General features: G+C 46.1%; 1 protein-coding gene across 1 annotated transcript; it reads right to left on the bottom strand.

The window, feature by feature from the left end:
* Window positions 1–155062: 155062 nt before the first annotated feature.
* EFNB1 (ephrin B1) lies at window positions 155063–280879 on the bottom strand. Its single transcript, XM_077826667.1, has 5 exons — window positions 280755–280879; window positions 202038–202315; window positions 164213–164305; window positions 157706–157834; window positions 155063–155451 (listed from the first exon to the last, which is right to left on the bottom strand). The coding sequence occupies exons 1-5, from the start codon at window positions 280877–280879 to the stop codon at window positions 155063–155065; spliced, it is 1014 nt and encodes a 337-aa protein (XP_077682793.1).
* Between the last annotated feature and the right edge of the window lie 7479 nt (window positions 280880–288358).

The raw sequence follows: 288358 nt of genomic DNA, 5'->3' as shown, positions 1-288358 counted from the left end.
TTTGCTTTGCCCCATGCACAGAACAATCCTTTGGAGTGGCTCCAGGGATGTTCTTTCAAGTTAAATAATGTCAAGCATTCCCATTTCATGTGTATGGGCTTAGTTGTCCCTCCTCACACACACACAGATACAGTCAGCCAAATGCTATCCCTTTTACTTTGATTTTGGCATTTTACCCTTACATGTGAGTGTGCAATAGCCCCGTTTGCTCTTCTTTCTCTTCTAATCCCTGCTAAAGTGCTGTGATACTGAGAGCTCAGTAATGCCGAACCAAGACTCTGCAACCATGAAAGGAAAAGTCCAACCCAGCGTTTACCTGAGATTCAGTGCACATTGGAGCAAGACACCTTGGGAGAAGCATTCATGTCTATGGGGACAACCGGCCCTGCTGGGCTCACTCAGTAAAGCTACTGGTTCTGCTACCAGCATAATACGGAACCTCAGTTTATTTATTCCAGGCTCCCAGTTACACTGAGCACATTAATTGCAGGCTTGTAAAAGGAACACCGAAGCTACCCACCCCAGAAACACAAAATAAAATGGTAATGGTGTGGGACGCCATCCATTGGGTATCCACTCCTGGGGCTGCCCTGCAGAAAAACCAGCAGTGAGAAATGTTACTGTGCTGCTGTATAAAAAGGAAGGTGACCATTTATATCACTGTTGCTTCCACTGTTATACAATTGCAATGACTCTTGTATGAAGTATTTCTTGTAGGGTATCACTGGGAAAGTTATGACCTGCTAAGTATGATTATCCTATTTAAATCTGTGTATCATCATCATCTGAAGTTCTGAATATGTGCTATATGTTTATATCTCAAACATGCTGTGTTCCTGCGTATCACCCACAAGACAGCTTTATATCAAGACCAGCCAGCCACGGCTGATGGACCATCAAGGAGAATCAGCTGTTCCAGTGGCCCCATCCTGAGGACACCTCAGAGAACACATGGACAATGGAGGCCCAGTAACTCAGCATGGCACATAGAACACGTGATCCCTGACTTCATGTTTGACACAGTAACTTTCCATGCACATGGGCTTAGGCTATAAATGGAGACTGTGACATCACCCTTTACCTCTTTCCTGCTCCACTTCTCTGGGCTCTGATTTCTAACAAAGAAGAGCTTTTAACAATGGACTGAGGACCCCCATCTTTTGGGTGATCCAGAGAGACTTATTACAAAATGGCATATTTAACATCACTGCTAGTATCCTGATTTACAAATTCTGAAATCAACTGTAATGTATAGGTGTATATATCATTTTAACCTTTTAATAACTCTCTTCCTTTATATATATATATATCAATCTTTACTTTACTAAAGGATTGGCTGCCAGTGTGGTTTTTAGGTTAGATCTGAAGTATATTTTGACCTGGGGTGTGTGTCTGGTTCTTTGGAACTAGAAGAACCTAATATATGTGATTGCTGGTTTTAATAGTCATTTATCACAGAAGTCTGGTTTGTCTGGGTGGTGCATGAAGGGCTACAGGGGACTGACTGTGGCTTCATAATAATTAGTTACAGCGGTTTGGAAGCACACATTTGTTACTGGAGTGGTGAAATCTTATGGTAGAGTATACCACCAGTGTAGGGTACATGCCCTGTTTTCTGGAAGTCTGACCTGAGATTGGTGCTCTTAGCTGTGTCCCATACCAGGCAGTGTGACAGTGACCATCAAGGTTCCCCACTGTTTCCTCCTTCTACCAACCATCTCTCTGCAGAAAAACTAAACTCTTCAATGCATTGAGAATAACTGGGAGAGGCTGTGCTGACCCTTCCATTGTGGAGTATGGTCCTTTAAGAGGGAAGAGGATGTAAGAATCCTTCACCCCACCCTCCAACACATGTCACCTCCAGACATTATTGTGTAGCAGAAAGCGAGAGGGAGAAGGAAGTTCCCTGTCTGTGACCTGAGCAGCCTGGACCCATGAGTGAAGTCTGTGAACCTGACATGCAGTTATGTGAAAATAAAAGGGAGAGACCTGAATCACAGAACTCAGTGAAAGAACAGAGCTGTTAACAAATCCAGCTAATGATGCTCCCTAGGGCTGGTGTAGGATTGTTCTCCATTGTTTCTACACTGAGTGTTTTAGTCCTGTCTATCTGTAAATGTCCCAAGCGATGGGGCTTCCACCTCTTCCCTTGGGAGATAGCTCTACAGCTGATACATCCACTCTGACTGTCAGGAAACTCTTCCATCTGATAGTCTATCTTTTCCCATTCTTAATGTCATCCCCCTCCTCCTAGTTATAGCCCCATGTATTGCACCCAGTGAATTCCTTTCCCTCCTCTTGGAGTCAAATATCCATGGACCATTATCAAGCCCCCTCTGCTGCCAACCCATTTTATTCATCACATAGCCAATCTGTGCATAGAGCAGCCATCATTACAAAGACATTACAAAGACAGTGCCTCCGGACAATCACTGCATGGTGGTGTGTGAGATACCATAGCCATTTCTATTGTTTGGGAAAACCTAATACCTGGGAAACCACTACTCGGTGACTGCTGACACATGTCGGCTTTTAATGGTGACCACTTAGCTCTTCATCTTCCCTTGTAACTCCATCCCTTCTGCCCCCTGATCATTTTTGTGGTTCTTCTCTTCTCTGAGCACCCTGCGGTCTGTGAATGTCCTTCTGATGATGAGCTGCCTAAAGATTGAAGTGTAGGGGAGAAGGGACCCTCTTAGACTTTGTCCACACTTTGCCCTGGTTTAACGTAAATTGAGTTTTAACCAATTTAAACATACCTGTGCAAACCCCTGTATAGGAACATTGATTTGGGTTAAAGAATGGCTTGTTTCAGATTAGCTTAAACCTGTTCCTCATCAACTTGACCTAAATCATATGAGCCAGGTCTGTATGGATGTGGGGCTATGCCTACACTCCAGGGACTATAGCAGCATAGCTACAGTGCTGTAGCTATGGCCACATAATCCCAAAGCACAGGCATAGCCTACAGCAACAGAAGGGATTTTTCTGTAGCTGTAGGAACACCACCTACTGACTGATGGTAGCTAGGTCGATGGATGCATTTGCCTATCAGCCTAGCTGCATCTCCAACCGGGGGTTAGGTAAGCATAGCTACAGCACTCATGGGGGTGGATTGTTCACACCTCTTGAGTGCTGGAGTTACAGCAACCTAAATTTTAAGTGTAGACCAGGAGTGTCCACACCACCTTTTGTGACAGGTTAACTCATTCACTTTTCATCACACTTTTAGCAATGCAACCAGAGCAGCGTTGTGTATGGACAAGCCCTTGGAGTTTGAGGCAGTGTCCAGCTCCCCTATCTTTGGGGGGAGTTAATGGACCTTTGATAATGGGGAGAAGAAGATGTGGGGTTAGACTATGATGCCACTTCACCTCTGCCCCGACACAGCTGCTTACAGACCTTCCCTGCAGTGCCCTGGAGGCCAGCCCCAGCACAAGGGAGACTGGGCTGTTTGTCTAAGTAAAACTGTGAAATGTGATCACGCCTGGGATAAATGTGACAATTGGGTCTAATAGTGAGAAAATTGCCCCTATTTGATGGTATTTATTTAGACTGTAAAGTGGTTTTGTGTCATCTTAACACTGAATGGCTAGGAGAGGGCAGGTCCAGAGGAGAACCCGATAGGGAAAAGGAGGTGCTGGACTCCCCCAACCCAACTGTAAGTGCTGGCTTTGGGAAAGGGACCCAGTTCCCCATGGAAAAATAAGGGGGCTGTTTCCTCCAACTAAAGTTGGGCCCCCTCCCATCATCTTTTTTAGCGGTGATTGACAGAGTAAAAACAGACAATCATCTCACAAGCCAAGGGCTGGGCTGCGTGTACACACCCTTCTGCCTTCGCCTGCTACCTAGTCCACCTGTCCCAGTAGCAATTTGTCCATTTCAGATAGGTGTCACAAGTGCTCCCCATCTTCCCCCCATAGCAAGAGCCCCACAATATGCAGAGGTTTGGCAGCAGGGGGAACCCCTGCTTGGAGCACTGCCTGCCTCCTCAGGAATGGCAAAGACTTCACACCTCAGAGGAAGGTATGTTACTGTGCCAGCTTGAGGCCTCAGGAGACCACACTATACTTTTCTGTGGGACAGGGCCAGAGTTCAGTGAACAGCTGATGAGGGAATGAGAAACCAAAAAAATTGAGTTTCTCACCAGACTGGGTGTGCAGGGGGTGTGGGCGTGAGTAGGTGAGGGCTTTGTAGATGTGCTGTGGGGACAGCTCTGAAGGTCTGGCTATGTAAGTACCACTATATGTGTGTATGTACAGGGAAAAGTTGCTGTATTCTGATCTGTGCATTGGGGTCTGAGGGGTGTATGTGTGCCTCTGAGGCTGGCAACTTTCAAAACAGGGGGTCCCCCCTCTTGCCAAACTTCCGCACATTGTAGAGCTCACGCTGTGCATAGAAGAGGATGTATGTATGTGCTCCTGTAAGAGGAGGACTAGGGTCAAACTCTCCACTGCTACAGTGAATAAACCCAGCTGATCTGCCCAGAGCAGCCCTTGGTTTGTGTAGATAGGATATACTTGCATGGTGGCCTTGGATTTATTTATGACTCACTAATGCTTATTATTAGAGAGACAAGATGGGGAAGGTAATATCTTTTATTGGACCAACTTCTGTTGGTGAGAGAGACAAGCTTTTGGCCTGCACCGAGCTCTTCTATTATGTTCTTTACAGTCTAAAGTTCTATAGTTCTTCTACCTATTATGTACTAGAACTGGATGGAAATTTACTGACTGAAAATTCTTATTTGACAAAATTTTTGATGAAAAACAAAAATGTAGAACTGAAGGGACCTCGAGAGATCATCTAGTCCATCCCATGCACTGAGGAAGGACTAAATATTATCTAGACCATCCCTCACAGGGATGTGTCTAACCTGGTCTTGAAAACCTCCAGTGATGGAGATTCCACAACCCCACCCCCCTCTCCACCCCGAAACAATTTGTTCCAGTAGTTAACTACCCTGCCAGTTAGGAAGTTTTTCCAAATGTCTAACCTAAATCTCCCCTGCTGCAATTTAAGCCCATTATTTCGTGTCCTGTCTTTAGTGAATAAGGAGATTAATTTATCACCCTCATCTTTATAACAACCTTTTATGTACTTGAAGACTATTATGTCCCCCGCTCCATCTTCTCCAGACTAAACAAACCCATTTTTGTCTAACTTTCCTCATAGATCTGTTTTCTAGACTTTAATAATTTTTGTTGCTCTCCTCTGGACTTTCTCCAATTTGTCCACATCTTTTCAAAAGTCTGGTGCCCAGAACTAGACATAGTACCCCAACTGAGGCCTTATCAGTGCTAAGTAGAGTGGAAGAATGACTACTGTCTTGTTCACAATGCTCCTGCTAATGCATCCCAGAATGATGTTCCCTTTTTTGGGGGCAATATATTACATTGTTGACTCATATTTAGTTTGTGATTCATTATAAATGACCAAAACAGGACTTTATTTTGACTTTTATAATTTTGACTTGTGGACATGATATGATGGGATAGGATAGGATAGGATACATTGAAATAAAAAGCACTTTGACCTTATTGAGATGAAACATTTCATTAGGCTTTCTGCTATATGTCCAAAATGAAATGATTCCAGATATTAGTTTAGCAGGAAATTTGAAAATTTTGACTTTTCATTCTGATTTGGGATGAAGGAAAATTTTGAAATGTTGGAATTTCCCACAGAATGGAAATTCTGAGTTTCAGCGAGCTCTAACAAAACACCAGAGATGGTGCCCAGGCTGCAGCTCACCCTGACCTGAAGAGCTGCTAGGGAATAACTTCTGGCCACAGATACACGTTTGGATGGGGGTAGTGATAAGTATGCTCAATGCTCCTTCCATTTTATTTTAGACACCTCCAGTGCCCCATCTATAAGTACCCTGAGCCACAGTAGATAAACTGAAATCTCTCTGGGGGAACCATCTCATCATCCCCAGGGTTTGGCCCCTGCATCTCCAGATGGGATCTATGCCATCCACAAGGAGTAGAGTCCCCCACAATGGCTCTCCTCAGCAAAGCAGCCTGTTCCACTTGAGTCGTGGTAAAATCAGACACCTGTTCATTTCCCAGCAAGCTGTTCCAGAGCAGCAGTGAGGAGGGTCTGTAACTCCTGGGCCCTTCCAATTAGCATTTAGTTCTCCTGTTGTAATTGGCTATTAGAAGCGTGTCTAAACAGCACCAAAGGGCCCTCCCAGCCCATCTGAAACACCATTTCCATTTCTGACCAAGGTAATTGATGTCCTATTTTCCTTTCATTCACATGCAAATGGCATGCAGTAATTCACATGGCTGCAGAGCGAGGAGTCTGACTAAGGCACTGGCCTATCACAGATCATCACACTGCTGGCCACAGAGTCCTCTGCATTTGTTTTAATGGAATTATACCCTGTACACTTGAAAAGCCTAGACTTGGGGTCCCATGGTGCAGTGGGCCAGCACATGAGCTTTTCCATACTAGAGGGACACCAGGGTTCAAACCCTACTCAGCTGCCAGGGAAAATAGAGGTGGTGCTGTCCATTTCAGTCCCCAGCGGACATGCCTCTCCATCGCTCTCAGCACTTGTCTCTGCGAGGGTTCGTCATGGCACTCCTGAACTGAGTGGGAACTCAGCCCCGGGCTTGCTCCATGAAACAACAAAAACGGGAGTCGCAGTCGTTGCTGAAGATCAAGGTTGCTGAGGGTCATGGGCAGAGCTGTCTGGGAGCCTAGAAATGGCAGAACAGCTCTGCCAACAGATGGAACAACACACATACATCCACACCCACACCCATGTACACACCCGCTCTTGCTCTGTCTCTCTATAATTCACACAGTCGCCGTTGCTCTGGGCTTTTAGGAAGCTCACTTTGCTTTTTGGATGTTACCACAACAACTGAGGTTGCTGGGCACTGGCATATGATCCAGTTACTGACAGGCAGGGTAACGTGCCACAGCATAATTCAAACTCAGTGCCATGGCCTCCACAAAGTGCACTCTGTACCCTTAAGGGAGCATCTGGGGAGGGGGTCATATGCTCTCCAGCAGAGCTGGCACAGCCCCCTAGATTAGCCCATGCCATGCTGGAGTCATGCTCCAGCCCCCAGGAGGTCACTTTCACCTCAAAGGTTTCCCCTCATCCGTTTTGACCGTTGCGTTGTAAGAAGGGGATTCCCATTCCCTGCTGCATGGGTTGCAGCTGAACACAGATGGGGCAGCTGGGGTGGGAGCGGCTGGGGCCGTCTCCCCATCCCAGCTCTCTGAGACATGACACTGCTGATGAATGACACTGCTGCCCACATGACATGATGGGAGGAGGGGTCACTGGAGCCCCTCACAGTAGGTTCCCCAGGGGACAGTGATTGATGGGTGTATGAGATTTGAGAGAGAGACTAGCAGGTGATAATGGAGCAACCCTTGAACAATTGCAGCTTGATGACATGAGACACAGAACACAGATTATAATGACAGCCCCAAAGCAGCCAGTTAATAACCAGCCTGCCAGGGAGCAAGGAGAAGGGAGGGAAGGATAAATAGTGCCAACTCTGCAGGGTTCCTCAGTCCATCATAAATGTGAGTGTATGGATGGTCCTGTGCCTTTATGTACTGGTGACTGAGTACAGTACATGTGTCTGTGTGTACTGCGTGTGTATGCATGGTCCTGGGAATTTTACATAGTCTGAGTCTTGCACATAGCAATATGTTGTGTATGTGGGCATATACCGAGCCTGTGAGCATTATGTGTGAATGTGTGTTCTCTCTATGTTTGTACATGTGAGCTTGCACTGTATGTCTGTAATTGGTGTGGGGTTTGGGTATGGCATTGTATGTATACTTGGAAGTATGTTGCATACACATGGTATGTTCACTGCATGTGTGTATTGTGTGCATGGACTGTGTGTGGAACTGTGTGTGTGTGTGTGTGTGTGTGTGTGTGTGGCATAAGCACAGTGTTTTTGTGTGGTTGAGGAGTAGCTTTTCATGTTCCACAAGATGCAAAATATGCCAAGTGGGATAATTTGGGGGAGAAGGCTCACACAAGTATCTCGCCTTTCTTCCTCTGCTTCCTTCCCCAAAGTCTCACAGTGGTTGTGGCTGCCTCTGGCTGACTGAGATGGATTCTCCAAAATATATTTATACCATTATAATCCAGAGGGGGTGCTGCAGAGCACGGTGAGTTAGCCCAGGAATGCTGTGTGCCTCCATAGCCAGTTCCTACCAGCCCAGGGAACAAGGTATCAAAGCCTCATGGAGTAAAGAATAGAAAGAGAAAGAAACTGCAACCTGTGGCTTTCCTCACTCAAAAGCCCAAGCGCCTTCCAGAGACATAGACTATATTTTCTGAGATGCAGCTATGGCTCTTGCAGCTGCACAGCTACCAGACACTCTCCTGGGAACACACGTTTACTTGAGCTAATTTCATTTTGGGGTCCTTTTTAAATAATTAAAAGTGACAGAGGAAGAAAAGGCAAAAGTTAAAGGAAAAATTACAGTGATTGAAAGTGAGATTCCCGAGGGAGCACGTAGCTTCATTGCAATGCACTTGAAATCTTCTCCCATTAACTCAAAAAGGCTTTTACAATGTGCTACATAACCGGAGGCTGAAATGCCAGAGACATTCTTTGGGAAGGGACGTGGGCTTTACAAAGCCAGAACTTAGCTCAGCATGGCTCTCTTTGAAGTGGAGGAGGGATGCAAAGCCATGTTGCGTGAGGAAAGACAAAGGTTGGCACAATGGTGGACAAAGTGTGATTGCCCCTTAAGGAGCTTTACAATATGGTCCTCAGTAACGCTTGCCATTAATACAAGGACACAACCTGCAAAGACCTAGCATACTATGCTCCATCTTAGTTGCATAGGGGGACTTGTCGTCTCTGTGAGCTCCATCCCTGTATTAAAGGTGAGGTTGCCTGCAGCATGGGCAATTTTATACAATTAAATGTAGCCCTCGAGGTGTTGGCATGTTGCCCTTGTTTGGGCAAATGTTAGGGATGTCCTAGGTGAACAGTGTTCCTGGTTTGGTCTCAGTGGCCATACAGGTTCTGTCCTCACACGTTCAGGTGACCATAGCTTGTCTTTGTGTGAGTGACCTGGAAGCTGTAATGCCAGTCTCTTCTCTTCTCCATAGTTCCCTTTAGTGAGGAGGACAGCTGGGCCACACTGGGGGAGTGACTCAGCGTTTAAGTGCTCAGCACTGCCAGGCCAGAGTCTCAGGCTTGATTTTCAGCTCTGGGCCTCTGGTGGCTGGAAAGGCTCCCAAGGCAGCGGGCTCAGCCCCAGAGTGGAAGGGGAGGTGGGAAAGCCTTGTGCCACTGTTTAGGGGCTCACGCTGCTGTTTAGCTATCATCATACCTGGTGTCTTAGAGAGAAAGATACAGATAGCACTGGCGGAAATCCCCACCCCCATCCTTCCGCTGAATGGCTGGTGGCTACAATATGGACTCCCCGCTGTGGGAAACCCTGAAGGGTGGGTGCTGAAGGCCTCCATGAAGAAATGAGATCAGACAGCAAGTGGCCTCCAGAACCCCCTTCCACCCAGAAGCTCTGTTCACAGCACCGGCGTTTGGGCGGTGGAATGAGGGTCTTGCCAAGCTCAACACTGCAGCTAATTCAGCACTACCAAACTCATCCAAAGCAGCCCACATGGAGCATTCCTGTGCCACCGTTTGCCCCACTTCCTTCCAGTCTACTTCTCTTGGCTTCTGCCTACCCTGTTCGTGTTGCACTTGCTTTGACTGCCCCCAAATACTTTCTTGCAGAACCATCCTGAGCTGTGTGTAGGCCAGGAACATTCATCCCCACTTCAGTCAACGTACTTCTGCCAGCTGGCAATGGTTCCATGCTCCCTGAGTTCCTTGCTCCTTCTCGTTTCTCCAATGGGTTCTCAGAGCTCTTTTAAAATGACAGCTATCTGAACACCCTACCTTTGCCTCAATCTGCACCGTCATGGTGCTGCCCCGGCTCCCACCAGGAAGCTGGCATGAGAGCAGCACTGAACACTCACAGGTTGGTCTCTGCCATTAGGCTGATTGAGACCCATTGACTTCCAGAAACTATCTGAGAGCACCCCTGGCTTCTCCCCAGGCTTTGATCTCACTGGATTAATTTGTCCCTTTATTCTAGAAGTTCCAACTTTTTTAGTGAGAGCCACTATGCCCTAGTGGATTAAGCCCAGGGACCTGGGTTATAGTCCTGGTTCTGCTACTGAATTGCCATTTGCCTCAGATAAGAATTAATTTCTGCCTCATGCTCAGCTTCCACATCTGAAGATGGGAAAATAATACTGACCTAATGCACAGGGCTTGATGAGTTAATATTTGGGGTGTGCTTTGTCCATGCAAAGGACTATATAGAAGCTCAGGCTGGGGAATGATGATTTATTGAATCCTCTCACAGCAGATGAAGTTTGGAAAAGATAAGGCCGCTTAACTTCATTTTGGTTTCCCTGCTCATGAATTAAATGAAATGGAATGTGTGCCAGCCAATCAGATTGCTGGAAGGAGTGACTAATCACTTGGAAAAGTAAAACTCATTCCAGCCAATCATAAACTAAGCTATTCTCTAAGGTGCCCACTATAGGTTCAAAAGATGCTATACTGCTCACTGATTGGCCAAAGCACACAATAGTGCTATTCTCTCAACCAATCAGAATCCAAAAGATCTAAAGTGTTTCTTTGAGTGATGGGGGTCCTCTATGAATCAGCTGTTAGGTGGCACCTTCTAAATGAACAGTCCTTGAGAGACTTAAGTCCTGTATTGCCCTCTTGAAGGGAGAGAGAACAGTTCAGTCTCCACGGTCCAGTCACTCCTTAGCCTCTCTGCTGAGATGTCTATCAACACGGTCAATCAGAAACTATGCTGACAGTCATTTTGGGGGTGTGCCTACCTGCCAACTAGGAGTTGGACTGAGACCCCCCGCCAAACAGCGATCCAAATTCCAGCCACTTCTCACCAGGAACACATTAATGTTGGTGAACCACTCTGTACTCTGTTTCCAACTGCCAATCACCCAGTTTCCCTATCTTTGGGTGGGATTAGAACCAACCCCTGAAGGTGAAAAGCTGCAAATCTCACTCTGAGGCCCTGGAACCAGCCAGCCCTTACCTTTTGTTGCCCTTGCCTTTTGTGAAAAATAGAAAAGAATAAAAGGATCATTTAGTTTGCTTCAGTAATGCCTGAATCTTTTTACAACTCTTTTTTACATGCCATCTCTTTTCCCAGCTGCCACTAGTTTCACCATCAAGCTTCCCAGGGTGCTCAAGCTGTGATAATTTAAACGAGGGAGATTTCAGGGACTGAGTGAAATTCTAAATATCTCATTCAAACACATGGCAAAATCCCTACATTAGAAGAGCCGGAAACTTTAAAACATGGCTTAAAAATTCATCTGGAACTCCAAATGCGTGAGCTTCAGTAGTTTTGGTTTAGTTTCTCCTGCCTCCAGGCTCTCTTTTGTTTTTTCCTGTCTGGAGACCCATCTATCCATAAGTCTCTGTTTCTTTTCTTGATGGGACAGGCTTGGGTCTTCTTTTGTCTCTGAGATTGAGTGAATTAATGCTATCACACAGAGGTACTCACCCAGAGTCCTTGTAATGCAGGGACATCTGATTTTTGCCTATTTCGTTTCTCAAGATTTCTCCGACACCAGAGAATGCAAGAGTTCTTAATTTATTTTAGGGCTGTGATATTCCCTCATGACTTTATGAATAGTATAATGAAGGCCATTCAGATACTCTTATTCACCCAGCCCTGGAATATGGTAACAAGGAAGCGCTTAGCAAAATCCCAAAGCAGCCAATTTCAGATGAAAAAAAGGCAATGTTATTTAATTTAGCATTCTAATTAACTTGTGGGACTCACTGCAGCTGGATAATATTGAAGCAAATAGATGAGTAAAAAATAAATATTTATACATTTTTGGCCCAAACACATATGCATGTTTATGCATGCCCAGAAGTTGGGTGTGTTCTAGTTGAGCATGTGAATAAGTACATACATGCACAAATCCCGATCTTACATGCATGCTTTGGCTGTGTGTATTTTAGTCTGTAAACTTTTGAAAATATGGCACTACTTCTAATAATAGAGATACACATTTTCCAAAGTTTGAGCTCAATTTCACATGCCAAAATACCTCTGCATTTACACATGCAATAATTGTATGCACATGTGACCAATTAGGTGTGCAAATGATTTATTGTACTTGCAATTACTATAACTACATCCACAAATTATTGTCAATTTGTCCACATATACTTGGAATTGTCCACATATACTTGGAAAATCAAGCCCAGATTCTGTAGGACCTTGTTTCAGCACTTAGGTATCACATTAGTAGATGCCACAGAAATACCTAAAATCAGATAAAATTATGAAGACTACAACCTTCATGCTTCAGCTATAAACTGGTCACAAGATGGGTCAGGCAGTCATAGCTCCCTGGTACTATATGGTACATGTGCACTGTTGTGGTGTAGGGTGTTATCAGAGACCATGGGCCAGTCGAGATGGACCATTGGTCTGCTCTGATATGGCTAAGTCTGTATTCCCAGCAGAGTCCTCTTCCCCCTAAGCTTTGCTGCAGGATGATTTTTTGCACCAAAGCTGTCTCCACTTTACCCACTGCGAATAACAGGCCAACCACACAAACCAAAGGATGTAAGTCTGAGCGGCTGTGAGTGTTTTGGGCGAATTTGATCCTGCCAGATTAGGGAAGGCATTAGCGAGGCTTTGAGTCCTTGAATAGGCCTCAGTTTTATATATATACATGGTCACAGTTATGAAAGTGACATTGTAATACATCACACTTGCCAGCTGCAACCTGGGTTTCCTTGGCACCTGGCCAGGCAAAGGTAATTTTGTGCTGAGTGATATCAGAAGTTGAAATGAGCCCCACATACTTTGTATAATTCCCAGAGGCTGTAAAACACCTCGGCCGTCTCCCATCCAACATTTATGTGTTTTGCATTAAACTTCCCCAAATTAGTGCTAAGTGCATTAAAGTTGTAAAAATAGCCTGCGTAAAACCCCATTAAATTCTAAAATTTACGGATCCGGTGCACAGGGATCTATAATTTAGGCTTAAGTTCAGGAGCCCTGTAATGCACAAGCCCTGTGCTAAATACAGCCCAAGGTGGAGCGTCATGGCCTTTCACTGCTTGCTTTGTTGCTAGATAGCAGAGGCTTAATTTATTCGGACCACGGTTTCATCGGAAAGGTTCAGGCGGAGGTGAGCAACATCGCTTCATCTTGGGTTGATGGAGACATGCTGTCCCCACACCCAGGAGTTATAGGCAGAATTTTTCCCAAGGGGGGCTTCCTTTTACACGTCAGACATTAGGACTATTAATAAAGTTAGTGGAGCATTGGACACATACAAGACAGACTGCAGGGGGTGGAGGGAGAGATAGTAGGCCAGAGGGGAAAAATACATGGTTGGCCCAGCTACACCATCATCCTGCAGGATTCATAATGGGAGGGAAGGATGCCTGAGTGAGAAGGATCTGGCCAGGCTCAGTTATTGTGAGGATGCAAAGTCTCATTGCTAGGCTGGCCGTTCCAGTGCATGAGGCACTAGAGTGCAGCTGCATTTCTGATGGAGCTTTCCTTCATGCCACCTGGTTAGCAGGGTGCTTTGCAAAGGGTTCATCTGGCTCTGTGTTTACCCAGTTGTGGTGAATCTGCCAATGGGAAGCCAGTTGGTGGGGTGGGTATCGTCTTACTTAAGAGGCGGGAAAGCCCCAAAAGATCATCCGTCCCATCTTCCGAGGCCAACACAGGACCAGTCCCTCTAGCATATTTTCTCGTGCTTTGTCCAGTTTGGTTTGATTGTTCCAAGCACAAGGGCTTCTACTTCTTCCCCCCGGAGACAGTACCTGACCAAAATACATCTCTCTGCTATAAATTGGCCCAGATATTTAGTCTAAATAGTCTTCATTTCATCCCATTTCTCCTAGTGATACCCCCTTGTACTACCCTGAACAAGTCCCTCTGCGGTGTTTACATCCTGAAATACATGCAGGCTGTTATGTCCATCCTCACTGTACTCTTCCCTTATCCCAACTAGGCAGATCATCAATCCCTTCAGCCCCTGATCACCCTTGTGGCTCTTTTGCTGAGCTTCCAACAGTCATGCACCATCTTCCTGGCAATGTGGTGCCTGTCACTGAGCTCAGACTGGAGACAGGAGTTACCTGCAGTCCACAGCTCCCTTTGCAGCTGTCTGGTAGTCAGCTCTTATCCTGTGGGACATTTGCTGGCCGTGGATGTGTGACCAATATTTGCACACTCTGCTTAGGCATTTTGGCCCCAGTTCATTCAGCTCCCAGTGTGTGAGAACACAAACACCTCCTCTTCCTCCTCAGCAAACAGCACCTGAGAAAACAGCTAACCTATTGGCTTGCTGGCTCAGGTAGGATACTGTGCTCTGTGTGAACCTCCCCTTTTCTGAGAAGGTGCTGTCCTGCCTGAATCTCACTGGCTTGCTAATTAGCTGCCCTTCATTTCAATATGCTGAGGATTCTTGCTAAAGTGAATCTAGTGGTGGGAAAGATGTTGCACTGACAGGCCTGGAGTGGGAAGCCTCTACCTGCGCCCAGAATGGAGGTATCAGATGTAGTATCAGGGCAAGGTTCACCAGACATGCACACACCCCGACCTCCCAGCATGCTTCAGCCCTGCTGAGCGTCAGCCCTCTGTACTGGACAAAGGAGAGCTCAAGCTCCATGGTTCTCTGCAAAGGGCCCACTCAGTGTCACTTGCAATGATGAGTTTTGTGATGGGAGTAGTAGGAACCAGATGTAGACCCACCCATTCATTTCAGTTACTGTCAAGGAGGTCTGGGTTTGAACTGGTAACCTCGAAGTGAAAGGCTCCAAATTCCATCTCCAGTCCCATCAAACTTCCAGTCTACCCTCCCACTCCACCCCAACTTCGCTGACCTCTGCAGCTTTGGCTGACTCTATCCTACCTAGTCACAGCCCCTGGGAAAGTTTCACACTTATAGGGAAAGTGGCCAGCTGGAGGTGAGGAAGGAGAGGCCGCATGGAAAGGGAAAAGAGAATTCCCGTCTGTATGCCTTTCCTCAAATGGTTCCATTTCTCCAGTCAGATTCCAAACTGGCCCCTGGCTGGAGAGAACACGGAAATGTGCAAACTGCCACAGACTCAGCCATGTGCAATCGGAATAGGAAATAGCTTTGACCAATTGGTAGAGTAAATAGCAAATTATCAGCTCAGACTGGAGTGTAGAAGAGGCAGAGTTAGGGTCAGAGATTTGTCCTCTCTGGTCCTATCCAGATTCCTCATTTTGTTCCTCTGCTCCCATTCTGAGCTCCCCACACAATAGCCATCCCTGTCTTCTCAGTCAAGTTCCAGAGACCCTCCCATCCTTCAGAGTATTCCTCCTTCAGTTACCTTATTGCCGTTTTAGCCCCACTCCCATCCTCATTGCCCTATTTGAGCTCTAAAGACAGAGTTCTCCTCCCATTCACCAAGTTCCCTGATTAAACTCTGGACCTGGGAGAGCTTCCCCAGTGATCTCTGAAGTCATTTCTCAAGGCCCTCTCCAAAGTCTACCCCAGCCTCTCTGCACAACCTCACCCTTTCCTCAGCACAATCCCCAGAGCAGCCCAGCCTTGATCTTCACAACAGGCCCAGGTATGTGTCTCCCTCTGGCATGACAGCAGATGTAATATGGGAGGAACCAAACCTACAGACATGGCCAGTGCCTGTCCCTGGTGTTCTTTTAAAACATTCAGTCCTGACAGCGCATCCCCTCCCACCCACTCTGCGTGTGTCAGCCAGCAGAGCCTCACAGGAGGGAAACTCTCCTCTCAGTTGCCAAGGAGGCAACATTATTTGGCTAACGGCAAATCAATTATGTTTGCATGCTGGGAGACGAATGATGCGGCCACATATTTCACACAGTGTGCTGTTTGCCTGGGAGAAATTCATGGGCCACCTCCACTCCTTCCAGCTGCTGCAGCCGGACGGTTTGCTGATCTCTCATGGTGATAATTATGAGTTGTTACTTTAACAGAGAGAGATGACTCCCTGGTCTGGACCTGCTTGGTTTCAAATCTCTGCTTAGGAGAGAAGAGGTTTTTTATTTCATCTGCTTTTGAATTTTTATATACTTTAAAACATTTCATTTCTTTTACTCCTTTCAAGTCCCAGATGTGGCTCCAGTTAGCACAGGCTAGAGAGTATCCAAGCTGCAAATGAGAGAGCTTCAAACAGGCTGGCCACACTTATTCAGACTCGTGGCCATTATCCTTTTGATTTTCCTTTAAAGGTAGATGTCCATTTTTATTACTGTCACTTCCCAAACCTTTGGAATCCTTCCCAAGACGTACTTATGGAATTACTGTTCCTGCTCTGAAAGAGAAAACAGCTAAAGCCTTGTTATAACTCCTTAATGTTAACATCTGAATGGAGGGATTATCCTCCTTTACAAAATGCTGCATGTTTGTTTAACGTTGTTTTCACTTGTTTGAAAGTGAAGTTTATAAAGTCTCTTCCCTCGCCACATCTCCTGGCTCTGAGCTTTCGCTCTTGCTGCCTCCTCCACAGATTCCTAGTGATGGAGCAAACCGCAGGCATTTCTATGGTTTGGCTAAAGCAAAACACCCTTGTCCAAATGGATCGAGATCACGCTGGGCTGGAGAACTTGTGAGGACAGGTTTTTCCATGAGATTTCCAATATGCCTCGTTTTCTGTTGAGTTACAAATCCCATGTGGGCGTTATTATTAACACTGGTATTGAGGTAGAGTGCCCAGAGCTCCAATCCAGATTGAGGCCTCATTGTGCTGGGCACTGTACACACACATAAGAGGACGCACTCCCTGCCCCCAAGAGCTTACAACTAAGGTTCCAATCAAGCGATGTGCAGTGTGTGGGTGGACTGCTGCACCCATCCATGGGGTTCTGCCCAGGTGCAACAGCCCATCCTCATGGACAGGGCCTAATCTGAGACAAAACGCAAAACATGAGCTTGATAAACAGAGGCTCTGCTTCGCTCAGACCTTCCCCCGTGTGCGTGGGGAATCCCACTGAAATCAGTCGGGCTCTGCAATCTGCCGACACAGAGCAGCTCACAGGATCAGGGTCAAAAGGAAGAGTGGGGAAAGGAGCATGAGGGAATTGAAAATATCAGTCTGCTTTTTGGCTGTATTTCAGTGCTCCCAGGCCCAGGAGGCACAGAGGGGCGTGGAAGGTTAAAGGGGAAAGGGAAGGAAAGTTTCAAACTCTGAAAAGCTGCCAAATGGGTTTGAGTTCTGGGCTTAGCATTTTGGGCCCAATTCAGCATCATCTCCTTCCCTCTGTGGAGTGGGCACTGGGGGATTTGTTCTTCCTCTAATTTCTTCCTCCACATGGGAAGGTGACAGTGTGTTCACTTCCAGTACAACTCCTCTGAAGTTTCGAGCAAGCGTGTTATTTTTTTGCAGCCACAATATTTATAAATGGTTGGTAAAATATTTATGTTCTGAGCCAGTTTGCCTTGTTGGTTTAAAAAATTAATATAACATTAACTCTTCTCAGAACCTTTTGCTTTTTAGAAATTGAACTGGAAATTAAACAAGAGTTGAATTTGTGGTGGGTGTAACATGCCAGAGAGAGCATTTATCACAGGCAAAGCTGCTCCTCTGCCAAAGAAAGCAGCATTTTGGGGTATTTTTATGCCCTGGATAAATATTCTCAAAATTTTTGGAATAGTTTAAAAAAATAATAACAATAAAGCCTACTAGGTAAAGAGAAGTCAAATACATTGATGGGATATTTAAAAAAAAAAAAAAAAAGGAGATTTAAAGATTAACTTTTATACTGGTCAAATATAGAAACTAAGTCAACTGCTGCATCCCTTATAAGATGTTATGCTTTTAAGTGTCTCTGCCTTCTTCCTCTTTAAAGCACTGTTGATGCCTCAGGGAAAATACTGATAAACAATTTGTCTTTAAGGACAGTTCTGTTCCTATGGCCTAGATTTTTCCGTCTTTCTTTCACCTTTGTTCTGTAGTACTAAGATGTTTCCATGAACGCAAAGGTCAAATTCATTCCTGGTATAATTCCACTGTACTCAAATGATTTATACCAGGAACGAACTTACCCCAAGAGCTCTGCTTCGTTAGGAGTTCCTTTGCGCGGGCGATTATTCTCAGTGCATGACATCACAGTCATTTCCACAGCAACAAGGATGATGTCCTGGGGAGGATTCTGATTGGGGAGATGCAGATGGTGAAATCTCAACAAACTCCAGTCCAGTTTCTATGCAAATGTCCAAAAAGAAAAAGTGAGCATGGGAGAAAAAAGTACAATGTGTGCCTGATGCCAGGGTCTGAACAGCAGAGCCAACAGGGAGGGCAGGGTTAGAGGAGGAAGTAGAGGAGGCAGACAATGAGGATGCTCGTGCTGCCCTAGAGAAGTACATTGGCCTCCAGACATTTGATGATGGAAGCTGAAATGAAGCCACAAACTTGCTTTGAAAAGAGAGGCAAAAAAAGGCGAGCAAGGAGGAAGTGTTAAGGTGTTGGAAGGTACATATAACTGAGTGACCCTAATTACCACTTCTCTGGTGCTGTTTAGAGCCAGTTTATTAATTCACTGAGCAATAGAGGCCTACGTTTTCAGAAGAGACTAGTGATTCTGTGTGCCCACCTGGAGAAAACTGAAAGAGGCCTGATTTTCAGAAGGTGCTGCACATCCGCCCTCTGAAAATTAAAACTCCTTACGGTGTCTTGAGTTGAGCATGCAAAAATGGTGACACCCAGAATGACGAGAAGTCACTTTTGAACATGTAGGCCAGAGTTCCTTGTGAATTCTGGAGTTTTTCTACTGTGTAACTATGTGTGAACAGACACAGGGGGTGCATAACGTTTCATAGGGTTCCCCTGGATCAGATGTGTGCATATAAGGTTTACCAAAGGGTGGCATGTGAGCTCTCTACTAAGAACCAAGAGCCCATTAGTCATCATAATCATTGCAAAATGTGTGTGTGTGGATAATGTTTAAGGAATGATGTATCTGTACTGAAAATTATGTTCTCAAGGTCTGTGAGTAAAGGCACATCACCAGATGGTGATAAACCTGCGCCTGTCAGGTAGGAGAGAAGAAACATTGACCTCTCTCTGGCTGGTTACATGTCCACTGTGTAGTGTCCACTGCACAACTGGGGGCCTATTTGCATTACTGAGCCTGATGCTAATGAAGAGATTGTGAAATCACATGAGAGAAAAACTGCAAAGAAAAAAACCAAAAACAGAGGGCTGGGTGGGAGGGAACATCCTAGAATCATTTTGGGGGGGTACAACTGGGGACAATGCGGTACATACCCTGGATCCTTCACCAAGGAGACAAACTGTCAGTGTGTTCTGTCTTATGAAAGGAGGGTCACAGCCAATCTGGCTGGAAAATGCTGCAGAAACCGTGGGTGAGCTAAACTTCAGTAGACAGGAAATTATCTTGTTAATTATGTCTAAGCTCTAGAATGTCCGTTATGATCTTATTTCACATGTAACCATTTGTTTCCAATACCTGTATTTGCTATTCCTCAAATCTCTATTCTTTGTTAAATACACATATACTTTTTTCATTATAAACATATGTAAGTGCTGTGTGTTAAGCAGGGCTGTGGTCTCAGGTGAAACCGGTAAGCTGGGGACACTGTTCCTTTGAGAGCAGTGGATCTGCGAACAGTGTAAGTGTCCAGTGGGACAGGGGCTGGAGACTCCAGGGGACGCTCAGAGTGCTTGAGGGGGTGGCACATGTATATCACTAACTGCAGAGGGCAGCAGAGCCTGCGGAGGCTGAGAGGGGAGAGTTTGTGTTGCCCATGGTCAGTAGAATCAGGGAGCTGATGTCCGGAAGGCACAGACAAAGCTCCCTTATGCCGAGGGCGGGTGGTAGTGAGGTCCCTCACAACCCTGGGAAGTATCACACTCCTCCGTGTTTGATATTGCACCAGTAGGTACATCATGATGGATTTTAGGCCTTCTCCTCAAGCATCTGGCACAGGCCACTCTCAGAGACAAAGTACTGGATTTCATGAACCACTGGTTTGCTCCAGTGAGGCAAGGAAATTGGTGAGAAGAAATGTCCTTTGAGCACCCACCTCCACCTACATCTCAGAGGCTCTCCTTGCAAGTCTTGAAGTGTGGCTTTTAGCTGTGGGACAGGGACTACCCCCCCAAGTGTAGACTGCTGAAGGGAATAATTTAGTCTATTAGAGGGACAGCCCCACTGGGTCAGACAGCAGACCCACCCAGGAGAAGCCTGTCTAAATTGCTTCATTTAATCTATTGTTCAGCTGACTACATTGAAAATGGAGCATGTAATTGTTTCCCCGAATAGAGTCGAACACCATTAAACGCTGGTCTGAAGCTTTGCCATCTAGCAAATATTCCAGCTGGCTGGAGCTCCTCTGGGATTGGCTCCACGTCACCATGGTTACTGACTGTCCATGGCTTTATTCGTACGGTTAATTAAAAAGCCTGTTTTACTAGGCTGCTATGCCCAGAGGTATGCTGGTATGCTGGCCCTACTAATTCCAATCAAAGAACTTAACAAAATTATCTCATCCCCTCTCTGCCTAGGCGACATGGGCTGGGTGGCCATAGAGTTTCTCCTTGGTGACTTAGATCCTTAGATAGAAGCAGTATAAATGTTAGCGTCAAGCAACTCATTGCTGGAATTTTCATTCATTGAGGTATCAGGTTTTTCCTTCATGTGAGGAAAGGCCCAATCCTGCAGCCCTTGCTAAAGAATACTTCTTACTCAAAGAATTAGTCTAATGGATTCCAATGGGACTGGTCACCTGAGTCAGCGTGAATAAGGGATGCAGGACTGGTCCTTAAATTCATGGATTTCTGCTGCCCCGTGTACCTATGCCCACCATATTGCTGGTCTCACATCTAAGCACATGGTTCCACTCTCCAGAATGTGCAGTGCTGTCAGACTCTGTTCACAGTGGGCTACCTTTAAACAATAGAAACAGTTTTGTTGACTAGTTCTCTAGGTAGTAAGAGGCATGTAACCCATCCTTAAGATGAAGCGGGAACTGGAACTCAAGAGGGTGCAATGGCTAATTAATTAGTCTTTCATATCTGGAAACCTAAGTTCAAATCTTACCTATTAGCAAAAATGAGTGAATGCTCAGCCTGTTCCCAGCTGAAGTTTGTTCATATTACACAACTCCAGCACTGTTTAGCAGCAGAGTTGTGGTGCATCAGCACAGCCACGGGGAAGGGGGGGGAGGGTCCAGCAGGGGGGGCTGCAGGTCAGGCATGAAGTCCATCAGCATAGTTTGAGGAGTAGAGGGACCTGAGATCAGAATAGCAGGAGAGGCTGGCAAGGGATCAGGATTGAGGTGCATTGGCGGAGCTGTGTGGGAGAAGCTAACGTATATGGATTGTGACAGATTGTGTGGGAAACCCATCTACCCCTTTCCCTGCTTCCCTCCAGATACACTAAGTTACTGAGTGCACTTCATGTGCTCCCTCCTGCCTCTGAGCTTTCCAAGGTGAATTCCATTGCTCGAGGGAGAAGAGAATCTTGGCCACTGGACAAGGGAAGTGGCCCAGCAGCATGGTGGTGGAGGCTGAAGCATGTGACCTTTGTCCAAGGGCCCCAGGGTGCACCTACCCCCCTTCCCACACTTACCCTGACAACACTTTCAGTGAAGACCGACTGGTAGCGGGCAGCCCTTCAGGGGAAGGGACTGGGCCCAGTTATGTGGGAAATTACCTAATTAGTGCACAAAATGACCGAGCCACTGGGAAATGCAAACAAACAATGGCCTGAAAGGCCGGGCGCAAATTACAGGAATCAGCTCAATTAAGGGAAATAAGCCCTTTCAACGGACTCATTACAAATGATACCGACAGAAGGAGTGACACAGATTGATTTGCAGACTTTGCCAAAGACCAGCACAGCAGAGGGGCAGCTCTCTGAGCCTGGGCCCACCCTCGAGTTCTGTAACAGTCTGTGGAAAGCGAGAAAAAAGCAAAGGAGTAAAGAAAACAAGTTCTGCTTTCATTAACCTTTCATTCCCAAGTCAAGCCACTGGCTTCTTTCATGGTGAGGACTCAATCGGGATTCATTTCCAAGGGCTGCAGCTATTTTTAGTGCCATCTGGAGCTCCTCACAGCAAATTCCAAGGCACAGGCAGGCCTTCCCTTCCCCACCTCCTGTCTGGTCCTGGACCTTTGGGGAAGTAGTCAGCCATTGGCTTGTTGATCTTCCAGCTCTAAGAACAATGAGGAACATAAGGCTCCTGCTTCCCCATGCAATAGCATCTAGCACGTATGGTGTATCCTGTCTCCTGGCACAGCTAGGTGGCAGGGACAGGGCCCTGGTATAACGATCACAGTGCTTAGAAATAGAAACATCCTGCTCTTTCAGAACATCAAGCGCAGTAATTGCAAGATCTGTCTGCCTAGCAGATAGGGGACATCTCTGATATTAAATGCATGCTGCACGTGAGATCTTAGCTTCCAGGCAATGCTGGGCCTCATCCCCTGTAGAAATGAAAAAAGTCTGCACACAGATGAAGCCTAATTATAATGACTGTATGTAGCTGATTATCAAAGCTAACGTTTAGAGCTGGATATTGAATACCATCTGGTGCTGCTTGCAGCGGGCGGGGAAGGGCCAAGAGAAAACAAATTCAGGTTAAATTATTCAAAGCACTTGATGTGGAGGGCTGAGTGAAAGGAGGAGCATGCAGAGTCTGGGGGCTCCAGGTTCATGGGCTCGTGTCCTACCCCATCTCCTGGGCAGCAGGACCAGTCATGTATGCTATAAACAAAGCCCTAAGCACCCAGGTTGCATGTCAGCAGAGCCTCATGGGCAACTCTCCAGCCCACACACACACAGCTCTCTAGGCTATGCCAGCTGTCTCAGCAGCCTGCAGGTGACATTGCAGGCAGCAAGGCCTTGGAGCTACCTAGTGCAGAGGGTGTGTCCTCCCTTGGGCTTCCTCAGACCTGTCTGGATGTGAGCTGCTATCAGGTTGCCTGGGGATCCAACCTAAATGTTGTATGTGAATCTTAGTGTTCACCTGAGTGAGGGGCTAATGACTGTGCTTTATTGCACAGTGCAGGCATCTACCATCGGACCTTCCCATGCCCACACAGCTCTGCCTATGCCCCTGAGTGCTGGCGCCCTCCAGGTACTAGTCCACCCTGGGCTCCCCCATACTGCTGCACCAATGCCCAAGGGCACCCTCAGCTATTCCAGTTCTGGGTCCCCAGCTGACTCCCACCTTGTTGCAGTATTTGAGTCCTGGGCTCCCCACACAGTTTAGCCAACACCCTTCAACCCTGACTTGAAAACAAAACAATAAAGTTGAAACAAAACCTTTTGATCTTAACAAAACCAAACAAGAAAGTCAAAGTGACTCATTCTGAAGCCTTTTCATCAAAAATGTCATCAAAATTGATCTGTGCCTGTGAAATATTTAGATTTCAATGAACAGCATTTTCTGGTGGAAAACTGTTCTGTCAAATTTTTCGATCAGCTCTATTCAATGTGTAATGAATCAGCTGAAAGCCAGGAAAAGGAAGAAACTGCGCTAGGCCCAGGAACAGCATTAACCCAACAGAGGCGTCTCCCCATCTAGCAGCTAGACTATGTGCCTCTTGCACATTACCATAAACAAGGGAACACAACATGAGCTATTAGGAGCCACACTGAGCTGGCCTCGGCTGGGAGTCGTCTTCCCCTGACCAACCTCATAAGAGCCATATTGAGTTGGTCATGGCAGGGAGTTGCCCAATCTCCTAAACTATGATTTGACATACTAAAATCAAGTTACAGGGGTTAAGCTGTGTCTCCATGGTGTTAAGGGGGGTTGTCAGTCAAGTTAAGAAAGCTAAGCTGAGCTCACTCCAATGAAAAAAAAAGAACCTTTTTTTTTAGGCCTGGTCTACACTAAAAAGTTAGGTCAACCCAACTATGTCACTCAGGGATGTGAGAAAGTCACCCAGTTAAGGCAACCTAATGCCCTGTGTAGACAAGGCAAGGCTGATGGACTTCTTCTGTCAATTGAGCTCCAGCCCCTCGGGGAGATAGATACTATGGTGATCGGCGAACCCCTCCCATCAGCATGGGTAGTGTCTACACTGCCGCTGTGCCACTAGCATTTCAAGTGTAGACAAGCCCCCAGCCTAGTCAAGGTCTTAGAGAGATTATTCACAGCTTTAGCACCGGTGACGGCTCCTCTCTAGCGTGGGTGTTGGCAGCAAATTCTGCCCTGGTCCAGCCCTCACCTCTGCTTTAGTTCCAGCCCCCAGTGTGCTCAGACATGACACTCACACCAGAGCCATCCCTTTTTGCTGTGTACGCACGCACGGTGGGAAGGTTATTATTCATTTTACAGCGCCCCAAAGTGTGCCAGGCACTTGCTGTAGCATGACGCTGAGAGACGCTCTGTGATTCCTTCACCTCAGTAAATGGGCAGAACCTGTCAATTTGGCTCCGTCTCGTTAGCTTTGTTTTCATAGCAATAAAAAAATACCAAACCCGCAATCATTTTTCTTCACTTCATCAACTACCGAATTAGCTCAAACCTGGAAAAGTGAATGTGTCTCCTCTGGGACTGCTGCAACCTCCCCAGCCTGGCCGCCTCTCGCTGGGCTGTTCCAGTGTCCCCTGGCCTGGCCGCCTCTCGCTGGGCTGTTACACTGTCACTGGGTCTGGCTGCCTCTCGCTGGGCTGTTGCAGTGTCCCCTGGCCTGGCCGCCTCTCGGTGGGCAGTTATTGTGTCACTAGGTCTGGCTGTCTCTCGCTGGGCTGTTCCAGTGTCCCCTGGCCTGGCCCCCTCTCACCAGGCTGTTGCAGTGTCCCCTGGCCTGGCCGCCTCTCGGTGGGCAGTTATTGTGTCACTAGGTCTGGCTACCTCTCGCTGGGCTATTACAGTGTCCCCTGGCCTGGCCCCCTCTCACTGGGCTGTTGCAGTGTCCCCTGGCCTGGCTGCCTCTCACTGGGCAGTTATTGTGTCACTAGGTCTGGCTGCCTCTCGCTGGGCTATTACAGTGTCCCCTGGCCTGGCCCTCTCTCACCGGGCTGTTGCAGTATCCCCTGGGCTGGCCGCCTCTCGCTGGGCTGTTGCAGTGTCACTAGGTCTGGCTGCCACTGCTGGTACTGTCACAGCCTCTCCTGCTTTGTCCGCCTCCCTGGGATGGTTGCTGCCTCCCCGGCCTGACTGTCTTCCCCAGAGCTGCCGCAGCCTCCCCTAATCTGGCTTCCTCCCCCACCCAGTCATAGCCAACCTGGCTGCCTCCCCTCACACTGTCATAGCCTCCTCAGTTTCCCACAATCTCAGGTGAAGGCTCAGGTTAGTGAAGGGCCTGAGCCATGATGTTTTGATCCCGGTCCAGCCATCCCTGCCATCCAGGCTATAAGCCTAAGGGACTTTGGATCCCAGGTCTCATTTGGCAGAACTGGCTCTCCTCTGCCTATGTCATGGTGACAGTTTGTGCTTGTTGGGTGTGTCTGATGCACAACTTCCACATGGAGCAGCCACCGGCCATGGGGCCAAGGGAGCTTGGGTGAGCCTCTCCAAAGGACAGCCTGTCTGGTATTTCCCTTCACCTCTTATTATTGCCCCATATGATCAGCACTGATATGGTACCTTCCCAGCCCCCAGGAAACGGGCAGAAGGGAGCTCAGGCAAAGTCTCCTCCAAAGGACATTATTCTGAATAGCAATGGATTGTCGGTTTCAATTCCTGTCAGCTCCAAGGATTGCCCGCCCTCTTTGGACACGGCTGCTGTTTGGATGTTTGGAATAGTTTCTCATTTCATACTGACAGTGCTTTTGATTGTATTGTCATATTTGTGGTAGGTGCTCACTTAGCACCTTTGTGCTGGTGGATGCATGTTAGAGCAAACATTATTATTGTGTGTGTATTTGCTTTATGTTTGAGTGATCACTGTCGTTATTTCACACCAATATTTCAGGGCCAGCTAAGCAACACACACACACAATTATGAGAGTAGAGGAGTCCCATCTAGGGGTGGGCGAGGTAGACATATCCCCCGAGGAACCCTTCTCACCCCTGTCTTGGCCTGTGTGTTTCACACAGCACTCGCTAGGACTAGCCTCGGGCTGCTTCTCCTCCCTCCTGAGCCTGGTTCCAGCCACTGGTGCTAAAATTAGCAGGGAGCTTCTGTCCATTCTAATACTAATAGCCCCATTTTTAATAATGATGTTTTTGCAGCAATTTCAGCCCATCATGGTGTCAAGGGGGTATTGATGAAAAAAGCTTCTAATCCCTTTTAATAGATTCCATTTGACAGTGGACGTGTCTCAATGTTCATTTCCAAAGGCCCCAGCAGTTTCAGTGTCACTCATGTCTGACCTTGGAGGGTAACTAGACCTTCCCTGGAAGAATGGCCCAGTGTCCATCTGGGAGTGGGCTCCTCCACCCTCCCCCTCATCTTCCCAATCTTCTCAGATGACTGGGGCTTCTCTGCTGATTTTGTACTGGCTCCCTGGCAGGGAGAAGGTCTATCCTCATAGGTCCCCTATGACCAGTGTATGATTTCTTACAACTTCCCCTGCCATGATCCTGCACGAGAAAGGAGTGGTGCTGGGCATAGAAGCAGGGCCATTTTTCCTCACACACAGAGGTCAGAGAGGCATTCTCCTCTACTGTCCTGCTGCCTGAGGGAAAGAGCTGGCTAAGGAACAGTTTTCATTCCCCAGTTCTAAGAATCAGATGGAGTTTGGTGGCTACCAGGTCAGACAGCAACAGAGTCTTCTTCCCTTGGCTCCATGTAGGGGAAAGGGGCCCACAAGGGTGTTTGGGGACATTTGAAGTTCAGGTAACAAGACTCATTATTTGCCCTGAGCACCCGCATCAGGCCAAGCTCTTACACGGCTTTCTCTACCCACTGTCTATAGCACCAGAGACTGCAATGACAGGCATAGGTGCCGTTGGCTCTATTCTCTACAGCACTTCCTTCTGGGAGAACAGGGACTTCAGAGAACCACCTCATAGCCAGCACTCCATGGGAATCCCTTTGGGAGACACTGGCTATTGCTTACTTCAGGTGGGCAAGCAAGACAGCTGGATATTAATTGCAGACCAAGAACCTGGCTTAGCTTCTGTGAGACCCCAGCTGAGGAAATTGACTGCACATTTACTGAAAGCAGCCACACATTGGGAATTTGACCAGTATACAGCTCAGCGGAACACCCAGCAACAATTCCAGAGGACCCCAGCTGCCGTGGCCCTACACGCTCATACACACAGACAGCTGAGAAGGGCACTCAAGCGGAGTTAAGCCATCTCAAGCTTTCACTCTCTGCTGCCTCTCCAGCCCAAGCCTGAGTCACATCTACACATTAACAGACACCTGCGCACACACTGGTTGGACGATGCCAGTCTGCATAGAGCTAAGACTAGAACACAATGTACACTGGCACTGTAGAAATCTTTAAATACCTAGTAATAATAGTCCGCTCTTCTACAGCATCTTCCATCTAAGAATGTCTAAAGAGCTTAAAGTCAATGCAGACTTACAGTCCACTCCCCCGCCACTGAAAAGACAGGTGAATGATGTTATCCACTAGATCATGCTTCCCCTCTAAACTCTTCTCTCACCTGGAAGGAAATTGATGTGCTCAACTAGGGCCTGTTAGTTGCCAGTTATGATAAGTGGGCAGGAAGTGTTCTCTTGCCAGAGCAGTATGGCCAGCCTCCCAGGGGAAAGGAATCTGGAACACATGGCCACAGAGAAGGGGAAACTCCACTCAGATCTAGCTCCAGAATTGTGCTTGTTTCTGCTAGGGCTGGAGAGAGAGGTCTGTCCCTTCTGTACCCCCACTTTCAGAATGGAACAACTTTGAGAGGGAACACAAGATAAAGGGCCATAAACGGCAATGGGTCACTGAAAGGGAAAGACACAATGGTATCTCCTTCCTGATCCCTACAAAAGAGCAACTAGCCAAATGATCAGATTCTGATATGCGCCCTGAAAAATCTGCCCTCATCTTCCATCCCCATAAACCTAAGGGTCCCTGGAGCCCAGAGCTGACCTAGAACTGTTCATGAGATCATTCCCTAGATGTGAACTCTGACCCATAGTTTCCACTCCTCCCCCAGCCATTTAACCCAAGGGTTACCCACTTTCATCTCTGCCCTGTGGCTTTTTCTCCTACTCCAGAGTCTGTCCTATTTCTTCTTTTTCTCCCTCCTTAACATTGTCCCCTCCTTTCATCCTGCACAGAAGGAAAGGGGAACTCTGTGTGTGTTCAATAAACCACAGAAATGAGTCATGGCTTGTGGCAGGGGATGGCAGGGGAGCTGATTTTTCTGGGGGGCAGAAGGAAGGGCAAAGTCCTGCTGTAGCTCACTGCCAAAGGCTGCCTTTCACTCTGACATTCCCAAGAAAAATGAGAATAATTAAAGGTAATTTCATTTATTTCACTCCCCAAATAGGGGAGGGACAGACCAGCAGATGGTGTTTAACTTTTAGAACGTGGAGTAAAGCTTAACAGGGAAGAGTGGCTGAGGAGTTTTAACTTTGCTAATTGAGAGAGGAAATCAACAAAGGGCCCAGAACTTGCACTGGATCTGGGGGATGCACAGTGACGGCAAACACTTTCTTCTCTGGGAATTGAGTGGGATTGTTTTCTCTTACCAGGACATGCTGCTTTCCAATGTGGATCAAGTAGCAATGGGGAAACCTCAACAATTTCACAGCTGCACAAGTATTTATAAATTCCAGTGCTCTTCATTCAGCAAAGCTGACATGGAAATCTCCTGAGCACTGCCTTTCTCACAAGATTTTGACTACTTCCACCTGGACTGGCAATGGCAGAAGAGCACCTTTCATGGTATTTTGTGTGTAATGCAAAGTGCATGGGCTGCATGAAAATGCAAAATGGTAACTAAAAAAAGTCACTGGGACAATTTCAAACCTGCCAACATGTTCAGGGTCTAAGTATTTCAGGCAAAGGTTTGGACTAGTTTCTCCCAACTGGTCTGGCCCATCACTAGTCTCCATAAATTCATCACAGGTCTCAGTCCATTGGTATACCACTTCTGAAGGTAGGAATGAGTGTCCCTTGGATGGCTCCAAGTTCCAGCTGTGAAACAAAGCCATCTACAGTAGCTCAGCAAAGGGAGAATACCAGAGCTTCTGAAACAGGGTGCCAACCTCAGTTAGTACAAATAATAATCCTTTGCCCATTTCTAGTGCCTTCCAAATAAGCATTGTGCATTCATCAATTCCTTCTCACAACACCCCTGAGTGAAAGGGCAGTAACATTATCCCCATTTTGCAGATGAGGAAAGTGAGGCCAATAGGTGGGAAAGCACCGTACTCATGTTTATACAGTTAGTCAGTGGCAGAGCCAGGAATAGAATCCAGGTCTCCTGAGTCCCTGACCTGTGCTTCAACCATAAAACCATCTTTCTTTCCTTGTGAGGTGCATGTAGGACACATTAACAATCCCTAGTTATAGCTATAAGCTGGAGATACCTTAAAATGGGTCCCATGTGTTACACACAGTGTAAAATGTGATGTCAATTTCAGATCAGACTGTACAACTGCAGTTTATCAATATCTGTCCTGAAGGAAAGCGGAACATCAGTGAACCAGACAGCTGAAAGCAGTGACTTTAATTGGTTGTTAGTTACAATAATGACATGGACTGAAGTGATCTAATTGGCTGGCAAGGATGTTGAGCTATGTAATAACAAGACCATAAACCACACAGGTCAGAACTCCTTAAGCAATACATTCAATCTCTACTTTATAAGCACAATAATACTCTGCACGGCATACTAATTATAGTCACATAGGCACTTCTTGGAGGCTGAAGTGCCTCTCTTCACCCTTCAGCCTTGGACTTCATAATCTCCCTGGCCCCTCCCTGGTTATCCAAGATGGAGTCCCCCATGTGGCAGCTCAATATATAAGTTGAGAAAACTCTGCTTTCTATTATTTTAATGTTTATTAAGTTCTCAAACATCATAAGAATCAGAGTTAGCAGCTTGCTCCAAACACCTTCCTGGCATAATGGGACTAGGAAGGTTCAGGGCAACAGGGTATCCTGCCCCAATGAAGTTACAGAGCTGAGTGAATAGTGGAAATACATTTCCATGAATATGTGTTCACATTCAAAAGTGATCTTTGATTCAACCATGTTCTCAATTCCATTGTGTTTGATCTGCATGAATAATTCCAGGATTCAAACTTTCCTAGTGCAAATACACATTCAAAACAAATGTTAAGCTTGAATATTCAACAACATTTGGAATTGTGTACTTGATTGCATTTGAAATCAGCATTGTGCTGGTTAATTACACAAATCATCCAATCAGGGAAAAGAAGCAAAACCATAAAAAGAACAGGAGTAGTTGTGGTACCTTAGAGACTAACAAATTTATTAGAGCATAAGCTTTCATGGGCTACAGCCCACTTCATCGGATGCATAGAATGGAACATATAGTAAGAAGATATAGATATATATACACATACAGAAAACATGAAAAGGTGGAGTAAGAGGCTGATTAGTTAAGATGAGCTATTATCAGCAGGAGAAAAAAACTTTTGTCGTGATAATCAAGATGGCCCATTTAGACAGTTGACAAGAAGGTGTGAGGATACTTAACATGGGGAAATAGATTCAATATGTGTGGCTGGGTCATTATACATATTGAATCTATTTTCCCATGAGAACAGGAGGACTTGTGGCACCTTAGAGACTAACCAATTTATTTGAGCATACAGCTCACGAAAGCTTATGCTCAAATAAATTGGTTAGTCTCTAAGGTGCCACAAGTCCTCCTGTTTTTTTTGCGAATACAGACTAACATGGCTGCTATTCTATTTCCCCATGTTAAGTATCCTCACACCTTCTTGTCAACTGTCTAAATGGGCCATCTTGCTTATCACTACAAAAGTTTTTTCTCCTGCTGATAATAGCTCATCTTAATTAATTAGCCTCTTACTCCACCTTTTCATGTTTTCTGTATGTGTATATATATCTTCTTACAATATGTTCCACTCTATGCATCCAGTGAAGTGGGCAGTAGCCTATGAAAGCTTATGCTCAAATAAATGTATTAGTCTCTAAGGTTCCACAACTACTCCTGTTCTTTTTGCAGTTACAGACTAACAGGGCTGCTATTCTGAAACAAGCAAAACCATGTCATTTACCTAAGTAGCCAAGACCACCTGAATTTCAGACTGAATACTCAAACTGCTCACAAGCCAGTTCACAAAAGGTGGTAAAAGTCAAAGAAATTTGCAAATAATTTTAAATTATAAACACAATACAGAGTTGTGATCTGCTCACAAACACTCTGTGAAAGAAAGAGAGACAAAATTCTAGCAATAAATTACTTGTTATACATTTTTTGCCCAGTTCCTTGTAACCACGACAACATGGATGACTGCCTGGTCTCAGCACCTCCCAGTGCTCCTAGGGCCTATTCTGTACAGTAACTGCACATCACATCATCATATAAGCATTCAATACCTATATGTGCTCAACTCCCATGGACATTGCGAACGCTGTATAACCACAGGACCTTGATCAAAGATCATGTGTCTCAGCCTTGCTGTCACCCAGAGGTGCCATGGTTCTGGTTCAGCTAAGGGATCCATCATCCTGCTCTGATTTCTGACCCAGTTTGAGGCTCCTCAGATGCTGTGTGAATGTGCTGTCCTTTGCCAGTGCCCTCTGCCTCAAGGGGAAGATCTGTAGGGGGTTGAAAACTGGCACCGAGCCAATTGTGCCCCTCCATTCCAATCTGCTGTGATTGAATGCAGTCCAGAGCCCCTGCTTTCTTTGCACATTTAACAATGAGTATCCGTGGAATCTGCAAGCCATTAGCTCTCTGTTATCTTTCTGGAGATGCTGAGGTGAGCCATATGGAAGCACTTACTCGTCAACAGCCTGGGACAGAGTTTGGTGGGGTGGCCAGGACTCGGCCCTTTGTGAACTGCAGAGAAGTTGGAACGGATCCATTGACCCATTTAATGAGCTCCGGCAAGGGGAATTTCACACTGTGCCTGGAGCGGCAGTAACCTTATATGTAGAGAGGGGGGGAGATAATTTCTAATCTTGTCAATCACGCCGTTGTGAAATCCACAGCAGGGTTCCTCATAGCGTGAGGGCCAAGGAGAAAGAAGTAGGTCCTGATCCAAGTTCTTGGAGAGCAGGAAAGCACAAGAAAGGGCCTTTCATTATTTTTCTTTGCAGTCTCCTCATTTCCTTACTGAAAAAATTATAATATATTTATTAACTGTACAAATATTTAACTGGGACAAAGTGCTAAAATGTAAAGCATAGTGACTTGCAATCACCTCACCCTAACCAACAGAGGACCATCCACTCTCAACTCCTTCCCGCAAAAGCCACTTCATGCCCGGGCCACAATAATCCCCACCTTTACCCCCTACGAACTCTTTCCACCAGTCCCATCTCCCTTATAACTAACAACTACTGAAATGAAAATAGCGCCCTTCCAAGGGGATACAGTGGGTCTAATTCACCTCTCACACCAAGTGTACGATGGAGTTATTTCTTTGACTTCAGTGGAATTATTCCTGATTTCCACCTGTGTGAGAGCAGAACTGGTTCCAATGAGTAGTCTCTGCTGGTTACAATGACTAGCCCTTGTACATCTAAGACAGGCAAGTACATTTACCCTGCAGTGCATAATGGATAAGGAATAGGAATAGGAATAAAGGAGTCAAAAGCGCTCAAGTGACTTAGGTGCCTACATTCCATTAGCTTTCAATAGGACTTAGGCACCTATGTCACTTAGGTGTTCATTTTGAACTTTTTATCCTAGGTGTTCTTAATAGGGCTTGTCAATCTCTAGATTCCATGGCAATTCTGTGCTATTGTTTTGGGGCTGCAATGTATTTCATCCAACAGTGTGACTAAGTGAAAGAGGTGGGTGTTTGGAGTGTTCACACACTGAGACCACTAGAGGTCATCGCAGACACCTCCCTTAAAAAAATGAAGCAGGCCAGCCTTGTCCTTACTACACTGACATGTGTGTACAGGGAGATGTTAAACGGATTAGAAGAACCCAAGGTCTGGAAGCTTTCCTTTGGGAGCAATGCATCTCCCACGATGCCATCCATGAGACCGTCTCTGAGTCTCATAGTCATGCCTGAAAGCTCTGTGCTTTGGAAGAGAGAGAAATTGTTAATAAAACAAGTGCCAAGCTGGAGCTGTCTAGACACACAGACGGGACTTCCTCCTGACCATCCAGCCACATACATGGCCTATAAGTTCATCGAATCATTGAATATCAGGGCTGGAAGGGACCTCAGGAGGTCATCTAGTCCAACCCCCTGCTCAAAGCAGGACCAATCCCCAATTTTTGCCCCAAATGGCCCCCTCAAGTATTGAACTCACAACCCTGGGTTTAGCAGGCCAATGCTCAAACCACTGAGCTATCCCTCCCCCCCAGTTCTTACAGCATGAGTGACCACTGGTCCCAACATGGAGTTGCTCTCTGCCAGCTGCAAACCAGTTTAAGGCATGTGTTAATAGCAGTCCCACCCTGCAATGGGGAGGGTTTTGCCAAAGGTGATTAAAAAAAGGGTGAACTCGATCCCAAGTCTGGGATCTCTGCAAAACAAGAACTAGCAAGCTGAAATATAAGGTAGCTTGTTAGCTATGAAAAGCTGAATTCAAATCCTATTTAGGTCCAAATATGTCTGGTCTCGGTTTTTGCTCAATTCCTAACAGATGCTTCCCCACAACCTCAGTCACAACGACAGTATTGTAAAAGTCAAAACAATAAGCCAAACCTTATCGGAACTAGCCAAACCTCTTTAGCTTAACCAGCTTTCTTGCAAGATTTCTGGTACTTTCTGCTTCTTGCTGAGTCAGAAATACCAGAAAAGCAGTGTTTCTCTCAGTAGTTTGGTCTTCACTTCTGGTTATGGCTTGAACCAGAATGTTCAGGGATCAGTGAAAACAAATTTCACTCCTCCCTCCTTCCACCCAACCCATTAACCACACTTTTCCAAACCTCAGAAAAGATTCTGTGGATCATGGTTTGGTTTGAGAATTGGGTAAAGGACAGGTCAGTTCTGAGTTAACCTTAACTGTTTCACTTAGCCTTCAAATTAGCTAGAGATGGGCACAAGACAAAAAATTCAAACCCAGATCCAAACTTCCCAAAACTGGGGGATACTGGGTCCCCAGGTTCAATTCAACCCCATGTCAAAATGTAACCAACATAAACTGTGGTATGCAAATGAGTGCAAGTCTGCTCTTTGCTTATTGGGTAGGTTCCCTCTGGTGTCACATTCTGCCCACACTCCTCCATCCCTTGGGAGGGTAGAATTGTCTTGATATTAAACTGCAAGATAAAGAAATCAAATTTCTTCTCCCATTGTTTTTCCTGTTCGACTAAGAAACAGTCTTACAAAAACAATAAATAACTTGCAGGTGGGCCCAGGAAAGAGGCCATTTTGTTTGTGATTTTAATCAAACAGGCTTTTCAAAAATAAAATCTCCTAAGTGCCAAATATGTGAAACACAACAAAGGGAGATAGTGGATAAGGCTGCATACCCTCTCTCCAAGTCCTGACGAAAGGAGCTTCACTCATGGTTACCAAGATGTTATCATAACACCACAAAATGTGTGTGGATTTCTGGGCAGGTAACCGTATAGTGCACAGTCCAGTGAGCTTTGCCACATGTGTTGTGTCCATACCTATGTTATATCTAGACATACATACATACTGATCTCCATGCCTGCAAAATCTATGCCCTGACACCAATGGGTGCCGAGTGTTACCACTGACACTTCCCTCTACATCTCCCATATAAGGAGCAGAACTATCATTAGCCATCAAACTTGTGGTCTTGCGTCTTTCCCACATCCAACTGCAGCTGAATGTTAGCAGTCAAGACTGCTACTATTTCCTGTGTCCTCTCTGAATCCCCGTCTGAATGGAGGAAGAGAAAGATTCCCCCGTGTGAGTGGACTGAGGGATAAGCATGATCTACATGTCAGGTCTTGACCCCTCTAAAAACTTGCCCTAGTTTTAATGACAATAAAACAATAACTAATAACTAACGTTTTCATTGCCCCTTTTATCCCAAAGAAGCCCAAAAGGTTTTGCAAACACCACATTTACAGCCCCACTGACATGCAGCAACCTCTGGGGTATGGAGAACCTATCGCATAGCCCACTGCACATCAGCGAGGGGAGGGGACATTTTGAACAAGAATAAGAGGGAAAACATCTGCTCTTATGAAAAGCGCCTTGGAGTCTTCAGCATCCATGCAGCACAGAAAGGGCTTTATGATCTAATCCAAGACACAGAAATGGGAGACGGTTTATTTTGAGTAAACACACAATATATTTTAGTTCATATTATAGGAAACCTTTCATAATCACATAACCACAATATCTGGGTTATTATTTAAATTCCTATCACTTAACATCTTCATATTATTGGAAATCCACTGGAGGTCTAATATTTTGGATTCTTTCAATAATTGAAAGGAGGCCAGAGACCACAGCCATAGGACCTACTACTCATCAACCAATCAGTCCTGTCAGCAAAAATATTTGTTGATTCCAGCTATGTGTGTATTTTATGTCAGGCTGAAATGCAGCCAATTTAGCATGGCTCCCACTTACCAATGCCATGGGTGTGTGTCAAATGGGTATTTTTTGCCCTTATTATTATTTATTTGCAGGTAACCTAATGCAAAGTGACTGACACAGAAACTAACACCTCCTCTCTAGGACTTCCGTGGGTCGCACTTTCCCTGGCAGACTCTGCCCCTCTCTGCTGGAGTCACAGACCCAAATGTGCTGTACAGTAAGTGGCCTCATCATTATCCTTGGTGTAACACAGTCCGTTTCTGGGGGTTCCTCATTTTTACGAGGTGTGATGGGAAAGGAATGTTGGGTACAGTTTAATTAGTGACTAAGTGCCTTGAGAGAAAGTGGAAAGTAATGAACGTGTTGGGACATGTTGGCCAATAGCTCTGAATACTCAATATGCTATTAAAGCAGCTCCTTTGATGTCTGTCGTCGACCCACTGTAATGCGGCCTTGGTAACCTATGGCGAGGCACCCAAAGTGGGAATGCAATCACCAGATAGGAGGTTCCAGGTGAACCAGTTTGTTGCTATCCAGCTGAGCAGCAGCTGGACATGGGAGGAGGGGGCCTATATTAGTGAATTGGCATCCAAAACATCTGCATGACCCCTCTCCACCATCACTGATTCTCCCCTCCCAGGACCAAAGCAGGCACATCTCGATTCTTCATTGGTGGCTGCATTGGGAATATGACAGCTAGCTAGAGATAGAAACTGAGCAAGCCCAGGAGTGAAGTCAGATGAAGGAAGGGAAACCCAGCCAGGAAAGAAGGTAAACAGAAAAGGGAGGAGACAGAAAAGGAAAGAGAGGAGGCAGGAAAGGAGACCATGTGAAAGAAATCAAGGCCGTGGATTTCTGTGTGCTGGTCTGGGGGACACATGACACAGCCAGGTTTGATGAAAATCCCTAGACCAAACCCTAAAGCCTGACATTCTGGATGTTTACACCCTCCCATTAAAGCCTCTAGCTCTGGTCACTGCTGGAGACAGGAAACCAGCCTAGTGGACCACTGGGTTGTACCTTTGACTTCCTAGCCTTTGTTCAGCCCCTATGAAAGGCTGTTGGCTGAGGCTAGGCTTGAATATGATGATCCCATATTTTTTTAGCTTCTTTTTCTGCCTTGGTATTTTGTCTGAAGAAGGAAATAGGACAAACCAACAGTTCTTACAGTTAATAATGAATCCAGGCCAAATAGAAATGGGAACCAAAAGTGAGCAATAAATGATGCCCAGTGTTTGCTATAGGTAGGGAACCAGGGGGGGCTGGGGAGGGCAGCAGTGAGGGTGACATGTTGCCCTCAGAGATCTGTGGCACAAACAGTGACAGCAAAACTGTCCCTTCCCTGGCTGCTCCCAGGGTGCACAAGAGATTGGCATTGGTTGCTCCTCGTTCCTCTAGTGAAATCAGGAATCTCAAAAGGCAGCAGGGCTTGGCTAACGGGGTGTTCTCGTTCTCAGCACTTCCCTCTTCTGAGCCCCACCCAGAAAGGAAATTCACATTAGGCCAAACTAATTTTTACCTGGTGTCCAATGAAAAGGGGCAGGCTGACATTTGCTTCCGCCTACGTATGGCAGTGTGCAGGTCACAAAGCGAAGAGAAGCAAACGCTGAGTGGCAGAGCAGTGTCCCACTCAGTGTCCATTTTCCCACCCCCTCCCCATGCAAACAGCACCGAGAGTTACCGTACTGATTCCAGACGGTAGGTGCGATCCCACTCTGCCTTCATCTTCCCAGATCGTTACATGTCATGTATCAACACGGGCAACGAAGCAAAGAGGATGACGCAGTGCTTGTAATGATTTCTTCACCTCCACCTGACTTACCGGCTGAGTGAGGAACATGAGGTAAGTGTAAGGTTCACCGCCTCCAGATGTACTGAGGCTTACACATGTACTCTGCTGAGTCTGAGTCTGAATCAGTGCCTGGAGGGCAGACCGTGACCAGTCCCTGTGTAACACATTCCTTTTCCCCGTGTCCAGAGCCTGCCTGCAGGAGGAACCCATGCCCATCCCTGTTCCAGGTCCTTGATGTGGTCTGTTCCGTAACAACAGGGCGGGATCTGTGGAGCTAGCTTTAAGCTCTTTTTAGGCTTTTATGGTCAATATTGTTTTGTCAGAGTGTGGATCACTGTTACTCATCCTACCTGTGTTTCTTCATGGCATGAAAATCCCTGGGAGACAATTTCTCAAGGTGTGGCTGGTGGAGTAGACAAGTTCCTGTCTGAGGAGTCTATGATTTGTGAGGGCACATGGGTGATGGGTACTTCTGTGTGCATCCCAAAAGGACATGTGGCATACCTGCTGGTGAGGAAGAGAATATGTAAGGGAAGGTTTACAGCTATGGCAGACATTTTGATCAAACACACATGCTTTATTCAAGCCGATGATCCAGTGCTGGAAGTGAACACTGACCAGTGAATACTGATCCAGTGCTGGAAGTGAACCCTGAGGAGACTGGATGTGGAAAGCCCTTCAGCACCAGATCCCAGAACACCCAGATGCACGTGGCTGGCAGGGGAGGATCTGCACTGAGACCTGCTGGTGTTTAGAGATCCACAGGCAGTGGGGACAATCCACCTGAGGGGGTGGGAAGATTCACCCCTTCTGTTTCAGGCTTGGTGAGACTCTGAAGCTGCTCCTTGTCTCAGCAGTCAGTACGGGTGTGCTCTCTACTATCATTCACGGGTGCCTAGAGACTTGGGTTCCTACAGGGGACTGCTTGCCATTGTGGAGCTAGAGCCTGCCGCTGGGCTTAGGCCTGGCACTGGGGAACTGGATCTGGGTGTTGGTTTGAAGTTCAATGACAAAATTTCACTTCCCTTCCTCCTGATTTTGTGCAGAAGAGAGTATTCTTCTCTGCTGGCAGAGTCACCAACCAGCAGCGTCACCAACCATCAGAGCTAGACACTTGGGAAATACCCCACCCATAAGAGCTTTCAAGTAGCAAATGGCCACTGCAGAAGGTGGCGGGGAACTCTGACAATGCTCCACAAACCCAGAGGGAGAGCAAAAAAGACTGACACAGAGAGGCAGGAGGGGGATCCCCCTTCTTTCTCTTTCCCAGAAGCTGTTCATAAGTATTCCTAAGAAGCCTTTGCCAGGGTTAGATTGAATCTCTTTCTAGTATGGAAATCCAACCACCCTTCTTAACCCAACAAGCATCTCTCAGCTTGTGCATGGAGCTGGGCCTTGCAGCTGGGCAGCGCCCCTTCCATTCTCTGATAAGAATGGAGAGAATGGCTGGCTTTGCTGCTCTCCTTTACTGCACTCAGATCTTCAGGCTGCCAAGCTGCTATGGTATTAGGGGCTTTTTTAAAATCAACACAGTCATTTGATAATGTACCTCAGTTTCCCCACCTGTAAAATATAGCTAGTGAGCCCGACTGTCCTGTGTAAAGGGCTTGGAGATCTGTGGATGAAAAGCGATACACGAGCCTGATCTGAAGCCAATGGAAGGGCTGCCTCTAAGAGTTAATTGGTATTCTTGCCATTAATAAACCCTCTTAGGATAAAGTCCCAACATATATGTAAGGCAATTATCCAGCCCCTACTCACTGTAGTATCTGAGTGCTTTAAAATCTTTAACATATTTACTCTCAGCACATGCCTGTGAGGTATGACAAGTGCCATTATCCCTATTTTACAGATGGGGAACTGAGGCAGTGAGAAGCAAAGTGACTTGCCTAAGGGCACCCGGGAAATCTGTGACAGAGAAGGGAATTAAACCCAGGTCACCCAAGTCTTAGGTAAATGTCCTTCCTTCCTTCTCATGACACACTCACCATCAGCTACTTTGGACTCGTCTACAGTGAAAACTTACATCAGCATAGCTACTCCTCAAGGGTGTGAAAAATCCACACCGCTGAGAGGCATCATTACGCTGAGCTAACCCCCAGTATAAACAGCGCTAAGTCGATGGAAGAATTCTTCCATCAAGCTAGCTGCCAGGTCTCAGGGAGATGGATTAACTACAGCGACAAGAGAGCCCCTCCCGTCGTGCAGGGAGTGTCTACACTGAAGCGCTGCAGCTGGGCTGTTATAGTGTTTGAATTTAGCCAGACCATTATTAAAATATAATTTGCCTAATTTTTTTTAACTCTCCTTTGTTTGCAAAATTAAATAACCCTTGTAAAAGCCATAAAACACCTTCATCCGCATCCTTACCTTTTACTTGGATTTCCATTTAGATTGCAAGCTCTTCAGTGCATGGACCAATCTGTTGCCCAGTTACTGGACAGTATCTACACACTAGTGGGTGCTCTAAAATGAGAATAAATGCTGGCATTATTATCTCTTTCCACTGATGGACCCTGATCCTGCAATCAGTCCCATGCTGTGAGGCCTGTGTGCCTATCTGGAGCCCCCATGAGCTCCTCAAAGGTGCCCCAATGCGACCTCCATTGGGAGTCAAATGGGGAAGAGGTGTGCCTACATGCATCCAGCTGCAAGGTCAGGGCCCTGGACTGGACCCTTTGTCCCACTTTTGGCCTGCTTTTTCACCTGCCTCTTCACCCCTGAGATGAGACACACTTGGCTTCTGTTGTTTTTTTCTTTTTTTGTGCATAGGCCTGGTGGTGCATGTTGCTGGCAGCCACCTAGCAGGGTCTGCCAGGGAACTCTTGCTATGGGACCAGCAGAGGGAGCACAGAACATTTCTGCATCATCCATTATTTTGCATGATGATTTTTTTTTAAAATTTCTTAGAATTGAGGTGATGCATTTACACTATAGATGAGATAGAGATTTAAACTCCACACACATGCCTCACCAGATTAGAACAATTTTTGAGTAGGTCAGAGACTGGCTTTAAGCTGCTTGACAGTTCCGCTATAAAACATACCTAGTTTAATGCCCTATATATTTTTTTGTGACATGGAATCAGAGCAGTTTATAGGGGCAATGTTGGGTAACAGATGTTTTCTTCATGTTGGGGGAGGGCAGCAGTGGGGAAAGTGATCTAAATGAAGTGGTGATTAAGGTCATTAAAGAGAACTAGGGTGGAGAGGAGAGGGGGTATCCAGCCTGTTGCCTCTAATACGTAAAGCACCCTACAGCCTTTGCTTTGGGGCCAGAGCAGTCACAGCTGCACACAATGCTTAGTGCAGGGTCAGCCCTCCCACTGGGACACATTACTGCACCAACCCTTGGCTTTCCAGAGACCTGGCTGGGTTTTTCTCCTCTCCTTTGGTTCTAGAATGTGAGATTCAGGCCATGGTATTGGGCAGCGGGGGGAATTCTTAAAGCCACAGCTCCTGGATCCCTGTGATTAGGTGATCATCTCAGCTTCCATTTTTCAAAACCATCTGTTTCTAGCTCTTGTGGTTGTGAAGAAAGTTTGAAACACGGCCTAGAAAGGCTCAAAAACCACAGGGCAAATAAAAAAAACCCTCAGCACTTGAACAATTAATAATCTCATGCTTTTGGGGTCTTCCTCCTTGAATGCTTGGGGTTGGCAGTACTGTTGTCTCCCCATATCTGCAAGCTTCTAGCATTGTACCATAGATACACTACAATGCTAGACCACAGCCCAATGGCGGGGTGAGGCAGGGGGATTTACTACAGCAGACAGTGCCAAGATACAGGCAGATTCTCAGAGATCACCTGAGTAATGGCTGAGTAAGCTTCCCCCTCTCTAATACATATCTCTGCTCTTAACTGCACTCCACTTGCTTGTGTCTCGGTGTTGAAATCTCTATTATGGGGGAGGATGGGACGGGGCTCCTACTCTCTATCCCTGGGTCCTTCTGCTCAGCACTCCCTGGCTCACTTTCCTTCCCCAAGGCAGATCTCCACAGCTCACCACACAGGTCTCTGCTGGAGATGGCTGCGCCCTCTGACCAAGTCACAAACAAACAACCCCTTTCAGGGTAACAAGAATCCAGCTGAAAATCTTAACACATGAAAAGGTTCTTCTGCCCGTCTTGGGCTTCTCTTCAGCCCACCTTCTAGACCAGGGATTCTTAAACTTCAAGACCTCAGGAAGGGGAACCGAAGCCTAAGCCCACCCAAGCCCTGACTCCCCAGGCCAGGAAGCCGAAACTGAAAACTGAGCCCCACCATCCTGGGTGCGGGGGGCCAAAACCAAACCCCACAGGCTTGAGCCCCGCTGCCCAGGGCTGAAGCCCTTGGGCTTCATCTGCATGCAGTGGGGCTCAGTCTTCGGCGTTGACCCTAGGCCCCAGCAAATCTAACACCGGCCCTGGCGACTCCATTAAAATGGGGTTGCAGCCCACAATTTGAGAACCGCTGCTCTAGACCCTGTTCTCAGCCCCTTTCTGGGCTACCTTGGAGGGTTTCCCCTGCTCTGGTATAGAGCGCTGGAGCCTGCCCACTCACTATGGCTCCAAACCCTATGTCAGGGCCTTCTGAGCCAGCAAGCAGCTCCACACCCCAGACTGAGCTCTCCCAGCCCTTTTTTGAGGACCAGGTGTCCCTTAAGTGATCACCTGATCCCCTTTGTCCCACCCCATCAGGCTGGGAAGCTGCTAATTAATTATGGCACAGGTGGGACTGGCCCCAGCTCCCTTTAAAGGGCCAATCACTTGCATACCCTGGCTATACTCTGATCTGCTTGTTTTCTGTGTGGATTTCTCTGAGACCTCCGGCAACCTTGCACAGAGTTACCTTGGGTTGTGGATAAAGGGGTAAAATCCTGGCTTCACCATGGTCAATGGGACTTTTGCCATTGACTCCAATAGAGCCAGGATTTTACGCAAGATGACCACAGCAGCAAGCTAGTATTCTTGGGCTGCATAGATGCTAACCTGCTCAATGGGTATCAGACCAGTTTTGGGAATCCCAGTCCCTCAGAGTCCCTGGGCACTGTAGCTTCCCTGGATCTCTGGGATGCATAGCCCCTATCAGCTTGCTCGTGTGAAACATGCTGATCAGTGATCATGCTGATGGTTTGTTGCCCCAGCCTCTGGCTGAGGAGATGCTGCCCCTGGGCAGGGGGTCTACATTACCGAGTTCTGAGCAGCTCAGACTAGTATTTGATGGGCTTGTTTGGCAGGTGGCTCCCTTAGCTGGGGCTCAAGATCTGATCCCCAGTAAAATGCCCTGCATCTCGCCCACTGGCATTGCTAATCCACCTCCCTTCCCCCCACATTTCTAACCCCTCAGTGGCACACTTTCTGATGAGAAAGGAAAGAGGCATGATTTAAACGTGACCTCTCACCCCAAGCTGTGCCTGTAATCAGATGAGCAAACATTAATAGGCTGAGCCAGGCAGCAGAGCCCAAAGCCCAGCTACACCCAGCCCCGACGACAATTCAATTTCTTTCCATGAGATCAACATGCAGCTTTAGCAAAGCCACTTGAGAGGTCACTGGACTGAAACAATCTGGGCTGGCAGGAATGGTTACGCTGCCTTCAGGGGAGATAAAATGGAAACTAAGCAGAACTTTCCACAGGCAGCCCTGCTGTACTCACCTGAGCCACCCACCCTGGTATCCAATCTGCCTCAGTGTCCCCCTTGTTCCTGTCCTGCCTTGGTGCACACCTTGGACCTCACTTTCCCTTCAGTTCTTCTTTCCAACAAGAGACAGGCCTGTTAGTGTCCACCAGCATTATGTGGGAGATGTGACCGGGTGCTGATACTGATAATGCCACACTCAGGGCAGACTGCAAGAAACCCCAAACTGGTGGTTTATTCTGTAAGTAGATTCACCAAACTAGTAGCAACAGAGCTTCTGTAGCACCACACTGGTTAACAGGAAGCAAAACACAATTCCCTTTAGGCATTCCAGCCCTTGGTTCCCATCCAGACAAACTGGTCTAATATAGTGAGAGGATACTGAAAACCCAATTCACCGCATGTAAGGGTCTACCAATCCCAAAGGATCAGACGCTTACCCCCAGGTCAATTAAGTATTTCAGATCTTACCCAAATACCACGCTGTCAGCCAGTCCTTAGTAAAGTAACTAAGAATGTATTAATCAAAGAAAAGAATTGAGTTATAAATGGTTCAAAGATCATATACTTACAAATGACTGAGAAGTCCTTAAATCAGGTTTGTATCAGTGATGGAATAGTCTGCTGCCTTGCAAAAGTCTCTCTGGTAACTTCCAAAAGATTGGAAGGTCCTCAGTCCATTGTTCAAAATACTCCTTTTATTTGTAAATCCACAGTCCAGGGAATTGGAGCAGGAATGAGGCAAAATGGAGATGTTTTAGTTGCAATTTATACCCTCTCCCACGTGCAGGGAAAGTTACTATCCTATACAATGTTCATAGCTCACGTGCATGGAAAGTTATTGGCAAAGATGGAATTTTAGGTCACATGTCCATATCACATCCTTACATGTTTTGCTGAATCACATGGGTGGCCATTGGCCCCTTGCTGTCTGAGGCATCCTCAGGAAGAGGTATCTGGAGAGCTGATCCTTCTTAATGGCCCATCAAGCTTGAGTAGTCCATTCCCAATGGGCTGGCGAGACTGGGTATAAACTACCTTGTTGGTGTCACCCCAAGAACAAACACATTTGAGCTACAAATACATAGCCAATATTAATAATTTCAGATACAGTGATGATAGATGGATTTAACCAGGATACTCATCCCTGACAGATTGTAACTTATCCATTGATACCTTGCATGATGCACTTTGTATAAGATTTGTTGTAATTGTATAATAGTGGTAGGAACAATTATACAAATGATCATCTTCACTCATACAGCGCCACAGAAGACCCAGGGTCAGTGACTGCGGTTCGGTCCCTTGGCTCTCATCCCCTGGGAGCACGTATGTGGGGAACATGAGGAGCTGCTGAGAGAAGGGTACGTGTTTTGTAACACAGCACTGCCCCCTGTGGATAAGTAAGGAGTGACATTAAGTGGCTTAAACCTGAGGGTGGCCTCAATGATTCAGGACCTTGAGGGTGGGGAGCACAAAGAAGGGGGAGCCTGAGAGCTCAGACACGGATGCAGAGGACACCCCAGGGAGGGAGATGTCACTATCAGTGGGGTTAGATATTTTATGGCCCCAGCACAATGGAGTCCTGAGCCATGGCTAGAGTAATACCAATGAATAATAATTGTAATAAATAATAACAGCTGTTGCCCAAAGCAGATTGAAAGAGAAGGGGGCAGTCTCATGGCACGAGCCAAGGAGGAGGGAGAGCTGTGTGGAAGTGCTGCTTGCTCAAGCCAGGGAGAGGAGGCATCGTAAACCTGTGGGGTCTAATAGGAGTCTAAAGCAAGCATTTAAAAGGGAGCAAAAATGAGTCCTTCCCTCATCCACCCCCAGCACCTGGATGCCAAATCTGCCCCTTCCCCCTAGTGAGTTACAGAGCCCAGGTGTGGGGCAGGAACACTGGTGGGCACAGCTGCGCTGGGCTGGGAGGAGAGAGTCACTGGGTTTCCCCCCGGCACACACAGTGCCAGAAATTGTCCTGCACACAGTGCCCGCGGTGCTAAACCCCCAGTCGTCCCCCACCCCTGCGGAACCTGCTGTTCAGCCTTGTTCTTCAGTGACACCCTGGGGAGGGGAGTTTAATAGGGATGGGGGTGGGGAACAGAGGGTGAAGAGTACGGGGGGGGGGGGGGATGTTTTCCATGTCACTCAGGAAATGGCGACTCCCATCGCTGTAGTGAGTGTCCCATCCACATGAGAGAGAAACGATGCCAGGTTGTTGTGCTCACTGATCTTAGACCTGGATAATATGGAAACCTGGCTGGAGCTGGGAGTGAAAAGGGGGGCTCTCCAGGAGACGGTTGAAGCATACTGGTGGGATGTTGTGGGGGACACTTACCCTGTCGCTCCCTGTGCTGTCCCTGGTCCTTGGATACAGGCCATCAATCTCTAGGCCTGGTAAGCCAGCATCTTTCCCCTGTGTAATATTGTAGCTATTTTCATATTTGAAAATAATTCAGCATAGAGGTTATTGATCACCTCCATCCCCTAGGGCTGTGCTGTGTGGTGGACCAAAGTCACCTGATGCCTGGGTCTTTGTACCCACTGGCAGATGAGGGGTTAGTGCCCACTGGGGTGGAGAATGTCTCTGACACGTGTATGCTGCATCCATCAGGTAGAGGGGAACCGAAGTGAAGCTGAATGGGACAGAGCAGCAGAGCAGGTGGGTAACCAGAATAGGAGACCCTTGAGTAGGGCTGCGCAAGCCGCTCACAGGTGAGGCTTCAGGGCCCTTCCCATTATGCTATCTGCCCGAGGCAGCCAGAGAAACGACCACCCTCTCATGGGAATGCTGCACTACTTCAAAGGGTGGCAGTTTTTCGCCAGCTAAGCCAGTTGGAGCAAGATCCCATTTGTTGAGGTGGGTTATCATTAAAGCATTGTCCAGTGCTCTGGGCCCAGGGACATTATAAACAACAGCAAATCTCACAGAGTCTGGTCTCTCCTTACCCCAGCAGAGTCTCAGGAGTAAATGCCAACCTCCTTCAGGAAAGCCTGAGAGAAGAGTTAAGCCTTGCAGTATGCCTAGGATGCCTAGAGACTCAACTCTTTTGGACCAAGGGGGATACAAGTCCCCAAGGGCTCTTCCCAGAGCCTCCTCCTCCCACTCCCCCCCCACACACACTGTTACACCTGAGGGTTGTCTTTGCCAATACCTCAGATGATACCAAATGCCATCTGATTGAATGAGGCCAGAGATTTTTTATTATTCTTAGTACCAAAGTGTGATTGGGGCCCCATTGTGCTAGGTGCTGTACATACACACAGTCACAGGATAGCCCCTGCTCTGAAGAGCTTACAATCTACATAGACAAGACAGAGGAGAGGGTGGGAGTAAGAAGTGTTGTTTTGCCCACTTTACAGATGGGGAACTGAGGCACAGTGAGATCGTGTGACTTGCCCACGGTCACACAGGAAGTTTGTGGGAATTGAATGCTGTTCTCCTGAGTCCCAGTGCCCTGCATGAACCACAACAACCCCTTCTCCTAAATGTTCCCTTCCCCCCCCCCCCCCAAGTGCTAGCTGCTCCCTCCAGTGCTCCAATACCAGGGGCTCTAGGAATGCAGCAGGTAATTCGATTCAATTAGATATTGATTCTCCTCTCACCAGTGTAGATCAGCAGAAACTCCTGTGAAGTCAATGCAGTTACACCATTGTAAAACCAATGTGCGTGAGCAGATAATCGGGTACATTAACTGCAGGGGGTCTTGCCTGCAGGCAAAGGATCCCAGCCCATATTTGCAATCACCGTACATATTTTAGTAAGGATTAAGCTCAGGAGTCATTTTTAACTCTTGGGGCTTCTCTGCAGAGTGGGTAATGCACTTGATAGGGGTGTGATTTCTAAAGCGGCCCAAAGTGTTGTGCATTACTTGGTCACTGCAGACCCTGCTGGTAACAGTACTACATTAACACACACTAAGGGAACAGCTACTGTGCACCAGCAGGGTCTACCTGGACCAGTTAATGAACAACGTTAGGGCAACTTCAGAAATCACCCCCCTGTCAACAAGCCCCTGGAGTGTTTCCCTCCTACATTCCCATGTCCATATTTTAAGCTTCATAGATGGAGGAGCTTTGTCCTGTTTGGTTTTCAGCAGCAGGATCTGCTGGCATTGCCTCTCCCTAAGCTGCTCTACCTGCCTCACCCATCAAAGCCAAAGTTTCTTCTGCACTCACCATGACGGGGTTCCCTTTTATCTTCAGACTGGAGCGGGCTGAGGCATTTCCTTTGGTCTGATCTGGAATAGATGGCTAGCATTACCTTGTGCTATAACACAAGCTCAGCTTCCCCAGCAGGTTCCTTGTCTGTCCTATTTCTACCTACCTAGCTAAGGCCTCATCTATACTGGAAAGGGTTTGCCAGTATAGCTCTACCAGCAAAGCCCCCTAGTGGAGATGGAATTTATATGGGTTTTTAACAGCTCCCTGAATGAAATAAACTGTAGCAGCAAATGGAATTTTTTTTGCCAGTTTAACTACATCTGCACTAAGACTTTTGGCTGTATAAAAGTGTGATAAAGGATCACACCTCAAACTAATATTATTATACTGGGAAGCATTTTTAGTGTAGACCTAGCCTAAGGCTTTGAGAGAGCACCATTCTCTGCAATATCTGGGTAGTTTCGTCAGCCACATTTATGGCCTCTTCTAAACTCTTAGGTAAATGAATTCTGATTTTACCCCTACCCACAGTAACAAAATAACCCTGAATCACTGACTCTCTAGTAGCTAAATCATATTCTACTAAGCTTTCACTGCCAGGTGGCACGCCATACCAAAAGTACTTTATGCATATAGGTGTAGTGAATAGAGCATGGAATCTGGCGTTGAGATACTGGGGTTCTCCTCCTAGCTCTGCCATAGATTTGCTTTAAGACCTCAGGGCAAATCTGTTCCCTTGTCTGTGCCTCTGTTTCCCCATCTGCAAATCACGGATAACAATCCCCTCTTATGTAACGTGCTTGGAGATTCTTGAGTGGAAGGTTCTCTCTGAATGCCAAGTATCATGTTATTCTTCTGTTCTGCAGCCCCAGCTTTCTGCAGCCACTCCAGGGGTGCAGCCTGGCTCCAGTATGCATGGACTGTAGGTTCGAATTGTTGCTTTAATGTCTCTTTTAACTTCCATAGTCACTTTTCCCCTCAGGTGGTAAATCTCTATGCACCTCGCTTTCTCATCCTCAGAATAACAGAATTAGAAAACAGAGCCTCCTTCTCTCATTCCATCCATTTGCTTTTATAATTCAGACTGCTCTGCCCACACTATCCATTTACCAGACACTCTGCTGAATGACTCTGGCAGAAAAAGCGGTGCTCTCAATCCACCATGCTGAGCCCCAGCCTTCTTATCTGTCATTTCAGTGCCGCTATTCCAGTACTGTAATTGCTCTTATTATGAATCTGCCCAATCCCACTAATTGCCTCCAGTTTGTAACTCACTGTTATCAATTTGTAACCCATTTCTCCTTGGTTTAGGAGTTGCTGGTAGTGCATTCAGATCCTTTGTTAATAAAAGCAAATGCCCACAAGGAAGCCTGCACCTAAAACTTAAACTTCAATAACCAGGAAAGGACTGACTATAAAAACAATCATTTAAAGTTCCAGTTCCTGAACCTTAGCACTCCCAGGTCATGTTCAGAGATCATAAACTCCCCTGGTTGTTGCATGTACAATTCCAGCAATTCCAGTCTCAGGGAAAGAATTAGCTCTTAATTCCCTGAAACCAAATCAGGACACAATATTACCCATATTGTTCCAATTTACACCTCCTTAAGAGTTTCCCAGTTCCCTTTATAGTCTCAGTCTGCCTGTGTCCTGAATCATCCAAATTTCCAGTTGCTAGTTCTTGAACCTTGCAATCCTAGAGTCACCCAGTTGCTGAGTCTTGCAACTTTTTTTTGGACCCAACCACTGGATACTCTATATGCAAATAAAGAAATTCTGATTGGCTGTTGTCAACAGCTCTCTTTGACATCCTCTTCTCAATCCATGCTCAGATTGCACAGAAAGCTTTCTCTGCTTCCCTTGTGCTACGGTTACCCAATCATTTTAAGAGGCAAAGACGTAAAATCCACATCACTATAGGCCAACTTACCTTCGGAAAAGGGTTATGTCACAAAGACAATAACCATAAACCCAGGGGTCAAACTGGAGGGGGGGGGGGAAGAGTGCTATTGCGCCAGGCTCCAACCATGCGAGCTGCCAGAATGACATCGCTCACAGTAAATTGTACAGATCTGTGATCCTCTCTCTCCTTCCTTACACGGGGAATGAAAGAGTTAACGATCCTGACATTTAAATTATCATTCTGGGTCATCTCAGTTCATTCTTCACTGAGATGAATGGGGCAGTTACACCTGTCAGAGATGTCATTCCAGGCTCTTTGCAGAGTCATATAGGCATCTCGGCATTGGTTACACTCGGTTCACACTTTGAGATTTTCTTCCCAGCCATACCAACTACAGGCTTGCTTTTTAAAACAAAGAAGGCTGAGATTTGGCAGAACACGGCCGAGGTTTCACAAAGCTGCTAGTATAGAATGTGGATGCATTTTGGCTGCTTCTGATATGTATCAACCCACCCCAATAGTTCCCTGTTCCTTAACCCAAAGCACAAGTGCTCTGCAGCACCATCTAGGGTTGTGGAAATGTACAGATTAGAACCAAATTACTAGAGCCCTGACAGTGGCCCTACAACAATAGCAGCAAGAAAAGGGCTAGCCGCCTGGCCCCGACAGTTAAATACACAAGATGGATCAGTCCCATGCTGGCAGGGTAATGGACTGAATAACCTTTTCGGCCTTTCCCAACTTTAATGTCTATGACTCCCTGACCCTCTCTATGGGTCGGAGATTTCTGCCCCATTGCACCCAGAAGATAGAGACCGCTCTACCACTCTCCGAAGACAGAGACAGAAACCCAAGGGAGGAGAGGTGAGGATGGGTTTTAAACTTGCACTGCCCAAAAGCCTCCCCTTTAGTTCTTCACCTGCCTCCTCTCACCCATTGGCTGGCTCCTCTTCACTGCCACGCCCTGACTCGCGGAGCTGCTGTCGGTTTGCATTTGGCACTGCTGGCTTGCTGAGGGGAGAATTAATTGGAAATATGCTAATCGGGCCAGGTGCAGACAGCCTACCCAGCTGTTCATTTGGAAGGGGAGATCTGAGCAACATTTGGGCTGGAGCTGTACCGTAAACCAGTCACCTCTCCAGACACCAAAGATCTCATTGCCACCACAGACAAGGCAGAAGAGGTCAGATAACTTTGAATTCAGAGGGAGGGCACTTGGCTGGATTTTATCATCTATCAGTCCCCATCACCCACATGCCACCCCATACCACATGCTCACATGACTGCTTAAAGGGAGCCCTTCCCCTTCAGTGATTCAGCTCCTTTACTAGATCAGTTGGGGTGATTTGATGGGATGAACCATCAAATCAGCAAGAAGGGAGGCCATGTACATATTCCAGGAAAATCTCCTTGGATGCAATTCATTTTCAGATTCAATGGGCTACATTAAGGGATCTGAGCTGGTGTTTTCTTCTATCGGGCTATCCTCCTGCAATGCAAAAGTTCAGAAAAATGGTTCAGTGTCCTACATGAACCCATCAACTTAGTATGTCAATGGGAGAAAAGAGGTGCTGGGTCATGTTCGTAGAAAGAGCACAGAACATACAGGCTGCTTAGTAGACTCCGTTTGGGATGCTGGCCAGCAATGGTCACCATCTCACAGGGGAATGGGACATTGTTGCATCAGTACCACAGCTACACACACTGGACCCAAGTGGTCCACACAGCAATGACCCTTTGATACAGTTGCCGGACCCTGCTCCCCACTAGGCTATTTCCCGTGCCCCTTACCTTTTGTGTTGAGGTTACACTCAGCTCTGGGCCTTGACAGTGAGGCTAGAAAGATGATATACAAATATCCATCTAATCTCCTGCCGAGAAGAGAGAGGCCTTGATACCCAAACTGAAATATCTCACATTTCCTAGCTGCTGTTATCACCAGGCACTTGGGCAGAAGGAAAGGGGGGAAGTTTGGGAAACCAGTGACCCTGCCAGAGCCTGTGGTATCCCATGAAAGTCCATTTAAACTGCTCAAGGAACCATCTGTGAAATCAACACCGTATAGCGGCTCTGCCTTTTAACAATGCTCCACTATGTAGCCTTGTGATAACCTGCCCCATTCCAGAGACACATGGCCCTGGGAGCATAGCCCAGCCCCATGGCATTCATCTCTAAGACATTGCTCACTCACACCTTAGCCTAGAGTGCCATCAGCAGCTGGAGCAATTGCAAACAGCTAGATAAAATCCCAGATGCCTTCCATGCACTAATGACCAGGGAAACGTCACACCCCACACCTCTCTCTTGTTTTCTTATAGCAGAGACATGAGCCTCATCCTTTATCAGTTGGTGTCACACAGGCACCATGAAACATTCTTTCTATAGAGTTCCGAAAGGCCAGTCTGACCAAGCACAACCATCTTGCAACGGCTCTCAGTAAGGGACACTGACCCCTCATTCTGGCCGCTGCGGGGACTCCTTCCTCCTGGCAGCACAGTGTAACAAAAGGGGGGGGGTAACTTGATGAAACACCCTGCATTGTTCTCAGAGGTGCTCCCAGCGAATTGGACCAAATGCTGTGAAGGTGACACTTCAACTCCCTTTCTCCCTGCCCTGAATTAATCATCAGTGGGCAGCCATCACAAGTGGGGAGGGAAGCCATGTAAACAAACCCTTGGGGGAGCGGGGAGGGATTAAATCATTCTTCCAAGGGGACTAGAGAGCTGATCGCAGAGGCAGCCAAGAGCAGCCCATGGACTTCTACAGTATGTTCTGCAGTTGGTCTCCTCTTGAACACCAGAATGTGGCCTGTGGAGACGACATCTCCCATCATACAGTGCTCCATCTTAGAGCTCTGCATGCTGGATCCTGCAGTCTCTGCGGGCCACACTACTGTGTTAGAGATGATGGTGGCTGTGCTCAGGTTGATTTGATGCTTCTGACAAGTTGCCAACACAACCCTCAACTGACCACTGCATAGGGCCCCCATCTGGACGAACAGGTATATGACATAGCAATTCAGTAACTTGTGGGGCTCACTAGCCATCAAGAGCTGCCCACTTTTCCTCAGTCAGGAAGGAGGACTTGGCTGGGAGAAATAGTAGTGAGGTAGGTTATCCCTAAGCAGAGGAAAGGGTTTGGGGAAAAGGTCATTGTCCAAAGGAATATTTCCAGAGAGGGCTGCTGGCAACCAGCATGTTGGAAAGCTCCTGTCCAAAGATTCATCTGCCCAAGTCATGCTCCTGCCCAGAGTATCCTGAGAGTCAAGCGGAGACAGTTTATTTTTTTGCAGAGCTAACAGAAACCTACCAGGCTAATTGGGGTGAGTAGGAGAATGACATCACTCTCTCCTGGAGAAAGGAGACCTACTAATGGAAACCAGGTGGCAATGCCCCCTCCAGGCCTGACCCCAGCTCTCTCTGGAGTATGACCTTGTCTGTGGGATGAAAGGAGCTATCCACCGCCTCTGCGTCACCCCAAACAGCTCTGTCTAATGCAAACAGGTGTGGGTTAGGTCCATCCCACACTAGTGCAACCCCCCTACAGGCCAGGCCCTGGCGTAACAAGCATCTGTGTCCTGAGGCCAGGGCACACTTCCCTAATGGATTCCAGGACAAGCAAAATTGCCAAAGGGTCATGGCCGGAGACAGGCTGAATGGTTGTGCTGGAATTTCAAGGACAGGGTGGACAGATGGTCTGTGTCAGTCAAAGAACAACCCCGGACCTTGGCCCTCTCCCCACAACACTGGGTACAGAGATTTTCTTTCCACCCAGACAGCTGCTGTATGAACTGCAAGCAGCTTCAGAGCTGAGAAATAGCTACTCACCACAGCATGGATGGGCTCACCCCTGCTCCTAATGGACAAGTGGTCACATCTCAAATCCCACAATGATCATTAGATCCCTCTTTGTCAGTCTCAGCAGAAAAATCAAGGACTGAATAGATCATACAATACAGACAGAACTCCTCTCCCACCCTGAGGGGGTGTCAGGGGACAGCTTCCAGGGCAAATGTAACAAAACACTTCTCCCAAAGCAAGCCCTTCAAAACATCCTGCCTTACTGACAGATTCTATCCCTCTATCTGTCTGAAAAACTCAGGTGGAAGCTTCAGGCAGGCAGACTTGAATGAGGTTTGCCAGATTTCTTGTGCCAAGTCAGGCCAGGCTGGAAACACAGATGCTTTTCAACCTGTAGAGGCTTTAAGATAAGGTGGCAGGGGTCCCAGTGTATCAGTGACTAGAGGGGTGGGCATTTCCACTGAGCTCTTCTCCCCACAGTCCTGGGGCCTGATGTTACTGAGAAGGAGAAAGTCACCATTCTTCTGGTTTTATTCCAGTCCTTTCTCTTTGGTACATGTTATTCAGTAGGGAAGAAAGGTTGCTATTTCGCCATGCCCTGATGACAGGCACCAGTGTACTGTTTCTGCAGTTGTCCAGAGTATCCTGGCATTCAGTGCAATATGGGCCCAATCTGAAGTCAATGAGAATCTTTCCATTGACTGCAAGGCTTTGGATGTAGCTTTTGTATCTTCCTGTGTCTGGAGACCTGAGGTCCATGCTACCTACCAAAGGGAATTATTTCTGTTTATTTCTGGAGACTCACTGTTTGCTTTAGAGCTCTTACTCTCACTCTCCCTCTTCCTCTAGAACGACTGCTCTGGCTGCTGAGCGAAGGGAACTCCCTCCAGGCGTCAGAGACTGTGAGATGGCACTGAACCAGACTCCATTTCACTCCCGGTCCCTGGAGCTGTGAGTAACTGAAAAGTGCTTTTCTTACCACTATTCCTGCAGGTATAATGCTCCAAGAATAGCATTTATGCATAAAATTGGAATCCTTAATATGGGCTATATAATACCAGACCAGCAACCAGCACCATAAATCAGGCCTCGTAAATCTCTGATAATGCATGACCTGCACTCCGGCTGCAGAGCAGCTACAGGTAACTCAGCTCTGAAAGGAACCAAACTTGGTGACAGCAGAGAAATTAGCGATGGAAAAGACCTCATAGGGCCAGCCCCAGGAGCCAAAGTAGGCTTGTTCCCTCCCATTACTCCCATCCAGGGCTTTGTACAGACTAGTCTTTTACCTCCTCATGAGCAATGGGTCTTCCACCCCTTCCATGGGGAGACTGCTCCACAGTCTAACAGTCCTCACTCTTAGGAAATATTTCCTGCCATGCAGCCTAAATTTTCCTTGGCTCAATGCCACCCCATTTCTCATGATCCACCCTAACTAACTCCCCTCCCTCCTTGGTGTGAATCCTAGGGAAGAACTCTGTATCTGCTGTGTGTCTATTTCCCTCGCTCACACAACAGTCACATCTTTCACATATCTGCAGATGGTTAACACATCCCTCTTGGTCATTTTTCAGCTGGCTGGGCATACGTAGCTTGTTCACTCTTTATTACTCCTAAATCCAGTCTCTTGGCCCCTTAACCATATCTGTTGCTCTTCTCTACGTTACTCTAAATCTGTTGGTCTCTTTCTGGTGCAGAGGTGCACAGAAGTGAGCTCTGTATTCTGGGTAGCCTCACCAGAGCTCTACCGAGATTCACTAACCTTGATGCCTCTGCAGCCCCAAATTCTCTCTCACTGCGCTCAGATCTAATTTCATATTGTACCAAATTTCCAGTTTTGTACTGTCTAAAAGACTAATAAAACAAAATAAAAAGACGTTAACAAGATCCAGCTATAACAACAGCTTAGCTCATGATCTTTCACCAGAGGATCATTCACCCATATCTCTCCCCCTCCCCTTTGCTCAGTGTCATCCCTTCCTCAGTTATTGCTCAGGCACAAGCTCCATAAAGCAGGGGCCTCTCATTTTGGGGGCTGTAAAGCACCATGCACATGTAAGGCACAATATAGTTTGCTGTTAAGTATCAGATTAAGTCAGAGAATAGCCACAGATGGAACCTCTGAACTTTCTCTGAGTTTTAGTTTTGATACTGGTGTCCTGGTCCACTCCAGGTTGGAATTCTACCTCCTTAGATTGCCCCTGCAGTCTCAGTTGGAGATGAGTCTTCTTCACTCCTTTCCCTAAGCTGCTGCGTACTGATGGTGAGCACTGTTAAACAGCCATTGTTCTGCCCCCTAGAGGCAGCTGCATTTCCCAGGTGGCCAAGGAGGAGCACAGTATGCAAAGTGCTTCAAGATAAAGGAGAAAGATACAGATTCATTACTCAGGGCACAGTGAAATCAGTGGTGAGGAGTGGTGAGGAGGGCTGTATACAGCCCTATCCCCTGGCTCTGCTCTCTCCGGGCTTGAAGAAGAGATTGTAATGGTTCTGTTGAGCTTTTGTTTTTTTGGATTATCAATGCACTCCTGTGTAGTTCCTCTTTACTTGCTTGGCAACTATAGTCCCCATCCTTCAGTAGTAAGGAACATTTAGCCTCACTATTATTATGGCTCCAATTTTATTTCTGGAAATCCCTCCTGCCGCTCTTGACAGTCCCTGCAGCAGCCTGGCTCTGGAACTTGGCTCCCTGTATTTCCACAGGGGGCTCGCAGGGCTGCTGTCGCTTGCCCTCTTCACATGTGCTTGCCTGTTACTTTAATGAAGACTGGAGGGACATTGGAGGGGAGGGCTGGTTTCATAGGGCCGTTGGAGTCTGGAATCAAGAGGCTGCTGTTGCTATTGGGCTGGCCAGGTGTGTTGCTGCTATTCCCATGAGGTAGGGTGACCATGTTCTCCCAAAGGGAAAATGGGACACCCCACGGGCCGGCCCGAAGCCCCCCCTCCCCTCTCTCCCCACACGGGCCTGGTCCCAGGCCTCCCAGCCTCCCACCTACATGGGGCTGGCCTGAGCCCTCCCCCTGCAGCTACCCTCCCCACCATGTGCAAGGCTGGTCCAAGCCCCCTGAGGTTCCCCTCCTTCTCTCAGTGTGCGGCCACCCAAGCTGCCCCGCCCCCTGCCCATGCATGGGGCCAGCCCAAGCCCCCCTGCTGCCTGCCCGCAAGTGGGGCCAGCCTGCCCGAGCTGCTCTCCCTAACCCTCCCTCCAGCGCGGGGCTGGCGTTGCCACTTGCCCCTCCCTCCTCGTTCCTCCGTGCCCCACTGGGGTCACACCCCACTTTTTTGGCTAAACTGGGCATTTGTCCAGTTTGCTCTTGCCAATTGATGGTCAGTTGGCAAGAGCAAACTGGCCAAATGCCCAGTTTTGCCAAAAATGTCGTGACAGCCGGGACAGGGCCTAAAAAAGGAAATGTCCTGGCCAAAACGGGGCATATGGTCACCCTACCATGAGGCAACCAGTCATGAGCAGGCTGCAGGAACAAACACTGATGAGAAGGGAGGAGGGACAGATACGAGAGAGGAGGGGTGAGATATGGAGGGAGAAAAAAGATGATATTGAAAAGAAAAGCTGTTACAGTGGCTCCATGGGATGTTCGAACCATTCGGCTCTAAGGGGAAGGAGGGTGCTGACCTCAGTATGACTCTTTGCAAACCACTTCCAGCTGAGCAATGGGTCTAATTCTCGGCCATTTGCCTCTTCCCCCTTCCCCAGCTGGATAGGGTCTAGGGTTTCTCTGTGGTTCTACCAATCAGGATGTTTCTCATAAAAGAGAATTGGGAGCCCTTGGAATGGGGCCTTGTCAGGGACGAGAGAGAGGACTCATTTTTATTTCCATTCACTTTTGATTCCTGCTCCTGCCCCAGCACCATATATGTCTCTGGCTATGAGCAGGATGCTGCAGACCTTCATTTCATTTGCCTGAATAGTGGTCTTGCCCTTTGTTAACAAAATGCAAGGAGAACAAGGACATGCTGGTGAGTGCCAAGAGCAGGAGGTCTGGGTGAAGATGCTAAGTTTACAGGCCCTGAATCAATGAGGGGTTCACCATTCCTGCTTGTAAAGTAATTCCAGAGCACTGGCACTTCCAAATGGCTCTCTCAGAGGAAAAGATGAGGGGAGTTTTCAAAGATTCAGTACAGAGAAGCACCCAAAATCTCAGGGGCCCATTCAGAGCTGCCTCTGAACCGATTGTGTTTGGAACCCTGTGATACTTCCAGCCACATCAGAAATACCATGAGCAAAGCCTCCCCCAGGATATTTCAGCTTCCAATCAGAGCCAGGAAACATAGGAGGGGGGATAAACAAAATGCTTTTCTCCAGACCTCAGGGAAAGGCTCAGGTTGAGTTCTGAGCAAGGGTTCTGAATGGTTTTAATCTTCCCTGGCTTCAGCATAGCATGCAAATGACTCCTCCTTGTTCACTGTCCCTGTTTTACTCTCCTTATGGACCCTGCTCCTGCAGCTCTTCTTGAGGAAACTGACTCACTGATGGCTGGGGAGTTTGGCTTGGGTAAGGACTACAAGGCCAAAATGAAGACGGAACACACGTTATTCCCTCCTGGTTTCTCTTCTCCTGTCTGGCTATCTCAGATTATTTTCTTCCGTGTTGTCCTTGCGGGTACATAATGGCCACGGACAGATTCTCTCCTTTTGTTATATCCTTGTTGGTGCCCCAGCATAGCCAGTGATCCGTTTTTCCAGTAGCACATGTTGCAGAACTGCTCCTACAGGCCAGCAGGAAATCAGAGCACAATGATTTGCTTTTGTCTAGGTCCTACATATAAACACTGGGTATTATTTTTATTAGTTTCTCAATACAGTAGAACCTCAGAGTTATGAACACCAGAGTTACAAACTGACCAGTCAGCCACACACCTCATTTGGAACTGGAAGTATGCAAGCAGGCAGCAGCAGAAACAAACAAAAAAAAAAAAACACAAGGAAACAAAAAAAGCAAACACAGCACAGTACTGTGTTAAACATAAGCTACGAAAAAAAAATAAAGGGAAAGCAGCATTTTTCTCCTGCATAGTAAAGTTTCAAAGCTATAGTAAGTCACCGTTCAGTTGTAAACTTTTGAAAGAACCATAACGTTCAGAGTTACGAACATTTCAGAGCTACAAACACCTCGAGAATAGAGGTTCTGCTCTGAGGTTCTACTAGAACTCAACGGTGGGATTTTGTAGTAGCCATGATGATTCCAGAGGCCGTTTCCTAGCACACGGGTTCTCAACCTTTTTCCTTCCGAGACCCCACAACATGCTAAAAAAACTCCACGGCCACAACAACTGGTTTTCTGTATATAAAAGTAAGGGCCAGTGTTAGGGTGTTGCAAGCAGGGCAGTTGCCTGGGGCCCCGTGCCATAGGGCCCCCCGTGAAGCTAAGTTGCTCAGGCTTTGGCTTATGCCCTGAGCCCCAGTAAGTCTAATGCTGACCCTGCTTGGCAGACCCCCTAAAACCTGCTCACAGCCCCCCATGGGGCTCCGGACTCCTGGTTGAGAACCACAGCCATAGCAGCCCAGAATAATTTGAAGGTACGTCAATTTTTCGATCTTACCTTCCTAACAATGCACCCTTTCAAGAAGAAAAATGTATCTCCCAGTGATGTATGTAATTGCATTAACAATTCATTTTGATTACACATTTTGGCCCCGAAATATGCCTCACATCTCACATACAGAATAACGAAGAAGAGGGCTTTGCGAGCAATCCCTGGGGTTGGCCAATGTCCCCTTCCCCTCACCAGCCACATTCAGACAAGAGCCAGCCACAGGCATTTAGTATGGTAATGTGGTAATAAGACTAATCAATAAACAGCCATGTAATACAAAGCGACAGTTGCAACTGGACCAAGTGTCTCTGGTGACATCATAAAGCAGGAGAGCGGAGCTCAAGGCACCAAAAGCCCTGGCTGGAATTTCCTTGCATTGCACTGTTGCACATATTTGTTATTTTTTATAATATGAGGTTAGAATGTTTCCATTCTGGCTTCCAAAAAAATCACATTAGCATCGGCAGAATGTCGCGGTGGGGCTAAGGGGGCCGCTCAAGCCACTCATTGGGAACTTCCCGAAACTGGAGAGCCTGTAAATATATTCTGTACATATGCGTGTAATCGAGTTGCACTCACAATGCTCCAGGTAAAGTCCTGTCAGCACTCCAAGAATAAAGACCCAGTGGCAGCATGCTTCCTCTCAGACTGGAGGTTGGGGTAAGGGTTATTGGGAGCTCAGGCTTTGGATTCTGCGGGTACAGCCTCCCCTCAACAACATCCTCCCTGTGCCCCATCCGGTACCTTCCTACTGAGGAGCTGTGTTACAGCTTTCCCCCGCACCCACCCCCCGCACCCCATAATGAATTTCACCGTATTTGCTTCACAAATGTATTTTGATTAGCTGGATGGAATACAGACACTCAGGGTACGACAGCTGTTTGGTGACCAGAATGAACCAAGATGGAGTTTTTTCAGTCCACTGTCCCATGCACGTAAGTGTCAGCCCAAAACCAGCATCCAACTGGCCCTCTTTGTTGGCAGCCTCCTCAGCGAGACCAAAGGCTGATGGGGCTGCTGCCCTCTCCCTCCTTTTGAGAAACCCTCCTGGCCAGAGAGACATCCTCAGGTGTTAGGGTGGGGGTAGGCGTGTGCTGTCACTGCCTCTGCTGTAGCTGGTAGCTAGTCTCTGGATAACAAGAGGATCCAGTCTCCAGCGCAGTTAATCTGGTGCCTTCCATCAACACCAAATCCATTTTCCTGCACAGCTGAGCTCTCTAGATGCAGGACATTCTGCTCTCTCTAATGTGTACATAAAGCACAGAGATGGAACGGCAGAGTAACCCCCTTCAGACAGACCTGCAAGCTCCCTAAGAGAGGAAACACACCATTGTGGGGTGTTTGGGGAGTCTGGGGTGGGGTGGGGGTACGTTTATTATTCTTCCTCCAGGCAAATAAATGGACACTCAGCGTGGAAAATTCTTGGCTTCTTTGCCAGATGTGCCCCATTCCTGTTATCATGTAATATTAATCAGCACGGCCTGTGTGTAATTTTGGAGTTTTGATTAGAGAAATCTCCCTTACAATAATAATCACTCTGGGGCCTGTATAAATACCAACGGCTCCAGGTTTGTTGGCTGGATAAAGTGGCATGTTGATTGCTGCGCTCGCCTGTTCATCAATCATTCAACGTTGCCCCTATGGTAGTCATCCTCCCGGAAAACTCCCTTCTTCCACACTCCCTCAGTGCTTGTCCTTTCATTAACAGCCTTCTTCCTCCTTCCCCTCCACCTCCATCCCTGCCTTCCTTTCCCTGCACTTTCTGTCCCGTTCCCCCCGCCTCCCCCGCTCCCTGCATTCATCTTGGATTATATCGTTTGGCTGCCTGGAGTAAAATAAATTGCAGGTTTTTGAAGGGCTGGGGCCATGTATATTTTTATGGTTAATGAATCTTCCTGTTTGAGTTGGGAAGATGGGAACATTTCTTTCTAGCTGCCATGTTCAGCTCAGGCCAATTACATCCATGGGGGCAGAAACATACCCCCCTCCCAGCTCAGAAAAGCATCGACTGACTACAGCCACCCGGTATCTACCAGGGGCCATTAGCAACATACTTGTTACACAAACTGCCCAGCCACAGAAGAACAGTTCTGACGCTCCACAGCAAACTCTCCATTGCAATAGAATGAGATCAAGGAATAAACAGATTTCTTCTGCTGCAATCTATTTTCCCTATCCTGCCATATGGATCAAAAAAGTGCTTGCAGATATTCAGCCAGTTGCTTAATTGTATGACTTCAGAATATACATCATTCACCTCTATATCAGGTGTACCCAATGGGCGGCCGTAGGGGGATCTAAGTTCCAGTTACTGAGTCAGCCCATTCGCAGCACAAACATGATGGTGTCTGTGCACACACACCCGCACCACAGTGTATGGAATCACACCTGCTCTCGCATTTGTAATAATGTCACCCACAAATGGGTAGAGTTTCACTGAGGGTAAAAGTCCAGTGTGGACAAATAATTCACAGTGACTCATTTATTTGATGAATTTTACCTCTTTTTCCATTTTTGACTGGTCTGTGGGCAGATTGCAATTTTCTCTAATTTATTTAACATTCAAATTGATTCACCACCTACTCTTTATGACTGATTTCTTGGCCTATAGATTGTTCGCCTGCAGTTTGTTGAGTATATTTGACATTTAAAAGTCAAGCTATGCTGGTTAGTTTTGATTGGACACATGCCATAAGTCACATGGTATTGTTTCTGTTCCCTGACAGGCTGAGTGTAATTCAGGTTTCTGGTGTGAATGCTCACACTTCTGAATTCAAAATTCACTGTCTGGAAATATTTCCCACTGTTCTCTTAGAATTCACTCTGTTTCTATGAGCATTCTGAGAGTAATCTGCTCACTGCAATATTCATGGAGAGTGACACAGTCAAAGTGAATTTATTTAAAAATGCTAATGACTAACCACATAAAACTAGGGCAGGGGGTTGGGAATGAAGATGGGAAGAACTTTCCAGTCCTGCAGACTGGAACTGCTTCCTTCCCCCAAATGTCTGAACTGTAGTGAACAGCAAGGAGTCTCTTAATGCAAATTTCACCCTTACTGCATATACAGTCTCTGTCCCATTGTTGGGCTCCCAGAGAGGGACTCCAAGAAGACCCTTGGGGTATACTGACCTAGCAGTGAGTCCATAGCCAGACCAGTAGCTACTTGGAGTCAGTGCAAACTGGCCTCTGCCATGTGACATATTGGGTTGTGTAACCCTGATGCAGACCAGGGAACAGAATTCATTCCCCTATCAGCACTTCTGTGTCTCACACCCTTGTTACATTAACCCCATTAACACATACCTGGGACAAACAAACACAGAAAAAGAGCGAGAGGGTGATATGTTGAGAAAATATGTATTTGTTTTTCAGATTCTAAATCAGAATTGCATCCAGATGGGATTGGGGTCATACACCCTGACATTGGCTTCCCCTTACACTGGTATTCAATGCAGATAGTTTTGCAAATTATCTATATAAAATATAACACATAGTTGTATGGGGTTTTTTTTAAGTCCATCTCCCTAGTCATTCTCCATTGTGATGTACTTCCTATGTCTCAGGTTCCCTGCTCCTTTTCTTCCTCTTATTCTGTTGTTCACACATCTGGCTCCCTGCATTTTCCCCAGATGGACAGTTTAATTTGAGAATGATTTCCTTCCCCACAAATGCCTGGTCAGGTTATTAGATGCTGCTGACTCTTCTAATTGCTGTGGCAGTGACCGTATGTTTTGCAGCCTTGTTGTGTTGTTTTCGGACATCGGAAATGTTCATAATGATAATTATCACGGAAAGAACATTATTTAAAAAGCAAACTGGATTTCTTAGCCTCCGGCATTATTTGCCAGTCTTGAGGGATAAACAACAAAACAAGTATGTGGATGAATCTCTTCGCTTGAAGAAAGGAAACAGTGATAATCATTGCTTGCTACTGGACTTCTGGAATGCCTGAAAATGTCACACCTTAATGATTTTAAAGTGGAAGCAATGCTGAAACTATATCCTACCTTGCTGCTTTCTACCTCATCCTAATCCAGCTCCTTCAGGATCTGTGGAGCTCCCAGCCTCTCTTAATTGAAATAGTGTCTTTCAATGGTCTCATGCTTCAAACCAGCATTTCCCCAAACCACCATGTCATAGGAAACCAGCTGCAGAAGGAATCAACTGCCTCCCCCATCACTGCAAGACACCAAATTCCAGGGAGAAGGGAGGAGCTCTGCTTTCTAAATTTACTGACGTGTTTTCAAGTTCAGATACAACGGAGATGAGCACAGCTAAGCAAGTTACTTGTAGCACATAACTTATTCAATTGAATTTGCCTCCTTTTCTGTTTGTGAATTGGCTGTGACCAGAACAGTGTTCTCAAATGTATTCATTATCCAAAATGATTGGGGGGCCTAATGCAGAGTTACCTTTCTATTGACTTAAATGGAGCCTTAATAATTTCTGCAAATAATTCTTGGCCTGTGTCTTATCCACAAGCAGATCACTGCAAGTATTCAAAATTCAAGCTATTTTATTAGCTACATAGGTCAAAGGATGCTGCTTCTGATACCTGGCTGATGAGCCTCTCTCTTAGCATTGGGTTTCTGATGCAAACACTTCTGACTATAAATTCAAAATTTGCTTTCCATTAACATTCTGTGAGATTTACTTAAAATTCACTGTTTCCTCAACCCTTCCTGCCAGTAGCTCATTGCACTTGTTAGAACAGTAGTCAAAGGCAAACACAAAAGGGGCACAAGCACAATCCAAGTGAGTTTGTTTGAAAATCGGAATGATATGTGTGGGAAAGGTTTTGCAGTAGTTGCCCAGCTCCAATGATGAGTGCTTTAGAAATGTTTAGGAAAATGCTCCCCATTTCTACCCCATTTCCCTACCCCAACTACAAACCATCTGTCAACATTTTATTCCAGGAAAAAGAAACAGTAAATTATTTTCAACTGTTAACATGCTCCATCCTTCTTAACCAGAACAGACAAAGTTGTGGTTTACAATACTAGCAAACTATGTAAATCTGAGTCACTAGGGAGTTGTGGTCCTCTTGTTTACCTTGCAAATAATCTGCTATTAACACGATACCCATTGAATATACTAATATGCACCACCTACACTCACATTACACATGCATTGCAGAGTATGGATGTACATGTATTGTCAATGATCTTCCACATGTCACTGTACAATGCAAGACAGTTATCCATACATATGCACCCCTCATCTCCATCCCTCTGACTTTTCCACTGATGGATTCATGAAGAATAGAGAGCTAACAGTGGGCTCTTGTTTGTTGGACTCACCTCTGTTGAGAAGGTCTGTAGTTGAATTCAAATCCATCTAAAGCCACCCCAGATTTCTACCACTTTCCATATTCTAGAAAGGACACTGATTGAAGGGAATGGGACCAGAGGGGCAGGGACACCATCCCAATCCCAACACCCAGTGTAGGAGATAGAGTCCTTAGGAATGTTACCCCATAGCCACCTATGGCTTTATCTTGATGATCTTAGCATGGACCTTATTGGCTTTTGATCTGGAAGAGCTGCCCCAGAGCAATATTCCCAAGGACTCTGTCCCTTATGCCGGGAGTTTAGATTGGGAGTGCAGGGGAGAGGAATCTAGTGGAACAAATGTCAGAGTTGCTCCTAGATCCTGGGACTGATATAAAAGTCCTCTAGGCCTTCCCCACCATGCCCATGTTTGTAATCTTACCTAGGGGAACAGGAATTGAACTGAAAAGAGACTTTTGATTGAATTCCCCTCCTGATCAAGGGGAAGGCTAATTGGCAGGGGCAGCATGGCGCACAGGTAGGAAGCTTGTATTGTTGCTTCCTGTCCTGTAATTGTGCTGGGGTTCCGCTCTTAGTTATAGCAGTGCAAATCCAGAATAACCCCATTAATGTCAGTGGATTTACTCCAGATTTACACCAGTACCTGAGAGGAATCTAGACCTCAGCCTCCAGGGCTGTCAAATACATCACCTTCCCAAGAACTACAATTCACTTTATAAAGCAAACAAAACAAGAAAACACATGTTTCTTCTATGTCATTTAGTAAGGAGCTGAGAAACGGCGCAGCTCTCTGATTGATGAAATATGTACTATATTTGGACTAAAGATTCTAATAGATTCTGATGTGATTCTTTGATTCATACCAGGCCATCTGGATTTGTTTCTATGAGATGCTGTTTTAATACACTTAAAATTTCCCATTGCGTCTCATGTACCAAAAAGAGAAGGAAGCAAAAAAGCAAATTTAATATCAGAAAGACCTGAAATCTATTAAATATACATTAAAATACATTTGGCTTCCCAATGGGTGCAAAATGCCATAACGTTTTCCTGGGTTTCTGATACTGGCAGAAGCTCTGAATGAAAATGGAGCAGAAAGCCCAGATCCCTGCTCAGTAGTTCATGGTAGGGAGAGAGAGTCGTCTCCAGTTTGCTAACACAAAAATGGGAAAGGCTTCTCAGATAGGGCCACAGAGGACACATTTCACATGTGTTTCTCTTAAAGATGTGCACAAAACCTGAACAGCAAGAGCTTTTCTGTTGCAAAATGGCCACCTTTAAGTCTGTTACTGAGTGACCAGAGAGGTTGAAGTGTTCTCCTACTGGTTTTTGAATGTTATGATTCCTAATGTCAGATTTGTGTCCATTTATTCTTTTGCGTAGAGACTGTCCGGTTTGGCCAATGTACATGGCAGATGGGGGCATTACTGGCACATGATAGCATATATCATATTGGTAGATGAGCAAGTGAACGAGCTCCTGATGGCATGGCTGATGTGATTAGGTCCTATGATGGTGTCACTTGAATAGATATGTGGACACAGTTGGCATCGGGCTTTGTTGCACGGATAGGTTCCTGGGTTAGTGTTTTTGTTGTGAGTATTTGCTTCAGGTTGGGGGGCTGTCTGTAAGTGAGGACTGGTCTGTCTCCCAAGATCTGTGAGAGTGAGGGATCATCTTTCAGGATAGGTTGTAGATCTTTGATGATGCGCTGAAGAGGTTTTAGTTGGGGGCTGAAGGTGACGGCTAGTGGCGTTCTGTTATTTTCTTTGTTGGGCCTGTCCTGTAGTAGGTGAATTCTGGGTACTCCTCTGGCTCTGTCAATCTGTTTTTTCATTTCAGCATTTGTGATTCACGCTGCATTGCATATCTGTCATGACAAGGAAGGAGACAAGGTGGCCACCCAGATGTGCCAATGCCCTTCTGTCCTGCCCTGCAGGCATTCCCCCGGCCCTCTCCATGTTACTCCAGCCTTGGGCTCCCTCTGCCAATGTGTCTCAGTCCTGAACTGCAGCCTCCAGGTGCACTCTTCACAATTTGGACAGGTCTACACTATGGGGTTAAATCGACCTAAGTTATGTAACTCCAGCTACGTGAATAACGTAGCTGAAGTCAATGTAGCTTAGGTCTACTTATTGCGATGTCTACACTGCGCTGGGTCAACAGAAGAAACACTCCTGTCAATTTACCTTATGGAGTACCAGAGTCGACAGGAGAGTGACCTGAGATCGATTTAGCAGGTCTTCACGAGACCCGTTAAACTGAACCCTGGTGCATCAATCACCACAGCATCGATCCATGGTAAGTGTAGCAATCTGATTATCTGAAACCATTGGTCTAATGCTCCATTCCCAATCTTGCACTCTAACACACCAGGCAGGTATACAACAGGGTGGAGAGATGTCAGGCAAGACATCAAACTTCATCACTGCACAATAGCTGCTCCAATAGTTGCCTTTGGCCCAAGACTGTTACCTTGGTACATTGCCAATGTTTGGGTTTAATTTATATTTGCACATCAGATGCCAGTGATCCTTTACCTCCTCTCCATGTAGGGATTTCATTTCTGAAGTGGTTGTCAAAGGTTAAGAAGTGTAGCAGCTTCATTTTTCCTGCACGCTTTGCTATTAATCTGTGAGCTCCTTGTGGGCAGGTTCTTACTCCATGTCTGTGCAGTGTCATGCACACTGTTGGTGCTTATTAAATAGCAAATCATTATAATAATAATCAGCTCACTGGGCCCAATTCAGACTTGGTGAAAGTCCATTAACTTCAGTGGTACGCCAAAGATTAGTATGGCCCGTTGATTTTGGCCTTGGAGCTTGGATTCTCAGTGTGCCAGGTGTGAACAATTGCTTGCTCTAGAACAATTCTTAGAATCACTGGAAGTTTTAGAGAGTGGATCTTGTGTCCCATATTTGCATTGAGGCTGGGGCAAGGCACTGGCAGTAGGGATGGTGAACTGCAGCATGGAGTTGCCATGTGCATAAGCTACTCCCAATATTGAATTTTAATTGAACTATCCTGAGCTTTGAAGCACCAACACTGGGTTGGGATGTCAAGAGAGCAGATGTATGGTATTTCTGCCCTTCTGCTTCTTGTCCAAGTCACAACTGGAACATGCAAATGTGCACAGTGAAAATTAAAGTAGTGAGAGAAAAATTTTGCCTAAGCTATTTAGGACCTAAAAAAAAAAAAGGTTGGTTTGGGTTAATTTCAAGCTTAAGTCACTAGTTATTTTATGACAGGTTTCAGAGTAGCAGCCGTGTTAGTCTGTATCCGCAAAAAGAAAAGGAGGACTTGTGGCACCTTAGAGACGAACAAATGCTCAAATAAATTTGTTAGTCTCTAAGGTGCCACAAGTCCTCCTTTTCTTTTAGTTATTTTATCTGAACCATACCAGTTCATCCATCCAGAAGCTAAAGAAGACCAGCTCCACATTGTGCTCCTGAAAAACAGTACACGTGTGTCTGTTCACCGGCAAGTCCGTGTGCGACTCAGTGAGGGTGCATGCTCATATATTTGTGAGTTTTAGTTCAGTGAGTGTATGTGGATTTTTGAGCGTGCTAACTGTGTGTGTTCTCCTTTTTGAACATCTCCAAATGTCATAGCTGGTGTGCAGCCCAGTTTACACTCCCACTGAATGGCAGATGTTCAGGGTAGACTGAGCCAGCATCAGGCCAGCTTTCCATGCTGTGAGAGTCTCTTCATCCGCTACAGTTACGGGAAAGTTTCCCCAAAGATAGAGTCAGCCAGCAGCCTGGAGATAATGGGAAGATGTTAAGGCAACACAGCCGGTAGCCATCAGTGCACTGCTAATAGCTGCTGAAGTCCATTGCATCATTGTTCGAAGAGGAAGAGAAATGCTGACCTCTGACCACCTTCGGATCCAACTTTCACTCAATGGGTAAAGAGTGCAGGAAGCCAGAACTGCACAGGAACAGGATGAGCTTCAGAAACAAGACCAAATGCAGCCCTGATTGGTCACAGATGGCCAAGCACACTGGGAGCAGTTCTCCCAATTTCAACACCTACAAGAATCCCAATACTAATGTCCTGGTGGGTGAATCCCTTCACATTTGAACCCTAGTGAAGGTCTGGATAAGAACCAGACAAATGTTTTGAGTTTCCAGAGCCACATTCTTTATAAACGCCACCTAATTTCACCACTGTCTTATGGATATTTTTTTGCAAGATCACAACTTTCTGGGGCATTGTGGGGAGGGGGTGGAAATGAATTTCCAGGATTCACCCTCTTTATCTTCCCTCCTTGCACAAGTCTTAGTTCAAGCTGACCCAAATCTCTAACAAGGCACCTCACCTCACCTGCAACACTCCCTTTTTCCAGTGCTTTATGAGTGAACCCAGACCTAACAGAAACTTACAGTCATATTAAAGTTTTACCCATGATCTGAAGAAAATTTAAAATCATTGCTAGTAAAAATTGAAGATGATATAAAAATTGGTGGAATGGTAAATAATGAGGGAGGCAAATCAGCTTCACAGGCCGATCTGGATCATTGGGTAAGATGGGCTCATTTGAATAACATGCATTTTAAAACAGCCGAATCCAAGGCCATACATGTAGGAACAAAGACTGTAGGTCATATTTACAATATCCAGTATCCTGGACAGTGACACTGAAAAGGACTTGGGGTCATAGTTGACAACCAATTGAATATGAGCCCCCCACATGATGCTGTAGCTAATAGGGCAAACATGAGCATTGCATGCATAAGCAGGGAAATAGCAAGTAGGAGTCGGGAAGTGGTATTACCCCTGCATATGGCATTATTGAGACAAAACTGGAATAAGTGTGTCTAGTTCTGGTTCCCACACTTCAAGAAGGATTTTGAAAAGTTACAAAGAATTCAGAGAAAAGCAAGAAGAATCGTTCAAGTAATGGAAATATGCATTGGAGTGACAGACTAAAGAAGCTCAATCTATTCTGTTTATCAAGAAGTTTAAGAGATGCCTTGATCAGAGCCTACAAGTACCTACATGGGGAAGAGACTTCTGATAGTAAGTGGTTCTTTAATCTAGCAGAAAAAGGGATAATGAGCTCCAGTAGGTTGAAGCTGAAAGTAGACAAATTCAGATAAGAAACAACATACCTGTTTCTAACAGTGAGGGTAATTAAGCACTGGAACACCATCTCTAGGGATGTGGTGGGTTCTCCATCACTATAAGCCTTTAAATTGAGACTGGACATTTTTCTAAAGGAGATGCTCTAGCTCAAACAGAAGTTATGGGCTGATGTAGAATTTACTGGGTGAGAGTATAGGGCCCGTATAATTCAAGAGGTCAGACCACATGGTCAGAATCCTCCCTTCTGGCTTTAAAATCTATTAATTGTGCCATGATTTATGATGTGGACAAAAATTAACTAAGGACTAGGCTGAGACACACTTAATCCATTTGCATGTGTCACATTCAGCAAGAAGATTTGCATTCAGGTTTCCAGAAGGCCAAGATTATTTCTAGAGCCTACTGCACTGCTGAGCCCCTGCCAGACTGCACTGACCTGTGTCCCATGGAAAACTAGGACAGTTAACTAACAAGGCAGGTAAGAGGTCCAACAGGTACTATGGCCAGGAACCAGTTGGATGTTCCATGGACACCACAGAAGACTCGAAGGGCTCCATTGTGGCCTCACAGTTGCCTGCCAAGAGAAAGAGACCCAGGTGTTTAAGCCTGTCATGGACTGGGGAAAGCAGCCACTATCTCAGTCAGGTTTTTTATACAAGCTGGACTACCTGAGGAGAAGGAAGAGGGAGTCTGAAGGAGGCTGGTAGTCCAGGCCTGAGAGAAAGGATCTTGTCATACAGTCGCCTGCCCAAAGTGAGGTAAACCCAGATGGAAAACCTGTCAGGGCTGGAAAAAAACAACTTTGAATGGCTCCCTTTTTAAATTAATTTAATTCCATTTTTAATAGTAGTTTAAAGGCAGACTTTAGCCAGTAACAAAAGGAGCTTTAAAGTGTCTAGGAACACTGAATGCTATGAAAGAGGCTGTGGAGCCCAAGGGACTTCATTAGGAATGCCAAAGACAATCATAAACCAGCTGCCAAACACAGCTTGCTGGCCTATAGGGAACAGAGCTTTACAATGAATGTTGACCCACCAGAATCCCTCCTTATTCCTGTACCTGCCTCCATCGCACCAGAGTAATAGACACGGGTATGAGAATCCGCAACATGAGAACGGATAGTCCTCAGTGAAGGCTTCACTGCGTTTTACTTCTACTGTTAAAACTGAATCCAGTGTTTGTGACAGTGAGACCATCGTTGTTTGGAGCAGAGGTTCCACAGACTGTATCTAAGATTTCCAAAGGGGTCTTCACCTCCATTTGAAATTTTGTAGGGGTCTGCAAATGAAAAAAAAAAGGTTGAAAACCACTGGTGTAGAGCCAGGCACAGCACAGGACGATGCTAATGCTGCCCTTCTCCCCACACACCTCACTCCAGAGCTCCAGCTAATTAATATCCCAAACCCACCTCCACTAGTCCAATCCTGGTTGCCTACAGAACTCTGCCAAGCCCCTCACTCCTGCCCTGCAGCACCCCTTCCTTCTGCTCCAGCCCTGAGCTCCCCACCCAGCTCTTCCAATACACCTCACTCCTGCCCTGCAGCACTTCACCTGCAGCTCAGGTTTCTCCCAAGCTGCCTGTAGAACAAGGCAGTTGGTGGAGCAGTTTTGTGCCCAGACCAGAGATAATGTATAACTGAACTGCTCTCCCATTGAGAAGCTTGTCTTCAGACAAATCTCTCTAAATACATTCCAGTGCCCTGGGGTCACATGTCTGACAGGTTTGCATTGTACGATGAGATCACATGACCATTTCTACAGCATTAAGTTCCAGACACATCAGCAAAATATGAAAACAGCTGAATCTAATAAACAATCTCAAGGCTGGGGATAACGTGTAGCTACAGATAAGGAGACTTTCAGATAAACACACAGCATGTGTATACATAAAGCTGCTGCACAGAAAAAGAGCATTCCTGCTCTTGGCAGCTCCCCCAGACTCAGTAAGATCCAAAGAGCTCTGAGCACTAGCTGCCAAGCCCACAGCCATCTTGATAAGAACAGGTCATTTACATACAAGAGCTCACTAGAGCTCCAACCAGCCCCTGGTGCGGTAGGCTCTTAGAACCCTACTCGGAGATGTTTGGCCACTGATATCACTAGGCCTGATGGATGGATGACTCCGCTGGAGCTCAATGAAGGCTGAGCTATTAAAACACCAGCCAGAGCACTAGTGAAAACCAACCTACAGGAGGGCACTGTCTATGGCTTGTTCCTAGAAGCCGCGCTATGGCCTGTTGCTGGACAGCTGCTAGGATCACTGCAATTGGCTTATCCTAGATAGAAAGTATGATCTAAAGGGCAGACTCTTAATATTCTTCCTCTCTAGATTGGAAGTTTGAGTGGATTTCTCTGTGTAAAGTGTCCACATCTGGACTTAGATACATGCTGCAATTTCTATAGTATTATCCAATGACAGTTTTTGAAAAAGAAAGGGATTGATGTAAGAATCACCAAGTCCACACTACCATGCCTAATTAGACAGAAAGACAGATTTGCTACCATAATATACGGAGCCAAATTCAGACCTGTTTTATGGAAAGACAAGAGATGGATCTGGTCCCATCAGCTAAGGGTCTCAAGACATTGGATACATTATTACATTTTTTGGCTGATCTCCATAGTCTTTAACTGCATTCATTATAATTAAAATGTCTACAAAGGAATCTGGCTGTAGACCAGGTTCACTAGTGATATCAATGACTTTCCAATATATTTGATAGCTTTAGCTAATGCCACCTCTAAGGTCTCCCCAGGTCTGTTTTCAGAGGGCAGAACTGAACAGCAGTGAGGTCAGAGACAAAAAATAAGAGATTGTCAAAGTGGACAGGACCAGGAGAAATAAAATAACTTTAACAACTCTTTAACCAATAGGCTGGTAGCGTGCAAATTACTGAATGCAAACTGTGTGCCAATTGGCTGATGCACCTCCATGTCATAAATCCATCTATAACATGGATGGCAATACCCAGCGCTTATCTAGTCACTTTTTCCTTCAAAGCATTTTATAAATATTAATTAAGCCTCACAATCCCACTGGGAGATAGGTATTATTCCCATTTTACAGATGGTGAAACTAAGTGACAAAGAGGGAAAGGCATTTGCTTAAAATCACAATCAGTGTCAGAGCTTGGAAGAGAACTGGGGAGTAAAGCTACATAACATTTTTTGGACAAAAAACATTTTTTCAGTGAAAAATTCAGAGTTGCGTTGACTGAAACACGTCACAAATTAATATCGAATTTGTCAAATTGTTTCAGCAGAAAACACACAAAAAGTCCAAAAAAGACTAAATGACTTGTTTTGAATTTTACTTTCATTTTATTTTGGTAAAAGGTAAAAACACTGAAAACTGAACAAACTGTTTTGTCTTATGTTGAAATGAATTTTTTTCTGATTTTTTTTTTCATTTGGCCACTGACCCAAAGAAATTGGTTGTTGGCACACCTCTGCTCAGCAGTCCTTAAAACCACTTTCCGTTTCAAGGCCGGAACAATGGCTGCTCCAAAATCTTACATCAGAAAACAAATCTTAAAATGGTTTTCTTCTGTAGCAGGAAATTTCTGGTGAGTAGGAGCCAAGAAAACATGCCTAACGTTGAGGTGAAGTGCATGATGAGGCCCAAGGACTGTGGAAAGAAATGGGCCCAGGGCATTTTGTGTCCAACATTTGTTCATTCACATAATAACAAGAACATTATAACAACATATATCTGCAGCACTTCTCACCATCTCACAAACTACAGTGGTGCTGCCCCCTCTGGAAGAAGGCAGCCAGATAACCAGTCTTTAATGGGTCTTAAATGTTTAGGCAGAGCTAACAATGTTATGGTCTCTACTTGCATAGCCCTCAGTTAATCTGAATCAGAAGGACAAAAAGCTGAGCTGCTAGTCCCTGTCAATGGGTCAACAAATTTATAAAATTTAGGAAAACTGACCAAGGCTCTGATCATATCAGAGAGTTCTAGGCTTGCAGTTTTACTGATCGCTATATTGTTCAGAGGTGTGCATACCTGAATGCAGGTGGTGTGTGTGTGTATAATCCAAAACACTAATACTTAGAACTTCTATGGCACTTTTCATCCACAGATCTCAAAGCAGTTTACAATGGACTGTTACTAGCAGTGTCCCCATTTTACAGATTGGATGCACCTGTGCATGGGGATGTCTATATGCATGCATGTCATTTTCTTTTGTGCACCCAAATACATGCCAGGCGCCTTCACAAGATACGTGAGAAAGCAATCCCAGTCCCACAGAGCTTACAAAATAAATGCCCCCTGACATACAAGCAAAGATCACAAGGAGACAAAAAAGAAAGGAAAGGAAGGTAAGTAAACAGGAGTAATGAATATCAGATGGTTAATCAGTGAGGCATGGATACATCTGGAAGTTTCCATTAATTAACTTTTAAGTGTGTGTGTGTGTAGTTATTATCTGTATCAGACCCTAAAGTGTTCCAGGTGCCTTCACATAAAAAAAATGTGGTTCCCCCACCCCCTACAAAATTTAAGTGGGGGGGGGAGTAGGAATAAGTGATGTCAACAAACAATGGAGTGGCAAAAGGGAGAACAATGATAAATAAGATAATAATGTTATTCAGTCTGTTACAAGCATATGCCACAGATTCAGCTCTCTCCCCACCAATCCTAGCACTGTATTCTCTTTAACTCATCGCACCAGCTCTGAGTCCCCATTCTCCTTTTTTGCCCCCTGAGTTGTACTGAGGTTTGATACTTGTATCATTTGCTAAAGAGCCGTAGAAAGACATAGCAAAAGCAGATCTGCAAACACTGGGGTCTGCTTAGGAACCCATGGTACCTCTGGGCCCTGTGCAAAACGGGCCATTTCCACGATGAACAGCTAGGGATGCAACTTGTGGATTTATAATGACAAAATACAAAGTGATTTAGGATGTTTAGGAAGGTTAATGCAAACCAGTCATAATTCCCATCCCTGGGAGGGCATTGATCAGCTCCACCTGAAATTGAAAATGAACTCAGAGGCTCTTTTGTTACACTGGGGCATCAGTTCTCAAAGGATGTGAAATGCAGAACCAACTAGCCAGTGTGTGAGTCATTGCAGCCTGGTTCGTTATGGATGTGGAAAGTGCCGGTGCCTCCTTTGGGAAAGTCTGTGGAGGCCTTTGACACTCAAGGATTCCTCAGTAAGGATGTCAGCACTGTGATCCGTCTCCCCTTCCCTTCAGACAATTCTTTTATTTCCTCCAAATTATTACTTGGTAATTAATTTCACTCTGCCCTTCAACGACAGAGGTTTCACATCACAAGTATACAAGCCCCGGCCCAGTGTGGTACTGTTAACCTGAAAGCAGGAGGCATAAAACTACTTTCAGCTCCAAATACAGAAGCAAAACCAGACAAATTTACATGAGAACATTTTAGTAATCTCCGGAGAGGCAGAAAATGTCTCTCGATTGAGCTTTGTGGTTTCATTTGGGCTTTGTGATTAAACGTGTGGAATGGTGGGTTTTATCTAACAAAACCCAAGGAAGTCCTCACAAAGTTCACAGGACCTCTGGTACACCTTCTCCATGCAGAAAGCTTCACAAAACTCACTGCTTTCACTTCACTTTCACCTTGACCATGGTGGTTTCAAACAAACCCTATATTTAAAGTGAAACATCTGGATTGAACCTGATGCAATGTTTGCAGAAATGCAAATGAACTGAAAGCAGAAATTTTCCCATGGCCTTAAATACTGCATTTGAGGGGTAGTGTGCCCAGAGGGAATATCTGACCCATAATGAAGTATCTGCATTTCAGGGAGGGTTTGGGGAAAGACATATTTAAAGTTCCCATTGCTTGTCCCCAAAAGGAGGCACTGCTAACCCCCAATTTCTTAGCGAGATTCCAGCTCACTGTCCCCTTCTTTACTGCCACACTTTCCTTTTCAGTTTCCTTTCAGTAAAATCTGTTAGCCTGGCACTTCTCTGCAGTATTGCTGGTGATTGCCTGGTGTTTCACCAGGGTGAGGGAGGCATTTCACTGCAGGCAGTGAAGTGATCCCTTCATGAAGCGTATTCTGCCATCATTTTACAAAGCAGACTCCCATTGAACTAGGGGTGGGATGTGGGCATGACCCCATAATTCAGAGCCTTCTCCAGTTCACTGAATAGTAGATTATGGTGTTTGTCTCCACTGGGTCTTCAAATCCCTTTATTCCTGTTTCTAAATGAAGGGCTTTCTGGTTTCTGCACTGGTGCTATTTTTCTAGTCAAATCCCCTCCAGAGAGCTCTTTTCGGGGAAGTCAAAGTCTCTCTCATTCCTGGCTAACCTTTCCAGTCCTAGTGTGTGCTCAGCCATGCCTTTTATTGCTCATGTGTGTGGAAACAACACAGCCCACATCAGAGCAAAGGCAAGTCTCCTGTGAGAGTGCTCACAGGAGAATAGGAGGAGATGGGGCTTCTTACCCCACCCACGGAAAGGACAATGGAAACCTGTCACATGCTTCATTCCATTTATTGCACACAAATGGGACAGAGATCTGGCCATGTCGAAATGATCTTATTTAAAATACACAGCAGGGCACTAGAGGAAATGGCATCTCTGTTCCAAGCTACAGCTGCATCTCATCCAAAGGGGATTCAGTTGATGTTTCTGAGCCATCTCCCAGAAACACTGGATAGAAAAGCAATAATATTAGGGTTTGGGGAAAGCAGTTGTTGGGCATTTATCATAGTTTTGCCAAATGAGCCTCAAACATTGTGGGTTTTAATTCAGCTGACTCAGCTGCACAGCATCATTCACATCACCTTGAGACCCAGGGCAACAGCATTTGGAGCATGGTGTCATCACACTATGATGCTGCCCTGCAGGTGTCATTCACTCCCTCCCGCCCTCTCCCGGAGTCTACCGTGAGTGTGGGTGACAGCTAAGGATTACCCACGGCTTCCACGCGGATAGCAAGCCAAGCAAGAAGTGCCTTGTGGTGCTGACTCCTATACTGCCTTGTACCTTGTGCATCATTTTTACCTGTTCAAAGTAAGTGTAAAGCAGCTGTAAAATGCTACCAAAAGACAAGGTGCAAGGCAGTGGAGAATGAGACTCAGAGTCTATTCCAGAAGCATGGGGAGGAGAGGTCCAGGCACTTCTTCATGTGCACAGCCCCACCAGCACTACATTCCTGGTATTGTCCTCACCCCTTCCTTACAGACCCCCAGTACCCAGTATAGTGTTGGGACCGGGGATACAGACAAGCCCATTACTTCGGGGGTAAGGAAGAGGAGACGAAAGGCTAAGGATCAGCTGCTCCAGATCTAAATGAAGAAGCAAACTTTTCAATAATTCAGGCCTCCTTGCATCTAGGAAGGACCTAATGTAGCGCTCACTTGCTGTGCCCTTTGCAGTGTGGCACAACGGAGCAGGAAGAGCAGCACAAAAATTAGTGGAGCAGGAAATTCCAAATGATGTGGAAATGATTGTGCTGAGGGAGAAATCCTGGACTTCCGTGACATGGGGTCTCTTTGCTCCTGATATTAACTTAATTAGGCCAAGAAGAAGTAGAACACCTTAGAAATCCCCATGCAAAATGGGTGAGTGGCCATTAAGAGGCAGAGAGAGTGAATGCAGGATGAAACTCAAGGTTGAGAGGTGCAATCTTAAACTGTTCCAGCAGATGCTGTGCAAGTTTCCATCACACAGCTCTGTCAATGCACCTGGTTCTGGCCCAACGCACCCTCTGCTTTTTCAGTCCACACAGCTCGGCGAATACACCTCCATCCTGCTTTCCAGCAGGGATCCCTGCACAGCTCTGTGTCCTGCTTTTCCCGGTGTGGGCCTCTCCTGTGCAGGGACTGTCACCCATGCTCAGTTTTGCTGTAGGTTGGTTTGTTTGCCATCCAGGGACAGTGAGTGTCCTTTTAACATGAGTGCTATTCAGCCATCTGACAAATGCCCATTTTTATCTTCTGGCTGAGAAGCCACAAAGCTGATGGTGACTTTTGAACTCAGGACTCTAGAGATAAAATATAATGTCTATAACCCACCCTGTCTAGCACCCTCCCCATATCTTCCCACTAATCAAGTTGGCAGCCCCTCCTCCTTCTCATTCATAGGCTTTTGCCTTTCTCAGGACGTTTGTCAAATATTAAGTTTTAAGGCTGTGGTTTCCCCTTGATGCACCCCCACATCTCTTTACAGGTGGGGGTGGTAGGATATGTATTTTCACTGTAACTGCTGCAGAAAAGGAGACGTCAGCAGACACACACACACCGGTTCAATTACACTGTCAGGAGCACAAAGTAGGGAAAACATTGTACCAGAGCAGTAGGTGCATGTAACAGAGGCATAGGCATCTCCCCTCTTCTCTTCCCCCCCGGGAGGAAACAGCCCGATAGTGCCTCATTTTCTTAATCTCTCTCTATGTGGTAGCCAGAGATAACTAATCACCCACTAATTATTAATCAGTTCCCTGTGACTTTATCTTGACTAGCCTCTTTTCCATTCACCCTTCTCCAGGACCTTAGGCCAAGATCCACAAAGGTACTTAGACTCCTAATGTCCATTCAGGTCAACCCCACAGCCACTCATTCCCCACTAGCCTCCCCGCCCCACTCTTACCCTGTAGCCTTGCCCCTCCTCCTCCACATTAATGTCTCCATTTTTGACAGTGTGGCTAATTGGCCAGGCCCGGGCAACCTAACCCTCCCAAATTGCTTTCACATGGGCTGCCCACTGGTCCGCATTCCCCACTGGCTCCAGCTGCAAGCAGAAGGATGGGTGCTGCCCCAGCACTAACTATGTTTATTGAATAAGACTTAAAAACCTAATTCAGCTAAACTGAAACCTAACAGCCTGCAGCTGAGGTGGTAGCAGCTGGCGGGGCTCACCCAGCGTCCCCTTTTATCTCACTTCTCCCCAACCCCACACTTGTCATTGGGGGAGGAGGAAAGTTAACAGCCTGGCCAACTTGGAGAATCATATTGGCCTGTGTAAAACCTGCTGGTGAGGCTGGTCTGCCTGCCTGCTTCTCTCGCACCCAGGCAGCCTGCCCCACTCACGCTGGGGTGTTCCCTGGCAAGCAGAGGAAGAGAGGCAATGAGTGGATTGCTAGGGTTAATGTATGGCCCATCGCCAGGAAAATGAGGTAGGTACACCCCAGGCTCTGCCTGCTGCTGGGGCAGTACTTTTAGCTGGGAGCTGCTGGCTGGAGCAAATGGAAGGGAAAGAATGGAAAAGGAGGAGGAGAGAAAAGGGACTCTGTAAAGAGGGGAAATGAAGAATGGCTGGAGCAGAGGGGAAAGGAGAGCAGAAATGAATGAAAGGGAGTGACAAGGAGTGTGGGGAAGGAGGAGCCAGGTGGATACACAGCTGGAGAGATGTGTGACAGGTTGCAAAGAAGAGAGGGAAGGGGAGAAAACGACAACAGGAGAACAGAAAATAATAGCCCAGAGAAAGTCAGGAACCGGGTGAAGAAGCCTGGGGGTGGCCTACAGCTCCTACAGCATAGCCAGAGGCTCTGCTCTCACTGTTTGCTGGGCAATACTCTGGTCCCTGCTCACTCTGGGTATGTCCACACAGCAAGCCATGATGTGATTGCTGCCAGGCTAGGTAGCACTTTGTGCCCTTGACATGTCTGAGAGAGATACTGCTCCCCCAGAGCAAGGCAGCTAGAGAGAGCAGCTGATTATTTCCCAGCATGAGCAAGTGAAGGAAGAGTTGGATAGGCCAGCCTGTTACTGGAGATGCCAGCCTGTGTCACTTGTGTGTGCTCTACCATGAGCCCAGCTGCTAGAAAGTGACTAGCCAGTGGGAGTGACAGGAGAGAGATAGCAGCTTCCCATTATGGAGCTGCTGTACTGGTGAGGTGGCAATGGAGATGGGAAAGGGAACCTTTAAAACAATTAGAGCCATCAGATTCATTTATAGGAGCAAAACTCCTCTGAGCGCTTACCTGCCAATTTTATTTGCCTATAAAATGCCCTGAGCATTTATGGTGTAGTATGAATAATAAATCCAGACACCTAGTCGATAATAGCTACTCATATGTCCGGTCTGCCCTGGGGAATATCTGAGTGCATCGTGCCTTTCTTTGAATCCCTCCACTGACTTTCCCTTCTTCACTACATCAAGTTCAAGCAGAACTCCATAATTAGGTGTTTTTGCATCTTTTTACATTGATCCTCATCCCCGCCATTCTGCCAGGCATACCAGACCTGTCGCCCTATTTGTTCAATTCTTTCATGCCAATTCCCAGGCATGGAATGCTGTTCCCAAGCTGCTACTCCAGGTCACCACACTCTCACCCTTCAAAACTCTCCTCTAGACATTAATCTCCCAAGAAACCTTCAAGAAGCAGCCAGCTAATAGAAGAGGCTGCAACTGAGGATAGGTCATGCAAATAAACAATCACGGTGAAACTCTTACTCCTGTGCCAGCATCTCCCTGATCACTCTGTACAATGCAGCCTCTTCCTCTGTCACTCCATTTTGTCTTTAAGATGCTTGGGACAGGGACTGTCTTCATGTATGTCTGTACAGTGCCCAGCATAACAGGGCCTCAGTGCTGAGTATTCCTGCAATAGAAATAACACTCAAAGTAAAGATAAAGAATTGCATGGATCTGGCTAGTGAAAACTCCCTGTCATGTGGTTCAGGGCTGGGGGGCATTCCCAGTGCTTCAGAGCTCCAGGCCACTAATGAAGTACCTGATGGTCATTGGAAGCAGACAACTAGTAGACTAGGATTGTGGGGTAAGAAAGGGGGACCCTGCTTCTGAATGTCATGGTATTTACCCAGTCCTGGACACAGACCTTCAGCTAAGACTGAATAACATAGGAAGTGTGAGATATATGGATACCTTATACCACACACTATATCAGATATACAGCCAGTCAGGTTAGGGAGTCCCCCAGAGGAGGTCCACTACTCCGCAGTGGGGCCAGCCCAGAAAAGCATATACTTCCTCCTAGAGAGATCACAGCCCCATACCCAGATTGATCCTTCAGTACATCCTACATCAGACAAGGAAAGGAGAGGGTAGGGACATCACCTGGAAATTGCTACCTTAGGCTTAAGTTCCTTCCAAAGCCCTACATTTGGCTGGGGATTGCGTGCAATACAAGGTAGGAGGGAATCCTTGGGAAAAAAATCTTTTAACTGATTTATTCCTATTTCAGGTATTTCAATGCATTGGCTGTAATTAAAGTTAAACATCTGGGGGGAAATAGGAGGGAAATCTTCCAACCACTTTAAAGAGAGGCTTTCAGTAAGGAAAAGCAATAAAGCTTGCCATGTTTAAACAAATCCTTTTTACCTTTCATCATTTCCCTACACAGCCCTGGCTAATTATCAAAGCTATCCGTGTTCCTGGGATGGGCTGACGTCCCTCCTGGGCCCCTTCTCCCATCCTTCTGTGTAACTGTAATTCTGAATCTATGGTATCCCAATCAGTTACAAGGAAATAGGAATCATGTCAAGCAGGGTTTATCTGTTGGCTATTTGGTGGCAAAAGGAGTTTGCAGAGTCTCAGGCCAGTTCCTCGTGGACATACATCCATATCACAAAAACTACCAGCCCGCTTGGCACCAACTGGCCTTTTTGTGGGCGTGTTTGACAGCCTGAACAACAACTGAATGGGTTCTGGAGTAGCAACTCCCCTCTCAGTTGCTGGAGGGGTTCCTCTTGGGAGGAGGTTTGTCATTTTGGAGAGGCAGTGTGTATGGGAAACTTGCACTGCCGTTCTTTGTGATCTCTCTCCTGTGGGTAACAGAGGCCTTTAGTCTCTGGCATTGTCAAACTGGCACTTTCCAGCAGCACAGAATTCACCCTAAAAAACGTTTTTTAAAGAAAATAAAAATGAACAAGGAAAGGAATCTGTCCTTGCTGCAGGGCATAGCAGAAAGGGAAACTAGACGGAAAGGCTGAACAGCGCCTATTCATATTCCAGTCTCTGGGACAATTCAGTGTTGAGGAAACTACAGTTAAATTAAGCTGCCCTTTTGTTGGTGTGGTCTTTTTCATGTTTATCCCACGTTGTAATGGGCTTGTTCACACACTCTTGAGTGGCTGGAGGGCTGAATGAAACTATGGCCCTGTCTACATTCGATTTACTTTCCTAACATTTCCCACTGGTGCAGTTCTACCCACGGTAACAACAATGGGTGCCCAACTGTAGATGGCTACCTGTATTTTAACCACAGGTCTAGAAATCATGATACTTGAAAGACTGATAGCCACCAGCACCTTGTCTACACTAACTCTTTCAGCATTGCTAACAATTGCAGGAAATATATCTAGTGTAGACAAGACTCACTATTGGCCAAAGGAGATTCCCATTCCCACAACTGCTAGAGCAGATGCTCCTGGATTCAGTGGTTCCCGCTTAATGGCATGAAGAAGTTTATCTTTGCCACCTTTTCAGATCACAAACTCTACCTGCTTATATGTTTCACATAAAACATGGCTGGAAAACCGAGGAGGGAAAATTAGTAGCATTACTAGAACAGTGATAGAGTTAATGCAGTAGCAGGCAAAATGATTTTCAAATAGTAAAAAGTGATCAAGTAAACCAGTTTAAAGGTCTTGTTGGGAGCCTAGGTTTTCCCTTGGAGATCCCATATGATATGCGCACTGTACGGGCACCTCCTAGAGGCATACAAGAGCTGGAAACAGTGCTGGTTTTTAAAAAAAAGAATAGTAATTTAGCAAAAAGGAGGCGATGATGGATTGAAGCTAAGGCAGGGAATAGGTTGGACTATGGAATGAAGCAGTGAAGGAAGGCAGTGGTGTACTGTAAATCAATGTAAGGGGGAGCTGGAGACATTATTGGAGAGGAGGAATCTGAGGGTATGTCCATAAATGAGATTTGAGGGGGGCGAAAATGGCAGTATCTAGGCAGATTTGTGTTTCCTGGGCCCCATGATGAGCCAGATGGTCTTTCCAAGCCTTAACTATGTTGCTGTGTTCTCATGTAATCAGCACTTTGTTCTTAATCTCCAGGGAAAGACAAAAAGTGGAGGGGAGAGGGAAATGTTCTATGAAATTTCCCTTTGTTCTTAAAAACAGAAACAGCTGCTGTGATTTATGGGAGGCTGATTGGCCAAGGCAGTAGCTAGGGCGGAGACTCCACCCTCAGGAGGAGGAGTTACTGCAGCCAATGGGAATAACTGTTGAGAGTTTGGCAAGAGAGAGACACATAACTCAAGTTGTCAAAATAAAGAGTTGAAAGGGACAGGGAAGTGGAGAGAGAATGGAATTGCTATTGTAAGTGAAGGAAAATAGCTTCACCCTTTGTGCAAAACAATTCTTGAATCCATCTCTGGCTTTTGGAGCAAGAAGAGCTACCTGCAGGATGAAGACAAAGTATGACATTTTTTAAAAATAAAAATTGTAAAAATCCAAGTGCAACATTTTCAGAATCCAGCAGCAGCCGCCACCTGCCAGGACTCTGGGGATTTCCAGAGTCAAATGCAGGAATTACTGATCCCAGATGAAGCTTCTGTTCCCTAGGGAAAACTGGTTATGTTCCACTTGGGTATGCGTTGGCCACAATGACCCACAGAATGGCACTGGTAGCACATGTGAAGAAGTGAGAGAATACATGACGGTTAGCTATTGAGACCAGAGTTGTTATTAGGGATGGGAACATCCTTATCTCACTGTGCATGGGAGCCAGGATTGGAGTATCAGCAGGTGCTGAGACTCAGAAGTGAAGTGCATTGTCTGAACTATAGCTAAGAAAGCTTGCACACTGTCTGCCTTCCCCTGTGCATCTTGTAGCTATCAGTGCTCTCAGCCCCACCCATTTACCATAATACCAAATTCACCTTATCATGCTAATCAAACGTGCCAGGATCAAAGAGACTAAACCCTTTGGAAAATCAGAGAGGGCTGACAAACGCTCCTTGATGGAAGAAACAAAGGTGCAAGGGAAGTGTGGCTGGAGTTGGGAGGAAAGCCCATATTCAGGGACCAGGTTCCACTCCTAAAGACATTTACAAATGAAATAAAGTAAATGTAGCTTGAAAGAAGCCCCTGCTCACTTCCATGGGGTTAGAGCACAATGTAAACTAGCCCTCCTCATGATGCTAACTGGAGGCCTGAATTGAGACTGAGGAAAGGGAGTGCCCCTCCCTGCATGTGACTCCATTAGGGCTGAGGGGAGAGGAGGACAATGTGCTGCTGCAGGCAGCCTGGACACTAATCCTGCTTGCAGTCAGATGCCTTTACCCACTCCTGGAATTGTCTCTCAGCGGCAAGCGCCCGCTTTCAGATGGCACCCATCTCTGCTCATTACCACAGACCTGAACTGCCAGAGGGGAGGGGCTGAACGTGACTTGTCTTCTCCAGTCCCACTGTCAGGAGGAAGCTGAGCCAGGTCCTTCTATCAGAGGGCAAAATGGGGCTCCCCATGAGCTGAAGAGCTACTCTTGGGTAATTAAGCACCCTGTGCTACCCACTTCTGCAGCTTTGCCTGCCCAGCACTCATCTCCTGATCCCAGTGCTGGTCATGTCCCTCCAGCTCATCTGCCCTGACCTTGCCTATTCATCCATACGTGTCATTGCTGACACACTCTGCTGCTGTTCTCCCACCGCTGTGCCTGTCACCGCTCACCCCCAAACCATGCCTCGCCACATACCTTTAGCTGATCAGCCCTAAGCTAAAATTGCTCTTTCCAATGAAGCAGATCAGGGCTCCCAGGCCTGCAGCCCAAATACACAGAGCAGAAACGAGGGAGAAACGCTGCTCTCCAAGTCAGCACGTGTGGGTGGTTTCTTGTTTGCAGCACTGAGAGACTTTTGGCAGGTCAGCTCTGAGGACATGCCAGCACGACAGGCCGCTTGCCATCTGTGCACTTGCCACTGGCTGCCTCCGGTGCCTTCTGGTTTCAGTTACCCAGGCTGGTCACATTCCAGTGTAAAGTGCATTTTTCATCCCTGCCCACCCCCTTGGATTTAGTGCTTTCGAACAGTTGCAGGATGCAACCTCAGAGCCTGGGAGTTGTGGCTCAGATACAGAGCCACTAAGTGGGGAGCACAGCTCATGCTGGGCTACCCTCTCCCTGGTGACATACCTTCAGCACGACCAGGAAGCAAAGACCTGTGTTAGGAGCAACATGAAACAGATCATTTTCCACGTACACTGGCACCCTCAGTTTGTTTGCAGCGAGCCAACTGCATCTCCTCACACTGATGCAGGTGTGCAAAGCCATGCAAAACTGCAGTGCATCTGCTTCATTCAGTGACACACTCGTCCTGTTTGTGCCCAGATGGCACAATCTGGGTGGTCCAGCGTACTTTGTAAAGCAACAAATCGCACTGAGCAATGCAGTGACTCTGGGGGTGAACCCAGCCGCTGTTCTGGGCCCAGCAGCAGCATGCAGCGGTCTCAGGTGTTGGGTACCATTTTATTGAGAGAGGGGGGATTAGGCAAGAAGTAGGATTATTCCTCTAAACTGTCCAAGAAATGGCCTGGCATATTTAACTGCCACTGGAGTAAAGAGGATGCAAGCCAGCAATGAACTAAATTGATGGAGACAAGCCCATGTTCTGGTCCAGGGCTTGAACTCTCAGGCTTCAGACCACACCATGAGAGGAATCATTAATGACATTATTTGGGGGCAGATCAAGCCTTGTGACAACAGCTTCAATGGGAGAGGATATTGTGGGCTTCCAAAAATTCTGCAGTACCTGAAAATGTCTTTTCTGGTAGAGCCCCACCAAGGGGTTGTGGCATTTTCTTCTTCATTCCAAGAGAAAAAAACATATGACAGCCTGGCTGGGACAAAGCCAGTGAAGATGGGATGAGGAAACAAGCCTGAAAATAATAAAATAAACTGACTCAACTCAAACCAAAGCCATTCTCTAGAACTGGGGTCATGTGAGACTATGGACAATTATTCATGAAATTTTCCGCCATTTAATTTCTCCTCTTCTTGTGTGTCCAACATTTTGTGATTTTTGCAAAATCCCACCAAAACTATGAGCACTTATCTGTGGAAATGTAGGAAATCAATAAAAATTACCTGCGCCTGAAGTGAAAAAAACTGAACCATGATCTAATTATAAAATGAAGTTTGCAAAAATGGGACCAGTTTTGAATCGGCTCAGTTTTGAATTTGCAACAAAATACATCAAAGCTTACATTTGGAACGTTGCAGCAAATATTTCGCCTCCTCTGTCAGCAGTCATTTGTGTGCTTCCAAAAATGCCATCTGCCTACACCAGGTCACTGTAGTTCCAGGGCCACAAAGAGCTGGACAGAGGAGACTCTCTTTGGGCCTGGCTGGAAGCAGAAAGTTCTGGCATTTTTGATTTTCTCCCAAGTGGGCCCATTCTCATGAGATTTCCAGTTCAATTTTAAAGCCACAAGAGGCTGGCAAATTCCAGAGAAACAAACGTACGTTGGGGTGTTGCTTCACGCTGTTTGAAATTCAATCGCCCCTAAGGAAAATATGGGGAAACTGAAAAAGAAGGACTAATGCGAAAATAATAAATTGCAAACATTCCTGTGGTGGAAGCGGATTCCCTGCCTCCTTTTATCCCTGTGTATTGTCTTCTCAGCAGTCATCTGTGAAATTATGCTGTTATTGAAGTAATTCTGGGTGTAATTAGAGTTAATAATTTGGTATTTTATTTCTGTCCTCCAATTACTGCAGGGGGGAAAAAATCAAAATCCAGGCAGCAAAAGCATTTTTCTCCTTTTCCTGGTAAGAAAACTCCCTGTCTGGGTCAGATCCCTTGGTATACCTAGCACTGCATCTCCCCTGCCTCCCTCCGATCCCTTGCTGCGCCCATCCCTGTGCTCACCACTGCATCCTCCCCCCAGGATCCCTCACGGTGCTAACTCCTGTGCCCCCAGGATCCATGTCTGTGCCCACTCCTGCAACTTTGCTGCATCCAGGCTTGGGCCCATTCCAATCCCTCGCTGTGCCGGCCCTTAACTTGCCTGGAACCCTTTCTGTGCCCAGCCCTGTGCCTGCCCAGACCCCTCGCTGTGCTCACCACTTACCCTGCTGGTTCAAGTTGGAAGTGACGGAAAGTCATTCGCATCTGACAGCTGGCCTGAAAGAGCTGGTGGGTTTCGATCCAATTCTTAGTAGACAAGTGTCCCCATCTCCCAAGGAGCGTTATGTGACACACTAGTGTGCCAATGTTGGCAATCTCAGCAGAGATGCCAGGCACCGACTGGGCCTGGAGCCTGACAGATGTCTTCTCCATGCTGGCAGGATGGCATGTAGGGACCTTGCCCTGCTGCTACTTGTGCAGTCTCTCTTCTGGTGATAACAGAGGACGTCAATCTTCAAGGCTTTGCAAAGGCCAGAGGTGGGCAGAAGGTTTCAGTGATACCAGTGGGTGAGGAGCAAGGTGTGATTCTCTCTAAATTCCCTTGTCATTTGCCTGGCAAGAGCACATCCACTATTAGTATAATCTACCAGAGTTAACCCTTTAGCAGGGTTAGCTGCTGGTGGTCTCCATCCAGCGAGTACGTGTGCGGCATGCATATTGCTGATTTCAGTCTCCATTCTTCAGTGGCGTTTCTAAAGTGCCCTTGGCTATTCTTGATTTTATTGCATTTACCTGTTTGAAACATTAAAGAACTTTTCTGTTAAATTATTTTGAATTAAGTTTGGCAGCTGAGACCCTGAGGAAATCAGTCCAATCCCTCCCGTGTGAAATGAGTTTGGAGGAGACTCTGTCTGGTTCCACAACTAATTATCCTGCACAATAATTAAGAAGTCATCAGTTTGGGGGATGAAGATGGGAGGAAGAAGGGAGGTGAGCCCACGCTGGGGGGGATCTACTCAGCCCTAAAGCTGGGCTTGGCCTTTCAAAACACGATTAGGGCAAGAGACACACATAGAGCGCAGGAATTATTAGAGCAGGAAATTTCAAATGATATGGAAATAATCTTCTGAGTGTGAGTTTATTTTGGAACTTTAGACTTAATAATTCAGCACTTCTGGGATTTGGAAAGTGAAGTGACAAAGATTAAAGGCATATTGTGAAGTTCACAATCCTATATTTTCAAACACCACGTTTCCTTACCTGGCTTGCATACACAGTGGGATCTCATTCATACTTCACTAATTCCCACACTCCAAGATTTGCATTGACCAAACCTCCCTCTCTCCCTGCTGTGCAGCAAAGATGGAATAGCTGGGACAGTGCTGTAGTGAGATCTCATATTACTAAAACTAAAATATCCTTCAGAACATGTGCTAGCACATGACGAAGTATAATCATAAATAATTAAAACTTAGCCACACTTGTCAAATAAATGAACAAAGTAAATCTTGTGATGCATTATCCTTGTTTTCTCTTGACTGTGTTTGTCGCTCGTTATTAGAACGGGGCAAACTATTTTTACCAAACAATTTATTCAAGGCATTTTGCCCTTTTTTTCCTCCTGTTTGTAAACTGTTCACAAACACACTTTGATTCCTCACTAATTTGTTCACTCTTCGTAATTTCTCAGAAACGGTTTCAAGCTGAAATTCACATGCATGTGGGTAGCTCACAAATTGTGTCCACCACATCTATTCACTCTTGTTATTCCCGCTCTGTGATTGGACACTCTAGTCACACGGGGTCTGGTTCTTTGCCACACTGTGGCCTCTTGGGCAATGCCTGCTGCACAAAAGGGCCATAAAGCCAGCTTAACTTGCTACCTGGGATTTCCCTTAACAGGGAGGCTTCTCAAGTGGCATGGTGCCAGAGTTGATCTGTGGGAGAAAGGGCCTCCAGCACCAGTTGAGACCCATTCCTCTAAAAGCTGTATGGACAAGGAACTGACCTCTGAGGCAGCCTCCCTCAGCAGATGGGACTTGGGCTTCAATCTCACCATGAGATGAATCTGTCCAACCCCCCACCCCCCATTCCATTGGGCTCCATTCTAGAGAGGAGTCCCCATCTGTTTATCTTCAATTTGAAAGGGAAGTCACCTAATCCCTGCCCATTCCCTGTTATTGGGGTCTGGCTCAATTCACCCTGTCTCTCCATGCCCACCCAGCACAGGCTAGAGAGACAAAAAACTCTGAATTCTGCCAAAACTAAAAAGGCGCGTCCAGCCTGGAACATACCCAAGAAGAAAAAGCTTCCCCAGGAAGTCAAGGCGTCTGGGGCAAGGCTGCTCGGGGGCAGCTCTGACTTGGACTTTGGCCATCGTCGGTGCAGGATTTTACATGACCAAACAGTTGTTCTTTGTGACTGGTTTTATGAGCAAATAAGTGGAACAAGCTACACAAAAGGGGATTTCAGAGCAAGCGTTTAATATTCACGTTGTTACTGTTTCAGTGGGTGGTTTCTTTATTTATACACAATGTATTGCTTTTTTTTTGGAAGATTCACTTTAACAGCAGCATTTCTGTTAGCTCACTGCCCGCCAAGGTCCCGCATGTTGTAAGCCCACTTTGCAACAGGGCAGGAGGGAGCCCTGGCTCCTAGCAGATAAAGGTGAGGAAAAAAGACAAGTCCGTTGGCCTCACTGCACCATTCTCCAAAACACCCACTCTGCCAGAAACATGACAGCACCAGAAAACTAGAGGTATCTGGCACTGAACCCCATACCATAGCTGGCGAAGCACAGATTGCTGCGTTGGGATTAGCCTCCCAGAAGCCGAGATGCCCACCTGAAGTATATGGGAAGCATGTTAGCCTAGACACTTCATGAGAACTGGCTTCTACTCCCACCAGTTTTCTGAATTTCTTCAAGGGCCGAAGCACTACAAGAAGAGCCTTTCTATATGGTAGCACCTAAGTGCAAGGGTGATGAGCATGGTTGAAACACCAGATGGACCTGCAGACAAGAACAGACTGCAGCTGGGCTGTATTTTTAGTTTTAAACTTAGTAGGTTAAAAAAACAACAACCCAGAATGAATGTTTGAATTGTAATAATTTCCAGCCAGGGATCAAAGCCCAGAAGAGAAATACTAGAGGTCAGTGGTTAGGACAAATTGCAGCAATGTTCCCATGTGCACTAAGTGCATGACAGCAACTCCAGTTCCCATCTGTCTGAGGTGTTCCCAGGTAGAATTTGCCATTACTCTGTGCACCCATCACGCCAGCAAAACTCCCTCCAATTCACTGAGAGTGTGCCAGCTTCCACATGGGGGATAAATAACCATATTTGTTCTGCTGGCAGAATGCTTTCCATATATTGCCCAAGAATAGGCACAAAGGAAAGAAGGTGATACGTGATTCTAGTGTGGAACAAGTAGAGGTTTTGCTTAGACTATTCAGACACTTGGGAAAAGACACAGAAGAGCCTAGAATGGGTTTCTGTGTCCCTTGGACTCTGGGTGAAGGTCCGACGAGAACAGAGAAATCTGAACCTGGCATGAATACCAAATGGCCTCTGGGAACTCAACAAATGACTAACCAGCTTTTGGTCCAAACCCACCATTTGGAAGGAGAGTATTTGGGGAATGACTACTCCCCAAAATATGATTACAAAAATTGGCATCACTTATAGCAACAGCCAATCAAAACCCTGACATCACTTCCTGAAAATATCCCTTTCAGGTATGGAACTTCCTGGTGTGACCCCATTCAACATCGTCATGGGCCAGTCTAGAGATAGGCGAGACAATCAGAAACCAACACTGCCCACCATGATCTTTTTCTCCAAAATCAAGTGGGCCTCTCTCCAGTCTTGATAACTGAGTAGGTGAGAAGCAGCTCACATCCGAAGATGGAAGGTGACTCAGTAAGTACTAAGCTGTCCTTTCCTCACCTTGCACCTTTGGGTGCAATGACTGGAATCTTTCTGTCTTGGAGGCTGTGATGCAGGGGTTGTCCCATGCAGATAATCCATGAGATAACCCACTCACCAACTTCAATTCATGAGAATGTAGCTGGAGGCAGGAGGTGACTAGACAGTAGCAGTCTGACTGAATCGACCCCAGACATCATGTTGCTGACACACCCAGACCTTGGTTTCCAGCCAACGCCGTGCCCAAACAAAGACAAAAAGCTGGGGAAGGAATTTGGCTGGAGGCCGGTGTCTCATCATGGCCTAAGCAGTCTGGTCCAGTCTGGTGCCGGCAAGAGAAGCACCCAACTGTCAGGAGAAATTTCCAAACAGAATAGCAGCCAGATCACCAGAGGGCATCCAGTTCCCAGTTAGTGCTGCCTCTCACACAAGTACAGGACAGAAGCTTTAGCTTGGGTAAGCCAGGAAACAGTCTGAGTTGCTCTACCAGCACATCCGAGTTCTTGTCCCAGGAGCATTCCATACTAAGATCCTGTATTCTTCTGCATCCCTCCTTATAACTCTGATAGCATCCTTCCCGTCTCCCACTCCCACCCCTGTATGCAGTTTCAGGATTGCAGCTGTAATGCTATTGGTATCGGATGTGTTTTTTGCCCTGAAGGTTCTGGGGACTTCCCAGTTCTGTTCCAGGTGTGGTTAGTCAAGGAATTCAGTCCAGTCATCTCAGCCAGTTAAAACACTTACTAACTACACTTCAGCTGGGAATTTCCTGCTCTGAGGATGGGAGGGGGCTAGAGACATGTGGGGATGCCAGGAGGGAGGGCTGGAAGTTCCTTTCAATTCAAAACTGATGGCAGAAAAGGAGAAATTTTTCACTATCTGGCTGAGGTTTGATTGTTTTAGCCTTGCCTGACACAAAGAGCAAGTGAAAACTAAATAAAAAGCGACTGTTAAAACATTTCAGCATTGCCAGCTCCAAGTACTCAAAAATTATTGGTCAGACCTCCCCTCCTGCCCCCCCCACCCCATTACTAGATTGGCTTAAAAATCACTAGATTTTTTAAAATGAATTAAAGTACAATGTAGGTCTTCTTTATTGATGAGTTTCTGAGACTTTAGGGTGTCTCGCTTCACATTTTCAAGTTTGTCTGTGCACCACAATGGTGGCGAAGGCTGAGATTCCCATGCAATCCTTTGGCTCCAGAAGCTGAGGCTTTAAGAGAAACATCAAATATCTCTAGTGTTGCAAGATTTGGCAACACTGCAGTTATAGAAAGATGCTAAAACAACACAAATGGCAGGCAGAGCAGACACAAGTAGGCTTCACTGGATAGCATCTGTCTGAGAGCACGGGTGACTCCATCATACTTACAATGAGCTGCTGCCTGAGCAGCCATCCCTTTGCATCCCTGCAGACTGAGGACTGAGATACAGCCTGGACAGCAATAGTCCAAGCTGTCCCCACAACGTTCTCAGCCAGCGTCCCTCCATCCTATCCAGAACAGATCCCCCTTGGCTCCATGGCCTGTTCAGTCATTGGCTTCTCTCCCAGATGATCCAATAAGAGCCAATATGGTAGTAAGTTTTGTGATGTGGACACTGCTTTCTAGGAGATGGGCTGAGACCAACCTAATTTCACTTCCTTTCAGGCACTAACCTCAATTTTAACTAGTAGCCTAGAGATGAAACACTCCATCTTTCATTCCCCATCTCTCTGAGCCATCCTTCCCTCCATCCCCTAGTGACCTCTGATTCCTCTGAGTGAGCATCAGATGGCTCTGTACCCCCTCAATAATGCACCTCACACAGCCTTTCTCTGGCAGTTACCCTGCACTGGAATTTTAGAGGCATTTTTCAACATCTCTGGTCTAACTGAGAATTACTGAGGGACTGTCACAGACAATGCCTTGCCCTGCTAGAAATTGGGATTCAAACTAGAGAGAGAGACTCAAGCCACAAAGGAACCATCCAGATCTCAGATTCCCCAAGGTTCAGACCTGGGGAATTGCATTAGCCTATTATAAAGATATGGGGCTAGTTGCAAAATTAGGCTCCAGGTTTGGGTTTGGATTCGAAACACCCCTTATGCTCAGCGATATTTGAGCCAGAGTGCTGGCTCAGGCCCATCTCCAGCTAAAAACCTGGATATGAGGTGGGAGGTTCCTGGCATCCTAGTCCACAGGGGCTGTTTATCCACAATACAAAACCACCACAGGCTGTAGAACACTTAGCCCATCTCTGCTCAGGGCTGGAATAATACTGAGGGCTTTTGAAGGATTTTAGACCTTTCTATGTCTTTTCCAAATGTGGAAAATGAAGAGGTACTTAAGAGTCTGCTGTTTATATTGAAAGCTAAAATCCCTTTAGAATTTAATCTCCCTGTGATGGATTTAAAACTGTTACAGACAGTCGAGTTCTTATTTCATCACTGGAGTTGTGGTAACGCTTTGAAGCAGGATTTTATTGAAAGCAGCATTTTAGTTTCCAAGCCCTTGTCAGTGCGATGTCCCTGCTTGCATCTGTCTGATAGATATTAACTGGTAACTCCAGTGAGGGAAGTCCCGTTCTAGAGAATTCCTGTTCAGTGACACCATAATGAGGTTGAGTCCATAATGATCCTACTTTAGGGTAAATTCCAGCCCAGGATCCTACCAGTAATAAGATTGCTATAGATACATGGACTGTTTCATTGCAGCTCACTTTACATAATATACCTACCCAGGAATCAATTCACCCAGCTCTGTGGCCCATTCCAGTCTAACAGCACATAGCAAACAGCGTAGGGCAGAAAGTTAAGAAAGGGAGACTGAAGGAGAGAGAAAGGCGTTTCCCAAACTGGAACTTGGCCTGCTCTGGGGTAAAGTTGCATGGGTTCTTTAAATGGCCACAACTAGGCAAAACCCTAGTTTTCCACTATATCCAAAAGCCAGCAGCATAACACACCTAGCACCGCACTGAGGCATTGGTTTAATTTGGACTCAGAGAAGAAAACACCACCTATTGAATCACCAGCACCAGTGCCCTCAGCTCCCTGGATGCTGCTTGCTGGCCTTTCATCCTGATGCTGGGCTGACCTAACTCCTGCTTAGCTTGTTAGATCTGGCAAGATGACAACCCATCATCCTCTTGTTGCAGCCATAAAACAAGCCCGTGAGGAGGGAAATACCAGAATCAAATTGCTCTAAGACAAAATAAGGGGAAGGAAGTGGTGAAAATTGAAATGTTGGCTTATATTAGCTTCAGGAGAGCATTTACTTGGCTCTCCCCTGTGGCTGAAGTCTTTCTTAGGGCTATCTCACCTAGAACGCCCTGTGGTGGAAATGTCCAAGCAACATGCTTTTTCACACAACATTGCTCTGTCATTTGCTCCAGCAGCTTTTGCAACTGAAGAGAGAGATGAGCTCTCCCAAAAACATCCTTAGTGACAGCTAACAGGTGATTTGTCCCAGAGAAGTACCAGTGCCTCCAGCATTCCCTTTGTTAAGTGAGCTACCCACCTGGAGAGATCACATCCCACAATCTCGAAGTTCCCCATGATCCTACAAGGCAGCACACAGACTACTTCACAAATGCACACATCTTCCCTAGTGTCCGTGCAGCAAAAGCAATGCAGTGCTGGCAAATGCAGATGGCAACTAGGTGCCGCTGGGAGTATTGAGCTGCTGGGGCTCACACCCACAGGTTGCCGGTATGCCAGGAACTAGCTGATGTGGGTGGCAGGCCAGTGCCAATAATCTTTTCTCAACAGAAGCCGGAAGAGTGAGTATGGAACGCTTCTGTGGGAGGATCCATGCTGGAAAGGGACTCCTGGCCTCTACTTCCATCTCTGCCATTGACATGCTTCAAACCCCTGGGCAAGTCATGTAATCAAGCTTGAGTCCTTGATCCCTTCCCTGACTAGGCCACGGATTCTGGCTTCCTACCAAGTGGAGGGGTGGGAGAGGCCAGCTATAAAGTTCCCTAGATCCCCACGTGGATACTGGGGACAACCCATAAGAAAACAGTGGTTGTGTGAGGTGGAGTATTAGTAATATTTGCCCAAGCTAAATTATATTTGCCCTTTTCCAGTCCTCTGGAATCTCTCCCATCTTCCATGACTTTTCAAAGATAGGTTTCAGAGTAGCAGCCGTGTTAGTCTGTATCCGTAAAAAGAAAAGGAGTACTTGTGGCACCTTAGAGACGAACAAATTTATTAGAGCATAAGCTTTCGTGAGCTACAGCTCACTTCATCGGATGCATCTTTTTCAAAGATAATCACTAATGGCTCAGATCTCCCCTCAGTCCACTCCTTGAGTATTCTAGGATGCATTTCATCAGACCCTGGTGACTTGAAGATATCTAACTTGTCTAAGTAAACACCTATCTTCCCAGCTCTCCAGGGAGACATGAGGGATAATGGGCAGGAAGGAGCAAGGTATTCAGAGAGCATGAAGAACAATGGGCAGTGGAGCAGGATGAGATATACTCAGAGCCATGGAAGGGAGGAAGGTTCAATTGAGGTGAGACTGCATGTTGGAATCTAAGGGTAGGTCTACACTGCGGGGTTAAGTCCACCTAAGTTATGCAACTCCAGTTACGTGAATAACGTGGCTGGAGTCGACGTACCTTAGGTCGACTTATTGCGGTGTCTGTACTGCTCTGGGTCAACAGGATAAACTCTCCCGTCGACTTACCTTACGCTTCTCATTCCAGTGGAATACCAGAGTCGACGGGAAAGCAATCTGCAGTCGATTTCGCAGATCTTCACTAGACCCTCTAAATCGACTCCCGGTGGATTCATTGCTGCAGCGTCGATGCACCACTAAGTGGAGACAAGCCCTAAAAGGGGCAAGGAGCTGAGTGCTGCAGACAGGAGTGGGGACTACAAGTGACATAATGATTACTGAAAACTAGAAGAAGGGAGACTGGCAGTGTGACTCTAAGGCCAGAAGGGACCATCATGATCAGGTGAGGGGACTTAACCTCAGATGAGCCTGTCAAGCACAGTGGAAATAGGGGGTGGGGAATGTGATGGATTTTTACAGCCCTTACCGCTGCATCCTTTATTCATCAAAGAGGAGCCCGCCCCGGAGCTTGGCCTCTGAACATTCAGATCCAGACGCTAATTCTCTAGCTGGCCCCACTTTCTAACCCCAGCCCCCTAGAACCTGGGGACATTTTGGACCCCGAGTAGAACTTGGCAGCTGAGGTACATTTCTAACTCTCAGCATGGTCAGTTAGTTTGCACTTTCTCTGCGTTCCTTCCTCAGCCAGGTAGAGGCTTAGGGAACATGCTGCACTACTGCTGAAATGTAAACCTGGAGACTAGCCCTCGCTCCTCCCCGTCAATAAAGCTGCCGGCAGGAGTCACTGACCTTGTCCCCATCTTTCAACTGCAGTTTCAGGAGATTCAAAGGGGAGACACAAGGTCACTGTCTTTTGCCTGAAGCTGGCTGAGTAGCTGTTTCATCACCATGGAATAGCCTGGTGCTGAAGAATGTCTTGGCGCTGGGAGAGGAGCTGAAAGATTGGTGGTATGCAACATGCATGCAGCGTGCTGGGCAGAGACGCAAGCAGGGGGCTGGGAAAGGAAGGAGGGCAAGTCAGCTTCAGAGAGAAGGATGAAAACTGAGACCCTTTTTCTTTATCAATAGGCCCCTTTACTTCCTGCCTTGTTGTTGCCCCTTTAATGACTTGGAGGGACCACCCTGTCCTAGGGTGCAAGGGGCTTCAATCTGCACAGCAGCTCAGTCCCCGCTATGCCTCCCATGAGCACAGCCAATGCCTATTCTACCAAGTCATCATGTGTACTGAGTTTATATGTGAAAGACTGAGATGAGGCCATCAAACTCACTCACTTCAGCTTTTCCAACACAGCTCACAGGGCCAGAATTTGCAGAGAAGATTTAATAGCCCACTGCTGGCTGCAATACTTTCCGGATAGTTTTATCACTTTTAATGTTCATTACTATCCAACGCTTTAAACCTTACTCTGTCCCAGCACCTTTTACATCATGCTGAGAAGTCACTGAGTCATAGGGCACAGCACCTTCTGCTTGGAAATAGTTGCTATTGGTACCCTGGAAAGATTTCTTCCTGAGTGACAATTGCTGGAGTCACTAAAGAAAGTGTATACACCCTTAGGAAGGAGCCCTGAGCTGGAACCCCTTACTACTCTGACATCACGGATAGTCATGATGAGTTTTGGCCAGTGAGGTTTTCGCTGTATGCAGGGAGCAGATTTTTGAGGTCAGACAATATTGTGTGTGTTGTTGGGTTTTGACTCTAGTGCTCCTGCGAGTGAATAGAGAACACCACCTTTGTCTTCCCTTCACACTGCTCTGCCAGGGCACTTCCATCCTGAGCTGCTATTTCAGTGCTGGGCTTCTTCCATGCATTGCTGTGTGCTATGTTAGGGAACATGGGCAAACAGCCACTACTGACTGAAATAAGACAGTCAATCCCTCCCCCCCACCCCATCTTGCTGGGACCCAGTTAGGATTTGAACACTGACCTTTTGCAATGAGAAGCTAATGTGCTGCTCCATGGCAACACCAATGCCCTAGGGCAACATGGCTACGAAGGGGACCTGTCTGAGAAAAGCACCAAAAAGGGGCACAACTTACCAGAGATTGTGAGCTCTTTGGGGCAGGGACCATGTCTTCACATACATTAGTGCAACACCATGGTGCCCCATTTTTTATGGGAGGCCCTGGGAGCTACTGCAAAACCAATATTTTACAATTAAAAAATAATAATTGTAAATCTCAGTTTAGGAAAAACCCAGGACTGGAATAGCAGGAGGAGGGAGCTGTGAGCCAGGCTGGGAGTGCCCGGCAGAGCTCGTTCCCTGCACAAAGCCTGCTGCTCCGTGACCTATGCTATGATCCCCCTCCATTTCAGAAGCATCAAGTTCATCCCTTACTAATTTAAAAATCATAAACGCAGCCACCATTCCCATGGAAGAAGGTCCTGAAAAATTTACTAAAAGAGCAAGAGCCAGAAGAGCACACGGCACCACCTGAGCTTAGAAGTCTTTTAGCAGCTGTCATCAAGGACAGAAAGAAATGTTCAGCATAAAAGCCTGTTATTTGATAACAACCACATTAGAAGTTAACCTTCTCCCCTTCCCCCATTCATGGCAGCAGGATTTGTGGAATGCTAAAAGCCTACGACCATGCAAAGGTCTGCTTCCTATTGTCTGGGAGCTGCACAGTGAGGCCTCAGTGTTTCTGCCCTGCCAGCATTCTTTGTGCTTACGTTCTCGCTCACGCTCTCTTTCGTACCCCTGACTTTCGTTCTGCTCCGGTGGTGCTGCTGACAGAGTGGAGCTGTGTTACAACGGCGCCTCCGAGGCTGGGAGCATCAGATAATGCTGGCTGCACACTGGCTGCTGAATGTGTGGGGTGCACCCTCCCTTGGAGGATTGAACCTGCCAATGCTCTGCCTCTTTAGGCATGGGTTCACAGGGCACAGGACACCTAACAGGCATCCAGAGACACAGGATGCGGTACAAAGGGTTTGCCTTCACGGCAGATGGGGTATAACAGGGGCATAATCACAGAACTCAGAAATCCAGGGAAATCTTGCAAGTGAATTAGTTAAACTGAGCCTGATGTGCAAGAACTGCTATGACCGCTGAGCCCTTTAAAACCAGGCTAGTGCTTAGGTTAAGTGCTGGAAGACAGTCTGTCAGAGCCAAACCTGCCCTAGACCCTAGGGTGGGGAATGGGCCCTAATTTTTACAATTTGGTGTTTTGCAGATGTGTCCCCAGGGGCCTACTTAAATTAAAGATTCAGGCAGAATGTGACTTATCGGGAGTCTGTGTCTTGGCCTTTCTGAACAAGGAATGTGGGTGTAACTTGCATTTTACAATGCACCCAAAAGGCACAGGAAGCGGAGCTGGGGAGTAGCAGGCAGGGCTGGATTAAGGCAGTCTGGGGCCCTAGACACACTATGAAATGGAGTTCCCTGAGACTTAGCCCTGCAGATCCACCCCCACCCCATAACACAAGCATACCCCAGAGGCATGGGTGGCACTAGAGGTCTCCCTTCTAACTCCTGGAACTTCCGGCTCCAGACTCCCCTCAGGAGCAGATGGAGTCCCCTCTCTCCCCACAGAGAGGTAGGAGTCACAGCAGTGGGGCCCAGTGGGGATTTGAAGCATCCAGATTTCTGAAAGGTGAGCCAAATACAGCTAAAGAGGTCAAAGATGTTCCTATGTCAATTCAGGCTAATTTCTTTACAACTAATACTACTAATATATCCTTACAATGTTCTCTCATGTATAAAACACGTATAGCACCTCTCACATATAAAACACAACACAAGCCCTTCCCCAATGGGCTTACAATCTAAAAGGCAATAAAACAGACAGCAGGCGTGAGGCCGGCCACAACGTAGAGGTAAAGAAGCCAAGGTGAAGACTGGCCACTTTGGTGACTCAGGGAACTGACAACACAGATCCAGAATGCACGGAAATCACATCGGATTCACTGTACGTAACAACAAGAAGGGACTATCTGAAGTCCTGAGACTAAGAAAGGCTCCCAGGGCACAGTAATGCAGGGGTGCCAGACTTCAAGAAAGCCGGTTTAGGGGACACAGGGAACCTACTGAACATGCAGCAGTTGGAGGAAATATTAAAATCTATGAGTGTGGAAACAGTCTGGAGAATCCTAAAAGACACCCCAATAAAGGGATATGAAGTCCCTTTGCAAAAGAAGCAGAAATGGTTAGTATGTCTTCAAAAGGAGCTGCTCCAAGATCGGCGGGGAAGAAGACTTTATGCACAATGGGAAAAGCGTGAAGAGGAACAAAGAGCTTTGACAAGTATCTTAGAGGGAAAGGACATAGAGAGAAAGCAGATCATAAGGGAGGGAGAATCATTTACTAATCATTCTAATATAACTGAGTTATTAAAACAGCAGAGGCATGAACAATGACTGTAGCTATTTAAGAAGTAGGTGTCAGCTTGCACGCCTCCTGTTGTGTGAACACATTCCATGTGCAGGCGCAGTTAGGGATCTTGCATCCACATGGCCAGAGAAGTGTCTGCCTAGTTGTATGCACACACCAAAAGGTCTAATTGGACAGGCCCAGGCAATACACTGCACACTCGGAAGTAGGTGCAGTCCTCAGGCCTTGGTTTATGAAAGTCAGGAGCAGGAAGTAATGAAGACCTGGTTGTCAGCACAGCTGTAGGTTGGGGCACTGGATGGCTCGTAGGCTTATTAATGGAATTTGGAGCCTTTCATCTCAAACTCATCAATTCAAATCTAGTCCAGATCAGTAGTGAGCAGAAGTTGCTACCATCTGGCAATGCTTTGTAGAGAAATGAACAGGAATTTTACCCCAGTGGCTGGAGGAAAGGAGAGTTGTTTGTCATACAAACAACCATCAGCATGAGCACTCACTCACCATCCTTCTTGACAGTCTCTGAGAGGTGAGTAAACGTCACGCTCACTCCTACAGCTGGTCCTTCCAAGAAAGCGTTGGGGCCCATTGGCAAGGGGTGATTTGTAGTGTTCCTGCTGTTTGTGCTGCCACCATACTGTGGTCAGAGAACTTCAGTCGCCAAGGGGAATCATTCTGGCATCTCTCACTTGCAGCGAAAAATCACTTAAAATATGCCGATAAACAGCATCCTAGGGTGGGATAGCTGAAAAAACTTCCAGGGGAGAGGGTAGCTTTGCAAGCATTGAGCTATGGAACATGCAGCCTAGAAAGAAACATGCACCATGAGAGCTTTCACAGGAGCACAGCTCGCCATCTGCCTCCCTTCTTTAGCAAAAAGAAAAGGAGTACTTGTGGCACCTTAGAGACTAACCAATTTATTTGAGCATAAGCTTTCGTGAGCTACAGCTCACTACACAGGATGCATACTGTGGAAAGTGTAGTGATCTTCTACACTTTCCACAGTATGCATCCGATGCATCCGATGAAGTGAGCTGTAGCTCACGAAAGCTTATGCTCAAATAAACTGGTTAGTCTCTAAGGTGCCACAAGTACTCCTTTTCTTTTTGCGAATACAGACTAACACGGCTGTTACTCTGAAACCTTCTTTAGCAGAGAGTTGAGTACAGAGATGAGAAGCCATCAGTGACTCCACAGCAACTTCACACAAGTGGGAAGGGGTAATAGCAAAAGGCATGAAAGGAGCGCTCCAGCAAGGGCCTTTGCTGGGCATGCAGTTCAGCTTCTTTGTTAGCAGCACTCTGCAGAAGGTCTCCCTGTCACTGCCCTGGCCCTGTTTCAACAGAAACAGTCACAGCTTTTTGATCTCAGTGACAGCTACGACAGCTACGAGCCTCTTATCTGGTTCCTGAAAGCGATTTTGAGCCAAAAGGTCAGCCAGGTACTTTTAGCCCTGTCTTCATGGCAAAGGAATGACAGGGCCTGTTAAGTCTCTGCCTGCTCACCTGGGCACTAGCTCATTGGAGGTCTCTGCATCAGGGCAGCCGCACTTCTCTGAGGTGAGGTTGTCAGTCACTTGCAGGAAGGGAGATGGACTAACATCTCCCACTACTGCAGTAGCATTTTCCAGGGATACCTTCCCCTGCCTCCCCCTTGACCAAGGCAAGTGAAAAACTATGCCAGCCCCAGAAAGGAAATAGAGATGTGGGCGGGTGTTAATCCATGTTAAGCAGTCGTCTGAGATGCAGCTAGTTCTAATGCCACCATGCAGGACAGGAAGTCAGGAATCACATAGGGTATCAGGTTTCAAAGTGGTAGCCATGTTAGTCTGTATCAGCAAAAAAACGAGGAGTACTTGTGGCACCTGAGAGACTAACAAATTTATTTGGGGATAAGCTTTCATGGGCTAAAACCCACTTCATCGGATGCATGCAGTGGAAAATACAGTAGGAAGATATATATACACAGAGAACATGAAAAAATGGGTGTTGCCATACCAACCGTAACGAGACCAATTAATTAAGGTGGGCTATTATCAGCAGGAGAAAAAAAAGCCTTTTGTAGTGATAATCAGAATGGCCCATTTCAAACAGTTGACAAGAAGGTGTGAGTAACAGTGAGGGGGGAATTAGCATGAGGAAATAGTTTTTACTTTGTGTAATGACCCATCCACTCCCCATCTTTATTCAAGCCTAATTTAATGGTGTCCAGTTTGCAAATTAATTCCAATTCTGCAGTTTCTCATTGGAGTCTGTTTTTGAAGTTTTTCTGTTTGAGAATTCGACTTTTAGCTCTGAAATTGAGTGACCAGGGAGGTTGAAGTGTTCTCCAACTGGTTTTTGAATGTTATAATTTTTGATGTCTGATTTGTATCCATTTATTCTTTTGCGTAGAGATTGTCCAGTTTGGCCAATGTACGTGGGGCATTGTTGGCACATGATGGCTTATATCACATTGGTAGATGTGCAGGTGAATGAGCCTCTTATGGTGTGGCTGATGTGATTAGGTCCTATGATGGTGTCCCTTGAATAGATATGTGGACAGAGTTGGCAACGGGCTTTGTTGCAAGGATAGGTTCTTGGGTTAGTGTTTTTGTTGTGTGGTTGCTGGTGAGTATTTGCTTTAGGTTGTGGGGCTGTCTGTAAGTGAGGACTGGCCTATCTCCCAAGATCTGTGAGAGTGAGGGATCGTCCTTCAGGATAGATTATAGATCCTTGATAATGTGCGGGAGAGGTTTAACTTGGGGGCTGAAGGTGACGGCTAGTGGCGTTCTGTTATTTTCTTTGTTGGGTCTGTCCTGGAGTAGGTGACTTCTTGGTATTCTTCTGGCTCTGTCAATCTGTTTCTTCACTTCAGCAGGTGTGTACTGTAGTTTTAAGAATGCCTGATAGAGATCTTGTAGGTGTTTGTCTCTGTCTGAGGGATTGGAGCAAATGTTGGTGTATTTTAGAGATTGGCTGTAGACAATGGGTCATGTGGTGTGGTCTGGATGAAAGCTGGAGGCATGTAGGTAAGTATAGCGGTCAGTAGGTTTCTAGTATAGAGTGGCGTTTATGTGGCCATCGCTTATTAGCACTGTAGTGTCCAGGAAGTGGATCTCTTGTGTGGACTGGTCCAGGCTGAGGTTGATGGTGGGACGGAAATTGTTGAAATCATGGTGGAATTCCTCAAGGGCTTCTTTTCCATGGGTCCAGATGATGAAGATGTCATCAATGTAGCGTAAATGGAGTAGGGGCATTAGGGGACGAGAGCTGAGGAAGCGTCGTTCTAAGTCAGCCATAAAAATGTTGGCATACTGTGGGGCCATGCGGGTACCCATAGGGTATCGTTATTTCAGGAACATACAAACAGACCAAGCATCACTTCAGAGATCAGTGGGACCTGACCACTAAATGCCTGATCTCTTCAAGGTGCATGATGCGATCACTTCAGGGTCATAGTGTTATAGGATCCAACGGGGCCAGGAGCATGCAGCCATGGGGCTAATGACAGAGCCGTTTGACTCCTCAGGAGCCAGGGTCCTGGCACTATAAAACAAATGCCGGAAACTCTTAGGGTACTGTCACTCAGACTGCTTTTCCATGGCGGCTTTTCCCAACCTGAATGCACTGAAAGGGTAGGCAAGATTAACCTCGCTCCGGAGAGGAGCAGGTGGAGCCAGACTGAATGAGGGGACCTTTGGCATGTGCTTCACCAGAGGAGGAGGAGGAACTGTTCCCCATTTGCTTCATGGAATAGGGGCTAGGCTTGAGTTGTCCCCTGCCCCCAGAGCAATGTATATGCATTGACCATCCCCATGGCCCGATGGGTGAATACACCCCGCCTGAGGTCTGGTGACACTGCCTTGTCCTGGTACAGATCATAGCCATTTCTCAGAGGAGTCTTTTTGCATAGAATTTACTGAACCAGATCATCTCCCCCTTCCCCCAGGCTCTCTGCCCTCAAGTGAGGAAAATGACTGGCTCAAGGCCGCACAGTAAGTCAGTAGCAGAGCTGGGAACAGAACTCCCAACCCCCTGCTCTAAACACTAGACAGTGTTGGTGATACCAGGGTAAGGGTCAGGTTTGCACTGGGCTTTTGATGTGTGGGAGGGACGATCCCCAGAAGCCGGATTTGTCTATTCACACTTCTTTTTAGGTAGTTCCTTTATGCTTATGACTCTAGCATCAGAGTTGCCCCATTCCCCAATGCATTTGTGGATGGCGAGGCGCAACATACACACACTCCAGTTTCTAGAAATATATCAAAGAAAGATCCCTGATACTCACTTGGAAACAGGGACACTTCAGCTAAGAAGAGACCTGAGCTAAGTCCACAGTGCTCTCTGCTCCAGCATAGAGATGTCAGCATGGGATCTGAATCTCCCCCAACCCCCATTAACTTCGAGGGTAGTTATAGGTTCTCTGCAGGGGTTGAATCAGGCTGGTGTCGTTTACATCAAGCTGACAAAGCTGTGAATAAAGACAATTGAATCCCATGACCCCAGCTGACTGTGCTTGCTGCTTTCGGCTAGGGTCAGAGTTTAAATCACATGCAACAGGGCAGTCTCCCAGCTGTGTGAGAGAGCAACATATTCTTGCTCCATTAGGTCTGATCTGTGTAGCAGAGATGAAGATTATTCATCGCCACCTCAGCAAAGATGGACACAGTTGTTACCAGATAGTTACTGTCATTGCCAAAGGAGATCAGCAATAGTGCCCAAGTATTATGTGATGGTGGTTGGCGACTCAAGAACTAACCTGCCTCCCCATTTATCACCCTACTGCACCAGGACTACCCTGCTTACACAGAACTTGGAGGGTGAGGAGACAGCTGTCCTGCCAGCTCATATCTCTGAGCAACTCCCAGAGAGCTCCCATGTGATCCAAACAACAGTGAGAGTATGGCTGGATCAAGGCATCACCTGGTCTGTACTGCATGAAGAAGACACTGGTTGCAAGTGCAATTGCTCTAAATTTTCTCAGTGCTGGTTATAAGGTTTCTGCAAGTTGGGATACAGTCTGGGTTTCTTGTAGCTCCCCTAATCCAGTTTTTTACAAGCCAGAGCAGTTTGGATTAAATTGCACAATGCTTTGGGTTATGTTTACAGACTGTGATTAAAAAGCCTGCCCAGTAACTGCATGGCTCCGCACAATGGTGTCTTTGTCTCATCCAATCTGTAGATCACAGAATGAGGGCTCGGAAGAGGCTGGCCATTGTACCAGCCATACACTGAGTGAGAAGCGGCTCTCCCAGCTCCATGACAGGAGAAGAGCAAGGAATCTTGACTCATGCTGCCTGTGCAACCCACTCACCATTAAAGGGTTCCCTTTGGCCCAAACACAAGTGATCCACTGGGGCCTCGAGTACTTTGCTTCCTGCTGGATATTTTTATGAACCCTCATGTCTTTCTGCTTCTTCTGTAAGTTACCTTAGCACACCACTGGGAGTGGTAACAATAATGAATAATCAATGTGGCCCAATACTTTGTGTTGATATATTTCAGCCTATGGATTCCTCACAAATTATTCCCTTTCAAACACATCTTCGACTCTTCGTTATTCAGGATGTGATCAGTAACTTGGTGCAAGTCACATGAGACTGTTTCTGTTCCCTGATTGGATGATCTAAACTTGTACAAATAGGGGAAGGGAAATCAATGAGACTTCAAGGTGGCTGTGCAAACCCTTCACATTGCAACCATTGTGCAAATCTGTGTTCACACAAGACTTCCACTCATGAATAATCCTTCCAAAACGTAAGAGATCCTTGTCAAGAATGCTCATAGGACATGAATAAAATGGGATAGAGCTGGCGTGAATTCATGTTCTGTATTCAACTGAATCCTCACTAGTGCTTTTTGTACTATTCATCCTGCTTTAGCTGGAAGGATGGGATCAGCCTATGAGATGGGTCAGGATTTCAGATTTCCCCCCACAAAAAAAGAAATGCAGCACATCGTGCATTTGCTCCTGTGATTTGTTTCTTTGCCAGTCTTTCACGGTCTTATTATGTACTTGCCTGTCAATAAGACTACATCCATCCTTTGTTAGCCCTGCTCATGGTGTCCCCAAGAGGACGTGGCATGCTTCAGGTGCACACTTAATTCTGACTGGCTCTTACAATCACGCAAGCCCAAAGTCGCTGGTGCCACTTTCCTTCTCCTGTCAGGTCCTATGCCCAGTTCCTTTGCAAGCTGATAATTACATTGTACTAGACGTGATAGTCGTAATGAGACCAGGTGCTGGTTTCCCATCTAAGCAATTTACACTGTGGATCCTCCAGCAACAGATGAATCCCACCAAAGGATCTGGGGTAACAGCTGTGTGTGAGATAAATGCAGAGGGTCAGAGCAAGGATAACCCCTCAAGCAAGGAAGAGACGAGAGAGAGGGAAGGAAAGTGGGAAAGAGGACTGCAAAAAGGAAGGAAAGGGAGAGAAAGAAAGAGACAAAGGGTGGGATGAAAAGGTAAGAGAGGCAGAGGAGAGAAGGTAATAGAGACCTATGAGCAAGCTAGAGAAAGAAAGACATTGATAGATGTTATTTTGTGGGCTCCTCATGCCTAAAGCCCTCTGGCGCCTTAGCAAAAGGAGCTGAAAATAGAATTCTAATAAACAGAGGCCATATGCCTATAAAAATACCAAAGCCAGAGAGTTACAATAAACATAAAAGCCCAAAACAAAGGAACTCAAAAGAAAACAAAAGCATCTCAAGCTGCACCCAAAAGATACCTCAGAGATGCCCTGATAGATGTGGAGGGGGAAGCATTCTGTAGGGAGAAGGGGAGGAGAGAGAGGCTATTGAGAAAAGGCACAGAGAGAGACAAAGAGAAAAGGCAGCACATAGAAAGGGCACAAGACTTTGTGACGTAAAACAACTTTCAAAGTTCTGTTATTAGGGGAGGAAACGGATGAAAATAGTTTCTTTAAAAAATCAGACTTTATACCAATGCTGGAAGCCACCACCATCCCTGTCAGTTCACATACTGACTGGCTGGGGCCCTCTCAAGTCCCATCTTTCCCCCATGCCCTCAGGCCAAGAAGTTCAACACAGCACTCAAGGGCCTGATCCTCCTGCACCACTGAAGACAACGGGAGTTTTGCCATCAACAGGAATGGGTGCTGAGTTGAACTGCTTGTTTCTCAAGTTGTCATCAAACTGACTTTCTGCTGGGAAAAATTAGTAAAATGGCAGCTCCCACTGTGAGAGATGTGCACCAGACACAGTTACAAAATGCATGAAACTGCAATGGATAGTCCTAAAAACTGCTTGGGGGAAAACGTGCTGCCCAATACCTTGCCTGACTCTGGTGCCCACCATCTGAGGAGGTCAAAACACTTTACACACACAAGCTAATCAAATCTCCCCTCATTACCCCATACTACACTGAGCAGAGGAGGAAATTACTTGTCCAAACTTACATAGTGAGTCTGTTGCAGAGATAAGACTAAGGCTCAGGAGTCCAAAATCCCAGGCCTGTTCTTCAGTTGCAGTTAATATTGATCTAGCTCTCCAAGGGGCCGGGGGTGGGGGGGGGCGCCTGGCTTCTGGCTGAGGTTTCTTACAAAGGCAGCTTTCTTAGAAGCTGGGTTTCAAGATCATGCCTTTATCTCCAGGAGAGTGAGAGTTTACTCAAGTTGAGTCTCACTCAAGAGGCTTCACTTCCTGAACCGTCCTCTTTGAACACCACTCCTTTTATGCATCAGCTATAGTTATAACAGAGTCAGGATACCTGTTTACAGTACAGTGGTCCTGGGTTTTAACCTAGTTACAGAGCCATTGTAAGTTCTCATCTCCACTGCACCTTTGAACCCTGTCTTACCTTGTCCCCTGGCTTGGTTATAGCTGTAATGGCAACAGTGTCATGGGAGGGAGCTGGCTGGGCCCCTCTCCAATCCCATCTAGGTTTCCATGACACCTACAGGCTTGCAGCTGCTGTAAACTACTAGAGAAGGATGCTAGTGGGAGAGGAAAGGAAAATAGCCCTCCCCAGCAGCGAGGGAGAGGCGGGAGGGGGGCTGATGGTGGTTACTTTGCCCCACTTGGCTTGCAAAGCAATGGAGAGACCTGAGGCCACTTGCAGGCGAAGGCCTGTAAAGGCCTGTCTCCCTAGCTATCACCATGGCAATCATTCACACCTGCACTCAGCTCTAGCTCTGCCAGTGGAAGTGGCAGCTCCCATGGTGGAGACCCGTGGGGCAGGACAGAAAGCAGCAAGCAACATCCTGCTCACTCCAGAGAGACTCTGATTTGGGTTCACTAATTATGTAGCACTAACCCCTGAACACACAGCCGCTGCCCTTTATAAGTTCAGTCCTTGTCACCAAAGGATGGCGGGAAGCACATCTAGCTGCAGCCTGCTGTGAATGCGCAGTGACTGGTGCTGTCTGTGATCAGTGGCGATACTCCCCTTGCGTGGGTCTGTGGGATTTAGCCACCTGCCTCATTACATTCCTGATCTTTATCAGGTGCCAGATAAGCGGAGTGCTTGGTGGCTGCCCACTTTCCCCAGCCTTTCTGCCCGTGCTCAGTGAGTTGTGTTGCATGTGGGAGAGAGAGGTTCTTGCATCAGAGTTTCACAAAATCATGGCCATACAGTGAGGCACAACTGCAGTTTTCTGCTCCAGAGAAGCCCAGGACTGGAAGAGCAGGAGGGCTGCAGGGCGAGACTGGGGCCCTGGGCAGAACTCAGGGGGCTGGGGAGGATGGGATTCACGACGAGTGCTTCAGATCGAGATTGAGGTGCAAGGCAGAGTTGTGTGAGGAGCTCTGGACAGGTGAGGGGCTGCAGGTCAGGGATGAAGGGCATCAGCAGAGTTATGTCATGTGTGCACACAAATGGGTATGGGAGGGTGGATCTAGGACATTTGCTGCTTGTTAAGTTCATGCAGCAGCAAGGTTAGCATTTGTAACAGAAAATGCAGTCTGGGGTGGTGAATGTGCCCTGAGCAGAATGGGGCTTGGGCAGCTTTGAGCATCATTCTGCTCAGATTCTTCTCTTGCAAGTTACCTGATTCCAGCTCTTGATTAGTGACCTGGCATTTTACACAAAAGCTACCATAAACCAAATGTTCTGTTCATCTCCAGCCCTCCCAGTAGCTACTATGCTTGTAGTTCTCAGAATGGGATTGGGATCTGTGTGGAGTCAGGGAGACCCAGACAGAAATAAAATACCCAAGTGATCTAAATGTTAGGGGGGAGGGGGAACATAATAAATATGAATCTATTTTTGTTACATCTGCTGAAAAGGAGCTTTAGGACAGATGCTTTCTGTATCCTATTTAATCTTGATGTTAGTATAATGAGCTAAGGTCTGGGGTCTGAGCTGATTGTCTCCAGAGGCAAATTCTTAAATAATAGTGAAAATTCTGCTTCCAGCCAGGCAGGCAGCTATTCCTGGTTCCCTTTCTCCCATCTGCTGGAGAGTACGGGACTTCAGCAGGCTTCAAAGAGCACCCGCTGCTGCAGCAAGTAGGACAGAGATGGAGGGAATTCATCTGTTCCTTGCTCCACTGGTAAAACCAGGAGTGTGAACGGGTGCCCCTGCAGGTGGACTTTTCAAAATTTGGTTGGGTATTTAATTGCTCAGAAAACACCTCAGACAACGATACAGAAGGGAAAAGACAGTGGCCGGAGTGAAGTTCAAGGGAGAGTTCAACGCTAAGCTCTAGGGCAGGTAAATAAACCACCCTGACTCCAGTGTCATTGCCATGCTGATGAGCCTCCTAGGCTTGTTATGAAAGTGTGGAGACCAATCTTCCTCCTGCAGCTTGGTGCAATGGTGTCAGTCTAAGAACAAGGCCCAATCATATAGCTCATTATTCCAGAGGCCCTACTACACAAGAGACACCAGCATCAGCCAGTTAGGAAGACTAGCATAAAGGTCCCACACCTGGCCTCTTTCCTAGCATTTTGTGCTGACACACGCATGCATGGGCCTGACTGTGGAAGCCAGCAAATGGTAATGAGAAGAGATAGGCCCAAATCATAACCCCAATCAAGCCAAACTGCTCCATCCCCTCTTCGATCTGAACTTTCTCTCTCCCATCTGATTCTCTCCCCCAGTTGCCAGTCTTCCGCTCCCCTTTATGTCTCTACTGTTTATTGGGCATAGTTATTACTCTGACCTTAGAGGCTTTCTTTTTAATTTTGTAAATTACAGCATAATTTAGACTAATTATTGCTTTGTCCCTCTGATCTTATTAAACCTTTAATCCCCCAGAGATTCCCCACCCAGAGCTCAATCTGGTTTTTTCACATTCATTCCTGAGCTGGAGCTCATTTTCCCATGGGGGGCGCCTCCTCCCTAAGGCAGCCTCACACATTACAGCCCCCCAGAATGGGCACACTCCAGCTGCTCTGCACTGGAGTACAGCTGGGTGGGAAGGATGAGGGTAATATGTCCAGAAGTCTCTTCCTTTTGGCCCATGTCAGGATGAAGTCTCCAGAGGTAGAAACGACTGACCTCTGCTGCCATTAGAGACCCTGCTCACCGTCCTTGAAAGCCCAGGGACATAGGACACAGACAACAGAATAAATGATTCCTAAGAGACATTAGAGACAAAGGCTTGATTCCCATTCCCAGACACAGCACCCCCCACCCCCCAATCAACCTGCCCTATCCCCTGCATGCTCTGCTGACTCACCACCCTGCTGGCTTTATTACCAAATATTTCCTGCCATTGCAACTCCAGGCGGAAGGCTCATTTAGGTACCAGTGGCTGCAGGCATTTCTATGTAGCTGAAGTATCTAGCCCACCATACAGTGGCTCTGACTATTCCTCTCCAACAGGACCTGGAGAGAGATGAGCAACTACTGCTGTTCTCCAAAAGCCTGCACCTGCAGAGTGGCACAGGGACACACCCCGCTGCCTTACCTTGTCGACCCTCTCCTGTTCTTTTACCAGGCCGTCTCTGTTACTGCTCTCCAGTGATGGTCTAACTCAATGAATAAAAAGTATCATCCCTTCTGGAGTGACACAGCATCCGGGACAAGAACCAGCCTTGGCAAGCCAAGTCCCCAAGCAGCTTTGGGAATCCCTGCCTCTCCCCACCAAACACCAGTTCCTGTTTCCCTGCTTGCTGACACGCCTGGTATCCTCTCTGTGTGAACCAAGTCAAATCAAACCCAGACTCTCATTCACATTTACCCTGTCCCAAAGGCCTATGTGTGTGGGAACCCCCCGCAGTGTTGCTCTGCTGGCAAGGGAAATGAATGCACTTTCCCTGCGCTCCTCAGGTTCCTGCAAAGCCCCAAGTGACCCCGTTATCCAGCTACAGCAAAACCACTTTGCATAATAAACTGTCCCCCAAGGCATGTTATTAGAGCCCAAGTATTCATTAAGCAGCAGAAATGAGCAGGGAGCAAATCACTGGGGAGTTCAGGGATCATTAGCCCTCCCCAGATGGGGTGAGCAAGCAAGAAATAAGGTTCAAAGATATTGGATCAATACTGGCACGTATCCTAAAGCTATCCCAGTCCTCGGCCCCACACAGCTCTGCCTGTGCCCCTCAATCCCTCCCTACAGCCCCCTCCACTATTCCATTCAAAAGCCACCACCCAGCTCCACTGAAGCACTTTAGTCCTGACCTGCAGACCCCCTGTAATTCCGGTCCTGAGCCTTCCATCTGACAGCTCTCCATCCAGATCACAGTACCTCCTATTTTTCCATGCTAGGCACCCTCCTGAGCGGAGGCTGGTGATGACCTAGCCAGGCTGCAAAGTGGGTTTTCTGATGCAGACAAATGCCTGAGAATAGAGCTGGATAAACTTATTTTCATTGTGAGATTTGAAGCTGGGGTTTTGCAGGGTGGGAGGCAAGTACATTATCCAGCCCAGATGTACCCTGTAAGAGTGAGACCCCCTTACTCGGGTGCTCACTTTAGTGCATTTCAGCAGATCCAAAAATCAATACAGCTAAGAATCCAGCTGTGAAACTCTCATGTTAATTTGCTTGGGCAAAACAGATTATAGAAATGTACTTTTTATAGCTACCAAGTTAAAGGATTTTCTGACCATCGGCTGCAAAAATCCCCTTAATGAAGCCCTGCAGCTCTCAGAGGCTTTGGGAAGAGCTCTGGCCCAGGCCCCCCCACCCCCCACACTTGAAGTATTGTTTCTGTCGTCCGTCTCCTGCCAAGAATCTCCTCAGCTCTGCAGCTGGATTTGATACCAGGGGGAGGGGAGCTCAATCACAAAATAAAGAGAACGGGAGAGGATCTGTTTGGGGGAGTCTTTCAAGGAGGTGGATTTAAGAGTCCCCAAGTGCGAAGGGGGATCCCAGATGTGCTACTCAAAGCCACAAAAACAGAGAGGCTGAACAAAACCTCTCCCAGCCCTTTTCTGTCTCTAATTTATCCCAGCCCCAGGATTCAAAGTAGGTCACTAAAGCTGCTGCAGGGAAAGGGTGCGTGAGCGGGGGTGGGGGCACGCCGGTAGCAGTGTTAGTGTCTATTAACCAATGGTAGATCATGGCCCACAGTCTATATGAAAGCTCACACGTTCTGGAATTGAGCCTAATTTACAGTGGAGTGTGAGATGCACCACAGCAGGATGGAATCCCAGAGCAGCAAGGGGCGAGCTAGGAGAGAGATGGGAAGAACAAGAGCAGTACAGGAGCTAGGGAGGAGGGGCGGCTATTGCCTCCCTCCCTGAATCAACGGGCTCCTGCTGAAATGGAACAGGAAGGGCGGGATGAGCTAGAGAAACTAGGAGACATGAGACCAGGCTGCTTTAGGAGAGAGGGAGCAGAAGGAGACCCCAGGAGTCATTTTTCTTAGTGGAATTTATAGCAGGATCCTGCTCCTGCCCAGGCAGGTGCCTCTGAGCAAACAGCTTGTGCCCCACCATTGACTGTGTCCCTTCCAGCCATGGAGTGCAGCATCTGCTATGGCCCACATACAGCTCTGACCTCCGGGCATCACAAACAACAACATTGGGCATCTGATTCCAGAGAGACTGTGGCTCTGGAGCAGGACTTCCTTCATCTGCTGCAAGGTGTCAAGATGCAGAGGCACTGAAGTATAAATGAGACCAAACTGTTTGTATAAAATAAGAGCCAACCCAAACCTCCAGTCCCGAACCATATTCATTATGATTAATGGTCACAATTAGTATTTGGATGTGGGTAGTGCTAAGCAGAATCAGGTCTCTATTGTGCTGAGCTTTGTAGAAACTTTGGGAAGTTCTTTGGGATTCCAAATACTCGGAATGTCGTTATTGTTCATTTTTGTGCTGCTTCTGCATTTTCTGATCCCAAAACAGGCCACGAAAAGCTGCTTTCCTGGTATCTCCCAACCAGCTGAGATAGGAAGTTGTGGAGACCTTATAAGAAAGCGCATTCTCCTGAGATTCCCAACCTAGCTCTGCAGCTGTAACCCTCCAGACCTTCTCAGAATCTCCCGTAACAGCTTTTGAGCTATCTAAGGAGGCATGACTAAGAGCACTGCACATACCTAGTTCCCTCCTCACATTAGATGATAGGCCTCCAATAAAATGATTATAGGTGAAACGTAGCAGAACACCTGGATCCAAACGTTCTCCAAATGTAAGGCTCTGGGATATGGAAATATCTCCTGACCAGAGATGTCCTTCATGTTGTGGTTTAATAAGATGTCCACTAGAGACTTATAAATTGAGGTCTCTGAACATTTTTCACTTTTGAGCCAAGGCAAGATACTAACTCTTGTCTGCTGAAGGGAAAGGTTAGGCTGTGAACCCACCTCTCCATGAAGCCTCCAGCTTTCTATCCAGGTATGTAGTATACAGCATAGGTACACAGATCAGCAGTGCACGCAGGTCATGGGCTGATTGTGCAAAGGGACTGACTGGTCCCCATTAGCACAAGCACTAACCGGTCTGGGAGCTTTGCTTGCCAAAGCAGATGCTTGTCCCATATGCTGAGCTATGAACCTCAAGGCAGCTTCCTGGGCCCTGCAAGCAAATAACCCAGTCAGAATGGTAAGGGAGGTAAGTAACAGGTGACGGCCCTGCAGGTTCATCTCACAGTACAGAGAAAGCTTGAGTCATCATGTGAAATTTTGCCCTGCGAAACCCATAAAGGCCCATGGAAAAACCATCCCTGGAGAATGGTAAGGAGTCAAAGAACCTCATCCATATTGGAAGTCACATTGTTTGAGGCATTTAAGTCTGGCATTAAGTTCATTCTCCATATGAACCAATCTTGCACTGGCCCTTGGGTGACAGGAAGGGTTGGATACAGAGAGGACTACGTGGACATTCATGCTGGAGGACTTTCCCAACTCTAATTTACAGGGTTCTAAACATTCCTAAAAACTCATTGTTACACTTTAGTTAACAGAACCGCTTCCCAAACCAGCCCAGACATCCTTTCTCCCACACACATACCCTCTCCCCCTTCATGACAGGCTGAACCTGTAGCCAGACCCCCCTCAGCAACATTGGGTCTAAAACCAAAATATTGGCAAAAGGCTGAGCTGGGCTGTTGCCTGTCCCATTTCAGCTTTGGTGCCACAGAAAGCACCACAGTCCAAACCACTGACAAACAGGCAAAAGCAAGACAGCAGCTTGCTGGGATACCCTAATAGGGGCAGGACAACACTAACACACACTTCTGGACATATTGCCTTCATCCTTCCAACCCAGCTGTATGCCAATGCACTCTGCCTCTGCTGGCCTCCCAATAGACTGCAGGGCTGAGCCAACCTAAACCATCTCATGGTGCAAGGATCCTCCCACATGAGGAGATTTCTCCCACCCACAAAAATCTGATTTTCATTTGTGCAGAAAGCATCGAGTTGGTCGTGAAATACCCTTCCCCTAGGCCAACATGCAAATAAGTACAAGGAATCGTGTGTGCATGCAAGAAGCCGACAAGACACTCCCCTGCTTTCTGCATAGTGTGAATCAGCAGCAAATGAAGCGAATGTTGGGACTTTGCAAACAATCCCATGCTCCTGAAGATCAGAGCAGCACAGCTTCCCCCTACCCCACCCTCCTGCAGCCACGCTGTACATGGAAGGAATCCTTGCAAGTGTTTCCAATTACCATCTCTGGAGAGTCAGAAAGCAAGATACACCTGCAATTACCAGGCAAAGCGCCTCCGAGCACGGAGGACAGAAGAGCTCACATTGCTCCCGACTCAGCACAAAGAAGCCTTTACATCAACTCTGCAGCAGACATGCTTTGGAGAGGGGAACAATTATATTTTTATTCTCTCATTTCGGCTCTTATTAACATTCCATAACACAGCAGCAGAGGGCTGAGCTGGAGCAGACGGGTGTTGTTGAAAAGATAGATAGGTAGAAAGGCAGACACCAAAAAGCCAAGCTTCTTTGACAGTCTTCCAGAAGGGTTATGATCTTCACCTACTAATCCTCTGCAGAATCACAGGTTCTAGTCGCAGGGCGCCAATGCACCTGGCCCTTCCTTCCCCAGCTCCCTGAGTGCAAGCTCTCCTCCATCACTTGCTATCCAGCCAAGAGAATGCCTCCATCCGCCTTCCCAGGTGCAGAGACTCATTGGCGGTGTGGGTTCACATTCACTCAAGATGTCAGCGGTTTTATGTATTGTCCTCACATTCTGTTACCTTCCCACAATCTCCCCTCTGTAAAGGTGAGAGCCTTCTCCTCTGCATCTCCTGCCTCAAGGAACAGGACAACCTTATCCCCATCTCTCTCTCTGACTTATCCACTCCATCTATGTAAAGTCTCATCAGATCTTTCCTCTCTCACACATCCTGCCCGCCTTCATTTCACTCCCTCTGATTGGCCTTAGGTCAGGATGCTGTAATTTGTTCACCGCACATACACTCTCCTAGTTTGCACTGCAGCCTGCTGTGACTCACACCATACAGTGTCTGCCCTGTATTGTCAGACTTAAAGTTTGGATGAAAACTGCTGTTCAGAATGAAGCTCTATTGGATTGGGTAATTCAGGCTCCACTTGGGTTTAAGCATCTCCCAGCCCCAGCTGTACAATACACTGTGATAAACATGCAGCTATCCTCTGAAAGGTGACTAGAAAAACCCCTTAAAGATTTCCAGGTCAAATTTGTTTCATTTACAAGACGCTCATATTGTGAGCCCTCAGCCCTACAGCTCACCCTCTTATGTAATATCTCAGGACGGGGCACAGAGATTAACTTTCTAGACACATTAATGACCACTTCTTGGAGCAGCTAGTCTTGGAACCAGCAGGGGAGAGGCAATTCTTGATTCAGTCCTAAATGGAGCACAGGATCTGGTCCAAGAGGTGCATACAGCTGAACAACTTGGTAATAGCGAACATAATGTAAGTTATTCCACTTTAAATATATAATTGAATAATTAAGTGTGAATTGGGTCAAAGATAGCTAGAATAACTCTACACCCTAGTGGTTAGGGCACTGTCCTGAGAGGTGGTGGCCAATCCCTTAGCACCATCAGGCAGCGGGGAAGGGGGACTTGAACTAGGGTTTCTCACGCTGGGTGAGTGTACTAACCACTAGGTTAGAAGTTATAAGGGAGCTCCTTCTCCGGCCAACCCAGCTGTTTTGTGGAGTTAGGCAGCCTCTGAGCACATCTATCATTTCAGGCCCTGCCCAGGACAGGCATCTGGCTGCCTATCTTCCCCGGTTTGTGAATCACACACAGAGCTAGGCACCACCTAGAAACCCAGACTTACGGGCCTATCTCTGGGGGAGGTGCAGGGCTTAGCACACACCTCTGACATCAGCATCTCCTATTGGCTAGCTTTGGCTTGCAAGCTGGGCTTTGTGGGCAGCAGTAAAAGGAGCATCAGCGCTCAGGAAATCTAAACTGTCCTAATGTCAATCCATGTTGTAAACAAGCAACTCGCCGCAGATCCCTGAATCAGCCGTTCCTGAGCCCGGGGTCTGTGTGTGGTCTCCAAAACCCAACTGTGTAGGAGTGGCTGTGTCCAGCCCATTGGGTCAGTCCACAATCACAAGCATTTGGGCTGGTGGCCAGCAGGCTGAACTGCTTTCCTCAAGGAAAGAGGCCAGCAGGCTCTGCGGGCAGCCACACCTGGCACCGGGTACAGAGTTGGTTCCACTGAATTCTGCAGAATGGACTAAAAACAAACAAACAAACAGAGCACAACAGTCCCCTAAGGGCCTCTTCCCAACTGTCTCCCAGAGCGTGCAGAGCCCCAGGGATCACCAAGTGCCTCCATCTGCTCAGGGGCTCCTCTGGCAAGGGAGACTTGGCAGCACAATGCTGCAGAAGAGACCAAGGATGGGACACTAAGCAGAGCAGCTGCACAGGGCCCTTGAGCCTGCATCATACCAAGCTGTACATTAAGGAATGAAGCAGGCTGCAGAGGCTGTCAGGACAGGCAGCTCAGAGAAAGGCCAATGAGAGGGGCAAAACGAAAAGCAGAGGTTTTGGATGGGAAAGGGCAGGTGTATGACTCACACCAGCAAAGGCACAGATATGCCTGGTCATATACACATGCCCAAACTCATAATTATGGCATTGACATACAAAGCATAGCCTCATCTAGAGAGAGAGACTCATGCACACACCCTGGTGCACAGAGTGTCACGCACACCCAGACACTTTGACAGACATATACAGCTATACACAGATACCATTTGTTTATGCACACATGCTCTCACACATCCCTGGACATGCTACATTATGGAGTCTCTCTGTTTGTGTCTCACTTGGGGCTCTTGTGCAGGGTGACTGCACACTGTGGCCTTCAGTCTTAACTCAGGATGGAACATCATCTACCTTGTTTGGAGGCCCAGCCAGAGCCAACTAGGAGTGTGAGCATGGCCCCACCCCTAAGGAAATAGAGGCATGCTCTTGCCTGGGGTCTCCCTGGAGCTCCTTATTGTCCAGCACATGAGAGCTAACTATAGTCGTGAGTCAGAACCCTGGATCTGAATCTCCATCCTCCCATACCTCCTGGGGAGTTCATAGCCTGCCTCCGAGCAAGGTGACCTGGGCCCACTTCTGCTCAGAACTAGAACCCTCATGGGCTCTTTCCTACAGACTGGCAAGAGAGCAGCTCACAGGTGTCTCTCATTCCAGTCATTGCCAACAGAGCTTTTGTTTTATGGGAGCAGTTTGAAATAGTGACATTTTTCAGCTTGAAACACAGAAAACAGGGGTGCTTGCCTTTGACCAATGATGGAGAATGGCTTGTTCTCTCCATGTGTACGTGGAGGACCTCAGGACCCGTAGAAGATCAATGTTTATCAAAAGCAAGCCTTGTGGAGACACAACACTGAGCAGTGGGCACAGGGTGTGTTGGATGCACATGGATTGCACTGCGTGTTATCATCTCTGTGCTCCTAAAGACTAAAGGGTGCCACACAAAACCCTGAAAGGAGGAAAAAGAAGTGGGGGTTATAATGCTAGTCTCCTGCCTATAAATCATTGTAAAAGGTGGCCGTTTGCATCAGCTTTAAAAGCAAGCACAGGTTGGAAACCGTCTTCTGCACACCATGTACAGCACTGCATGGGGCTTGAGAGCTACTCTGACCTTCTACAGGCTCTTCCCTTCCCTCCAATCCTCTCAGCCTTTTCACCACCTGCTGTGGCTCATGGATGATTTCTCCTCTGCAGCTCTCTTTGTGCTTGGAGATTTATGCTGAAGACATGTGGCTGTAACTCTCATAGTCGTACCCGTGGCACTGGCAAGGGCCTGTACAGGAACCAGTCACTGAGCTGCAATATGGTGCCATCTGGTAGGTCCCATGATTTCCCTTAGGCCATCTTGCTGAAAGGTGATGTCACGTCTGACCCCAGCAGTGGAGGGACAGAGAGCAGGCATGGCAGGGCTTGGGAGCCAGTCACTAGGTCAGCGCAAAAGCATCTTTCCTGTCATGTCACACAAGAGATTTCCACACTCAGGGGGATTTTATGTATCTACACACTCCTGTTCAATGACATGGAGGGTTGTTTTGTAACACACACACTAACATGGGGCAGATTTCACGTAACTACATTTTTCGTGCATGCTCACAGACACATCCATCATCTTGACGCTCACTCATGTGCGGAAAGCTGTGACTTGTACATGATTCTCATTGCATATCACTTCTCCCAGTCACGCTGCAGTGGTGGGACTGGTTTAAGAAGAAAGTCTCCCATGAAAACAAAAGGTTTCATTTGTAAATGCTAAGCGTTAAATAACATCATCTGATCCTTAACCCAAAATTAAAGGCAAAGTGGGGAAAAGGCTTCCAGTTTCTGACCCTGAGGGAGCCCCCCCCCCCCAAAACACTGTCGGGGTCACCACTCAGGAAGGTGGAAGCCTCCAGCAGGGGACTGTGAAAAAAGACCCTATTCCCCCAGCCCCTCTCACAGTTTACTCCTGGTAGGAAGCGCTGCCCCCTTCCCCTCCTGCCACTTTCAAGCTGCTCTGCTGAGCAGAAGGGGTGGGTTCCCTCTCAAGTGCAACTCTCAGACTTGAGCAAACTTGGAGGGACGGGGCCAGGGTTACACAAAGAGCCATTTACCGGGCTGAGAAGTCCCTCCTGACTCTATTTGCTGTTATTTCTGGTCTTCATATTGAGTCACTGCTGGTCTCCCTCCCTGCCTGGCTTCTCTGGGCATGGAACAGCACAGACATGGACAGACTCAGAGAGGCATAAGACAGTATGAACATTGCTATAGGCACAAGAGCAACATGGACCTGGAGATAGACACACCTTAGCACAGAACAAGCAAGAGTCCTGGAGCAGAGGCCGTTGGTGTTCTGGGAGTTGCCTGCCTCTTTCAGACTTGGGGCCTGGACCCTACACAGGGCTACGTTCCCTATCCAGCACCCACCCCTGCAGTCTCTTAGTTCCTAGGCCATGGTCTGCACCTAGAGCCAATCCTCCCTGATGAACCATCTCAATGCTGCCCAAGGTCTCACTGGGCTGGCAAGGAGAATCCAGTGACTCCTCCCAGGGGCTTCTTCAGGGGTGTTACTGAATGTGTGAGGCTGCAAGAGTAGTTAGATTTCACCCCTAGCTAGGGCCATCTTCGAGAGTCACAAGGGAAAATAAGTGAGGGCTCTGAATGGGGGAGGTGCCAAGCTGGGCGACCCACTGCATGTGCCAGGATCCCCAAACTTAGGGGACATTCAGCTGCCTGACAGGAGGCTGGGTGGGTAGGATGCAGTGTGACTTCCTGTACTGGGTATGACTCATAATAGTTTCCATGACCACCAGTTGTGATGCCACAAGCAGGCAATGGGCCACAGAAAGAGATGACTTAGAGACAGGCCTGACTTAATCAGCATCCAGGGTCCTACTTTGGGGTTCACTACAGAGATAGTGTGGATCCAGTGCACAGATACAATGACAAGCAATGAGGCAGCTATAAAGACTCCCCCATGTCCAGGAGTGTTTGCAGCTGGGGTTCACTTTAGGTCCATGTCTCCTGTCTATGGTGCGATGGAGAGAGAAAGGCAGAAATAGTGGGAAACAGAAGCCTAATTGTTCCAAACCAGGCAAATTCCCCTAGTTTTCCAGGTGGTGCCAGCTGCTTTTTCCAACAACCCCATTTCATTTGCCAGCCAAGTGAAAGAGGCATTCCTGCTGGCCTGACATGTCTCTGTCACAGAGCCCCTTCCCCTCCTCTTCCCTCCCCCTGCCAGGGAAGCTCAGTACTTGTAACATTTCTCAGGCAAGACTCCTGCTCAGACTCAATATCCCTTCCGTTAAGGGGGTGAGGAAAGGAGGCAGGTCATGGGGCGGGGAAAGAGATGGAGAGATGCTCTTCCACACCTGGAATCAGCCTGCAAAACTGGTGCTCATTTGTCATCTTGGTGGCAAGGAGCCCTGGTCCTCTTCCCCTCATCTGGCCCCAGTGCTCTGCAACGGATGCTGGGTTTGGCCTGTTGGTGGAAGGACCTGAACTGTTCTAGGCTTGTAGACTGTGATCTCTTGGGGCAAGAGCTCTCTCCTCGTTAAGGATCTAGCACCTTGTCAGTATTAAACAATAGAGACAAATCGCTGGCTTTCTGTGCCCTCGGCAGTGGTGTTTGGAGTCCCGGCCAGCGGGGCTCCCCATGCACGGCACAAGAGCAATTAGAAGTTGTACACGCGCTCACGCACACACACAAATGCTACGAAAACTCACAGTTTGTAGCCCTGCCATTGCTGCAATAGTCATGTCTGCTTTGTGAACAGAGCAACCCTGAGGGAGCGCGACTTACTAGAGAGATGCTGAGGCAACACATCCAGTGCCGCAGTAAGAAGTGTGCACAGGAGGCCCAGGTACTGAGCCCAGGAGGAACCAAGGGGCTACATTCAAGGCTCCTTGGGAAGGGGGATTCTTTAGCAGGGGTTGCACACCAGCATGGAGGAGCCGAGAGCAGACAGGCGGTAGAAGGGGCCGTGGGATTGGGTGGGTGACAGTTCTTTGTAAAGAAGCCATTACTGCATCGCACTTGTTAAACATGCACAGAGAGTAAATATGCCTGTCCTTTGTGCCACCTCAGGGCCTGGCTTGTCCCATGCTGGCTCCATTTCACTGCACAGGCTTTTGGCTGGGAGAACCAGCCGTGGCAGCCAGAGCCATGTGCCCAACTGCAGGTCCTTTCCAGAAGCAAGCCAGAGCCCTCTCGGTCCACAGCGGGGCTCACATTCCAGACACCGGGTGCTAAGCTCCAGCCACAAGATGCCATGAGGTGGCTTCATGGGAGTTTTGGGGTGGGATAAGAAAAAACTTCAGAATAAAGAGAGAGGAGACAATGGGAGACCCTGCCCCCCTCCCCCCAGCTGTCCCACAGACTCCCCCTCCGCTCTCAGAATTGCAGCAGACAAAGATAGTCACTACTGGTGGAGCAGGCAGAGGCGTTTCCTAGCCCCTGCCCTATCGCTCTGCCCACAATCACCATCTCCCTTAATCTGACCTGACAGAGTCATCACATCACCACCCAGTGGCAACCCAGCCACCATGATGACCAGGTGCTGTCACACATCATCCTACCAAAAGATAACTTAGGGCTCCCTGAACAGCCTGCAGGCCTGATGGGATGGAGAGAAAGCAAAGGAGCCAGCTGGGAGGATTGAGACCATTCTGCAAATGCCAGGTCAGGCGAGAGTCAGCAGCAGGTGAATTTCACAAGACTGGGTTCAGATAACCCCACCCCAGGGGCCATGCTAGCCTGGGACCCAGCTGCCCCGCTCTGGGGGGAGGCCTGCAGGCCATAGGGCCAGCTGCTCATATCTGTTGGCCAGGACCCATTGAACAAGCTCCTCCCATTCACAGTGCCAGGTCATACAGCAGAAGGACCTCCCCTTCCCCACAAGGGATGAGCACTGGCCCACCCATCCCTGACCCTTTTCATTGTTTAGAGCCATCAGCAGATGAATCTTTCCTGCAGCTAGCACAGAAGAGTGAGGGGCATGGGGATGGGGAGCTCTGGCCCGCTGCACTTACCCTAAGCAACCCCATTATATAACATGGCTGGGATGTCAGGCTGAATCACATCAGCGAGCACCACGGCTTCCCTCCAGGGAGGAGGCATCAGCAGCTGCCAAGTCACATTAGGCAGCACTGCATGCACTTGGGGGAGCTTCAGAAGACGAAGGCAGAGAGCAGGGGGTGGGGACTTAAGGAAAGGGGGACCCATGCCCAGGGCAGGGGAGGGCAGCTTCATCTCGGTCTGAATCCTTCTCCTTTGGGGTCTTACGGCCAAACACGGTGCCACTGACATTTCCACTCCCTTGTTTTCAGCCAGCGAGTCGCCCCACCTGTCACTCTCCTCCCTATTCCTGGAGGGAGCAGTACCCCTGCTCAGCCCCCCGCACACCACTGCATTGCTGCTCAAAAGCTGCATGGGTTTTTCTTGGCCAGGAGATGGTGCACCACTCCCAAAGCTCCTCCCTGCAGAGCCCAGGGACAAAGGTTTACAGGTCAGATGCCCTGCAGGTACAGATTAGAATCAAGAAGAAAGAAGGCAACAGTCTTTCTGCAGTCACAATAACGCATCAAGCCTTTCCCTGCTGTCTGATGCCACGCCCATCCTGATATGACAGCCCCACAGTAATGCTGATTGGCTACATCCAGAAGTCCTGCCTTTTGGGGGCAGGGCATTGGGAAATGATATCACTCTACCTGTCTCTAGTGCCTTCCATTGGAGGATCACAAAGTGCTTTACAACATTAATGATTAAAACTCACCACCCTCTTGCAGGCCCTGTCAGTACTATTATCCCCATATTATAGATGTGGAAACTGAGGCACAGAGGGATTAAGCCCAAGGCTCCCTAACAAGTCTGTGGAGGAGTCAGGCATGGAACCAGGAGGCCTGACTCCAAATCCTTTGCTTCAATCACAAGATCTCTCCTGCATTGTTAAACTTGGACACAAAAACATTTTCAAAGTTTATCAAAATGTTTTGCACCAGAGCAGGCAAAATCCCCTCTCCTGCCATAACCCTATAGCCAATCCAGGGTGGAGTGGTGGTGTAAAAACAAACTCCGTCCTGACTCACAGCAAGGCTAGTGCCCAGCTCAGGAGATCCAATAAGGTCCAATCTGTGCAAACGAAGTAAGAACAAAACTAACTATCACTAACAAATGTACATCCAGCCTTTTTCTTAAAAAAAGAAAACTCCAGTGGAAACAACAGTCAGAACAAATAACCTTCCCGTTGCAATGTTTGCAACCTAAATCAGGCAGCGCTGGGTTAGTGCAAGAGAACCTGGAAGGAAAACTGACTACAAACTTTTGTTATCCCACCTGAGAGAAATGAAAAAAGTATGCAGACAGCATCAAGACTGGGAAGTAAATCAGCTCTTTATGCTTTACTGAGGTGGTTAGTGACACAGGGAAAGGAAACTGGTTGGATTTTTTAATATATAGGATTTATAACGTGACAGTGTCTCTTTAAAAAGCCCATAGTGATTGAAAAGGGGGTCAAACAGGATAAATTCTCAGCTGTCTGCTTTCCTGTTTGTGAGAAACAGACTAGGCTGGACTCCTTTGGGTCCTCTCCACAGCTCACATACACCACAGCTAGACCCCTGCTCTGTAGTTCCCTCTCAACACCTTTTTCCTTGAGAGAGGCACAGGAGCAGTTCCATTTCTTGGGAGACATGACTGCCCAGGAGCAGAGGACGTGTGGGTGTCAGCGTGTGATAACTGTGTGCATGGGAAAGGTGTATCTGCTGGGGGTGTGAGCAAGCTGTTTATGTGAGAGAGAGAGAGTGAGCAGTATGATTGTGTATACACGTGCTATGGTGTTTGTGTGGGAGGTGTGGGGCTGGGACATCATGCTGTCTAGTCCAACTCTCCCAGGCCCATCAGAGCAGTCTGTGCTGTGTACCTCAAGGCTAGTACCCCAGGGGAATACTGTGGCAGGGAGGTAAAGTTGGCAGGATTCGCCTTGCAGCATTTTGAAACTCACTTTACAAATTAAAAGTGATTCAGAATTCACTTGGTTCAGAGCTCTGACGAGACAGTGCAAACAACAATGAAACAACCTGCTGTCTGGCCAGTGTCTTCAGTGTGTGAGACAGGCTGCGGGGAGAGGGGGGAGTCGAGGTCTTGGAGAGCCTGTGAGAACCTGCCAAAACTCCATGCCTGACTGGCTTTTACAATGGAAACCGACACTGAGCATTGGCAGTTCACACTGGAGCCCTCTCTCTCATTTGTTTGGTTTCCAGAACCGCCCCAGAAGCTGGAGGGGAGGAGAGTCACTCAACACCCAGGCACTGGCTTTGCAGATTCAAAGAATGACGATAAGAAGAGCAGAGATGGGCCCGATCCAGAGCGCTGGAACTTTGGGAGAATATAGGTCTGGATCTGGATCCAAACTTTGTGCCTCAGGCCCATCTCCGCTTGGTGATTCTGAACCACAACAGCAGATCCACATTCCTCAGCCTCTAGGGCTGGGCCCATCTCTCTTTCAGCCCAAACCTCTGGTGAGGTCCCCTGGCATTTGGGGAACTTCATTTTGCCCTGGCATGTTTTTATTGTTGCGGCAGCCTGTGTGCCTGAGTCACAGACTGGCATGGAAGGCGAAGAGCTGAAATACACAGAAATTCCTAGAGAAGCTGCTCCCTCCAGCCCCAATGCCAGATCCTTGAAGACACTTCAGATCATCTTCCAAATTGCAAAGCCCCAAAGAACAAAGAGAGAATATCCCAGAGAAATAATCCTAGACACAGAGCAGGCTCTTCCTGGAGTGGGGAAGGGAAAAAAGTTTGTCTCACGGTGAGCTACAAATGGTCAGGGCATATGCGTTTGATTGCTTGTGTGCTATCTGGGGGCGGGGCAGGGGGGGATCCTTAAGTGAGAACTTCATGGCTGTCAGAGGAACAGGGGAGCTGCCTGATGCCCTTAAAGAGACAGGCTCAGAGACCCTACATTGCCCAGGTTTCTTTGGGGCATAGGTTCCCCCCTGGATTTGGAGATGGGATAGTAGATAATAGGGTATGAAATTCCTACAGTGAGAGGAACACAGCCCACACTGTACAGTAACAAAAAAACTACCAGTTACAATCAACTCAAATTAATTAGCTTTGATCTTACTTTATTCTGGATTTTTTATTCACTTTGGAGCGAAAAAGATTGTTTCTCTCTCTGCCCAGATACGATACTGCAAGGGGGAAGGATTAAAAATAAAAACATGGGGATGGTGCACAGCCGAAAAGATGGTTTGTGTTCATCATGACAGCCTCAAACTCTATTTTAGGCCCCCAGGCAGCTTGGGTGTTAGAGAATCTCCTTACACCAGGCCCCTGAGGTGGGGGAACATGCAAGTCTCCACGACGCTAAAGGACTCTTCTTTCCAGCTCAGGATTGCCACACCAGGGCTCATGTTGTTGCTCTACCCAACACAGGTACCAGCCTCCATTCCCCAAAATCAGCCCAGCAGGCCTCTTACAAAAAACAGTGGACTGTTTGTGCACTGTCTATTTGGGCCTGAAATAACAGGAGTAATGGAGATGCCAGGCCACATCAGACACTTGGGGGATCTCTCTGCATTTTCCCCAAGCTTTAAATGGGGCTAATAATACCTACTTCACAGGACAGGCATGTGAGGATTAGTTCAAATGCCTCAGTGTCTGTAAAGCACTTTGAGATCCTTAGATTAGATGGCAGGTATTAGAGAAGAGCAATGTGTCATTAATCCAGTCTCAGCTTCAGGCCACGTTGGATGGACATTGACCCAGTGCTTCTGAAACCTGTCTCCAGCAGAGGCCAATAGCTGATGCTGCCAAGGAAGGTGAAAAATCCCCATTAATACTTGGACACTGCAGTACATGAGGCAAAAATTCCATCCTGACCCCACAGACAATCAGCCCTGAAGCATGATATTTCATTGCCCTTATCATCTTAGTTTGCACTGAAGGCATGAAATAAATCATCCAGCAACCTTATCACCTAGCCTTGAAGAAGAACTAACCTTTCTATCTCACCAAGTCTGCAATACGTTATAGGCTTGGACAGGGCCGGCTCTACAGTTTTTGCGGCCCCAAGCAGTGAAAAAAACTGCCGCTGCGGACGGCAAAAGGGAGAAGCTGCCGCCGATTTGCCGCCGCCACCGGCAGGGCAGAGGGGCTGCCGCCGATTTGCTGCCGCCGTGGAAACACTGCCACCCCAAGCACCTGCTTGGAACGCTGGTGCCTGGAGCCGGCCCTGGGCTTGGAGCTTGACACAGGCAGCTCAGGGGTTTGGTTTGAGGCCCCAGCAGAACTTTAGGAAAGCCATCTCTTTGCTCCACTCAGCAACTCTGCCAAAGACTAGAGGATTCATTTTCCCTTTTTATTAAGGTCTAATTATCCCTCTATTAGTTTGGGGAAGGATACTGCCAATGTTTGTAAAATCAGCATTCATTAACCCTTTCACCCCAGCCTGGGATTAATTTCCCCTTGACCCCATGCTAGGCGATGCACTTCCAATGGGAGAGCCGGCCATTGATGGAGACAGTGCAGGCTTTGTTCAGCTGCGCAGGCTGGGTTTGTTGACAGAGTATTGCCTTACTTGTCAAAAGTTCCAGCTCCACTCCTGGCTTCCAAGAGCAGCAAAGCCCAGCAGGCAGGAGGATTATTATTGAAAGTAATGGAGGAGAAGGCAGAGGCATCAGGCTTTCGCAGGGTCGCTCTGATGGGTCTTCTCTAAGGGGAATGTGGGGTGGGGGCTTGAGTAGGTATGAGGTGGAGAGAAGGGGGAAGCAAGGAGAGAGAGAGGAGCAGTGAGAGGGAGAGGAAAAGACAGAGACCATGAGAGGGATGAGAATGTGTGAAAGAGAGAGCAGAAGGGAGAAGAGACAGATGGGCTCAGAGAGGGGTGACTTGAGGAGAGAGAGAATAGGGGCAGGGGGGATAGAGACAGAGGGGAAAAGAATAGTGTGAGGGGAGATGGAGAGCTCAGCAGCCAACCCATCAGTCCTGTATTTTGTTGCCAGCAAGCTGTCCTGAGCCTGGTGAGGGGACTTTCCCTCTCACACCCAGCCAGGATCACGTTTCTCATTTCCATTTCACCCAATGGCCAGCACAGAGCATTTGTGACACAGGCCCACATTCGTGCGCTGGAAATGAAGCCCGTGGCACTAGATAGAACACACTACATGAGCCTGACGCCAGTCTCCTTTCAATATACTGCAATTTCACTCTAGGCACAAATTCAAAGTGGGGCTGGGCTCGTTGCAATGAAAGGCCTAGGCCCATTCCGTACTTGCTGGCTCCTTTCTTCTGGGAGGAGGGGGCAGAGCTCAGAACCATTCCCTTGTGAAGGCTTCTCGCCACCCAGCACAGTCTCCTCGCAGGGGGAGCTCATCCTTGCTTAGCCAGCAGGTGCCTCGTACTGGAGCAAAAGGCCTGGCTGGGTAGGTATTTGTATTCTCTCTTTGTTCCTCTGGGGTATCCTGCCCTCGCTCAGCATTTGCTCTGTTCCTTGGCACCACTCATGATGCATTCATTCATTACTCAAGGTCCCTTAGCAAGTTTGCCTTTTAAGTAAATAATTACTTGAGTCCAAATTCTTTATTGAATTAAGCAGCTCTTTGCTAGGCTGATCAGAGGTTCCAAGTCATGTCTTTTTTAGACTCCTGCTACATAATATGATAACATAATTGTGGAATTAATTCTACATGTCACTCCTGTAAGTCAGTATTTTATTTAGAACAAGTCCAAGGGTGCGGAAGGGAGTGGTGCTGACGATTCAGCAGGCGTCCCTGTTCCCTGTGAGTTACTGCTGACCCCAGTGCCCCAGCCCTGTGCTGTGGAATTTGGGGAGGAGGGGAGGTGACATTTGGCTAGTGGAGATGCTGTCTTAGATATAAAACTCAGGTTCTAACTGGTCGTCATGGGAGTTGGCACTTTTCGGAAGAGCACATTAGTGTCTTGGGCAGATCACATTCATTCTGCCTCAAGTGCCCTCTGCAGCTTCACTTCCCACCCTAAACTCTTAATCGGTGTTACTTTGGGTCTGCTCAGAAAGGCTAAGATGCTGATGTGCATGGTTTGGTGTGTGCCCCAATTGCGAACAGTGCCCATTTTGTTGCCATGGGACTTTGGTGAGGGCAATGGGATTGTCCCCCAGAACAATAGGATGTTGCACCCAGGGACCCAAGAACACAGTACACATTCCGTATGTCCCTGTATTTCAGAACTACCAGCAATGCTGATGGACCAGTGGTGATGTTTGCCCTCCACATGTATGGAGCCAGCCCTGGGTGTGAATGATTAGTAAGTTCATGAACAAGGAATGTGGCATCACCACCGGGCAGCTGGCTGGATTCTGTGGAGGCAGGATGCATTTCACCTGACACCTTTGCCCTCAGATCCTTGGACACTGAAGTAATACATTTGCTGGCTGAGGCCTGGGAACACGGCAGCTTCCTGACTGTTATTGCCAGGTCCAGGTCCCAGGTGAGTTCCCAGTGTCTCCATTCACTTGCATGCTAAGGGAAGGCCAAGCAAATTGACAGGTGACTAGACACATTTTCTACAGACACACAGACTCACCTTTATCCCAGATGGGGACTTCATCATTGCCCAGATACTATGGTGACGGGCATAGCAATAGTAGGTAGAAAATCCTGCCACAAACTCACCTGTCTTGCAGAAGGGACACTTGAGCAAAGACCATCCTAAAGGAGATGGGGTTCCTGTGGCTTTGTCTGATTTCGGAGGACTCTGTGCCTTTGGCACTAAGCGCACACACACATGCAGACATGCACAAAATGCAGATCGTGGTTTCATGCAGGGCACTAAAAGCCACTTTCCTAGAGTGACGGGCAGCAGGGCACTGGCATCCACACAGTGACCAGGAACTGCAGGAAGGCTTCCAGGACCTTTCCTCTCATTACTGCAAAATGAAATAAACCGCACAGCCGGCTGCCGTAGCGTTTCTAGCTATGGCTGAGCTCTCCCATCTTATCCACCACTGTCTCCCCCCGATTTTTTCCCTCTCTCTATTCTGTCCCCTTTTTTCTCCCTCCCCCTCACAACCGCTTTACCTCCCATACACACACTCGTTTATTTGGTTTTTTTCTCTATTTCACTGCCATTTCTCTCTCCTTTTACTTTAATCTCTTCAGGCTGGATTCAATTTCTGATTTTTCCTCATCATCTGTCTCCTTCACTCCTTAACCACCCCCCAACACACACACACTGCTCTCCTTTACTTCTTGATTTCTCCCCCTTGCTCTCTGCTCTGAATTTCCCTTTGTCTGTCCCTGCTTTCTTTGTACAGTGGATGGGGGATTGTTTTTTGTTTTGCAAAATCTCATCTCAATAGAATTTTGCTTTTTCTGGTCCAGGGATGGTTCTGATCCAGGTTCCATTTCATCTGAACCATGATAGGGCGCCTGGGTGAGGGGAGAATAAGATCAAAGGTTCCAGCTTGGGCCCATTGCTTTATTCCAGGAACGAGCACAGACCAAGTTTCCAAGGTGAGAAACATCTCCGTTCCCCTTAGCACTGTTCTGGCAGCTTCTGAGGAGTGGCAGCTGTCCCCTGCAGCAGTTCTTTCCCTGACACACGTTCTTGGGATGGGTTCAGACAGAGTCTTAGCTCACTGTCAGGATTCAGGGCTATTTGCACCCGCATTAGACGCTGTCTGGACTGTTTTAGAGCCCAGGGGGCTACCCCACCTACCTCCCCCCAACCCTGATGAAAGAGACCGGAGCCTCCCCAATGCCATTTCCTTTTGAATAGCCGTCTCTCTTTTCTTTCTGGCTCAGCAATGTTGCAAAGACCCCAGAGCCGCAACAAGAGCCAATTTCCAGCAAGAACCTGGCGCTCGGCTCACTCAGGAGGATTACACCAGCCTGCAAGAATTAGAAATGAAAAAAACCCAGCTGAAATCTAAGACTCCTTCAGTGCTTCCCACCAGGATTGGGGAGGGTCTGAGTCCAAAGAAAGGCAGGGTAATTACAGCTATTTGAGCCTTGCACCCTTCTCCACCCTGCACATCAACAAAGACCAGCCCCAGATGGATTTGTTTCCCCCCAGCGAATGGACTCTGGGTGCCACCCCTGGGAGCAAAAAACCTGAGCTGGAATCTGGGTGCTGCCCAGGTAAATAAGTGCCCTTCACAACTGTGCCCCAACCTCTGGGTACGAGAGTGGCTGTGCTCTGACCCAGAGGGAGTGGAGAAAGGCCATCAGAGAAGCAGCTCAGGAGAGGCTTTGCATGATGACCACCCATAGGCAAGCACAGCTGGTATCCTGGCTGGAAACTGCTGTGTGCTGGGACAACAGGCCACCCTAGCCTGTTCAGGAGAGTAGGCCCTTATCTCTCCGTGCAAAGCATGGCCACAAAGCCAAGCAGGAGATTGGCATCAGAGGGACATTCTAGCTGCAGCCCAGAATGAGTGACATCTATTTATGGAACTTATCTGGCCCCCATCGCTGTCGTAACTGAGCACCCCACAATCTCTACTGTATTTATCCTCATGACACACCTGTGAGGTTGAGCAGTGCCATTAGTCCCAAGTTACAGATGCAGGACTGCATCTGATGAAGTGAGCTATAGCTCACGAAAGCTCATGCTCAAATAAATTGGTTAGTCTCTAAGGTGCCACAAGTACTCCATTTCTAGATGCAGGACTGAGGCTCAGAGTCACTGAGGGCATGTCTTCACTACAGACTTAAGTTGACAGGCCTTACCAGGAACACTTCCACCCACTGAAAAGGGGCAGTGTGTGGGGCTGACAGCCAGGACTCTCAGCTCCACGCAGCTCCCCACCGGGAGCCCAGATCACCCCCAGGCTCTTGGGAGCAGGAGTGGGGGGTGAGCAGCGGCCCGGGCTTTTCGCCTCCCAGAGTGGAGAGCCGAGAGGGCGCAGCCCAGCTGGGAGCTGGGATCTAGCTGCCCAGCTTTCTCGATGAGACAGTCAGCAGCCAGTGTAAGTAATGTAGTGTCTGTGTAGACACAGTCTGTGTAGGTACTGTGTCACCTTAATTACAACGATATAAGCCCTACACCTCTCAGGGAGATGGAGTTATGATGTCAGTGTAGTATGGCACTTACATCAGCAGGACAAGGCTGTAGCGTGTATACTGACATAATTAGGTTGATGTAAGCTGCCTTACATCAACCTAACTGTGTAGGGTAGACCAGGCCTAAGTGATTTGCCCAAGATCACACATGAAGTCTCTGGCACAGCAAGGAATTGAATCAGGGTCTCCTAAGCCCTAGGTGTGACGTTCTGTACCTCGGGGGAACATCCAGCACCCCCATGTTCATCCTTATAATGTGATTGTGTGGTATCTAATGCAAAGTTTGTCATGCCGGGTGTCTTCGGAAGGCTCATGATGTACTGAGCATTGTTGTTATGGTAATGTTACAGTAATCATTGTTACCGTAATATTATAGGTTTTAATTTCATTTATATAGTTACGAAGCTGAAAATGTGTCCTCCTGGCTTAAAGATAGCCCACACAAAAACTCTCCAGAAGCAAAGGGGAAGTTCACACCTCATCAGGACATGTATGGGACAAACCCAGCCCAGCCTCACAGAACAAAGGACACTGGCATAGGCAACGACAAAGGATCTGTTGGACTCTTGAGTGAGTCACCCCCCCACTTCCTTTCGTCAGTTTGGGACTGCGATGAGGTAATGCTCATCTGACTCTGAAGACGGGGGAGGAGAGAGAGGGGGCAAAGCCAAAAGGGAAGAAAGAACACGATAAAAGCAAGAAACATTTGCCATGCTCTTCCTCTCTCTTCCACCTACATCTACAGATAACACACCAAGCGACTAAAGCACTGATCAAAGGGGAGAGCCTGGCTGAAGGGCAACCAGCCAGCCTGTGGTGAGAAGCATCTAAGTTTGTAAGGGCAATGAAAGTGTTAAAATCAGCTTAGAATGCGTTTTGCTTTTATTTCATTTGACCAAATCCAACTTGTTGTGCTTTGACTTATAATCACTTAAAAATCTATCTTTGTAGTTAATAAATCTGTTTGTTTATTCTACCTGAAGCAGTGTGTTTGGTTTGAAGCGTGTCAGAGACTCCCCTTGGGATAACAAGCCTGGTACATATCAATTTCTTTGTTAAATTGACGAACTCATATAAGCTTGCAGCGTTCAGCGGGCATAACTGGACACTGCAAGATGGAGGTTCCTAGGGTTGTGTCTGGGCCCGGAGATATTGGCTAGTGTCATTCGGTTGCACAATCCAAGGAGCAGCTTACGTGCCAGAGGCTGTCTGTGAACAGCCCAGGAGTGGGGGTTCTCACAGCAGAGCAGGATAAGGCTGGCTCCCAGAGTCAAGGATTGGAGTGACCTAGCAGATCACCGGTCCAGATAACACCAGAGGGGAACGTCACAGTAGGTTAGTGTCCAGCCGCTGGATCATCCTTCCTCTCTAGGAAATGAGACTCACATATACCATGGCTCCCTCCACACATATACACCCCATGCCAACCTCCTAGGCCTCCTCCCAATCTTGGCCCCAGCTCTTTTGCTTCTAGTGACACACATCTAGCATTCGTATGAAAGCATGAACTGCATGCAAGGAGAGCTGGTAGGGAAGTGGAATGTCCATCCTGCAGGGAATTCTAACATCTCAACATTTCCTTCTATCCTGAATCAGGATGAAAAAAAAAATCAAATTGCAAAATTTATCATGGAATGGAAATCTGAAATATTTCATTTCAGAAACATTGAAACAACCATCAAAATATTTAATTTCAATAATAAGATTGAAATATTTAGATGTAAATAGGAATTGTGTGTATCTAGCAATAAATTAAAAGTTTAAAAAATTAAGATAAAGAAAAATGAGAAGGCAGATACCAAATACTCCACTTCAGTCCTGAACATTTTGAAGTTTTTCCACTGAAATCAATACATTCCTGCAAAACATTGCGGATCAGCGTTTTCTGCTGGAAAACTGTTCTGTTGAAAAACTTTTGACCAGCTCTAGGCAATAACAAAACAGAACACGGCAGCCTGCTGGCATCACTGACATCAGCCATCCCTTCCCCCCGTGCTCATTGCAGGTATAGAGGCTGCTGGGAGTGGGGCCCCAGTCAGTCCATTGGCTTATGGGCTGGCTGCACATACCATCTCCTGACCTCTCCACAGATTCCTTGCCCAGCCCATATCCAAGTAGAGGTGGGGAGATTCTCACTCCAAGGAGCTGCCTCCACAACAAACTGATTATTTTTTTGTATTAAAGGGAGTGCCATGTTGGGGAAAGATGCCAGATTGACAGCCCTGCTGACTGGATGGACCCACAGAGCAGGTGCAGCACAGACAGTGACATGGCCAGCCTCCCACAAACATCATTCCTCTGCAACGTACCTCACCGCTGAGCTGGGTCAGTGTTGATGTCAGTATTGCATGTCAGTTTTGATTCTGAGGGTGATCTCTTGCCTCCTGCCAGCGGTGCTTATAGGCCCTCGGTTACCATGGTCATGAAGATACCAATGTCCATAGACAGCATTCAACATTGCATCATGACACCACCATATAACATGTCTATAGACCATTGCATGATGACACATTTTAGTGCACGAGATGGCCCCAGAGTGCAAGCTGTTAAGGTGGCTTCCTGTCCCCTGTGGACTAGGAGAGGGGAGCTCCATTCCCACGGCCCCATCTGTCCTTGGCCTGTTTGCTCAGACTGGCAGGGAGGAGGCAAGGGCCATGGCTAAAGAGGTAATACTAATGTCACAGTGGATCATTACAGCACACTACATGGACACGTCTGATCTGCTGAGGGTGTCCATCTGCAGGTCTATGTACCCAGGAACACAGGGTACAATCACAGCATCACATCCCACGGGGCTCCATGGTACCCTGTGCCATACAGCGCGGGATAAAGCACTGTAGACTGGTGATAAAGAAGGGCTTTCTTCTATGTGCTGTATGTTTCACTAGGACCAGAGCACCTGCTTGAAGGACGCTTCATAGGGAAACTGAGCTCAGTAACCCAGACCCAGGCCAGCAGAGACTGCAAGGGGCATGGAGTGATATGCTCATCCCCAAGGAAAGGGAAGCACCCCATGTTGCTCAAGTGACCTTCTCTGCTCCCAATCCAAGTTGCTCTAAGCCACATCCAGCCCTTTTTGATTAGATGGATAGGTTTATCTGATGCAAGACCATGGGGGAGAGGGGGGACTAAAGGGAGGTCATTGTGGGGAATAAGGATATTCTGTGGGATCCCCTAAGGAGCCTGATTGAGGATCCCAGAATCTGTAAGGTGCACTCACCCCTGAGGTCCCATCCTTCTGTTCACCACTCCTACATACTGCCTACACACAAAGACCTGACCAGAAAGGTCCCAGGCTCTCCATCCCCAGCACTGCAGAAGCTGGAGTATCCATTCATTTCCCCCTCAGCTGGGGCTCAGCTGTTCCCTGACTACTTCACACCCCATACCCTTCTGGACATAAAGCCCATCAGAAAGAGAACCTCCACCCCAGCCTTCTCCTTACCTCAGCTAAGGCAGGCCAAGGACACCCAGTGGCCTAACCACCATAGGATGCCTGATTCTGTCAGTCTTCAGCCTCACACAATGGCTGTTCCCAGACAGCTCTCCACAGAGCAAGGAGATTCCACAAGTTGTTGCCATCCAGCAGAAGCAGCAGCAGGGTTGGCTCTGGGGTTGGGTTACCCAGCCTTCCCCTCACAGCTGAAAGGTTAGGCGGACTTGGCTTCTTATCAAGTGAACAAGGAATATAGGAAGGGAAACAAGAGACCATCAGCTGATGGTGACTCAGGAGGAACCCCTTGGGCTGGGGTCCACTTCCATGGCTGACGTCCCCCCCTGCCTGAGGTGAATCAAAGACAGCTCTGAAATAGTGGCAGCAATATTTCGTGGTCTCCACTCATTCTGTAAGCCACTGGTTTTCACTCATCCTGAGGTGTAGGTGGATGGGCCGCAGTCCCGGTTGTTTCCTTCACCTCCTGAGATTAGTCTTCAGCTTCCTGAGGGCATTTTGGCTGTAAAACTCAATCCAGAGGGAGAAAAAGCTGAGCAGAATCATTATTACAGAAGCTGGAGGAGATTTGGTTAAGCTGGGCCATGCTTTAAGATGTCCCAAGCCTGCCACACAGCCTTCACCAGCACTGGAGAGCTCCATCCAGCCTGCATTTTATGGGATGGGCCCCTTTGCCATGGCACTGTCTGTCCTGTTGGCAGGGTGCTGAAATCCCCAATCACAGGGAAGGGGGAATGCCTGTGGGGGGCATCATGACTTTGCACAGGGGATCAGGTTTTGTCCTCTGACAGAAATCTCTGGAAACGGCAGCTCTTCTGGGGCTTATAAATACGTGTGGAATTTACCAGTGCTGAGTCCCAAGAGAGACAAGGACTAGGGAAAGCTGAAAGGTTAAATCAAGGGTGGCCAAATACTGCTTAGGCGAGGGGTACCTGGCAAATTTTCCAAGTGGCCAAGGACCACGTCTAATTGTACTAAACGGAGCACATTGCAACTGGAATGCCAGTAGCCTTCACTGTGCACACGATGGTGCATTTCATGCTGGGACTTGTGGTGCATGGGTCACACAAGTAAGTCATTGGGCCACACTGTAGAACACTGTTTGCTGATTTTAGCATATCCTGATCTCCTCTCCTTCTCTTCCCTGCTTTCAAATGCTGTTCTGTGAATTTGGGTAGAGACCACCAACAAATCCAGTTACCAGCAGCAAGGGTCTGAGAGAGCCTGCAGGACAGCAAGGGAATCAGGCATGTAAAAGACATAGTGCCCTGCAACTTTCCTGACAGCAAAGCCTGAGACATCTCATCCCATTTGAATTCAAAGGGGAAGGTTCTGTCCCTTCTCTAGGCCTAGATTAACCTGGCCGTTCCTCCGTCATGAAGAGAGGTAGGGGAGGATCGGTGGTGCCCAGTCCAAATCTGAGTGAAGGTGAAGGGGCCCCCAATTTCCACAGTGCAGGGGCCCAAAATTCTTTAATGTGGTGGCCTTTTCTGTCCTGCCCTTTCCTCCTTCCCCCTTCTTTACCGCCTTGCCTCCATCCTCTCCTGGCCACGTCCTTCTCCCACCATGCATTAGTGGAGAGGTATCCCTGATGGCACTGTCGGTGTTGTTGGGGGTGGCGGGAGGTATCACAGACAGTAGCATTCGTGCTGATGGATTGTTGCCTGGTGGGGGTGTTGCTAGACGAAGTGCTTGTACCAGCTGACTGTGGAGGCTGGTGTTATGGGCTGAAACGTGGATGTCTTTGCTGATAGTAGTGGAGATAGTTGGCCAAGGTGATGTTAGAGAAAGTGTTATCCTTAGCAGTGTTCACTGTGGCTCCAGCATTATGGGCTGCTGGGATGTGGAGGGTCTCAAAGGCAGAGTGGGTGGAGACTGAGTTAGTGCTGGCTTTGGTGAGGGCCTTATTGGCGGAGAAGGTCTTCTAAGGTATTCTTATTGCCATGTCGGTCCCAGAATATGAAAGAGACAAGGAGGCTAAGGTAGTATCTTTTATTCGACCAACTTCTGTTGGTGAGAGAGACAAGCTTTTGAGCTCCACAAGCTCTTCTTCAGGTCTTGTCTCTTTCATTAACTGAAGCTGGTTCAATAAAAGTATTCTGAGTAATTTCCTAGGAGCTTCTTCAGCATAGATTCTCCACCACATTCCCCATCTATGCGAGGCTCCTTTCTAATACTCTCTCCCCTGTCCGACTGTTGCTATCATAGTGCTCTTACTCCAGGTTAGAGAACAGGGAGGCAGCCTCTGTGTAGCCCAATGCCAGCAGCACTCTGGGAATTGCCACCTGTTCGACAGCCATTTGCACAGGGCGTTCAATTGGCACCTTCCCTCCGGAACCCTTCAGAAACCCAGCAGCAGGAAGGAGGCAGCTTCTGAGCTTTGGGTCTCCTGCAGCCACCACTGCCTAAACAAATTAATATTCAAATGGTCCTATGAAAAATAACCCACCAGTGAATTGTAGTTATTACTCTAATTACTTGGCCTTTGGGACTAGTTGCATACCATGGCAGGTCTAATGGATCTTCCAGGTTCTTCCTTGTGCGAGCTTGGAAACCAGGTGCAGCTTGGCTGGTGCAGGTTATAAGAGGCTTTGCATGTGGGAAAGGCACATGGCCTCAACCAGTGGAACCTGTTATTTATTCTGGAGATACCTCAGGGAAAACAAGGATAAACTTCTTAATCCCCACTGCAGCAGCTGGCCCAGGCAAGATTTATTAGATGGCATTTTTATTATATAATCTAATGCAGTTTGGGTTTTTCTAATGTTCCTTTTTGAGCTAAAGTGGAAACATTCAAAGAGGTGGCTGGACAGGTTACGAAAGGCAGCCGCCTTCATGGAAAAGCAGATAGTGTGTGTTTGGGGGGGTGGGGGAGGGGTGGAAATGGGTGGAGACAGGAGGGCTAGGCTAGCTATGATGTGACTGAGGGGAGGGAAACCCTCAATACCCCAGAGACTGGAATGAAGCAGAAAGGGGAAGAGAGAAAAGAGAGACAGGGAACATTGAACCTCCCTGTTAACTAAAGATTAGAAAAGCATTTTAGGTCAGTGGCTGCACACAGGTTGCTATGGTGACCCACTCAACCTTTATACATCCAACGCCACACAGGCTGTCCCAGTGAACCGAGAGACCTTCCCCCCTGCTCCCCAGCACCCGGAGGGAGGTGACTGTGGGACAAGGGCTGGGGGCAGTAAGGGCCTCCACCTGCTGCAGCAGAAGCCAGCTTCAGTGGGGCACACAGCCAGAATTCTGTGGCACTCCTGCCACTGGTTTGTGTTATCCAACAAAGAATCTTCACCTGCCTTTGGGGCCCTCGCCAGAACCCGAGAAGCTGAAGAATAAAACAAAGAAAGGAGAAGCCCTCAGGAGGGCTTTGTCCCTGGGACACAGCTGTCAGGAGTCATTGCTCAGAGCAGCCTCACATACCAACACTTTCACTAAATAACCTCAGGAGATTTGCCTTTCTTCTGCCCTCTTGCTGCTGCTTCTTGAGGGTCTGGTTTATTCTTGCAGACATAGACCAGCCTCCACTGCTCACTCTGTCAGGGGAGCCAGTGATCTGAGGTGTGTGAGAATTTAGATACCCTGTGTACCCAATGCCTGGCCATCATGTGGAGACAGCATGCCGGGGAAGATCAAGGTGCAGGGCAGTGGAAGAACGTGCCAATATTTCAACTCTTGGAGGCATAAGTTCAGAGTCAAGTCAGGTGCCTGGTAGATATTTGTCAGCTGAGTTTTTCAGAATGATCAGCATCTGTGCGTGACAGGGCCGGTTACAGGTCTGGATTGAGGGGCATTGGCAGAGCTGGTCAGGAACGCAGAGCACCTGCACACACTATGCCTGGTTCCAAGCAGCACTGTCAGTCCTGGGCTAAAGCATTTTGGAAACTGACACAAGCTAATGGGATCTCCACGGGAGGCCGTGTTGTTGCTCAAAGCATATAGGGAAAATAGACTCTGGGTGAAGCCACACTAGAGGCTAGTGAAAAAACTCCTGGTTTCATGATGCAGGGGACTGGACCAGGTGAGCCTGTCAGTTCCACTCTGACTGCATCACACCACGTGTGAGGAGTCTGCTTCATCTACAGCATGTAGAGTTTATCCCTGCGAGTTATGGAAGGCGCAGCGCTGTGAGCCCTGGCTGAAGTGGGTGCACATATACATTTGCCAGGACATCCCTGCACCCACAAAATCAACAGGACTACTCGAAGCCACCCTCTCTGAGTGTAGCTTCCCTATCTGGGACCGGTAAATTACACACACCTCTCTGAGTAAACTGAGTATTCCTCAGGAGGCACTTACATAAACGGAAAGATCAAAATACACCAGTAACATCTGAAAAACATCAAGTCTCTCCTTGCAGTCTGCTTTCGATTCGGGGAGGTTACGGCTGGGTTACATGGATCTGCTGGTATGTGAGTGTACGGAGGCAGGGCCAAAGGTGGCCCGAGAAAGCTCTCTGCTTGGATCTGTTGCATTCATAATAACCTGACCCTTATGGAAGTGCAGGTATGCACCCCATGTGCAACAAGAGCGAGGGCATGCGTGCTACAGCAGCGAAGTAAATGAGCCATGCATGCAACATGACTAGGTAGGCAGCGGAAAGAGTGCACTCTGCATTGTCACTCAGCTTCCTCTGTGTACTGCATGCAGCAGATATGACCTGTATGCTCAGCTTGCAAGATACTGCACATATCTCCGCTGCTTGACACATGTATTAATACATTACTTGTTAATCACGCACCATAGGTGAGCAGGGTTCAGTCAGTACATTTGCTGGTACTTCCCGAGGGAGTGAAAGGTGATTTCTAATGAGTCTGAGCCAGCATGATCTCTGCTGTGACAAAGAGGAGTCTCAAGGAACACTTTAGGCATAATCTGGGTGTGGCCTCAAGCCACTAGAAATCTTAGCCCAGTTTCTTCTCAAATGGAAACTAGAAATGCAGATCTCCAATTCTCCCTTAACTCTTCTGATAGTCTGTGGGCCATTAGGGACTGGTTTGATGCTTGGTTGGTTGTGCGCTCATGCACCCTGCACACTCTTATTCTCTCCCACCCCAAGTTCAACCATGCGTTAGTCTGGTTACTTAGTACTGTCCAATTAACCTATATAATTATTTCTCATTCTGGGCCATACCATTAACTCTGCACTGAACACTAAGTAAACCACTAAGCCCCACACTGGGACAACACATTTCAATTTAGAGGCTGAAAATGCAGAGGCATGATATCACAACCTCAGCTAGACAGTGGGTTCTGTTCTGGGCACTTCATTACCAGAAACATAAAGATAGAAAGATGTTGACAAATTAGAGTGTGTTCAGAGAAGAGCCACAAAAATTATCCAGGGGCTGGAGGAATTGATTTATGGAGGAAGGATTGAAAGAGCTGTAACTGTCCATCTTGGGTACATGGGATGTGAGAACAGTGTTATGTTTACAGCATACACGGAAATGTTAGATAAAAACATAAAATACCCTTGCTGGGAAGTTGCAATGTAACACTACATAGTATCTGAGAATTCAGAGCACCACCACACAAGAACCCTAAAACACAGAAAGACAAAGCAGACCACTCCCAAAAGCAGAGATGCACAACTCACCATGCTCTAGGATGGCTCTGCAGATGGGAAGCTCAAGGCCCAGATGTCACACAGCCTCCAGGCCTGCAAGCAAGACTGGGAAACCCCTTGCAAACTTAAAGTGATAGCTTGTGATTTTAACACACTTTTCAATACACCACAAACAGTCTGGAACTATCTGATGGGTGCAAACACAAAGGAAGGAGATGAGTCATTTGTTGTGGTACAAGTGGTTGTAGTTGGAAGTAAAGGAATGGAATTTAGAACAGGAAAATTTAGGCTGAATATCAGGAATAACTCCTTGTGAGTGAGATGTATCAGGCTGAGGATGAAGTTGTCTCCTAAGAAAAAGGTTGGAAAGACACATTACCTGGGATGTTGAAAGCTAGTGTAGAAATCATTATTAACTATACAACCAATAATAATGCTGCATAGGCCAGGAGATGGTTTAGATGGAGCCATGTAGGACATTTTTATCCCTGATATCTACGATCAATAATTTGTGTGTTGGCTTCGGGGGTTTGGCCTGCTGTGAAGTTTTGTGGTCAAGAACAGCACTTTGGCTGCCATTGCAATACCCAAACACACACAGCGGCATGGGAGAACATGGAAATGAGTTAATTCTACCAAGCTACATGTGAAGGAATTGGGGATGGCGGAGAGGGGACAGTGCAGGGTGACTCCTCCAGCAGATCCCAGGTTTAGTCATGCTGGGCATGAAAAGCAACTCTCATCTCAAACTCAGAGGTAAAAATGTATCTGGGAGCCCAGTGGTTTTCAAATGACATGAACAGCCTGTGGGAGCCACAGCCCCATCTGATTCCCCAGTTTGAGGGAGACCTTTTGACAACAGTTGTATAGCTTGTCATGCCAATAGCATAAAGGAGACAGATTGCTCAAGTGTTGGCTAGAGGTAGGTACAATTTACCCCAGTCAGGGCTATCACAGGGCCCTTTGTGGTCTCCCTGAGTGCACCTCCGCATGTGTCAGGCCTTGTGCCATTACTTATCAGGGGTAGAATTCTGTCTCTCTGTCAGACCAAGCCCTAGGCATACAGTACTCTGGACCCTATATATTACTATGTATACCCAACAGGTCCAACTGGATTCAGCATCTGCAGTTCCTCCCTTCAGGAGCTTGCAACCAGCAGCAAACAGAATGACCAGACAGCCTTCTTAAAACTAACAGTACTTTGGTTTTAACAGCTGGAGCAAAGAATTTGGAAAGAGAATTTTAAACAGTCTATACACATCTATCTTACCTAACAGTGTATCATTCCCGGACAGTAACCTAGGCAGGCCTAATTTCTTCAGATATCCTACCAGGGTCCTGTGTCTCTGTCTGGTTCCCCATCCTCTTCCCCCTCTTTAAAGTGTCCCTGTAAAAATCTGCCACAGTCCCCTTGATCTTCAGGGCATTTGGCCCTTTACCTGGTATTGTCTCTTAACAACCCTCAAGTGTTTGCTGAGAAGTGGCTTATCTTGAACGACTGTTTCTCCTTCCTGTTTGTTTTTTCTTATAGCCCCCTATTAAACACATATATGCATATAGTAAACACACCAACAACAATACAGTATTAATAAATTATTACAGAGCTGCTTGGTTAGAAGTTGATACAACTTACCCTATACCCTCTGTGGTTGGGGATTTGACTCCTGTGTCCATTTGTCAGCAGCATCCATCCCTGATCAGGGTGCAGATTGCTAGCATTACACAGAACAAAACTTTTGTTCTCTCGCTCCTTTCTCCCTGGGATCAGACAGTTTTCCCCCATTCATTTTTTGCTGACAAGCCATTTACAATTCCTAATAATTTGGGAATGTCTCTCTCTTGCGCTCCTTGTATTTTGAACATTGAGACACAAACAGTTTGCACTTCAGTCTCTCCATTGTCAGAGACTCTCCATTGGTCGCACAGCCTCCAGTAGGGAATGCTGCTCATGCAGGACAGTCCAGGAAAATCTCAGCCCAAGAAACATCCCCTCCCTCTAACCCCAATATAGATCCAACTAGCACTCACTGCTCCTGAAGGATGCTTCCAAAAGAATCTCTGCCTGGGGTCACCCCTTCCTGGACTCCCACACACAATAAGCAAGCTCTGTTCTTAGCCCACATCCTATGACCTTAAGCCCCTATGGGCTGCTTGGCTTGTCCTGTTGCTTCACAACCGTGCACAGTGAATGCACAGCAGGTTCCTCTTTTGGCTAATATCCAGCCACCACGAACCCCAAGCTGCTCCCACCCCAGGGTCCTGTCACAGCTCACACCAAGTGCTTTGCATTCCCAACACATACCCTGACCCTGACTCTCACTCTTCCTGCTTCTCCACATTCCTCTCTGACACTCCACAGAGCCATGCTCCTTTCAGTCAGACCCATGTTTACCCTGGACATAGTGGGAGGCAGTTAAATTAGCAAAGGAACTGGGAAATGGCTGTTTCTTTATGAGATACAATCTCCCCCCTCGCTACACTGCCTGCCGTCCCTCCCTCTGCAGTTAGATCTCCAGTACATCCTAAGGCTACATTCCACATACATTCTATGAGTGGAAGAATCCCTCCCCAAGGGAGAACTATCCCAGGAAAAAAGAACAGGAGTACTTGTGGCACCTTAGAGACTAACAAATTTATTAGAGCCTAAGCTTTCGTGGGCTCCAGCCCACTTCATCGGATGCATAGAATGTAACATATAGTAAGACGGTACCACAAGTACTCCTGTTCTTTTTGCGGATACCGGCTAACATGGCTGCTACTCTGAAACCCATCCCAGGAAAATACAGCTCAGATTCTAAAAGGGACCCAGAGCAGACAGTGACTGCAGGCACAGAAATTCCAAGGCCAGGCCTCCCACAGGCTCCATTAGGGTGACATCATGAGGTTTCACTCTCATTTCTTTCTATAAGAGAACTCTCTGTCAGTTAATTAATCCATTCATGAATGTGTTCATGAGGACACTTTTCTGCTGAGTCAGACCTGGCCAGAGCAGAGCCACAGTGGAGTTCATGGCCCACAGGAAAACATGTGGTCACGATAAATGGAGAATAGTGCTGATCTACTGGACAGAGTTAGCTGCCTTATTGGAATTCCGATGCTTTGTAGCAACAGCTGGTCAGAGATGGACTTCAGGAGGTCCCCCTAAGCTCTGTTTCTGTGCTGAAGGAACCTTCTGAGGTCAGTCCAATTCCTTGGCAGGGGTTCAAAGACAATTTTAGGAAATGAATCATGGCCCTCAGTGATCCAGCTGCTCAAGGAGTTTTCTTGACATACATGGATCTACAGGATCAGAGGTATAGATGACAAGCATGATTGGAATATATGTTTAATAACTTAATTCCTCCTGACCCTCAAAAATCAGAAAAGCTATCCACCTCCGTTGAAACCAAAATAGGCTCCACCTAGTTCTGAACTCCACCTAGAAGCTAAAGAAAATAAGAAAACAATTCATTTTGCATTAGATACTTTGTCTAAGGAACCACAGAGAAGATCAAGAGAAAGGTTCCATCCCTAGAATAGAAATTGTTCACACTTACAAGGGGGCAACTGAACAAACTTTAAACCAATATATATTGATTACCTTCTCACCACCTACCCTAGAGGTGATCACTGCAGGGAGAAGTCAGGCACGTCGGTGGAGTTGGATGGAAGGCAGTGATTCCCAAACTTTAACAACGTGCGAACCCCTTTCACTAAAATGTCAAGTCTCACGAACCCCCTCCTAAAAATGAATATTTCCAGGGATTTTCTCTTTTACCCAAGAATAAATTATAAAAGCAGTGATCTTGGAAATATAAAATTTGTTTTTATGACATGCTTATTACACACTATTTATTATTATTAATCATTACAGTATTTTTATTATATTATGAAAATGGCAACACTCTTCCAAGATCTCACTTTCGTAGCTTGTATCACTTTGAATAAGCCTGTTATAGACAAGGCTCCTATGTTTCATCAAGGAGTATCAGATGTGAAACAGCAGGAAGGTTTTTAAGAAGCCAACTCAAAGAGTTCCTCCTACACAAGCATTCAGGTCTTGAGCCGTCCAGGCAAACAACGCACGTTACAACAAAGCTTAAACTTGTTCTTTATAATAATTTTTAAAACAATACTAGCTGCCTATTTAATTTTAAAAACAGCAAAAAATATCCACCTCCCTTTCCATTTCTTATAAGAAGTCTTGAAGTTTACATCTCCTCAGTGTGATAGATATGCTTGCTTTGATCTGCTTAGCTCTTGGAAGTCCAGGGGCTCCGGGCTGCTGGCCCTGTGCTGCTGGGGACAGCTCTGTCCACCATTAGGGAATTTTTTCTCGAGAACCCCCTGTAACATTTCACGAACCCCAGTCTGGGAACCACTGATGTGAGGGATGCTTGCACTCCACAGTCCATCTTGTACTTATGCAGTGTAAAGGGGACTTTGCAGTTCACAGTGGCATCTTTCTACAGCATGAAATTCATGTCAATCTTGTTTTAGTGAACTTTGATTGCCCTCCCCCAGACCCTCTTTCCCATTCATTGCTAATTAGCAAGGTCAATGTATAAAGAACAGCCCTTTCCTTTCTAACCAGCCTCCTCCTGCCTGGTTCATGAAGTATCTCTGATCAGAACATTATATTTCTGTGGCACCTTTCATCCCAGATGATCCCAAATGCTTGAGACGTTAAGTCCCATATGAACTACATGGAGGGATCCCTTCACTTACCCTGACATCCTCTCTGCATCTTGGGAGGTTGCTGAGCCAGCAGATTTTGCTTATGGCATCTTTCCCAGTAAGAAGGGCCAACCCCAGATGTCCTGATTCCCAGTCCAAACCCCAGGAATATACAAGAGACCCTCTTCTAAGGTTTGGATTCATCCATAAAGAATCAGAAATGAGCCCTTTCCCTTATGAGGGCTTCTGCTTTATGGAATCCCACAGGCATCTGTCTGGAGAGCATTAAACACGCCCCACCAGGAACTTCCTTCACAGGAAATGAATTCGACATTTCACATTCTCTTGAAACATTTCTGCAAAGATTCTATCTGACATAAATCACAGTCTTTGTATTTCACATGTCGAGTGGCTTTTAATTTAGCATATGGAGGCAAGCGGAGCAATGGCAGAGGGGCTCTCTTCAGAGTTGCTAGGGAGCAAGGCATCTCTGCAGGTTAGTGGGTGGAGGGAGATAGCAACATCCTTACACTTTCCATTCCACTTGGAGAGAGGGATCTTCCATTTCTATAGTGCCTTGCAGACCAAAGGGTCCCAACTAATGGAAGTACAGTTGCCTCCAAAGTGGAACTTGGCTGAATAGAAAGTCTTAAATACATGTTCACAGTATCACACAGCACAATGTGACAGGAACTAAAGACTACCAAAGCCAATCACCTGGGAAGTCCTGGACAGTTTTCCACTCAGGAGTAGACAGCTCATTGTGCAGCTGCTTTCCCTATTCTCCACCCAGGGGGAAGGGAACAGCATGTCTTAGATGTGCCAAGATGATGCATCGGCAGTGAGTACACAGACTGGCACTTGGCAATAGACTAGCACAGGAGCGGCAGCTACTGGCCTCCAAACCCACCCAACTTGCAGTGAGAAATGACCAAGCAAAGCAGAAGGGCTCCACGCTCAATGGCATGGGGATCCATTTTGCTAATGCTTCTCATCTATTATTTATTGCATTTTGTGGTACTTTATAGTCATGTAAAATCCTATTTTAAAGCAGTTATAAATAGGCAGAGCAACAGCTATGGTGGAGCCTGCTTCAGAGCTGGTTACAGCACCATCTGTTAAGGATTTATTACTGCCATTTCCCAGAATGACTTTTTAATAACTTATTAAGTTATATGGAGGAATGATTAAATAAATATCAATAGCGAAAGGGGGCCTATGCTTCCAGCCCTTGGGCAATACTCCCAGAGATTAGGTACAATCTCAGGGCATTGTCTTCAGTACAGGAGCATGGCGCTCATGGTTCCTGCTCCTGCTGCCAACCCCCCAACTTCAGGCAGATTCCGCTGGCTGGGCTTTCACAAGGCTTCCTCACAGCAGCCAAGTACAATGGCCCTGGCAGAGGGTGCTGATCTCTGGTAAAGTATTTGTGCTAAGGAACAAAGATCCTGATTTCACAAAAGCATCCCTAGGACAGTGAACGAGACACAGAAAGCCTGACTTGTTTCCAAATGGAAAAATCACTCCCAGTTCTTTGACGCATCTGCGACTTGGTTTAATATTTAAGGGCACTATTCAGTGCTGGTGGAAGATGCTGGCCTGACAGTCCCAGGCCTGGGCTACAGTGGGGTGGGGGTTTTCAAACTAAGATACACAACTTCCGCTATGCTATTCACACAGCTGAAGTCGAAGTATCTTAGTTCGAGTTACCTGGCCGTCCTCACGGCGGCGAGTTGACTGCGGCAGCTCCCCCGTCGAGTCCGCTTACTCCTCCTGCTGAGGTGGAGTACAGGCGTCGATTTGGGGATATATCTAGACGAGATGCGACAAATCGATCCCCGATACATCGATCACTACCCGTCGAGCCGGTGGGTAGTGAAGACGTACCCCCAGTGACTAAAATTCTGTGTCTCTACAGAACACGAGCTTCCCCCTCTGGCTGCCCTCTGCCAAGGTCCTGTAGCCCTACCTCAGGGAGAGAGGAGAGTTCCGTCATGGCACATTTGCTTTTTGGCTGAGACAAAAATCCATTGAGACATTTACACTGGCCATTTGTATGATCTGGGTCCCTACCCCACTAGCACAGGATCAAAACCCTTTAACAAACCTATTTACCAGAGGGCCAATTACTGATAGGCAGATAGAAAAGCTTTGGTGGGTTCTAACTTGAGCCTGATTCAAAGCAGTGGCAGTTTCACGTTGCAGTTAAGGTTGCAATCAGGCTCAGCACTCCATTGTGCTTGGAGCTGTACAAACACAGAACATGAGATCTCTGCCCTGAGGAGCTAAGAGTCAAACAAGACAAGTGAGAGGGGGTTACAAATGTGTGACCATTTTTTAACAGTCAAAATAAACTCTCTCCGAATGCTTTTCAGTCTAGCACTCAGCACCTCAAGGTACTGCTTCGTAGTCCATTATCAATTCCCTGAGTTAACCTTTTCCTGGTTCTTTTAAAACAACTTTATTTCCAAAAAAGAGTTTGGGGCAGGAACAAAAACACACAGAAGACTGCTAAGTTTCCATAGGAAAAAAATCTTTTATTTAACAATATATCAGGTTCCATCATGGCTCCATGGAATTCAGATTCCATATTACTGATTATTGATGATATGATACTGGGTGAAAGCAGCTGTGTAAAAGGCAAAGGAATAAAAAAAAAGGAACATGACAAGAACAAAAGAATACATGGTTTGGGTGAGCATGGCCAATAGGATTCCAGGACTCTGGACTGTGGCCCAGAAGCCAAACCAAAACTTAACAAATGGATGGAACATGATTAGAAACCAAGAGAGGATCAACCAGCCAGTGAGATGCTTGCCCACTGACTATCTTGCTCTAGGGCAAGGAGAAATACTCTGCACCTTACACTTCATCATGAGGGTGGGAAGGGAACAATCGTTCATGAGAAGAGGCACTCTCATTTTGGAGTGTTTCTCAGACCAAGTCATCTGTTGCCTGCCAAGGAGAGGCCTGAGTGGATGGACTCTCTGTGGAGAGGCTGGAGAGAAGGTACTTTAATTCTGTTAATGAAGGCAAAATGTGTAAACACTCATTAGCCCTGTGGCTGGAGAGCATCTGTACTCTCTGCATACAGATGAGGACATCAGTTACAGCAGCAGGGCAGCACAGCACTGGCAGCCTGACCACTAATCTTGTCCCAGAACGTGTTTGTGAATCACCCTCCTTTGTCTGGTTCACTGACACTCCAGAAATGTATGAGGAATACTTGCTACCTCAGATCTTTCACAGTTGGGAGTACCCTGCTGGCAACATCAGCTGTAGGGGCAAGAAAGAGCTTGAGGTGCAGGAAGGAAAGGCGAGAGCATGATCCAGCCAGAATGCCTGTGAGACCATAACTGACTGTTACTGCTCCAGCACAGACGGGCAAGGGCGGCCGAGGCAGCAGCGCCACTGGTTGATCACATGACTTAAGGTCGTCCCCAACTTAGGAAGATGGAAGGAAGTTTAACTTGCTGCAGAATACTGGATTGTGGTATTTAATGAGATGACCCAAATGTGCACATGGCTGTGATGCATGGGCTCATCTGTCATGCCAGGGTGTATTTGCATACACACGGTATGTACACCCCCCACGAACGTGTACCTGTTTACATCTCTGAAATGTGGGTGCACGCCTCGTTACGGGGTGTGTTTGCGCGTGCACTGCCATGGAGACAATGGGTTCTCTTGACCCTTTCCACCTCATCAACTTATCTTAACATTCCAGAGAACCTGGCACTGCAGTAATCACCTCACATGAACTCACTGTGTTGCTATAATGCAGAAGGTTTTTGGCATAACTAACTGACCAGCAGCTTTAATACACAGGGCAATCACCACAGACTCAGACCTCGGAGACAGACGTACTAGGCCTCTTCCATCTCTGAACCACCTGCCATTCGTGATGTGACAGCAGAGCTGGAAATGGTTTCCATGAGGCATGTGCACACCTCCCCCCATGGGACTAACCTCTGGTGCTTCCCCACTCATTCACTTTAGTTAGGCAAAGTGCACTTCTCTAACATGAAGGCATCAGGCACAGTAAGGAGGGGTGGGGAGAGTTTAGCTTTCTCTTATCAATTAGAAAGAAGAGGGGGTGGGTTAACATCCCACCCCAGCACTGACAACTCACACATCACGAGGTAGGCCCCCCAAATTCATGAGTTTGGCTTAAAAACTTTTTTTTTAAATGTGTGTGTGGGGGGGGAGGGAGGGATTTACCAACTGCTTTTAGAGCCTTTAGAGCAATGGTTCTCAAACTCTGGATTGCGAACCCATTTTAATGGGGTCACCAGGACTGGCTTAGACTTTCTGGGGCCTGGGGTTGAAGCCGAAGCCCGAGCCCCACTGTCTGGGGCTGAAGCCAAAGCCCGAGGATTTCAGCCCTTGGCGGTGGGGCTCAGGTTACAGGCCCCCTGCCTGGACTGAAGCCTTTGGCCCCTCACGTGGGGTGCTGGGGCTTGGGTGGGCTCAAGCTTCAGTCCCTCCTCCTGGGGCCATGTAGTAATTTTTGTTGTCAGAAGGGCGTCGCGGTGCAATAAAGACCCCATTCCCTGATTCTCCATAGCTCCACCAAAGTGCCCGCGCACACACACCCTTTCGCCGATGAGCCTCCTGAATTTGATTGCGGTATGACAATGTTTTACACCCGTTCTTGCAGTTATTTTTTTTTTAGTTCTCATTTGTTTTTCTAAGAAAAAGCAACCAGAAAATAATTCAGAGTTTATACAAAACATCTTTACATTATTTCTTCCAAAAAAGACTAGTATTTACACACAAAAACAAAACAAAAACAAAAACCACCTTCAATTCTTTCAGTGAAAAGAACAAAAGGGACACTCAGTTATAGGACCCAGCAGACTGAGGTGTGCAGCAAGATTACAGTTCAGATTTCACCCCTTGACATGGTTACAAGTTTTTTCAGCTGCCCACAGCTAGAGGAGTTAGTTACGTTTATGGGGGTTACTACCAAGCAACCCACATTCTGTTGATGATGGGTGGTTTTGCCCTTTCATTAGCAGTATACTACTAAGATTTAAAAATCCCAGAAAAGCAGAGGAGGGGCGAGCGGACAGTCACTGCATTCAGGGGGCAGTAATCACATTGGAGAGCTAACAATAAAAGTTGGAACAATTGTATTTATCTACTTTTGGTTTAAACATCTGGCCAGCCCAAGCCCCTTGTGTCTCCTAGCCCTTCCTATCAAGCATGCCTCCAGCTTGACCATCGAAGTCTCAAACCACTGCCAATCACTCCTTTCCAGGCTGGGAGGTGAAACTCCTTGTAAACAAACGGTTCTTTAACAATGCACACAGGCTGGGCTGCTTCTCCAGTTTTAGCAATCTCGATTGTTTTAGTTGCACTTGGAAACAGGATGCTGATTTTTTGGGGAGGGGGGATATCTCTAAGATTAGAATCTTTTCGCAGTTTTGCACAACAGACTCAGTCAATCCTCTGTGGAGTCCTGAAAAACCTGGACCTTGGCCAACGACCTCAGCCGAGCAAGCCTCAAAGTGCACTTTTGTCTAAGCGCTTTAGAAACACCTTGGCAAAACACTGCCCAGCCTGGCAGCTATGCGGCACAGCACGGCATCCTGCACAGACCCCCACAGCGGGGAAGTAAAGGTGCATTTGGGGAGGGAGCAAAACTGAAAGGTGTAAAATGAAACCTCTTGCAATCCTGCCATCTCTCAGGGGCTGGCAGCTGAACAGTGTCCCTTCCGCTGTGCCTCAGCCCAGAGCCCACAAGGAGGGACAATGGGATCAGCTTAAGTTCCCTGTGATTCTAAGGCTCTTCTCCTCCCACCGTAAAGGCAGCCATGACTCTAGCCGGTTTATTGCCCTGCACGGTGCTGAGAAGCGGAGGGGGGGGGGCATCCTGCTTCTTGCCCTGTCTGGGATTGGAGGGAGAGGGAGAGGAGAATGGTGCTCTGCTCAACCCTGAGCTCTCATTTTTTCATTTCTAAAAAACTGAACAATTGCTCTTTGATGCAGCCCGCAGGAGGCCATTTCCACAGAGCACAGTGCCCGCTTTCCCCTCTAGATCTCAGTGGGCCCCATATCCCTCCTGGTTTTACATACACCTTATGGAAATAAGAGGGAGAAGGCACAAGGGCAGGATTCAGGAGAGACTGCCTGTAATGAGAACAGGACAGTGGAGTCCCCCACTGTATGCTGTGCTTTGTGTTCCTTCTCCCTACTTACTGGGCTGTACCTGGAGTTGGGCCACATCTCCCCTTGCAGCCTGCAGGCACGTGCTTATTGCACCCAGCTGCATTGCATGGTGGTGCGCTCCGGCCGTGCACTTCCAAAAAGCCAATTCTGGGGCCACCAGTAAATGTGAACAGTTGAATACACACCAAAGAAACATGCAGGGAAAACAGAGGGACGGTTAGGGCACTAGCCCAGCTCCTTAAGCAGAACCCAGCTTGGAGGTTGATGTGGGTGCTGTGGGCCCCTGTCATGTCCTGACAGCCTCTGGTTCCCAAGATAGTTTAAGATACTGTGCTGTAGCCAATCCCTTTCATGGATTTACAAATGGGATCCAGTAAACTAAAGAGATGACTACTCCCCACCCAGAAATAGGGCTGGGAAAGGCAGATGGCAGCTTCAGAGTGAGTCCAGTGGACTGAATGACTCCTAAGTACTGTGCCCAGCAAAGCAGGACCTGCATGGGAGAAGTGATGACTCTTCCCCTGTTCCATACCTGAATCTTACAGAGAGGACAGGGAGGGAGAAGGGACTTTCTGTCTCTTGGAAATATCTTCACTATTTGGTTCAAGGATGAGTTAAGGAAATGTCTATCCCACAAATTCTATCCCTCACACTGCACTTCCTCCAAAGCAGCCACTTCCCAAAGGAAAAGGCAAGGAACAAACAAGCAACTCTCTCACTCCCCACCCATTCTCACGCCTGAGGCGGAGGCAGCATCAGAAGGGTCAGAAAACCCCCCTCCCCGGGACAGCCGTGAAGGCAGCCACACAAGGTCACAGAAACACTGGCTCTCACCTTGTTATCACATCACACTCACTTAAGACAATGCTTCTTTTAGACCTCAGCTGGAGAACTGTGTCCAGTTCTGGGCACCACACTTTAAGAAAGATGTGAGAGTCCAAAGCACAGCAACAAAAAGGATAAAAGTTGTTAGGGAACCTGACCTATTAGGAAAGGTGAAAAAACTTGGGCATCTTTAGTCTTGAGAAAAGATGGCTGGGATGAGGGGGACCTGACAACAGTCTTCAAATATGTGAAAGGCTGTGATAAATGGGACAGGGAACAATAGTTCTCCATGTTCACTGAAGTAGGACAAGCAGTAATGGGCTTAAACTGCATCTAGGGAGATTCAGGTGAAATATTAGGAAAAGCTTTCTAACATCAGGGTAATTAAACTCTGGAATAGTTGTGGAATTATTATAACGGGTGGTTGTGAAATTGCCATCATTGTCTAATGCAGGGGTGGCCAACCTGTGGCTCCAGAGCCGCATGTGGCTCTTCAGAGGTTAATACGCGGCTCTTTGCATAGACGCTGACTCCGGGGCTGGAGCTACAGGTGCCAACTTTCCAGGGGGCTGGGGTTGCTCACTGTTCAACCCCCTGCTCTGCCCCAGGCCCTGCCCCCACTCCACCCCTTCCCCCAAGGCTGCCATGCCCTCATTCCTCCCCCATCTCCTCCAAAGCCTCCTGTGCACCACGAAACAGCTGATCATGGCCATCAGGAGGCGTGGGAAGGGAAGGGGAGGTGTTGATCGACAGGACTGCCAGTGGGTAGGAGGGGCTAGGTGCGGGGAGCTGATGTGGGGCTGCTGACGTATTACTGTGGCTCTTTGGCAATGTACATTGGTAAATTCTGGCTCCTTCTCAGGCTCAGGTTGGCCACCCCTGGTCTAATGTGTTCCTAATAGCCTCTGAACACCTGTGAGGGATGGTCTAGGTTTACTTGGTCCTGCTTCAGCACTGGGCAGCACAGCATGGGGAGGAGGTGACCAGCCCTCTGTGGAGAAAGAAGTGGTTTGGGACTATTTAGAAAAGCTGGACGAGCACAAGTCCATGGGGCTGGATGCCCTGCATCCGAGAGTGCTAAAGGAGTTGGCGGATGTGATTGCAGAGCCATTGGCCATTATCTTTGAAAACTCATGGCAATCGGGGGAAGTCCTGGAAGACTGGAAAAAGGCTAATGTAGTGCCCATTTTTAAAAAAGGGAAGGTGGAGGATCCTGGGAACTACAGGCCAGTCAGCCTCACCTCAGTCCCTGGAAAAATCATGGAGCAGGTCCTCAAGGAATCAATTCTGAAGCACTTAGAGGAGAGGAAAGTGATCAGGAACAGTCACATGGATTCACCAAGGACAAGTCATGCCTGACTAATCTAATTGCCTTCTATGACGAGATAACTGGCTCTGTGGATGAGGGGAAAGCAGTGGACATGTTGTTCCTTGACTTTAGCAAAGTGTTTGACACTGTCTCCCACAGTATTCTTGCCAGCAAGTTAAAGAAGTATGGGCTGGATGAATGGACTATAAGGTGGATAGAAAGTTGGCTAGATTGTTGGGCTCAACGGGTAGTGACCAATGGCTCCATGTCTAGTTGGCAGCTGGTATCAAGGAAAGTGCCCCAAGGGTCGGTCCTCGGGCCAGTTTTGTTCAATATCTTCATAAATGATCTGTAGGATGGTGTGGATTGCACCCTCAGCAAGTTTGCAGATGACACTAAACTAGGAGGAGAGGTAGATAAGCTGGAGGGTAGGGATAGGTTATAGAGGGACCTAGACAAATTAGAGGATTGGGCCAAAAGAAACCTGATGAGGTTCAACAAGGACTAGTGCAGAGTCCTGCACTTAGGACAGAAGAATCCCATGCACCGCTACAGACTAAGGTCTGAATGGCTAGGCAGCAGTTCAGCAGAAAAGGACCTAGGGGTTACAGTGGATGAGAAGCTGGATGTGAGTCAACAGTGTGCCCTTGTAGCCAAGAAGGCCAATGGCATTTTGGGATGTATAATTAGGGGCATTGCCAGCAGATCGAGGGACCTGATCGTTCCCCTCTATTCGACATTGGTGAGGCCTCATCTGGAGTACTGTGTCCAGTTTTGGGCCCCACACTACAAGAAGGATGTGAAAAAATTGGAAAGAATCCAGCGGAGGGCAACAAAAATGATTAGGGGACTGGAACACATGACTTATGAGGAGAGGCTGAGGGAACTGGGATTGTTTAGTCTGCGGAAGAGAAGAATGAGGGGGGATTTGATAGCTGCTTTCAACTACCTGAAAGGGGGTTCCAAAGAGGATGGATCTAGACTGTTCTCAGTGGTACCAGATGACAGAACAAGGAGTAATGGTCTCAAGATGCAGTGGGGGAGGTTTAGGTTAGATATTAGGAAAAACTTTTTCACTAGGAGGGTGGTGAAACACTGGAATGGGTTACCTAGGGAGGTGGTGGAATCTTCTTCCTTAGAAGTTTTTAAGCTCAAGCTTAACAAAGCCCTGGCTGGGATGATTTAGTTGGGGATTGGTCCTGCTTTGAGCATGGAGGTCCTGCTCAAAGCCTCCTGAGGTCCCTTCCAACCCTGATATTCTATGATTCTATGAAAGGGGGCTACACTTGCCCTCTCGAGGTCCCTTTCAGCCCTACATTTTTATGAGATGTTGGGAAATCCCACCCCAAGGACAGACTGGGAATGTAGCCACCGACCCCTTGGACACAAGGTCAGCATGGCAGGACCTTCTCAAAGACGCGCCAAGATCCCTCAAACACTGCCACTCAGTCATGTTACTACTAGATCTGGGGCCATAACTGCAAGGAACTGCAGTATTCCTGTGATGGGTTCCTCTGTACTGCAGGACACAGCCATTCCTGCCCTGTGAGGTGGGACGCATGCATTCACGGAATGGAGCCAGATAGGGTGATCTGTTACCTAGTAAATCAGGAGGATGGAGCAGGGTCTTTGACTGGTGTTCATGCCATGACAACAGCAATCAATAGGGTTTGCTGAAGCCATCAAGGAGCTAAGCCCAGCTTCTAGTGCTGAATGACTGGCTCATGCCTGGCAATCACTAGGGAAAACAGATCAAACATACATAAGAGTTCTAGAAACGAAAGGGTCAGTGGGAGAAGAGACCCAGCTGCTCTTTGTGGAAGGGGTGAGGATGCTGGGGTACATGGGGGCCTAGATGGCCTTTGAGTTTACTCAGAATTCCAACCTCCCCAGCTCAGCCAGGGTCAGAACAGCCTAACTGCTGTGGCCACTGAATATCTGCCCCACCCCCAACATCAATGCAGTTTGCTTTCTCCTGCTCTCTTAACATTTGCTCTAGCCTCCTGAGAACATGTCAAGTACGGGCTTCAGAGCAGGCATGATTCATTTAGTTTCCTGTCCAAATGGAAGCCCTGTGGCCTGAACCCAAAGAGCAAACCAACTTCAGGATCTGCGGAAACGACAGAGCCAAGAATGAACCCTGTGACTAAGTTACGGAATGCTCCCACCCTTTCTCTCAGCCCAGTCCCAGATCCAGCCTGACTGAGGCGATCAGTGAATGCTGTCCTCCTGCCCTCTCCCTGATGTTGGAGAAAGTAGCTCAGCCTCTGTCCTAGGAAAAGAGATCAGGCAAGGGGCATGCCATGAGGAAGACATGCCTTTCTGAGGAGTTCCCACAAAGGCTACTGTCTTGTTGAAAGGGAGGAGGCTCCTGGCTCTGGTGGCATGGGGTAGAACCCTGGATTTTCTCATGCACTGACCATTTGAGTTATATTTTTCCTCTCCCCCCTCATTTAAGCAGGTAAACAAGAGTTGACTGGTACAAACTTAACACAAAAGTTTAAAATGGCAAGGACAGCAGAAGGTGAGAGTTTGTGTCCTGGCAGAGCATGGCCAGGGGATTGGCATGGCAGAGGGAGAAGAGTATGCCAGAAGGCTGTAGGTGGTGGCTCAGAGTCCCACCAATATTTCACAAAAATAAAAATGTTACAAAAGTTAAAAAATAATTATAATAATAATAATAGTATGTTGGGTTTGTCAGCCTCCTCCCTGCACAGGGCCTACGTCCTTGGCACACCTACGCAAAGTGCTGCCGCAAGCTGCTCATTCCTCAGGTGAGTGGAGGTTCTTCTTGGGGCCCACAAGTTAATCCGACTCCTAGGACAATCCTGGACCAAAGCAACAACCAGCACAGCCCCAAGCACAAGAATACTTAACATAATATAGATGGAAAAGCTGAAAGGGACATCCCCAAAACAAGAGAGGGCAGAGTTTTCTGGTATCGCCAGGGGCATCAGAATGAGGAAAGGCACAGCGCCCACGCACAATGGCTGCTGTGCGCAGCTAGGGCCACATCACGGTTAGATGTGTCTAGAGCCAGGATGCAGTCTGAAGCAGGAGGAGGATGCTGAAGGCCCACCCTCGAGTTTTGGGATTACAAAAGCTGAGAACTACAAAACTAAATACAAAGGGGAAAACAGAGCGAGAGCGTGCGAGTGATCCACTATCAGGTGCGAGACCCTTGCGCTCCTCTGGTCTTGCCATGTGGTTCTTTTCACTTCCTCCCTCACAGAGCGAGCACACTAGTGGGGAGAGCCAGCGGCTGCCCCCAGGGCCCTCAGCTCTCTAGTGCTCTTGCATTGGTAGGATGCCGAGGCTCAGACCTTGTAGTAGGCCTCAGACCTTGTAGTAGATGTTGGCTGGGCTCTGAGGGGGCATCTCCTGGACAATGTAGACGGGGTGCCCATAGTCCCCGCTCACCTTTTCATAGTGAGGGCAGTAATTATTTTCTGTAGTCCGTAAGGGGATGATGATATCGCTGGGTTCTGAACCTGCATTACCACTGCACTTGGGACTGGCCAAGGTGCTAAGTGACAAGGCTGCTGACCGCTGCTGGGTGTGCTTCCGGTGCCGCTTGCGGATCTTGATCAGGAGGACAACAAGGAAGATGATGATAAGGATGAAGATGACACAGCCTGCACCGATTGCAGCAAATACTGCCACCTTAGAGCTGAAGAATCCATCACTGCTACCTTGGGTGTTCTGCCCATCTTGGTTAACGGAGCCTGGGGCATGGGGGAGAAAACAAGATGGATTAAAGTGAAGAAATGACCTTCCTGCCCAAGCATTTAGTCATTCTCCCTTCCCCCTCGGGGAACCTGGGCTCTTCTCTTGCTTAAGCCACAAAAAGAATTTACATGGTCTCAGCCTAATCCTGTTGCTCCACTGCAAAGCCACCACACCCAATTTAGCAAGAGTGGTGGACGGGAATAGCAGGGGGAACTGCAAGTCAGGGATGAGGTACACTGGTAGAGCTCTCGGGAAGAAGCTTGTACGGCTACCAGCACTTGGCCCAGCTCCAAATTCACCCATCTGCATAAGGAAAAGGAAACTCAGTTCACTAATGTACTCCAATGGCAACTGAAAAGTAGCTATTATAGGATGGGACAGAAGAAAAGGTTAAGATACAAGACTGGGCATAACCCAAAGAGGCAGAGGAAGAGAGTTTACCAGGTGATTTCAGGGGGTAGGGTTTGAAGTTCAGTCTAAGGCTTGGTCTATACTTAAAAGTTATGTCAACGTAGCTACAATGGTCTAGGGTGTGAAAAAAATCCCTAACCAACATAATTATGCTGACATAGCCCCCAGTGTAGACGCAGCTATGTCGACAGCAGAGTACTTCTGTCAATATAGCTAACATCGTTCTGAGAGGTAGTTTTCCTATAACAGAAAACCCATCTGCCGGTGTAGGTTATGTCTAGCCTGGTATAGTCCCCATAGTGGAGTCATACCCTATGCTGACACAGGCTATGTCTAAACTATGGAGCCTAAGTACCTGGTTCCAGTACCACACCCAGATTTGAGGACACACCAAGGTGCTGGCAATACCCCAAGGGCCCCCACTCTGCTACATTTGCATCTCCAACCCTTACAGATGGTAGTCAGCAGCAAAGCCCTTCTTCCGAGTGAACTGAGATAGCAGAGGCAACAGTCCAGTTAGTGGGAACATGAGACCCATTGATTCCAGGAGGAGGAATGGGTATATTCTGGAGAAGCCCCAACACAGCAGTGTCCACAGCATATCTTCTTTCACTTTGCATGTACTGGATTCCCCATGTACATAACCCCAATTACTCAGTCTCAAGAAGCAATGCAATCTCAGGATATGTTTACACTGCAAGTGACGATGTGTTTGTAGCACGGGTAAGAATACTTGTGTGTTACCCAAACTACCTAGATTAAAGCTAACAATAGCAGTGTAGACATAGTGGCACAGGCTAGCAACTAGAGTAGAATATTTACCCAGGCTTCCTAGAGGGCCTGTACTCTGGTTGCTAGTTTGTGTTGAAGCCCATGCCACCATGTCTACACAACTATTGTTAGCTTTAATCTAGCTAGCACAGGTAACGCAGGTATGCCTGCCCATGCTATAATCACACCTTCACTGGCAGTGTAGACATACCATAAGAGAGAAACCTTGGCCACTCACAGACACTGTCGTCCCATTGTTGCCCCCTTTCCTCACCCTAATCTGACATCCTCTCTTTTCACATTCACCTGACTGGACTGGAGACAGATGGCTGTTCACATCCAGTATGTAATCAGATGAACCCCAGGAGTCACTGCTCCCCCCAGAAGACTAGAAAGCTCTACTGAAAGTGGGTTCTGATGCCTGTAGACCTGCCATATCCTGTTACTGCCCCCACCTCCCTCTAACCCCCAAGTACAAGGCAGGTCTAAGACCCCTGAGGGGAGCAGTTTGGCTTCCTGTCTGTATCACAGATGGAGAAACGAGCAACTTTCCCCCACTTCATCGGATTCCACTTTTCCTGACAGGAACTCAGGAAACCACCTTCAAAGGCCTTTCACCCAGGCTTGGCTCAAAAATCCAGGCAACCTCTATTTTTCCGACCCCCCCAACTCTGCCTCAGTAAACTGACAGATAACAACCAATACAGAGGACAGGAGCAAGAGAGTGCTAAAGGAAAACTCCCCCTGCTTAAGACACCGGGGAGCTCCAGGAACTATCCTTCAGAGTCCAAGTCCATTCTGCCACTGCTCTGGACTCTGGCAGCATCTCACTGTCTATGAGCAGCGACATCAGGAGATGCATGGTGAGGGAACCCCAGATGATGAATTTGCAGGAACCTGTGCAGAGAGCTTGCAGATGTCTAACTCCCTACTCTAAGGTATCTCGATTTCCCTGGACTCTTAGAACTGAACTGGGCCTGGCTCCTCTGGCAATCAATAGCTGGTCCAGGACCCACTAAGAGCACTACTGGTTTTTCTCTCTTTCTTAAAATGCACAGGCAAACCTACCTGGCTTCCCAGGATCCTCCACCACAGGGACCTTGTGGCGTGGACTGTGTGTGGCGATTTTCACTGTATTGTCAGATTCCTTGCTGGGCCGACTGGTTGTCAGCTGCTCTGGGATCACAGCATTTGGATCTGGGAAAAAGAAAGACGGAATGAGAAATCTGCTTCCAGGTGCTAGATTACAAGATCAAGAGCTGTAGCTCTTCCTCCACCGTCAATCGCTTAAACCTCACTCCTTACCCTGGTATCTGAGTGCCCATGTCAAACGTTGTTCATAAAGGTGGTGCAGCACAACATGCTGCGTGTGCACAAGTGCAGGCTGGCCCTGTGCAAGGCCTACATGCTTGTATGGGCAGGAGGAAGGAATCAGAGGCATGGGGCAAGGGATTGATGGGTAAGAGTGGGAGGCTTGGTAAAGAGGCTTAGGAACACTGGGTACATTTGCCTACTATGTATGGAGGAGCAAGCATTCCCCTTGGTTTTAAACGTGCACTCTGATTCTCATGTCCCCCAGCTCCAATGGTGAGTGCTAGGCTAACCACATAGAGAAAGGGTCGGGGTGAACCAGAGTGATACAAGGCTTCTCTCCCTCATTCAAATAACCAGTGTTCAGGACTCTGGGCCAAAACAGCCCCTGGCGTTCTATTGCAGCAGCAAGCATGATTCCTGGAGGCAGGCACAGGTCCTGCCTTGGTTTTGCATTTGAGGCATTTCCTTTTAACTAGAGGATGTGTGATGGTTTGAGGTTAAGTCCCACATTTGAAAGTCATTCTCTAATCAGTCTCCGTGGTTTCCTCCACACTACCCCTTTATGCAGGGAATGCCCTCCCTGAATTAATCTGTAAGGCTACTACTGTTTCCTCTTTCTAATCCTTCCAGTAGACTCACCTCTGCTGTGACACCCGCAAGAAACTAACCAGCCAACAATGATTTAGTTGTAAGTCAAGGAGAGTGATTTGATTGAAATTTAAGACAATTGAGAACAATCAGGACCACCAAGTTGCGCAAGTCACTAACCTAACGTGAGGCATGATCTTATCTTCATTATGCTCCTCCCTCACCTCATCTTATCCTCCCTTACATTCAGTAATTGTTTACAGGGAGGGCTCTTTAAGGCAACACTGTATCTTCCAGTGTGCACAAGGCACCCAGCACAATGGGGCCCCAATCCCTATTGGGGATTCTCAGTGTGACCACAATACAAAATAGTACCAGCTGCCTCAGGAATAGACAGAGGGTGGTGGAAGGTGGTTTCACACAGGCACCCCTTCTCAAGAGCAGTACACGTTAAAAGGCAGGACTGTGAGCGAGGTTGCGTTTCCTGAGAACACTCAAAAACAAACATTTCTCCTAACTCCGTCTGGAACCCAGCTCCGCCTGGAGGGTTCTGCACCTCACAGGGCTGGCCCAGGAAATCAAGGGGTTACATGCTGCAGAAGCAAGACTGGATTGGGCCATATCTACCCCTGGGGTAACATCACTGACTTCAGAGGGCTACACCAGACATGAAACTGGCCACCAAATGGAGATGAAGAGAGGAGCAGCTCAGAGTTTTATGGGGAGCGTGTGTGTCTGGGAGGGTGCGCGCATGGTAGGGCGCGGGGAATTAAGGAGTAAGATCCTTATCTGTTGCCAAAATGCAGGCGTTTCCATTAGATTTAAGTGCAGCTCATGGATAGCTTCATTTCACAAGTAATACAATTGTTCAGTTTGGCCCCAGACATACACAGTGTGCTGCAGAACACTGCAGTACTGGAAGCACAGGCCCTGCCCTGAGACACTTACAATCTAACTGGAGAATGGCAGACACAATCCTCGGAAAACAACAGCAAGCAAAGAAGGAAAGCGCACAAAGCTGAAATGTGGTCATGGCTGCTGAAGTGACACAGGGAGCATCGCATCAGCTGCCATATTTAAAGTAATTTTGTTGGCTTGAGTAGTATCTGTTATATGGGTCACTGTCTGAGGCCCTGTGAGCAAAGATGGGTTTGAAGGAGGGATCTGCAGGAGGGGAATGAGGCTGCGCACTGTAAGGCTGAGAGAAAACATTCCCTGGACAGCCTTGGAAACGGCACAAAGGAATTTTTACACCGAAACAGAATTAGCAGAGGGTCCAAATAGGAGGGCAAGCCAGTGACCAGCGACAAGACATAGGTGGGGCTAGGACCTCAAATATAAGAGTGAGACTTTGAATCTGATATGGAGCCTAGAGAGAGAGAGTATGGACACTGTAGATCATAGCTGGTAACGCTCCGTCTTGAGCCAAAGGTCTGTGCTGCTTTTGCATGATACCCTCAGACCTCTAATCTTGGTGGTATGCAAGAGAGACAAGCTGAAGACAAGCGCTAGCAATCTGTTTCTTTTTAAGACCATTAGGATTGACATTGCCTGAATTGCTTTCAGTTTGGGGGAGTTTAGGCAATACCCTTGGCTTGGTGGGTGGGAAGTCCTGCCATCCCCTTCAAGGCTAGAAGTACTAGAGCAGAAACAGCAGTGAGAGTCAGATAAACAAGAAGCAGAGGTAGATTCCTAGCTGAATCCTATACGCACCAGGATCTCCCCTTTGGACAACGTTACAAACTGCATTTTACTGTAATTAGTTGGGTGAAGCTTGTGTGGGCTTGTTGCCTGTGGGCCTTTTGGACCACAGTAAGGCCTTCAACTTAAACACTAACAATATGTGACAAGCCCCATTAGATATTTTGTTCCCCCAAAATGTTTCCACCTAGGGTTTAGGAACAACCACCTGAAGCTGGCGTATTTTGACTGCCCTCTTACCCGCCCCAGAAAGGGAGCTAATAAATGTGTCCCTCCACTCCCAGTTTAACATAGTCATGGAGTTTTAAACCCTTGTGAGTATCACACAGAAATGAGCCTGTCATGGGTGTTGCTAGGAGAACCCAGAGCTCCAGACCCACCTCCTGCCGCCTCCAAGGCATTTGTTGCTCATTGATGAATAATGCAAGTAGCTCCCTTGGTGGTAGCAAAATGTCACAGAGCAGGGAGGGCATTTGACAGAGCAGAACAAGATGGCTTTCTTGGTGCCTCCTTGGCAAGACCATGGTCTGTTCAGCATCATTAGAGGACGGGCAACACAGACAAGCCAGCTTCACCCTAGCTGCAGCCATATCCCCCATCCTTCCCTTTCATGTCCATCTGATTATGTGCCCAATTTTGCATTCTAAAGTGACCACATCAAACACAACACAGGGAGCAAAGATGCTTCACCTACTCTGGCTGGAACTTTGCTTACAAGCAGACCAAAGGGATGCATAAGACTTGACTGAGTGTGGGAAACCAGCAACAGTCTGAGAGCCAAGCAATTCCTATTACTGCTCCCCTGGTCTGGGAAGTGTGACATGATGCAGAAAGGAAAGAGGCCAACCCACAGGAGTTACTGAAATAGCAACATCAAAGCTAGTCCTCTCCGCAAAGGAGCATTAACAAAACAGGCAACAGAACCAGACTAACTGCCAAATGAAAACCACGGAACTAACAAGCCATATGCTAACTTCAGCTTCAGTCAGTGGCCCGCTGCTGCCTCCCATCCCCTAGTTTGCTGTCTTCTATTTAGAGTGTAAGCTCTTCAGGACAGGGACCTTGTCTGCCTCTTTGCCTGAAAGGCATCACTCTAGAAAGCACACATGAAAGGGCAGTGATGAGGTAGCACTGTCTTTAAGGGAGGGCAGAGGCATCGGGAGGCCAAGAGAGAGGAGTTCGGGGACATCACAGGCTTGGAACATTTCAGAACTTTGGGGGAAACAGTTTTTTGTTGGTGGTTTTTTTAAGATTCCTTCTGAGCTCCAGTGCATGGGTCTGCGCATATTTCCAACAAAGGCAGCTGAGCGAACACAAAGGAATCTAACTTTCCAGGGCAGCAGCACTATTCCTTTTGTTTTGTTATAAATACTGGCTCCAACAACATCAAACAAAATAACGAAAAGCAGCCACTCTGAGCTCTGCATCCAGGGAGTGAGCTGGAGTCAGGCCTGCGGCATCACTGGGGCCCAGAAGAACTCCACAGATTGGGAAGAGGAGGATGTTTTCAGAGAGCTTCGGCCATCAGAAAAAATTACACAGCAGAGCACATTTAAAGGACTCAGATAGGTCATGGCTGCACTACAATCCCTTATTCTGGGGGCATTTCCCAAGGAAGCATCAGATGTCAGAAAGAATTCGGTGCCTCAGCCCTGTTCCCACAGCTGCCCCTTCTCCATGCCAGGAGCCATGACCTCCTTGTAGAATCCCAGCATGCACTGGGAAAGCTCATAGAAGGCCAAAGAGACTGGGCCATGTGGTTCCTCTTGGAATTAAATTGCAGCTCCAGAAACACCATTTGGATGAAGCTGTGATATCACTCCCAGAATATCTCAAAGTACAGAAGGCGAAATTCATTAGTATTAGGGGCAAAATCACTCTCCCCTGAACACACTGAAAGGTCCAGGGCCACAAAACGACAGAGTGATATTGCCTACAAATATGCAGGGGGCTGCTCAAAGGAGAGTCAATGGAGGAACAGCCACCTGTGCCTTGGGTGCCCAGGGCCCTATGCAATGCAGTGGGTTTTGCAACAAGACCCACAGCCACCTTCATTGTTAATATTGATGAGCATCTAGTGCATTGTGTTGGTAGATGCATTATCCCCTTTAGGATCTATCCCACAGAGAAGATAACGCTTCTGCCAGATCTCTGTTAGCTCAAGCAGTAGTGACCTGAACTGTTGACGCTGAATGCCCAAGGTTTAGTTGTAGCTTCCTGAGTCGGCTATCTGCAGAACATGGATTCCTTGAGGATGGCCTGCAGAAACTGCAACTGCTAGAATGCAATTCTTAGTCTGGGCAACGTGGCTTCTAGGACCTCTATTCCTGACTGGTTGCAATAAATTCCATTTTATGCAAACTAGGAGTAACTATTGGACTTCTTGCAATTTGCCAATGTGCCTTTTGACTGCTATGGTTTGAGGAACCCCTGGCTTGGAGCTATTTCAGAGGGGAAGCCCCTAATTTCTAGCTCTCCCTTCTGATGGCCATCTCTCGCTCACTTCAATAATGGGACAGGTGGGGAGAGACAGGAAGCCCCCATTTTAGTTTAAGAACTGGATTTTCTTGCAGAAAGCAGTTTTTGCCATCTTACTTTGGTGCAGAATAGTTCAGACTTGAAAGTTGTGTCTAGTTTATATATTAGGCAGGAACTGAGAACAGGCCAATTCAGCACAGGCTAAACAACTTCAGCTATTTCTAGGGACCTGCAGTATCCAACATTCAGATTTGTTCTCCCAGCAATGGGGAACATGGCAACCCCCTTTATGTACGGCACAGAGGAAGCTGGAGGATTCTGCCTGATCACAGATCAAACCAGTTTCAGTTGACCATCCATCTCAGAGTCTGAGGTCATTTCCAGCGAAGTGATAAAACCAAGGTGGGGTGGAACTGACACTTACTGTAACTTGGGCTCATAATGCTGTGTGTGCACAAATGTTGGCCAAAACAGGACCCTAAAACTCAAACTCTGCTGAACAATTGGGAAATGTCACTGCTCAAACAGCAGTTGCCCTGTACTCCCTAATCAACATGCCAGACTATAGCCAGTAACCCCACTTTGGGCCTAGAGAGGAAGAGGCTGCTATAAAAAGTTGCTTGAACTTTCTAAAGTGTTAGCACAAAAGGGAAAAAAAATAATTCCAATTAGATCTCTGTTTTGGAGAGACCACCCTTTTGTGGGAAAGTAATGATGGAACATTTAATTAGATGGAAACAGCTCATTCCATTAGCAGCCAATCAGAATATCTGTTGCATGGGCCCTCCCAGATAAGGCCATGAATGCTTCAGAATCTTGAACCATGATTGGCTGCTAAACTCAAATGATTTAATCCTCTTCATTAAACTCAAATGATTTAATCCTCTTCATTATCTAAACGACATTCTAATCATTTGGGACAGGGGCGGGCGGTATTCACAATCAGAAGTGGGAAGTCTGGGGCACTGGAAAATAAAGTGTAGGAAACAACCCTGCACTGCCCCCTGGATTACAGGGGACTTCATAGGTCGTCTTCTCTCTCAGTTTCTTCAGTATGCCTGGAGCAAAAATGGAGCAACCCAAAGGCATCATCATCACCTGTATTTTACAGCATCAAATGAGCCACAGGCTTCTGGGCACCATAACATTTATTATAGAATTGATCAACATAAGTTAGTGATCAAATACAAAGACATCAAACTAGCTCCTTCCTCACCACTCCCCACATGATGTCACAATTAAGATAAACAACTCAACCAAAAGACACCAGTTCTTCAGTCCTGCCCAGCTCAGTCCCTTCATGAGAAGCCTCCTGTAGTGTTGGGAGTTGCAAACCTGCTGTCCCAATGATACTTTGTCAAGCTTCCAAGAAGGGTTTGCTAGCACATCTCAGCAAGCCTGGACTGCACAGCGGCTATGTAAAACGTAGCACATTTCATTTCAATACTGATTTCATGTCCAATGGGAAAACTCCAGACGACTGGAGTGACTCACCCTGCCCCACTTTCATGACAATCTTCATAGAGCGTGTCTGGCAGACTCCACCTTCTCTGTTCTCCAGGCCTTCCAGAGTCCCATTGGAAGTGGCTACAGGGAAAAAGAAGACTCAGTTAAAGAGCATTTATTAAATGGAAGGGTCTTCAAGAAGGCAAGGAAAGAGGCATAGATTAACATGGGGGTGGTGCCCCAAAAAGAGTGGTTCAAGAGTTACTCTGATCTCATGTCTGTGCTGAGGTAACCTAAAGGAATGGGGAGCAGTTTAAAGAGGATTGCTTGTGTCGCTGCAGAAACACAGGGGGCTCTCCATGTCTCTTCAGCTGTGTTCTCTTTGCTAAGCAGTGGGATGCAGTGCTTTAGACCTTTATTCAGTGGCTGGTCACCTCAGGCTAGCTGTTCAGAAAGGTCCCAAGAAAAACCTTGAGGGTTTCTCCTAACATTACCGTCGCAAAATTCTGTTTACAGTCAGAGTAAGAGAATGAAACTGAACAAAGAAATTCAGAAAACATAACAGGAAAACCTCCTGAGAGCAGGAGCCAGTTAGGCTACAAAATAGTATTATATGAGTCCTAGTAACATTTTCCATCTCTCTCCTGATGTGCGCATTCATTCCACAATGTTCTCACCTCCCTCCCCACTTCTAGCCTTCGGTCAGGATATTTATGGGCTTCCTCATTCTACAGTCCTGAGCACACAGTAAATGTTTAATACACCGAACTCTAGTCTTCTGTAGTCTTCTCCAAATCCCAGCTGCTCCACCCCCCAGTTCCACTCACTCAAACCTCCAGCCCATTAAAATAGTTATCCTGCTGCTTGAACTGGTTGCTGAGCTGCTAATTAGATTGTACTCCAAGGAAAAATGAGAAACCGAATCTGACAAAGGCCAAGGCTCCCATTCCACAGCCATAGCACAATGAGGATAAAAGCTGCAGAGAGGCAGCAGGGTACTGGAAGAGAGGAATGCTCCGGAGGCTAAACTTTCCAAGCCATAAACCAGAGAGATTCTCTCCATCACTTTGTCTCCCCTTAATAGGGAGCTTGTTAACCCCATGAGGACAAAACGTGAAATGTTCTTTTCACCAACCTGTCGCCCTCCCCCTCTTAAGGCTGGTTAATGGCTTTCTGAGCAGCCTGGGGCACTAGCCTAACACTTAAAGGGGCTGCTACTGCTCAGAAAAGTGGCAGTTGATGGACAGACCCCAGCTGCCTCATGGAATGGGGTCTACAGTCCTCTCTCCCCTCCTTGTTACGCTGTCTCCTTCTGACCCAGTCCCCAGCTCCAGCCCCAGCCCCATAGCAGCTTCTCCTCCAAGAGGCACAGCGCAGCACTTGATGAGCTCAGATGATGTCTGGAATATGGGCTGCTACAGCAGCACAGACCAGTGGTCTGTCTAGAACTGGATTATCCCTCCTCCTCCTCCTCCTCTCACTTGATAAGACTGGTCCATCTGTGCAGCATGGCTTCAAGAAGATGCCGCAGAGGAAGGAGACAGTTCTCGCTCACACTCACTCACCTCTTCCCACCCATACTAGAAGGTTCAGGGGGGATTTCTTCGTGCCCCCAGCTGCTGCTGAGTTTATGCTCTGAAGCCTGAGGACTTGCAGCCCTGAAAATGTTTACCTGAGAGCATGTCACAGTAGATGCTATTACACCAAGTTTTTCCTTAATTTTTTTTTTTTAAAGAAGGATTGGGGGAGGCACTCCACACATGAAGTATAGACAATTCAGCATACAGTCAGGAAGGATGGTCTTTCAGTTAAAGCACAGGACTGAGATGGAGAAGATCTGGGTTCAGGACCCAGACTCTGCCACATAGACTGAGAGACCACGGCAAGTTCCTTGATCTCTCTGTACCACAGTTCACCATCTGTAAAACAAGGTACCACCTCCTTTCTCCACCTTTTATTTGTTTTGCCTTCTTCAATGCAAGTTCTTTGGGACAGGGACTGTATCTTACTATATATTTTTTCAGTGTCTAGCACAATGAGGCCCCAATTACAGTTGATTTCTACCATAAAGCAAATCATAAATAAAAGAATCTGGGAGACATTTTTATTGCCAGGAATAAAGCTTTACTGGTTATTTTTTGTTTCGCAACCATTTCATACAAATAAAGTACAGTACACACAGGAATTACTTTACAGACCACTTGAACGCACTCATCTCTGAGCGCAGAAGAGAAAGTGGCTGTTTAACAGCAACGTCAGGGCCACTTAAAAAGACAGTGTTTCCCATGATAAGGAAGCAGTTCCGAATCAGGCCCTTCATCACCCATACCTCATCCTCAAGGCTTATGGGCCCTTCATCGCCCCCTCTACCGCCAGTAGATAATTCCCCTTACTGCTTGAGGTGTTTGATAGGAACATGTATGTATGCACAGTATAAATTATACATATATAATTACACACTGTGCATCAAAGAATGTAAACTCAGAGCCCCAATGGATTCGAATGACTATAATTTCAGGGCAGAAGTCAGCTAAACTCACATTAACTTTTTTTTTTTTTTTTTGGTCTGTGCAGATTTTAAGTCTCTTTTGTTCCTGTGGGAGTGAAGTAAGCCACACACCTCTTGCTGTTACGGAGAAGAAAATGACATATCAACATGCTCAAGAGCCTCCTCTCGTGACTGGAACAGCTCTGATATGTCTGCCTGTGTTGCGGCTAGGACTGGGAGTCATGTGTAGTTAGGCGCTTGGTTAGACTGTATACCACCCTAACAAGCACCATATAATTATCAAAAGAGAAACTGCTGTGTCTCTGAATTTAGAATAGTGCCCCAGGATAATCCTGGCCCTCCAAGAGTGGATGCTGTGGGTGGGAAATGGAGTCCCTTGATACGGATCTTTTCGCCTTGCCTTCTGATCCCCGACCCGTCCGTTATATGGATGGAGCCATACTAGGGCAAAACAGAATTTGGCCAGGATATCTGGGCTAATCCCCATCCCTAACTCCTGCACAGAGTACCATGGCATATTTAATAGCCAAAAGAGGATAGGAGGTTTGTGAAAGGCCTGAGCCCTTCCCTCCCTCTGTAGTACAAAGAGTCTTATTTTAAGGGGAAACACAGGAAACTGATGACATGTGGCTGACTGGAATAAACACATCAGGAACGCAAGGGAATCTTTAGGGTTACAAATCTGATTCTATCTCAGCTCGGATGTTATGGGTAGTAGCAAGGGCCTGAAACAAGGTCTCTTTCCTAGTGACCCAACCCAAACAAATAGGGTTCCAGGATTGTTCAGTCTGGTGCCTTGGTCAGAATCAATAAACAGTGATTCACAGGAAGGTACAGGCCTTCCTTAGTATACCTAGTTAACAGTGCAATGCTTTGCACAGAGAAGGGGAACTGCCTGATGAGCCCACAGGAATCTGCTGATACTCTGAAGCAGGTGATCAGATACTTCCTTAATATGAAATAACCACAAATGTTATAAGTGATCAGAAAGTTATCCAGCCACAGGGTGCCTTGATAACCCTCCTGTGGCACCAATTTCCCAGACGACCAACTCGTCACTGCCTGAAGTCTTATTTCACTGTGTGTTTGGGATTCACAGGCTGTTAGTTTCATTAAGTGCTCTGTCACCATCAGACCTAAGTCAACTGGATGGAGGGGCCGGGGAAGTTTCCCTTTGAGAACCATGCTAACAATTTCCATCTCTTGGTCAGGCCCTGAACTCAGACCCCTCACAGCAGCATTTTAGGGAGATAATTCCTCTGTCAGGAGAAATGGGTAGCTCCAGAACAAGCAGGGGTGCTGGAACAATTTTTATGGCAGGAGTGCTGAGAGCCACTGAACCGAACAGTAAAATCCTGTATATAATGGAATCCACTTCAAGTCAAGGGGTGCAGCAGCACCCCCAGTCCCAGCACCTATGGGATCAAGAAGAGATATGGTTCCCTCTATGCCTTCTCACCCTGCCATGTAAATTCAGGTCAGGCCTTTATCTGCTTCAGATTTTCTAGAAGACTATCAGTGTTACCGGCCTCTAGCCCACTCTTACCAATTTACTATCGATGTTGAGAACTGTCAACTCAGTCCACTACTCAACTTTTGCATATCAGAAATTATAATCAACATACACAATAACATCCTGTGTTCCATACAGAGGAGTGACAGGGTTCCCAATAAAACAAAGGGTCACTAGTGAGACAAGCAGGCCCATAATGAGGACTCTTTGTTGAACTGACGAGCAGGCAAATGAGAGAACGGTGTAGGCGAGTTCATTTCATTTCCCCTCACAAACAGCAAAAAGGTTTCTTTGAAATCATCTGACCTACAAATCCTGAACTTCCCCTTTGTTGTGGGAAGACAGGGCAGTTACCCTATTTAGATGGCTGGAGGGTACAGGACAAGCCAGTGGGCACCCTAACAGACTCTATGATGCCATGGAGATGGAAAGATGCCCGCACACCCATTCACTCTTCTGTGTTTAGGGTCCAGAATAAAAACAGAACTGACTAATGGCCAAAAGCATAATTCTAAAACAGTTTCACATACAGGAAACTACACACACCCTAGCCTACCGTTACAAGCAATGGGGCTATGGGAACGCGGCAAGTGTAAACTGTATTCCATACACCCATAGCAGTCAGTTCATCTTTGGTGGGCACAAGGCAAGATATTTTCTAAGATAAAAATCAAGGAACACTCCTTCCCCCTGCCCCACTTGTGACTGGTTTATGGGAAGAAAGGGGGATTAGAAACAAAAGAAAATGTAAAACTGTTGGATACCTTTCTCCACCTATCAATTTTTACCCTATTATAGAGAAAACCATCCAGGTCCATGGGGTGCTCTGCTCTGGTCCTTAGATCTAGCCCTTTAGAAACAGGAGCACAATAGCCAGAGAAAGCTGCACAAGATTGCACCGACCAGAGACAAGGCAGTGGCTCCTGACAGAGAAAAAGACTCACGGAAAAGATGGGTGCAAGCTATCTCTCTGGAACCAAAGAGAACATTGGCAGGCATGGTGAAAGCAGGAGCAAGAGCTCAAATTGCCCCACTCCCTTCCTAAGAAGCACCATCAGCAGCCAGTACGGGAAGGAGATCAACTTGATGTGCCAGTGTAAACCACAACAAGGAGCTAGTGCTATGGCAGGGAAGTGCATACCACAGAGTATTTCTAAGTCGTGTAGACATTCAACTACATGGTGCGTTTGTATGGCCTTGCTGTGATGAGCATCACAACCATGCCCTCTCCACAAGAGTATCAATGCCACATCCTCAAGCCAAAGCAGCAGCAGCTGTGATGAGGAGATTGGATTAGTATCATGCCCCACCATGCTTTTTGCTGCAGTAGGCAAAGGTCCCTTAATTAGTATAAGCAGGAGCTCAGCAAAGCCAGCCTTAGTGGCACTGGCCATACCAGCATTTTCTTGTAGCCACATCAATTTCTGCAGGATTTTTCCTTCATTTGCCAGAGCAGGGAGTGGGAGCCTCCCCTGTGCAGACTCTCTTTTCATGAGTTTAGCATTTGGTTTGGAGAGTTGTTAGAGGTCTCCATTCATCTCAAGGGAGAGTTAACCCTCCGACTCAGCGATAAGAATGTAATGTCAATGCTGTTAACTACATCACTGCTAATCAATTTAGGAGAAACACTCCGCTAATACAGAGCTGTGAGCAGAGCTTGAGCTGTTGATAGAGCATGCTTATGGCTTCTAAGCACACGACAAATAGAATGTTTAGAGAAGGCTGAAGCTCACCAATTGGCTAGTACATGGGGTATTAACATACCAGGTGGAGGTTTAGGAGAATCCAGATACACAGGATTCTTCCTGTGTCTAGCTACTAGCAGCAGGAATATCCTCTGTGTGGGGCCTTTCCCTCATATCAGCTGGTCATGTCTTACTCTCCAGTGTAAATGCTTAAATGGTGTACAACAATTTGATTTGGGAGGATCTGAAGCCATGGAAGGCGTACCTGTTGGCAGACAGATGCAGGGGTCTTTTAACTGGTCAACTTTGGATGGAATAAGATGTTTGATTTCTCTCACGATTCCCTTTAGCAGATCTCTGTTATGATTTGGGCCCCAATGCACAATCAACATACTGAGACTGTTGCAAATCCAAACAGTTTTTCTTTTATTATTCTTAAATACTCTGCCATCTGTGTACAACAGCCTGACGCTAGGTGCAGCCAAACACAGCACAGATACAGTTCGCAATCTGGCTCTGCAATCCCTCTTCCTCTTCTCCAGAATTGTGTGGGTCCAACATCCAGGAGCCCTTATATAGCCTTCAGTTAGGGCCTTTGCTTTCAGTCACAATGTTTTTCTTTTCTTTTTAAGAAGATGATTTCCCCCTCCCCTGGGCAGAGTAAGATCTGATGAGCTCCCACCTCAGAGAGCTTAAGAGAAGCTCCAAGTGTAGGAACATTATGCTCTTCAGCCACAAGTGGCCCTGCAGTTTGGGAAGGGAAGGCTGGGGCAATTACACTCCAAGAAAAGAGCCCATTATCTAGCCAGATGCTAAGAAGAAAGACGTAGATTCCCCACTCTTAGCTCCTATTGATCTCATGGTTAAAGGAAAAAACAGCTGCATCACAGCAACCCCACTGCCTGCCTCCTCCATGCACTCTCCCTCTCCATTGGTTGTTCTGAACAGTGCGAGAGCACATCATGGGAAATTTAAAAAAAGAAAAAGACGTGACTCCCGACTACACCCAGACAAGGACAAAACCCTCTAGAAGAGCTTGGGCTGTGGTTTTGTTGTAATTGCAGGATCAGGGAGAGTCAGGATTGAAATTCTGCCCTCTTTGGGAGAAAATCCATACACATGCTTCATCAGTTCCACAGGAAAGCCTGGGCCTCTCTATACGAGGCAGCTAATGAGCTAAGGACAAGGCAACAAGATGGAGACCAGCCCTTCACCAACATCCAGAGGGAAGTGGAACCAACACACTTTGTCTAGTGAATTTATCTTTACATTTTTACTAAATTATCACAGATGACTATTCTTTCAGCAATAGGTTCCTTCTGTCCCATGCAACCCATTAAGATTCCCCCCACCTTCCCCATCGCCTCACCTGTGCCAGTCCTGGCCATCATACCAGTTTCCCTCTCCTTCCCAGGTCCTCCCCAGACTTCCGAAAGCTCTATCAGGCAGGGGAATTTTTACTGTGTCTTTACTACAGAGTTTATCTAGCACCCAGGTATTAGCACCTGGGTTAATCCAACCTGGGTGCGAGTGGCCAAACGCAAAGCTCTGCCTGAGTTATTGTGTCCTCATTGGGGTTGCACTCATGTGTGTGTGTCACTAGGACTTCTGGGGGCATATCCCACTGCTCTTTGTATTGCACTAAGATGAGCTGCTCTGTTTCCATCACAGTGAATTGGGGAGGAACTTATCTGTCCTTCTGGGCACATGGGGGGAAATTGTGGGAGGCACTGGAGAACTACCAGAAGGTTTAGCCTGTGCTCTCACTGCGAAGTGAGCAGGTTACTAACCCGACTGAAAACAGCACCCGAGCTCCAGCCAGGCCAGCTACCCCAGGGTCAAAGCACCAAACTTCGGTGAAAGGGTTACATCTGTGTGGACAGGGAAGAAAGTTAGAGGCAACACCCGGGTAAGAGCCCAAGTTAACCCTGCAGTGAAGACATACCCTAAATGTCTCAGAGGCACATGCTGACAGGATTCTATGCAAACCCACAAACTGTGGGAGGGTTTTAGTACAAATCAACTCCTGCATTTTTTTTAGCCACTCCTTTTGCCTGCTCCTCCCACTTCTGGCTTTGCACTTTCTTTCATGACACTTCCTCCATGTCCTGGAGACCAGAGCATAGCTATCAAACTCCCGCTGAGCCCAGGGTAAGAGATTAGATGGTTTCTCTACCTCCAGTTCCTATGACCCAAGTTACTTGTCGCTTTCTCCGCAAGCCATGGTGCGATCTCTAAGGATGTTTCCAGGTCACAAAGCAGAGCCAATCATGTGTACAGGAAACCACAACCACAAAGCCTTGTTTGAAAAGCATAGCTGAACAAGAAGGCATTGCATCCTCTACCCTTGTAGATGGAGTCCCATTTCCCCAGTGTTACCTGGGTGATACTACCCCTCCTTTACTGCACATACCAATAACTGTAGAGGCTATTTCATTTCTGGGCTATGCTGTAGGGCAGGGGTCAGCAACCTCTGGCACCTGTACCAAAGACGGCAAGCGAGCCAAGTTTTAAGGCATGCTGCTGCCGGCAAGGTCCCAGCCACCGGCCCTGCTCAGCCCACTGCCGAACCCAGGCCGGCAGCGGGCTGAGCAGGGTCAGCGGCCGGGACCCTGGCTGGCAGGAGCTGGCGGACAGAACCCCAGACCAGCAGCGGGCTGAGCCACTCAGCCCACTGCTGGTCTGGTGACCTGGCTGCCGGCCCCACTCAGCCCGCTGCCGGTCTGGGGTTCTGGCTGCTGGTCCCTTGCCAGCCAGGGTCCCAGCCGTGGGCCCTGCTCAACCTGCTGCCAGCCTAGGTGAATGGAACCCCAGGCTGGCAGTGGGTTGAGCGGGCCGGCGGCGTAAGATCAGCATTTTAATTTAATTTTAAATGAAGCTACTTTAAAATTTTGAAAACCTTGTTTAGTTTACATACGACAATAGTTTAGTTATATAATATACAGACTTATAGAGAGAGACCTTCTAAAAAACGTTAAAATGTATTACTGGAACGCAAAACCTTAAATTAAAGTGAATAAATGAAAACTCGGCACACCACTTCTGAAAGGTTGCCGAGCCCTGCTGTAGGGTAACAGCCTGATGTGTACTGATGTTTTGCTCTCCCTCTCCCGACATTGCCGCCCGTCTTCCCTCCCACTGCAGCACACATGCACACAAGCCCCTTCCATCAGATCAGGAACAGTTATTCAACTGCCTGCCAGAGCAAGTACCGGGAGGTTTGTGCAGGGTCTGGCAGGCAGGGGACTAGGATGCTGAGCTGTCACTCTGCCAAGGAGTTTGTGAACCACCTTTCAAACTGGAGAGGCAGCTGCACTGGGAAGGGGACTCTAAAGCCACAGAAATTTGTACTGAAGCCAGTCCAGCCCTGTCCCAACTCCATATTAGTGCAGCATGGGAAAGGCTAGGGTTCCACACACCCTCATGATATTCTCAGGAGCAGAGGATCCAAGTTCACTTTCCAGTCTGGGAATCTAAGGAAAAGAGCAGCCAGCCTCTCTCTTTCTCTGCTTCCATCTACCTAGCTTTTTACATGCCCCATATCAGTACGGTAACCAAGAGCCTCTGTCACCTTCAAGAAGGCTAATCCTGAACTGCATCAGGCAGCATGTGTATTACATTTAATACATCAAATTCTTCATTTCTCTCAAGACACAATTACCTCATTACTCACTTGGGAACCCTAAGCTTTCCGTAGTCAAGGCTAGCATCAGCAGCTCAGCAAGTGACCAAGGCTTGTATCTAATGTATGTTAAACAGAGCAGACTATAGCCTTTTATTGTTATTTTAAATATGGAGAGGCAGGCTGGGGGTCTTCAGATCCCAGCCTGCAACATCCCATTGAGTAGGAAGCAGCCTGACAAAGGCAGTGCTTGTAGACCTACCCTTTCAGAGCAAAGACAAAGGTAGTTGTCTGATCTAATCCAGGGGAGACTACAAACATTCCAGAGCATACTAGTTCTGGACAGGATGGCAAAGTGAAAAGGAATAGCCTGAAATTAAATTGATGCCTGCATCTAGATGAACTCTGGTGGGAGAGGGAAAGATGCTACAGACCAAACCTAGCCTATAAATCTCACCCCAAAGCATAGCTGCCAAGGTCCCCAGGGTGCTCTTTCTTCCAGTGGTACGGTGCATCTCAAACAGAGAGGGGACTTCCCTGAGTGGCAATTAGAGATGAGCAAAATAATTTTGGATGAATAGTTTATTCAACCAAAAAAAATATGCAATTTTGATTTGACTCAAAACTGTTTATGAATTTGACACAAAGAAATTGGCCATTCACAAAAGGGCCAGCAGTGATGGTACTGGTGGTGCTACCACCCCGTAATAGTCTTTAGCACAGTGGTTAGAGCACTCACCTGGGATGGGGGAGACCCAGGTTCAAATCTCTGCTCTAGACAGACCCAAAAAGAAATGTGTGTGATTGACATGCCAGTTACTGAAAATGCTATGGCTCCTCAAAAGAAAAAAGCTGTAAACTAGTCTGCACTTGCCTTGGTGGAAACAGATTAGAAATCCCTAGGTTCAAATAGTATTTCTCAGGGTTGGAGGGCTCTGGACAGGCCCGTGCACAGAGACTCAGAACAGGGATGCCACAGGCCTGAGTGGTTTCCATACACTATAACCCTTGACATTTAAGGGCTCCCTTTGGGAAGATGTAATTACTGGATTAAAATGCCTGAACTTTCAGATCTTTAATCACAGGCCAAGCTTCCATGGAGTGAAAGCTGGTGCTGAGCTGGTACTGGCTCCAGGTTGAAGCAGGTGGCTGCAAGCCAGACTCGAGTTAACATTCTGCACTCCCCCATTGTCCTGAGCAGACAGTAAAGATGCACGATGCACACACACAGGTTCCCAGACAGTTTGTCCCTCTAGTCTCCATTGCAACAACAGCAGGGGGCAGCTGCCCTTTTGACCTGATTCCCGTCACCAATAACCCTTTTTGCAGATGCTAAAAGGAAACTTACTATAGAAATGGGTCAGCAGAAACAGTCACTGCACCATCAAGTTTCAATACAGATGCTGCAGAGTGAAGCAAGTAGGGTCTTTTCAACAACCAGAGACAGAAAAGACCTGGTACACTAAACTAGTTCATTCTCCTACTCAAGAAACAGGGCAAGATTGTTACCTGCAGTGTCTTCACCAATCTAGTTTTAAATATCCCCAAGTCACACTCCTTCCAACACCTCCTTTGAGAGACCCACAGTCTAAGCACTCTATTACAAACTGTTTCCACATTGCCAACCCCAAGCATTCAGAAACCATGAATCAGCCTCCTCCTCCTCCCCCTCAACAGCCAAAAAAAATTAGCTTAATCATGAGTTTTTAAAATGAATAAGTTTTGGGTTCTTTTTGTTTGCTTTCAGGGTTCACATTTTCAGGCTTTCCTACACAGCCACGAGGGATAATGAAAGCTGAGACTCTCAAAATCAGAGGACTCCAAAAGCGAGGTCTTTAAAAATACTGACTATAAGAGCTGGTCACACTGCTATTTCCCAATATTCAATCTAACATTACCTTTGCTTGATGATATCACCACACCTCCTTATTTGTCCATAAAAGCCCCATATATCCTGTTTCCATATGGGCCCCACTTGGAAGATGCACTCTTAACAAGGAAGACATGAGTATGCTTTGCAGGAACAGGTATAGGCAGTCAGTGATGCCATGTGAACATGCATGTGCTGGAGGTTCCATCAAGTCTTTATATTGTTCAGTTTCTCTCACAAAGGGCTAAGCAACAGCCAGTATCTTACTACAGGGACAGCAAATTTTCACTGAGCACAGACATAGTGGCATGGCTTGGGGATATACAGTTAGTGCATTAACCATTTACCTCCAGAGACCAACGTTCAAGTACTCCAGCACTTGAACCAATACACAGAAATTTAAACTAACCAAAATAAAGATCTCTGAATATTTCAAGAGACTGGAAGGACTTGAGAGAAAAGCCCTTTATACTAATTAATACTCTATGTTGTGTGGCACTGGATAATAGGCTCATTAGAAATAACCTACATACAATATAAATCCTGCTTAGGGCACATTTGAACTAAATTTGGTGGCATCTGCCTAGCTTGTTCATGGAAAACACTACAAATCACCACCACCTACTGAAAATCAATTACAGTACAAGAGAAATAGTTAGAGGTGCCTCAGCAGAGGTCTAAGGACAACACATAAAAAAATCCAGAGTGTGGTGGGGAAAGGCAGAACACAACAACAGTGCTGGTTCATGAGGAGCTGGGGATAGGCAACAGAGGTACTAGGACACCCATGAAACTTGCACTTCATTGAGGGCCCCAGCAACAGCCTCCTAGCAGTGTTCTGGAAAGCAGGTTAGGCTCTGCTGAACTCCTGGTGTGCTCACCCCTTTGCTCCAAGTGGATATAGTTCCCTCCTTCACAAGAGGGCTAATATTTGGAGGGTCTCCTGAAGTATGCGCACTGGCTGGGAGCTGCTGCTGGCTCTCCTTACAGGCACCTCTCAAACAGGAGGTTAAACTTGTCTGCTTTTTATGACATATGGAGATGGACTGCCTCCTGGCCTGCAGTGCAGGGACAGAGTACAGCCCCATCCCTGTGCAAGGAATGAAGATGCAAGTGGCCTTCTGCTGCCTCCACTATTTCTAAATAGTTTAATTCCCTCCAGTCCCCAACTATGGAGCACCACAGCCAATTCTAAAAGTGTGTATCTGCGGTGAGAGGTGTGCCACCTCAGCTTGGGCTCTCTGATCATGGTGATAAGGAGATGACCCAAAAGCACAGATTCCAGTTTGGGTTGAAAGTGGTTCCCTTTTGTTTTCACAGAAAACAACAAATTCTAGATGGAGATGGAAGAAACTATTAGGTTGTACCTAGTCCATTCCTCAGTAACGGGGAGACGAAGAGACGCTCATTCCTGTGGCGTAACCTTCAGTGATTTGCACACAGAGCCCAACAACTGGGTTCCCAACTCCTTCCATTGGGAGACTACTTCCTAACAAAATAGCATCTCTCTTGCTTAGGAACGGCTTTGGTATGAAGGAAATAGGAATAGTCAGGGTGAGACAATCAAGAAACACATCATTTGCTTCACACCATTAAGAATCCAGGCTTTCTTTCTAGCTTGTATTTATAGCTTCAGCAAGCTGCAAAACATCCCACAAAGTCACAGTAGCCTAACTTACAGAAAAGTTATTTTAGATAAGTTTTGAAGACATTCCTAAAAATACTGAAGTATACTGTGTAAAGTATTATTTCACCTCCCCTTATAAAAAAAGGAATGAAATGCAAAAGTTACCATTAATGCAATGTTATTGTATACACATGTACAAGGAAGTCAGGAAATTCAAAATGTTGGAGTTCTCATACATTAACTCTGTCACATTTCTGATATGTTCTGTTGCTGTTCTTTGTTACAGGTATACCGTGGATTAGAATTTTATATCAGCCACAAACTGCACAGTATGTACAATGTGGAAGAGTTAATTTTATACCAAAATATTAAATTTTCTTGTTTGATTTCCTAGCCTTACCATTAGATATTCCTCATGTTCCCAGTCTCCTGTGTGTGCTAAACTCCCTGGTTGGACCACATCTCCCATAAATGCATCCTGGGAGCTATAGTCTAGCCAGGAGCCTGGCCCAAAGAAGAAAAGAGGGACATGAGGTAATTGAATTACAGCTCCCAGGAGGCGCCACAACAGCATTTCAAATAAAAATATTTCTGGTATTGGCTGTTTGGTGAAAAACTGACATTTGGTCCGAAAATCAGACACTTCACAGAGATTCTTGTTTAATCAAAAACCCCATTTCCCATCAAAAACAAACAGTTTAGATGGAGAATTTTTGACCAACCCTAATCAAGAGAAACAGCTACACTGCCTGTACTCTCACTAAACCGAGAAAGGCTCTTTTTTAATTGGCTCTGGGATCTTTGTTCTGTTCAAACTCGAGTTCTCCGCAATATTCAGTGTAGGAGAAAAGTCCATGAGGCTGGGGCAAAAAAGGCCTTGAGGAGTCCCTGTAATCTTCGCCGAGCTATCCCTAGGAGCACTGCACGTACCCGTTCATTTTAAAGTGCTGCTGGGAGAGGGACACAAAAATAAAACCTTTATTGTCTTTTTAAAAGAAAAAAAAACAACAAACAAGAGAAGAGACATCAACTAAAGGGAAAGGTCATTCACAAAAGCTCTGTGGTGGCCCTGCACAGTTATATGTCAGAATAAAGTGCCATATAATTCTCCACCTGATGCTCTGCCGGAGTCATTTGTTGGCCCCACAGGGACCAGAAGAGGAGGAAAGCACTTACTGAGTTTTCACAGGGTGTAAATCTCTCCAGTTAGGTAGCAAAACATCCAAGACAGTGAATAAGAAATTTGCTATTAAGGGAACAGAAAGATTCATGTGGGGACACTGCCAATCCCCCAGTTAGGTTAACGACTGCTCTTTGTTCACTTTAATGTTAATAGCCTGCATAGAAGGAGATGCAGACATACCAACCATGAGCGACACTCCCCTTTGAGACTGCAACTGCAATACTGGGCTTGGTCTGGCCACCTCATTACCGAAAAGATACCAACAAACTGGAGGGTGTTCAGAAAACAACCACAGTTATCAGGGGGCTGGGAAAGACTGATTTATGTCCAGAGATGCAAAAAGAGCTAAGTGACAAATAAGGGGGAGAAAGCATGCAATGCTCTGAAGGGTGTAAACCATGAGAGGGGAAGGAATTTGGGGGGGGGGGGGACGGACACAATAAGGAGGATTCAAATTATAATTAAAGGGAAAATTTTGCATGAATATCAAGAACCACTTAGTGACAATGATTTATTTGAAGAATCATTGCCCAAGGGAAGGGTTGGCAATCCCCTAATTTGGGACATTTGAAACTAGACTGGATGATACATACAAAAGCGTGCTGTTGGAGCCAGTCCTGCACGAGTGGAACAGGACGAGTGTATCATTCAGGCGGAAGTCAACACCCATCCTATCCTCCCCATAATGCAGTGTTCTGTTTATATCTTGATAATATGTTATACAGTAACATCCACAACGCTTGGGCCTGAAAACTGGTGGAAGGGAGACAGGCAGAGTAAGCATGAGGAGTGTTTACACTCCAAGGGTGAACAGGTAATATATTTGATACCTAAAGCATCAAGACATTATTTTCTTGACTGTGAGGGGCTGTGCAAGGTGGTCCTTGGGGAACTAAATAAAAACACAGCTGAGAACTCTCCCCCCAGGGAGCACTCTGGGCACTCTACACTGGTATGGACTCAACGACACACTTGCAACCTTCACCTCGTTTTCTGTGTTATGGAATTGTTTGGTACTCTTAAATCAGCCCTAATCAAGCTCCTGGGGTGTACTTAACCTGAACAGAACTAGCTCACTTGCCATTTGTGTCTGAAAAGCAAGAGAAAATGGTGGACAGAGGAGACAGGCTGCTTCTTTCCCAAAATTAATACTTGAAACTACTAAAAAAAAAAAAAAATCTTTCCTTCTCTCTTTTGGTCAGTCAGAAGATCTCCAGGGCATATGGGATATTTTATGGGAAGGAGAATATAACTACCCAATTCATCCTGTCTTGTGCTCATTTTCAGAAGAATGTAGGGAGCCCTTCATCCGATCCCTCCATTAACCTTGCTGTTCTGCAGACAGCCATTGCTGCCATAACTGGGACTCAATTAGTTGTGTTAATATCAGCTCTGAGCTTGGAGCCTGGATCAAAGAGCACAGTCATTACACAGCAGCAGCAGGAGAAAAAAATCATCACTCCTAGGGCAAAGGAACTTCAAAAAGCAACTAGGACTAATTCTCGCAGGAAAGACAAGCTTTTAAAGGCAGAGCACACAAACTGGAGAGTCCTCAGCAGGACACTCACACAGTTTGAGAGGATTTCAAAATATAGATTATAGCCTCTACCCATTTTGGTCACACACCACATTAGCATCCACATCAGCCAGCCTCCAAATGTGTTAAGACTCCTCGGTCCCACACCACCCCTTCCGTTCCAACACGCAACCGCCCACAATGCACACATCCAATTTCCCTAAATTACTCACACACACCCCCTTAACACAAACCTCAGAAGGATACAGATCTCAGAAGACCAACTTATTGTAAAGCATGCCATTTCTATATAAGGAATTTTGAGGTCAGGGTTAAGGTTGGGCCTTTGAGTGAGACTCTCAGGAACTAGATGTGTGCACTGTGGGCGGTGAAACCGAATTAAGTTTGTCGAGAGAGGGTAAGAATCAGAGTGCTTGTCTGGATGTTGTGTTGCTTTGTGAATCAAGGATGGGGAAGATCACAGAATCATAGAAGATTAGGGTTGGAAGAGACCTCAGGAGGTCATCTAGTTCAACTCCCTATTCAAAACAGGACCAACCCCAACTAAAAATGTTAGTCATCTTAACTGACTAGCTTTAGCTGTGTTATGCCTATAAGAAGCACACGGGATCTTTTTCAGGGGAAAAGGCAATACGCCGCATTTATTGAAGATACAACAATTAATATATGCATTCAATCACACCACATACATACACACACACACTATCCTGCTAGTCGATGTTATAGTTACTAGTCCAGAGTCCGGATCAATCTAGTGGCCAGCTAGGCTGATCACGGGTAGGGAAGAGCTGGGTTCTGTCGGCCGTGACACGATGCTCCGGGGAAGCGCTGGCAGGACAAACCCAAAGTTTCATGGTAAGACACCCTGTTTATATTGTGATTTTTCTTCACTGGGACCAATGAGTTTTGCACCGTCATGCTGTAATTAATTGTTGTTTGACGAGTGCTTGTTTTTTTAAATTGTCCTTCTCATTCTTTATGCCAGCTATTTTGTCCCCATTGATAGGTGCCTGTTTTATTTTTAGAGTCGTTAATCTGCCCTCCTCTGACATTTCAATAGGGGTGTATGGCAGCCTCCTGGCGCCCTTATGTCTATTTTTGGTTTCTTCCTTGTATATTTGGCTCAGCGATGGCCTTCACACTTATTTTTTTTACACATACATTCCTTATTCACACACAGAACAGAATTAATTTACACAGAACATTTTGAACAGGAACATTAAATTGCAATGCACAACGAAACAATCATGGCTATTCTTTTACTTGTTTTAAAATGCTAAACCTACAACAAAATAGTGACCTTAAAACGTCTGTTACTGCCTTGAAATTAGCCCAGACACAGATTCCGTCATCTTTACCAAATGGTCCATTAGGCCATTCCTTTCTGCTATTCAAAAAGGGTGGCTGGCAGGTTATGATTAAATCATACACCAATACATGTAATACATACTACATTATTATATTTTTTATTTTAAATTATACAAAATACAAATATAAAATTCTACTACTACAACTGGACATTAGCATGTTTGTGTGGGAATACCCCTGACATTTTAAATTAAGAAGAGTCTAAAAGTATTTGGCATAGAGAGCAGCCTTGTTCTGGTAGTCATCTGACAAGCAGAGACTCCTCTGCTAAGAGGGCAACTTTTCTGACAAACTTCCTACAGAGAACAGCCCTACTCTGATGGACCATACTAGGTACACCAAGCCAGGACTGTCTGTGCTGACCTGTCACAGGCCCCCACAAGATGAAGGGGTGATAGTCGCATAGGGCAGGAAAGGGATAGAGCCAGGAGGACTAAAGGAACTTGAATATCTAGGTGCTGGGAAGCCAGGGAGGCAGCACTGAAGAATGGAAGTTCTCTGTGAAGTCCAGTGTTGTCAGCCTCTGTGGCTAGAAGCAGAAATTATCACTAACCAAGTAGCTGTCTACACTTATATTTCCCCATAAATTCCCCTGGAAGGCCTCTTCAAAACTGCAAGCTTTTATCTTGAGGCTGTAAATGTTACAGGAGCCCAAAAAACATTAGAAGCTCAGTCCAAAAGGACAAAAACAATGAGGAGTCCAGTGGCACCTTAAAGACTAACAGATTTATTTGGCCATAAGTTTTCATGGGTAAAAAACCCATTTCTTCAGATGTGTTGTTTTTGTGGATACAGACTAACACGGCTTCCCCTCCGATACTAGTGCAAAAGGAGTAATTTTTTAACCTTTCCAGTTCTACTCAGAAGGCTCTGAAGAGCATGAAAAGCACCTGGAGAATCAAATCAAGTCCTCCTAAAGCAGTGAGAGTTTAAAAAGGGTTTCTGTGAATTTTCATGTTTAATTAAGGGACCACAATCAATTATTCTGGTGACTTCAGTTTTGTCCTCATCATGAAACAACCATGCAGTTGGTAATTTCTGGTTCAGAGAAGCCCACAACTGGAATAGCAGAAGGAGCAGTGGGAGTGGATTGAGGCACAGAGCTGAGTCTCCGCTCAAGACTGAAATAGCAGGGGAGAGCAGATCAGAGGTAACTGGCTGAAGTTTGCATAGTGCCTATCTGCTGCATTATGCCGAACTACAGCAAAGTGCTATGAGTCATCTCAGCTGTCATAAGCACTAAAAATTTTATTTTTCTACCTAATGGGATAAGTCATCAGCTCGGTCTACAGAGAGCCCCAGCTGCAAATTGGAAGCATTTTTTCTGGAAAGCATTGAGGCTCCAGAGTGAGCCGAGAAGAGTCTGCACCCATAATTGAATCTAGTTAGATTTTCCTTTCACTTAGAACTGCATCAAACATTGTGGAATCAGGAAGAGAGGTTTCCCCAACAGGAATTTCATGGAGTCTACACAAATATCATACTGAAAAAGCTTCCCCTGAGAGCAAAGGTAAGTGTAGGAAAGGGCGAGTGAAAACTCAGTCAAATTTGCCCTGCTCCTAAAAAGTTGAAAATGATGGTGCCATTACTATTCACTCTGTTCTGCACAGAAGCCTCCCCTCCTCCCCAAGCAGTAGATCAAAGTTCTGGGTATTTACCTCCTGGTTGGGTGCAAGGACACAGTCCCTTTCTGATAGGGCTTTTCATCCCTATTAGTGCTATGAAAGGCTCAGCTATGAGATCAGCTGCCAGGGGCTGTACAGGGACAACTCTGAGCTGGAAAGGTCAGGAGGGAAGCGGAGAAGAGAAAAGAGGCAGAGGCTTAAGGACAGGGCTCAATAAAATCACATTTACTCTGGTCACGGTCTTCAGACAAGCTTCCAAGACAAGTAACCATGTGTCACCTAACAGCCATTATTTGGGTTTGACACATCCAGCGCATACATAGGCTTTGAAATTCTGAGACATACACTATTACAGGCCATTTGTCTTCATAACAGTAGACTGGGCACTCCCACATATTCGATCACAGCACCTCCTGGGGGAGAGGAGAAGTTGCAAGCATCCTATAGCCAACACTCCATCACTCACTCCCTATTGCAGCTCCTGATGGGACTGGAAAGGCTGCAGGTCCATCCATTCAACACCACACAGATACTCTTCCTACTCTACTCTCTAGAGTCCTCCTGTTGGGGAAAAAGGGGGGTAGCAACCCTCATTAATGACTCCATAGCAAGGTCCATAGTGAGAAAGAAAACGGTGTCATCTCCCAGGTACCAAACACTATAAGGGTAGTGGATATCTTGAAGTATTTGGAGAAACTCAATGGTCATAAGCCTTGTGGAAATGACCACTAGTACATTAAGATTCAATTAAATCAAGAACGGGTTTCAGGAACCTAGAGAAAAAACTAAAATGACCTGGAGAAATCCCTCTGGCCCAAGCACTAGTGAATACAAACCAATACTGGAAACCAACTGATTGTGCCACCGGTGCATAAAAGAGATTTTGATTCACAACACTGCAATGCCTTCAGAGAGAAGTAGTAACTTTAGATTAGTCTGCACTTCAATAGGGTGCCAATCTCCTAGGGTCAAGCTGCTTAGGGGGGCTTTATTTACAGAAATCTCCATTTACAATAGACTCAAAGCACTTCCACTTTTAACTTGGAAAATTAGGAGCTTTTAACTTAATTAATCTGGCATGTACCTCCACCATATCAAACAAGTTGTTGTAGAATAGAAAATGAAGAGTACTGATATATTAAGGTATGTAAACACATGTAATCAGAATGGGAAAACAAGCAAGGAGAACTGTCACTGAATGACAAACTGCCATCTGCTGGGTTGATGCTATGTAACTTGAATATTGATATAAACAGGTGCAATCTATTTAGGAGACACAAAGGGAACATAAGAACGGCCATACTGGGTCAGACCAATGATTCATCTAGCCAAGTATCCTGTCCTCCAGCTGTGGCCAGTGCCAGATGCTTCAGATGAAATGAACAAAACAGGCCAATGTATCCATCCTCAGTCCCAGCTTCTGGCAGCCAGAGGTTTAGGGACACCCAGAGCATGGGGTTGTGTCCCTGACCATCTTGGCTAATAACCACTGATGGGCCTATCCTCCATGAACCTATCTAATTCTTGTTTGAACCCAGTTATACTTTCAGGCTTCAATGCATCCTCCAGCAACAAGTTCCACAGGCTGACTGTGTGTTGTGTGAAGTACGTTCTTATGTTTGTTTTAAACCTGATGCCTATTACTTTTGTTGGGTGACCCTGGTGTTTGTGTTATGTGAAGGGGTAAATAACACTCCCTATTCACTTTCTCTGCACCAGGCATGGTTTTATAGACCTGTCATATCCCCCCCTTAGTCGTCTCTTTTCTAAGCAGAACAGTCCCAGTATTTATTTATTTTTTACTTCTCCTCATACGGAAGCTGTTCCATAGCCTTAATCATTTTTCATTGCATGTGTCTGTACCTCTTTCAATTCTAATGTATCGTTTTTTGAATGGGATGACCAGAACTGCAGACGGTATTCAAGATGTAGGAAGTACCATGGATTTATACAGTGGCATTATGATATTTTCTCTCTTATTATCTATCCCTTTCCTAATGGTTCCATAACATTGTGTATGTATAGTTGGGGATTATGTTTTCCAATGTGTATTACTTTGCATTTATCAACAATGAATTTTATCTGCCATTTTGTTGCCTAGTCACCCTGTTTTGCGAGATCCCTTTGGAACTCTTTGCAGTCTGCTTTGGACTTAAATATCTTGAATAATTTTGTATCATCTACAAACTTTCCAAATTTACTGTTAACCCCTTTTTTCAGACCATTTATGAATGTGTTGAATAGCACTGATTCAAGCACAGATCCTTGGGGCACCCCATTATTTACCTCTCTCCACTGTGCAAACTGACCATTTATTCCTGCCCTTTGTTTCTTATCTCTTAACCAGTTACTGATCCATGAAAGGACCCCCTCTTATCCCATGACTGCCTACTTCGCTTAAAAGCCTTTAGTGAGGGACCTTGTCAAAGGCTTTCTGAAAATCCAAGTACACTATATCCACTGGATCCCCCTTGTCCACATGTTTGTTGACCCCTTCAAGGAATTCTAATAGATTGGTAAGGCATGATTTTCCCTTTACAAAACATGTCGTGACTCTTCTCCAACATATCATGTTCATCTATCTGTCTGATCATTCTATTTTTTACTATAGCTTCAACCAATTTGCCTGATACTGAAGTTAAGCTAACTGATCTGTGATTTCCAGGAACACCTCTGGAGGCCCCCCCACCCCCGCTTTTTTTTTTTTTTTTTTTTTTTAAATCAGTGTTACATTAGCTATCCTCCTGTCATCTGGTACAAAGGTTGATTTAAGCAATAGGTTATATACACCAGTTAGTAATTCCGCAATTTCATACTTAAGTTCCTTCAGAACTGACCTAGTGACTTATTACCATTTAATTTCTCAATTTGTTCCAAAACTACCTCTATCGTGCCAAACCAACCTGATCTCCTTCTTTGAGAAAGTAACAGATTTTTTAGATAAAGGAAACGCAGTGGATCTAATTTACTTAGATTTTAGTAAGGCGTTTGATACGGTGCCACATGGGGAATTATTAGTTAAATTGGATAAGATGGGCATCAATAGGAATATTGAAAGGTGGATAGGGAATTGGTTAAAGGGGAGACTACAACGGGTCCTACTGAAAGGTGAACTGTCAAGTTGGAGGGAGGTTACCAGTGGAGTTCCTCAGGGATCGGTTTTGGGACCAATCTTATTTAATCTTTTTATTACTGACCTGGGCACAAAAAGTGGGAGTGTGCTACTAAAGTTTGCAGATGATACAAAGCTGGGAGGTATTGCTAATTTAGAGAAGGACAGGGATACCCTACAGGAGGATCTGGATGACCTTGTAAACTGGAGTAATAGGAATAGGATGAAATTTAATAGTGAGAAGTGTAAGGTCATGCATTTAGGGATTAATAACAAGAATTTTAGTTATAAGCTAGGGACGCATCAACTAGAAGTAACAGAGGAGGAAAAGGACCTTGGAGTATTGGTTGATCATAGGATGACTATGAGCTGCCAATGTGATATGGCTGTGAAAAAAGCTAATGTCGTCTTGGGATGCATCAGGAGAGGTATTTCCAGTAGGGATAAGGAGGTTTTAGTACCGTTATATAAGGCACTGGTGAGACCTCACCTGGAGTACTGTGTGCAGTTCTGGTCTCCCATGTTTAAGAAGGATGAATTCAAACTGGAACAGGTACAGAGAAGGGCTACTAGGATGATCCGAGGAATGGAAAACTTGTCTTATGAAAGGAGACTCAGGGAGCTTGGCTTGTTTAGCCTAACTAAAAGAAGGCTGAGGGGAGATATGATTGCTCTCTATAAATATATCAGAGGGATAAATACCAGAGAGGGAGAGGAATTATTTAAACTCAGTACCAATGTGGACACAAGAACAAATGGATATAAACTGGCCACTAGGAAATTTAGATTAGAAATTAGACGAAGGTTTCTAACCATCAGAGGAGTGAAGTTTTGGAATAGCCTTCCGAGGGAAGTAGTGGGGGCAAAAGATCTATCTTGCTTTAAGATTAAACTCGATAAGTTTATGGAGGAGATGGTATGATGGGATAACATGGTTTTGGTAATTAAATATTCACGGTAAATAGGCCCAATGGCCTGTGATGGGTTTTAGATGGGGTAAGATCCAAGTTACCTGGGAAAGAATTTTCTGTAGTATCTGGCTGAGGAATCTTGCCCATATGCTCAGGGTTTAGCTGATCGCCATATTTGGGGTCGGGAAGGAATTTTCCTCCAGGGCAGATTGGAAGAGGCCCTGGAGGTTTTTCGCCTTCCTCTGTAGCATGGGGCACGGGTCACTTGCTGGAGGATTCTCTGCTCCTTGAGGTCTTTAAACTACAATTTGAGGACTTCAATAGCACAGATATAGGTGTGAGGTTTTTTTTGTAGGAGTGGTGGGTGAAATTCTGTGGCCTGCGTTGTGCAGGAGGTCAGACTAGATGATCATAATGGTCCCTTCTGACCTAAATATCTATGAATCTATGAATCTATCAACACCTCAATCTGGGACAGTTCCCCAGATCTGTCACCTAAAAAAAAATGGTTTGATGTGGCAATCTTGCTCATATCCTCTGCAGTGCAGTGCGATGCAGAAAAATTAATTTAGCTTCTCCATAATGGCCTTGTCTTCCTTGAGGGCTCCTTTAGCAGCCTGAACATCCAGTGGCCCCACTGATTGTTTGGCAGGCCTCCTGCTTCTGATATATTTAAATATTTTAAAAGATATCTTTTGTCTCTAATTACCACTTTTACCCTGGTTAGCCATAGATTTTTTTGGCCCTCTTCACATTTAAAAAAACCCCCAAAAACGTGAGTACACATAAGAGGCTCAAACTATATGGGTTTTAAAAAAGTTTCCATGCATCTCGCAGGCATTTCACTTGTGTGACTATTCCTTTTGATTTCCATTTAACTAGCTTCCTCACTTTTGTACAGTTCCCCTTTTTGAAGTTAAATGCTACTATGGTGGCCTTCACTGGTATTCTCCCCCCCCCTCAAAAAAAATAATAATGTTACATTTAATTACTTTATGGCCACTATTACTGAGTGGTTCAGCTATATTCACCTTTTGGACCAGATTCTGTGCATCACTTAGGACTAAAACAAGAATTGCCTCTCCCTTTCAGGGTTCCAGGACTACCTGCTCCACAAAGCAGTCATTAATGGTATCTAGAAATTTCATCTCTGTACCCTGTCCTGAGAGGACATGTTCCCAGTCAATATGGCGATAGTTGAAATCTCCCGTAATTACTGAATTTTCTGTTTTTGTGGCCTCTCTAATCTCTGAGCATTTCATAATCACTGTCACCTTCCTTGTCAGATGGTCAGTAGTATATTCCCACAGCTATACTCTTATTATTCAAGCATTTAATTTCTATTCATAGAAATTCTATGCTACTGCTTGATTCATTTAAGATTTTTACTATATTTGATTCTATGCTTTCTTTCACACACAGCCACTTCCCCACCAGCACAACCTATTCTGTCATTCTTATATATTTTGTACCCTGGTATTACCATGTCCCATTGATTATCATAATTCCACCAAGTTTCTGTGATGCCTATTATAACAATATTCTCATTTAATACCAGGCACTGATGTTCACCCATCTTTGTATTTAGACTTCTTGCATTTGTATACAAGCACTTATAAAATTTGTCAGTATTTGTCTGCCTTCAGACCCTTTTGTTTGACTGCTTCTCTTCAGTTCCTACCTGTACATCATCAACTACTATCCTTGCCTCTTCTTACAATATAGAAATGTCTCCTGTAATAAATCCTCCCTGTGTCTGTCTGAAGCCTGTGCTTCTCCACACCTGTAGCTTTCCCCAAGCCCTTAGTTAAAAAACTATGACCATTTTAATTTTACATGCCAGCAATCCGGTTCCATTCTGGTTTAGATGGAGCCCATCCATCCTGTATAGGCTTCTCCTTTCCCAAAAGGTTCCCCAGTTTCTAATAAACCTAAATCCCTCCTCCCAACACCATCATCTCACCCCACTCATTGAGACCCTGCAATTCTGCCTGTTTAACTGGCTGTGTGTGTGGAACTGGAAGCATTTCAGAGAATGCTACCATGGGGGTCCTGGACTTTAATCTCTTACCTAGCAGCACAGTTTGGCCTCCAGGACCGCTCTCCTACCTTTCTCTATGTCACTGGTGCCTACCACTATCACCGCTCCTCCCCAGCATCACACAATTCTGTCTAGATGTCTTGAACAAGAGGAAGAGGAAGCGGAGAAGACATACTTGCGTAAAAAATACTGATGATTCAGAAACAGAATGGAATGATTGTGATGTTTTGATAATTACACAATAAATTAAACAAGAGGCATCGGAACATCAGGGCTATAAAAAACAAGAACGAAACATTCTTGGCCCAGCTCTAGAAGTACTCAAAGCTGCAATGCTACTCTCATGGGGAATTTTAACTATCCAGATAGCTGTTTGTGTTCTCCAACAGCCAAACATACTCAAAATGTACTTAAGGTACAAAAGACTACTTTGTACTCCAGGGAGACTCCAGCCACAGAAGAACCCACCTAGATAAATGCTGATAAGGAAGAACCAATTGAGAATAATACACAAGATTGGTATCAGTGACTGTGAGCCACTTACATCACCACAAGAAAGAATGGATACCCCTGCATTGCTTCATTTTGTGCATTAATTTTTCAGGATAGCAAATCTGGGGTAAGTTAAACAATTTAGTGAGATGTGATGGGAAGTAGTACTGAAATGTGAAAGTGCAGAATATTGGGCTATCATTAAGGTAGAGACTACAATTTGTCTGAAAAAAAGAAGAATGACTCAAGTGGCTTCATGAGGGGTTGGTTTAAAATTTGGGAGGAAAAAAACCCAACACATATGGGAAATAGAAACAAGTGCAGGCAACTGAACTAGAATACAAAATTAGTTCGGACTTACAGGGGAAAGGATTAGGGAAGCATAAAAGAAAGTGTTCATGGTAGCTAAAAGAGTTAAGAGAAGTAAGATGTTTACAGATTAGATATTGATTAAAAACAGGTAGATAAATACCTGGGAAAATGAAAAGGAGTACTTGTGGCACCTTAGAGACTAACCAATTTATTTGAGCATAAGCTTTCGTGAGCTACAGCTCACTTCATTGGACGCATGCAGTGGGGAGATTTTCGTGAGCTACAGCTCACTTCATTGGACGCATGCAGTGGGGAGATTTATATACATAGAGAACATGAAACAATGGGTGTTACCATACACACTGTAATGAGAGTGATCAGGTAAGGTGAGCTATTACCAGCAGGAGAGCAGGGGTGGGTGGGTGGGTGGGGGGGGAAACTTTTGTAGTGATAAGCAAGGTGGGCCATTTCCAGCAGTTGACAGGAACATCTGAGGAACAGTGGTGGGTGCCGGGGGGGGCGGGGGGAATAAACGTGGGGAAATAGTTTTACTTTGTGTGGTGTGGTTCTGCACGGCTGAGGTTATGGGGCAAGTGATGCTGCTTTTCCACAATTTCAGCCCGTGCACGTCGGCGGAAGCACTCTATGTAGAAGTCCAGTCTATTGTTTCAACCCTCAGGAGGAGTCCACCCAGAATCCTTCTTTTTGTAGTCTAGGTAGGAAGGTCTTTGTGGGTTAGTATGTTCTTCAGAGGTGTGTTGGAAATATTCCTTGAATTGGAATTAATTTGCAAACTGGATACAATTAATTTAGGCTTGAATAAAGACTGGGAGTGGATGGGTCATTACACAAAGTAAAACTATTTCCCTATGTTTATTCCCCACCACACTGTTCCTCAAATGTTCCTGTCAACTGCTGGAAATGGCCCACCTTGATTATCACTACAAAAGGTTTTTCTCCCCCCGCCCTCCCTGCTGGTAATAGCTCATCTTAAGTGATCACTCTCCTTACAGTGTGTATAGTAACACCCATTGTTTCATGTTCTCTGTGTATATAAATCTCCCCACTCTGTTTTCCACTGAATGCATCCGATGAAGTGAGCTGTAGCTCACGAAAGCTTATGCTCAAATAAATTGTTTAATCTCTAATTTGCCACAAGTACTCCTTTTCTTTTTGTGAATACAGACTAATACGGCTGCTACTCTGAAACCTGGGAAAATGTTAACATAATGAGTTTTTCTGGAGGAACCAAATCCTAACATGCTAAAGGAGCTGATTAAAACCTTTGTGAACCAATGCAAGAGAAGGCAAGTCACATTAATTACATTTACGATTGATACTAAATTGAGAAGAGCTGTAAACACCAGTGAAGACAAACATATAACACAGAAATACTTAAGACACTCAAATACAAGGGAGAAAGCAAGAGATTCAACCTGGGGAAATGCAGCTAATACTTCTAGAATATAATTCTAAACTCAAATACTTGAGGGATAAGGAAAAACTTGGAAAGTAGCAAAGGCTGAAAGAGGCCTGCATCAGACCAAGAACTGTCTGACTCTGTATAGCACCACACACAATTCCTATACTACACTAAAAATAAACAGATCGGGTGAAAGCGGAAAGCAAATTAAACAAATACTTCTAAAGCTAAAAAAGAGACATTACATTACAGACTGAAAAGATGCAGTACATGGAAAATTATCCAAATTGTAATCTATCACTTTAAAGGCTATGGGGCTTTTCCTAGCCTCACTTGCAGACTCCGGGATCTGTAGAAAGGTGTGTGATTCCAGACTTAGCAGTCAGTTTTGCAGACAACCTGGCCTCCAGCAAGGTGAGGTAAGTTGTCTCTCTTTGCCTAATGGAGCAGCCTGCTTTGCCTTGTCTGCTTTTGGTTACTGGGTATTATCGTTCTCGATTCTAAGGATGAAAATAGCATTATATTGGAACCTTCCAACAAGAGTATTTGATGTTTCTGTCTCACTTCTCTGAAAGTACAGTGGAGTCACATCTTACGCGGGGGTTAGGTTCTAAAGTCAGCACGTAAGGCTAAAATTGCGTATAGTCAAAATTACCCTTGAAAATCCCTTAAATCGCCCATAAAGTACAGTATACTGTACAAGGTTGTGTGTATACAACCCTGTACAGTAATATCTATAAATGTATAATTTATATAGTAATATACAGTATATAATAAAGAGTACATATGCAAAATATAATTTTACAGTACTGTATTATTAATTACAGGGGGTAATTACAAGGCTTGATGTCGATTCAGGAGACGGAGAGCTTCGGTGACGGAGAGCGAGTTGTAAACGAAGTGGTTGGCTCTGGTTCAGCTTGAGAAGTTGATTGCATAGGCTCATCTGCTGCTGGCTCTTTTTCCTTGAAAAACATGGTGATGGGCAACTGTCGCTGTTGTCTCTTGAGCTGCTTAAACATTTCTTGATACAGTCTCAAATCTTCTGTAATACTACGTGTGATTTTGAGGCTTCATTCCACAGAAGGATTGTGTTCAGAAATTAAATCATTCTTCATTAGCAGATGCAGCTTCACCAGTAGCCTGCACATTTTGAGATTGAAGCGGTTCCTAAAACTGTTAAGCCATCCTTGGCTGGCTTTGAATTCCTTCTCATCAGAAGGCTGTCCCTCTTCGGCAGGAGGTTTGAACAGCGCGTAGAGGCTAAGAGCCTTTTCTCGCAACGTGTTGCCATCAATAGGCACACGTTTACGGTTCATGTCTTCCAGCCATAAGTTTAATGCCTTTTCAGTCTTTGCTAAAGTCTTATCACGCACCTGGCTCATCACCTTAGCAGTTATTGGAGCACTTGATGCCACGGCTTGAAGAATTTCTCTCTCTTGAATCTTAATGGCACGGATGCTAGATTTGTTGCAGCCATATTTACGAGCCACGTTGGAGACCGACATACCATCTCTCAATAAGTCCAACACAGCCCGTTTTTCCTCCCCCAGCGTTGGAACAGATCATCTGATGCTCAACCAAAGAAACAGCACTCACTCTGGGGCATATGCTCATTGAGTGGAATGGTGGGTAGAATCGCCCGCACTATTTACAGATATTGTTATTTTTCTTTTTTTTTTTTGCCAAGCGCGTATAGTTGAATTCATGTAAGTTAAATGCACGTATGATGCGACTCATTTGTATGCCATGAATATAACAAAAGGACATCTCTAGTCCATCTCCCTACAAATGCATATGACAACAAACAAAACCAATGCATTTTGGGGCTGTATCCACAAAGACATTGCATCATGGGACAGAGCGAGTATTTCCTCTCTCTGTACAGCTTTGGTGCCAATACACGTGAATTAGTACACTTATTTATGGGCACATGGATTTCCAAATTGGAGCAAGTTCAGAGGAGCAGAAAAAATAATTAAGACCTGGAGTAAGTTAGTAAGATATAAACTAAAACTGAAAAGCTACCTAGGTGTTTACTGGAGGAGGAAACCATAAGAGTCTACAAATACTTGAAGGATGTAAACACCAGAGAGGAGATTATTTAGGTTGATACAGGGGTGTCAGTAGATGAGGTGGGCTGGAGTTAACAAGACACAATTTAGGCTGAATATAAAAGCTGCCGAGAGTGAGATCTCTTATGCTGTGGAATACAGTCTCCCAAACTAGGTGGTGTAATCCAGGTGTAATAGTAAACCACAGCACTAGTATTTGCCTTAGGCTCCTGCAGCAGAATCTAACCCCTCTGCTGGCTCCCAAAATGGCTTACCAAACATTTGCATGGCAGGGGCTGTTTGCCAATACATTATTTGGGACCGCAGCAGTAAAAATGGTTTCAGAGTAACAGCCGTGTTAGTCTGTATTCGCAAAAAGAAAAGGAGTACTTGTGGCACCTTAGAGACTAACCAATTTATTTGAGCATGAGCTTTCGTGAGCTTTCGTAGCTCACGAAAGCTCATGCTCAAATAAATTGGTTAGTCTCTAAGGTGCCACAAGTACTCCTTTTCTTTTTGCAGTAAAAATGTTATTCAGAGCCAGCTGCCGTGCAGCTAGAACCAAGATGGCCATACGCTTCTACAGCTTCCTTTGGATCCTGCACTTCCCTCCACATCTTACAGATTCCATCTGGATTCTCTTACAAGTAGAAGACAGGAGTTAATCACGACTAGATTACAGGTCCTACCTTCCAGTTACAATGGAGAAAGGGGCTGGGACAGGGGAAATTAGCAAATGCCACAAGCAAAGCTGCACCCATATCTTTCATTCTGCTGTTAGGTGGTGTGAGTGGTGTATGCTCTACTGTAGGGCATGGCCTTTTGAGGAATTTTCTCCTCCTTCAGAGCCAGACCACTTACCATAATCCCCACACAGGATCCCAAGGGGGTCCCTTTCTTTCATTCCTACTTGCTGGTATATCTCAGCACTAGGGCCTCTATCCTTACTGGCCACATGGATACCCTACAGGAGGTGGTGTTAGAACAGATGTGTTTCTTGTCTGTGCATCCTCCACCAGAAGGGGTGGGAGGGGGAAAATCACAGCTACCGAGGCCACGCCCTTCAACTCTTCCCAAAAAGCCACCTGCTAGAAATGTTGACCCATGGCTAGAGGAGTCAGAACAGTTTCCACTCACACATTACCACCCTGTGGAAACTAGAGTGATTTGGCATGAAGAGGACACAAGACAACAAAGAACTTCCTGCCAAGGCAGCTTCCCACACCCACACCAGTTGTTGGGAATTTGCCACTTGTTTGCAGGTGTTGAAGAGCTGCATGCCCCCTTCCACCCTCCAACAGAAATCCAACATTCCATAAACTCGAGCCCGGCACATGCAGAAGTGTTGTGCCATCTGCTTATTGAAGCACTTACAGAACAAAGTGGGAATACGAAAAACCCTGGTACATGTTTGTTCTCAAGGCTCCAGTGCTATAGGCTGGGCCCAAGATGCTCAGCTCAAGGTGCTACTCTCCTGTTGCAGCCCAAGGAGACCCTGGCCAAAGTTTGGACATGCAGACAAGGGTTCTCATGCTTTATTCTTTCAGAAAAGGATTAGGAGAGGAATCTTCTTCTCTGCCTAACCCTTGGAGAAAAGATGCTTTTAATGAAAGCCTTAAAATGGCATTCAAGTGCTTGGCGCTGGGAGTCTGAGGGATGGGGAGAGGTTGTTAGCTTTCAAAGGCCTTTTTGATTGCTAAGCAGTCTAAGCCCAGTCCTGGGGCAGAGCCCCCAGATGATGAAAGTGGCCCTAAACGAAGCTTGGCATATCCAATGCGGCTGTGAGGGGGGTAAGGAAGGGGGAGCAGCCACTGAATGAGGATGAACCCCAGGAAGCTCTCTCGCTCCAATGGCGAGGATTTTTCAGCTGGTCTTGGGAAGCCAGTGCCTGGGCAGCCCACATCATGTTGCTGTCCATGCTCCTTTCCGTTTGAACACAGCTTCCCTAAGGCTTAAAGCCGTCAGTAAATGAAAAGGAAGAAAAAACCTTTTGTGTCTCAAGGCAAGTTTGAAAGAAAAAAAAAGAAAAAGAAAAGAGACAACATGTGGGTGGTCTGCATGGGAGACTTTTGACTTTGTTTTTTTGGCTATTTTATTCCTTGGCAGAGAGAGTTCCTGGGGCTTCTTGGCAGAAGGTACAGCCAGATCGCAGGAGCATCTTCAGCCCACCCAAGGGGCAAAGGTCAGTTCACAGCAGACACAATCCTGGAGCCAAGGAGGCTGCTTCAAAGAGTGGAGAAGTCAAGAGAAATTAAAGTGAGAAATGGTCTTAGGGCCAGAGGGGGTGTCAGGCTTAGGGCTCTCCCGGATTCCTTAACTCCCCTGTTAGGGGCTCTTGGAGAGGGGGAAATAGCATATTAAGCGAAGGCCCTTTAAACAGAGTTGAGGCACTGGCAAAATCTCACTTCTGCTGAGAGGCAAAGCCCCGATTCCCAAGCTCCCCAACATTCCTCTATTGCAAGAAAGCTCTTGTATCGGATGTGAGTTACTGGGCTATGCAACAATAGATCAAGAAGCCAGGAAGCTATATTTACCACTTGCACCTACAGGTAAAGCCTGATTTTATAAAGGTCTTTGGGGCCATCCCAGACATTGGTAAAAAGCAGTATATGACACCGTTTTTTCTTTGATACATGATTCAAATTTTGGGTAACGGACTCCAGTTAGGTCAAAATTAAATCAGTTTAGCACCTTGAGCCTAATTCCTGACTGATGTACGTGCTCAGATTATGAAAACAGCAGACTGTACAATAGCAACAGGTGATGCAACAGGTCAGGATTGAGGGATACTGGCAAAGCTGCAGAGGGCCCCAGGTCTGGAAGAGCTGGAGTGATACAGATGTGTTGGCAGAGCCAACACGGATCCTGCCTGCATGATGGCAGATAAACTCAAAGTCACTCCTCCCTCATGAACAGTGTTTATATTTTGCAGCACACTTTTCCATCACTGTTTGTGGAAAAAAAGCCTTTTAGAGCAAAAGGCAAATGATTTAAGCAACATGCTTCTGTGATATGAAACACCAAGTAAATTCCTTGAATTTGTGAAATCCAGAACCTCAAAAATTTGTATTTTCCTCCCCCCCAAAAAGGAAAGGATGACCCACCCCCACTCTCTGGTTTCCTCTCATTAATCTGGGGGTGTCAGGAGCAAGAGCATTTTCCTTTGAGAGTTTGGAAAGGATCAGTAGCAGAGAATGGAAATCAAAGCATTGATCAGTTCCGATTTTGGGAGTACAAGATGTTAAGCTAGCGCAGTGCTTCCCAAACTAAGACATGGCTCCATGGGGCAGCCACAAGCATCTCAGAAAAAATATCAATATGCTGTTTGGTTTTTTTTCTAATTAAGAGTATTAAACCAGGCTTAAAAATCACCTGCATCTTACCTGTGGGTCTGCGTCTTATGCGGCTGCTGGCACTGGGAACCTCTCTGTGGTCTCTGCCCCTGCAGGGGGCTTCAGCAGGGAGACTTCCTGCTGGGGAAGCAGTGGGTGGGAAATCTCTGTACTGAAAGCTCCCTGCTCAAGCAGAGGACACAGGGAGGCTCTTGGTGCAAGCAGCAGCAACACCTGCTCTAGCAGATAGGGGAAGGAGGCTTAGGGAGAGACAGTGCATCTTATCTTTATCATGGAACAATTTTTACCAAGTGCTAAGCCTACAGGTAACAAACGATTGACTGAAGATGCTTTTAATGAAGTTAAACAGAAAAGGAAGAAAAATAGACAGCACAATGATAGTTGTTTGATGTTTGGATTTTCACTTCTCAATATTATGGCAAAAAGTCTACAACCACAATGTGTCATTTCTTTTCAAGGGTTCGTGAAAGAAAGTATGAGGGCAGAGAAATTAAGAGACATTTAGAAACCAAACATCCAGAATTTGTAAATAAGAACTGCAGTGTTTTCCTTCAGAAAGGAAAAGAATTAAAGCAACAAAAAAAAAAAAAAAAGTCAGATCTGAAGAAGCAACTGTTCCTTAAAAGCATCTTACACTGTGGCCTTGCGAATTGCAAAATACAAATAAGTACATACTATCTGCAAGACCCATCTACTTCCAGGACCAACAGACATGTAAAATTATGACTGGGTAACAAGCAACAATGGCACTAAAAACATTCCTGTGTCAAATAATAATTCTGTTGATGCACTGATGGCCTTGCAGAAAATGCCCAGGACCAGCTGATAGAGTATGTTAAGAAGAGTAAATATTTTGCACTGAACCTTAATGAATCCACAGACTCAGCCAACATGGCTCAGCTTCTGCGTTATGTGAGATTTGTCAAAGCAGGTACAACAGCCTAAAAATGTTTATTTTGCAAAGAAAGTCCAACTGAAACACTGGTGAGGAAATATTACAGACCTTCAAATTTGTAGTGGACGAAGGTCTTAAATATGCCACGTCTGTGCGGCAGCCGGGACCAGAAGGAACAGTGAGGTTGCAGCACAAGTAGAGAAGTGGCATCAGCAGCCATTTGGACAGACTGCACGACTCATCGCCAAGCTGTGGCATCAAAGAAGTTGCAGTCTGAAGTACACAAAGCCCTCAACATTGTTATAAAAACTGTCAATCTTGTAAAACCCTTGGCACTGAGTATGTTTTAATATGCTGTGCAAAGAGATGGACTCTGACCACACTCAGCTTTTGTTTCACAGTGAAGTCAGAAGGTTTGTCACATGGAAAAGTGTTACAAGGCGTCTTTGAATTGCATGACAAAAGTCAGGATTTTTCTGCTTGGGAAAACAAGCTTTGAAGGTTACATGGGAAGTGTGGACTCCACGATGATGTTAGCTGGTGGACATGATTGGCAAACCTAACATGTCAAGGCAGGAATACAAACATATTAGATATCAAAGAGAAAAATCGGTGGATTAATGAAGACATTTTGTTTCTGGAGATGCCACATTGAAAAATGAGTTACCAAGATGTTTTCACTGTTATCAGACTTTTACAAAAGAAAAAGGTGAAAGTGATCAAAATGTTATTAAAGGCCAAGTATTAAACTAATTTGCTTGGATTGTATTCCCATTTTGGGGAATATTTTCCTGGAGTTTAACATGAACCTTCAGATGCCAACTGTATTTGAAAATCATTCTTGGTAACAGCTGATTCCATTTCAAGATCAAGTATTTTGGCTCAAGAAAATCTTAGAATTACCCAATGATCACACACCAAAGACCAAGTTTTCAAATTTAACAAACCAGGAATTCTGGATTTACATTAAAGAAGAGTAAGATGAACTCAGTGATAAAGCTATGAAGTGCTGCTTCCAGTCACTTCCACTTATCTCTGAGTCTCTCTATTTTCAGCAACAATTTCTGTGAAAGCGAAACTCAGAAATCATTTAAACTTGGAGAACAACTTATATCTGGCACCATTAAGAGATTCAACCAGACACTGCTCTACTGTGCAGTTCGAGACAGGCCTGTTCTGCTCACTAAAATCTTAAAATGTGTCTGAACATGCCAAACAATTCATATTTTCAAATTATAATTTTAGAAACCGGGATTAGACTGGATTATATAATTAAACTGTATATAGTTGAATAAAGTTGAAAAATCACCACAACTCTAATGTCCCTTGTGAATCTACTGTTCTTGAACACTTGAATCTAATGTCCCGAGTCAGTTAAATAAACAGCATTGGTTCTGGGGAGCTACCACGTTTTAAAATATCTGTATAGGAACTGCAGTACTAAAAAGTTTGGGAACTATTGACCAGTGATTCTCAAACTTTTGTACTGGTGACCCCTTTCACATAGCTAGACTCTGAGTGCGACCCTCCTCTTAAATATAAAAAAAATGTTTTAAATTTATAACACTATTATAAATGCTGGAGGCAAAGTGGGGTTTGGGTTCAAGGCTGACAACTCATGACCCACCATGTAAGAACCTCACGACCCCCTGAGGGGTTCCGACCACCAGTTTGAGAACTCCTTAGCTAATGGGCTTGTTCTGGTGCATGAATTGTCATTCAGTCTTTTTTCTACCCCACAGTTACAGAGGTTGGTAGGTTTCTTGCTCAGAACTGCTCGAGTCAGCTCTGGTACAAGAATCCCTGATGTCCCATGGGGTGTAACACAGAGGCCCCGGTTGGGACCCCTGCTTTCAATCCTCATTAGTTTGAAGAGTCGACTTCTGCTTGAACTTGACCTGCAGTGACCCTTAACATGGAAAAACCAGTGACCGAGTGCTTCAAGATGTTTGCCCGGGATATGAAAGGCTGACTCGTTCCTTTGCATTTAGCCTCCTCACCTCCCCCCTCTTTTGCTCACTTTAGGGAAACTTGCAGCTCAATCAAATCTTCCTTTGGCTGAGAAGCTGTGGAAAGGACTGAGGTGTGACCTAGCTGAGATTGACAGCTGCCATGCTGGAGAAGGCAATCTGCGTTGGGGCCCTTGACAGCATGCAGCAGCAACGGCTGGCTGCACATGATGGGGGCCCCAGGAATGAGTTTCGGATTCTCCATTCAAAGTGCTAACAACATCCTGCAGAAGCAAGTGGTGGTTGGGAATTAAGAACCATGTGAATAAAGCATGCGCAGGTGTGAGTGGGTGGGTAGGTGAGTTAACTCAGGGTGAGACAATGGAACCACAATCCCAGCCGAGAAGGTGAGACTGGAAGTGAAGATGAAGATTAGTCCGGGAGTCAAGTGGCAGGCTACTTTGCTGTTGGAAATATTAGGAAGGACAACTCTCAATGCTGCCACCCCCATACCAAGAACACCCTGTTTTAAAGCTGTTTCTATCATTGTTGCCAAAACCCCTCTACTCCTCTTGGCACCCGTATAACAATGGAAAAGGGGTGGGAGCAACTGAGTCTCATCACTGACTCCCAAACCTTAAGCCTCACCAAAGAAGTGTGGTGTTGAGCTGGGAGACATCCGCCGGTCTACCCAAGAATGGGGTGCGGCAGGGGCAGATCCTCTAATGACCCCCCATTCTCAGAGGAGATTGAGGATGGCAGGTCAAAAAAAAAACTGGTGATGCTGAATTGCCAACATCTGGTTTCTTCCACCCCTAACTTTGAACTGTTCTTGAAAACTAAAACCATAATGAGCTGGTTGTAGATGAATTGTTTCAGGCCTTCCCAGCACAAACCACGGCTGCAAAGACATCACACTCGGCACATTCATATGACCAGTTCAGTTTCTGCTTGCTAGTCACATCAACAGTGCCAACTTTCTGTAAGTTCCAACACCAGCCTCTGCTCCCACCAAGAATTAGAGATGGGCCCAAGCCAAAGTCTAGATTCATACAGTCCCAAAAGTGGGTTTGTCTGAAAATCTGTATCTGGCTCTGAATCTTGTAACCTGAGCCCATCTCTACTGCTCTCCGGGCACCAGGTTCTGTTCAGTTTAACCCAAAGCAAAATACAGACACTCCATGAAGATTTGGATCTGGCTAGCTAAGATGAGCAACGCAGCCCCACAAAGGGCTTATAAGCACCTACCACAAAGGCAGTCACTGTAACCAGGCAATTGCTGTACTTGTAGCATACAGTTAATGTTGGTCTGGTAGACTCCGTCCCCACCCGACTGCCAAGATGAGATATGTGGGCTAGAATAGATTTCTGAATAAGGTGTGCCCAATTACATGTCTCTGAGCTCGACCCTGGCACCGCAGGCTGACCTTTGGTCCAGGCTGCTGAGGGGCAAGTTAGCAGCATGTGACAGCAAGCAAGCAAACAAGGAGCCAATGATGCATGAGGTGACAGATGAGTTGTGGCGGGGCCGCTGTACCCTTTTCCTGCTTTCTCGCTATTGGGTTAGTGCAGTGCACCAAGTCGAGTGGCAAGGTTCAGGAGAATACACAGGAGAAAAGAAAGAAGAAAGAGAAGCCTACCTAACAGAATCCAGACACGGCACACTGAACCCCCATCACGACCAAACTGACTGCAGGAGATGAGGTGACTGCAGTGCCCTTGCTTTAAAAAAAAGTCAACACATGGAAAGAGCCCCTCCCCTTCTTCAGGGCAGATCAAAAGGAGTCCTATCTATACAGGATATAGGTGTCTCCTTCTACAGCAATAAAGAGGCACGATCAGCTGAACACATCCAACATGGTCACTTTCCTGTGTCTGTGAGGACCTCCAGGCTTTGGAGAACCTCAGTCCTTCCCCCTCGTCATCTATTATGAAGCAATGAAACAATGTCAAAACTAAGGCAGTGTCAGTAACACTGCAAGTACTTTTTGTCTAAATACCAAGATCCTTTGTCAAGGGCTGCTTCTGCAGGCAACTTTGTGGTCAGTTTCAACAAGGACAGCTCCAAGCAGCCAACAGGCTTAATTTTAACTTCTGTCCAGAAGGGAAACTGGACAGCTGTTTCCTACACTGGGCCAATTTCTCAGGGTTAGTCTGAGATCCGATACCTACAAAGTTCTTCCTACTTCCAGAACAAGCCCTTAAAAAAGGTCTCACATACTGACCTCTTTCCTGCCCCACAGAGATCACTGAACACACATGCTCCAAGGATGCTGCAAAGAAGTAACTGAACATGGCTCTTTCCCCTCCCTGGTCCATTCGGAATTTGAGAAAATATTCCCTGCCCCTTTCAGTAAACAAGAGTGTGTTGTGGCTTTTTTGAGGGGATGGAGGGAAGATGAGGGGTGCTTACTCACTCAGCATACTGGCAGGATAAGAACCATACACCAACCCAAGAGGCAGCTTACATTCCACTCCTCACCACTGTTCTCCTCCCCATGATCCCCCACAGGACAGGATCAAGGAGAGTTTCCATAAGTGTCAGCCATGAGCAGGGCCCAAATCAGAAACATCCCTATGTGCTAAACGTGTCTGTAAGCCTCCTCTTGATCCTCTAAACAAGACAATGAAGTATGCCCTCTTGTGGTGAAGTGAAAACATGCCCTAGCATTGGCCCAGAAAGCTACTAAAAGGGAGTTTAATGGGGGAACAACCATCAGGCCAATGAAAGGCTTTGAAAGTACATGGAAAGACAGCTGTAAACTGGGGCAATGAGGAAGAGGACGACTCACATGTGATGAAGTAGTCCTGCTGCCTCTGGAACTCCAGGCCCATGTAGTTGGGGCTGAATTCTTGGAACTTGATGGTGAAGCGGATCTCCTTCTCCGGCCGGTTGCAAGTCACCAGCACATTGGGATCCATGACAGTGCTGCAGGACTCTGCCTGCTCCCGCTTCACCAGGTACAACTTGTAGTATTCATAAGGTCTGGAAAGCTCCGCCTTGGGACAGATAATGTCCAGCTTGTCCCCGATCTCTGGGTAGATGACCAGCCCTTTACCCGCCATGAATCTAGAGAGGAAAGAGAGTAAGAGATTAGATTCATGTGCCCTATTTGGATGCAGATGAGCGGGGAAGCTCCACATTGTGCACCAGGGCAGCGACAAGTTTCTGCTTGGCTGGGGCAATATTCACAAATTTCATCCTGACCAGAACTGTGTCCCCCTCCCTCCTGGAGGGAAACCTAGTACTTTCCCCAGGTGGAACTCCCACCATTTCCATGCCACAAAACATTTTTTATGTTGAAACAAGTTTTCCTTCTCATGACAAATGCCAGCAGTGAGGATGGAAAGTGCCATTGTCTGAAGGTTCCCTTTCAGCCCCACGTTCAGACACTTATCCCCTATGCCAGGGTCACAGCCAGTTTGCTGCCTACAGTACATTACCCAGGGCTCGGTCCAGTCCATTTTTAAATGGAGACTCAGGCGACAGTCCCTCATTCTCCTCACTCTAACCTTCCTGAACAGTTAAGTCTCACACAGCTGCCAGGGAGAAGTCTCAATCTCTCACCACGCCCCAGTCTGGAAGTGCCACAATATGGTTAGCCTATGAGAGAACTACGTTGTTGCTGCTGGGACCACTTGCTCTCTTCATGGACTAGAGTACCGTGAAGAAAGTTCTCCTTGCGCCCAGGAACGGAACACAGAGGGAAGTGAAGGGAAGAGTACCTTGTCCAGATTTCCATGACTGGGAAGGTGAGGTTCTGCCACTGGGTTTCATTTAGAAAAGGAGGATTAACTGGGAGCATGAGAACTGGTGAGTGTGGAGAGATCCCTCCCACACCCTCACCACCAACGGAATTGCTGAATAGGAAAGGGAAGAAGAGCTCTATTTCAGCAGGGTGCCTCCTGCCGACACAGCAGTTGCCTCTAAGTCCTAAACTTGGCAATATGCCCAAGGGAGGACTGGACAGAAAATGGCAAGGAGGGGTTAAAAAAAAAAAAAAAAAAATCTATTCAGGGCTGGAAGGCAGGCCATTACTAAGCAAAAGGAAGGAAGGCAATGTGGCTAACACTTAGGCTCCATTATTACAGGGCAATTACTCAGCTGAATTTTAAACAACAGCAATTAGAGAACTGGGGCAGCAGAGAGGGGAAGGGCAAAACATCTACCTATTATAAACAGCATAATCTCTTCTTGATGGAAGATAACCAAAAATTCTCTCTGCTGTGCAGCCATGGCTCCCTTGATGCAATATGGGTGCTCTGACAATTGGATAGAGCTCCCAGATGGGCTACACCTCCATTCATTTCTCCCGCCCCTCCCAGATGTAATCAAATCCCTTCCCCCAACAAATTGCTAACCAGAAGACATCACTCTGAGGATATGCCCAGCAGATTTTATTGTCCCCTCCTCCATACCAAAGAGATTTGCACAAGTCAAAACTATAGGCATCAAAGAAACAAGATCAGACATACAAGATCAACCTGCTCTGTGGCTCTCATACAAGTCTTAGCAAGAAGCCAAAGGGCTGAAGCCAGAGCCAGCAGCCTGGGCTTCAAAATTCCCATCACATGAGCTCCACAGAGAGGATTGACAGCCCAAGCTCAGAGGAGGCCGGCAGGAAAGGTGGAGTCTGAGCCCACATACTTTTGGCAAAGATTCCAAGTTACATTCCAGCTGCAGTTAAGGCAAAAGACAGCCAAAACTGATCTCACCTGCATCAATTGCTTCAGAGATTGGAGTAGCCCTGATTCTAATTGCCATTGCCCTCCCCCCATACCTCAACTAGCCCAACAAGACAGGGTGAGGCTATGGGGCAGCAGGAACATTTACTTTTGATAAGAGCCACTCCCTGTTCTAGAATTTGATTCAGATATAGCATTTGCATGCTATCTGGTGTAGCATATCTGCTCAAACTCTTCCCAGCAGCCAGAGTTCAGCAGCAGCTGGAACTTAACCTCAGTAGCTAACAAGCTCCCAATGCTTAACTACAGGGCACCCATCAGGCACATGGGAAGTCAGTCACTCTCCGGAACTCTGACTGAGCAAGTTATCTCACCTGTCCGATTCCAATACCAATAGCACATATCAGTTTAGCTGATGCACTTTTACCATGTAAGCTGTGGGGAAGTAATGAAATTTAATAAAAGCCATGACTCTTAGACCAAAAGATACACAGTAACCTTAAAAGGTCAAGAAACTTAACCCCTAAGTGACTGAGCTCTGTCACTGTAAACTGCAAATACAGAGAAGAAAAGAAGGTGGGAAAATGACTATTGCACTAGAGTTTCCAGTGCCTCACAAGGCATGAAGTGAATGATGCAGCTGTGTTCCAACTCAACAGAGCTGCTGGCATGTAAACTAGATCTGGCCCTCAAAGGGGTCACCTCACAGCTATGCCACTTGTCCGCTAGCCAGAATGCTTTTTCCAAGGTACTGCAAGTGATAAAGGCTTCCCCGCCCATCATCTGAGCTTTGATGCAATCCCCTGAACATGCTTACATCTTGTACAGAACTGCCCCCTCTTTATCCACCCTGTGACAAGCCACAGGTGTGCACATCTGGTCCAACAAGTAAACACTTGTACACACACAGGTTTCCACCCTAACAGGAAGCAGGATCTAACCTCCACCTCTCCAAAGCTTGTCTGACTCACACATTTTCTGGTGAGATAACTCCAAATTCCCGGCTTCAGCCTCTGCTGGCTCCTTCCTAACCAAAAGATTCCAAATAGGAAGCTACAGACAAAGCAAAGCAGATGTCTTGAGGTTTTGGGGCAAAGGAGGAAGAATGCTACATATTTCCCACCTCAGTGGGACCCCAGCATAACTTTATCCAGAGGGGTCTTTGCAATGATACAAAGCCCCTCAACAATACCCTATATACCCAAATGACACCATGCAATAACTGTATAATTATGATTAAGGTGTAACAGGGTGTGGTCTCAAAGAAGATTAAACTGAGTTATCAAGACATTACACAGTATATACCTGAACACTTAAGATTTTCAGCTTTCAGAGCTAGATCCAGATCCACCACTTTGCTCTAGCTCAGGGGTGCTAGAGGGCCACATCTGGGAATAGAAATTGTATGGCGGGCCATGAATACTCACAAAATTGGGGTTGGGGTGCAGGAGGGGGTGAGGGCTCCGGTTGGGGGTGCAGGCTCCAGGGTGGGACCAGAAATGAAGAGTTCAGGGTGTGGGAGAGAGCTCTGGGCTGGGGTGCAGGGGGAGGCGGGGTAGGGTGAGGTCTCCAGCTGGGAATGAGGGGTTTGGGATGCAGGAGGGTGCTCCAGGCTGGGATCGAGGGGTTTGGAGGGCAGGAGGGGGATCAGGGGGTTGGGGCATGGGGAGAGGCTCAGGGGTGCAGACTCCAGGCAGCGCTTACCTCAAGCGGCTCCCAGAAGCAGCATGTCCCTTCTCTGGCTCCTACGCAGAGGCACGGCCAGGAGGTTCTGCACACGGCCCTGTCCGCAGGCTCCATCCCTGCAGCTCCCATTGGCCACGGTTCCCGGGCAATGGGAGATTCAGGGGCAGTGCTTGGGGTGGGGGCAGCGTCCCCTAGCTACACCTATGCATAGGAACTGGAGGGGGGCCATGTCGCTGCCGGGAGACACATGCAGTGCGCCCCGACCCTGCTCCTCAGCTGGAGCGCAAGAGCAGGGCAAACCCCAGCGGGAGCTCGAGGGCCCAATTAAAACAGCTAGCAGGCCGGATCTGGCCCACAGGCCATAGTTTGCCCACTTCTGCTCTAGCTACTTTATTTCACTCAAGTAATGTAAATCAGCCAAATTGTAGTGGCCACAGAAACTGGGTTTACATCTGCTTTGCAGCATCAGACTGCCACCAAGCTGCCCGTGTGTATACCCGTTTTGCCTCATGTCCTGTCCCGCCCATTCCTGTATACACATGCATTCACTTTTCCTCTCCTTCCCGCCCCCATCATACTTCCCCAAAGCTTTGACGAGTAGATCTGGCACAAAAGGTATTTTTTTCAAAATTAAATAAGTAGGAATAATGGGAATTTGTTGACTTTTTCATAACAGTTCTCTCTCAAGCAAAAACGGACAAAATCTTCAGAGAAATTCATGAAGAACTGAATATTTTCAAAATGGCTGCCAACTTCCATTGTTCTCAAAAAAACTGAAACCACAGGATGCCATCAGTTAAGATGCCCTTTTCCAAAACGGCCACCAACTCTTATTGTTCCAGTAGCAGTTCCCCAAGTTGCTTTCAGGGAAGATTGCAGCTCCTAATCTATAACAAGGCAGAGAAAAACAGGCAACCTGTGGGAACTACATTTGTTAAGGGTAGCTTGTAGTCTCCATTCTGTTAAGAATAACAAATGGTAGACCTTTTGGAAGAGGTCAGTTCTTTATGGAATTCTCTGAAATAAAATTATTCTTCATGTTCTGCTGAAGTTTTTCAGTTGTGAACAGCAGAAAAAAAATGTACTATTAGTCCTAAAGAAATTCTTCATATGTGGCCTATACATAACATGGTAGTGACATTTAACCATGATGCATATGAAGAGTGCATTATTCTAGTAAGCTCACTTGGGGCGGGGGGGGGGAGGGGCGGAATCTGACAGCCGGTGCCCAGTCTCTTGAAGGACCCATTTATAAATTAATCTGATCTAAAACTAACGACCAGATCTACTCGTAAATTAACAGAAAATTCATTCTGTGCCCTAAGAGCATGTGCTGTAACCTCAGGAGGATCTGCTGTATTTTTCATACATAAAGACTGAGTTCATTTTGTTAAAATGCACAACTCAATTCAACCTTAACTATGAAGCCATGACATGCACCTCCATAATAAAGCTCTTTGGGATGCAGGTAGTATGTACTAGGGTAAAGTAGATTAAACCATGGAAGACAGGCACCTCAGAAAACAGTAAAAGTGGCAAAGCATTGGGTAGAAGGGTAGCAAGGAGAGTACAGATCAGTTGCTTGAAGTGCTAATCTACCTACCCATCCAGGATATGGCTCAAATGATACCAACCAGTACAGACTAGCTCTGGCAATATGACTGGGCCCACCTTATGGCCCCATGGAAAAATCAAAGATCTGGATTGTGATCTACAAATGTCTCCTCTCCACATGGTTACACTCTTTTGTGACATTTGAATTGGAAGAACCTGGGAGAAGACAACAAGCATGGAAAGCCTAAGAGCACCCTCTGGCTGCCTATCCATGCTGATGCACATCAGTGCTATCAGCCAATTGGAGAACAGTCTGGTATGTCAGCAAAGTCAGAGCAGAAAACAGGGTTCTCAGTGAGAGTGGGCCCAGCACAGAGACCCAATATTTTTTAATCCAGTTTCCCAAAACACGGCAGCTTTTAACTCTATCTTCCCGTATTTAGAATTTGCAAGCACTCTCCATTAGACTTAACAGAGAAGTCTTAAATTAGCTGACAGCTTTCCCTGCTTTGAATTACTACCTTTGGATCCCCCAAACTAACCGAAGGGCAAAAGCCAGGCACTGCCACATGCAACTGCAGCACCAAGGAGACCCAGGAGCTTGGTAGGCCCCTCACAAACAAAACTGGCAGTGAATCGGTGAGAGATGGCCTGGAATCCAATAACCCCAGCCAATGATACCGAAGAACACTTGTAGTCTTAACCCTTTCACTGCTAATCCTTCAGTGCACCTGCTGAGCTGCTGCATTCCTTAAACAGCCCATGGAAACCAATGAACAGGCCAGCCCAGCAGGCAATTTCAGTTATTCTTGTTTTGAGGTAGAGTGCACACACAAAAACACACACACCTGTTGCCAGCGGCCATCCAAGGGACCAGGACTAGCAAAACAAAAGTCAGTTGCCTAAAAGAGGCTGGCCTAACAAAGTTATACTGGAAACTATAGAATTCTTTAAAGAGAGGCCTTCTAAGGAGATTTCCTATTGAAAGTGAGGCCTTTACTGTAGTTCTTACTAACATACAGCATCTTTCATCTCAAGACACTTAAAGGTACATATCCCCATTTTGCAGATGGGGAAACAGGCTCAGAGATTAAGTGTGATTACCCTAGCTTTAGCAGAAGATCTATATTCATCCATCCCTGCAACAAAAAGGAGTTATAGAAAAATGGGGAAGGACAGACGCAGAGTGGTATTAGGCAGGATCTGTTAGCCACCCATCAAATTTCAAGGTAGTGAAGAGAACGGCAGACACTGATTGCCCACTACATGCAATCCCTTTACAAGAAGGGGTGGTTTCTTGACGCAGGATCCCCCTGATCAGAGAGCCTCTTTGTACCATGACCAGATGGATATTCTGACCAATCAAGCAAATTAAAGCAGAATCCAGAGAAGACTGAAGCATGTCCTCAGCTACAGTCCCCGCTCCTCCTCTCTTGGCTCTCCTTCACACAGCAAAGGACCAGCGTAAATCCTCTCATTCCATTCACAATTTACTTCCCCCCTTAATTTCCCCACAACCTCCCAAATCACACTACCCCCTTTGAGGCAGTCTGTGGTACTACAACTTGGGATGCAGAAATGCAGCAGGAACCAGGCTGGGGTGGGCAAACACTGGTGTAGAGCAGTCTCCTGTTAAGTGTGTTCTGGGAGTGACTGTCAACTCTAAAGGCATGCAGTTACCAACAGCCTCCCTACAGGTCCCACCAGATTTGGTTCCATAAACCAGACTTAAAGCAAATGCTGGCCTCTAGGCCAGCTCTACTGTGAAGAGGGTGCAGAAATAACTTAGTTGTTTTGCTTGGCTTTCAGGGGGCCAGTATACTTCAGACGAAGCAAACATTTATAGAGAAATGTAAAAGTACAGGGTGCTGCACTGAGGGACTAACAGTTTGAGGGCACCAGCTAGAACAATTCCCGTTACTACAAAAAGAGGAAAACACTCAACTGATGCAAATCACGAAACTTATGCTTTGCATGGCTAGATCTCCTTTCATTTGAAAAATGAAGTCCTTTATGAACTTGGAGCCTCACAACCACAAGAGATGGTTAAATAAGTCCCTCATCTGCCCCCAACTACCAGTTTTTTTGTGATTGGAGTATTAGGCAATGGGCCAGATTGTTCACTGTCAGATAGCTGCTCAGTGTGGGACCCCATTCCACTGCAGTTTATGCCACAAAGGCTGGTACATCATTGATAATAAAACCTTCCCAGTTGCCCTTAGCACCACACTGAAGATCCACCCCTCAACTCTCACATCCGGGATTCCCTTGAAGCTCCTCTCCCAGCCCAGCCTTCTCACCACACCACAAGAGGGAGGTAGGGAGGATGTCTAGTTTTAATTTTGCAGTCAGGTAATGGAGTTAGTCATTAACTGAAGATAGCACAGACTGAGACAGCTACTGAAGATCTTTTCTTGGTTGTGGGAAAGATGGGGCAAGTCATTTCAGTTCAAAAAATCTTTACTGGCACAGCAAGCTGCACAAGTTTTCAAAAATACATCAGGATGGGAGTATTCATGGTATTTATTTGCATTGTTAGCAGGAGGACTGATTACTCTAAGGCCCTGGAGTTGATTTTTGGATAGAACTCCTGTTACTGCCCTCCACCCTGAGACCCACAAAGCCTCTCCCGTGCTGGGCCACTGAAAGCCTCAGTATGCCAGCCAGCTGGCCCTCAATGGCCAGAGTACAAAGGCAGGTTTCGCTGTGGTTCTTCTTGCAGGGCACATACAGAAGTCTGTTTGCTGAGTGAATTCCTTGCTCTGCAGGTTCCTTGGGAGCTATCAGGTGGCAGCATCCAATTTCCTCATTGTTTCGGGAGGTGTTTTCTGATGGGAAAGGTGAAAAGGGTATTTGTGAGGCTTGTAAACCGATTCCTCAGAGTTGGGTAAACAAGGAGAGCTCTGTTGGCAGCAGGCCTCAGGGAGTCAGAAAGATGCCCGAGCTGAGAAACTAAATTAAAGAGCAGTCCCCTCTCTGGGAGAGAGGGGCCTCAGTGGCCCCCCAGAAATAGAGCCTCAAAATCAAAGGCTTCCATTGCAACCAGACAGGGCTGCATAGGCCAGTCAGCATGGGCAGGAGGAGACCAGTCAATACTTTCTGCCTGGCTCAGGAGACACCAATACCTCTGACAAGTGCACTCACCAATGCAGGGTTAATCCAGGCTCTCTATACAGAGTTTTAAAGATTCAAAAGGCTTAAGTGGAACCTGACCTTATGGCATGAGTACCATAAATGGCCTGTTAATCCTCTGGCTCCACTAGTGCCCAGTATAGACGGTGCTGTGAGTATTCTAACGCCACTAATATAATTCGACTGAAGAGGGAAGCGGGTTGGGTGGTGAAAGGATATTCCCCTGAAACATGCTGCTGGAAGTTGTAGCCAGATTTAAATAGTAGCTTGCCCCTTGGTCCTAGCATGATGCATCTGAGCATGGATTTAAAACAGCAGTCACCCACCACAGTGAATTCATGAAGTGGAAGACTAAGATGGACCGCAGACTGTCCATTGCCCTCACCTGAAAATCCTAGGGAATGGTTTGGGACATATGCCAATCCAAGTGTGATAGATAATCCCTGCTTAGTTCTCCAAAGGAGGAGACAGGGAATCCTGGTGCACAGAGAGAGGCTGGTGGAAACTGTCCGGCACAGCCATGTGGGAGAGAGTCAAGGGTAAGTATGCTCTTGCGCAAGGGGCCAGAGCAAATTATGGAGGTGGCACTCTTTAGCATGTGAGAAACATGCCCAAGAGTGATCACCACCTCTCCAACTCAAGCACACCATAGCAGCAAGCATGACTGAGCAGATGTGGGTCCATCCAATTCACTGGTGGGATCAGCTATCCAACTACATCAGAGCAAATCTCAGACAGCATAGCTCCTAACACGAGCTCAGAACCTGGACCCTACCCAGCAGGTGCCTCCAAGCACAGCCCTGCTTCCTCTGTCCCAGGACAGGGAAAGTTAGTTGGTGGATACAGTCAGCTATTTTCCAGCCTTGCTGCAAACAGATCAGTTGTCTCCCTCTGGAAGAAATAATCTGTTCCTTCAGCCACAAGGCTTACTGCAGCCATAGCTCAAGCACAGACTGCAGGAAGCTGAAACAGGAACAGCAAGCTAGAACAGAATGTGTGAACACGGGGGCCCCCTGTCTCCAAACCCCTGCTTGGGCCAACCTTGAGTCCCTACATTTGAAATGCTAGAGGCTGCCATGGCACTTCGCATATATCCAGACCAGGAGCCAGCCACACAATAACCTGAGTTCTTAAGCACTAAAAGAATCAAGCCTAGCTAACATGAATGAGTTCTCAGAAAAGACTTGGAAGTGATCAGTGCAAGCAGCACTATTCTGTCTGTTGCCTGGAACTTGACTTAACAAGGGTTAAACAAAGCAGAAAGGAGCTAAGAATCAAACTAAGATAATAGGTTTGCTTAACCCCAGAGCTAACTAAGGAATCTGCAGAGTGAGTGAGTCCTTCCCCCACACCCAGACCCCTTTTTACTTGGTATGGTCATGTCTAGACTACGAACACACTACAGTTTTTTAACATGACCTAGTCAGCATGTTTTAAATAGTGTTTTTAAACACTTGTGTAGCACAAAAAGGATACCTCATCTTTAGAAAAATGCCAACTGATCAGGGAATCAGCCCTCAGAGGGATCCCAGAGTGACCATAACAGCTAACCTGTGTTTAATTTTAACACACACATCGTTCTTGAGCTCTTTGGGGCTGGAACCTGTTTTTTTACAGGTCTGAAATGCAGGGCACATTCACGGATAGTATATGTATTCCCACATTTGCACTTCTCTGAAGAAAACAGATCAGCATTTAAATATACGTCTCCTTGTATAAACTGCCACACAGTTCAAACTCTGGCATGCACAGAAGATGATATATGGTCTTCTAATTTCTTCAAAGAAATCCCAAACCAGTAGTATATCGCCAAAGGATATCTACTTTTAGTTCTTGTATATATGTGCAGTTAAGGCTCCATGGTAGTTTAGGAAGTCTTGGGTGTTAATGTGTTGTGGAAGGAGGACAGTCGTAAGAGTGAATATGTTTTATGTCGCTGTAGGCAGAGAGAAGTGTGAGGCTGTTAATAACTGTATCTGCTAGCTTTTTAGTGTAGAGACTATAAACCGAAGTGAACAAGCAAACAGGTCTTATAAAGAACAACAATGTAGTGGAAAAAACCCAGCAGCTGAAGCAGGTGTTCAACTCTGAAGAAATGCTGACGTTAGATTGAACGCAGTCATTGCAACTTGGTGAATCTGCTGTCATGTGTAAGAGACCAGATATTACCAAGGAAAGAATGTTGTCATGAGTTAACCAAAGCTTTCAAATTGGCAATGCTGAAATCAACATTAGAGAGAATGAAGCCACTGGAATTTGACAAATCTGCTGCAATGTACAGACACAGGTCAATGCCTAGCAATCAGTGTCATCATATCATTAATGTGGTGCTTTCAAATTGGCACAGCTCAAATCAGTTATGAAATAGTCTTCCCTCATTCAAATTCCAAAAAAGAAATGTAACTACTAAATATCTACATACTAAACTGGAAGTTCAGTGCAGGATCGCTACGTGTATTTATTTTTGCAAAAGGGTTCTGAAAAAAGTGAAATGCTAGAGACCCAATTTAAAAAACCATCTGTTCTTATATCCAAAATATTTGTAAAATACATTATTCCACTACAACCTCCAGCTTCATAGAAAATTAAAAGCCGTCCTGCACTATTTTGCAGGGTTTTTTTTTCCTAGAATAAATCATTTAGCAATTATTTTTATTATTTTCTCCTGTTAAAAACAATTAACAGATACAACCATAACAACTGTGGCTTTGCTATTACTTCACCATAAATTCCCCACCTCTAGAATCACTCCCTGCTTCCCCAAGCTCACAACCACTGGCTACAGGAAACTTCAGTGTTCTTCACTTCCTCCCTACTGAGGGAGGAATCCTCCAGAATCTGCATACATTGTGAGACCGTTCCTTTTTCCAGAGGACATGGGCTCCCCCTGGAGCCCACAACTGCTGCTCAGCTCTATACAATGCAGTCATCGCAACCTTGGCAAGCATATTTATTCAGGCCTACTAAAATCAAGGGACTAGTATCAGCAGATTGTGGTACATCAGATTAGGCAGTAGCACAGTCAAGTAGAGACTGGGAATGACAGCCCTGGCAAAAAACAAAAAAACAAACAAAAAAAACAACCCACCAGCATAAACAGATTTAGACCAAACCAGAGGGGAATGATGGGGCCAGAGGGTCCTTTTGTCACCCATAGTAACCTGCAGTTTGGTTTGTGACACCCAAGTTCCTTCTTTACGGAGAAAGTCACAAATTAACCAAAATCCGAACTACCAAGCTAAATGGAAAGCCCTGCCCATCCGCCTCACCTATCTTGAAGAATTACAAGGTGCATCAGTTCTGCTCACAAGGACAAGTTTACAAGGTGGTTCCCCAGTAAGGCCTACAAGATACCCTTACTTTGAAGGCCCCTCAATGGAGCTAACAGCTTTTGTCATATCATAAGTCTCCCACCATCCCTTATGCCTCAAAAGGGCCAATAAACTAGGACACAGGAATTCATACAGAATCAGACTAATAGTCCATCTTAGTCCAGTATCCTGGATGTCAATGTCCTGTATCAGATGTTTTAGAGAAACATGCAAGAAACACCAGAGTGGAATCTTAAGCTCTTCAACTCAGTGATATCCTGTGGAAGTGAGTTCCACAAGATAATTATGCATCATGTAAAAAAAATCTTAATCAGTTTTACCTCTGCTGCCTTTTTATTTGTTAGGCTGAGCTGTTCATTATGAGAAATAGTAAATAGCAGCACCCGATTCACCATCTCTATACCATTTATTAGTTCATATATTTCTGTCACGTTCCCTTTTCTCATTTATCTGCTTTCTAAACAGCACTTTTCCCTCTAACCTGAGAACGTCTAGTTACTTTCATTGTCTTTCTATAGACCTTTTCTATTTCTGCTATGTTATCCTTTTTGAGATACAGTATGAGGTAATCAGAACTGAACACAGTATTTAAGAGGAGCCGCTCTTAAAAAATACTATCTTGTTTGCTCTTTGGCCTCAGTGGCCCAGAGGAGATTTTTTTCTGAGCTATTCACAATGCCGTCTAGGTTTTTTTCCCCAGAGTGGCTGCAACTGTTCTTTCCAACATGCATTACATTGCACTTGTCTACAATGTATTTCATCTGCTGCAGTATTGTGCAATCACCTCATTTTGCTAGGGCCTTGCAAACTTGTGTTCACAAACCTGTCTTGACAGCCTTAAGCTGTTTAGGGATAACTCTGAATTTTACCACCTCAGTGGTCACCCTCTCTCACAGATCACAAACATTAACTTAACACCACACAACAGTGGAGCACCCTAAGTGTTAACCTCCTTCCATTCTGAACACTGACTATAAATTCTTGTTTTCATCTCTTACCCAGTTCTATATCCATTACAGAACATCACTTCTCACCCAATGACTAGTTAATTCCGCCAGTAAGTTTTTGGGAGGAAATCTATCACTGGCTTTATTAAAATCCAAACAGATTCTGTCCAGCAGTTCTGCTTTACCCATTAGCTTGCTGACTCCCTGAAAGAATTCTAATAGACTGAAGGGGCACAATTTTCCTTAACAGAAGCTGTGATGCCTTGTCCCTATTGTAACTGATTTTATCAAATAGTTTACCCAGTTCTGAAGTAAGACTAACTGGTCTGTAATTCTCAGAATCATTCCAAATGCCTTTAACAATAAGCACAGTATTGGCTATCGTCCAATCCTCTGATTTTAATGATAGATTACATCTTGTTAGCTGCTCAGCCACTTTACTTTAAATGCCTTCAAAATTCTTGGATGAATACCATCTGCTCCTTCTGACTTATTGCACTTTAACCCATGAGTTTGTTCCAGTACATTTTTATACACATATACACAAACACCTCTGTTTGACCATCTCTCATCTTTATTATCTGCAAAGCGCTGGTCCAGGATAGGCAGCCTCCCCAGCATCCTTTTTTATGAAGACTGATATAGCGTCTCTATACCATCACTCTTCCAACTGCTCCCTTTACTCCCTGATCAGCCAAAAGGTCTCACAGGCTTTCCACTTCTGATGTACTCAAGGAATGTGTGTCTATGACTACTTAGTCTTCAAATTTCCTCTTACTACTTTTACTCCAGCCTATGTTTTGCCTGCCCTTATTCCTGTCTTTTGCTGTCACTTAGGATGGATTTCTACTTTCTGAAGGATGACTTTTTGGCTTAAATTAATTCTTTTATATTGCCATTTAGCCATGCTGTTTTTCTTTGCTTTGCCCTCCTGTTTCCTTTTTTGTCTAGGGGAAAGTTTTGCCTCCAAGATGCTTACATTACTGTATGGTTTTGAGGCCTCTATGCTAATTCCAAAATTTTGATTACTTAACTTTTACTGTTAAATTCTTTTTAGCCAGCTTCCTCGTTTCCTTGGTTATTTTGTCACTACCATACCAAAATTGGGAACTTCCATCCATCCCCTCCCACAAAAGAAGTTAACATCCTCACAAACCCCAAATTACAGCTACCCAGCAGGTGACCATGTGCATACAGCAAGCTCATGAATATTAATCAGCCCTATTAGCATAACCACATGGCCTTGGGAATGTAACCCTAAAAGGAAAATGTGTGATGGCTGGAGGGGGAGGGATACAGACTCAAACAGATGCCTTCAGCTTGTCTAATCTTTTCATGTCCAAGGGAGGAGAATCCCCACACACCGTATTTCATGACATACTATATAGAGCACTCTAAATATGTCATCTCTTTACACGCTTCGCTCCAAGTCCACCACCACAATACCACCTTATTTGCATACAAAAGGTGGCTCAAAGGAAAGCTTCCACTCCTCCCCCATCCCCTAGATCCCACCCTGGAGCCCATTTTAGAAGCTATGCCTCCTGGATTTTATGTTCATCTTGATAAACAGCTAATCTGAGCAGCAGATGTCAATAAACACAGAATGTAAACGTCACGTGCCAGGCACTTCTCAATGCAGGGTGATTTAGAGAGACATGAGATCCAGGGAGCTCAGCCAGGCCTAGGCTCCATTGACAGGACCTGCTTTCCACAGCTACAAGAGAAGAGGTAGACATGCTGAAACGAGGGAGGGAAGATTCTGTAAAAGCACCATGCAGCGGACAAAGAATGCAGCACACAAAGATGTGAGATAAAAAGAGTCTTTGAATAGCTGCTGACAGTGAGGCAATAAGCTCTCGAGGGAGATTCGTACTGCTAGAGAGCACCACATCCCTAATTCGTTATATGGGGCAGTATGGTCTAGTTGAGAGCACGTTAGCAGGTAGAAAAATATAGCTTCTACTCACACATCTCTCACTGGCTCACTATGTGACTTTCAGCAAATCATTTTAGCACACCCTGTGTCAATTTCTCCCTCTGAGAGATGAGGATAATTCTTATCCCCATTTCTAAGGCACTGAGATGCTCAGGTGAAGAGTGCTATAAATGTCCAATGTTTCATCATGTAGAAAACACCCAGCTGTTCACAAGGAGTAGCTGCGCCTTTTATGCTCTCTGTGAAAGTACCGAGCTGGCACACAAGCCTGGAGAGAAGAACTTGGACAGAGAAGCCATTGATTTGTGATAAGATGTGAAGAGTTATTTGGGCAAGAATCCAGGCTCTCACTCTTCATCAGGAAAGATCAATTTCATTATACATAAACCACTCTGAGAGCTAGCCTCCATTTCTCCACCTAGAATGTTTCCAGGAGAGGAGATTCCACAGCCTCCCTGAGGTGCTTGTTCTGCTGCCCCATGTTCTTCATGGAGTTTGAAAGTACTCCTTAATATCGAACCTGAACTCTTCCAGAGGAAGAATGAAAATGCCCCACCCACCCCAGCCACTTATAACATCCCTCCCGCATGTTTGCAAATAGAGAAGAGCATGGGAGGATAAACTGGGCATCTAGAGCTAGAGTAACAGCCATTGGCAGCATAAGCCTTAAAACAATGAAGTAACCCCTGTTAGTGGAGGCATAGAGCACTTATGCTGTGTTATTCCAAAAACTGAAAGGATGACAGTCCAGCTCATGGTCTGTCAGCACCAACATTCCTGAGAGAGACCAGCCTGCTCTCTTGTACCCCTGACAACTTCCCCAATCAGAAAGCCTAATGGGAGAGGCTGCCAGTGTTTGGAGTGGTGGAATAATCTAATAAGGCCCAAGTGACCAGGCCTTTCCTCACTGCAGGGAGAACTCCCTTTAATTAAATTATGTAAAATCCTACCAGGTGCTGCACCATGGGGAGATGCTCTGAGAGGGCCCCTCCTCTCCTAGCACCCCCAATGGAAGCAAGCCCACATCAATTGCCAGGGGTTAAAGGCCCCTATTAATAAAGTCTGAGAGATAAGCAGCAACTTGAGGGCTTTTGTTGGCTGCCCTCTTCACTCCTTCCACTCGACCCGTCCCCCTCCCAGACACACTTTAAGGGAATTTTTTTCACATTTCAGGTTTAATGAGGCCCATTCAAGCCTCCCAAAGACAAAAGGCCCTTCTCGTTTCTAAATGGATTTACACAACGCATCAGTGAGGCATAAACGGTTGTCATGGTAACCTCAGCTCCCCCAAAGCAGTCCCCTTCCTCTCTCCTGTGCTTAACACAGAACAGTTGAGAATTGAGAAGCCACCTCCACAGATAAAGTCCATGGTCACGGTTAGCTCCAATCCCCTGAACTCTCAGCCCCATCCTCCTTCAACAGCTGCCATTTTGTATCTCCATTGCTCCAACACTCTCCCATTGTGTTAGGTATGGCTTTTACATTCCAATCAGTTGGGGAAAAAACAAAAAAGTTAAACCCCATTAACACCCCCTCTCTCTCCTGGTGCCAAGAGAGACAGGAAAGAGGACGTGAAGCCCACAGCTAAAAAGGAAATAAGCTACTGATACTCCATGCAATGGAGCTATGGGAGAGCTCCCCTCATTTCATTACAAGAAATGCTAAGAGCACGCACACAGACAGATGGAAGTTCAAACCCAGTCTGTGGGTGTAAACTACAGTTGGAGTTACCACCACCTCCCTAGAAAGGGTTCCCTTTGCAGACAATTCCTCTATATTCCAAAGGGTCTATTGCTCCCTTTTGTTCTTTAGCATCAGCAGTATATTGTGATGAACATGGGCTCAGTTTCTCAAGAGTTCAGTTACTACGGTTGTTTATCCTTCCTCTAAGATCACAATCCCATCTGTGGCACAGTCATCTTCACAATAACCAACTGTGCTGCCACATACATGGTATTCTGCAGACATCTTTACTGATTAAGAATTAAAGAAAGAGACCAGCCTGTAAACGGGAAGATTCCTAAGACACAGCAAGAGGCCTTCATGCTCCCAAATAGGAAATGTTCTCACTATGGAAACATTCTTTCCAGCACAATCAAACCTTTGCTATTCGGATATTAAAGATGCCAGTGCCTCAAATTTTAGGACTTTTGCTTGGTCGAACATACCCCTAAACCTCTCTGAAGAAAACCTGGATGAGGGTTTTGAAGGGACAAAGCAGGAAAACAGTCCCTGTTTTGTTTGCCTCCTGAGATTTTTAATTTACTTATTGTTCCAGCATCAGAGTTCTGGTGTCACATGGCAAGGCTGGCTGCTAATATTTGAGGACATCCCCTTTTTGGTTGACCTACTGTGGATTAAGACTCACTTTCTCCCCTTAAAAGTCCTACTGCATAAAAAGCACTGGGTTTATGAAACAGAAGTCTAACTGTCTCGCTCTTTTTTTGGCAAAGCATGCAAAAAAGTCTTTGCTTTTCTTGAGGACTTCATAAATAATGTTAGGTCCCACCACAAACTCTGTGACATTGAGAATGGCCCCTATTTGGAGCCTGAAGGATACATCTAATTTCTGCTAAGATATTTCCATTGTGCCCATCATATAGTTTGTAAATCATATAATCAAATATGATATTATCAAAACAACCAGCAATACTCTATTTGCATATTCCACTGTAGGGGAATAGAAGTTACTAGTTTGTTGAGTTCACCAGCAGGGACAAATCCTAAGGCTACTGGAGGAGAGCAGCATGCTAAAGCTTTGCCTGTTAAAAAAAGAAATCATTAGCATCCACATGCCAGAGTTCTGAATCTCAGATACAGCAGACCTGAGGACTGCAGTTTAGGTCTTCAGGAACCACAATCTGAGTACCCTCAAATCAGGGCTGAAATTTTCTAACTGAAGAGAGCTGGAATAAAGGTAATGTTTATTATATACACATACACAAGTCATTACTTTTGTACCAGTGACTGATTCTCAAGTTTATAATCAAATTTAAGTTAAAACTTACGCAAAACCCCATGTGAACCCCAACTCCTGAAAACCATCATTGCCTGGAAAGAGGTTTTAACCTTAAACCTGGGAAGTGCTAAGCTGATTAAAAGCAAGGTAGTCTTTGATAGATAATGGAGGGAGTTTGCTAGCTGTGCTCCTGGGCATTGGACATCAACTCATACATTCAGCTTTCTAACCAGTAGCAGCCACCCACTACCTTCCTGGTGGTCTAGTAAATGCGTTCAATAGCCTCCAATACAGCCAGATTATTCCTACCTAAATATGGTACTTGAACTTCCTTCCCCACCCCCTATCAGGTTAGGGCAGGAGTTTAAGTTCCCTACTCAGACAGAGCTCTGTCTCTCGGCACGCAGCAAGGGCTTCCTGTCACCAAGCACTCACATGAACATGGGCACTACAATTCCATCACTGCTCTGTAATCTACTACACATACAGATGGTCATGCTAGATGGGGCCTTGTTCAGTGTTTGCCCCCAGTACAGATAAATGGAACAATGAGACCTATCAGACTCCTACCTGCAGGAAGGCAGAACAGTGTTCCCCTCTCTTCAGTGTTTGGAGACTATGCTCATTCTCTCACTATAGGACATAGTAACAATGGGCACCTCAAGACAGGACAACGCCCTTTATCTAGCATAATCATTCAAAAGCCAATCAGCCACTCCAGTTTATCCAACAGAAGGCTGCCTCATTTAGCTAACACAAGGCTGAACAAGCTGTAGAGACCACTTACAAGTTGCACACCTTCCATTCCCAAATCCCTTCTGGCTTCAAGGTCTGGGCCTAATCTTTGGAGTCAAGAACAAGGTACCTCTGTGCCTGCCACCTCAATTATAGCCTTCCGAGACCACTTAATTTTTCATGTACCTGATAAACAAAGAACTAGGAATGAGACAAAGTCCATTCTAGTGCTAGGCCCTAAACTCGAACACTTTACCGGGGAGATCAGCATCATGCGTTCTAGACTGACCAGCTTCAGTGCCCAATGAAGAACTCATTTCTTTGCCAAAAGGTACCCACAACAACAAAACCTAAGAGCATGACTAAAAAATTCCAAGTACAAGCAAGCAAGTCCTTGGAAAGGGAAACCAACACCCACTTTAGTTTTAAGGTTCTCCCTCATTTTACTGTATTTCAACACCTACATGATGCACTGACTTCTTACCTATAAATAGGTAAGGCAATTTTGGGAAGTGACAAGGGAAGATATTGTTGTAGGTCTGAGACCAAGGCATTCACACTAAAGAAGGGGGAAACCAAGTGGGATTTCTCCATTACCCTAGCTGCACCTAATCAGCAAAAGAAATGAGATCAGAAATTTATCTTTAAAAGATTATACTCACTCCCAGATTTCCACAATGGAACACCAAATTACAGCTGCAAAACCATACTTGAGAGTGCGAGAAGGAAAAACCAGGAGCTGCTAGCTGTCCCACCCCCGCACCCTCAAAACCCCACAGGCTGATCTGGGTGGCACAATAGTATACTGTATCCAGATTCACTCGTGATAATGCATAAGGATCATCCCTGGTACAGTCTTTCAAGAGGAAGTTCTTTCCTACATCTTTCACTTTTGTTTCAGCCAACAAGATTCCCCAACAAAGACGACCACCCCCTCCTACCACAATGAGGTGTTGGTGTAATGCAGACTCATCATACATTACAATTAGGACTGTTGATTAATCGCAGTTAGCTCACGCGACTAACTCAAAAAAATTAACTGAAATTTAAAAAATTAATCATGATTAATCACACTGTTAAACAATAGAATACCAATCAGGGTGGACAAAAATCAATGATTTAAAAAAATCAGATTTTTTTTATTTAAATCTGATTTATTTGATTAAATTTTTGAGGAAAAAATCCTACCTAAAGATAGGTTTAATTAAGATACATTATAGCTCAAAGATGTCTCATCATGGAATAGGGATTATAAATTGTAATTCTATAGTATGAGACAATATATTCATGTAATGTTTAAGAAAAGTTTTGTAAATGAGTTCCAATACACCTCTACCCTGATATAATGTGACCCAATATAACACAAATTTGGATAGAACGTGGTAAAGCAGCGCTCTTGGGGCGGGAGGGTGGGCCTGCGCTCTCTGGTGGATCAGCGCGCCAGCATGTCTGGCTCCGACATGCTGCTGCTCTGAGCGGCGTGTTAAGGGTGCTGGGCTGGGGCCGAGGGGTTGGATAAGGGGCAGAGGGTCTCGGGGGGAGGGAGGGGCGGTCAGGGGACAGGGAGCGGGGGGGTTCAATGGTTCGGAGGTTCTGGGGGAGGGACAGTCAGGGGATGGGGTCGTTGGATAGGGCGTGGATAGGGGTCGGGGCAGTCAGGGGACAAGAAGCAGTGGGGGTGGGGTCCTGGGGGTGATTAGGGATGGGGGGGTCCTCTGGAGGGGGCGGTCAGGGGACAAGGAGGAAGGGGGCTTAGATAGGGAGTGGGGTCTTCGGATGGGTGGTTAGCGGCGGGGGTGTCTCTAGAGGGGGTAGTCAGGGGACAAGGAGGAAGGAGGCTTAGATAGGGGGTGGGGTCTTGGGAGGGGTGATTAGGGGCAGGTGCGTCTCTGGAGGGGGTAGTCAGGGGACAAGGAGCAGGGAGGGGTTGGATGGGTTGGGGATTCTGAGGGATCAGTCAGGGGGTGGGAAGTGACTAATAACGGAAATGCTCGAGGCCAAAGCAAGTTCAATATAACGCAGTTTCACCTATAATGCGGTAAGATTTTTTGGCTCCCGAGGATTGCGCTATATCGGGGTAGAGGTGTACTTCATGGATCAGGGACCCAATCTTATGGGGTTCCAGGGGCTTCTGTATAGATTATTTAGGTTAATCTACCCAATGGGACTCAGTGCTCAGTCTAGAAAATACCATCAGATATGCTTAGTTTTGCAGTTCTCGAACTGTGGATTTCTGTCTCCAGAGAGAACATGCTCGTTAACAGCAAAAATGTTTTAAAATAAATAAATAAAAATAAATATACAGAGGTGAGAAACAACAGACCTCAACCCTATTGTCCCTCTGCAAATTTGTGTACACAGAGTCAATCCCTTACTTCTCTCTAAAAGTGCAAAGTTTCAAAAATAGAATAGAAGGTTGCTGGGGGTGGAATAGGTCTGGACAAGGAGAAGAAGTCTGGAGATAAATGTGAGAAGGGAGGAACAGGCAGTAGAAACAAAAATGAAACTGTTTGAGCAGCATATTCCAGAACTCGTGGTCTTTCTGAGTGTAACCTTCATTGATTTGAGATCTACCATAGCATTCTCTCACTAGAAGGGAAAACCTATAATGGCAGCAGGCCGTAAAAGAGACCCAGTTTGGGAATATTTTAATGAAGTTCCTCTAACTATGAGAAAGATGGGCATGAGTGCAAAACGAAACAGTGCAACAAAGACATGCAAGGCCTGGTTGCCCGAATGAAACATCATGAGAAGTGTTCCTTCTAAGGAGGAAGCTGCATTGAGGACGATGAAAGGAACATGTCTGAACATGCAGGATCTTCAGGTTGGTAAACTTTTTTATTTCATACTTCTTTCTTAAGGACTGTCTGTCTTCCTTCTGGATTTTTCTTGAATTCTCATGTTTGAGCAAAAATATGGTTATTACTCTATGGTACTATCATTTTAGATGCAGCTGTGAAAAAAAATAAATAGCTGAAATAGGCAGATCTTCCTTTTACAATTTCACCTTTAAAGTAGTACTGAGTGTCAGTGAATGCAGTGAGTAATACTAAATAAGCAGTATAGTAATAATTAAATAACTGCATTGACTTATTTTGTTTACGAGACTCCATCCTCAACATACAGGATTCTGAAGACTATCCACCTTCAAGATTACTATCATTTTCTATAGTTTCAGAGCTATCTGCCAATGATAGTGTTTCAGTCACATCATGTATGTCATGTAGCCACAGTATATCACCTGAAGCAAAAAGAAAAAAAAAAATCTCCATCATCCAGAAACAACCACAGATAAGTTTGTGATAAGAATCAGCAAATTACAAAAAGAGGTAATTGATGAAAAAATTGCCTGGTTTGTTTATGCAACAAACTTTCCTTTCCATTTGATTGAAAACCCACACTTCATTAACATTGTTCACTCATTAAGACCAGGATACAGTCCACGCAACAGAGCAGATGTCGCAGGCAAATTGCTGGATAAAGTGTATGAAAGAGAAATTGAGCAGTGTGCAAAAGGTCTAGAGGGTAAAACCGTTAACCTGAGTCTTGATGGGTGGAGCAATGTCCACAATGATCCTGTTGTATGTGCTTGTGAGACAACAGAAGAAGGGAATGTCTTCCTTACATCAGGAAGGTACATCCTTGATACATCAGGAAATGCACAGACAGCAGAATACTTCCAAGTAGCTGCAGTAAAAGCTGCAACAAACTGAAAAAAAATTCAAACGTCTAGTACGCAGCTTGGTCACAGACAATGCTGCAAATGTATTCAAGATGAGAAGAAATTATTTAGGAGAGAGTCCCAAGCTAACAACATACAGTTGCAGTGCTCATTTGATGCACCTCCTAGCCAAAGACTTCAGTGTTCCAGAAATAAAGGCTAATGTTGTTGAAATTGCAAAATACTTCCCTAACAACCACTTTGCAGCAGCTGCTCTGAAAAAAGTGGGAGGAACTAAGCTAACTCTCCCACAAGACATGCGATGGAACTCGGTAGTGGACTGTTTTGAGCACTAGATCAAGAACTGGCCTAATCTGATGATGAGAGTTTGTGAACAAAATCGTGAAAAAAAATAGATGGTGCTGTCACAGCCAGAGTTCTCAACATTGGGCTTAAGAGAAATGTTGAACACATGCTGAGTACCCTGAAGCCAATTTCTGTGGCCTTAAACAAAATGCAGGGGAATAGCTGTTTTATTACTGACGCTGTTGAAATTTGGAAGGAACTGAGTGAGATCTTAAAAAGAGAAATGTGCAATGACAGAGTTAAAAGCATTAAAAAAAATGAATGGGACAAGCACTATCTTCAGCTCATTTTCTTGCAAATATTCTCAATACTCAGTACCATGGTCAAACCTTAACTGCTGAAGAAGAGGATTTGGCTATGGCATGGACATCCAGCAATCATCCCTCCATAATGCCAACTATAATATACTTCAGAGCTAAGGGTGAACCACTCAAGAAATATATGTTTGCTGATAATGTTTTAAAGAAAGTCACACCAGTGAACTGGTGGAAGTCACTTAAGCACTTGGATTCAGACACTGTTGAAGTGATCATCTCACTTTTAACAGCAGTAGCTTCTTCTGCCAGTGTAGAAAGAATATTTTCTTCCTTTGGACCAATTCATTCCAAATTGAGAAATCGTTTGAAACCTGAAAAAGCAGGAAAGCTTGTTTTTCTTTTCCAGATTATGAAAACAGGAAAATGAAGGTGAAGATGACTGAGTTAGTTGCACAAGCCAATATTTTAAGTTTCTCAAGTTGACCTGCCTGACAGTCTATTTAATTTTTGGGTTTTTTTAATATTTCATTTAACTATTTTAGTTAACAATTTTAACAAAAACAAACCTGATTTTAAAAAAAAAATACTTGAATGTTTAACTAAATTCCTTTAAAAAAAAGTATTATATGTTTGCTTTTTAAGAAAAAAATGCAGAATACATAACTTTGTTGTCTGAGTTAAATAAAACAATTTAAATGTCTGTCTGGTGATGTTCTCCTCCTAATACAGCATGGTAAGAAAATCCTCCAAATATTAATGATTAACCTGTTGAATTGGAGATAGTTCACCTCCCAATGACTTCATAAATAACTGCTTCAATTACCTGTCGTAAATGAAATAACCAATCATTCATTCTCTGATAGAGCTGTAGAACTATAGCTGTTTAGGTTGGAGATTAGGAAAAACTTTTTCACTAGGAGGGTGGTGAAGCACTGGAATGGGTTACCTAGGGAGGTGGTGGAATCTCCTTCCTTAGAGCTTTTTAAGGTCAGGCTTGACAAAGCCCTAGCTGGGATGGTTTAGTTGGGGATTGGTCTTGCTTTGAACAGGGGGTTGGACTAGATGACCTCCTGAGGTCCCTTCCAACTCTGATATTCTGATTCTATGAACTAATCTGAAAAGTTTTCAAAATAAAACACTAAAAAAATGTACAGCGTAGATTCCATTTTCAGAAGGTACACATCTATCTCTGAGTTGTGAAGAATATTAAGGTTATAACAATCAACAAGAATGCACTTTTATGTAGAAATCCATGATCCAAGTCTTCCTGACTAGTGATTTAAATCAATTTTATTTAAATCAAATCCACCCTGATACCGATTGAAATTTATTGAATGTTTTTGGATGTTTTTCTACATTTTCAAATATATTGATTTCTGTTACAACACAGAATACAAAGTGTACAGTGCTCACTTTACATTATTATTTTTATTACAAATATTTGCACGGTAAAAATTATAAAAAATAATTTTTCAATTAACCTCATACAAGTACCGTAGTGCAATCTCTTTATCATGAAAACGTAACTTACAAACGTAGATTTGTGTGTTACATAACTGTACTCAAAAAACAATGTAAATCTTTAGAGCCTACAAGTCCACTCAATCTTACTTCTTGTTCAGCCAATCGCTAAGACAAACAAGTTTGGTTATATTTATGGGAGATACTGCTGACTCTTTCTTATTTACAATGTCACCTGAAAGTGAGAACAGATGTTCGCATGACACTTTTGTAGCTGTTGTTGCAAGGTATTTACGTGCCAGATATGTTAAACATTCATATTCCCCCTCATGCTTCAGCCACCATTCCAGAGGACATGCTTCCATACTGATAGTGCTCGTTAAAAAAAAAATAATGCATTACTTAAATTTGTGATTGAACTTCTTGGGGGAGAATTTTATGTCTCCTGTTCTGTTTTACCCACATTCTGCCATATATTTCATGTTATAGCAGTCTCGTTTGATGACCCAGCACATGTTCATTTTAAGAACACTTTCACAGCAGATTTGACAAAACGCAAAGAAAGTACCAATGTGAGATTTCTAAGAATAGATACCACACTCAATCCAAGGTTTAAGTGTCTTCCAAAATCTGAGAAGGAGGAGGTGTGGAGCATGCTTTCAGATGTTCTAAAAGAGCAACAGTCAGAGGCGGAAACTACAGAACCCAAACCACCAAAAAAGAAAATTAACCTTCTGCTGGTGGCATCTGACTTAAGATGATGAAAATGAACATACATCGCTCCGCTCTGCTTTGGGTCGTTATCGAGCAGAACCTGTCATCAGCATAGACACGTCCTCTGGAATGGCGGTTTAAGCATGAAGGGACATATGAATCTTTAGCACATCTGGCACATACATGTCTTGTGATACCAGCTACAACAGTACCATGTGACAGGTTTCAGAGTAGCAGCCGTGTTAGTCTGTATTAGCAAAAAGAAAAGGAGTACTTGTGGCACCTTAGAGACTAACCAATTTATTTGAGCATAAGCTTTCGTGAGCTACAGCTCACTTCATCGGATGCATACTGTGCAAAGTATAGAAGATCTTTTTATACACACAAAGCATGAAAAAATGGGTGTTTACAACTACAAAAGGTTTTCTCTCCCCCCACCCCACTCTCCTGCTGGTAATAGCTTATCTAAAGTGATCACTCTCCTTACAATGTACATTTTTTCATGCTTTATGTGTATAAGAAGATCTTCTATACTTTCCACAGTATGCATCCGATGAAGTGAGCTGTAGCTCACGAAAGCTTATGCTCAAATAAATTGGTTAGTCTCTAAGGTGCCACAAGTACCATGTGAATGTCTGTTCGCACTTTCGGGTGACATTTTAAACAAGAGGTGGGCAGCATTATCTCCTGCAAATTGTAACCAAACTTGCTTGTCTGAGAGACTGGCTGAAGTAGGACTGAGTGTACTTGTAGGCTCTAAAGATTTACATTGTTTTATTTTTGAACGCAGTTATTTTTTGTACACAATTCTAAATTTGTAAGTTCAAATTTCCTGATAAAGGGATTGCACTACAGTACTCGTATTAGATGAATAGTATATTTCAATCTTTTGGTTTTTACAGTGCAAATATTTGCAATCAAAAATATAAAGTGAGCACCGTACACTTTGTATTTTGTGTTGTAATTGAAATCAATATATTTGAAAATGTAGAAAACATCCAAAAATATTTAAATAAATGATATTCTATTATTTAACAATGCAATTAATCACAATTAATGTTTTTAATCGCTTGACAGCCCTAATTAAAATGGATCAGAGGAAATGGCAGAGGAAGCTCAGATACAAGAGGCTGACACTGAGCATCAGCCAAAAAGGCCAGCTCCCTTCAACCTTGTGTCTCTCTGCCAGTTCACATTTCTGCCTGAATTCTAACCATGCATCCAGATTGCAGGGATATAACAGTTATACCATGGCCATTAGCAGGGAAAGGGGAAAACAAGAGAAAGATCTGGCAGTTTTACAATCCAGGCTTCAGAGTTGGCAAGATCTTGGAAAAAATGCTGAGGCTAAAAAGTTACAAGTAACCACCTATACTGCACTCACACCACCCCAGGCTCCTGCCACACACCTCAAAAACACCCACATCCTTCCCTCTGATGCCACTGAAACTGGATCATGCTATTAATCCCCCTTGTCTGATATTCTGCCTCTGGCAAGCGCAAGAACCTCATTATTCACAACTATTCTCTTGACCAACTGTGCAGTGACAATGTCGCGGAAAAGAAGATTCTTCCCTGAGTTACATGAGCAATAAAAGTGTCGGGGGCAGGATCAAGTTGGGGCTGTGCTATGCACTTTGAGCCTAGGAGACCAGTGTGTGTGCATACATTACTAAAAGGAATGACCTTGTAATGGAGATAATAAACTACGGGTAGTCCAGAGTCAGTTGCTAAAATAACAGTCATGCTAGGAAAGGAACCCAAGGAGAAAGGTTTGATATAGGGGGTATGGCTCTCACCAAAGAGGCACAGAGACTAGTATTTGCTCTCAGGTTTGAGACTGCTACTTCTAGCTGCCCCTCCGTGAGCCTCCGTTCCCAATGGCCACACACCCTCCTATTCAGTTGCATCCACAGCATACAATGGATTCATAGATATTTAGGTCAGAAGGGACCATTATGATCATCTAGTCTGACTTCCTGCACAATGCAGGCCACAGAATTTCACCCACCACTCCTGCAAAAAACCTCTCACCTATGTCTGTGCTACTGAAGTCCTCAAATCGTGGTTTAAAGACTTCAAGGAGCAGAGAATCCTCCAGCAAGTGACCCGTGCCCCATGCTACAGAGGAAGGCGAAAAACCCCCAGGGCCTCTTCCAATCTGCCTTGGAGGAAAATTCCTTCCCGACCCCAAATATGGCGATCAGCTAAACCCTGAGCATATGGGCAAGATTCATCAGCCAGATACTACAGAAAACTCTTTCCTGGGTAACTCAGATCCCACCCCATCTAATATCCCATCACAGGCCATTGGGCCTATTTAGCATGAATATTTAATTACCAAAACCATGTTATCCCATCATACCATCTCCTCCATATCGAGTTTAATCTTAAAGCCAGATAGATCTTTTGCCCCCACTGCTTCCCTTGGAAGGCTATTCCAAAACTTCACTCCTCTGATGGTTAGAAACCTTCGTCTAATTTCTAGTCTAAATTTCCTGGTGGCCGGTTTATATCCATTTGTTCTTGTGTCCACATTGGTACTGAGCTTAAATAATTCCTCTCCCTCTCTGGTATTTATCCCTCTGATATATTTATAGAGAGCAATCATATCTCCCCTCAACCTTCTTTTAGTTAGGCTAAACAAGCCAAGCTCCTTGAGTCTCCTTTCATAAGACAGGTTTTCCATTCCTCAGATCATCCTAGTAGCCCTTCTCTGTACCTGTTCCAGTTTGAAGTCATCCTTCTTAAACTTGGGAGACCAGAACTGCACACAGTATTCCAGGTGAGGTCTCACCAGTGCCTTGTATAATGGTACTAAAACCTCCTTATCCCTACTAGAAATACCTCTCCTGATGCATCCCAAGACTGCATTAGCTTTTTTCATGGCCATATCGCATTGGCGGCTCATAGTCATCCTGTGATCAACCAATACTCCAAGGTCCTTCTCCTCCTCCGTTACTTCTAATTGATGCGTCCCCAGCTTATAACTAAAATTCTTGTTATTAATCCCTAAATGCATGACCTTACACTTCTCACTATTAAATTTCATCCTGTTACTATTACTCCAGTTTACAAGGTCATCCAGATCCTCCTGTAGGATATCCCTGTCCTTCTCTAAATTGGCAATACCTCTCAGCTTTGTATCATCCGCAAACTTTATTAGCACACTCCCACTTTTTGTGCCGAGGTCAATAATAAAAAGATTAAATAAGATTGGTCCCAAAACCGATCCTTGAGGAACTCCACTGGTAACCTCCCTCCAGCCTGACAGTTCACCTTTCAGTAGGACCTGTTGTAGTCTCCCCTTTAACCAATTCCTTATCCACCTTTCAATTTTCCTATTGATCCCCATCTTACCCAATTTAACTAATAATTCCTCATGTGGCACGGTATCAAACGCCTTACTGAAATCTAGGTAAATTAGATCCACTGCATTTCCTTTGTCTAAAAAAATCTGTTACTTTCTCAAAGAAGGAGATCAGGTTGGTTTGGCACGATCTACCTTTTGTAAAACCATGTTGTATTTTGTCCCATTTACCATTGACTTCAATGTCCTTAACTACCTTCTCCTTCAAAATTTTTTCCAAGACCTTGCATACTACAGATGTCAAACTAACAGGCCTATAGTTACCCGGATCACTTTTTTTCCCTTTCTTAAAAATAGGAACTATGTTAGCAATTCCCCAATCATACAGTACAACCCCTGAGTTTACAGATTCATTAAAAATTCTTGCTAATGGGTTTGCAATTTCATGTGCCAATTCCTCTAATATTCTTGGATGAAGATTATCTGGGCCCCCTGATTTAGTCCCATTAAGCTGTTTGAGTTTCGCTTCTACCTCAGATATGGTAATATCTACCTCCATATCCTCATTCCCATTTGTCATGCTACCATTATCCCTAAGATCCTCTTTAGTCTTATTAAAGACTGAGGCAAAGTATTTGTTTAGATATTGGGCCATGCCTAGATTATCTTTGACCTCCACTCCATCCTCAGTGTTTAGCGGTCCCACTTCTTCTTTCTTGGTTTTCTTCTTATTTATATGGCTATAGAACCTTTTACTATTGGTTTTAATTCCCTTTGCAAGATCCAACTCTACTTGACATTTAGCCTGTCTCACTTTATCCCTACATGTTCTCACCTCAATAAGGTAGCTTTCTTTTCTGATCCCCCCCTTCTTCCACTCCCTGTATGTTTTCTGCTTTTTCTTAATCACCTCTCTGAGATGCTTGCTCATCCAGCTTGGTCTTCAACTCCTGCCTACAAATTTTTTCCCCTTTCTTGGGATGCAGGCTTCCAATAGCTTCTGCAGCTTTGACTTAAAATAATCCCAGGCCTCCTCCACCTTTAGATCCATAAATTCTTCAGTCCAATCCACTTCCCTAACTAATTTCCGTAATTTTTGAAAATCAGCCCTTTTGAAATCAAAAACCCTAGTTGCAGATTTATTTTTGTTAATCCTTCCGTTCAGTTTGAACTGAATTAGCTCATGATCCCTTGAGCCAAGATTATCCCCTACAACCATTTCTTCTATGAGGTCCTCACTACTCACCAAAACCAAATCTAAAATGGCATCCCCTCTAGTTGGTTCAGTAACTAATTGATGAAGGAATCCATCAGCTATCACACCTAGGAAAATCTGAGCCCTATTATTATTACTAGCACTCGTTCTCCAGTCTATATCTGGGTAGTTAAAGTCTCCCATGATCACACAGTTTCCATTAGTATTTACTTTATTAAAACCATTAAAAAAGGACCCTATCCATATCCAAATTAGATCCCGGCGGTCTATAGCACACCCCAAGCACTATCCCAGGGGACGCTCTACTAGTTTTTTAATGGAGCATGAGCTGCTTCAATTTCAGTTTTATGCAAGTTAGAGGGAGCAGGAGCATCTGACTAGAAGGTGAGGGCCTGGTGAGACACTACCGAAACCACCAACTCAGGGCCCTGAGTGAAGTGGTACAGTTTCCAAAAAAGAGTTGGGAAGCAGACTGTGTGTAGTTGGAACTGGATTGAGCACACGTGTATTCCACCCAAGAAGCTCTAGGCTTCTGTTACAGTCTGCATTGTACTTCTGAGCTATACAGAGACTGCATAGGGGCAACTCTGACATTTAGAGAGATTTTTATTTTCTAAACCCTGTGATGTGACAGTGGTTTGTTTACAAACATACAAATTAGGTTGCAGACACAGAAATAGCTATCTTCAGCCATGGGAAGAACAGAAATGCTTGTCTGTCTACTTAGTACCTAGTGCTTAAGTCGGTTTCCCTTGATCACAGAAGGGCTGCTGACTATGGAGCACTATACTGTGAGCACACTATATACCACTCTGGGGGTCAGCAAAGTGGATGGGGGTGACTTTTCATTCAGGCTGTACAATTTGGTATCTGGCCTTGGAAGACCCCTTTCCGAGGACTGCCTAAATGCAGGATTAGATGTGAATGGAACTGAAGAGTAAAAGATGGATCGTGCTCAGTCTGCACTGGGAGGTCCCATGCAGACCTTCTCTTTAAGGCTGGATTTATTCTGCAGCTCCTGATTCCTGTCAGGCAACATGGGCTTGAGGTGATGGGGAGCAGAGGAAGATACCAGACAGATCCTCAAACCAGTGCCTCTAAATTATACTTACTTTCTGAAGTGGCACAGCAGAAAGACTAGTCAGAGCAAACCCTGTGTGGTGCCAAGGCCATACAAAAGAATTCTCTTGGGCTTTGAAGTGCGATCTACTGCCAGTATGAGACTTGCCTGACTACTGCTACAAGTAGCAAGCTGTTAACCTAAAGCCAACAATGAAACACTGTCAGCCTTTCCTCCTCTATTCATGGTAAAGGGAGAGCCAAAAGGTTTTCTGGGAGCTTACACCACTTACACCTCTCCAATGCTGGATGAGAAGACTGGTTATTGTTCTCGCCATTCACCAGACCCCATGGATGGATGCAGATAGCATACAGTGAAGTTACAAGAGCATGTCTCTGGTGCTAAATGCTTACTGCAGCCAATTCTAAATGTTAGGAGAGATCCCAATCCAGCACAAAACAAGTTAAGATGTCCATAACACCCTGTACCCAAATCACATAAGAAACCAACATTAGCCCATAGCCATCGAAAACTGGTAAGTCAGGCCGTTGGGAGGAGATTTAACTGGGGCCTTGATTACCTCAGCATGCTGCTAGTGCTGCCACCTGCTGTGTTTTCGGTAGCTGTGAAAGAAAGGGCAGTTCCAGTGGGGCTATGACTAACACAATAACCTTTTGCCACTACAGACCTAGGGCACAAGCTATATTTAGGTCACAGCTGAAGCAAGTTTGATTGTCTCAGCCTCTAATAGACATGTTCTATATCCATTCAAAAGAGGCTTGAGGTCCAGTAAATAGGGCACTAGACGATTCCTGGCTCTGTCTGCTCAAGGCTACACAGGTCAGTGGCAAATCACTTCACTCTCTGTGTCTATTTCTGCTCCCATCCTTTGTCTGCCTTGTCTTTTTAGACCTTTAAGCTCTGAGACAAGGACTGTCCAACTACATTCATGCAGTACCTAGCACAATGAGGCCTCAATTTCAGTTGGGGCCTGTAGAGGGGTTTGGCCGGGGCTCGTCCCTCTCCGGGGCAGCAGGGAACCACGCTGCCTCGCTACTTCCTTCCAGTTGCTGACGGGGAATTAGCCTGGCCGCTGGAGTCTCTCGCCACAGCAGCAATAGAGGCAGACAGTTATTTGCGCCCAGCCCATGATCAGCAGGCAATAGCGAGCCCAGGGCTCAGGTCCTCAGGCAGGAGCTGAGCAACAGTTTATATAATTAGCAGGCCCAGGGTCAGGGTGGAGCAGAGAGTCAATGGTTTAGGCCCTCAGGCAGGAGCTGAGCAAAGGCAGGTAAACAACAAGCACAGGTTCTTGGCTCAGAAGGGCTTGGGAGAGGGGGAAGACTACCACCCACAAGCTGGAGTGGCAGGGGGGACTGCGTCCCAGCCCAGGTCCCTAGCAGCAGCAGGCGTGCTGCTGAGTCAGTTGGGATCCTGGCCGCAACACGCTGACATAGGCTCTGGCAGTGCTGCAGCCAGACTAGGGTTGGCTGTCCCCCGGGCTACTTCCAAACTCCCCCTCTGAAGGGACCCGAGTCCAGACAGTGTCTTCTGGGGGGGAGGGGGGAAGGGGCCCAAGCACCATGGGTTCCTCTGGGTAACTGGCAAGGGGCAGGCTGGGCAGCTCCTCCAGCTTCTGGTTGATATTGGGTGTCGGCAGGTCAGGCCAGTCCTCGGGTCCGCTGTAAGTCACCGGGGTCTCCCAACCAGAAGCTAGGCTGGAGGCGTCTGGCCTCTCTGGCAGCTGCTCCTCGAGTGAGCTCCGAGGTCGAGCTTTTATACTTCCGGTCCTGCGCCTTGACCTCTGGGGGGCGGGCGCAGGACTTGCTGGCTCCGCCCACTCTGGTGTCAGGAGGGGCTCGTCCCTCTCCAGGGCAGTGGAGAACCACACCGCCTTGCTACAGGGCCTTTAGGTGCTACTGTAATAAGGGTCCAGGTGCAGTATAAGGACCTCTCAACATAACTACTGCTACTAGTTTCATGAATGTTATTGTTCACCCTGTTCTCGAACAAAGAGCTGCCTTCATGAGCAGAGAGCAGTGGTGAAACAAGTCAGTATTCCAGACCCTGCTCAAAGCAGGCTAAACACACTGATTCCCCTACCCCACCTGATTGAGATTCTATACAATGGTTCCCCAACTTAACGTTAGAAGTGCCTCTTTTCAACCCTGCAATGCAAATGCCTGGTCATATTGCAATGAATAAGGGCTAATGAACCAAGACTGTCAAGTCCCAAGCTCCCAACCCCCATTCTCTAGCCACACAAAACCACCCCACAGACCCTCCTGGAAACTAATTCTTTTTCAGGCACAACGAGTAACTCTGCTATTAGAGAGGCAACATGCATGGAGAGTTTTGAAAAATGATATATTTTCCCTCAGAAATGATATTGCCTCCACCTCCCTTCAAAAGAGACAAAGGCAAACCAAAAGTTATCTAATTAATGCCGTCAAGAAGGGCTGCTGTGTCTCTGCCACCAAGCGCCTGACCTGGCATTCCGCTGGCCCCGAGGGGCTTGCCAGGCAGACCACCACAATGGAGTCCCGGGGACCAGCCTCCCTGCCTCCTCCCACTCCGGCATGTCAGTGCTCATATCTCCATCAATGGGCCCCCATGCTGGGAATGAGGTAAGATGCAATTCAAAGGGGGGTTTGTAAGAGGTTTTGTTTTTTAAATGGGGGAGGGGAAGGGAACAGTGCTTGACAAGAACTGACAGACAACTGAACAAAACCATAAGGGCTATGAATGGCAACACGGTGCTTTAATTGGCGTAGGAATGGAGAGAAAAGTGAGACAATGAGGCGCAGGCTCTGATTGCAGGGCCCCAGTTGGCAAGGCTGTACTAGATGGGGGCTGCCTTAGGTTGACATGGGCAGAAGAGGGTGGGAGAAAGCACTTCCCCCTCCCCTTCTGTTTATAATTAGGAGAGAGGAGGATTTTTTTTTTAATGGGGTTTCTCAAGTAGTTTGATAGGGGTCGACAGCTGTATGCTCAGCATTACGCAAGAGCTCTCCCAGCAGCAAGGGGAGTGGTCTGGATTTGAGCCAGGAAGAGAGAGGAGACACCCCCCAAAATGCAGAAAAGTTGAAGAAGAGAAAAAGCCATGAAAACAGGAAAGCAGTAAAAGCAGAGCACCAAAGGGGCTCTCTTTCTATAGAGCTTCAAAGCTCAGCAAGACCACCTGGCTGATCAACTGATCTCTGCTCCTTCTGCAAACCCCACTTACCAAGCCCAATAGAACTTGATACACACACACAGTTCACTCTGAGCCAGGGGGCTTCCTGCCTTCCAAATATCCAAGGTTCTTCTTGCAGGAGCCCAGCCAGAAAAAACCTCCAGTGGCCAAGCCCTGTTCACCACCAGGAATTTCAAAAGCTAGAATTCATCAGAAACGGCATGAACCAAAAATCCAACCCCTGGATGCCACAGATATTAAATGATCTGACGGAAGCAGATCAGATTCCCTGCTTGACTCAGTTTGCTTTTCTATTTTCCTTTGGTTTGGGGGAGGACCATGAATGCCTGTGTCTGCGTTCATGCTGCAGCCCTATTCTTTCTCTATTCACTTGGAGGATGGGGGAAATAGGGAGAAGGTTAAAAGGGAATGAGATTTGATCAGCAGGTGTCCCACTCCATCCCTGACCCCTTGGAAATAAGGCTGAGAAAATTTTGTCTCTTCGTTCCAAAGCAAAGAATTACTTTGGCCTGGAACACAGCAGCGGCTGTGTGCCCACTTGGAAGGGAAAAATGGCAGCAGCAGTAATACACCCAGGGAACCTGAGAGCAAGACCTCCCAGCCAAACCCCACTAATCGTAATGCAGATTAATCCCAAGTGAGAACACAGAGGAGGCAAATTACAGCCATCTACAACATCATAGTGGACCATTACACAGGAAATCCAGAGCCTGGTGGAGGGACTGGTATGAATGGACTTCGTGTTCACTGCTACAACATCCCTTGCCCCCCACCAAGAGTAGGAGACCTGGAAGGGGGAAAGAGGAGGAAGCACCCTTTGTTTGGTCAAAGATCTGAAACCAAATGTAGTATTTTGTCCTTTAATCTCCCAAAGACTCCCTCCCTCTCCTGCTCTCACCAAAAATTCATTTTGAAGAATTAATTAAAAACACAAAAGCAAAGAGAAAATTACAGGCCATGGTTAGTCACTTTGGGGCCAGAAGAATGTGTTTCCTCCATGGGCCTTAATCTCTGTAGCACAATTTAGGGACTTGACAGCACACAGAACCCCAAGTGAGACTGAGCCACACCTCTGGATCTGAAGGCAGTTACATCTGCCCTTATACCCACCCTGCCCTTCAGACAGCTAGGGTCCCAAAATACAAAGATAATTAAGGCACAGTTGTTCAGTCAAACTCCTTTTAACACACTCCAGCCCCTGCAGGGAAGGTGAGGGCTCTACAGGTCCCAGCATTTCAAACACATGGGTGGGAGGGAGGAATGGTTAGCACCATGGTGAAAACCATTCTTTACACACCAACTGCTACAAGGAAACATTTGTAAATGATATTGATCAAGAAGTCACACTAGCAAGTCATGCCACCATCACACAACTATAGGAACAGAAATAGGCCCTCTTCCCTTCCCACCACTGCCACCTCCACTACATTGCCACCTCAGATGGGAAAGGGATGCAGAACCAAGTCTAACCCATCTTTACAAGAACTCCAATGAACATAACACAAACCTACTTATAACCTATGGCTTCACTCAAGCATTCTGATCTCAGCCAGACTTCCTGGAAGCGCCAAGCAGAAAACCTTTCCACCTTTAATTCAAACAAAGTTTCACCAGTCAGCCCTGTGCCTTCCAAACTGTCATCCTATCAGTGATTCTAATATGGCTGAACAAGCCTGAGAGTTTCTAAGGCAACTCTCACACCTTGAAAGGAACAGGATTCATGTTCATGGATTCAAATGCCAAGGCATGTGATCACCAATCCACTGTGCCCCAAACTCATCCTCTATGGCAGAGCAAGTTCATGATGCACACTGGATTAGAGCTTTGCTGACTCTTCACTGAACTTTTTCAGGAAACCATATGCCACAGTTACAGGGTTAGCTGCACCTCTGATGGTCTCCGAGTACACCTTCTCAGGTGATAGGCCTAATGCCTTCACCTCTCCAACAGTGGAATCCCACAATTCTCCCACTCTTAAGCCAGGCCTAGGCTACAGTACCCTATATGTATACTAACTGCTCAACCAGCAGGTCCAACCGAGTTCAGCACCTGCAAACCTTCCCTTCAGGTGCCTGTGATCAGTACACTGATGACCTGACAGCTCTCTCAAACTGAAGTACTGTTTAATCTTAACAGTAGGAGGAAGATAAAGCATAAGAGAAAAGGGTTTTAAAACATGAGGGTTACACCCATCCTATCTTACCCTAGCCCTACCACCCTGTAATAGGTGGTCACACAGGTTTTCGTTCTTCAAACGGATCTCCGGCCACTGTCTCCCATATCCTTCCCTAGAGTGATTAACTATTTGGTGTCCTTTTGATTTTTTGGCTCCTAGCCTTCGCAAAACAATTCTTGTTAACTTGGCTGGGAAGATGCTACTTCTATACTCCAACCAACAGCTCAGCATTGTCTCTTAACGGCCTCTGCCATGTTTACTAGAGTTGCTTATCTAGAGCCACTTGACTTCCTGCTAGTTTCACAGCCCTGCTATTACGCTAAATAAACGTGTAGGCACAGTAAACATTCCAGTAGCCCAATACAGCTATACAGTAACCATGTCAATAACCAAACCAACATTCATTGATTACAGATCAGCCACATGTCCTTCACACCATACATATGGGACCTATCTGCCCTTCACAACAGGCTGTTTTAGATGGGCTGGGAAGAAAAGCCACATCAGACTCCTAACAACTCAGAAGGCTGCCCCCACCCCTCCATGCACAAAAAGAAACTAGGAGTTCAAGAGTTCTGCATCTTGGAAATTAAAGCCTGGTGAATGTGCACCCTGAGAAAGAGGATAAAGCCACCTTCTCGCTCACTGACTTGTTCCTAAAAGTCAAGAAGATCACAGAGTGGGAAACAAAAGGTTTCCCAAAGCCTTCTCCCGTTGTGGGGAGCAGCAAGCATTTATTATTTATTTGTATCATCATACATGCAGGGGCCTTACTCATGGACCGGGACTCAATTTGTATTACAGCAATGCGCCTAGGGGCCCCACTCAAGAGATTACAGCCACACTGGGCTAGACACTGTACAAACACAGCAAAGAGACATCCCCTGCCCCAAGAAGCTTGCAATCTAAGCAGCAGTGAACCCCATTGCCCCCTGTATGTATTCCTGCACTGCCCCCAGTTTCCCTGGCTAATAAATGTGAGTCAGAATAATGATCATAATATGAAGAACTCAGCAGCCTCAGCAGAGAGGCAAGAGACACAAGTTCACTGTTTTGTGTCATGTTCCAACCCACCTCCTACTGAACAAGATCTTATTCACTCTTGCTTTTCTGTTTTTAAACCAGATGACAGACAGACAGACACCTGAAGTCTATGAAAACCTACAGTCATCATTTGAAAGCATGAGAAGCACAGGTGAGTGAGGAAGACTGCCTATTAACTGCAGCATATAGAAAGACTGGGGACGCAGCACATACACCTCCTCCTCTGAGAAAAGTCCCTTTGAGACAAATCCTAGAGGACTAGGTTCCAAAGAGACAGCACAAATATACTTGCTATCCCTCTGTACCCAGCAAAAGTTGAAGCTTGGCCAGTGCCCAACACCACATGCAAGACAACAGGGAAGCAGAGCAACTGATATTAATGGCAACTTGGAGCATTTGCTCTGGTTCTATCATGTTTAAATACAAAAACTACACAGTATACCCCACTGGCTAACTCCCACTGCAATCATTTTATCAAAGCAAAACCAATGACAGCACTTATACTCAACAGCTTTTTAGCTTCCACGGCTTTCTCCACTGGTTGCTTACACTCTTTGTGAACATCAAATCGCACCATCTGCTCACCACCAAACTGGAAGCAAGTTACATTGGGGCCATTCCCGCTCATGGCAACAGTGGTTAAAAATCAGAGAGAGCAAAAGAGCTCAAGAGCCTGGCAGACTGTAAGGTGTTATGCAAACTAATAAAAATAACTTTTGCATTGGAAACTTTTATTAAGCTGGATCCTGCCTTCCTGACACTCAAAATGAAGTAACTGATAAATGAAGAGTTAAAATTGCTTCCTTCTCAAAGGTACAGTTACTTAGGCTCAAAACCTTCCCAGTACCAAAGATTTACTCCTTCTGCCAGCACAAGCGCATGACAATAGAGCAAGAGATTCTACAAGGTGATCTTGGGAGCCCACGACCCTCTCCTCCTATCTCCACACTGGCAACACCTGCTCTCGGGATAGCCTTTGAGGGGCAGTATATAGGGTTATACATTAGCTTTACCCTCTGGAGACGGGACTAATGTATACAAAGCCAGGACTATTGTATACAAAAGTGTAATGAGTTTGGTATTCTTAGCCTAGTCCCTGTGGACATTTCTCACAGTTCTGCAAGATTGGTGGCCCCTGTAAAGGTCACATTTTGCATGTCAACTCAAGTCTTTATGTCCCTAGGCCACACTAAACAGGACTATAAATTTCTCACTGATCTAGGAGGGGCTGGATCACTTCAGAAAAAACATTCTCTTCCCCAAGCCACACCATAAATCTCGCCTCTTGGCTGGCTTTTTCTTACGGCTAGTCTACACTAGAATTGCTACAGTGACACAGCTGTACCGATGTAGCTGTGTTGCTCTAGCGCTGCTAGTACAGATGCTTTATGCTGACAGGAGAGAGCACAATTACTCCACCTCCCAGAGTGGCCAATATAGTGCTGTGCACACCAGCGCTTAGGTCGAGGTGGGTAAACTTTTTGGCCTGAGGGTCACATCTGGGTATGGAAATTGTATGGCGCGCCATGAATGCTCACAAAATTGGGGGTCGGGGTGCGAGGGGGAGGAGGTGCTCTGGCTGGTTGTGCGGGCTTTGGGGTGGGACTGGGGATGAGGGGTTGGAGGTGCAGGAGGATGCTCCTGGCTGGGACCAAGGGGTTCAGAGGGTAGGAGGGGGATCAGGGCTGGGGCAGGGGCATGGAAGCGGGCCAGGGGTGCAGGCTCCAGGCAAGGGTTACCTCAAGGAGCTCCTGGAAGCAGCAGTATGTCCCCCCTTCAGCTCCTACGTGGTGGCACGGCCAGGTGACTCTGCGCCCTGCCCCGTCCACAGACGCTGCTCCCGCAGCTCCCATTGACCGTGGTTCCCGGCAGTGCGGGTAGCACCTGGGGCAGGCCCCTTGGCTGACTCTGCACATAGGAGCCACAGGGGGGACATGTCGCTGTTGCCAGGAGCCACACAAAGCCATGGCATGCGCGGAGTGGGGAATGCCCCCAACCTCGCTCCCTGACTGGAGCACTGGAACGGCACAAGCCCAGGACCCCACTCCCGGGCAGGAGCTCGGGGGCCAGATTAAAACGTCTGAAGGGCCGGATGTGGCCCCCGAGCTATAGTTTGCCCACCCCTGGCTTAGGTCAATGTAACTTATATTGCTCAGGCAAAGCAAATAAATAGCAAAGTCATCAGAAGCTACCAGCTTTCTTACTTCTAAAGCCCTTCCTTATTTGCCTGAGGGGAGGTGAAGGGCAGAAAGACACTGTCTTCCTGTTACAGGTGGTCAGTTTCCCCCAGTGGTTACAGGCTAACATTTCTACTGCACTTCCCCAAGTACCTTGGGTCAGTACCAGGGATTTTATGCTATCCGTTCACTACTCCAAGGGTCTGTGAAAGGCCAAGATAGCTAAACTAAGAGGGAGATCTCTCATGGGACTCCTGCCAACAACGAACCTGGAATAACAAGGGTGGATGATCAAAGTGGTTAGTGCTCAAAGAAGTGCATTAAATAAAGTTAATTCCCAATTTTTCCTCTGTTGCCTTTAGAAGGCTCTGACTCTGCCCATGGGAGTGGCAGCCTAGGGACCCACACCCCAAAGTACCCTGAGATAAAAATGCCATTGATCTCAAAGGGTATTGATAATGTTGCTAAGAGCCAAGCCAGGACATTCACTGTACAAGGAAGCAGTCCGATAACTGCACAGAGCTCAACATTGGGAGGCAAATACAAGGTTTGCCATGCACACGCACACGCACGCGCACACACACACACACACACACACACACACCCCCCACGGTCCAGTGCACAAAGTGAGGGGTTCTAAGCAAATATATGGAGAATACTAAAAGGTTAAGCATCAGCTCTCACAGTGCCTATGAGTGAAGTCAGGGAACTCCCCTAACCAAAATGCCCCTCAGAAGACTCCAATGTAGAGCCACGTACATTAGCCACCAGTTATGATTGGAAGCTGCTAACCCACCTCCATCCCCCCACTATATACACACAGGGCCAGCAATGTAGGCAGTGCCTTGTAACAGGACTTCGGTTCACACAAAGAGGGCTAACCAAGCTGTTGCCATAGTGTGTGTTTAATGAATACCAGAGACCCCTCTCCAACTGTCTTACTACAACACCCCCCCAAACCACTCCCACCCTGGTGAAGTGCCAACAGCTATGCTATGACACTAAAATAGTACTGCAGGAACTTTACCCTGGGATACTGGCTCCCACAGAGTTTGCTGTTTCTCCTCATCCCAGAGCGTGGCATTCCAGAACCCACATCACACCTGACCTCCTCCCCCACATTGGTTTTGTACAAAGCAACTTAGCCTTCCCCAGTTTCCATGCAACAGCCTCCATTTGCTAAGATCACAGTAACTAGCACGCATTGCCCACAATGCAGAAACTGACAGCACTATGCACATTAATGATGCTAAACAGACATTTGTTCTGGACAGACCCCTCACTTATGATGGCAGTGAGTGGAGAAAAAACCTGAACCCAGGGTTACAACTTAAGAGGAGGAGGGCAGACTGACTATTCTGAAATGCTTAACAGCCGGATTAAAAAATTAAAAAATCAGATTTTTTTAAATGAAATGTTTGAGGAAAAAATCCTACCTAAGGATCGTTTTAATTAAGATAATTATAGCTCAAAGATATCTCATCATGGAATAGGGATTATAAATTCTAATTCCATAGTATGAGACAATACATTCATGTAATGTTTAAGAAAAATTTTGTAAATTAGTTCCAATAGTTCATGGATTAGGGACCCAATCTTATGGGGCTCCAGGGGCTTCTGTATAGATTATTTAGGATAATCTTTCTATCTACCCAACGGGACTCAGTACTCAGTCTAGAAAATTACCATCAGAGATGCTTAGTTTTGCAGTTCTCAAACTGTGGATTTGTGTCTCCAGAGAGAACATGCTTGTTAACAGCAAAAAATGTTTTTAAATAAATAAAACAGAGAGGTGAGAAATAACCAACCTCAATCCTATTGTCCTCTGCAAATTTGTGTACACAGGGTCAATCCCTTACTTCTCTCTAAAAGTGCAAAATTTAAAAAAAAAAATAGAAGATTGTTGGGGGCAGAATAGCTCCGGACAAGGAGGAGAAGTCTGGAGATAAATGTGAGAAGGGAGGGACAGGCAGTAGAAACAAAAATGAAACTGTTTGAGCAGCTTTCAGAGTAACAGCCGTGTTAGTCTGTATTCGCAAAAAGAAAAGGAGTACTTGTGGGACCTTAGAGACTAACCAATTTATTTGCGCATGAGCTTTCGTGAGCTACAGCTCACTTCATCGGATGCATACCGTGGAAGCTGCAGAAAACATTATATACACACAGAGACCATGAAACAATGTCTTCTGCAGCTTCCACGGTATGCATCCGATGAAGTGACCTGTAGCTCACGAAAGCTCATGCTCAAATAAATTGGTTAGTCTCTAAGGTGTCACAAGTACTCCTTTTCTGTTTGAGCAGCATATTCCAGAACTCTTGAGGTCTGCCTTCATTGATTTGAGATCTACCATACCATTCTCCCACTAGAAGGGAAAACCTATAATGGCAGCAGGCCGTAAAAGAGACCCAGTTTGGGAATATTTTAATGAAGTTCCTCTACCTGTGGGTAAGATGGGCATGCGGGCAAAATGCAAACAGTGCAACAAAGAAATACAAGGCATGGTTGCCCGAATGAAACAACTAAACACCCTAACAGGCTTTCTCATTGACTTCAATTCAGTATTAAATCATGATTTAAATCAAATCCACCCTGCTTAACAGTACCCTCAGCACTATTACTATGAGGACTTCAGAAGTAAACAGAAATCAGCTGCTCACCTTATTGCTACAGGTTTCAGAGTAACAGCCGTGTTAGTCTGTATTCGCAAAAAGAAAAGGAATACTTGTGGCACCTTAGAGACTAACCAATTTATTTGAGCATAAGCTTTTGATGAAGTGAGCTGTAGCTCACGAAAGCTTGTGCGCAAATAAATTGGTTAGTCTCTAAGGTGCCACAAGTACTCCTTTTCTTATTGCTACAGTTCACACTCACATACAGGTGGATACAAATGTAGGAGACAGATTCATTTTGAGGCAAGTAGAAGGAAAGGGAGTTTAATGCCCTTTAAGAAAAAGGCTGAGCAACCAGCTGGTTTGGGAACAAGAACAACACCGGATAGACAACCCAGCTCAGGGGCATGTGGGGAGGGGAGCAGAAAAGAACTCTCCAACTTCAGACAAAGCCTAGAAATTGCACAAAAACTTTCCTCACTGCAGAAGAGCTCTGAACAGCCCCTCTCCTCCTCCTCCCCAGGATCCTTAGCCTTCCGTTCTTTCTGTTTCCTTCTCACAGCTCATGAAAGGCTCTTTTGAGGGTCTCCCAGCCTCCAACAGTTCCAATTTGCATCCAATTACTCCAGGTCTGTATAGAACTCATCAGCAAATGGGAAAAACTTTCCCCAGCATCTTTGAAGGAGGGAGGGGCATACCGAGTGGAAGAGCCATCCCCAAATCTCAAGAGTTGCTACTCCTTAGTGTGACTATATTTTCCAAAAGGAAAAACAGGATACCACACGGGGCTGGTCCGAGCCCCACCCTGCATCCTGCCGGCACGGAGCCAGTCCAAGTTCTCCTTCCCCCTGGCACACAGGGCCCAACTGAGGTCCCCTTTTCCTCCCTGCATGCAGGTCTGGCCTGAGCCAGTTGACAAAAGCAAACTGGACAAATGCAGTGTTTTGCCAAATATGTTGGGACAGGGCTTAAAAAAGCGACTGTCCCAGCCAAAACATCACCCTACTACTCCCCCAACCAGGGCAGTTCTGTGAGCAAGCCCTCCTAAGTAAGGGGATTTTGAAGACAAGAACTACAACAAAGGAAGTTATCTGGAGCTCAGGGAGAAGAGAGAGCAGGGCTCACCAACTGTTAGAGGCCTGCTACTTGCTTCCTAGATTCCTTTACTCCTTATGTAAAGTGCTGTGCACCATTCTGGTGCTACACAGTGTAAACTGAGAAGTTATCTTCACCCCAATACTGAATTGAAGTCAGCGAGGAAGCTTGTTAGGGTGACCCCCTGCAAGAGGGGATTGCAAGTTAAGTCTGCCAGGATGGTCAGCCAAACCTTCTCTTTGGGTTGCAACCTGGAGGCTAGGCCAGCAGAGAACCCCAGCACCAGGAAATCCTCAACTGAAATTAAGCTTTGCTATTAGTGCATTCTCTTCCAGGGTCAACCATTGCCCTTTGAAGTACTTTCCAGTTCACTGGTAACTAAGGAGGATGTTAAACAACATCTACTATGGATAAACATTTTTAAGTCAAGAGGCCCACTTAACTTGCACCTAAGAGTCCTAAAAGAGTTGGTTAAGGAGATCTCTGGCATGTGGATAGCTTTTAATAAATTTTGGTATATTGGAGAAATTCCAGAAGACTGAAAAACTGCTAATGCAGTGCCAAAAAAATAATAATAATAATAATTACCGAGGTCATCCCGCTTACAATTAGCCAGCTAGCCTGACATAAATCCCAAGCAAAATAATGGAAAAAAGCTGATATGTGATTCAATTGATAAAGAAATAAAGGACAGGAGTATAACTAGCCCCACTCAACATGATTTTATGGAAAATAGGTTTCAAACAACAAACCTGGTTTAATTCTTTGAGATTATAAATTTGGTTAAGAGAGGTAACTGTGACATGTGATATACTTAGACTCCCATAAGGTGTTCGACTTAGTACCACACGATATTCGGATTAAAAATTAGCACCATACAATATCAATAAAGCACATATTAAATGGATTAAGAACGGATAGATCTGAAAAAAGTAACAATCAGGAACCATCAAATGAGGGTATTTCTAGTGGAGTTCTCCAGGGATCAATAGTAGGCCTGACACTGTTCAACATTTTTATTAATGATCTAGAAGTAAATTGCTGATAAAAATTTGCAGATGACAAAGATTGGTGGAGTGGAGGGGGACAGGGCAGTCAGAGCATGATCTGGATCACTTGGTAAGCTGGGCCCATTGAAACAAAATGCATTAATACAGCTAAATGCAAAGGTATATATCTAGGAACAAGGAATAAAGGCCATACCTACAGAATGGAAGACTGTATCCTTTAGTGGCACTGCCAAGGCTTTAGGGGTCATTGTGGACAAGCAGCAACTCAACACGAGGTCCCAGTGCAATGCTGTGGTGGTGGTGAAAAGGTCTAATGTGATCTTGGACTATATACATGGGGAGAAGCGAGCTGATCTTGCCTTTCTGCAGCATTGATTAAACCAGTACTGGAATACTGAGTACAGTTCTGGTGTCTACATTTTAAAAAAGGACGATGAAAAATTGGAGAGGGTGCAGAGAAGAGCCACAAAAATGATTCCAGAGCTGGAGAATGTCTCTCACTGCTATACACTAAGAGCTCAATCTGTCTGGCTTATCAAAAAGAAGACAGGTGATTTAATTACAATGTATCAGTACTTTCACAGGGAGAAAATACTGGGTACTAAAAAACTCTTTAATCCGTAGGGAAAGGGCATAACAAGAACCAATCGCTGGAAGCTGAATCCAGACAAATTCTAACCAGATATAAAGGCACACATTCTTAACAGAACGGATGATGAACCATTGGAACAAATTACCAAGGGAACGGATGAATTCTCCATTGCTTGGGGAGTCCTCAAATCAAGACTAGATGCCTTTCTGGAAGATATGCTTTAGCCAAACAGTTCTGAGGGGTAATGAGGTGAAATTTAATGGCCTTATATTTAGAAAGTCAGATTAGATAATCTAATGACCTAATACTCCCAACTGTATATATTGTCTCGTCTTGTATTTACACTGTAAAGTCCTTGGGGCAGGGATTGTCTTTGTTCTGCATTTGTACAGTGCCTAAACAGTGAAGTCCTGATCTATGACTAGGTCTCCTAGATGCTATGGAAATACAAATAAATAATAAATAGTGGTCCCTTCTGACCTTCAACTCTATGAATCTATGAGGAAGAGTCTCTCTGCCTTTTATATTAATCATGGATGCCATTGTAACCTAGGCATCCCACAGAAATGCTAACAAGACTCCCAGGTCTCCCCTTTACTACATTAACAGCCCATTTGTTCGGGAAGGCAGGGTGCAGAAACCACCAGCCACCAGGACTGCACTCTCCCCTGCAGCTAGAAAAGCTACAGTTCCAGTATTTAATAGGTTTACACACATGCTATTTGGGATGCATTGGACAGGATATTTTGGGGTCAGACTATGTATATTCATTGTGTGTAGTACCCCTCCATACCACACATAAATGAAAAGTGCAGTGACATAGGAAGCATGGGCTCAGCAAGGCCAGGAACATGCATGGGACATTTTCCACTCTTCTCTCAACAATGTCGTAAGAGTTATGACAGCAGTGGCAGGAGATTTATGACACTTCTATCACTTTCCTACTGGCTTAACAGGGATGTATTTAAAGCTTCCTTCCTGAAACACACAGTCTCTATTCTCTAACCCATTTCAGTTACAGGACGTCGTTATTCTGGGGCAGGGGAAGGCTCTTACATGTTGTCCCGTGTCCTCAGGTTTTTAAAATTCTACAGGGTTCTTTTGTCACTATGGACAGTGCCTCTGCTGCTTCTCCTGCACATTTCATGTGTGGTGGGACCAAAAGTTGCAACAGTGTGAAACAAACTTGATCTCACTCAGTTTCATTCTGCTACTCTTGCAGAGCCTCAATAGCAGGAGGCAGAGGAAAGCATGCTGAGTAGGAGCAGCACTGGTCACTACTACTGAAGATGCACAGTGTGAGCCAGGAACAGGCTAAAGAAAAAGGTTTTAAAATGGACTACTTGTGGAAATGGGGCTTTTCCCAACCTAATACTTCAAGTGAAGGAAGTGGAAGTAAAAAAAGATATTGGAATTAGTGTGGGAACAGACATGAGTTCAAAGCGATAAGTCAGACAAAGGAGACAGTGAAGTGAGGAGTCAGATGCCAAACTGAAAAAACACGGACCGATTATTCTATTTTCTACTGACTGTTTCAGACACAGAGGCCAATAAATCCAGATTACAGATTTTAAAAGTGCTTCCTCCAGATAGACTATCAAGGCAATTTTGGATTCCTATAACTTCTGTTTATGATGTTCATACATGTCAACATTTTACAGAACCCAGCATTTCAATAACGATGACCATAAATCTAGATTAGAGATTAAAAGACTGAGTCAAAGAAAGTTATGTCAGAGGCAGAAGCTAGTTTGCCTGAGCTCGCTGACAATTTTTACTGACTTTTTTACTTTTACCAACAGTCAGTTTTTTGATGGTTTTATACTGGCAATAAATTTTCTAACTGTTGGCAACTGAGTAGCGACAGCAACTTAAGAGGGGTGAAAGCAGTTCCCGCATCTGGTAGTAGTAGGAGAAAGCTGTCTTGGCAGGAGTTGGAAGGAGTAGTAGCCAAGTCAAAGAGCCAGAGTCAAGTCATCAGCACCTGGAGAAAAAGTCTGAAGTGTTTCAAAATACTGTGGAGGGAAAGAGTACCACTGACAAGGAAAACCAGGCAAGCCATACAACAGAAATTCATCAGGCAGTTGCAACAAACCACAGACCAAAAGCTCCTCCACCTTCTACAGCTAAGTATCAGAGTAATTTCTGGCAGGAAATCTATTTAAAATTACAGGTCTGCCAAGCATTATGTGGACATGAAGGACAACTGCTACACAGCAAGTGACCCAATAGAGAATCTGTAGCAGCATCGCATGCGACATCACTGCTACAGCATAAGGAACTTGAAGATTAAATCCTGTGGCGACTGAGGAACTTTTCATAACAGCTTCATAAAAATGTAACAACAAAACAAAGCACTGGTTCTTCGAGGCGTTTGGAACAGAAAAGAGGTAGATGCCATCCAAGTGTCAATGGCACAACATTAAAACAGGAGGGCCATGGAAGGCCAGCTCTCCAGCTACATCCCCAGTTTCCTCTTAGCAGAGGTGAAGAAATAATTTCACCATACAGTACTTCGTACGCCAGAAATAGAGTTCCATGTACTTGCAGTTAAGTGTGGGACACTAGAGTTTGAACCACAATTACTGGACCTTTTTCTGGTTTCTCTTCCTCCCTTACCCTTCCCTCTAGCCTCTCTACCCCAAGCTCTCTCAAGTCTCTCCCTGGGAATATCTCTGTCCTATTACACTTCCTCTCCCCCCCACCCCCCTTTACCGGCCTTTCGGAGGTTAGCAGCTGCCATACAGAAGCATGTAAACACACAGAAAGGTAACAAAAGGAAACTGACTCGCATCCTCAGTTTCTCAGCACTGGAGGGGCAGAGAAGCAAACCTGAAACAGTACTCCTAGGGGAATTCTGTGTGACACCCACCCCCCCGCAAATTCCTATGCTTCCCTGCAAAAAAACTGCAGGGAAGCCTCAAAGGACCGTGGGACAACCATGGGTGCAGTTTGTTTTTGTTTTTTTTTTTGGGGGGGGGGACTTCCCCCCAAACACAGGTGAGACATGGGGGTGGCACACAGGGTTACTTCAACTGCCCCCCCACCCCCATTTCTGCAAGCACAGAGCTGCCCAGCTGAAGGAGGCTGCCTCTCAGCTCCCCTGCCTCTGTAGCTGAACGTCGCCTCCTAGGTCTTAGTGCCAGTCGTGCTCTTTCTGTATCCTGGGAGCCTTCCTGTTTTCTGTGCAATAGTGAGTGCCCATGTTGGGGCTGGGTAAATCCGGGGGGGGGGGGGATGATGATGGAGAAGAAAGGGGAATTGTGGGCGGAAGCAGGAGTCCTGCATGCAGCATCCCCTCAACAGCAGCTGGGGCTTCCCCATTAAGCAGGCCCATCGAACCCTCACCCTGACAAGCCCTACCACCCGCCTACACCTGGACCCCTCTGATGAGCTCCCCACACCCAGACCCCGACCCCACTGATGCCCAATCAGTTGCACCTGGACCCCCACCCCGTCAAGCCCCACTCCCCCAGGACCCGAACCCCCCCGCTGAGCCCCAACCACCTTCACCTGGATCGTCTGCACAGTCCCATTGCCCCTGAACCCAGAACCCCCCTATGAGCCCCTGTGCATCCAGATCTTCCACTGAGCCACCCGCACCCAGATGGCCCCACACAGAAACCTCTCACCCCACACCTGGATCCCACTGGGCTGAGCCTGCCCATCCACACCTGATGTGCCTGGCACAGAGGGGCAGGGCCACACAGTGTTTCTGGGGCAGGCCAGCCCTTGCACTGTCAGGGTCAGGTGCAGCCTCACTGCAGAGTCCCTGTACCGGGAGAGGTGGCGGCTTCAGGGTGATCTCCCACCTAAATGCAGTCAGTAACCTGTTCCCCACTGCCAGGCTGGAACATTTATTTATTGACAAATAAATTTTGCAGAATTTTAAAATATTGTGGGCAGAATTTTAAATTTTTTGGTGCAGAATTTTTAGGCACAGAATTCCCTCAGGAGTAAAAAAGTCATTTTCCGTCTGCAATCAGCAAAAGAAAACAAAACTAATTACAAGCAATACTAGTTACTTGCACTTCGCAGCCAAATCAGTGTGTAAAGACAGTTCCCTGGCTGCAGCTCCTGGCCAGCTTTCCACTGCCCATGGTATGTCCAAACTGGCAGCAGATGACCAATAAGGAAGCATAGCAGCAATGTATGGCTGGCCTCCCAACACCACTCACTCCGGACATGTAGCTCTCCCCACTCCATTAGCTATTCCAGTCTCGGGTCCCCATGCAGATGCACCTCACTCTTGCCATGCAACTCCCTATATTTTCAAGTCCTTCATCTCTCCTAAGCTGTAACACCAGTTGTGACTGAATCAGAGCTGCTCTGTAATAATTTACTAGTATGTTGACCTAGTTATTGTGATGTTTACTGCATGAATATATTGATTTAATTAATAGAGGAGCATAAGGAAAACAACCAGGAAAGAGAAAGTATGACTCAAGACAAGCCATTTCCCTGCAGTCTCTTGAAGGTTAAGAGAATGCCAGGGACAGGAAAAGGACCAGGTACATGAAATCAAAAAGACTACAGCAGTTTAAAAGCAGACCCTCAGGTGTGGGCATTCAGAGGAACTCAATCTGCTGGTTTGCCTGAAAAAGTCAGGCTTGCCTAGGTTACCATCAGGGGATGAGAAGTCTTAAAGTTAGACAGACATGAGCAGACTTATTTCAAAATCCTCTATGTAAATGTTTGGTTCCTACTGTTAAAAAAACAAAACAATATTTTAGTGTTAAGAAGGCTGTTGAGTCAGACTCCCAACAAGAACGAACTTCACATGCTGAGCCCAGCCACACCCCTTGGGTTAGCACACTGGATACACAAGATACTGTAGCCTACAGCCCAGTCCTAAGAGTGGAAGAATTCCACCCCAGGAGAGGGGAAGGCACGAGGCCCATCACCTGAGAGTGTGCACTCAGAAACCACAGAGGGGACAGGGTGCAGCTAGCCCTGTAATGGTGACACCAACAATGCAGAGTCTTTGTTAAGAGAAAATTGATTTTGCAAAGTCTCATTTGAACGCGAGTCTCTGGAGAAGAAAATCAAATTTGTTAATCCAACCAGGCCTCTGTTCTTCCTCAGTGAAACTATTCTGCACAAAGTTTTAATTTTAAAACCCTAGTCTGTTCCCAGAAAGGCAGGGAGGTGGAGAGCGGACTGTCAAAGGTTTGTCCTGTACCTTTTCAGATGGGAGAGGCCCCTAACTCAAAGGCTCCTCCATTGTGAGGGAGCAAGAGCGGCTCCAATCCAATTACTGTTCCTCCATTGTCTGAGGGGAAGAGCGCCCTTTAAGGCGGACATGGGAGATTATAAAGATGGGGAAGAACATTAGATAATCTTAGGTGCACCCAACAGAAGAACCCATTTCATTGACAAAAAAAGTGCCCTTTTCCTGACAGAATGAAAGGGCCAAGAGCTCAGCACAGAGTCCCAGGGAGCTCTCCACACTGAAAGGAGACTGATGCCCTTTCTTGCTGGTGTCTCTCAAAGTCTATCAAAAAGTCCTATTTACATCAAAATGCTCTTCCAGAGATGCTCAATTTTACTTTTCCTCTTTTATCTCCCTCCCTACCCCCACCTTCAACAACCATTGTGCACACAGCATTTGTGGCATCTTACACAACAGATGAGGCCAAGAAAGCTGCCAGAGTAAAAGAAATGGAACAAAGAATCCAGCTTAAAACCAGTCAGGAAACCAGAATCACTCTTGGTTTTCCCTACAGCAAGAGTACTGATCTTTTTCTCCTCTCTTCCTCCCTCCCAAGTCTCCAAGGGGGTTCCATTGTTCAGGATTTGCCTGTGGAAGGGTGAGACTGTGCGTTGCTGACAAAGTCCTAGATTTGTGCTGTCATAGAGTCTTCCTTGACAGTGTCACTCCAGCTCCCTAGTCAGGCTTTGGTAACCACAGATGGTTTTAATGAGCTTTAACAAAAGCCTCAAGCAATGATTTTAGAATTAACACTTCTACATTTTGTACAGAGCCATTTTTTGCACCTCTGGTGTAAGAATTCCTTGGCATGGCCTCTTGCTAAGAAGTCATGTGGCTCTTTGCCTTGCCAGTGGAACTCCCCCAATAACCTGATGCTGCTTTTCCCGTAGGAAGCCCTAGATGCTTTGCTGAAAAGCACTGAGCCTAAACTGCCTCTGAGACACCCCATCCCAGGACTTACATCCCATATAGTAGTCAACCTCAAGGAAGCAGGAACATTCATTTTGCAGCTACTTCATGTAATTCTGTAATCACACAGCGAATTCACAGTTTGGCTAAGCAGGGTCACTCCTAACAAGGTAAGAGCTCTGCCGCTGGCACAGCTTGACAAGGAGACATTTTACAACAGAGGTTTTAGGGCCATCTCACAGGTACAAGTTTAGCTGCGAATGCCATTGTGAGACCTAGATGCCTAGTTGGGCCCCAATCTGATCTGAACTCCTCCCTCCCCATTGGTAGTAAAAGCATTGGAGAAGCTGGAACATTTCTTTCTCTGCCAAGTTCTCCTTTTCTATTTGGCAAACCAAGTATTTCCCACCTGCCCTCCTTACACAATTAGGATTTAATGAGGTTCTCATTTTCTCCCCATCTAGATTCTTATAACCTCTCTGTGCCCCAGCAAGTTGCACAGCACTCAGTGTTAAGTGCCAACGTGGAGCCAACAGAGGGAGCAAGCATTGTTTTGCTCTTGCCCCTACAAAAACAGTAGCCCTCTGTGTGCTTCTTGACATCTAAACCTCTTTCTCAGTACCTTCCATTTCAGATAACTGTTACAAATTATGTTTAATTTAGGGGCTAAAGCGTTAAAGCCAAACCTCAGAGATGCAGTATAATTCTGTCCACTTCCCTTAAAAAAGCTTTTTCAGTCATTCCTTCCTATTGTTGAGTGTCTATTTTTAACCCCATGCATTATGTCTCCTTTCATGGCTTCAGTAACTCTCTGGGGAGGATACAGAATTGCTGAGCTTGTACAAGTCAAAGTGACTCAAGTCTCACCTTCAGAAGCACTGCAGAAATCAGAGGACTAATAAGTTACTCTCCATTCACCTGTCCTCTCATAGGTGCTGGAACTAGGGGTGCTGCCGCACACCCTGGCTTGAAGTGCTTTCCATTATATACAGGGTTTACAGTTTGGTTCAATGACTCTCAGCACCACCATTATAAAAACTGTTCCAACACTCCTGCCTCTTCTCCTCTCCACTGAGCTTTTCCTGGTGCCAGCGTTTAGAGAAACTGCAGAGAGGTAAAACATACATTCATGGGTATGCCAAAGGGCACAAGCCATCCAGCATCCTTCCCTTTCTCTGTACCCTTCTTACCAGCAAGCCTGATATTTCTGCATGGACATTTCCTTGGGAAAAGTCACAATATCTACAGCCAGGGTGCTTCTACCAAGATTGTAAGTGTGGTTGCAATTTATAAGTAAGCCCTTTTGTTTTCAGTTTAAACTGATTTTATAGAATCATAGAATATCAGGGTTGGAAGGAACCTCAGGAGGTCATCTAGTCCAACCCCCTGCTCAAAGCAGGGCCAATCCCCAACTAAATCATCCCAGCCAGGGCCCTGTCAAGCCTAGCCCCAAAAACCTCCAAGGAAGGAGATTCCACCACCTCCCTAGGTAACCCATTCCAGTGCTTCACCATCCTCCTAGTGAAAAAGTTTTTCCTAATAGCCAACCTAAACCTCCCCACTGCATTACTCCTTGATCTGCCATCTGGTACCACTGAGAACAGTCTAGATCCATCCTCTTTGGAACCCCCTTTCAGGTAGTTGAAAGCAGCTATCAAATCCCCCCTCATTCTTCTCTTCTGCAGACTAAACAATCCCAGTTCCCGCAGCCTCTCCTCATAAGTCATGAATCCCAGGTTTTACAAAGATTATTCATTTTTTCCTGATTTTCACCCTACTTTTGTATCATTCAAATATATAAAAAGTAACATGTTTTATTAGGAAAATACAATACAATGCAGGAGATGTATGTATTATGATAATACATTAGTCTGTGTGTATATGCAAAGCTGCCAGTTGAAGTAAGGCTATGTATTGATCTGGAATATACACACAACAAACAGGCATGCACACAAGCTCTGAAATATGTGCGCACCTCAAAGTACTGATGAATCTCACACCTACCACGTACACATTTTAAGCTGTTAGCAGATAACGGTTTAAAGATCTGACAATCAAATGGAAAGAAAACAAAAATCTATATCAGAATATGTTTCACAACACAAGGAAGTTTTAAAAAACAAAAACTTGAGAAAAGGATGAAGTTGAGTGTATGCACTGCAAATGGTGTGGCCCAATTATTAAATGTAAATATTTATAGCTTGATAGTAAGTCTACAACAGTAAACTGTTTATTCAAATGAAAAGTTTTATTTGGGGATTAGAGATATAGTGTTTTCTTAAACTCAGAGGTAGCATTGTGTTTTGAGTTCTGTTTTAGTTCTGCAGCAAACCACACTGAATTCCTTTGAGCAAAGCATTAATCTACTGAATACTTTTGTCCCGTCCTTCCATCCATCAAAATAAAACCTGATAATTACCCAGAAAAATTAATAGTTTTTTCCACCGATTTTCACCTGTTTTTGTTGCTGTAGTAATGAACACTGAAAAATTCCGGAGAAAATTAAAAAAAAATTAAAACTGAAAATGAAGGGTCCTATTTATAAGTTATGGTGGTTGTGAATTTAAGGTTTCACTTGAGAAGTGTGTTTTGAGCAGTTTACATTGGGAACAAAATAGATGTTATATGTAAATACAAGAACATACTTAAAAGCCTCTGCAAAAATTAACTTGCTCTTTTCCCAGCACAGCCCTGGTTAAGGTAGGACAACTTAGAATATCAGTGAATAAAAGGATCCAATAGGCTGAAAGTGAGGTAATGCCTTTAGTGCTGCAAAACTACAACTAGCAAAAAGGTAAGCAAGTAATATTTTAAATATTGATATCCCAGCATAAGTTTATTAAAACGAAACCCATCTTCAACAGCAACAACTACCCCTTAGACGGATTCAGAAAATGCTCAAAAAAGTACGTTGCCAGTTTAAGCCAGTGTCCTAAATCCTCAGAGGTGACTGTATTGTGTTACGCTATGCTGGTAACATTTGTGTTCCATTAGCCAGATGTTTAAATCATCTGGTATTTTCAACCTCCTAATACAAGTGTTAAACTGATGCTTTCTGCAAAAGATTGTGCCAAGATGCCAAAGAAATGTGGTCTCTCTCACAATTCAAGCATCCCACAGTCAGGAAGTTGGGTTGGGGAAAATCAGAAGATTAAAATACAAGAGACTCTCACCTAGAATCAGTGTTGCCTACTCATGATCACACGGCCCATGATATTTGATATTTTTTATAAAGCCCCAGCACTCAGATTATGTAATTGTGAGAATCTCAGCTCTCTTTTTAAAAAGTTTCTAACACCAATGGTTGTGGAGAAAAGTTTGAAAATGTGACCAGAAAATACCCTAAAGGTTCAAATACTATGACATAGTGAACCCAAAATTATTTTGTTTTCAAGCATGTTTTTTCTAAACCCATTTCATGATTCTTTTAGGCCTGACTCAAGATTTTTAAGCTTTGGAGCCGATAACCATTTGGAACACACACAAGCATAGATGTCCATGCTATTTTATGGGGCAAGCGTTTGTCTGGAAGTAATTAACCCCTTACTTTTTGTATTTGTCACCCTCTTTGTATTTGGGTAAGGAAATAATTTGTAATAGTTTATTAAAGATAAACCAACCTGTTTATCTTTAATAAACTAAGAAAGTGATTCCTTCTCTCCCTGGAGAAAGTAGGCTGCAAAGGCTTAAAAAGGCTTATGTCTTTCCTGCCAGTCACAAAGCATATGGGGCATGTGAACAGGATGCATTTTGGGAACAGGGTGGATACAATCATGTGAAGAGAGAAGGACATACTTGCATAAACGGAGAGGAGAGGTTGGAGATTACTAATAGCAATTAAGGGGCGCTGCTCTGTTCAGTGTTAGCGATGATCTAAAATTGCAGCTTGTTAATATTTTACTTGGCTACCCTTTTCTCCAAAACACTCAAATTACTTTAAAAACATGAATTAACCCTCACAACTCCCACGGGAAGCAAGCTGGTGCTATCCCATATTATAAATGTGGCAAAGAGAAAGGAAAGGATTTGCCCAAGGGCAAACAGCAAGTCTACAGCAGTCCCAGGAATGGAATCCAGGCTTCCTGTGTCTCAGACTTGCACTTAGCCTCAAATACTGTACAAACACAAAGCAAAGATGAGGTCCCTGCCCTGAAGAGTTTACAATCTAAACTGAAACTGATGCAACAAGTGTTAAACAGAAGGGAAGGGAGAGGGAGGACTAGGGTAGAGCAAAATCATTTCCACAGATTAGTTAGGAGCATATCTTATGGTTCTGAATCATGTGAAATGGATCCATCTCCTCCCCACACCCTTTAAGCCAGTTACTGCTGACTGAAGTTCAATCTAGCTATCACTGACTGACTGACTTCTTGTCAGGACAGCGGAGCCTAGGGTGCACACAGGCCCTGATGAACATAAGACTGCCCACCTTCAGAATAGCTTCTCCTCCAAAACAGGGCAAAGGCAGGTGATTTGGGAAGATTTCTATGCCTCTCCTAGATGTTATGAAACCGGCAGAGCAACAAGAAGCTGCCTCAAGAGGATGGGGACAGCAAGGGCTATATGAACAGAGCTCTGAGGTTCCAGTTGAAATATAGGAAAGTTTATTTCTCATTCTCCTCTCCTTCCAGAAATAATTTTTCTCCAAAAAGCACGTTAAGCATAAACACCCAGAACAGCCCTACCCCAAGGAGCAGTTAGTGAAGCAGCTCCAGTCACAAAGGAGAATTAGTTTTGCTGTTCCCAACCAATGCATGGACAAAGCTTAGAAGTGCAATGTAAGTGATAATTTAACAGCACTCTCTCCAAGAGGAGCTGAGCCACAATACTGGCTGTTAGACTCACCCCACTGAAACAAGGGTCTGCCTCCCATTGCAAGCTGCTGAAAACTAACAGCTAAGGGCCTCTTTTTGGGAGTTCTGTCCCCAGCACAGTCCCTGCCCAAGCTGACAGAGGAAGAAATGCAGCTCAGTCCAGTTCCTGATCAGCCAATAAGCCCATCTTAGGGAGGGAAGAGCCTGCACCAACACAAGGAGGGAGCGGCAGATCTATACATTGTTCACTGGCAGGAAAGTTCTGAGCACATTGTTCCCCACCTGTAAGCTACTGGGGTGCAACACTGGCCCCAATGCCACAGTAGTAGTAAAGGCTACACTTGCCAGATCCCAGCCACCCTTAATGTTGTGAGGCATCAGGCACCAGGGAACTTGCACAGATTTCACTTCTCATGGGAACTTTGAAATAACTCTGCCCTAAAGCCAAGGCAGAGAGTTCTCCCCTCCCAAGCCCATCAAGAAGAAAGGGGAAAGACCCATATATGGCCAGTCAGCTCACATACATGGGAGCATCTCCCCCTGGACTAAGACCATTAGCAGAGGAGAAACAGCTCCTCTCTGAAAGCCTTGTGAGGATTTTTATCCTTTCCCTACTAGCCTTTGCCTGACAGCAACCCACCACTCTAGAAAAGGCTATTCTCACACATTTCATGCACAAGTGAGAGATCAGGGAACATCTAATGAGCTAGTGTAACCAACATACCTCCTGGGTGTGGTGTTTTGTCCCATCTAGTGGCACCAAGACCACAGAGAGAGATAAAATGAGTCTGCTCTACAGCCTTAGCTAACAGGCAGTTGGCTTTTAGCTAATGTGTTACAAGCTCAGGCACTAAGCTACAGAGATCCCAGGTTCAATCCTGCCCGCTGGCAACCGAGGTCTGTCAGCATTACACTAGCATTCCCACTTACAGACCAGTTTGAGCTAGAGGTCTGGGCTGGCTTTCTTCCTTCCTTCAGGGGCCCTGTAACCACTTCCAACATCCCTTACCCTCATATAATATATTGCACTGGGACATCTTTCTTCAGTGAACCCAGGCATTGACTGTAAGATGAAGCTACAGGAGAAGAAAGGGCACACAACCAGCCTTGGAGTGAGAGCCAGTACCCTGAGCTTTTACACTAAGGGTGGGATAGGGCATGTGCACAGGGCGAGAGACTCATTTAATGATTAGATCACTCTGAGCTGCTGCACAGGAATGCAGAGCTTGAAAGGCACAGCTGTACGATGGGCTCTCCATTGACCTCTGGCCCAGCAAAATTATCCTGACAGGTTGTAGCTGCCCCAATTATTTCAGCAATTAGTTATAGACGACAAACTGCTAATGGTGGAGAACAGGAGAGGGGAAGAGTCCTATCTAAGAGCACTTTGTTCTGGATGCACATGCACTGGTGCACACGCGATCAGGACGTGTCTCCTGAGTTTATACAAAATAAGAATAATAGAAGTTTTAAAACAAACACAGCTGAAGGGGAAATTCCAGCCACCTTCAGCTCTTAGCACCTCCAAACTACTTCCTGAAACTTTAACCCAACCAGGCCTAGCTTTCCACAACAGCCTTTCCCTCATCAGCTGCTTCGGCCTCCAATCACACTGAGAAAGCAGCTCTTTGTGTGTCTGCCTGGGAGGGTGGTGCGGATCACAGGACATATACAATAACCTCAGCCAGGCCCTGCTGCCAAGGCAGTCTTCAACATCCAAGACACTAGTGCTCTGCAGCACATGCACACACACCATCCCCCTCTGCCATTTCCTCCATCAGCCTCACTCCTCCAGGTACAGCTTGTTCCCAGCTCTGCAGGGATTAGGAAGAAGAGCAGCTCCTTTGAGGCCAGGGCCAGAAAAATGAGATGAGTACAGCACCTAAACTGCCTATTCCCCAGCATCACTTGAACAGCAGCCTTTAAAGTGGCAGGGCTGCAAGAAGAGGGAGAGGGACACAGAAAGGAGCAGCAACTGCCTACGTTGTAGGCTTTAGATGTTAGAACCCCCACCAATGTTCAGCTTCTGCCTTTTTCTGCAGCAGTCAACAACACACAAGCTAGAATCCAGACTTCTACTGAGAGATGAGTTGTTCAAGCTGGAGTTTAAAAAAAAAATAAAAAAAAGTTGAGCAACTCTGCCCCGGGCTTCCCTGCAATGCAGCAGTGCCTCTCAGTCCTGACACACAACACTTCTTACCACTCGAGTCCCACGCTTCTGAACAGATCACTAGTGCTCAGCAGTTGCATGCTCTGGACCAACCTTTATTACCATGAATTTCATTTCACTCTGACCCCAGTGGTTCCCAGAGGAAAGAGGCTGTTCACTGATGCATTAGCCAGATCAGCCCCTCCCCACTTCAAGAAAGATTTTAATTCTTTTTTTATTACTTATTCTAAAATAATTGACTAATTGGCCAAGCCCCAGTTGTGCTCTCTGAGTGAATTCCAGGTTCACTCTTGCATGAAACATTTATTAAATACATTGGAGCTAGAGATTAGAATAAATCAACACCACGCAAGCCAGAGAAACTGCGTGGTGTCCTCCAGGAGTAGACTCCAAGGGATGGAAACTTCCATTGCACCCAGAGAGAGGAAAGCCTGAGGTTAGTCCCAGTTATAGCCCACAATGCACTTCTGCCCTGAGTAGGAGTGTATTCGAGTCAGATCAAGTACAAATACCTATTGTGTAGGCTAAGCAATGTATCTCAACCTTGATCTACATCTTCTACCAATCCTGTCCCTGTTTTTCGAGTCCAAAGAGTCTGTTACAGAGAAACCCACCCTGGAATACTATGAAGGGAGATGAGAAGATGATTGAAGCAATCTCATGTGAGAAAGAACAGAGGGCAGCAGCTCATAAGCTCTGCAACTGGCAGCCCATCAGATGAAGGGGAGCCTGAACTGTCCTTTTATCCAGAGGTGAAAGTAAGCTGGTACCCCCCGGTACGGGCAAGCAGCAGAGGCGAGTTATATGGGCTCGTGGCTCCAGCAACATTGAGGGCCCGGGGGCCCGGCTCCACCAATGTTTGGGACCGGGCCTCTCCCCTGCCCCCCCCTTGCTGCCCCCACATGTCTCCCTGGGTCCCAGCAGAGCATCCCTCTCTCTCCCCTGCAGCTCCATGCTGCCTCCCTGCATCAACTGCCGCCGCAGGGTCCTAGTGTCCCCCATCCACTACTGCCAGGGCAGGCTGCCCTTACCCTGCCCTTCCCCCTCAGACCCTTTCATTTTCCAGCATGACCCTCCACCAGTACAGCCGCCCCCCTGCCCATAGTCACGGCTCCTGCCCCATGCTGGGCAAGAGGCAGCCCCATCCCCCATCCCCAGTGAGGCTACAGTGAGAGGCAGACCCCACCACTGCCAGGGCATCCACCACAGGGGAGGCGAGGAAGATTCCTGGACCTGAGAGGGGCCTGAGGAGCACGTGCAGTGACAGTGGTGGGGGTGAGTGTGCTGCCGGGGGAGAGAGGGGGCCCCTACCCCACAGCTCGCTGCTGCTGGGGGTGAGAGGGATGGGGGGGGTCCTCCTCTCTGGCTCCAGTCCCTTAGCCTGCACCCAAGACCTGCCCCACTCCAGACCCCATATCCCCAGCCAGAGCCCTCATCCCCCCCACAACCCAACCCACTGTCCTAGCCCTGAGCCTGTCCAACACCCCAAACCCCTTATCTCCAACCCCAGCCAGAGCCCCCATCCCCCCCCACACCCTAACCCTCTGCCTCAGCCCTGAGCCCCCTCCCACACCCCAAACCTCTCATCCCCAGCCACACTCCAAACCCATCCCCAGCCCTCACCCCTGCACCCCTCCCATCCTCAAACTCCCTCCCAGAACCTGCACCCCCTCCCAGAGCTTACATCCTGCACCCCAATCCCCTGCCCCAGCCCAGGGCCTGCACCCCAGATCTCCTCCCCCACCCAAACTCCCTTCCAGAACCTTGGGCAGGTGGGGGGCGGGGGGAGTTGGGGGGGCAGAGTTTGGGCAGGGGTAGGTTCTGAGCACCACCGAAATTTCTACAAACCTGCCACCCCTGCCGGCAAAAGCCAGTGTGCTGTACCAGGGCAGACCGGCTTCCCCAGGCAGCAATTTAAAGGGCCTGGGGGTCCCAACAATGGATGGAGCCCTGGGCCCTTTAAACTGCTACCAGAGCCCTGGGGTAGTGGCGGCGGGGCTCGGGTGGCGATTTAAAGGGCCCGGGGCAGTAGAGGCAGCGGGAGCCCCAGGTCCTTTAAATAGCCCCCGGAGCCTGCCGGAGTCCTGGGGTAGTGGCAGCGGGACTCCAGTGGCTATTTAAAGGGTCCGGGGGCTCCCGCTGCCTCTACCACCCCGGGCCCTTTAAATAGCCGCCAGAGCCCTACCGCCACTACCCCAGGGCTCCAGCAGCAGAGCTCCAGGGACAATTTAAAGGGCCCTGGAGTGTAGTGGCAGCCGGAGCCCCAGGCCCTGTTGCCAGACCCCCAGGGCTCTGTAGGCAATTTAAAGGGCCTGGGGCTCTGCAGCGGCAGTGGCAGCTAGAGCCCCGGGCCCTTTAAATTGCCCCCGAGACCCAGGGCTCCCAGCCACCTCTGCAGCTGGGAGCTCAGGGTCTGATTTAAAGGGCCCTGGGCTCCCAGCTGCTGCTACCACAGCCCTAGCCCTGGGCCTTTAAATCCTGATTTAAAGGCCCCGCCCCTTCTGATAGAGGCCACGCCTCTTCTGGTTGAGCCCCCAGCCCCTCTCCTCAGGACTCCAGAGTACCGGCAAGTCCTTTAAGTTACTTTCACCCCGGCTTTTATCTCTAGGGGAACCCTCTCTTTACATTTGTATTGCACATAAAAAAAAAGAGTTGAGCAAGCCCAGCACAAGTACAGCCCACACAGACTTGGTGCCTCTCAAAGGACAGGACTTCATTACTCCTCAAAGCCCATTTCTAAGGGGCGGAATCTAGCAAGGCCCCCTTTTCAATTTCAATCCATCACCACAAAACTTTATACAGAAAGGAGCTCTCACAAGCATGCACACTTCCTGGGGCTTTCCTGCCCAATCCCTGCCAGGGGCACGTGCCTCAATGAGCAGCTCCAGAAGGGGACACAACTCCCACAAAATTGTACAAAGCTCAGGTGGGGAGAGAGAAGCTTGGTTAGTGCATGCAGTAGCTTCTCACTGCACAGCATGCAGATTTTTTTCAGCAGTCACTCTGGGTCTAGCCAGCCCAATGGGAGACAAACACAATTCCATATAATCTCTATTTTAGAGATAGGGAAACTGAGGCACAGATGAGCAGAAACTTGTCCAGAGTCACAGGGAGTCCACATTACAGCTGGGAATGAAATTCAGGGGCTCTCAGCTTCCAGCAAATAGACCGTGCTTAAGGCCCTACTTGAAACACGGGATGATTGTCAAAAAACTGCAGGTGACTTGCAGATGAGCCATGGAAAAAAATCACGGAAAAATAATAATGGACCTTATTATTTGCAGTAATTTGGAGAAGGGCTGAGAACAGGAGTTCCTACCGTCAAAACTGTTGTGGAAGCCTAATATTGCGGAATCCACAATTTCCACATTATTGTGAATTAAGTAGGGCCTTAACCATGCTGCCTCATAGCGTGTTAGGAATGTGCCCTGTAAAGGCAAACTGCTCTCACAGTCGGTGTACCTATTTATTATTAGAGAGCTTTTAAAAGGGGCTATGGTTTTCCTAACCCCTAGAGGCAGTGAACAGAGTTTTCATCCAGGAGGAGAGGAGGAAGGCAGTCCCACTCCTGTCCTTGCAGGAGGCTGCCATCCCCTGGCTGCACTGCAGGCTAGCCTTCCCTCTCCTTTGCTTTCCTTTAATCCCAAGCACTTTAGCAGACCCCTTTTGGGGGAAATGTAACGCAATACCTGGAAAGTTTCACCCACCCGCTCTTTGCTCCCTGCTGTCAAATTTAAAACATATTTGATGCTCATCAACGGAGAAACATAACCTGCTCCCTAATTCCAACATGTTTACTTTTGGGGCAAAGAAAAAATTCACACACTGTCACTCACCACATTTTCCCTCTGCTTACAGTCTACACCCCTGCAAGTGAGAGCTGCCAAAAACCTGCGTAGGATGAACTGTGTATGCCCCATGGAGTGAGGTTTGAGGCAGAAGGGCCATATTTCAGTCCTATTACTCCCCTGTGCACATTGGGGAGTGAAGCCCCAGCACACCAAAAACAAGGCAAACCTGTGGCCCAAGAGGAATGGAACTGCTTTAAGGTTAATTCTCAATGGCAGAACGGGAGTATGACCAGTGTGAGTGCATGACTTATGCCAGACACCCAAATGGAACACATGTGGCAGACCAACAACAGGGTACAAAGCAAGTCTAGAAAGTGCTGACCTATCTCTCACAATAAAAGCCATGATGCAGCTCAGATTGGTAACATACCCCACAACTGGCCAGAACAATGAACACGATTAGGTGCTCAACACCATATCAAACTAGATAGATTCAGGGGGGAAATGGACATTTGAACTGGAAGCTGGTTTTACCAGGAAGGGAAAATTGGATGGAAGAGGGGGAGATCTAGATGCCTACACCTGAGACAAACAGCCAATTGAAATGCCCATTCTGAGGAAAAAGATGGAAACCAGGGCACTGCTCCTCTCTCTCCAGTCTTTGGGGCACATTAGATACTGCTGGATGCTGAGGAGGGGAGGAACTTTCCAGCTCCTTAGAAACAGCCCTTAAGACCCCAGGCCATCCAGACTAACCAGGCCATTCACTTAAGAGTGCAACTAGCTAAAGCTTCAACAAGACACCCATATGATGCCATTAGTTGCTGCAGGAGGCAGTCCCAAAAGGCCTCTCTGCACCTGCAGCAGTCAAAAATGACTCAGTCCCACCAGTGGTGCTTTGCAGAAGAAATGCCAGTCGTAAGAAATCCCTTGCCCTCCCTTTGCCTGAAGAATGGTTTCTGCCCAGGGCACTCCTGCCCAAGGAGCTGCCTCTCTCTCTTCATTGGATGTGCTTCTACTAAAGCATTCCTCCCATCTTGGCCTACCCCAGGGTAGAGCCTGCCACAATTGCCCCACCACCATTCATGTCCCAACCAATAGCAGTATGCACTCACCTCCGCTATACTCAGGCATTCAGTCCCTGCTGGGCCCCTTCACAGCTTAGGCCAGGCTAATGAGCCCATGAAAGCCTCTGTCTTTCCCTGAGCAAACTGTCTCCTCATTAGGATTCCAAGAGGCTCCAAAGTAAAGGAATTTTCCAAAGGGGCTTGGTTCTTAAGCAGAAACATGAAGCAGTGGAAAAAGCTTGTTGGAAGTTCGGCAAGGCACGAGTTTAGGGTGGAGGAGAGCACAATGCGTATAGCAGATTGAGCGATCCGACAGGGCCCATTAAGAAAAAAAATGTAATACATTAGGTCTTTTCTGTGGACTCTTTCCTAAACCTCTATTTAAACAGCTAGAGCCTTGACATGCACATATAAAACAGATATGGTCTGTAGTGCCTACATGTGTACAGATAATATAGGCTATTTCTCCTGCTCATTACACATACCCAGGCTAGCTCTCACTGAGCTAGCATGAGTATAAATAGCAGTATAGCAGCAACAGCTTGGGTAGCGGAGGCACGGCTGAGCTACAGAGTACAAACCTGCCTGAAACCAGCGGCTACGTACTCTGCATGGCTCAGCTGCACCTCCGCTGCCACTACCCTGGTTACCACCACTACACTGCTTTTACTCATGCTAGCTCAATGAGAGCTAAGCTGGGTAAGTGTGCACGAACAGGGGAAATCACACCTCTAGCTTACAGCATAGACACAGCCATAGACACAACATGACAGGCTGAGCAAGTCACATCCTTCCACTACCTGCCTCAGATGAGACAATGGCTAAACCCAGGAGCTGCAATGTAGCCACAGGGAGAGGCAGTGTTAAACCCTCCCTCTGTGTCCAGTGAGCCATCCCACCCTTTCCTGGGTGTACAGCTCCTACATAGAAAGGAGTAGGATAGCAGAGGACATTCAAAGAATTGCACTAACATTTTATTACATCTAAACCGTACCTATTACTTGACCAAAGACAGGAGACTAAGATTTTTTTTAAACTCATCCATGATTTTCCTTGCAGCCCAGACCCAAATATAAATTCCAGCCCTGCACAGAAGATATCAGACGGATGCTGCAAACATGGCTTCATGTGGGCCAGAAAATGGAGTCAGAGACTCATGTGGAAAGAGCTTTCTCTTCATATTGCTAGGCACTGAGGTGACAGACTACAGACCCCACTGATATATGCTGCAAGAGGGCAAAACAAGTACCCCAATAATGTGCATCTTGGACCACGGGGAATGGCAAAAAGACGTGCCGGACTGTCCCCACGCCCTGTTGCATGGAGACAAGACCACTATGAGCTTTTGAATTCTTCAGCTGGCACTAAGCAAGAACGTGCGTGTGTATATATATATATATATATATATATATATATATATATGGGGGGTAGGGGAGAGAGGGGCGTGACAAGACACCAAATAAATCTGGCAGCATGTGTTGAGCAGCTGAACACTCCCTCGGTCTGAATGCGGGAGGGTACAGTCCTGGCCATTCAGAACCAGACAAATAAGCACTCAAACAGATGAAATTTAAAGACCATAGCCAAGGCAAGTCGAAAAGCGGTCGGTAATAAGATTTGCAGACACCTGGAGGGGTACAGCTTGTCTTACAGCCCAGGAATTCAAAACAGAGGTAAGCTCTAATAACCCTGGGATCCAAGAGGAGTGAGTAATCCAGCACCCCTGACACTAAGATGCTGCATGAAAAGCAAAGTCACAGGCCACTAATCACAAACTTGAGATGGGTTCCGAAAACCCTGCAGAAAAACAAACACGCTAGTAGGAACAGAGCTACCAGGAGGCTGGACCTTTGTTCCCAAAGCAGCTTCGCACTGCTTGCTGGAAGCTGGATTTGTACAGTTTATATAACACCCCAAGTGGGCATGGTGCTTTAAAGACCTCTGTAGTGACAAGTCTGTACTCTGACTGCAGACTGCAAACTGCTCAATGTAACACAGAAAGGATGAGGCAGCACAAGGCTAAAACAGCAGGAGGTCAGAAAAGAAGCTCTTTGTATGAGTGGACACATTTTATCAGGATATTTTTATATTTAGCTTTGGGAACAATATGGTCCGTAGACTGGGCTAGATCTCACTGTACATCAGAAAGCATCATCCATGGCTCCTTGCATGGTCAGCACCCAAGAAGCCAGCTCCAACTCTTCCCCAAACCCACAGATACAAGGAGGCATCTGATGGGCAATGAGACACAGAAGCACATTGGTCTCTTCAGTTCGCTGTAAGTCATGAGGCAGTGTGAAAAGTATAAAAATCTTTCTATATTTATGTTGCATTTTACATTTGCAAGATCGATTCTTCCCCAAAGATGATAAAGTCTCACTAGCCCCTCCCTTTCCCCTCCCCCAAACAGAAAATAATCCGGCCTTGAGCCAATTCTAAGCTGTGCCCCTCTCCGTTCAGGCCCTTTTTAATTTACATAATCGTATAAAAATCAGGAGGCACTTACTGTCTGCACCCCTGAGTCTTTGCTCAGAGATGGCCTTGGAGCAGATGTCTTTGTTAGATTCCCTGGCACTGCAGCTTCAGCCTGACTCTGCAGTGGACTGCTGGCCTGTAGGGAGGGTGTTCAGTTATGGGGTGGGGGCCATGGTCTGGCAACATTAGTTCTATCTGCAGGTCTCCTGGCGCCTGCTGACTCTGCTTTTGTACTCTGAAGTTCTCGGCTGTACGTGTGAAGAAGAAACTAGCAGTTGTGAACAACAGAGCAAGAGAAAGAGAAAGAAAGCAACACAAATCCCCAGGATAATGAGTCTAGAGGAGGGAGATGGTGGGCTCTATCTGAGAAGGGAGCCTTGCTTTTATTGGAGAGGCCTAAAAGGGCTATAAATCCTTAGATTCAAAGGCAAACTCAAGCTCTTTCAAGTCTGAGGAAGGCCTGGGATGTGTCAGCCGGTGAGGACTAACCACACTGCGTCCCCTGCTGAAGTGGCCTCTTCAGTAAAGCTGTTCTGCAGCTTGGGATATTACACTCAGATCCTTTCCATATGCTGCCCTTGCGGCTGTAGACAGGTTACCGCCTTAATCCCTCCCATGGCTTCCAGGGGAATTTCCCCCTGCACAACACAAACCATCTCACACTCTCCCCTAAAAGAGAGGCCCTCTATCCCATAATCCTGAAAATGCCAAAAGATGCCTAACAATAGCCCAAGGGTCCCCCTTTGCAAAACTCCAGCCATCATACTGCTTTTTAATGGGGAAGAGTCACCATTCCACAGATCCCACGTTCACAAACACTGCATCTAAAATTGCTTCTTAATTCCAGGTGGGGAAAGGACTTATACTAAGGCTTTGTAGGAAAACAGCAGGTCTCCCCTTTGTGTTCAGTTGGGTTACTACAAGAAAGCTAAACAAAGGAATTGCATCCAACCCTTACAGCAACTGTATTTACAGGCAGACATCCTTCAGTGCAGTTCTCGCAATCCAAATTGGGCACTCGTTTGTCTCAGTGCTGCTGTAACGGGGAGCTGAATGTCTTCATTTAATAGTCTCTCTCACACACACACACAATACCATACATGCAAACACACTTTAGAAACCCATTAAAATACTGAAATCGGTAGCAAAAGGAATGAAACGTAAAGTCTTGCAGTCACATTTAACGTTTCCAACCACAAACAGACTTCTCAGCTTTAATGAGAAATAAAATATGCAAATATTCAGTGATCAATACTAATGGCATAAGTGTATTTATAGCTGATAAGCGGCAAAGACATTTTATTTTTTCTGAAGTACTGAACCAGAAGCTGTTGCATAATTAAAAAAAAAATAAAAAAATCAAGCAGTGCAGATCATATTCTCCAAGGTTCAGATGAAGCTGCAAAGAAGGGAACTTCAGTCACTACAAAAAAAAAAAGAAGTAAAGCCCTTTACAGCAGGAAAAATACATTCACATGCTCTAGGTAGCGAAGGAATGTGTCAGGTTCATTTCGGTCTCTTCCATTCCTTTCCCCAGCCACCTGAGTTAGGAGCTCAGCCACCAGGGGGTGACACTTGATCTGCTCTTGAAGAATGTATTCCCCAAACTCACTACCAATGATATTCTCCAGGGATAGAGATGATTAGCTTGTATAGCATCCTGTCCCCAATTCCTTACAGTGGTTAAGCATTAAGGGCAGAATCCCACTCCACTCTGGGGTGAGAGGGTTAGTATAGGGGGTGGGGGTGGGGGGGTAGGGGGGAGAGAGAAATCTTACCATGTCCAGACCTGATACCAGTTGTTAGAAAATACATGCATGCTGCATATTTAGTATACCAACTAAAGATCTGAGCTTCTTCCCCTTCACTCCGCAACCCACCACCACACAAGAGCCACCATTACAAGCAACATACAGGCTTAAGAATCTACCCAGTCTGATTTACACAGTATACCAAACCCCAGTATCTTGCCTCAGTAAGTATTCAACTTCCTCAGTCAAGGGAGGAGAGCCCACATTCAAGCTCCCAAAACACAACTCTCCAAGTAACTATATCCTTGAATAAGCTGAAAAAGGAGTTTGTTCCCCAATACTAGAACAGCAACCACCAAGCCATAGTCAGTGGGAATCCCAGCTGCAGATCATGTGACAGAATGACACATTTTAAATCCTCTTGTGTTACTAGTTTTCACAAGTTGGTGCAAATCTGCTTTTTCCATAATATGGAAGAGAAAATACAACTGAAAAGTTTGTGGTGAGAGCAGCTCAGGCTCCTGAAATCCCTCAGGATGTTTACACTGATGTTTTGCAAGCCACCAGCTAGCCCATAAAGCTGCATCTCAGATCTGGGATTTCAGGGTGGGGGAAAGGGGCTAATAAATAAAAAGGAAAACTAAAAAGGGCTTGGAAAAAAACAGTTCTGGAGCAGGTGCTCCAACACCCTTTCAAACTGCTACACCACATGCTAACATTTCATAAGGGTTTTTGTGAGTAGCAGTCACTCTGACATGACAATATCACAAATCTAGTTCATGCTTTATCATGTCAATATCTTGCACTCTAATAAGTTGCTTGTTAATTAGTCAGGCATGCCACACAGCTACAATGCTGGAAGAAGCCTGCTGGAATTGTGGTTGATTAGTTTCCAGTTGTTCCTTTGTCCTTTTTCATTTAAACCAGTAGGACAAATATGCAAGCTTTGCCCATCCCTATCTTTTACTGCAGAAGGGGAACAAGCCATCAATTCAGTAGCCAGGGTCACGGTACATAGAGCCAGATGTAGATTTGCTATTCTGAAGGTATTAAAGACAAGCTAGCAAGCAAAGTAAAAAAGAAATCCAGTTTGTTACAACTTCATTTGAAAACAGGTTTATCTCATCAGTATCAGGCTGTACATATTTGCCTTTATTTAGCTCCCTACCCTGATAGCCTACACAGTGATTTGTTCACCCACAGACTGGTATTTCCTCAACATGGCACAACCTGGCTACTATCCAAAGCAAGCACCACAGACAAAAGCTGACAAGACTGCTGTGGGAAGAGAAGAGAGAAGACAGAGCACCTGTGAAGGGCAAGCTGCAGTCAGGAAAGGTTATTCCAAGCAGAACAGACAAGCCAGGGTTAAAAATAGCTAGTTTTTTTTTTTTTAAGTGCAGCTGCTCAGCTCCAGGGCCCTGGCGGCCTTGCCATGCTGACACCTGAATAATTCTATATCCAGCTCTGGGGAGTAAATGGAGAGAGCTCTGAGGAGAAGTCATCGTTAACCAAAGCAAAGCCCTACCTGCCACCATCATAACTCTTGAGCCTTGCTTACAGCAGCATTTTTGTTTAATGCAGAATAGCTATGTGACTCTGACACTGCCCAGGCACTCAGAAAAATCAGAGTCCTAGTCTCAGCTCTGTCACAAACATCCAGGGGGCCATGGACAAGTCATTTAATCTCTGTCTCTCAGTTCCCCATCTCTAAAAAGAGGATAACTCTTCCTTTTTCTCCTCTTTTGTCTTGTTTTAGACCACACTCTCTTCAGGACAGAGAAAGGGTATGTCTTCACTACCAACGTTGAAGCAGTGTCGCGGCAGCGCTTTAATGTGGCTGTGTAGTTGTGGCTCCAGAGCTGGGAGAGAACTCTCCCAAGGCTGTAATAAAACCACCTCCGCAAGGGGAGTAACTCCCAGTGCTGGTGCACTGTCTACACTGCCACGTTATAGTGCTGAAACCTGCATTGCTCAGGGAGGTGTTTTTTCACACCCCTAAGCAAGAAAGTTTCAGCGCTGTAAAGTGGCAGTGTAGACAAAGCCAAAGTCACTTCGTGACTTTGAACAGCATCTACCATGAAGGAGCCCGATCTTGTCTGGGACTCCCAGATGCTGCTATAATGCAAAAAAATTGTAAATCTTGCTCCATTGGTGGCAACACAGGGGCTGGGCCAGTCAGCATAGACAGGACAGATGTTCAGCACCACCTTGTCTCGCCCCACTGGGATCAGGGCAAGATAAAAATATCTATGCCCTGTCTGCAACTCTGACCAGCACTTCTACTGCTGGAACTGCATTGGTGCTAGTGCAGTAGCAGGCAATGTTAAAAACTGCTCATGTACGCACAGCTTTTAAGGCTGTCCAGTAAGTAGCAGACTCTGCCCTCCATGCGAGGCTGTGGACTTCTGAGTCTCAACTGTAATGACCAACACAGACAGCTAGTGATAAAGCTTCACTAAGAGAATGAGCACCCATTAGCGTGGACAGTCCCCTGAAGGATTGGTGTGGGAAACGACCACCCTTGCGGAGCTGCCTTGTGACCAAAGAGGCTCAGCTTCTAAAACTCAGTCCCTGATACTCGAGCACCTCTGCCAAGCGTAAGGTCACAGAAGGCGGCTTTTTTGTTTTTGTTTCAAAAAGAGTTTAGATTCTTAGCCATACAAACTTTAGTAAGGTCTCGTCTACACATGAAAATTAATCCAGAATAAGGTAGTGTGAGAATTTAAAGTGGATTGACTATTCCTGATTGACCCCAGGTATAGACGCTTTTCCCCCACCACAATACAAGTGCCTTATTCCAAATTAACCTGAGGAGTGGGTTGATTAATTCAGAATAAAACATTTTTACTCCATGGAGTTAATTCAGAATAGCTAATCTAGAATACCTCCCTATGTAGACAAGGCCTAAAAGAAATTAATCAAAGGGGAAACAGACCAAAAAAAGCCAAAAGGCACTAACCTTCTAGAGGAAATAAGATAAGTATAATAAAAGCACCACCACATCACTGCATCCTTGCCCAGATGTGACATGATGGCTACTCCCTCCAGTTTCCTCCTATACAAGGAATCATTAATTAGACACAGAGTGGATTTCAGCTTTGTTTCTCCACACCCTGCTTCAGCTGCCAGATTCCAAATAGCATGTGCTACTGATCTGTACAAGACGTTTCTCCACTAGGACTCCTGCACTTCTCAAGCAGATTTGCTTCCAAGCACCAAGGCTTCTTTGACTCTTAACACTTTGTAGAAGGGCTACTCTGCTAGATATTAGCAGCTCTGAAACCTTTGAAACCTTTGAAGACACTGAGACAATACTACCCACCTAAGACACAAAAATCCTATAGAATAATAGTGCTGTCATAATCAAAAACTTTTAGAGAACTTTCTCAAAAAGAAAAGGAGTACTAGTGGCACCTTAGAGACTAACCAATTTATTTGAGCATGAGCTTTTGTATGCTCAGATAAATTGGTTAGTCTCTAAGGTGCCACTAGTACTCCTTTTTTTTTTTGTGAATAGAGACTAACACGGCTGCTACTCTGAAACCAGAGAACTTTCTAAACTCCACTCAATATTAATCCCATATAGGGGCAAAAAGCTTTAATTAGACATAGTCTGAAATACTAGCATTGGTCTTCATAACTAACACAATGAGGATAGGTCTCTTGCAGATGAGGTCTCCTTACGGGAAAGGCCTACATGATGCATGCTAGTATCCACACACCGTTCCACGGATACACTACCTGCATCTGCTGTACTATGCCTGTTTTGGACAAGACTCATCTTCTGTTTGCTAAACCGCTATGTAAAGTGTCATGTATATCTGAAATGGTCTATTTAAAAAAAATATAAAGGGTAGAGGATATATTGAAGTCACTAATTCCTTCAGATCAAATATGAAATGGGACCCTCTCATCTGAATCGCTGAAAGAGGGGGGGGAAAAAAAACCTCTCCCAAAGAAACAAAAGCTTTGATTCTGTCATAATTCCAGACAGTGTTTTAAGGTACTTTAGCAGCTGTTTAGCTACATGAAACTACAGCTCCTTTCACAGTCACCCCATCACAGCTCTTTTTTAAGGAAGCAATTAAATCTGTTTTATAGAATTCTGTGGTATTTACACAGCTACTGCAACAGTCGCAGCTTCAAATTCAGTTACCTTTTTTTTTTTTTTAATTTTCTTAAGTCAACAGAAGAGTCATTCCCTAAAGACATTCAGTGAGCCTTGGGTGCTTCTTCCCTCCTGGCAAAGGCACTGAGAAAGGAAACAGGACTTAGAAAGAAAGCCATTTCCTCTTTCTCCGAAATTGAAGGTTACATTTATTCATCTCTTCCCTGAATAACGCCAAGACATGCCAAACTTGCCATAACCTCACTAGAATGGAGAGACAGGCAAAGTGTAATGAAAATCCCCTCCATCGTGCACGAACACAAATTTATGCAGATTTACTTCAAAGTAGTTAGTAGACTGTTGCACCCTTATAATCACAACACACAAACAATGTTCTGCTTGCACTTTAAATTGAAGCTAGCCAACCTGGAAAATGCACTTTGAACAACCCTGCATAAAACTGAACTAGCATTATGCTCAGAATCATGAGGCCAAGCTTACATCTGAACTATTCGAACCAAAGCATGCAATGCTCTGAAGCCCCTTTCCGCCCTTGTCTTCCTGGCACATTTGAGAACAGTTCTTTCATTCCAGCAGGAAACATGAACCAGGATTCAAGCTGCCCAGCCCCAGTTAATCCCAACCAGTCTTTGGAGATTAAGAAAAACCCTTCAGATGTACCAGTTAAAGGTGCATGCATGCTATCAGATCAGTTACGCTGCCATCTGGATATCCCCCACTCAGATTAGCAAGGAACCACAGCAGATAACAGCCAACTACTACCAGCAGAATCACTCTTATTCAAAAGGAAGGCTCAAAAGGTTCTACAATCAAAATACATTTTTAATTAAAAATAAGCAGCATGTATTCAATATTGCTCAACTTCTTATACTGTGAAGCGCCTCATGCACCCCCAGTACGGTAATTAAATTACATCTGCTCTTACAAGTGTTAGCCCACTGATGCAGAGCTCCAGGCCAACTACTCCCATCAAAAACAGCTTTCCCACAAGCACTTTGTCCCTCATAAAAGACATTAAAAAAAAAGCAGAGAGACACCAGTCTTCAAACCCAATGCTTACAAAATTAAATAGGACACTGTGATGTCATTAAAGACAGAATAAAATACCACAAAGGATAAGACATTTTTGTTCTTGGCAGACTTTCTTTTTTAATTTGTTTTTTTAAGGCCGCAATTTTCTTGCTACAAAAAGCTAATAAGTGAGCAAGTCTAGGAGTAAAATTTTCAGGAGGGAGGGAAAGAAAAGCATAGTAGGTTATAATCAATTCTTAAAAGCTACATGGATGATGTGTCCCATTTCCCTCTCCTCCCTATTAAAATGCTTTCTGGAAAGCCAAATTCCAGCCTGAAATGAATTTTCCAAACCATATTTTATTAGGAATGTTTCTTTTCAGCATTCAGCACAGAAGCCCACCAGGGTCAATATTTCTCCAAGATTACACTCATGGGATTTAAGATTTAGTCAGAATTTCTGCATAACTCCAAGATGTCTAACAATAGTACACCCCAGCCAATGATCAAAAACACTATCTATTAAATAACACACAGTCTGATTAAATCATTGAAACCACACTTCAATTTTTGTCCCCCTGTAAACTCAGAAAGCAGTTTTCAAAGAGCCCCCTTCAGAGATGATGTGATAAAATTAGAACCACATTGGTTCATTGAGCCCCCTGTAGAACAACTCTGCTCACTTCCAATGCAAAGCTCACTTAAAGGGGCACTAATCCAGTCAAAATTTGTCCGAAACGTCTGTTGAATACACATTAAAAGCTCAAGCCCATCAAAATCATCATCGTATTTTTCAGATACACATCCTTATCCTGCATTTTTCACAATACAAAATACAGTAATATGTGCTAGTGCAAAGGCCAAAAATGAAACTGACTAGAAACAAAAGAATTTTTTCCGCATTTCTCACTCAACATGAACTAAGTAAAATATTTGGCACAGTGGAAAGTAAATTATGTGTCTAAATGAAAGATTTAAAAGGCTAGGGCATTTTGTTCATCTAGAAGGAAGTTCCCCTTCTACATCCAATATTTAACCCGATAGTGTCCACTTAATTCCAAAGGGTAACCACAGCTACTTCTCTCACCCCACGGAAGAGTCAGAAACCTGCTTGTGTAACAAAAATAAAATTATAAATTCATCCTTTATATGAACAGTAGCGGGATGCAGGGAGAAAAGGGCATAAAAATACTGACATACTTTAAAGTGACACTATCAAGCTCAGCCAGTCTAAAGTGTGATCCTTTTTCCCTTGTATCTCTTAGAAAATTCCACATGATATTTTTAAAGGCTTTCACTCTTTCTTCTAAAAAGAAGTATTCATTCTAAGCACTGTTAAGTGCAATTGGATAGAGAACGGATAAGGAATCACCGCAGTTCTAAGTTTCCAAGAAGCACAAGAGAAAACATTTTTTGTGTTTCAAAAATCCTAGTGAGTGAGTGGTCTTTAAATGCATCTACACAGAGGAAATAATTGTAATGTAACAAAAAGCAAATTGTTCATTTTTATTAGGTTGGGGGGCGCAAAGTGTGATGGGGCTATGTAGGTTTCACCCCACTTTTTAAATATGTTTATTCAATTGCATTTGCTAGCGAGAGCAATACATAGTGAAAAGGGGGACATGTCTAATTGATCAGAACTTGCAAAAATCAAAAGCTCTAACACAAGATTAAAAAGCGTAGCGTGTTCTGTTTGGTAACCAGTCGTCTCCAATGAGACCTGAACCCCAGAAGAAAGTACCAGAGAGGGGTTCCACAGATTTAGTTGTGGCAAACCTTGAAAAACCAGAGTCTGGAAATTAGGAATTTGATTTTTACATATGTATTAAAACACAAGAGCAAGGGAGGATATTCCACAAGGGTCCAAGCCTTAGATAGAATTTGATAAACTTCACTGGTATCCACAGCCGCCTTCTATACAGAAAACTTACAGTGATACTAGAGACATAGAGGTGGATCTGTTCTATCTAGTAACCTTGCAAAACAGAGAAGAAATGCTGTGAGACCAAGTACCCCAAAAAACTCAACCTATCCATAACTAGAAGACAGAAAACCAAAAACTGAACATTTTCTGTGTGGGAACTCTATCATCATGCAGAAGTTCCACGTTCATTTCAGCCTTTCACCACCACTGAATAACCAGCCAATCTTTAATTCCTATCTAGTTGGCGCTGCTTCAGCAGGTTAATTTGTAGAGGGGAGGGAGAACAAATGATTTTCAACACTGCTCCCTATTCACTCTGGTAGACCCCAGTACACGCCTGGCAATGGAGCTGTGCCTTTGTCCTCACCCAAGTCCTGCACTCTACTCTGGCTATTCAAAAGGGAAATTCTGCTGACACCAGAGACCTGCTGGCAGAAAAGTGAAGAGAAACAGAAATATGAATATATCAGAGATATAGGTTCTACATAAGCAAATGTTCCTACAAACTTTAGCTTCTGAAATCCATACTACGGGAACTTTGAAGTAGGACCAGCAATTCCACCATACTCCAAACAAATTCCACAAGCATCAAGGAGTGACCATTACCCTCCATTGGGTAACTATTGCACATATTCATCAAACCTTCTGTATGGGAAGGAAAACAAGGATCTTAACTAAAGAGGATGTCTCCAAATCCACCCACACATTGATCTTCATAAGCAATGAAACATTCTTTTAATTTAACCTCTTTCAGTGTTACATTCTAAGGCAAGTACTGCAACAACTTAGACTACAAGGGCAACCAGTTTTCCTGTGACAGCTAGGCACTCTGAAAATTCATTGCCATATGCTTGCTTTTGGGTGGGGCATTAAAGGAATATCATACTCCAAACACGCAGAGTAATTATTTGTAAACCTCCTCCCAACCTTGCAGGCATTAACAATTTAACACTAAAAACAATTTAATAAGTCAGGTTTGTCTACTCAAAGTGAACATTTTACATTACCCAGATATGGAAAAGTACCAGAAATGCAGCTCAAGGGTATCAGCTAACTCAGAAAAAGACGACTCATCACATAATGAAGGAGGGAGTCTTCTTTTTGCTTCCCAGCACAAATGAGAATGGCAAGCTCTCTGCACTAAGAAAATGGCATCTCACATCAGTCCCATGCCAGGTACATCCACCTATGACTTCCCAAGCTAATGCAATCAGTTACAAATGATTTCTAGAGCCACTCTTCCCTCCCCACCTTTCTTTTTTTCTTTTTCTTTTTTTTCTTTTTTTTTAAATAAGCTGAGGTGGTCTCTGGAACCAATTTACTTTTTTTTAATCCCCCTCAAAGCCCGCATGATAGATTTACAAACGCAGATGGTCACTTCTTGGGGAAAGGGGCTCCTCTTGAGCTCCAGGCCCATGACGGTATCTTCAAAGGGGGGGGAGGGGGGGAGAAGAGAGGGAAGAATCTAATAGAGGCAATCATTTACTTGGATTTTATTGGCCAGAAAAAGTCTCTTTCCTAGTCTTTGTAACTTCTCTGGATCAGAATGGGAGCGTTTACATCCACATTCGCATGCTGATAGCAAGATAAATTGGTGTTTAAGTGTTAGTGTCCAGCTGTACAGAATGTCCAAACTGTTTTATATTATTTCATTTTCTCCTTTCCGCCCTCTCCCAGAAAAGCCATAAACTCATTTGATTGTTAAGAGATTTGGAAAGAAAGTTATCAAGATAAAGCCTTTTTTTTTTTTTTTTTAAATTCAGACGAGACGGGGATAAGATAAACTCTCAGATTTACAAGATAAAGTTCAGCAAGACTGCTACCAAAAACATCCTGATGTAATCGGTCTCAAAATGCCTACATGTTATTAGTACCCAAGTTGGGTTCTTAAACGTCTTTTAAAAGCGTTCAGTTACTTTCTAATCCAAAAGTACATGCTGAAAAAGTAACTTTCATCATTAATATTTTTAAGTTAAGAGCACAATTGTTCTGGGATTCTACCAAACGTATTCTACATGAAGTTGTAAATGCCACGTTACAATAAGGACTTGAGGGAAAAAGGAGTGAATGCTGGAATCCCATCAGATATATAAAGTAGGATTTGAAGGAAGTGCTTAAATCTTCCCCGTCACCCTACCCTGAAGATAAGGGTTGTTTAAATTCTGGTTGTTTCAAAAGCTTTTCTGGTAACAGAATCAGTACTATTAGATTTCAGAAACCGGGGATGTAGAAGCAAAGATTTACGTCTCTGTTCATGTTTTAATGCAAGAAAGATTCCTTCCTCTCAGAAATCTTCAAAAAATATCTACTTTTTTAACAAGCCGTACCAGCCTTTCCATATCAAAGTACACCAGTACTGAACTAGTAAGACAGAACTATTAACAATCTTTAATTTACGGGCAACTCATGTCTAACAGCCTCTGGGTGCCTTAAATATAAATGAAAAACAATTTACAAAGAGGCAACATGTTCCATTAGGTTCTGAACAACAAATGTTTCCAAACAAAGACATTTACAGAAACAGATAGGAAAGTCCCTACCACTTTACACCAGGTAAAACAAACAGGCAACAACAAATTTGCCAGGAGCAAAGGAAGACCAGCTTTTGACTCAGAAAATAGTACTTCCAAGCCATTTTAGAATCAAGGACAATTTGAGGATCTGCTCCAAAGAAGCAGGCAGATGAGCATATCTGGTATTTTATTAAAGTATATATAAAGAGTAATATTTCTACAACTAGGTGTAAAGTGTTTACCATGTCTGTGTATCCTAGATCACCTAAAGACGGTATGTGCTACTAGGTGCCAGCCAGAGGCATTATTAAATAAAGGCTGGCACCAAAGTTTACAAACTTCTCTTGTGAAGCCAGTTGATATCCCTGGATGCTGGCTCCTGGAGTCAATGGGAATGTGAATTGCAGGCAGAGGTCTCCCTGGCACCAGCTTGCAGAGTTCAGGTAAATGATAGAAACCAGGGGCCAGTTTTTAATATTTGCTCATTGGTCAAAATGTGTTAAAAAATCCTTTACAGACTAGCACAGTACGGGAAGAAGAAGAAAAAATGGAGAGTGGGCCTAGAGTCAATCAGAACCTAGCACAATGGAGAGGCAATCTGTGCAGTTCTAAAGCCAGGGTAAAAAGCACAGATTACTTTTAGGTGATCTAATAAAGATATCAACAGAAATCCTGTTCGCAATAAAACTGAAGTCTTGTTAAGACTGCAAATAACTTGATACACATTCCAAGATCTCATCTGTATCTGCAAAAGCAGCCAGAAAGTTGTAAGTTCACACATTAAAAAAAAAAAGAAAAGTTCTCACCCAATTTTTTGTGCAAAGGGAACATTGTTTTGGCATAAAACTGACAGAGATGTGATGAGGTTTTGATATATTAACCTCCAATTCTTTTGCCTCTAGCCCAAGTTTTCACAAAACATGTGAATTGAAAGCCATCTGCTGGCAATTCCAGACCAATATCTACAGCTTAAGTAGTAAGATTCTCAGTAACCTATTTTTAACAAGCAAAAAAAAACCCCAATCTCCAAATATAGCTATTACATTTTACAAGTAACCGGCAAAAGAGGGGCACTAAAATTTGGAATCCAAATTCAACTTGAAATCCCTTGTGAGCCATTAAAATAGAATATTTCTGAATAGACTGGACAAAATCATAATACACTTAAAGGTTCAAAGATCTGGAGAAAAGTCTGCATGACAAATAAAAAGAAATTTACCCCACTGCCACGCCACTTTTGCCAACACCTATTTCCCCTGAGGAAAAGGAGGTGGGGGAGAAAAAAATGGGGGAAATCTTGTGAAAGTGTGGTCATAAGACTGCAAAAAGAAGGAACAATTTGGGTAATGTTTTAAATGCAGCCAGGGAATCCCCATGAAAGAAAAGAGACGCTCCCACAAAAATATTTGAACAGCAGCAATTAAGTGAGATGCAAGATTTTAAAATACAGTATTTCTACACCACTTTAATTGGGCACATCCAAAAACTGGAATATTCTCCTGTAGAAAAGTAATGCCTAGAGCTTGGGACTGAACACAGACTGGCATAAAAGAAACAGATGGGACTCCAATATTGTACTTCTTGAACCATTTGGGCGTGGGCGGGGGGGGGGGGGGGGGGGAAAGAGAAAGAGATGTTCTTCTCCCACTGTATTAACTGTCCCACCAGCATGAACTGAAAAATCAAATTAGATAAATAAGAAAATCTTCTTTTACTAATACATTGTACATGCTCCTTTCATATTATCATTGTCCCTAAATAAGGGACCTGTGGTATTTCTCTAAGAGGCAAGGGCATATCAGCAGTCTTTCCACCCTTCTTTGAGGGCATAGTCAGGGGGCATCTCCCCCAGGTTATGATTGATTAGAATAGAAAATGCATTATTAGGATGGTAAGATTAAGTGAATATATTTAGCTTTATCAAGTCAGATAGCCTAATAGAGGGGGTAAGGGAGAAGTAAAAATATGTGTGTTTAAATTCATCTGAGAGAGAGAGAGAAAATGCTTCATCAGTGATCACTTCGGGCTCTCGCCTCGCCCTATAAATCATTTATGTCCATCTGCGTATGTGTGTGTTACCTACGGAGTCCCCAGCGGGATGCCTTGCCAGTTTCCTAAATGGGTTTCGGTGGAAGAGATGAAACCCTAGATTATCCAGAGCTAGAAAAGCTAATAAAATATTCATTTTAGTCTATTTAAAAACCTGGTGCATGTCATCTTCCCCGCTCTCTAAACGCTGGATCTAGGCAGAGCTATGTATTTGGGGGAAAGAAGAAATCAGACACAATGGGGCCGGCCCTTTAGGCAGGATCGGCCACGGGGAGGCAAAGTCCGCGGGAGCAACGCTGAACTCCGAACCACGTTACAGCCCAACGGGCCCGATTTAAGCACCGGGGCCGCGTTAAACTTCTGTAATTTCTCTTTCCTCCCACGAGCTTCCCCAGCAGATGCAGCGGAGACTCCAGATGCGTTCGCCGGGCACTTCAAAGGGCCGGGGAAGGAGGGAAGGCTGCGCGGCGACCCGCAGGAACATGACAGCTTGGTCTGCCACCCTGAGCAGCCGAGCCCAGCTCGATCCTTGCCCGGGGGAGAGCACCAGGGCAGGAGCGGGCACCGCAGACTCGGGGCGAGCTCAACCGGCTCAGAACGGCCCTAGCCTGTCGTGAGCTGCCAAGGGATTGCCTCGCCCTGGACGCCAGCTCCTGCGCCAGACAGAGGCGCCCAGACCACACTGCCATGCCCCCGCCCCAGAGAACCGGCCCCCGCTAAAAGGAAAGGGGAGACGCCCGCGGCGGCGGTGGGGCACCCGAAGATGCGGCACGTACTTGGGGTTGGCCGAGCTCCAGGACACCGGCTCCAGGTTCTTGGCCGGCGCAGCGAGCCGGCACATGGCGAGCAGGACGCCCAGGAGCCACTTGCAGAGACTGGGGAGCCCCTCCGGCAGGGCCATCTTCCCCCTCGCCCGGGGGCGCCGGGGCCGGGGAGCCGCTAATCCTCCCGGTGCTGTAAATCCCGCCGGCCGCTGCCCTGGTTCCCAGCCGGTTTCACGCTCCCATCTCCTGAGGTTGGCGTCCCCCGGCAGCAGGGCTCACTCCGCCCGCATCCAGAGCTCCCCGCGCAGCTGCGACGGCTCCCCCAGACAGGCTCTGCTGCACGGGCTATTCCCCTGGAGAAATCCGCCCCTCTCCCCCACGCGCTAGTCCCTACGAGCCGGGCCCCCCCGCGCCTCGCCCCAGATTAGCTCCTTAGGGTCCCCTCGGCTGGAGTCCAGCTCTCCGCGGGTCTCCCGGCTCCGCTGTCGGGTCCCGCCGGGCTCAACGCGCCCATGCACTGCCGGCTCCACACTGTAATTCCACGGGCTCAGCCCGTCCCGTCCCGGCGGCTTAGCGCTTCCCCTCCAGCTGCCTAACTTGCACAGCGCCTCAGCCCGCCCCGCCACTCTCTGTACTCCCCAGCGCAGGCACCAGCAAGGCCAGCCCCACCCTAGCGACCAATAGCGACGCGGGATAGTGGGGGCCTTCGCCTCTCACCCCGCCTCTCAGGCTGAGAGGGGCGGGGCAGCCCGGCCTCTTAAAGGGAGGTGCGGCTGCAGCGCCGCGTGGGGCTGTGAGTTCGAGGTACAAGAATGTGTGTCCCGTGGAGCGGGCTCGTGAAGTGACCGATGGGGTGCATGTGTACGGCTGCCGGCGCGCAGAGCTGGGGTTGGTGCATGCGAGGGAAGAGGGTAGCGCGGTGGTGCGCGGCTGTAGTGAAGTAGGCAGCGTTGTGAGGAATGCATAGGATTACACGGGGGGGATGAATCAGCTGCTCTGGGGCGCTGTAACCTTTGCAGCATTAGGATCCTTGTGCAGGACTTCGCTAGGGCTATTCTCCTAGGCCAAGCCTCTCCCTGCTCTGGAGACTGGTTGAGCCAAGAACCTTGGCAATAATTGGGGGTAGGCGGCTGCTGCGCTTCACGAGGGTTCTGGTTCTAGCTCCTGGCTCGGGCGCTCCCCCTTGCAAAGCGAAGTGTGTGGGGACAACACTGGGGTCTGGAAAGGAGAAGCCGCCCTGGGTACAGAGGCTTGGTGCACCCAGATAACTTAAAGCCCTGGCCTGAAAGCTCACACTCCATGCAGTTCTTAGCAGGCGGGTAAAGAGGGCTCACTTCGCTTTCAAGAATTGCAAGAGACTCTCCCTGTTTAGTTAAAGGAGAGGAGCGGAGTGAGAGTAGGGCTGGGGGGCGAGCCCTGTTTGCAGAAGGACATGTCTGAGCCTTATCTGATGTACAGGCTGCTCTGTCTCTGAGCCACTCGACAGGGATCTGCAAAGCGCTTCGGAGGTGTTGCAAGCAGTACTGCTCTTCGAAGAGCCGGGTGGAAGAAACTGCGGAGGGGTTCGCTCTGCGGCGCCCCCTTCTTTACTCAGCAGCTCTCCCGCTTCTATAATATTCAGCCGTTTCTTTCATGGGGCAGGCAGAGTGGGGTTATTCTTTCAGTTCTCCCTCCTCGCCTCACCACACCCTGGGAATAATTCCGTTACATTTCTGCGTCTTCTCTACTGGTGTAAAATTAAATACAACATTTTATCCACAAGGTCTCAGACGTTACTCCCTCCCTGCTGAATCACGGATAGTAGACGTCTTCCCATAAAACACAGTCGCCCTGTTCAACACAAATAAAATAAAAGTCCGAAACAAGTTCTAGAACCCCGCAAATTGTTCAGCTATTTCCCTACCAAACATCTTTCTTACTTTACATAACCTTGACATGTCCAAGATAACCTGCTTTTAAAACGGGGGGAAAAAGTCATACTGTGTGTGCGCATAATTTCATTGGGATTATGATTATAAAATCCTGATTAAAATTAATCTGTCATAGTGCTAACTGGAGTGGATTACCTGCTATGTATCTAATGATCTCTGGGTTTGCCTGAGCCTCTGTCACTCTTGTTTCTGCCATACAGTTTATTGTTGTTTTTACAAAGGGTTTGTGAGTTTTGAGCATTAATATTGTTTGGTTTTCCGTTTGATTGGATTTTCTCTGATTTTGGGGTGGTATTTGAATGATTTCAAGGACATTATGGTACTCTGAGCCCTAGGATTTGGGTTTGGATTTTATAAATTTGTTTTTTCTTCTGTTACAAAAAAAGGGATTATTTTTGTAATATGTTGTTTTCATCAGTTACTCTTGTACAACTTTGATCTTTATCTGTGTTTCAATACCAATAATACTGCCCTAGGGTTCCTGTATTACGTTTTCCCCCTCTAAATTACTGAGACATGGCAGCTACAGCATTCAAATATGGACCAATATCTCCCCCTGCTGGCTAATAACTTCACTGTTTGGTTCATATCCATAGCTTGCTTCTTGCTTGAAATGGCTCACCTTGATTTTTAAGTATGATGTCCCTATTAACTGTTAGAGATAAACAGACTCTGAAAGACAGTTCTCTCATCCTGCTTTCAGTCCATAGCCTGATATGCCTCAGTGAGAGTCTATAAAGATTGCTGCAGGCTCAGCTTTTCCTCCTGTTGCTGCTGCTGCTGCAGTCCTGTGGTTGAAGAGATGAGCAGCTGTCAGCACTAAATCAAACTCTTGGGCTACAGACAGTCCTCCAGGCATTTTCTCCATTAGATATTCTTCTAATCTAGAGAACTCCATTTCTCCACTTAAGAGAATGGGAGGGTCCCTTCAGAGTAAGAGGTAAACGGTAGCTTTCTTTCCCTCACTTCTTCCTTCATTTTGAAAATGCTTCAAGCAAAGTTCTCAAGTTATCTTTCATTGTTTCACATCTGCCTAAGTCATGGATAATGTGAGAAAGATGACACTTCAGGCCTGAGTTTGGAGAAGCGGCAGCAGACCTGTGGAGCCACTTCTTTTTGCTGTTGAGCTGAATGCTAAAAACAGATAGCATTCAAGCCAAAACTCTAGCCTCTTATAAGTATGGCATTTAACAAACCTGGAAGTAACCTAGTCTGAGATCCTTTGGTATTTGCAAACTGGAAGATAAAATACTCCTAAACTGAAGCTGTACAGAGATTTCCCTGAAAACACAGGGATACAGCAGTGTCTTGTATTACCCATTCCCATGCTAGCTAAATTATTTTGTTAGGCACTTAAGGAGAAGTTAGAATCCTGAACACAAGTTGAAATTGTAGATTTGGTTTAAGCTAATGAGTGAGGCCACTTACCATTTTTATTTGATATCAGTTCAGAAAAGAAGAAAAATGTTGGGGGAAAAGAAGAAAGTTATTTTCTCTTTAGGTGGGAGGATTTATAACTTACAACAATGAGTTATATTGCAACAAAAGTAATTATTCTAAGTAAGTTGGCTGGAGAATAGAAAATTGCATTATAGCATCAGTGACTTCCTCTTGTGTCTTCCATCATTTCTTCCAGTGAGAAAATTAAGAATAACATCAAGAACAGATACACATTTACAAGAGATTTTATCAGACACGTCACAACAAGCTTAATAACCCCTTTGTCCTTTGTGCCAGGAAGTAGTTTACCTTTAACAGGTACAAGCTACCTGTTTTTTGCATTCTTTCTATTTGCATATCCCATTTCTAAGCAATGGGGGAAGTAAACTAGCAATTCGTACTTTTCCTGACCCGCATGAAGTGCCCATGGAAACTGGCAGACTTTTATCAAGTATTCCTGACCAATAATCTCTGCACATGACAACACAATTGGTTTCCATGGAGATGACCAGTGTCACAGGATGATACTTCAGGTAGAAAATAAGCAGCAGGTGAATTCTTAAGAAACATCCCTTGTGAAAAAGAATAAACAATGGAAAGAGAAAATAGATCCAACGGAACCAGAATAATTTCTAAAGAAAGTAATTTAACATTACATGAAGGATGCACTGAAAAAGCCAATCTATAGAAATGCAAAAGTCAGGATTCCAGCAGCAGTGATAGGAACATCTGGAGTGTTGCACATCCTGTATCTCTTGTGGATGGCTCTTAATATTTATTATACACAGTAATGTATGAAACTACACATTACAAAGAAAAACAGAACTAGCACACACTATATCTCTGCAATTTAGCTGGTTTACAATATGCAATCATTGGTATATTAACTTTGGCATTTCCTGACTTTGATTTTAACACTGCAGATTTCAACCTTAATGTTGTAGTAATAATTTTTATATATATTTATTAGGTTTTGTTTTTTTAAAGGGAAAGAGAAGAAAAAGTGGGCCAACTTGTGCTTCCCAACAGTCTTTGAACAGTGCATTCTTCTACCCATGTGCACTTGGTATATCCATCTCAAACCATGCAGCCATAGAATTTACCAGTATCTGCCAGTCTTGGCATATCAAAATAACCCAGGAAAATTACAGGTGTGATTTTCAGAGGTGTTGAATTTTGGCTGATCCTACTAATTTCAGCTGGAGTTGTGCATACTCAGCACTTCTGAAAATGAGGGCCTAAGGTACAATCAGTCATTAACAAGCAATCAAAGGCCAGCTGGTACATCTTTATTGTTATCGAAGACCGTAAATACATGACCTACACAAAAACATAGCTGTGTATTTATGTGCTATATAAATATGCAGCTTAACAGCAGATTTTTACTATTTCTCCTGCTACTGGCATTTTTCTGACAAGCAGATGGACAAATGCAAAGTCATATCTCTAACCAAGCAGAAGCACTGGAGCTCAAGGAGGACTATGTCAATGTCATCTTGAACTGTGAAAGATCAGAATTCTCTGTATCGAGCAGCATTTCTCAAACTGGGGTCTGCAAAGCCCTGGGGGTCCGCGAGGGTACTCCAGGGGTCCGCGGGCCCCGATGATCAACTCCTCCCCAGCCCTCTCTTCCTCCCTCCCTCCCAGCACCTCCTGTATGCCAGGGAGTGAAAAGAGGTGGGAAAGAGAAGGGGCAGGAAGAGGTGGGGCAAGGATGGGGCCTTGGAGGAAGGGGTGGAGTGGGGATAGGGCCTGGGGCTAAGCAGGAGGCTTAGGGGTCCATGGCAAAATTTTAAATCAAAATGTGGGTCCTCAGGTTACTAAAGTTTGAGAACCACTGGCATAGAGGGGAGAAAAGGAGGTCACATAAACAAGAAAGTATATCTTCACTGTTGCTTCAAAATGAATGACTTCTGCTAAATTTTCCCCTTGGGAAAAAATAAAATCTCACTTTTGGGCTGAGAACAGTACAACTGAACCATTTCCAAGGAAAGGATGTTAGCTATTATTTAGCAGAAATAGAAAAGATTTGCTATTTTTGATTTGGCTGGGGGGCGGGAGTGAGGATTTATAAGTAATTGCCAGGAGGTGAATTAATTGGGCAGGTACAGCTAATGAAATGGAACCCCCACCCTTCCTCAGAAAAATACATTTAAAATCCAAAGTTTTGTAAGCCCTTCTCAGGATTTAAAAAGCAGTTGGAAGTGTGAATGAAGTTAATATTCATGCACACCGTCAAGTCCTGCCCAGTGCCTCTTGGTAACATGGGTGGGAATTAAATCATCCTTTCCTTGCTGTCTCACTCTCTTTGCCTTTCTGCTTCTTAACGTCACTTGCAGTTTTACCACTGGACACACACTTCAGCATGGGACCACTCACGCACCCTTGGGGCCTTGGCTAGGGTGACCATATTTCTGAAAGGGAAAACAGGACACTGCGCGGGCCTGGCCCAAGCTGTTCGCCCGAGCCCTGCCTGCCCCCCCTTGCATGAGACCAGAGCTGGTGTTGCCACTCACCGTTCGCTCTGCCTGCCTCAGACTGGAGCTGGTATCACTGCTCGCCCAACCCCTGCCTGCACCCCCTCCCCGAGTCCTGCCTTCCCCCTTGCTCAGGGCTGACATCGCTGCTCCTTCCCCCTCCTCACTTTCCTCTGCGCCCCATTTTTTGACAAAACTTGGCATTTGTCCCGTTTGCCAAAAAAGTCAGGACAGCCAGGACAGGGCTTAAAAAAGGGACTGGCCCAGCCAAAACGGGACATATTGTCACTCTAGCCTTGTCCTTTACACCAATACATTTCAGTGGGAAAAAAGAGGGTCCTAAATTGGAATCGGGGGCAAGGGGGAGTTTAAGGTTCTGTCTGTGAAGTTCCAATTTGGTGACTTCTTCAGCCAATACGTTTAAATACAGTAAAGGGATAAATGAGAAGCTTGGTGACTTGTTTAGCATCCAGATTTTCAATTCTCATCATTAACCAAAAGTGGAGACCAACTTGCTGTGTTCCATCCTCTATAGTATTATGATAGCTCATGGCTCAGGAGCACCTGTTAGGAGCAACAGCTAGAGTTCATACATTTTACCATGATAGCAAGAGATCAGAGGCTCAAGCTGTGATGCAACAAGCCCTCCCACCTGTCCAAAGGATTCACATGCCACACATCAGGACAGACCATTCTTAAAAGATTCCATGCCAAGAGAATGGATGCAACACGTGTGCATGGAGTGCAAATATAAACACACACAACACAGATACAGAATTTTATGTAAGAGGAATACTTATGTTTCACAGATGCAAAAATATGCATGGAATACAGATAAAAACACAAGTACACAGCATGTGTACAGCATAGGGGATGTTAGATATAAAAGAAAGAATCCAGGACGTAGCCAGCTCTCAGCTGCTGTGGCAGAAAAAGGCTGTTCTTCTTGCCTATGAAGTTTTGAGGCAGGACAGCTGGTTTATATATTAAACTAGTAGTCGAAAGCCTGTGTTGTCGCATGGGTGTGGCAAATGGACCAAGAAGTAATCTGCCATCTGTGTATTCGCCTTCATACACCAACAAAATCATTGTATGCAAATTAACTGTTGAGTACGTGTGGTGATTGGTTAAGTTACCTCTGATACCACAGTGACCTAGTACTCTTGACATGACATAGAGACATACCTTGCTGATACACAGATTTAATCTGTAAAGTCAAAATGGCTGAGAACTTAAAAAGTGAATGGTAACACCTCAAATCCCAGTGATAATTGAACCTACTGATATTCTGAACAAAAAGAACTCTCAACTGCTGTTTCTGTTGCTTCACACTGACTCAACAGATACACTAGGCTTCAAAGTGACACACAGTGACAATCCTGGAATCTTTCATATATATATATATATATGAATCAGTAACGAGTTTTTTGGGGGTCTCAGCTCCTCTTCACAAAGTCTGTAAAACACAGCAGTGCCCTCTTTCTATCTGAGGAGTCTCTTTAATCCAGCCCGGGGATTTTCTCTTGCACATATCCAGAAACTTTTTCTACAGCCAGAGGGTTGTTATAAGGACAGATAGAGCTGTAACTTTATTGCCATGTTTCTCAGAATGTTTGTGTTTAGGACCTGTCCTGTGTCACACTATTCTATACACACAATGGCCCCGTACCATTCCTCTCCTTTTAATCTAATAAAAAACTCCACTGCTATTCCTGGGTACAGAGTGGGGAAGTTCACCCCCAAATGCCTTTCTATTATTCCTGAAATG

Source organism: Eretmochelys imbricata, chromosome 9, assembly GCF_965152235.1.
Source record: "Eretmochelys imbricata isolate rEreImb1 chromosome 9, rEreImb1.hap1, whole genome shotgun sequence".
In the NCBI taxonomy this organism is placed as follows: Eukaryota; Metazoa; Chordata; order Testudines; family Cheloniidae; genus Eretmochelys; species Eretmochelys imbricata.
Note: the sequence above shows the minus strand (reverse complement) of the source record. Positions and strands in the feature narration are given on the sequence as shown.

Bases quoted from the DNA above. Each gene is read 5' to 3' on its own strand.
- EFNB1 (XM_077826667.1), bottom strand. From the start codon at position 280,879: ATGGCCCTGCCGGAGGGGCTCCCCAGTCTCTGCAAGTGGCTCCTGGGC. The intron at 202,316-280,754 runs GTACGTGCCGCA...TTTCCTCTCTAG, and splicing joins TGGAGCTCGGCCAACCCCAA to ATTCATGGCGGGTAAAGGGC. The intron at 157,835-164,212 runs GTGAGTCACTCC...TCTTTTTCCCAG, and splicing joins TGTCATGAAAGTGGGGCAGG to ATCCAAATGCTGTGATCCCA.